The sequence below is a fragment of the Aythya marila genome, assembly GCF_965140915.1.
Source record: "Aythya marila genome assembly, chromosome: 26".
NCBI classification, from domain to species: domain Eukaryota; kingdom Metazoa; phylum Chordata; class Aves; order Anseriformes; family Anatidae; genus Aythya; species Aythya marila.
Window position 1 is genome coordinate 3,621,611 of NC_139067.1, and position 288,358 is coordinate 3,909,968.

General features: G+C 43.0%; 1 protein-coding gene across 1 annotated transcript; it reads right to left on the minus strand.

The window, feature by feature from the left end:
- Positions 1 to 19,068: 19,068 nt before the first annotated feature.
- On the minus strand, positions 19,069 to 224,578 carry LRRTM4 (leucine rich repeat transmembrane neuronal 4; the record flags this gene model as incomplete). The annotated part of the gene is made up of 5 exons (XM_082779587.1): positions 19,069 to 19,530; positions 19,708 to 20,305; positions 92,514 to 92,585; positions 222,842 to 224,388; positions 224,512 to 224,578. 4 exons carry the CDS (start codon positions 224,576 to 224,578, stop codon positions 20,084 to 20,086), a joined length of 1,908 nt encoding a protein of 635 aa, XP_082635713.1. The 3' UTR covers positions 19,069 to 19,530; positions 19,708 to 20,083.
- Positions 224,579 to 288,358: the final 63,780 nt, after the last annotated feature.

A 288,358-nucleotide genomic window follows, 5' to 3' on the forward strand; every position in this document is an offset into this window, starting at 1 on the left:
ACACGCACAGGAGACACAGAAATACCCTCTCCAAATGCTGGAAAAGGCTCAGAGAACAGCACACGGCGAAACACCTACAGCTCCTAGCAAATATATCACAAGTGCGAAAGGAAAATCTGAAAGTGCTTTGCAGGGTGGCAATTTATAGCCAGGCTGAGGCCACAGCTCCACGTTACACCCCGAGTTTAACACGCTGGCAACACCCCAGGCGCTCGCTCCCCTTCCCCACCTGAGGAATGCCGTCTACCAAGTCCCACGCAGGCGGCAGGCAAGCAGCCACGCTGCGATGCAAGCGTCACCCAGCCTCTTGTGTAACACAGACGTGCCCTAAGCAAAGCAGGTGAGGCCCTGAGCAGACACTGCTGAGCTCCCTGCAACACACCCAAGGCAGTTTAGGATGCTCCTACCCCCAGGACCCCGGCATTTCCAAGGCAGCATTACCCACAAGCAAACACCCACTTCTGCACCGAGGTATCCAAGTTCCTGTGCTCTCATTAGGCCCACTCTCTATTTGCCATCAGTTCTGCAAACCTACAGCATCTCCTCCCTGCACCCACACACATCTGGTCACAATCCTTCTCCTCCCTAAACAAACTTTGCTTTCCTCTCTGCAGTTCCTAGGGATTGGGCTTATTTATTTTTCTATCAGCCCTGAGCTTCAGCTGCCTGTATCCCATTAAGCGTGGCTGTTCCCCAGCTGGATGTGCCCTCTCAGGTGCACCAAATGCTACAGAAGAGATAAGCAGCATTCGACCCCTCTGTTTTGCACCGAGGGATGCACACAAGCCTCAGGCAGCAAACATCAACTCAAACATGAGTCAGTGCTCCGGCTCCAGCAGCAGCTCTCGTGTGCGCAGCCCTTATGGGGTCAGAGCTTTCCCCACACACCCAGAAAGGAAGTTTGGCAGCTACGTACCTAAGCCTGTTTTCCACTTAACCCCTCACCTTGACACAAGAGCCTCCCTGCCTCGGAGATTCAGCCCAGAAGTGCAAACCCCCAGATTTCACAGCTCAAACTTCCACTTCCAGCAGGAGCAAGTTGCCAACGCAGGGCCCGGATCACGTCAAGCACCGCTGGCTGCAAGCAGCCCCTAAAAGCAGCCCCAGGGGCTCAGGCAACTCCTTTCCAAGCAGAGATGGTCAGTCGTGCTCAGGAGGCACCCAAGTCTGTTCAAGCTCACCCCACTGTGTTAATTGACAGCTTTAAACGAGCCTGCTCATTACGCCATCGGGAAACAACCCGGCAGCACTCCGCATAGCTCAACCCCTGCAGAGAAAACCCAGGGCCCTGCTAACTCAATTAACCCGACAGGTGTTTCTGGGCTAGGTGAGGCTTTGCTCACTGCAAAGCATGCAGGAAGGTGAAGGCGAGGAGTCTTCTGGGGGAGAACGTAGCCAGATTAAACAGCAGTAAGGGCACGCAAGTCAGATAGAGCACGCATCTGCATGAGCAAGCAGGCTGGGGAAGGAGCCAGAGAAAGGGCTTTGGCAAACTCCTCTGCTGCTCAGGAGGGCAAGGGGGGAGAGGAAAACTTGTGTTATAGGAGACTGTAGGAGTCAGTAACTTTGCAGAAGTCAGCAAGGATTGTTTCTTGCACTTGTACAAGTAAGAACCCTTAGACATTTCCCTTGGTTTCAGTAGGTTTGCTGCATTCCTACACAAACCTGTCCTGGAGGGCCACAGGCCTAGGTCCCATCACAGCTACAGCTCACCCAAGTAAAACTAAAACTGCAGCAGGTTGTACATCACAGAAGGGGGTAGGACAACAAGTAAGGAGCTACATCAACAGCCTCTAAGTCCCAGAGCTATGGGGAGAGATTAATATTTTAATAGTTTTTCTCTTCCCCCCCCCCCCCCCCAGCAAATGATAGCAGCAGTTTAGAACGTATTGCACCACAGTAAGTCCCCAACTTCTGTGGGGAGCCTTGTTTCAAAACCACAGCAGTCTGCCATGTACAACTGGCAAGACTCTGAGAGCTAACAGGCACACACAGCCATTTGGAACATTACCTACAATCACAGGGCTCGTCCTTACAGAAACTGGCAAAGCAAAAAATAAATAAATGTGATAGGACACTGAAAAAGTAAATGGGTTTTGGGTAGATCTGAAGTTCACAAAAAACATAATTAAGCCCCAGCTTTCAGAAGTTCAGCTGTTCTGAAGCTGGTTGCAGAGAGCTCTGCTCTGTGGGATGGATTATTTCATCTCATTCACCTGCTGCAGGTTTGTGCCTTGGCCCTGGTCACCACCAAAGATCCCAGCAGATGCAGTGCTTTGCAAATGTGGGCCCGTCGTGCTTAGCCAACAAACACCCTGAGCTGCTTAAACAGCACAAGCCAGCAGGAACCCTTCCTCCTTCAAGTTCCAGCACCAAGCACATCACTCCACAAACTTTAAAAAGAAGAAACAGGGCTCGGATGAAGCCAAGGCAGGACACACTCAACAGCCTCGTGCCCGTTCCAGATTTCCAAACCATCGGCAGTGCAGCAAGCTCAGTGCTCATCATGGGGCACCCTTCTGCTCTCCACACCCATCTTCATCAATCTCTAGGACATCCAAAGCTTCCAGGATTCTTCTCGTATCCGACTGAAACCGGTCACCAGGCTCCACACAGGCACGAGCATGCGGATGTCTCATTTCCTTAGGAAAGCAAGAAGCCACGGCTTTTTTTTATGCTTCCTCTCAGTGCATGGCTTCAGGCAAGCCATTCTTCTTCTGTTTCTCCATCTGTGAGTGTGAGAGAGCATCTACCTTCCCCACAGTCACAGATGCTTAATTAATTCAAAGGGTGAGATTCAGCCCTTTGCAGACAGCCAGCGCAGGACCCACTTGCTCCCCACTCCCAGGATTTCGGAGAAGCGCGAGCAGCACTCACATAGCAGCACACGGAGAGGTCACCACAGCGAAATCCTCGTCTTCTCCTCACGTCAACTGAAGCAGATGCACCCATTACCGAGCCGCTAGAGGAGCATTCCCATCGCTCGGGGGCTAGGGCTGAAGCACCGCCACCGTTTCTAATGTTTAACAGAGCTGGTGCTTCATTTCCCCGGGCTGACCGCTTGTGCTTGCTTGCGATCGCCTGCTGGCATCTGTCACACCTCCTCAAAACCAAAGCTCCAAGATTTCTAGGTGTGTGTAATACCAAATACAATCCATCCCATGTCAGTGCCCCAGAACTCTCTTTTCTTACAGCACTGATGCCAAAAGCACTAGCTCGAGCTCTGTGTTAAGCCAGGTGTATGCTTTGTGGATAATAATCCAAGTTTGTTTTATAAGAACACAATATTCACAGGCAAATGCTTCTCTACACATCAACCACTATTTGCTATACTCTACAGGACTATTCAAACATTTTCCTCCAGAGAGCAGATGCCATATGGGTATGTAGGCTCAATTAGCACATGCTGACAGATAGCAAGACACAAAAAAAATTCAAAGTCTTGGCAAGATCCAAAAGTTACTGCATCGATTATGTCATATCGCATCTTGTGGTGCCTTAACTTTTGAGGTTTCTGTGCTGCGAGAGGGAAAAAATAATCCAAAAAGCAACAAGAGATTAAAAGGCAAAGATGGAAGGGGCTCCTCACGGCGGCACCAGGCTGGGAGCGATCAACGTGGCGCAGACCATCCGGCCAGCTTCCCTTGCCAAGGGTGGGCAAAGGCCTTTCGTGGAGCAGACGTTTTATTACTCACAGATCCCTGATTGCCCAAACTGATCTTAAAGCACTTTGGCATGTCCCAGGGGTCATTAGAGATGACTTCCTCCCTGCATTAATAACGGAACGGCTCTTAACCAAAATTAAACTGGAGAGGCTTAATAGCATTTTAAAATTGACAAATCTTAGGTAGTTAATTTCTTATTCCCCTCTTGCCCATACAATTAGCAATGGGAGAAAACCTCAAGGTTTTCTCTCTTAAGTGCTCAAGAATCCTCAAAATTTCTACAGGAGGTGGAAATGTGTAGCCACCCCCCTCTGATTAAAGCCTTAACACCTCTTTTGGTGCCTGTGCAGGGACTGCACGAGAACGGACAAAATACACCTAAGCAAAACCAGAAATAATGCCTGGTTTTCCAATTAAAAAAAAAAACAATGGGACTGTGAGATGGATGTTCATCCTCTGCTGTTATCACAGATGGACGACTTGCTGAATTCTTTCAGGCTGGGTACGCAGGTGCAGGTCTGCCTACCTGCCACCACATCACGCAACTTCAGCGCACATCTTGCAGCGAGCACCAGCTGGACACGGCACATGACCCTTCACCTCCTGGTAAACGACCATCTGTACCTGCAGACACTGCTAGAGACTTGAATAAAGAAAACAAAACAGAAGAGCAGTACTTTCCAAGCCCACCTATGTGGCTGAGAAGCCAGTTTTGATTTTCAAATTAGAGCAGTTGTTTCAATGTCTGTAGCTCTCAGGTAAAGCTCTGAGTTCTGCTAAGACTGTCAAGAAAAGATTTTTGATGAGAGATTCATACTTTTCAGTCAGTTGCGGTAATACCATCACAACATTCACAGCTGAGTTTGCTGACAGAGCCTTAAACCCTGCTTCTCTGCCCGTGAATTTACAGGGTGGCAGGGGGCAGCCACCAGCTGAACACGGAGCAGGTGATGGATGCCCTCTGCAAGCCAGAGCTTTCCATTTCTGTTTGACTCATCCAGCAGGAGCAAGTCACGGGAAGCAAAAATACAGGGTGAGAACAGGCTCGGTGTGCAAAACCCAAATCTGAGGAGGGCAAAAAAAAATCCTGCCTGGTCATCCCATGCTGCTCTTGCAGCAGGTGAACAACATGACATAATAAATATGCATTTGGAGTTGCTAATCACCTCGTAATGAGAGCAAGGTAGGAGTCTGGGGGTGGGGAAAGGCACAAACAGCCCTGCCTTACAGGCAACACTGCTTGAGCAGCCATCACATTCATCTCTGCTCCAGGCAGATGTAGCACCCTTAATTCACCCTGGGTGTACACAACCTCAGTGCTGAGTTTACGCAGAGAACCATCCTCTGAGGGACACCAGTCCCCAAGGGCTCAGCAGAGGCCATTTTACAGGGTGCTGGACCCTTCTCAGTTTCATTTCCCTGGCTATATCTGGACTACAGGTCCAGAGAGAAGCACTTCAAAGCTCCAACAAAGTTCAGCGTCCCTGGGCAAAAGGTTTTCAAACTACAAAGCCTCAACTGCTTGTTGACCCAATACTTAAGGGAAATAGGTGGAGCCTCACTGATCAAACAGCACCAGGGAGCAATTCACTGCTCTGCTCTTAAAATCATGCTGCGAACCTCTCTCGTACACCTTTATGCACATCAACTCAAGGGAAAGGATTTGAAGATCAGGGAACAGTCTCACATCTGAGGATGGGGACAAATGACCTTTTCCAGCTTTGAAGAAATAGCAAAGGGGAAACATCCTTGGCTGTTTTGAAGGGGGGAAAAAAAAACACCACGCTCACAAAAAGAGATAGATTTCTTAGATTAGACAAGCAGAAAAGCATGTTGCAGAGCAGATTTCCAGAGTGTTTTCAGAAACCTGCTGCAAAGCCTGTGGCAAGAACTTCAGCCTTCAGTTACATGCCGGCTGGCAGCCTGCAAGCAAACTTCTGCCGCAGTCCTGTTGCTCTCAGAGACGCTGCTTTCGCCAGCACGTCCCACCACCTGATGCTCAGCTCACTCGCATCCCTCCTCCACCGCTGGCCCTGCTGCTTCACTCGCTCGGACAGAGAAAGGGACTTAAAAAGGGGCACGAAAAGGAGCAGTTGTTTATCCCCGAGCGGCGCCTCCACCTTGATTCGCTGCCAGCTCCTTTCCCCCTTCCCACCTCGCCGTGTGTGCCGCACAGATGTTTGATGCCGATGCCTGCTTACTTTCTCCAGAGCCTTCCTGCAGCAGCTGGTCCCCTGAGACAGCCTCGCTTCCCCTGGCTCTCCCTTCTGTTACAGGCAGAAGGATGGCTCGCTGCTCTCCTGCAGGAGCCCTCCAGCTCCCATATTAACCACAAAACCCTTAAAAAAGAACAGATCTTCTCTTCTTTTCTGCCTCTTTTCACCCAAGCCTCAGCTTCTCCCCAACAATATCGTTGGGGAGATAATGTCCACCCATGCGGCAGGCCTGGGACAATGCTTTCAGCAGATTTCGGTGGCTTCACACCAAATAAAATTGAATCCAGGCTGAAATTAGCACCAGTTTACTTCCGTGAAACAAAAGCTTGGGGGCACTTGGCAAGGAATAAAAGGAGAAACAACACAGTGGTGAATTACCTCTTGTCTTGCTATACTACATAGACACCTTGCTGTGTGAGGCCCAGTCAGAAAGGCCTTCAAGCCATGGTATGCCAGCAATAACATATGTTGATGGGATAATTTTTCTCCCTTCCCCAAGAGAATAGCAACTAAGATGCAGAGAAGGAATGTTGATTTAAGTAGCTCTGCAAAAACACCCTTCTGTTCTTCTGAATTAATGGCTTCTGGATAAATGGAACTTCTCCACCAGGTTAAGTTAAATTTAAGCCATGTTCCAAAAATACAAAGTTTCTTCAATTTCATTAACATTGAAAAGCAGTCTATCAGAGATGCATTTTCATGACATACAGTTCTCAGGCACTATATTTTATATGGATGTAATTATTCCATCTATTCATCACGGAACTACAAAAATCCAACCTTCAAAAAGTATCATAATGCGAGATTCACTGAATCCAGCTGATATTAAATATCAACAGGGCTCCATTATCAGTTTTTGTATCTGAACACAGTAATATCAGCCATTACTCTCTTATATTAAAGTTGTATCTTTGCAAGAGAATTACTTCCCTTGGCAACAATGGTAAATGTTAACTACCTTGAATATTTCAGTCACATATACATTATGTATAAGATTGTGATCTGCTAAACAATAATGGAGAAAAAGAGAAAGCGACAAAAAGATTTGCTTTGTGAAAGATTTCTTTCTGTTCTCGGAGAAAAAGCACATGCTATACAAGAGAGAAATATTTGGAATAACGTGTCAAGTCTTTTTTCCACTGGGACACAGAAATCCGATTTAGTATTTCTGAAAGAACAGAGTTGTGCATAGCAAAACAAAGCATTAAAATAAAATAGTTAATGTTATTTGTATGACAGTAATGCCTAAAGACTCCAAGCAACATCGTGGTGAATTATGTAAGGCACTGTGCATGCAAACCAGAAGAGGTCCTTGTCTTTCTGGTGGATTTGAATTGTAAACTCTTCACAGCACAGAGCAGAAACAGTTGGCGTACACAGATCAAAGCAGAGCAAGAAGAGAACCCAGGTTTTCCCAGCTCTTGTTTAAAGCCCTATCCCAAAGGTTACACTGCCTCAATCCAGTTGCTTTCAAGCAACATGCTGATGTACCATTCCCACACCTAGGATCACACTAGTTCATCGGATTCAGCTTTGCAGAACCCAACAATCTGAAGCCTGCAACTCTGTTGCAGACACCTGTGACAAGACCTCACTTTGAAGATGGATGCAAATTATAAATCTCATCGCTTTCCCAGAAAGCAATGTAAACCCGCGTTAGGATCAGGTTTAAATTACTGTTTACATTGATAACTAAATTGAAAATTACACTGCTTGCATGCATTACACAGGCTAATTCCACATCCCGACTTGCAAATATTTACAAAGCTCTAACTCAGTCATTAAACTAGATACTTACAGATCATTTGGAAACCACCAGTTTATGTCAACTTCATTTTTCAGGGAGTGAAATGAGGCATTAATGGGTAGCAAAGCAGCTGAAACTCCCCATCATTTCTTGTTCAGATGCACAAGGCAGGAAGGTGGTTATCGATAGCAAGGCTCAACAGCCTCAACTGTGGTGCCAGCGATGGCAGGTTATGCTGTTTTCTGCTCTCCTTCCCATTCCTGACCATTTTTCCAACCAATTGATCCATTCATAGCCGAGTGTACCACCTGGCCAACCTAACAGGTACACTGAGGCAACAAAATGAGAAGCAAGGGGGCTACTATAATCAATCCTGCCACCCTATGCCCAAACACGTGAGCCCTTAGCTGTCTTTATTAGCTTTTATACTTCAGCTGGTCTAATTCAAGCAAGATACTGCTTCTGAAATTGGAAGGTCTGTCCTAATCATCTCGATGCAAGAGAGAAGCAATTTGAAGCACCAACAATGCTGCAGAAGAGCCCACAGAGATGTTTCTTTCAGGTATGCCGTATCTTTTCCCTCCTGGAGAAGGATTAGATGTCCTCGCTCACCACAAGTAGTGCTTGACTTTTTACATACTCCATCTAATTTCACCAAGAGCACTCATACTATTCAGCAACAGTATCTGCACTGCAATCTAAAACTCGATAGCTATCATGTAAAACTTTTAAGAATATAGATATACTTCAATGTATATTATAGATAGTCACAGACATTAACACTTGCTCGTCTATAAACTGATTTTATAAAAGCTATATACATCTATTATGGATTATTGAGATGTTACAGGGGCTCTTAAAGCCCAAAAGATCAGGGGGTCTTTCAGAAGATTGTAGAATTGAACAGATTGAGTAACAATCACCATTAGCTATTCCTTCTGCCATAACCTCTTTTTTTTTTTTTTTAGATAAAAAGCACCTATAATCATTGTAATTTGGTGCCAAAAATAAATTGTCCTACTCATGTCACCAAAGGCTGTGCCACCCCGCAGCCTAAACTTTTACTAGTTGTCTTTAATTGAATTGCTGTAGGCTTGTACAAAGGTGAGTTTTTAAACCCATTTGAACACTTTCCTTAATTTTTGGCCACCTTTTGATAGAAGGGCATGAAGTTAGAGACTGGCAAGCCACACACACTACACTGCCTGCACACACTAGTACCCCCATGGTGTCTACATGAGTTCTGTTTCTACTTGTACAAGAAAGGAGCATTTTTGTTCTGAAACAACAATAATAATGCAAGTAGGAGACAGACTGCATGAGGACATCCACCCAAACAGTAATTCCTAATCGTCTGGGGAAACATATGGCCCTTGACACAGGCATTTATAGGAAACCAGCATCCCTAGTTCGAGTAAGGACAACACGAGCGAACAGTTGAGATTTCTGTTGCATGAAGAGGGCAATGCATTTCATTACCCATCACTTCATTGACATTTTTCCAAGAAATGCTTAAAGGTCTCTGTAAACTCATTTCTGAGGATAAAAACATGAATTTAGGCTCCTCCAAGAATGGTCAGCATAAAATGTACCACAATGTAAAAGCCAATATTGAAAAATCATTTCAAAAGAGAACCCAAGCCATTTGATGGGCACAATAGAAATAGCACAGAAAAGAACTGTTGACATTTCCTTAGGATTCATGCAGAGCTAAACTTGCAATAGCTATTGATTTTTTGTTTTCTTCACAAGTACATATACATTATTTAATACCACTGAATAGTTTGTAAACCAACTTTCTTGTGCTTTTGAAATATTGATGCCTTTCAGAAGATTGAAACCTCTACTGTAAATCTCAATTCCATGTAAAAATCTAAAATAGTGCACCTTAATCTAAACAAAAGCAAAAACCAAGTGTTTTTTCATAATTGTCAGGATACCCTTTATGTTTTTTTAAAAGCCAGTATTCAATTGTACTCCACTTCTCCCTACAAATTTATTTTTCTTTTCCTTGTTCAGAAAGGACTTGTTCTGAAACTTCCTTTCTTGCAAGTTCAAAAGTTTTCACAGTAGGCCAGCAGCCTTTTTAATTTAGCAACATCCCTCCTACTACGGCCAAAAAATCAATTGCTTCAAAGTACAGACCAAGAAAACTCCATATAAACAAGTATCAAATAATCTTCACAGATAAGTAGTCAGCTTACCCTGCAAAGACTAAAAGCCTTTCTTCTGTTCACGCATCCTAACAGAACTACAGATAATTTTGTTGGGAAGAATTCAATGACATTTTTGTTGTTTACACTAAAACAACCACTAATACTTCAATATACATATTCATAGCCACCGTGCCAGTCTTCCTTCCCCTCCCAGCTGAACACCAAATCATTATTCAGTTGAGATTCACAAGGGACACAACAAATAAAGATCAGAGAGCCAGGGTGAGGATCTCACAAGCTCTCCAGGGGGTTCACTGTGCAATCAGGCTCAGGAGCCCCCGAACAGCAGGCTCAGTGCTCGAATGTAAGCATTCAAATGTAAAGACAATCTCTGCACGCTGATACTACAGATCAGCATTTCTCAAGTCTTTTCTTTATGTGGTTTGAGAACGGGACACAGTGGTAAGTCTTGCTTAGTTTCTACCAGATATTCAGCAGCTCTTCTCTTTGTCAAGTCCTTTTTCTCTATGCAGCATCCACTCCTGCTATTTAAACACTGATAACCCAGGATCAGAGAGGTAGGCAGCAAAAAATATTATATTAGCATGCACTGGGTTTTGTCACACCTGCAGAAACAGTAGGACTGGGTACAATCCTGTTAGTCCTAGAAGCATAAGTCACCTTGATTTCCAGCTTCCACATTCTTCAGAAAACTGTCTCAGTGCTGAAAACACACTAAAATTCTGTGTGCTCTGCTAACACAAACAAGAGAGAAAAGCTTTTGATGTTTTCCACATGTGCTTCCCACAGGGATTTAACTCAGGTAGGCAGCTACCTATGGGCAAGCTGAGGCACAGAGCGCTGAAAAGCAGAACTCAGAGGAAAATGGTTACGTACCTTTACTTAGAGGGATCTTAGGAACTTGAGGGATTCGGTCTTCAGCAGAAGAAAAATGGCCAACAAGATTTAGTTTACCACAGTTTACCAAATAGCACCCATCAGGGTTGCTTTCTACCTCTTCATGTTACTCCAGCCTGCCCAGACAGCAGTAAATTGGGGTATTTGGGGCACTGGAAAGACAGGATCAAAGTTCAAGGTCCCACTTGCCCACCTCCAACAAGGTGAAGCACCAAAGATGGTCCTGGACTGAAGTCTCGCATCCTCCCTTTGACTTTACTCCCCTAACATAGGCAGAGGCCCTGCCATGAGGGAGCTGAGGAGACATTTCTTCTAGGGCACCAGCAGGCCGCTGCTGTTAGGCCTTACCCAACTTTCCTCTCCATAAGACATAAAATAAGCACAGGCCAGGCATGGCACACATCAACTTAGGTTTTCATATGCTTATTAAGGTGTCTAGGGTGATACAGATTGAAGGTTATGTATAGGGAGCCTGAACACAGGTCTCTAAACTGCACAACTGAAACCTTACCAGAAGTTGACACAAACTATAATCCGTGCAGCTTTAACAAACATCCCTTTCTTATCATACATCATCAGTTAATTTAACTCTGGACTTCCATACATCACAGCACAGCCTTCCACTAGTACCTCTACATCTCTGTTGTCCTGTCTTAACCATCTGTTATTTGCATTATTTATCAAATTGACACCATGCACAGTGCTCCACCAAAAACATACGGAAAGACAGCCAGGAAAAACTTGCCCAGATGAACTTAGCATCTAAAAACTATAAGGCACGACACGAGAGGAAAGCCAAGTGTGCCACAGAACATCTTTCAAAAGGCACTGGACAAGACAGAAATTCACTGCCTCTCAATCGATACTCCTAACTGCATTACATGGATAATCTAAGACCTGAAGAGAGGTCAGCGATGCTCACAACGAAGGGATGGCTCCCAGTGGCGATTCCTGCAGCTTTACCAGTTACTACGTCCAGGTTTTGTTCTTGTTTCCTTGCCTGCAATACCTGACCTTTCTCAGGTTTACTGTCTGGGGCTATCAGTCAACATTTTCTTTTGATGGTTACTGCCAGCAGGAGTCTAGTAATGCACACCGATCTCACACATGCCTTGCCTGTTGCCATCCCCACTTCACCCGGATGCCTAAAGGTTGTTTTTAGCAGTAAGGCAGCTAAGGAAGTCCGAGCATAATAAGCTGTAATGCATTTAGATAGCCCCATTTGGCTTAAAGGCACTTTTACCTCTCTATAGAGCTGCTCTCCAGAAGTCTATTTCCAAAGGGAAAGTCAGAGCAAAACAAAGCCACACAAAGCCCATCCGAAATTTCCACAGATCGCAATTAGGATGCTTCTGCTCAGAGCTATTTTGTTGTGCTGCAATTCCTCACCAAAAATGTTATTGACCGTGAATAAAACATATAAATTAACTGCTACCAAGAGATACTAAAATATCTATTTATGTAGCTACATACTTCAGTATCTTCTCATTGATAGCAGTTAATCAATACGTTTTATTTTATCTATTCTATCTTCACTACAACATTAACACTTACCTAAATGTTTCGCCCAACTCAGAGAGGTAATTCATCCGAAAAGCTAATTCTACACTTATTTAAGAACAACTTCATAGAGCTTAAGGCTGACTTATCTGTGTAAACAAGCACATAGATAGATAGGGATGCACACTTTAAAAACACTCTATTAGTATACGTTATTTTAATTTCTGCAACTCTAAAACCAACTACGTTTTTAAACTCTGTGCATGTAGGCAAAATGACTGCATGCTGATCTACTGGACCGGGCTGAGTTTCAAGCACTACTTCAAAACTTATTTGCATGGATAAATACAAACTGCTACCTGTTTGCATCACAACAGGTATAATTCCAGTTCTTTAAAGAAAAATAATTCCTTATTTTGGCATATTTTAAGCATTATGTGCTCCAGGTACTTACTTGTAAGTGTGTGGAAGTAGACTCATTGCAGGGATCTGCTCTTTCAAAGCCCCACAAGGCAACTGCACCAGACTACAGAAGCCCAAACCTCTGCACAGAGCCAAGAGCTTGTGACCACCTCCATGTGAAGCAATTCAACCATCAGAGCTAAGCTGCCCCTCTTCCCCAGTTATGCCTTGTCTGCCAGCTGCTGTAAATGTGTTTTTTAATTAATGTGAAAACTCTTTGCTAGGCAACAGACAAGCTGCAGGCTTTGTTTCTTTTAAATTCACTAATAATCCATTATTTTTACAGAATTGTTCCTTTCTTAGGTGCTCTAGAAAGTACAGGACAGGCTTAAATACAGGCGATGGTTTTCAGAAGTCTTAACACCTCTTTTATTTTAATCTTTATGGTGGAGTTTTTTATTTTATTTTTATTTTTTAATCTAAGTGTTTTCAAGTCTTCTGAGTCATTTAATGCTTTACTGGGAGAGCAGAGGGGGAGACAAAGAAGTCATCGTGGCTGCTAGGACCTTGTAGCAAAATAAGAATCTCAGTTCCTATTACGATTCCTATTATTTCTTTTCTGGGTGAAGGAAAACAGAAAACTGTAGATCTCTAAGGTCTCAAACTCCAGCCAAAAAAAAAGTCTCATTGCAACAAAGTCTGTAGGAAGCCAGTCCTTATGGAAACAGAGACTTACAACAAAAGGATGGCAAGATGAGAAAGGTGTCCTGCATGTGGAAGTGGAGAATGTGAGAGATTCAACCAGCCCAGAAAAAAGATTACAGGGAGGCAGGACTGGTCACTGCTGTAAGCAGACCACTACTTAAGCTAATTGTTGATGAAGGTGCTCACCCTGAGTTTCCTGCCTAGCATCTCCAGCTGATTCCACTTGCTGTTGGTTTTCAAACCTCTGACAACAGATTTGCAACAGTGATGCACAGAACAGGGACAGATTTGTTTGTTCTTGAAGTACGCCAACACTGAGCAGGTCTAGAAGATAATCTGAGCCATGCTTTGAGCCCCTTGTTAGTTGGGCTACTGAGACAGTGAACTGCGTATTATTCCCAAAGCACTTGCAGATAAACTGTAAAGTAATTAATATCAGAATTATTGATGCACAGCAAATATTTTGCGAAGAATTTATCTGAAACTCTGTCACCACTTTACACTTTGCTGCATTGATTTATAAATCATTGAACAAACAGTGGCATGTCCAATAAATATTTTATGAATGTTTGCCAACAATTTATCTTACATAATATGATATAAATACACTGCAAATACGGAGCATGCTATTTATAAATTACAACCTGCATATCATTAGCTACGGTTTAGAGAACCCGTTCATTCTTTTGCCTAATAAAAGGAACTTAAAAATGAATTTAGTCCCACAGCTGGGGTGCTGCAATGTGAAACACAAATCTCTCATGTGTAGGCTCCTTTACGTAAGTTTAAGAGGAAAAAAGCTCCCTGACATTGCTCAAAGTGTTTCGGGGATGGCACTGTTTTCTTTTTAACACAATAGTAGCTACTGAAATTCCTATTTCCAATGTTTCTTATAGCCCATACTCTGTTCATGTGCTCTTTTGTACATCTGCACCCATCTGCTTTTCCTGGAGTGATCCCCAGAGAAAAAGTTCTTTGGGCAAGGACTTTTTCTTCTGTTTTTTAGAGTAGCCAGGATTACAGACCCTGCATCCAGCACTGGGGTCACATGCGGGGTAAACACAACTATTAACTCAAACAGGTCACTGAAACCCCAGGAAATTCTCAAGTAAGGTGCCAGGCAGCCAGAAAAGGAAAGCTGTGAGCAACCAGATGTAACTTGGAAGTTACCTGTGTTCACCAGGAGGCTGACCCAGATGACCTCCAGAGGACCTTTCCATCCCATATTTTCCTACTGTTCTGTGATTTAATTTGCCCAGTCCTCTTGCTTTCAATAAATAAAATGTCCATATGCAGTCAAGTCCTATTTTTCCCTGAAAATTCAGCCTGAATAAACAAGCAAGTCACAAGATGGTGACATAAAATCTATTTTGTTCTAAACTATTGGGGTATGCTTTTTTTTTTTTTCTTCCCCAGCAAAACTCTACCGCTGCTGCTTATGATAGCTGCCTTCTGTTTCAACTCTAAATCCCAAGAGGACTTTGGAAGAAAATGCTTTCTTTTTCCTGCTTCATCAGCCTATCAAGATACTCTAGTTCCTGCTGTTCTGAGAACACACTTTTAGCAAATAAGAGTGCTTCAGATCACTGGGGAGTCCGAAGTGCTGATTGAAAGTCACGAGCAACCATAGTTTTTACGTTATCACATTGATTTTGCTTGCCTTTTAAATACGCAAAATATCACTGGGGGGTATTGCTGGCAGGGAAGGGGGGGAGACATGAAGGGATTTTGAGGCTTTATTATTTATTTCTGTTTCAGTTGCACCAGAAGTTGTCACTGAGAACATGGCTGCACTAGTGCAAAATGCTGGGCATGAGAGGCAGGCTCTGTACCAAAAAGCCTGCGATTGAAATGAGACACACTAACATCTAGGAAGAGGGGGGGAAAAAAAAGGAAATTGGTATTCTCAAGGTCATGTGGCAAAGCAGTAGCAGAGTCAGCATCGCCTGACCCCACATGGTTAAGGCAGTAAAGGCAGCAGCCCCCCTGGAGCTCCTGCAGCCGCTGATGCAATGAGCTGTCTTAAAAGCCATTGCTTCACCAAGGGCAAGGCCAATTGTTCTCTCCATAGTGTCCACAGGAATGCAACAGGAATAAGATCTACTACCTGGCCAGCTGGCAGCTGATCATCTGCATCTTGCCTCTGTGAGAGGCAGTAACTCCTCACTTACTCAAGGCTGCCTTGCAGATGCACAATGGTTCAGCTACTACTGAGTTTGGAATGACTCTCTTCCTTTTCTGCCCAATTTTGGATACTTCCTAGGAAAAAAAAAAAGCAGAAATTAGAGAAGCAAGAACGCATTTAACAGCTTATTTGTACCTACTTCAGAAAGCTCTTGTCTTACCTGTAGATCAACCATGCAACAAAAATAAGAAATAAACATGTACGTAGCTTGCTGGATTTTTAAAGTTGCCTAAATAATTGGCTAGGGCGATGTATCTTCAAGTCACTGAAGCTCATCGTGTCTTTGAAGCGAGCAGATCATGTTCACACCCATCTCTGCAGTTCATTGAAGACCTCCAAAGCGCTGAGTTAGCACTGGGGGCTGCTTGGGGCTGATGTTGTGGGAGAGAAACTTGGGATCTGCCTCCCTCAAATGTAGTTTTATTTTTGCCTCACTAGAATGTGTCTTAGCACAGTAATGACAAAGGTGTAATGTATCCCCTGACTCCAGTAATGACTGACATAATTCTCTTCTGTAGACTAATTGACTCTAACCTGCCTACATATTATTAAAATGCCAGCCACCAGGGCATCAAAGCAAACAATGGGCATTAAGCACCAGTGAAATAACTGCACTAGAAGCAAATGAGGGAACATTTGCTTCTGCAACTCCACCAGTGACCCCAGACCTTGGTGGCAGAAGCGCTGTGTTCGTGGCTTTCCTTGTTTTGCATTTGTCCTCTCTGTATTTCTATTTTAACTTTTCTACCTGTACGGAATTAGGGTGGCTGGAGGTTTAAAGAAATGGTTGGGTTATTCTTATTCGTTAATTACACTTGCTACAGTAATCAAATCTCATCTTTCCAGTGATGAGCAGAACCCTATGGTGATCAGGAAGAACATTTGCAGCTCTCGTAGGGCACTGGGGAACACCTGGAAACCTGCAGTTTCTGGGGAGCAAGATTAAAACCTCTCCTCTAACAAGCCCAAACTCCACAAAGTCTTCATTGCTATTACTGCTATGTGGAAGGCATTCCAATGCTTGTGTGTGGGCAATAATATCAGACAGGTCATTTCTTTTTCTAAATTAAAGGCAAGATTCCAGCTTGACCGACCTATGGCCTTATCAACCCCCTTCTCCTCTGTACAGGTTTAAAAAAGTGCATTTAAAGGAACCCAATTGCTGGAACCTCCTAAAAATTATTTCCCTTCACTCTAATACTTTAGAAACTCAAACCATCATGATGCTTAAAAATATCCATAAAAGCAGTAGATTTTCCACGTGCAAGTTCCTTCAGGGACTTTTTCCAATGGGGAGTCACAACAAAATTGTGTGTATCAATCTTCAGAACATTTCCAATTCATTATGGGAAACAGCAGCTTATTCAAAAAGATTTCTAAATCTCAGGGCAAATATTGGCGGCCTTGGAAATTGTTCCAAACAGCAGATTGCCTTTATAGGCTCTTCTTCCTTGGTTGCAGCTCCTACCCACAGCATTACCAGCACGGTGTAATTTCAGTGCCCTGCTGACATTTGCAAGGCAATTATTAGCAGGAGAGACAGGTAGCAGTCATTTTTTTCCCAAAGCCTTCCAGAACCTGTTATTTGGTCGCATCAGTTGTTGTCTTTTGCAAAGCACAAAGTTCAACAGCTTTGGTCTGAAGGTCAGGCTGATTTTTTTTCTAGCTTGCCTGGATATTGCACAGCCGTGAGCTCTCGCAGCAAGCCTGCAGCTTTCTTTGGGAGCTCTGCGACTCTCAGTACTCAGACACAGAGCAACGACCATAAAGATGCCATCATAAGCAAACATTCGGTAACGAGATCTCTTCAGTAAGACTATCTGGTGCTTGCTAGGAGAGGAATCATTAGGGATACTGCAAAAGATTATTATTTCTTGGGCCTTACCTGGGTGTCTGGTGAGCTGCTCCATCCTCCCTTTCAGAGCGCAGCCACTTCTCTCCAGCAGCTGGATGAAGAGGATTGGAAAGGCCTTCCCTAAGAAGAGTGCAGGCATATTTTTAAGCTGAAGGTGTAATATAATCATGATTCCAGGAACTGACACTTGAAAAACAAAAAACAATATGAAACTCGTAACAAAAGGCTAGAGCTGAACATGTTACAATTCTGGCTTTTTTCAAACCTAGGTTTTATCAAATTTCTTTGGTTGTAATTGCAGCCGTGGTAGACTCAATTTCTGTTACATCTTGAGTCCCAGTTAGGTTTGTATAGAGCCCTTTTAGTTTGATCACTACAACCACCTAATTAACACTAGTTCAGGTGGCTCGGTACATGCTGCCATGACATTGTGCTTCGATCCAAAGCAACCCACCGCATGAATATTCAGCTCTTCGTGACCTTTAGCACTTAGGTAAAGCATAGCTTTATGCCTCCAACACATTCCTAGAACACGACCTCCTTAATCGTCAAGAATACCAAAGAAAGTTGTAGGTCTCTTGCCCAAATTGGCATCAGTTTTTAAACAGCAGAAAACATTTACAGGCAGAAAAGCAGTAATTCAGCCAGGAGCCTGTGCTCGCAGTGATGAACCTTGTAACAAAACCACGACGGTTCTCATCTCCTAGGAGCATGGGAATGCCACTAGGCTTTTGACGCTCACTGAAATGTATTCTACTGCTGATCCAGAGCCCACAGGAATCAATGGGAGAGAGAGCAGGCGCTTCCATTTTCAGCTTAATAGGCTGTGGGTCAATGTTTTAAACTCAATTTGAAGAAGCCTAGTGTTTCAAGCGTCTTTTGCCCTGTCTGTAGCAGTGCTAAAGCTGACAGATATCACAATGGCTAATGCAGCTGGTTGTAAACTCATCACCCAGCCTTTCACTCCATTTTCTTTTCATTTCCTGTCTAACACTTAATTCTAAATACATTACCTTTGATGCAGCCAGTTGACTTTGCACGTCCATGTTTCCCTGCAAGCTGCCTAGCATACAGAATGCATACATCCATACATATTCTTCCTTTCCTTTTGGAGAAAAATACGTAAGTTTTTCAGGTGAGAAATGTAGAAGACAATATCAAGTTGTGAACGTGATACAAGGAGCAGCACTTCCAGAAATTCATGCATCAAACCCTTACCTTGTAGCCAAGCATACACACCCAATACAAGGACCTAAAACAATCAAGGAATTCTAACACCCATCGTTGTATTATTCACCCTCCACTTAAAAGCATTATCTTCTAATTTAGCTTTATCACAGGGTTTATATCTGAAAAACCTGCCTTAGAAGAAAAAATGTTTAGTAAAACCAGAAGGCTTGTCCCTCTCCCTTTTCCCCTCCCGCAGGATCATACACATGTTTTTATAAAATCACCTCGAAACCTTTTCTTAGACAGGCCCAAGACACTGAGCTTCTTTGGAGTCAACTTTTCCAAACTTCAAACAATTCCTTTAGCTGTAAGAAGAGGTGAAACAGGACCGAGTCTTGTTCCCTTCGGCCACTGAGTCACCGTGTCACACAACCAGAGAAATCATTCAAACAGTAGCTTGGCTGTGGTGTCCCAACCACAAAATAATATGTTTATTTTTTTTTCCACCACTTTTTGTTGTTGTTGTTGATGTCATTTTATTGATAAAAACTACACAAAAACTAACTGATCATAATAATTAATTAAAAAAACAAAAAACAATGTTACACATTCTCCTGTGTTTTAGAAATTGTGTCAGCCAGTGAGTTTCACCAAAACACTCTTGCTTTTAAAGATTTTCCTTCTGATCCACTTCAAGCACATCACTTCCATTTTGGTTCCCAAATGTCCATTAATTTTTGCTTACGGCACCGCTGGACTGTAAATATGAGAGTCGATACACCATTTGCATGTTTTTCCCTTTTTTTAGAGCCCGAAAAGTAATTATAGTGTCAACAATGAAGCACAATGAAGATAGTAAAAATCAAAAGCACCCTCCATAGTGTACAGCCTGTCTCTTAAATGTACATGCACCCAAGTTTCTTTGTTTCTGCTGCATCAATTGCCAATGTCCTTTTGGTTCAACATAAGCTTTAATGCCCATGTCTGGTTTGAAATATTAGCGCTCGACCACTAAAAAAAAAAAAAAAAAAAAAAAGAAAAGAAAAAAAGAAAATATATATCTTTCATTTGTTTAAAAAGAACAAAAATATTAAACAAATCTTTGAAGAGTAATAAACACTTAATAAGGAATCATGGCTGACCCATCCCTCCCAGCCCCTTTCCCACCCCAACCCCTTTATTTTTTACCTGTGGTTCTCCTTCCCTGGAACCGTGCAATGTAGAAAAATCAAATATACAAACAAAACTCTTAATCCATCCCTTTATGTAGCTAGAGTGAAATCTATTTTTTTTTTTAATAAGAACTCAACAATCTCTCTTTAATATTTACATTGAGGAATTTGTTTGAAAGTTTAAAGCAAAGAAAATCCTGAAGTTCTCAGTGTGTACTGCACGACAGCATTTCCACAGTCTGCGGAGTTCGCTTTATCCCCTTCCCTTTGTCTGTGTTGGAACATTTGTAACTGGAATGGTAGATTTTAGCTTCTTGCCCTGGTCTCTTCTGAGATGAAAGGTCCCTCAAAAGAACTCCCCACTCCGCCCCCTGAAGAAGTCGCCTCCGTCATTAGTTTGGTATTCTCTCAATGTAAATGGCTGGAGCAGCCGAACGCGCGATCGTGGCTATGAAGCTGTGGTCTCGACTGAGTTCCAGGTTGGTCGTCTCAGCCTGCTCCCGGGACATGGTGTCGTACCCCTTATTTACATGGAGAGGCTTGTGGGCTTGGCAGTATCCGATCACCGGTTGGTCGTAACTGTAATAGGGTAAAGTCTTCATGTGGTGAGGAACCTGCACGAGAGAAGAGACCGAGAAAGAGAAATGTGTCAGCAATGCGTTCAGCCATGCATTTCTTCAGCTCTTATCACAGCACAGCCTCAAACACCCTCGCAGGAAGACAAACCTTTGATGCTTCTAGGTTGTATGGAGCACCTGCAGTTCTCTCTTCAACAGGACTACTTAAATTTGGCTTAGTTGGTGGGTCCCCGCTTGTACAAAGATGTTACATCTGTTGAAAGCCTATGCAACGCACCATCTGGCTAGGAAGGGTAAACTGGAAGCTGCTGGTAAGACAAACCTTTAAAAAACTGGCCCTTCTTCCAGTGCCTTGAAAGGGGCTGAGCATTTCTGCAACAGCCAGCCCGGTGTGAGTGCGTCAAAGGACTTGAAATGCTGACTGCCAGCACATGTAGCTAAAGGATGTCAGGAAAAGGTTCTTCATGAGGAGAGTGGGGCACTGGGACAGCAGTGGGTCCCATCCATCTCGGGGTATTCTATCATTCCAGCTTTCAGCATGGCTGGACCACACGTTTTTTCCTCCTGCAACAAATCTGCTTGCCCAAGGTCATGATTTCGTGGGTCCCTTATCTTGCCAACCTCGCCAAGAGCCTCAAAGAGCCTTTACGGATGCTTGCTGGAGCTAAGCAGATCCAAACCTTGTAAAAATGTACTGGAAAAGTCTACAAGAACTATCCTGATTTATTTATTTTTAATGTAAATATAAAAATTCCAAATTTCTCCCCCTTTCCTATTTTTCATAAATGTCCTATGTTTGCAAATGTTAATCCTACAAGTAAGTATGATTTATGGCACATCAGACACAAATCTTTGCAGATAATTTTATCATCTGCAAGAGATGAGCTGATCGAGTAGAAGGAAATGTGTTCTTAGGAAAAAAAATCACACACTGCAGGAGATACAGGCAAGAGTTTATTCTAACACAGCTAGAAAACCTGAGCTCATTATAGCAGGAGGTTGCCTACATATAATTCAATCTTGTAACAAATGCCTCTTTATTTTCCACGCTGAACTTTAAGTGGAGACTACAGCACTAATTTATCACAAATTTTCATTGCAAGGTGCACATCATTCTAACGGGTACAAAAAAAGCAAAAGGCATTAAGAACAATTATGAGTTCTGCAGGGCAAGAGCTCCTCTTGCATTTGGATCTGATAAGCAGCAAGAATCCTCCCCCCATTTCTCTGCAGAACGCTGGAGAGCTTCCAAAACTCTTCCACTAGCTGGAGCTTGGCTGAAAACGTCATTTTCCGTGACAGTTGAATGGCAAGCATGCAGAAGACAAGCTGCTCGGCAGAATTTGATGGGACAACTGTATTCACTTGTGGATCAAATTCAGCCCTAGTGCAAGAAACTCTTACCTCCCTTCGGATACAGTAATATCTGTGCCAATTTGTATCAGGGCTGGAATTTGTCCTCAGCCTTTAAGGCAGCTCTTTATGGTTCTATAAAAGCCAAAGACTGTTTGTGTTCTGGAGAGTTGAGAGATTGAGGTCTTGGCTTTACAGCAATAATACACAGTACATTAACCACCTGAGTCCTGCGTGCAGCGCTGCTTGCTTGTTTTCTCCCCTTCTCCACACAGGAGGCAGAGGGATCAGGATCTCAACAGCATCCCTGAACAGTGGATTAAGTCGTTTCCTTTCCAGCTGGGTTGGTTCAAGAGAACCTCTCAGTTGTTTTCACTTAAAAAGTCAGCTTTGTGTATGTCTGAGGTCACATTAATAGAGGTTGGTGTGCCTCATATATGTAGGAAAGCTGGATAGTCTTATTATTAGTGTAAAAAAAATAATAATTAGGTGTATCAGGCTATTCTCGAGCTTAAAGAGTTGCAGGTTTATCTGGAGAAAGTGTTTCAAGATGAAGGAAGCCCAGCTATGGATGTGCACCTCCCTGTTCTCAGGCATGGCCCTTCTACTGCCCTTTTTCTCCTTCTTTTGGGTCCTAGATCTCATCAAGGGAATTTAAGAGAATCATGTCAAAATCCTACCAGAAGCATTATCCTTGAGCTATCTTCAGTGAAGACTACATGAAGAAAGTTTTTGGGATGCCTCTCAAATCGACGTGGCAAGCCCAGAAACCCTCCTGCTCCAAGGGAAAGCCCCAGAGGGCTGAGGCCCCAGAACCCAGCCTGCTTTCCTTCCCTGACAGTGCTTCCACAAAGACACGATTGTCATGATCAGTTCTCATTTACAATGAAACAGCAGAGCATGAATACTGAGCTCACAAAAGCTTTTTCAGGACACGGCTGCAACTACACAAACTATTGCAGAGGTGGGCAGATGCACCGCTGCTCATTCGGATGTAAGTAAAAAGGATGCAGAAACACCAAGGACATCGTTTGCAAGGCCGTTCTGCTTTTCATTCAATATATAATTATATATTTCAAAAGCATCTAAGTTGCTGAAAATTAATTTTATTTTTTCTCCAGGATCTAAAGTAACTTTTATTTTGCTTCATTATTGCTACAGAACTAGTGCCTGAAATGCTAAGAGATACGACCTTCGACAAGTCATTCTATGAGCTGGAAAATGAGAAGATGATGTCCTGCCCCTGCTCGCCCTCAGACATCGGAGGTCTTTGAGGCAAGGGTGTTTGTGCAGGGACTGAAGCAAGCCTGATCTAACCTAAGCTGGGGCCTTTTCGCTGCCACGGCCTCCGAGAGAGAAAATAAAAAGCAGATGACCAGAATGAAGAACACCAAACAGGTTACCAAATACCTCCCCCAAAGTAAACGCAGACCCTGGGATTCTGCCATCACTATCTTACGGCCTCTCCCCTGGAAGACACAGTTTTCATTGGGGAGAAAAGGGAAGGAAGGGTGAGAATTTACCTGCCAGCAAACCAAAGGCAGAGGCAGGAACAGACCTGGGATGCTCTGGCACGGTGTCGTTTGCTGTCTCCTCCATGCCACTCACCACAGCCATTTGTGCTACAAAACTCTTTAAATTTGTTTTTTTTTTTTTTTTTTTTTTGGTGATCTTTAGGTTCCCTTCCAACCCAAACCATTCAATGATTACCAAGGGGATGCACTCCAAAGCCACGACGTACACGTGCTGGACACAGCGGTGCCGTACGAGGGCTAAAAGCAAGCAGGATGCCATCCTCTGCTCGAACGCCTTGCCATAAGGGAGCGCACGGCCTCTCCAGCGCTGCACACAGTTGATTAAGTCGATGAATGAATGAATCTCTTCTCCAAAGAAAGCACTGACTCTATTAAACAACAAGCTTTATAAGCACTTCAAGTGTTCAGCAAGGGTTTTCGGCTAATGGGCTGGATTAGTTAGCTTGCATTAACTTCTGAAGCCTGCACCTCTGCAGATCTTCACTGGAAATGTAATAAACATTGCATCTCAGGAGCCACGCACTTGAAACAAATGCTCTATTACAAGTAAAATTTGCATAAACCCCCAGCTACAGGAGCAAGATAAAAGATTTAGTGGTGGAAATTCAGGAATGTAAATCTTCCCTTTCGAAGCTGAATTGACATTGGAGAGGTTAACGGCTCAAGAGCGTTGCTGCCAAATAACAACTCCCTTCAAAACAAGCCGGACTAACTCCAGTTTACCTGAGATTCAGTGAAATCCCACATCTGCATTCAAGATACTTCTCGACATTCCCTGTCCAATTTTCCCTTGACATTCAACAATGATGTTTCGTTAAACACCAAGTCATTTCAACATGTAAATGCATGTATCCGCGTTTCAGTTCAGGCATTTTTTATTTTTAAACGCCACACTGATTTTTATCAGCAGCTTTAGTTACTTGCATCAGAAACACTGGGATGTAACTAACTTACTCTTCAAAATTCTGATGTTTAATACACAAGAAAGTTCACTTTAAAAATATTAGTGATAAGAGTTCGGTTTCAAGTTCTGCTTCACATGGATGCAGCCATTAGTACCTAGATTTTTAAAGAAAACAGCAATAAAAATCCTTATTCTGGAACTTTAAAAAGTACATGAGCAAAGATGAAACCATAGCTAAATATCCACTGAACTTGAGGAGCTTTAATGAATATTGGCTTGGGTCCTAAATGAATACCAAGTGACCTTGCTTCTGCAATATTTTTCTCTTCCTACCACCTTTGATAGCATGCTGAATGCCCTCGTACACCCTTAATTGCTTGCACTGCCTCGCACCAGGAGACTTGAGCCAACCTGAAATTCATCCCTGCTATGAACTTGAAGCTACGACACCTTACATCAAGTAACACCAAGAGAGTTTAACACAACACCAAGTTCTTCTTGCTGACTGCAACTCCTGCTTAAGTATTTTCTTTGCTCACAGCACCAGACTTACTGCAGGGAAGACTAGTTGGGGATCAGACAGAGATTAACGCTCTGTCTCGCACAGAATCACTTGCAGTTCTGCAAGATCTGATCACTAGCAGTCCCAGGTTGAAATAATTTCCTGGTAAACTGTTAAATCAAATTTGGGAAACACGGCTTTTCAGAACAGATCTATTTCATGTTGGAAATATTACGAGTCTTTCCTTTCAGCTTGGTTTTGAAGAAAGATCTCCAACCATTCGTTATCCTGCAGAGAAGGAAAAAGGAAGGAAAATCTTTCTTGAGAAACAAGAATGGCCATGGATGTCTGAATGCTCGTGCTCCCAGTGAGAAAGAACACTCCATTTTAAAAACTAAGCACAAGCTGTTTTTGTCCTAATGGAAAATGGAACAGGACAACCACCACTGCCTTGCATTGGACACATTTCTAAAAAAACAAACAAACAAACAAAAAAAAACCAAAAAACAAAAAACGAAGCATGAGTATTTTCTGGCAGTTAAACATTATCCGGTTTCAGATTTGCTGGTATTCTATAATCCAGGTAAACTGAATTATGTATAAATATTTGCCCAGTTAGTGATTACATGATTAAATTACACACAAATTCCAAAGTTGTCCATATGTAGTGGAAACTCGGCGTTACAAAATGTGGAAGCTATGCTTTCTCATTAGTGCTAATATTTAGTAACAGAACACCATGACTTCATTGCGGAATTAACACCATAGATGTTGATAAATCAAATTCAGAGTTCATTTAAAACCCTATCATAATTTAGAGTAAAAATAAGCAAGACATACTATCACAGCTTTACAATTAGCGAAGCATACTGCTTCACCTTCGAGATAGATTGATTAGGTACATTAGGCAGATATAGCTGGTATAAACAATTTCAGGGGATTTCATGCTGCTGAAAAATGACAGCTAACAACCCTGGAACATCCCTTTGGAGTCAGTTCAGAAAAACATTCCTCTTCAGGAAAACACACAGTCAGATACTTCCTGATAAACCCATTAAAATGGACAAAATACAGACTTTAAAGGGAGTTCTGAAATACCGATGGCTGTTTTATTCGGTTTCCAATTGGAATAAACACAAGAGTGGCTGGCTGTTGTTTTTGTAAATAAACCTTTTGTTCTGAAATTTGTGTTGCCTAAGGTAAATCTCATTTTGGCAAAAAAAATAAAAATCAAAATCGCATTTATTAAAAAAAAAAAAAACAGACCCCGATAGTCTGAGCACTCCGTTACGGGGTGGTGTGAGGTTTTTAGGAGAACTGCTTTTACTGAAGAAGGCTGTGCAACATCCAAGTGTTTCAGGAGAACTGTCAACTTGATTTTTATGTGAAGGTCTTCAATATCTGTAATTAGCCCAGGTTTTCTAAGAGTTACAGATCCCACTGGGAACCGCCTGAGGTTGGCATGCCTACATTAGGCACGAAGCATTAAGCAGGATTCCTTCAGTAGCCTGAATTGTAGGTGCAATTCCCTCAATCAATTCCCTGCAATTTCATGTTCAATTTCCTCCCCACTCCAGACAGAAGCCACTTGGGTGCCTCCTCCATCTATTTCCTCCCAAATCAGATTAACGGTCTGTGCAGCTCCCTCTGGGAGCCAGGCACAAGAAGGAAGCCTCAGGGTGTAGCCAGGGAGCCCAAGCCCTGGTGCTGAGCCCACTGCTGCCCTGAAATTGTTCCTGGCACAAGGGGATCCCCCACCAGGTCTGCATCTCCTGGTTTGCACCAAGAAGTTGAGAATGTGCAGCCACAGACGGGTGGTGTTGGGATGTGTAATGCCAGCTCCTGGTCTCCTGCATACACACACACGAATGTATGGTCTTAAGTGCTGGATGAAGAAGGTTTTTTTGTCCTAGACAGTGTTTCCTTAGCTTATTCCTACCATGATAGTCCTACAAACAGCTCTCCATGAGCATCCTGCAGCCCTTTAGCTCTCTGCACGATGCCTTGCTGCTGACAGAGGCACACGTCCACCAGCAAGCACATGGGGCAGAGGGAAGAGGATCAGTGATCCCCTGGGATCTCAGCGAGATCTCTGGAGCTGTGGCTAAGGCAGAGCCCTGCTACTCACTAAAAGGCAGCTGCTGGATATGTCGTGGCCCAAACCTGACCGTGCCTTCAGCAGACTGCAGTTTCCAAACGCCCATCAAAGCAAGCAGCGAGCATCCAGGATAGGGACTGCTCGGACCAGACCTGGGGATGAAATCAAGGTCTTCAGAGCCAAGCCTGAGCTCACATCAAGCGTTCAGGGGTTGGAACAGGGCAGGGGCATCTTCATCTAGCTATGGGTTAGGAACCTTTTCTGTATTTGAACTTAACCTGCAGAGAAAATCAGTGGAAGGTTGTGGATGGCAGGTCTCGGGTCGTGTCCTAGTAAAAATAAAATTGCTATCAGTGGGAATTTGGAGCCTAAATATTACAAATGACTGACAGGGGGGACATTACTCTCACTCAATTCTTGTATTTCTCGCTGGGAAACTGAGATCCCAAAATTGACATAAACTATCAGGAGAGAGATCCTACTAGGACAAATGTAGAGGAAGAGCAGGCAGGAGGCACAGGGCAGAAGAGAGTGCAGCCCGCAGGTACTTCTCATGGCCTCTTACATTTCCATTTATAGTTTATAACAAAGTAAACTCATCATTTACAGGCATAATAAATAACCACAGGAATTAAACAACAGTGTATTAAAAATGATTATAAGCATATTAACCTAATAAATTATATGTCATGGTAGTAAGAAAATTATGGATCTATGGGACCATATAATACCATAAAATTGATTCCATTAAAAAAAAAAAAAAGTTGATTAAAACACATCTATTAATTTTTCATATGGCATTAAAAATTTCATCAACTTTTAAAATGTCTGTAAGCTACACAGGGTTTACCATAAAGGCAGAATTTCATGATTTATTCCGTCCTTGCACAGTGTATTTCATGTCTTAAACCCCTACATAATATCACGCTGTCAGTTTTGTTGCTATCATGAACTAGATTTTAAGTTTCCCTTTCCTTCCCTACAGATAGCTCCCTAATCCTTCCAGCCCATCACCCAAGTGCCTTTCCCTTTAAAACCAAACCTCTCCACGGATTGCTTAACTAAGTGTGTTTCTCCAAAGATCAGGAGGAAAATCATGCACACCGCACTGCTCCCTCTACGGGCCGATTTCATCTTTCAATCAGTAAATGAAAAGGTTTCCCTGAAGAGAACTCCCAGAAAGGAGAAAGCCTTCTAAGCCTTGTTATTGTTCCTTGGGCAAAATATTTCTTCTAAATAGCTTTATCTGTATTTCATGGAGTATCTGCTCGTGACAAAAAGGCTCGCTGATGAAAAGCCTGAAGTGAGATTCCCAGTAACCTTCGATTTTCCGCCTTGGAGGGCCAATAAAATAAACAAACTATCCAGATATTCTAATTGGAAAGCCATTAATATTGCTTTCAGTGCTATTAGGATAATCTCCTACAGGATTCAACGGGATGGGGAGGTTGGGGTTACAAAAAAGCTTTCACATTACTTAAGGACAGAAGCTCAGCTTTGCAGCAGCCCCGCAGTGCCTTGCAGCAGTTCCCTACCTCGAGTCCCTCGGGGACATTTGGGTGCCGAAGCACACAGACATCCAGAGCTTGAGTTTCTTTTAAGGCACCTCAGTTTTCATTTAGATACTTTAAAAAGCCAGGTTCTCCAGAGGAATTCCTGCTCCCTAAGTATCGCATTAAGAGCTGCTAAGCGTAGATCATTTGTACTTAACCTCTGAGGACAAGGCAAAGGTCCATCGAGCCAAGTCTCCAAGGGATCAAGAAGAAAGAGCAGAGCACAGGTCAGCAGTGTGGTAATAATGTCCACAGAGCATTCTCCTGACCTCCAGCACTCCCAGCTTCACTTAGCTTTCTAAATTGCTGGCGTTTCAGGCCTGAAATACCACGGGGCTGGATCTTCCCACATATTTAAGAACCTGAGGCACCCTCCCAGGCCCAGGGATGGCTCCGCACCCTTCAGCAGATGGCTGGATTTGCAGCTGCATGCTTAAGGATCACAGCATCGTGATCGCAGCTCCTCGCACCACCTGCAAAAGGCATTAAGACAATCGGGTAATGCAGAGCAGTAAGGAGAGGACGTTCCTAACTGGGAGCTTTTCCAGTCCCAGTACTTGCTGTTCCCTCCTATTTGCACATGAGAATGAATTCGAGCCTTTGGTTCTCCTATGCCCCTGATTTTGCCCCAGTTATGCCAGATCCCACCATCCCATCCCAGACAGGAGGACTGACTCCACAGCGGCTGCCCTCGAAAGGCAAGGCTGACCTACGTGAGCTTTGAATCACCAAAATAAAACCTGAACCAGCTTCTGATACCTCGCTGGGGTCACAGGATATCCTGCAGCAACAAGGTGGATGGAGGGAGAAAAAAAAAGCCCAAGAGACATCACCTTGGTCCCAGCTCCTTCTGGCTGAGTCCTACGTGGAGCAGAGGAGAGGAGCCAGGAGAACGAAGCAGATGGAGATGGATGCTCTGAGTAGGAAAGGCTGCAAATTGTCCTGTCGTTTCCCTTTTCCAGCACGGCGTGCTGCTCTCAGCCAGCGAGGCCAAACACCGTGCCTGTTTACCTGATCCTGGGGAAGCTCCTCCCTGGCTTTCAGCACAGCAGGTGCCACAGCCACCTACGTCCATGCTAGAAATGCCAGGAAAAGGCAGCTGGGAGGTGAAGCAGAGCCTCTGCGAAAGGTCCAGCAGCCAGTTTGGGAAGCAGAGCACTCTGCTTCTGTCGAAAAAAGAATGACAGCAATAGAGGAAAAGGTAGAGTTGTTTTTCCATGCAGCAATCAGGAAGATGGCAACCTGCTCCACCCGTTACCCACAATAAATAAGTGCAGTATTTAACGTGAACATCTGATAACGTGGCTGCCACAGTGACAAATGAAGGCACTGGAGAATGATTGAAACAAGCCTCTGTCGCATATTAAAATACTGCCTTCTCATTAGATCTGCACAGAACTTACAGTGTGCAAAAGAGCTATCCAGAAATTGATGGCTTTTCCAAGAGTTTCAAATACTATTTAAAGAGTTTTAAATACTATTTAAAGTCGTACGTGAAAGCTGAACATGAAGACACCATAAACGTACTCCTGAAAGCACATTACTCAAATTGCACAGGATTTCCTTAAGGCATAAGCAGTTATAAACAATGCAACATGAGGGCTTGTGATTAAAAACTACTGGTGCTAGAAGAAAGGGGATACCGGGTCCCTTATCAGACTGATAAAAAGTAGGAAGCTTTTCCTCCCCCGTTATCTAGTTATGCTATACCCAAAAGGTTTTGGTTGGAGTCAGATGACAGTCTCAAGCCGTTTCTGGTTGAAAACAAATGCTTAATTAAAGCCATATCTACAACTGGCACTAATTCTGTTTAATGAGGTAATGTTAAATACAGAGGCAGCATCCACACCCTGCATCCCCAGCAAGCTGTAGGGTGGCAGAGCCCTTCTCCCCCATCAGCGTTTAAAACTCAATGCTCAACATTACGGCATTGTCCTAAGGTGAGCAGATCATTGGTTTCATTTATCAATCACCCTGAGATGGTTTGAAGGAGCAGGAAATGGGCACCGAGAGAAAAACAAATGGCAGAAAAAGGAAAAAAAGCTACAGGAGCTCATGTGCCTGTTGTTTCACCTGGTCTGGGCATCAAATGGTCTATGACAAACCATCAACGTCCAGAGCTGTAGACCAGAAAGGTCTTAAGAAACCAAAAGCAGAGGAGCGAGCAAAGCATCGTGACTGTGTCTGAGAGCAAATTCAAGGCGTTATTATTTCTCCTGAGAAGCCAGTGCGATACCCATTTCCTTCGGGATAAATTTGCTCCGGTGCGATAGATGAAACCGCTGGCACCACAGACCTTCTTGGACACGGGAGGGAGCTCCTATTAGGCTGAATGTCTCAGCAGGATTCTCTTCATGAGAAATTACAACGTTTTAATTGCCTCCACTGTCTCCTAGCAGAGGAATCAGTGTGCACAGTGGAACAAACACACTGGCAAGAACATTAATCCAGCAGCAGAAGGGACAGCTTCTCCTCCTGATGCATGTCACTTCCATTAGTGCTGATGGGAGCAGCGTGCCCACGCTGAGAGGCGACTGCAACCCCCCAGTTTCCAAAAGGTGCTGCTGGATGACTCATTTTGGGGTGAGCATTTATGTAACCTCATCTCCACTGAAAGGCTGAGGAACAGCCTCAGGATCTTGCAGCACCGTAAGGGAAGAAGAGTAGGGCAGAGCTGGAGGGAAATGTCTATTTTGGGTTCAGAGAGAGAAATTAATTTAGAGGTGAGGGTGAACCGTTGGCAGGATGCCGCTGAGCTGCGGGTGACACACTGCTTAGGACAGGGGCTGGAGGACTGGGGGCGGCAGCTCTGTGCTGGCAGAGCCAAGAAGCTGGAGTTGAACTTTCTGTGTTTGTGCCCTGACCCTGGGAGACAGCCCGGCTTTGCAGGGATGGGGAGAAAACACTCGGCTCTTTCCCCAGGTCCTCTGCCAAGCCTGTGGAGCACACGGGCTGTGATGGGAGAGTGAGGTCAAGTCCTTAGCAGGGTGCTGAAGGATGATGCTCTTCAGCCCCGCAGCTCCAAGAAAAACCCCTCTGCCTGAACCTCGGAGTCTGCCCTAGCTATAAATATACGACCAGGGGCTCCACCTGCAGAGTTCACCCCACGTACCAAACAGGATACCACAGAGGAATATTATGGCTGAAATTAAATTAAATATCAGAAAAAGCTTGAGAACACTTGGATATGAACTGCTACAGAAACTCACTGCATTACAAAGGCCTCTCTTGATCCTGGATAGGGCAAACACATTCTGCCCCTGCTGATCTATGAGCATGCGACTTGCAAAGGAGGGCTGCAACAGCAGCTCCGTTAGCTGCTCTCTGAAAAGACCCCTGAAATAGCAAACAGGAGAACCAGAAAAGGCAGGGTAAGGACTCGCACAGTAGACAGCATTAGAAAATTAATAACAAACTTGGGTTCATGCTTCAGTCATGTTCTATAGAATCTTTGTATATCAGAGATCAAGCAAGCAGAAAATTAATGCAAGACTGTCCAGCATTGCAGGCAAGGGCATTTCACAATGATAGCATTATTTTTTAATACTCTACAGGAAACAAATGACTTTTTCATTCCTCTGGGCAAGTTTTGTAATATGCAGGAAAATCATCAGTAAAGACATATTCAGAATCCCTGAGAAAACTGGAAGAAAGATGGGTTAGGAAATATTCTTGGCGTAGCAATCTTTGCTGCCACAAAACCAAGCGGATCAATTCAATTACTCCATGAGAGCAAAACCAACGGAAATAGTTATTGTGCAGCAGCGGCTTAGTGACACTTTTAAAGCAGAAAGGGAGGGCTGGATGACATTCAAAACAAAATGCATGCTAAATCCCAAAAACAGGCATTGTATAACAGAAGAGGGGAGTGCAGCAACTACAAACACGCTGAAATATTAAGAAATTGAGGTGTGGTGGTTGCCCTGATGAGAACTGGCACGGAAACCACATGGTCGAGATGGCTTAGCAGCAGATGAAGGGTTTTACGGTCCCTGCAGAGATGGCAGGCAGCAAGTTGTCTTAATTTTGTCCCATTTCTGAATACCAGCAGAGCTGCTCCAGATGCAAGTTGAGGCTGGAACAGCCTCGGGACTGCTCCGTGTCAAGATCACCGCTGTCCCCTTTCCACCAGCTGCCAGCTGGCAAGAGCTAAAGCTGTCATTACTGGCGAACAGATCGTGAGGTGGAAATCTGACCGGAAGCCTGAGCCTAGCTCTGAAAAACAAGAAACGTTCGGAGTCATTCAGACAAGCAGAAATAAAGCGCCTTGCCTGTGCAGCTGAGCACTGATGAGCGTAGCCAGGAGGGGGCTGCAGAGCTCGCCGGCTGGCAGCTGTGCTGCTCGAGCTGGCGTTTGGGGAAAAACCAAACAAAGCAGGCTCGGACCTATTCTGACGCAACCAACATTAATAAGCAAAAATAGTTGTTGCCTACTTAGACCCTTTCTGTGCTTGAGCTCAGCAGTAGTGATGGAGTGTAAATGAAAAGAGGCAGGTTCAAAGAACCCCGCTGGAAAATAAAATCTGCCCTGCGAGCTACATTTTGGAAACCGAAGGAGCTGCTGTTAGAAATATCTGCAGCTCACGTCAACAGGACACAGCATGCTCGAACAATCTCTCAAGCAGCCAAGCATGAGCCTAACAGTTTCCAGCGACTCCGGTGTTTTTTGAACTTGTTCTGTTTGGGAAAGGTAACTCCGGTGTGTCAGAAGGGATCAGCACAGAGGGAAGCAATTCAGCTCTGGCAGCGTGGAGCATTTCAGCAGCGTGTTGCTGGAGTGCTGGAACACGGGGCTGTGACCGCCGACAGCCTCCTGCCCGGGATCTTTTCTCGTTGCAGCCACCTAGAACAAATAGCCAACATACCTGGAAGATCAAGGCAATATCATGAGCTGATCCCTAACCACCCAAGAGAGAAACAGACTGCAAGAAGCAGGGTAAGGAGATGAATAAGCCTCTCATAATCCAAAAGCTGTTGTTTATTTGCAGTGCCTGGAGGCCTCGACCAAAACTGAAACTGCGCGGCAGCAACCAGTGCTCATGTGCTGAGTGAGAGCCCTTGCCCCGAAGAGCTTGTACTCCAGACAGGCGTGACAGATGAAGGGTGGGAGAGAGAAAACAGCAAACAAGCAAAAGATCTCAAAACTGATGCACAGATTGAGGGACAGATTTTTCCACGAGCTAAATAGATGAATACAGATCTTTTATCCCTAAATGACTCCCCGTATCATGTGGCCACTGTGCCTGTGTATATATTTGTAAGCGGTACAGCCCTGTACGAGCACAAGAGCTGGTGCTGAGTACTCACAGGGTCCACAACATCCACGTTTCAGAGGATTTTCAGCAAACTAGCTCCAGTCTGGTCCCATAAACACCTAGAGCAGATCTGGCTTAGCAAAGGGGACATTAACTGAAGCACAGTAAGTGAGGACGACCTCAAGATCCACATCAAGAGTGGGATCTGAATTAAAATACCAACATTAAACGCATCCTTTGCAAGCCAGGGATGGGATTCAGCTCTCTAGAGTCCCAAGACAGTGCAACATTACTCAAACCTCCCAGTTTAAAGGTGTTTTTGACTTTGACAACTGTAGGTTCAGGTGATGCTACAAACCTCCACACGAGGGGTTTGCCTACACCTACTTTAAGAGCCCTGTTTACTTTCTCATAATTAATCCAAGATAAACAAAGCCATCACAGAACTGAGCAGACAGATGCTGAAGCAGGTCAGTTTGGTCTTCCTTCCAAAGACAGAACACAGCACTCTCATCTCACCCCACAACAACACAGGAAAAGCACCAAAGAGCAGCTCTTTGGCAAAGCTCCTCTGAAGCAGAGTTGGAGACCCAGAAGTGGCTCTGTGCTGACAGCAACCTGCACAAACCTGAGTCTCTGCACATCTCTGACCACGCACTGCAGCTGCCATCGCCCTGCAGGTTGCACAGACCCCTCTGCTCCTTTCCAGCCTCTCCTCTCCAAATAAGAGAACAAAGGTGCCAGCGGGACTCCAGGCCACAGTCTGTGCGCTGCTGTGGCAAAGGGGCAGAAAGAGGAAGGCTGAAAGAAGCGATCCCACGGTAACTGCAGCATGAGACAGACAAAAGATCGTGGAAAAGACATTGGATTTCTATTGCACTGAGGCTTCTCTCCAGGGAGCACAGAGCACGCTCCTGAGAACACCGCATCGAGGGTCTTCACCGCCAGCAGTGAGCAGTGAGAGAACCTGGAGTAAACAGAAAGGGTCAGATCAAACACCTCCCGCCCACACAGAGGGGCCCTGGGAAGCAAAACAAATCAACTTATCTCCAAAACTGCTTTCCTTCTCACCAGGGACTGGACAGGCTTCCTGAAACACAGAGCATGCTGTTCAGAGATGACACAGCTTAAAGGCAATGCTCTTTTTTTTTTGTCTGTCCCCAAACAAGGATGGAGCAAATGAGGGACAGCTTTAGGTATACGAAGATGAATAGGGAATGGAAGGCAGAAGATTTATCTTGTTGATAAATCAGTTCTGTAAGAAGAGCAGAAAGCACTGGCCATTTCTCTGTATCTTTTAACATCATACATAAGGATGTTTTTCAATCGGTTACAATGGGCTCGTGAGATTACTGGGGATTTCAGGTGCTAAATGAATGGCGTACATTTGGCACCTGGAAATAATTCACACTTGCACAATACAAAAACCATTGCATCTGTATCTTCCGCAACGCCAAACGCGGATAATCATACGAGCAGACATGACTCACAGCAAGCGTACTCCAGTCCGTAAGTTTTCACACATCAATTCTTTGCAAAATTTTAGAAAGAAAAGAAACCTGTTTTCAGCCTGCCACATTTGTAAGTCAGATCATGGCAGCAACAGGAATAAACAACAGTTGTTTGCCCTTGTGCTGCACCTTTCATCCAAGGGCTCTGCAGTCATTATTCAGATAAGTCTTGTGTTGCTGCTTTGAGACAAGCAGATATCATTATCCTCGCTTTATAGATAAATAAACAGAGGTCAAAGAAATCCCCCAAGGCAATCTAGAGAGTTAAATACCTACATCAAAGGGTTTAGCAAAGACTGATATCACTATTCCTACCAAAAAGGCAAGGAAACAGAGAAAGACAAGTTGAAGCTGTGAGCCCAGCATCAGATAACTGGGCCTGGGTCTTCAGTCTCTAAGAAAACCTCACCTGAGAGCTGTCTGCCCATATCAGCTTCACCTAGAAACAAACAATCGTATAATGCACCTGAACACACCCCTGGGTTTGCTCACTGTGACCTTCAAACAAAGCGAGCGCTTGCTACAGAAATTAAATATTTACATGGAGTTTCCAGTCATCGTCTCCCTGCTGGCGCGGTTTGCCCAGTGCCTCGCTTCTGGGTGCGTGTCCCTCCAGGCCTTGTTCTGGACTCAAGGATCCTTGTGGGTCCCTTCTGACGTGGGATATTCTATGATTCTGCTCCGCTGCACCTTCCCCAGGGCCTTGACTGTGAAGGGATGGGTCAGGATGGGTCGGGACGGATCACGACAGTGCGAGTCGTGAGCTCCAGCCCCAGCTGGGCCCTCAGCCATTTTTGCCTGACCAGGCCTGACTGGAACCGTCCCTGCTGCTCACCCAGAATTTCTTCTAGAGGTGTCAGACCATTCCTGAATAATTCTTTTGGATATTCAGTACTTGTTCATTTGCCTAATTTCATCATTTTTCAGCTGGACTTTTGCTAGGGGTAATGCTCATTTAGTACTTAGGTGCACAGCTCTGCGGTGCGATACGGCCCTACTACTGTCCGCTGTAAAGACCATGCTGACAAAAGGCTTTTGGAGGAAGCATTAAAAGGGGCTTTAGAAGCCTCGGAATCTTAAACATTAAACCCAATGATTCAGATCAAGGGCTATCAAATCAATTAGAGATGGTCTGCAATTCAGGTCAGTGAAACTCATACTCTGCTTCTGTGGCAATATGCACAGTCTTTTACTGCGGTCAAATTCAGCTGGTTTTACCCTTTATGAAATCAATAGGACTCTCCCAGAGGACACAGCCCATGCCGTGGCGACTGCCCTTCTTCACCACAGCTCTGCCCAGGGCGTACAGCAGCTGCTCCAGCTCACTTTTGGTCCCACTACTTACCACAAGGGCCTCAAACAATGGCTAAAATGGAGTCCTCTGGGCGCCACCTCAGTTTAAATAATAAACAGAGGTGGTGAGACACTGGAACAGGTTGCCTTAAGAAGTTGTAGATGCCCCATCCCTGAAGGTGTTCAAGGCCAAGGTGGATGGGGCATTGGCCAACCTGACCTAGTGGGCGACATCCCTGCCCATGGCAGGGGGTTGGAGTTAGATGATCTTTAGGGTCCCTTCCAACCTGAGCCATTCTATGATGACAAGGCCCTTCTGTCCTCCCTGGGGGTTCTCTCACTCATATAAACAAAAACATGGGAAGGTTATTCAAGTGTCCATTAATTTCCTAGTAATTACGGTGCTCCTCCTCTTTACTCCAAACAATGCACATGAGCTTGTACCAAAACAGAAGCCATCAGAGCAGCTTCAGAGTTGAGCACCTACAGCCAGCCCCTTGCTACCTTGACATGGTGCTGAGAATGGGCCTCGGAGCCCTCGTTCCCTCGTTAGGAACAAGCCACCGAGTCGAGGCAAACGACGGTAGCACAGTTGCCAGCTGGACAATGGTTGACATGGTTACCCTTTTCCTTTTTGTGCTACAGGTATGTAGTAAGTTCAGCTTCAAAACCTCACTACAATGCGTAACACAATGCCATGCAGTCTCTTCCTATTACCATGGAAGAAAAGAATGTGCCATTGACAGACTTCGGTGCCCTTTTAAAGGAGAACAGCTCTGACATCAAAGCTCACAGCACTCCTCTGCAATAGTTATTCACTGTGTCTTTGTGGTCAGGAACTAAAACATTTTTATGAAGTTCTAAGGGAAAAAATTATCTCCTGAAAATGAGTCTCTTGTAGTAAGTGCTGCAAATAATGAACAGCTGCACTGTTTCCTTTGGAAGGTGAAACGAAGGAAATGCAGCCTTAATGTGCATTTAGGCAGGAACGGTCAGTCTCCAAGACATTTATTGGGCATAATGGAAACATTCAGTTGTCAAAGGGAACATTCAAAAAAATTGACAGAGTTAGGCAGGATGCATTATTTAAACACATATTTATCTATCAGAAGGAAAACAGCTGCAGATTAGGGGGGAGTGTGATCAACCATGGCTCAATTGTAGCTTCCACCATATGGTTTTTGTCTGACGGATTAGGGGACTACCTTAAATCCATTTTTCCCCCTGTTTGCAAGTGGGGCCTGTGTACTGCAATACAAAAGGAAAATAAAAAAGCGCATCTATCTTCACAAGATGTCCTTTCTTTGAGGGCTCTGCTGCTACTCCATGACAAAAATGACAGCTCCCTCAGCACACCCGATGCGGTGTGAATTTGTACGCTAACGCCGCGATGGCAGTTCTCGCACTCACCCTCTGCTGCAAGACTTGCATCCAGTCCCCTTACCCATCCTGTGATCCTTCAAGCTTCTTTCACCCATTCCTTCAGTCCAAAGCTGGTGGGTATTTCACTGCAAGGAGCCTGGTCTCCAGGTCAGTTCTACAGCCTTCTGTAGCAGCACACTCAACCTGCCCTGCTCCACATACATCAATGCTCCAACAGTTTTTCTACGTGCATCCCAAAATAGCCCGGGAAAAAAAAGCAATCACCCAAACCATGCTGCAGCCTAGATCCATTTCTTGAAACAAAATTACCAGGGAATCATTAAGGTTGGAAAAGACCTCCAAGACCATCTGGTCCAACTGTCCCCCTGCCACCAATATTGCTCACTAAGCCATGTCCCTAAGTACCACATCCAACTTTTCCTTAAACACCCCATGTTCGGTCCATTTTGGGCTGTACACCAAGGGTGGGAAGGGACAGTTAGCAACTAACTACTGCTTATTCATGTATGCTGGTTGAATTGCATTACTTGTTGGAGTCATGGTCATGTTCGCATGAAACGCTGCTTGGCCCAAGCTCAGAAAATCCCCTGAATAATCCCCTGTGCATCGCATGGAAGCTGCCACGCTGGAGCTCTGATCCTAGCCCAAGACCCGGAGGGGCTCATGTAATACAGAACAATTAATTCTGGCCCTGTTGAAGACAAATAGGACCTTAGCAGTTGATGTGCCTGGCTGCAGGATGCCCTCTCAGGCAAGAAAGGAATGTGAATTACTTTTCCTTTCCACCCAAGTCAGACCTTTCCAATAGTGATAAATGCAATTATCAAAGCACAGTATCTTTTCTGTCCTGACAAGGTGCACTTTACCTAGCCCAGATGTGAGGCGAGGTCCTCGCTCTGCAACACCGTGACCTTCCTGCTTTCCTGATCATAAACCCTCGGTAAGGACAGGACGCTGCAGAAGCTCCTTTGCCCGCCAGCTCATACATGTCCTCCAAAGCACATATAAATTGCAAATCCATTTTGTGTAAAAGCAATGGCCACAAAGCACATGCAGTGGAAGCCTTGTCGCACTCAACACTCACTGGGGGAACAAACTTGTGTAAATCTCCCTGACTTTCCCATTGTGCCTGTGCTTGCCCTAGCTCCGATACGCCACTGTACTTGGCACAGTTGGGGAACCACTGTTGGGATGTCCAGCAAACTAACAATTTGAGCTTCTACTGGATTATTGTGACCAAATAAAGAGCCAGCTCAATCTAAGCAATGTGCAAAGTCCATAGCAAGATTGTAAGTCGACTTTCTTAAATGAGGCTCTGCAGCTGATCGACCTTGTGTAAGAACTTAGGTCTGACCCTATATCAACTTTTCATTTTTTTCCAGCAGCTCCAGGCAGCTCGGGGCTCCGGCTAGCCATTTCCAGCCAGGTCAGCACCCATTTCCAGCAAAGAGAGAGAGCACTCTCTCTTTGAGGCACTCCAAAAGGGTTTACTTATTCCAACCTACACAGCAGCAGAGAATTCTTGGTGTAGCATAATGAATGGCATTTATTTTCTCCTAAACACTTACCAAGATGAAGGAAACAAGGACTTTTTGCACTTTTCCTTCCCCTTTTAAAAAATCCATTGCTTTACATTTGTCCCTACCTTTGGCTTTACAATATTTTTCTGAGTAAAGGTGAATTTCTTTTTTATTTCCCCCACCCCAGTTCCCTATTTTCAAACCATAGAAAAAGCTTGGAAAGCTTACACCTACTGCAAAATTTTGATAGCAAGATTATATACTTTTTTTCTTTTTAATTTGAAGGCTCAGTGTGAAGGAGTAACAAACTCCAGAAAGTTTTCTTCTTTGTTGGTTTGATTATCTGTGGTTTTATTTATTTCTTTTAAAAACTACGTTAACTCTATAATTGAATTTTATATCACAGTACTTCCAGGATGTGTCAACTTCAAGATCAGAGAGCAAAAATATTTTATGCATTTGCAGTTACGGGTCCCTTGTATAAATCCTACCAATTTTAACTTTTTCATACTTAATATTTCAAGGAGAAAGCACTTGAAAACTGCTTTACAGGCCTGCAACAGACTTTGCTGCTGGCAGATTATAATGGAAAAAGCGCTATCAAGAAACAACATTATTTCAGGCTCTGTTTCCAGAGGTTGGTTGTTCTTTCTTATACTGAACTTTTTAAGCGCCGCAAATAAAGGATGAAGAATCAGGATATTTAGCTATCTAAAGATGGAAATAGATTTCTCTAGTGACTTTCAAAACTGTTTTCCGAGATGAAAATTGTTGAAAATCAGGCAAGTTGGGTCCTAACCTTCTGAAACATTTCAGTAAATCCCATAAAACACCTTCCTAGTATCTTTAAGCTACCTGAGAGCCTCTGGAAATCTGGCTCCAATGTTTCACGTGCTTACAGAAGGGAGGAAGCTTAGATTAGTTTTTAAAAACTTCTTATGAGATTCAGCCCCGCTGCTCTTCAAATCCGTAGAGTGGCACAGTCTGCTGCAGGAGGAAAAGCTGGACCCTTTCTGGGTAGAAAGATGGCTCCTGTTGTTTCTGACAAAACCAAATGAGAAACCAAACACAACAAGAAGCAGACTTCTTCACAAAAGGGGGACTCTGACAACCAGTGGCTGTAAGAGACCTAAATCCTGTAGGGTCAGGCTTGCTTTTGTGGCTATAAACTCGATGACTGCAACCGCGCCAAACCGTGCTCTAACACCGGCCTGAAGTTAACTGCAGCTCTCTGACATTTCCCCAGAGATGTTTGCGTAACAGGAATTTCCTTGAACACGAAGCGTCTTTAATGATTCTATCAAATCCAAGTTAACAGCTTGGGGATGTACAGCCATTTGCTCTAGCATCAGAAATGTCTGTTTTAGAGCTTCAGCACAAACATTTTCTCTCTTTTTTTTTTTTAAATTCTCAACAAGGTTGTTCTATTTAGCTTGGATCTGATCACAACTCATCGGTACTTAATTGCATTAGAAACAGCAACAGCAGCCTAAAATCCTTTCACCTCTACTGAATCTATGAAGCTGGAAACAAATAACTAAGCCTGCTTCCACATAAAAATGCAAAATCCATGCATATTGCTCTCGCAACACACAGGTAGAGTTAAGGATATGAGGCTTATCCTCTGTTTAGTTATGCTAATTCCCTTGATGCCAGTAGATTTACTCCCTATTTATTTGGGTATAACTAATGAGAGGTCCATGCTATTTATTTTCATGTGTGCAGGCAAAACTGTGAACAATACTACATTTCCAACACAAAAATGTGATGTCTAAAAATCCAGTATTAAAGGTAAGAAAAAATGTAAGCAGCAAAGAAAGAAATAAAAGGGGTCCAGCAAGTTCCCCACTTCTCTACAATCTCTTTTTACTAACTACAACCAGCCTCATTTCATTTCTTTGTTCTTTGCCATGGTAACATGATATTGGTTTCACAGAGCTGATTTTCAACGCTGTTTATTAAATGCACAAGCCCATTGAAAGGTTGCTCATCCTAAAAACAGTTTTCTATGTCAGAATGCCATATACTTCTCCTTATAATTTGTGTGTTAACATAGGAAGTTCTCTGAGTAATGAAGGGATCGGTGTATACTAGCAGCATTATCACTATACCCAAGTTTTTGTACACAGAATCCCGCTGTTGAATACCCAACGTATAATTTTGAACCTTAAACTATTTTTAACTGCTGCGTATCACTGAATCGAACAGCAAACTGATGTTTGAGGGGGGGTTGGGGCACAGTTGCAAGTAACCAAGCTATTATCTTCAAAAGCAAGTTTGACCCTAATGAGTTTAGCTCATTTCCACCAACTCCTTGCCTCCTACAAGAATCTGCTCCCCATTAACTTGTGTTCTTTTGATGTTATCAAATCACACGCTGAACCCACAGCACTCAGCTGTCCTTAATTATCTTCAGCCTCTACGTCCCCATGACCATCTTGGAGCCCCTTCCCATGTCTGTTCCCCCAAATTAACATTGTCTTTTGGCCCACCGTTGTCTCCTTGCAGGCCCTGAGTCCAGAATTTGGGAGCAAGACTTCTACTTCTCCTCTAACCTGGCAACAGCAGCTCACAGCTGAACAACGCTCAGAGAAAAGACAGTCCTCGATGTCCTGCGAAACAACGGGGAGGGAGGGAATCACACAGATTGCAGCTACTCAGACTCAGTTTGATGGAGATACAACCTACAGCACCTTAGTGAGGTGAGAAAAGCTCACTCCACACAAAGCTTTGGCTGGAGATCACAGAATCACAGAATCACAGAATTTTCTAGGTTGGAAGAGACCTCAAGGTCATCGAGTCCAACCTCCAACCTAACGCTAACAGCCCTCCACTAAACCATATCCCTAAGCTCTACATCTAAACGTCTTTTGAAGACTTCCAAGGATGGTGACTCCACCACTTCCCTGGGCAGCCTGTTCCAATGCCTCACAACCCTTTCAGTGAAGAAGTTCTTCCTAACATCTAGCCTAAAACTCCCCTGGCTCAACTTAAACCCATTCCCCCTCGTCCTGTCACCAGGCACGTGGGAGAACAGGCCAACCCCCACCTCGCTACAGCCTCCCTTGAGGTACCTAAAAAGAGCGATAAGGTCGCCCCTGAGCCTCCTCTTCTCCAGGCTGAACAAGCCCAGCTCCCTCAGCCGCTCCTCGTAGGACTTGTTCTCCAGGCCCCTCACCAGCTTCGTCGCCCTTCTCTGCACCCGCTCAAGCACCTCCATGTCCTTCTTGTAGCGAGGGGCCCAAAACTGAACACAGTACTCGAGGTGCGGCCTCACCAGAGCTGAGTACAGGGGGACGATCACCTCCCTAGCCCTGCTGGTCACGCTGTTCCTAATACAAGCCAGGATGCCGTTGGCCTTCTTGGCCACCTGAGCACACTGCTGGCTCATATTCAGCCGACTGTCCACCATCACTCCCAGGTCCTTCTCTGCCTGGCAGCTCTCCAACCATTCCTCTCCCAGCCTGTAGCTCTGCTTGGGGTTATTGCGCCCCAGGTGCAGGACCCGGCACTTGGCCTTGTTAAACTTCATGCAGTTGACCTCAGCCCATCGGTCCAGCCTATCCAGATCCTCCTGCAGAGCTTTCCTACCCTCAAGCAGATCGACACACGCACCTAACTTGGTGTCATCTGCGAACTTACTGAGGGTGCACTCGATGCCCTCGTCCAGATCATCGATGAAGATATTAAAGAGGACCGGCCCCAGCACCGAGCCCTGGGGGACGCCACTAGTGACTGGCCTCCAACTGGACTTGGCTCCATTCACCACGACTCTTTGGGCCCGGCTATCCAGCCAGTTTCTAACCCAACGAAGCGTGTGCCAGTCCAAGGCAAGAGCAGCCAGTTTCTTGAGGAGAATGCTGTGGGAGACGGTGTCAAAAGCCTTGCTGAAGTCAAGGTAGACCACATCCACAGCCTTTCCCTCATCCACCCAGCGCGTCACTCTGTCATAGAAGGAGATCAGGTTCGTCAGGCATGACCTGCCTTTCATAAAGCCATGCTGACTGGGCCTGATCGCCTGCTTCCCCTTCAAGTGCTGCATGATGACTCTCAGGAGGATCTGCTCCATGAGCTTTCCTGGCACTGAGGTCAAACTGACAGGCCTGTAGTTTCCTGGGTCAGCCCTCCGGCCCTTCTTGTAGATGGGCGTCACGTTTGCTAGCCGCCAGTCGATTGGGACCTCCCCCGATAGCCAGGACTGTTGATAAATGATGGACAGTGGCTTGGCCAGCTCCTCTGCCAGTTCCCTCAGTACCCTTGGGGGAGGCAAAACCCTACTGATCTGGTAGTGCACGCCTGCAAGTATCTCCAGTTTTAGTTCATTTTAATGTATAGATGGGAAATTTTAGTTATTATTTCCCAGAAAACACAATCACCTGTTACGGCCTACGGAAAAATTACAGATGCCATCAGTAACTCACGGTGCCTTCATTGTGAATATGACAAGTACAGAGACCCTCAGGATCTCTCAAGGAAATTACATGAAAATTAAAAGGCATTTTGAATCAGATTTTCTGCTCAAAGCCATTGGCTTTGGTATTCCTGCCTAAATCTGCAACTCTCTTAGACTTGGTCTTCGCCCGGTCCCAGCCTGGCACAACGAGCTGCCCTCAGCATCAGGGACGAGAAAGGTCCCTGGGGCTGTCTTACAGAGGTCAGGGCCACCCCACAGAGACTGAGGGCAGGGGGAAGAGACCACAACCTTCCCCCATCACCTAGGAGTTGTTCCCTTGGGTATATTCACAACTAGGACAGTAAGCTCCCGTCTCCACTTAAGGGCTGCCCCGTTTGTACAGCATCCTACGTGCAGGTGCTCCTCTATAAGCAAAATCTCTGCCTGAGATTATCCCATTTGTGATTGTGTTCTTGAAAGCAGAGTGATGGGAAGACTCTTCTTTCCACCCCGCTAGGAATACTCTGTAGTGCATAAACAGCCGGATAAAGACGAAAGCTGTTATCTTCAACTCTTCTGCATCTTTGATTCTTTCAGTAGCTGAGTCAAAGTACGACATTTCTACTAAAAGGAGTCATCAAATTTTTGATGCCTGTTTAACAACTGTCGGATCAGTGATGTTACAAAGGCAACAAATGTAAAAAATGCTGCTCCTCCCCAGACCAACTCCCGAGGAAAGCATTTCTCCATTCAGGTTTACGCTGATACGAGCGAATAACACGCTCGCAGAGACACGGCGAAGACGTGCCCGAGAAGAACAAAACCCGAGTACAATTAGAGAAAGCAGCATGAGCCCTGAACTTATGGGGAGCACTGCCAAGTGAAACAGCAGCCGCCGAAGAGCAGCGCGGCGCAGAGCGCAAGGAGAAGCGTCGGACAATCTGTTATGGAGCTCATTTCATTCTGTTCGCAGGAAGGCACGAGGCTCCTGCCCTGCGAGGCGCGGGTGGCTCCGGGGAGAGATAAATCCCTTCTGCTCCAAGGCTCCACAGGAGCCGAGGAAGTCAAACAGGGACCGTGGGGACACGTTTTCCCTTGCTGTTGCAGGCTGCTGCCACTCTCTGCTGCACCGGCCCCGCAGTCGGCTCTGCAGGCTGCTGTCGGGGATGCTGCAGCATGTGGAAGGAGAGGGCTGCTCCCAGCGGACCTCAGCTCCATCTGTGTCACTCCATCCGTGCTCGCTGCTGCGTCTGGCTGAACGGCACTTAAAGGAATGAAGGCACAGCTCTCGCTATTAAGTGAACCCTCTTACCTTCATCTGCTCCCTAGTACTCCAAGGGCCCTCACAAACTAGAAGACGCATAAAATTAAAGACCAGTAAAAGCATAAAATTAAAGACCAGGAAAAATAAAGACCAACATCCTCTGCAGGAACTGAGAACGTTTTTTAAAGGGGCTGAAACATTTATAAAAGTTGAGACGTTTATGAAAGACATTTATAAATTTTCAGAAAACAGTTTTTTTTTTCAGCCAATCTTCCGCTTACCATACAGCCAGTAACTGAAGACCCCAATTCACTTGCCACTGCCAAAAAAATTAACCCATGAATTTTTTATTTGCTGGTAAGAAGCAGCTCTCCAGCAACTTCAGTACGTCCTTGGCAGACTTGCGTAGACTGGGAAAGGAAAATGTTTCAAGAATAAAATAACCTTGAAAGTTTAAAAAGGGATACTGGTCTTAGTTTCTTCCTTAAAATACACCAGTCTGAAATACGGATTTCCTTAAATAAATATGTTTTAAGGCTGCTATTTAAATGTCTCTGCTTCCCTGCTGGGCTTTGAGGAAGCGGTTTCCAACAGCACCGCTAGCTAGGATTCCTGCCTGGGACTCAGGAGACCTGGCTCGGGTCCCAGCTTGCCGGGTTCATTCATCGCTTCTGCTCCAAGATTCCCAGAACAGCCAAGTTTTTGCAAAGTGCTTTGGGATACACTAATAAGAAGAGCTAGAATTGTGATTCTACACCCTTAGTCATCATCCCACGTACTCATTATTTACCTCCATGTTTTTTTTCTACAGGATGGAGAGAGGAAAGCTTTACAGTTTGCTCACAGCATCCTTTTGAGGTTTCTGTGCAGGCACCAAGTGGAGAAGCCTGACCTGCAAAAAGAGCTCGGAGGAGGCAAATGAGCTCATTCATGGAAAGCCCATGTACCATTTGTTGCAAAACCTGGCAAGGTTGGGTGACGAGCCAAGCTGTCCATACACTACCCAGTCACATGCATTCATGAAATGCAACTTTCTGTTTTAAAGTGCACTGTTTAAAGCAACCGAGACCTGAATTTCAGGTCTATCCAAGTGACAGCAACCCCAGCAGTACGGTGGTGGCTGGCAACAGGCTCCAGCTCGGGGCAAGTAACTGCTGAATGCTTGCAAAGCTTTTGGAAGAGGAGCGGTCTAGGCACGGAGCCGTACGCATCAACTCGAACAACTCTGCTGTTCATTAGGAGTCCCTGCTAGCAGCAAAGGCTTCCTGGAGACTGCTATTCATGCAACAGGCGTATCCTTCTATACAACAATGGCTTTTCAATGAACAATCTACCAACAACAACCACTTCGAGTATAATTAAGTAATTAATTATATTTTCTAATCTATTAAGCCTTGATTGCTTATCAAAGCATTCAGCTGGATCATTTTCCTCTTGTCATTTCCAATTAATTTTGCCTTTATTTTTTTTAAACAAAGGAAAAAGTCTCTCAAACTTCATGGGGAATCGGGGCTTCAGTGGAGCAGAAAGAGCAGTTGATATTTTTCTTGAAACCACAGTTTACCAACAGATGATGTAAACATGACTCCACAGAAGTAGAGCACCTGATTGCTCCGGAGTAGGAAGTGCTTATCGTTCGCATTAGTGAAAAACTCATAAAGCCAGTAATGCTTTTATGGCTCTAATAATCCCCGAAGCTATGCAGTCGCATTCACCGCGGTGCAGGATTAAACACAGCAGCACGGGGTAATCAAGAATTAAACTCATCTGGCTTCACATCTGCAAATCGATACAGACTGATATCTACTGTTCAAAATTGCCAGCTAACCCAGCCAAGAACACGAGGACGTTCGTAGATGGCTGAAGCTTGCACAGCTCCAAAGTCCACAGAATTACCCTCGTTCAACAGAACTGGAAATCCAACCCACATTTCAGTCTTAGTTGTTAAAAATGAGTATGCACCCTACAGTTTTATCACAAAATAACCTGATTTTTGCCTCCAATTTGTCCTGGGACTTTAGGTGAGCAGGTATCCAACATGGGGAAAGAAAATCTTGGCTGTTGCAGGTCCCCTGTTACATTTTTGGAGGAAAAACCAACTTTTTTACCCTATGTTAGGTGTCCTAGTGCATTAATAAATTCCCTTATTAAAGAGGGAATTTATTTGGTCTAACAATGCATCCTGATCTGCTACGTTTGACCTCACAGAGGAAAAAAAAGTCAATAACCAGAGACAAAACGCATCAGTGTTATTCATGGCACAGGTAATTAAACCAACTCAAATTGTGCCCTTTGAAATTTCATGATTAAAAAAAAAAAAAAAAAAAAAAAAAAGCAACCCTAAAACATGTCAAGGGCAGGATCTAACCTCTGGGAAGCACTCGGAAGCTTACCAAGGCAGGCGGGTCTCCTGGGAAGGGTTTGAAGCACAGCTTCAGATTCTCTTACATCTCCTTTGTCTGCATTAGCAGCAAATTACAAGCCTCTTTGCATGTAGTCATCTATTAAACTATTAAAAGGCAAATGAGCCAGGTTTTCTCCTTCTTACTCCTTGTCCAGCTGGGCCAGGAATGTTTTTGCATTGTATACAATGCATGCATGAAGATAATTGATTGCTTAATCCCTCGAGGGCATATAATCCAGCTGGAATGAATTGCAGAGCCACAAATGAGTGCTGTGGTATTAAGAAAAAGTGGTATAAAGAAATATATACAGTGGTATACAGAAATATATACAATGTGCTATATGTCCATATATCGTATATAGTCCATACGATATGGAAATTTCAATATAAATACAATTCATAAATACCTGGCTGTGATTACAGCGAAAGAAAGATCGATCCCTATATGAAATGAGATGCAAAACACTGGGACGAGAGGAAAAGTTCTCTCATGGGACAGCAGGGGATAACCTACTAATAACAGTCGTTGGGATGCAAAGCTCCACTACAGACTCTGCTACAAAAGCAGATGTGCTTTGGCTGTTCCTTTTCCCTTGGGATGCCAGGATTTCTAGGGTGCACCTAGGAGTTGGGATGATGCCACTTTTCCTCCCTGCCGTGGAGCTCTTACAATTGCTTCTTTTTCACTCTGCGGGGTTGTGTGGTCTTGGCACAGCTCTGGGATCTTTTCCTCGGGCACTGCAGCCCTGCATCCTTCCTCGCAAGCATCCAAGTCTCTGCAAATCTAACACAATGCGTTGGAGCACATAAAATTTCCTTATCAGGCAAGGTGGTTTTAGTTATTCTGAAGCTGGGAGAGCAGGACTGGAAAATTACCCAGCTGGGTACTGATACATCACACATAAAGTACAGTCAAATGGAACAAACCACACAAAATTAACTGCATTCGCTTCTGAGGATAATGATTGGAAAAGATGCTTCATAAAATAAAATATAATGCTAATTATGCTTTTATGGAACATGATTATTTAGCCTTCCTCGCTACAGGGAGGCGCCCATCAAAGCTAATATTCACCGAGGTCCCGAGCTAAATTCCAGAACAGGGCTTTTCAAACTTTTTCAACTTGGCTGCCATCGACCCTGAGGCACCATCACCCAGCACAACATCTCCGCTGACTCGGTGAACTTTGCTGCTCTCATGATCCCACAGCTCAGCCGTTTTGGGAGCTGCACGTTTTCTGAGTACAGAGACTGACGACTGCTACTGCAGCGCTCTGAACCTCGAGCACCCAGTAAAAAAAAAAAAAAATCTCAGAAAACATCAAGGAGAGAGAATTTCAACATTTTGCCAGGATCATTTTCTATTGGAAAAGCACCATTTTTGCAAAATCGAAGGTGTTCACAGGAGTGTATCAGTTTTGATTAATTTCTTCATTGATAAAATTCAGAGATCTTGTTTCTATTATATTGTTTCACAGTAGGTTTGAAGAAAAATATACTTCTATTTGCTTTGCCAATAACACAATAAAAAATTCAAAGAAATCTTCTAAAAAACTTTAGCTACCTGAAAAAGATTCAGCAGTCCCAAAAAAGTTTCTCATGTCTTAAAACTGTGACTTTTTCATTGTGCCTGAATGTTATCCTCAGCTTAAACTTTTCCCTGAGTACATCTGCTGTTCCTCGTTAGCTCATGGAAAAGGTTGTGGCATATTTTAGGCTGACAAGAACCCAGAACGCTTTTAGCTTGCATTAAGAGTAGCTGTGAAAGGACTGGAAATGCAAATCGAAAAGGGTCTCGGGAAAGGAACTGCTGTCCCCAAGGCATCAGCTGTGTCCGAGAGGCAGGAACCCATATGTTTCCAGCCCCAAGACCAAAAGTCTGTCTTTCTTCAAGGAGCTGAGTTTTACCTCAGCTGTGTGAGAAAATGCCAGGATCAACAGAAGCTAAAATTGTGTCCGGAGGCATTTGGAGTGGGTTCAGGGTTCACCGGTGTTCCCCTGAGCAATGCTTTCTGCACCTGTTTCAAATCAAAATCTGTCTTGTCTTCTCCAGCAGCCTCTTATTTGTATTCTTCATCATTTTGGGCACCTGCCACACCAATAACGTTTCCTTTCCAAATGCAATAAAAAGGATGCCGCTCAAGCTGAAAAACTTACCTGCTGCTTGGCTTTTATTGGAGCCACAGCCCACGTGTAGACATGGCTGGGCTTGCTGCAAATACAATTTGAGCCTTTCCTTCCGAGATATTTATCTGTGTTTTACCAAGATGATTCACATCGACCCCAAGCTGGTTATTTAAAGGAAGTATTTCTGTAGCTGGGTATCAATGGAAGGATTTGACGTTGTTCTCATTAAGGTGCGACAACGAAGGCTTGTCAGGTGAGGAGATTTGCTCAGAGATTTGGCATTTGGCTCTCCGTACTTGCCCATACTCAGAAATATTTGGCCCCCCATGCTTGCCAAGGCTCAGAAATGCTGGTACTGGGTGGTGAAGAGGGGAAGAAGGGTGGGATGGGATGGGATGACAACATATGTGGTAGAAATTGCCTGTATACTGAAGGAATTGCCTTCCCTTCGCTGTCCTTTGTCTTTGTTTCTATTTCAGAAATCAAAGTGGACAATCAGCACCGAACACTGGTTGAAATGAGACTCGGTATCTATTGTCTCCACATCACACGCACAGATAGCTGACTGCAAGGCAAAGCACCAACAGCTCTAGGCAAAGCTCCCAATGAGACCCATTTTCTGCTCTAACTACCCCATTGCGCTTAATTAATTAACCCATTTATTTTTATGTATTAAACTATATTTTTTATATGTTAATTAATACGGTATTCACACTGCTGTAAGATCTCACACCCTTCAGTTAAGACTTCAGCCCCAGCGTGGCAGGCAGCAATATGGTTAGGACTGTACTTGAGGAGCCCCGAAATAGGATGCTGCCAGACGGGTGAAAGAAGTGATGAAACGGAGTCAGCAAGGTGACAGATTTGGAACTGGGTTTCAGAGAAAGTCAGTGTTGTGTCTCACAGGGACACTCGAAGCAAAGTTGTGGGAGTGCGAGGAGCATGAGCACGTTGGTCTCCGAGCCACAGCCAAGTTGTGAACAGGACTGCAACGGGCTGGAGGGATGAAGCACGTGGAGGAACTAACTCCAGGCCACGGCTTCTCCAAGAGCTCTACCCACCTGGCAGGGAGAAAGGAAAGGAAGGAGAGCCCCCCACTTTGCACAAAATGATTTTCTCATTTCAAGTCTCTGATGAGTCTAGCAGGTGCCGCTGCATCCAGAGCGATGAAGTGGGATGAAGGCACTCATCAGGACATGGTTTAGTGGGTGACACTGGCAGTAGGGTGGGCGATGGTTGGACCAGATGATCTTGAAGGCCTTTTCCAACCTTCATGACTCTCTGATTCTATGATCAGGTCAGCGTGCCTGCAAAAAGAGCGCCACAGCAAACCCAGAGCTGCGCTAGCGAGCAGAAGGGCTCCTCCTTCCCCCTCTCTGTGAACCCCGTTATCCATCAGGACATCTACTAACTGCCCAGCCCCTCCTCGTCTTCCCCCAGGAATGGATTTCCTCTCGGAAGCCTCACATCTTGCACGTGGGAACAATCTTTCCCATTAAGGGACAGTGATATTTGGGCTACTAATTACTGAGAATGGCCCTATGCAACGCTCATGCTAACAGGAGGCATAGAGAGCATTTAATTCTTTCACATTTCTTCTTCCAGGACACACAGCAGACAGGTAACAATCACACCAGAAAACTTCTTTGAGAAAAATAATCGAATCTATGTCAGGGACTCAACTTGGTGAGGAAATTCATTTCTCTGTCAATACCAGAGGAAAAAGGGTTTCTCATCCTTCTCCTTGGGTATTGAAAGTCATTCATTTAAAAATAGATATATAGATGTATTGCCATTTTTGACTGCTGAAACAATGCACTAGCACGACAGTTAACTGCCTCTGGATAGTAAATAAATTTCCTGCCTTACTGAGTGAGGTGAATACAAAGAGATGAAGCACTAAATCCTGCCCATGGCATGCCATCTCTATCTTAGGTTGTCATGCCAGCAAAAATTATATTGAACTCAGTCCAAGTAAATTCTATCCCAGAAACATTCTGATTAAATACATTGGGGAAGATTTGTCTCCCAGTTACATCGGTGTGAATCTGCAAACAGGTCTGTACCCAGAGTTTCAGACGCTGACAGCCCTGCTCTAGACAAGAGGATTTCATCTGAGGCCCTGCGCAGCTTTCAACAGATGCTTCAGTGCTGGAGAAGGAGAATCTGTCCGAGCAGCTTATGCTGTGCCATTTGAACTCTCCTAGGTCACAGTGAAAGCAGTTTTAAAAGTGCCGTTTCAGAGAGTTGCAATCCCACGTGCATTAAACAAACCATAATCCCCTCGATAGCTGGTAGATCCCTCTGCAGATCCATCCCACTGCTCCCTTCCGTCCTCAACGACCCTGATGTATCGCAGCCCTGCTTGCTGCCAGGCATGAGACTCACAGCTACTTTGAACCACAAGTATGAAAGAAACCCTGAAAACAGCAATAAATTAAGTGATCAGTTGGGGCATTTTAGGTAGCTGCAACCCTGACATGCCATTGTGCATCCGTACCTGCGTGCACCCAGGTACAACCAAGCAATTTCCTTTCCTCCTCACCTTAGCCCACGGTCCTTACTGGTGTTCCTGCACAGCATTACGAAGTGCAACCTGATATATACACACCTATTTTCTTTTTTATTGCACAGAAAGAGAGAGCACCATTTTGGAGTGACTGGACCTGCTCCTGGAAGAACAGTGTAAGCCTTTAGCACTCGGTATTTGGATTTGTGTCACGAAATGCCAGAGTTTTTCAATCACATCAGCTAAGAGCTAGAGATAAGATAAGGCCAGAAAGGGAATTACATGGGATATACCCTGGTATAATTTGGCTTTATGGCTGGGGAGGAAAAAAAAAAGAAAAAAATCAGAGGCAGCCACAGAAAGCCCTAGTGATCGTTAAGATTTCATCTTAAAAACAACTTATTTACTGGGAGCCAAAATTGGGATAACGTTTCAAGAAGTGTCTCTGTGGCTTAAAAACTCCAACCTGGTTGTCACACCTGACTTAAGCACTCCAGCATCAGTTTAAATTCTGAGTGCCTAGGTGCATGAAAGCCCCTGAGATTGTTCGGGCTGGGGGGGGGAGGTTTTTAAAAAATATTATTATTTGGTTGATTTTCAAGGGAGAGGCTACTAACTGCCTACAGCACGTTTGAAGAGGGACCTTTGTATTCCTGAACACTTGGAAAACTTACATTCGAATTTCTCAGGCACATTAAGAGATACTAGTCCACGTAAACCTGGCTTTTCTAAAAGCTCAAGAGCTTTTTTCACAAAAGCTCTGACTTCTCTAAAATAGGCACCTAAGAATACTCCAGGAGAACAATGAAGGACATTGGAACAACCGCCTGAATTACACCTCGGGTTAACTACTGTTCTGGAGGTGTTTCCATAGTACCTGGCACAATGAGCCCTGATGCTAATTGGGGTCTCGGGTCGAGTGCTGAGGACTGAGTGGCCGTGACCCACTTGGACCCGTGGCAAACCGGGGGCAGCTGCCTCAGCCCTCCTTTCCCCAAGTCCCCTCCTCTAACCATGGCTGTGACGGCTGCCCCTGGCTGAGTGACGTTCCAGGGGTTGGAAGCAAAGAGCAAGTTATCCCCAGCCACAGAAAACACCACTCACGGTATCAGCTGCTACAGGCCCGCGGTGCTCCAGGGGAAGGCTTTTTTCTCCCTCCTGGCCTTCCCCGCTTCTGCTGCTTGCAGCAGGGCAGCAGATTGCCGGACCGCAATCGGATGGAAAGCAGCAGCAGCACCTGTTACAAGTTAATTAGTTCGTCTTGGCTCCCAGCAGCTGTTCATTTTGGTGTAGGCTTTATTTTTTTATTTTTTTATTTTTTTTTTTTTTTTAATGTATGTTCAGCGGAGCAGGAGACAGGGGGAGCCCTGAGCATTTGGTGTTACGTGATGTCAGGCTGGAGTGTGCGAGGTCAGCTCTGAACCATATTCTCTGCTCCACGAAGCAGTCCCAGGCAGGACGGTGTCTGAGCAGTAAAAAGAGAAACGCCAAGGCTGGGCTTGTCACTGTGGCGAAGACAAAATGATTTAATGTGTACTGAATCTGCTTGCAGTTCCCAGTTTTCTTTGGGTGTTTTGAAGAGCATGTCTCCCTCTCTTCAACTCCCATCCAACCTCACTTTCATAACCCAGATTTTTTTTTTTTCTGGAGATATTTCATCCCTCACCCTATCTGCAAAGTGTCCAAGAGGGAAAAGGAGGGAGTTTGTGCACATGTGGTATAAATGCCTTTTGCCTTGTAGCTATGATGGGACCAGGAAACTGCAAATAATGCACGAGTACAGTGGATGGTTCACATGTCCCTCCCTGCCCTTATCAAATGGAGCCAGACCCTTCCTGCGCAAATAGCATCAAGCACTGGATCAGATGAATTTTGGCCAAGGTTATTACCAAGCTCTGAGGCTGTACAGCTTGGCACTACAGTGAGCTGGGTCCTCCTCTTAGTAAGTACCTGTTGTCTCCAGTAAGGCATCAGAGGTGGTGGTTTGTGTTTGTACAGTGACTTGCAAAATGAACTGTGCCAGAGTCCTAGGGACTTCTTCCCGCACAGTCATAATTACAGCTGATCAAGAGCAAACTCCCAATATAACATCGTGCCTCCGGTCCCTTTAAAAAATAAATAAATAAAATGTACAGACATCTTCCGAGGAAGCACACGCTCAGAAAACCAACTGAATTAAATCAACCTGATGATTTCAGCTGCCTTGGCAATCTGATTATACTGATAGACTGATACAGTTATGTGTTGTCCCCGAGATGAGTTGAATGATGAAACTGGTAATGAGTACATGACCATCTACAATTAAAAAAAAGAGCTTAGTAGAAATAGCAAACCAATCAGCAGATGGCAAACAGATGGATACAAGATTCAGAGATGTGTACATACAAAACTTAATTGAAATGAAAATTATTATTCATTGCAATAAATTCAGCTTGGGTGGATGAAAGGCAACATCCTTAAGTAAGTAATGGGAAAAACGGTTTTAAATAATTAAAGCTCTACTTATGAATGTCTCCTGAAGTATTCATGAGAATCTCTTCATAGGGATAATAAAGAATATATTGCTTCCAAACGACAAGCAAAGGTATTCACTGAGCTATAACCCCTGCAGATGGGAGCAGCACCACCCAGTTGCAGGAGGCTGGAGGAATCCCAGCACCTGGGGTGGGATGTCAGGTTGAAAGCATTTACGTGGATTATAACATCCTTTTCAAGGATAACAAACAGTTCCGAGCAGTAGTAATAAAATTCATTCTCACATTATGTAATTTTCCCAGACAATACATTAGGCCACAATTTAACAAAAAAAAGTGCACTGCAGCAAGAAGGGAGATGAAATGCCTTAAGCTCCTCTGCAAACTCCCCACCAATTACAACACCTGACCTTGTGACTCAGCTCCCGAACAGGCACAACATCTGGAGGAAAGGAAATGAGCAGGTTCCCTCCCACGCTCAAACGAGCATTTGAAATAAAGGCTCTTCTCCCATCATTACAAAGAACCCTTGAGATACTATTTTTCAGAAACGTATGCCTCAGTCAAATAGAATATATTTGCCTTCAGACACCCCCCCACTTTTCTCGTGCCTCGTTACAAAGCTTATTCCTTACATCTCCTTCTCCTGAATTTGAAATAAAATAATCATTCATTTCTCCTGCCTGTGGCTTAGGTACTTTTAAGTGATGCTTTGCCTCTTCTCCAGAGTTGGTCTGTAGGAACACTTAATAAACGGGCAAACGTCCATATGCTTGGAGATAAAATCTAAAGAGTTGGCAGAATCGTGCAGCTTGTGAGAAAAATGGGGAAAAAAAAAAAGACAAAATGAAACAACAACAAAAGAAAACCACAAAAATGTATTTTAAAGAAAGGGCATGGATTCCATATTACAGACAGAGAGGGATCCTATATCTTTGGAAAAAACACACTATAACTACTCACTGAGGCCTAGAATCAAGATTTTTCAACTCCCCCTGTTCATTTGCTTTGCCATGCTTTAAAGAAGTCACATAATACATATTTCTAACCATCAATCTAGCCACTCTTTGCGAGTGTTTAATGCTCTGTAAACAATTCTTTTCTGCACTGTAACAGAGAGCTGATTCAGGTACTTGAGGTGCTGAGCCACATTTTCCTTTCCCAAAGACTGCCAAGCCAAAGGACTCAAACTTGCTCCCAGGAACTCGCCAGCACGGAATGACACCTTGCAATGGCACACAAACTGCTTCCTGACACAATGCTGAGCACAATCTCCTAAACTCACTTTGATCCCAGCAGAAGCAGTGGGATGCTGGCAACTCAAACAGCATCCTTCAGCAGTGTTCAGGATTGTAGGGTCCACAGGGTCTGACCTGGAGGATCCTGAATACCTGCAGACCCCTGGGAAGGCAGTGCAGCCTCCTGCTGCTCCAGTTGTATAGCTACAGAACTAAGCAGCGAACATCAGAGAGAGCAGGAAAAACTTCAAAATCCTGTCACTCATATATATTATAACACAGCGAGAAGACAGGAGGATTTACTGTCCATTCTCCTCCTCCTTCTAGGGCATCAACAACCAGCGTGCTCTGCAGGGAGAGAGAGATGTGAGCTGTTTAGTTCCTTGCTGCAGCCCTGGTGCAATCCCTTAATAAAGTCAGTGCACCGTGGCTGACCATGGGCTGATGATGGGCTGTAACGGCCGGGGTTACAATGGATAGCAGAGGTCTGCCACATTTGTAAGATTTCCTATTCCTGGCTAAGGTGCTGCTGCTCTGCCGGCCTTCCACCCACGCACGATGAGCTAAGATTTGCTGTTAGCTCAGTCCTGGAGCTGTCTGGAAGCTGGTTTTCTTTTTGCAGAGGAGGGGGACAGGCACCACATGCAGCCATGCCCCAGCACAAAGCCCTCCTCTCCGGCAGAAAATACCACAGCTCTCGCTCGAGCAGCTGAAAGCACACAATGAGGTTTTCTTTTCCAATTGAAACTGCAAGCAGAGGAGAGGGAGGCAGAATATTATTATTACCTGGGTTGAAATATGCCCACATGCAGCCCCCCCACTTCTCTTTAAAGGAAGAAAGGAATAAACCAGGTGCTCGCTTCTGAGCAAGGGATAATAGAGCAAAACTAAATTAGAAAGAATTTGAATACAATGTTCATCTCCTGCCTCTTTAGAAAGATACAACAGGTCTCAAACAGCACCCAGGCAGATATTTTCCCTACTGCAGGTGGCTGTTGCTGTTGTTTCGACAGAGGAATGGCATTCCAGTCTGCTGCCTAGACGCTGTCTAATTTTAATGAATTGATACCAGAAATTCCCTTGCCTGCAAGTGCAGTTCAGCCCTCAGAGAAAGAAGCCCACGCTCAGGCTGCTATTTGGGGCAAGTCACTCCTCCAGCTTCTCCTGGAAGCCACGGAGCTGCCTGAGGAGGATGCTCGGGGTCAGAACACCCAAAGACCCCGACAGAGGCTGTGCCAGCCCCGACTTCCCACATTTTCAGCCGGGTTTGGCACCAGGCCCTTTGCCCCAGGGGCTCCCGGGTACTGCAGACACTTCCCTAAGAGCACATTTTTCTTTCTGCACCCACCTGCTTTTCCTGGCTCCAAGTTCTGACGGTGAGGCAAGCCAAGCCTTCCCTGCTCGTGGAGACCCCAGACACGGGACGTGGGCCTGACCTGCCACCTTTAGGTTTTAACAGCCCGATGACTTCCAGAAAGAGGCAAATTCATTTGCAGAAGCATAAAGAGATGGTGTTTACGTGTTCGACTCCATCGTGCTGTGCAGGGGGTGCTCCTCGGGTCGCTGAACGTCACCGCCTGCGGCCTAGCGGTGCCGGGCACTCGGCCCAGCAGGCCTGCCGGCTGCCTCCCTTCCTCTCCTTCTTCCCCTTCCTATAATTAAAAAAATGGACAACCTCCACGCAGGCTTCTGAGCGTGCCTGCCATCTCCAAACCCAATTTCACAGGATGACAGCCTAATTAATCTTCTTCTTTTGTTTCAATAGCATACGGTCTCCGCTCAACTGTGGAATATGGTGGAATCTTGCTGGGAACACATCTGTCAGAACTGCAGTTTGAATAAAGGAATACAGCAGGCTTTTGTGTGATTATATCCGTATTTATATAGATGTGTGCCTATCGAGCGCTCCATACACGTGTAAAACGGAACAACTTATACAGTAATGTCCTGAATTTTGAGAAACACTCGTGATCCCAGACACTTCAGCATCAAAATGCAACAGGAAAGCCGTCCTTCTGCCCAGGGAGATAGCATTACTCCCACACACAGCACGCAGGTAAAGGAAGATTACACAGCTTGCCCAAGGTCACACAGAAAACCTGTGACAGAGCTGGGAACTAAGCCAACGTCTCAGACCACAGACTTAGCTCCTAAGTCACGCTTCCCCCTTGTTTGCGAGGGTCTGCCTCTACTCTCGTAGCAGGACTGTAATTACAACTACTGTCCCATCATTAGCACCTCTTACGGCTGTGAAACTGCAAGCCCTCGTTCTGAAAAACTCCTGCTGACAGCAAAATGTCAAACTGAGTTGCATGGTCACAACAAAATCCCACAGGCCTGACTCAAGCTGAAAACAATCTTTTACTCACTCTTTACTCACGCGTTAGGAGCCTCTTAAGGCAGCGGATACCCAGGACCCATGGTAGCTGTCTACCCTCTAACCAACTTTTTACAGTCTGTGATAAAAAACTGACCAAAATATCTGTAGTTGGACACTTCTGGGAGTAACAGCATCCCTACCTGTGCCAAACCTTGGTCTGCTTCCAATGCTTTTGTTGTGTCTTACGGTATTTGTGGATGTTCTTAACGCTTCAGTTTCTGGTGTCATGAAATTACGAGATCACCACAACCGCCCACCTGAATCTTCCACCTAAAATGTGCCCACGAAGCAAACCGTCAAGAGCTCCGAAAGCTCAAAAGAAATCAGTGTATTGCGGAATTCTGATTGGGGTCAGAGGCTGTTGTTTGAATGTCCGGGGCTGTCAGTGCTGCACTTAAATTACTTCACCACAAACTAATGAAAGGTCGCAGGACTTCAATCAAGGTACCCGGCCATATATAAACCTTGTCTCTCCATGGAAGCACTCAGCGCTGCATAGACTTACATCTGCTAAAGTCAGGCTCAATTTACAGTTTCAATATCAATCAATAAAATTTGGTGTCTGGGTTTTAAATACAAGAGCTAAATTTGTCTCTGCCTCAAAGGAGTGCAGCTACATTACCTTCAGTGCACTTCCTTACAATTACAAACAACTTGACCTGCACATGGGAATTTTCTAAAGGCAAAAGCTTTGCTTCTCACTACAATCCTTTTTGTTTTCAGATTGACTGCCTACATTTCTAATTGCTAATGAAATTATTTTCATTAATGAGCAGTGGTACCAGCCATTTTCATTGGGAGCCACAGTGATAATTAGGAAGACAAATAAGGGCCCCAAGGGGGTGGGGGCAGAAAGAACTTCCAGGTGCTTTAGGGTAGTTCTAATTTGCATCTGATAAGACAAATATTTCAGTTTCTGGGCAACAGGTACCTTAGGAATAAGTGTGGGCTGTTTTTGTCACAACATGTCACGGGAAGTAGTCTGATCCGATATTTGCAGTCATGCAATTAAGCCTGGCATGTAATAATTAGGAAGGCAGGTGTACTCAATGCTTACTACAATGTTTCTGCTCGCTGTTGTCTTACATTAGTCCATCCTCGGTTAAGTGATCCTGGAGACAGAAGGTAGCTTCTGACAAATGCCCAAAGGAGACAAAATAGAGGTTGGAGAAAAATTATTTATGGTGGGTGTGATCGTGAGCAATGCGAAGTGACTAGAAGGAACTGGAAGTGAGTGTATAGGGAAAGTTTCCCTGTCAAAGAGTGTGAGACTGGAAGACATGCTCCCGGTGGAGAAGAGGATAGCTCTGAGGGAGATCGTGGAGCAGCTTTCTGAAATATAATAGAGAATTATCCAAGGTATTTTTCAAACGCCTAATTAGGCACCCAGTTTGCATAAATGATCAAAAAAACAAGAACAAACAAACAAAAAAACCCCACAACCCTGAACGTTTAATGCTGTGTCTGTCCCTTGGCAAAATCTCTTCTTAGATCCCTCTGAAACATGAATTATTCTCATTCTCTGTCAATGGGCTTTATCTGCTTGTACAGAAAGAGCACATCTACGCCATGCAGAACTTCCTGAGCTGGTACGGCCCAAAACTGCCCAGTCCATCTGGCACAGAACAACAAATATTACCAGCTCATTTCTGACAGTGGCAATACCAACATACTACACTACTGCTTTCTGGTACATCCTGCCTTGCACACGCTTAGCTTGACACTGCTAAGCCATTAGCATACGGCTCAGCCCATGCCCCAAGCCCAGCAACATGAACTGATCACAACAAAAAACCCTTCCAGACTGCCTACACTGTGCAATTGAATTTCTCTCTCTATTACAGTCAGTATAAAAAGTCCAAACCAAGAAAGAGCACACACTACTGTGAAATGCAGCCTATACTTATAAAAACTTTATGTGGTGCTTCCCCTGCCCCACCACCAGAGCAGCTGAATCTCCAAAACTGGACTGATTTGTGAATTTTAACACTCCTTTGACATAGGGAAGTAGCTGAAAAGCAGAGCAAGGTCTATAGAAGAGCTATTATGATGCACTGGATGTAGCTTATCCTAATACTTTTCCAAAATGTCACTGTCTTACAAGTTATTTTTGCAGAGAGCTAAGTATTTTTTAAAAAATCTTACACCTTTATATTTTAAATCTTTTTGCCTCAGAATGGAAAATCCTGAATACTAGGAGCACATCTACCTGTGAAGTCTCTTGTAAGGATTATCAGGCATTTCAAAAACAAGAGTCAAGGAACAGCTGGTAATAACCACAACGAGCATCACACAGTACTGCCATCCTGGAGAAAATCCATCCCTCTGTTAAATGAGTTCCACTCTCAGCAAAAGCTGGTACTAATGAGAACTGCAGTTCACATGTCAGCGCGCACTGAAACAATTAGGAGTTTTGTACTACTTCATAAATACCAATATTGATGAAGTAGTAGAAGCTAAAATACCATTTGGCATTTTTATGGTTCCCAAGAACTTCCTGTGCTATATTAAGTGGGCTAACGAGTTAAGAAGGAATATAAACTCCCGAGCTTCAAGCCAACAGCGAAGGGCTTAGAGTCAAGAAGAAAATGTCACCTCCAGAGCACGTCATTATGTGACCGTCTACAACGGGGATTTTTTAACCTCTTCTTCTAAACTATCTACCACTAACAAACTACATACACAATTTAACTAATTCTAAATGGATGCTTTTATTCCTCCCATTAAAACAGGAGATTTTACAAAGCTACCCCAGACATTTAGATGCTAAGTTCTCATAAAAATTAATGGGAACCAAGCTTCCTAATTCCCTAAGCATCTTTAAAAAGTCTCAGACCACATACAAACAAGTTCTATTCATTCTGAAGGCTCCTAACTCACTTTACAAGCATAACCGGCTCCATACTGAACACATTTCACTGAAATGCACCTACCTCTGTGATGAAACATGGCACAGGAGCAGTACATAAAAATTTTAAGACTGGAAGTGAAGAATACCCAGGGGGATGCGGGTGAAACTTAATGGCCTGTGATATACTGAGGTTCAGAGCAGGTGATCTAATGGGCCCTTCTGGCCTTAGATGCTCTGAAATGAAAGCCATGCAGCCAACGAGAAGTTCAGGAAGACTCAGATGGGCTCAGGAACCTGCCGGCTGCACGGGGCAGTGCGGTGCAGGGCAGGAGTGCACCACTGTCCTTAGCATCCTCTGAGCAAACCTGGCTCAGGATCCAGCTGGAAATGCCAGAGCATCAGGATTAACTACACGGCTTCCCAGAAGTGGTCGAGTGATGCATGAAGGCTCCGCAGAGGCCAGGAGCTCGGCTCTTGGGACTTCATCGGATGCCAACACCTGCCTGGGAGACTGAGTGGCACCGGCACAGGGCAGGCGGCTGCCCCACGAACAAACATCTGTACAGCCACCACCTGCAAATCTTATCTGGTGAAACTGAAAAGCACGTGTAAGAACATGACGAGTTTCAAGAAAGCAAATAATGCCTCATCTGAACAGTCAGGAATCAGCTGTCCTCTTTATACCTCTCCCCATTCTGCATCACTTTCACAAAAGAGCACGGTGCACGTCATGAACGGGTCTCTTCTTTTCTGCTGATACCGACACAAAGCAAATAAAGTACTGCCCAGCAAAGTCTGAGCATGTACAATTAGACAGGAATACATTGTTTGGCACATACTTAAAAGGATTATCGTTTCATGACACCCAAAATTACAATAATTATATCCACAATTTTTCATACTTACTTATTTTCAGACTATTATGGGTCCTCTTTGGAGAAGTGAAATTGGTGCTTGCTGCCTTGACAGCAAAGGACAAATGCCTTGACAGGACATAATGCTTCTCTAAGAATAATTAAATCAAAGTACGGTGTAAATCCCAATGGTGCCTCTCCATTGGTAGTATTTCTATCAGGAATCTTCAAAACCTTAAATCCAATATTTAAAATTTATGTGTTTCACCTATGATTTCAAGGTGAGAGGCAGCTGTAGCCTTTTCCTCCAGTGCAATAAAATAAATAGCAGAACAAAACTCTCACCTATACGGTGTACATAATTTCCATCTGCACAAACACAGAGAAATGGATTCTGATATATAAAAACCCCATAGCCCTGGTGGGTAAACACAAATGCAACATAAATGTAATTGTTTAGACTGCAATATGAACGTTAGATATATACAGAGAAACCCTGACAAGGTCAGCAACAGCTATTAGGAGACATCACAAATAGGTAGGAGAACAGAGCTCTCATTATCTTTGCTTAAAAATAGGTAACAGAAAGTTTCAGTAAATTACCCTGAAATATTCAGCAGGTTTCTGTCGGAGAACTGGCTGAGCACTGTAACTAAACGCTCTCCTTTCAGACTCGAGCCAAATACAATTCAGATTAAAAAGGAGAGAAAATAGAGAAACTTATCTTCCCAGCTACATCAACAAGTAGGACAAGGGCATTCCGACCTGCAGCAAAAAGGAGGAAAAATAAAAAGCTATTTTGATGGAGAATCTCACAAGGTTCCTTCAACTGTTCTGCGAGCCACCACAGCGATGGTGAACAGATAACAGCAGGACTGTGGATGTCACAGTACTTCACCAGAGACTTTATCTCCAACTTGGAAGGCATTTGGGACCTGAGTTTTTGGTTTAGTCCAGAGTAACGATGGCTATCGCAGCAGTATGAATCCTTTCAACAGCCTACATTCAGGCCTGGGGGTTGTTTTGTCATCAGACATCTGGATGAGTTCTGAACCTCTTTGGGTTCAGCCGTTAATAGCACTCTGAGAAGAAATCTCGTATTAGGATAAGTGCTGGATCTAAGGAACACGAAGGATTGTTTTTGTGTTCTCGCAGCCGCTGCTAACAAAGGCATTACTCTATTAACCTCTCCCACTTGGATTTCCCTTAATCTGTACATGCAACTTGAAACCCTTTAAAATGTTTCCTCTGTCCCTCCTGTGGTTTTAAAAGCTCAAGTTGTGCTATGATCTTTGCTTAAGAGAAGTTACTGAAGCGACGGATTCTAAATGTTATAATCCAAGCGGTCATGGCTGGATGAAAATCCAGTTTATTCAGTAATGCTGCCACCCCGGCATGCAATCGTATTCATTTATGAAACCACTGCTGCCTGATGGGTTGAATAATGAAACTGCAGTAACATCAACTTTGAAGATGAAGAACACTGGGGCACAAGTTTTACGAGTTTTAATAAAATATCTGTTACATCGTTTAGGAGAAAAACAGCTCCTTTAAGGCCGTCTAGACTGACATGCTGAACTTGATTTTCACCTTCAAAGATCAACTCTGGTAGCGTGCCAAGACAGTAATTGCTTTTAGACCTTGTCCACGTTGGGATTTTGTCCCAGTTTTCCCAAACGATGGCCAGCTCCCAAAGCAAAGCCCCCATGGATGAATGATGCCCCCACTTCAAGCAAGGAAGGCAGCGCTGCTGGTTTACGATGCCTGGCTCTAGATGTGGGCCAGGGAAGCGGTGATTTGCAGCACTGGAGATGCTTCTCTGGGGACCATTTGAAGTCTGTTGTAGATTACCTGGCTGGCTTTCCAGGCTTACCCAGGTCCAGCTATCTCAACTGGTCAGTGTAAGCTGCAGGAGCTGGGATTGAGACTCAGAGAACAAATCCTTTGTATGTGCCCATGTGCAGGAACATGGCCTGTAAACTGCAAACCTACAGACATGGGGAGTGAGAATCTGCATGCTGGAACAGACCAGAGAGCCTCGGAGAACTTCATTCCTCGCTGGGAGCTGGATGCCTCATTCCAGGAAGCTTTTCTGCTAACCCAAGGCATTATAAAAGCAAGGCCTAAGCTAAAACAGCGATCTATCACATCAGTTAGGCAGTATGCGAAAGGCAAAGATTTGATTAGAAAGGCAGGATACCGTTCTGATTTCATCTAAGCGACACATGACACAAGCTCGCTGCCGTTCTCCAGCTACCCAGGGATCGCAGCCAAGCTCCACGACTCTCCTTTCAGCCTCGCTGAAGTAAATGGAGAAAACGCAGGAGCAGAAATCATGCAAATAGCACAAGGGAAGAAATAACAAAAAGAAATCGCTCTTCTCCACAAGTTTCTACGCCAGCTTTGCTGAGGCTCTGTCCTTGTTCGTGGCGTTACCTTGCGGTGTGAGCTCTGCCAGCGCTCTCCAGCCAAGCGGAGGCAGCGCTGTCGGGACCAAAGCGCCGTGCTCGAAGCACCCAGGGAAGGATCGGATGGTAGCAATTGGAGTAAATTAAATCCTAGTGCGCTCACCGCTACGAAACGCCGAACGAGCTGCAAGTAATGAATGAGGTATCATATTTGTAGCTATTTAGCAGACACACTAAGACAATAACAGTGATGAAAGCTGCAGAGGCAGGACTGTACATCAGCCTTATTTTGCAGAAGTCCATAAATACATAATTTGACTTGGTAAAGCACTCTGGGATGGCTTGGGGTTTGGAAAGTGATATTGAAAAGAGAACCCACACGCACACACGCTGCTTATTATACTGTAGCACAAGCAATTTTATACTTTCCTCAACGTATTTACACTGTGCAGCAATAAGAAGGCTGAAAATGAATAGTTGATGCCCCCTACCATTTAGGTTTTTTGAATAGAGAACACTGCAATCATCTAAGCAAAAAGATCTGCGTTCAGATGGAGCGTGTTCCCAGATATTCTGAGAACCGTGGGCTCACTTCTGCAACCATTTTCAAGAGGTCTCACGGAGGCAGACGAGCAGCCTGCTAAGCAATGTAATATATAAAATGTAGAAATGTCAGATTTAAAATAAACTTCCCCAAGTCTTTCCACAGGGGATGCAGAACAAGGGAGCTGAAAATAAAAACTGATGCGCCATGGCATGAAAATCAGGCAAGATTTAAAAAGTCCACTTAAAAAATTGCTAAAATACACTAAGATGCACATCATGGGGGAGGGCAGAGAGTATCTTAAAGAAAATCTCAACGTCATTAGGAGGTGCTGAACAAAACTGCTAAAAGGACATACAGCTTTTGAGCATCACTTTGATTACTGACCTGTTGAATGCTATGTCTGCCTTATGTATGGACTTGCCTTTACTGAAAACTTCTAATGACCACAGGCTGATCTTTTATAATCTACTAATGATTAATCTTCAAAGAGCATGAGTCAAAAACCCGTGTAAGATAAGGAGACTCCAACACAACAGTGACTCTTCAGCTGCCTGTTATTCTTATTGCTAAAACTCATTTCTCACTCCTCACATCCCAAATACTGTATTAAAAAAAAAAAAAAAAAAAAAAAAAGGCTTGAAAGGGCTTGATCCTGAGTTCACTGAAGAAATATCAAGGGATTATTTTTCTCTTCTCAGTGGTCCCACAAGGGTTGAAGGGAAAACTGATAGCACTGTCATGCCCGGAGATGGCAGAGGCATTCTGCTGCTCACATCTCTCTTTCCAAGGACGGTGCTAACCCCGTGACAGGGTTATCAGTTGATCAGGTTGCTCAGTTGCTGCTACACTTGACTCAAATCTGAGGACTCGCGTGGAAGGAGCGGTCTGAGGGGAGGCAGCCCTGGTGACCACAGCAGATTTTAAGCACCACGTAGTTACCTCCTGCCCCCAGCAGCCCCTCAGTGCTGGATCTCTGCAGCAGCCTGTATCGTACAATCTTCCTACATCCCAGATCTACGATTTCTGTCTCTCAGCCACATGTAGTGCTCTTCCACATCCTCACCGCCCTCCAAGAGCCCGGCACCATCCTGTTAACACTGGTGTACAGTGAGCATTATTCTCCCCGAGACTCCAGCCCATGTGTCTTTGCTGCCTTTATAATTACAATTTCATTCCAAGCTTTAGCCTAATTAATTCGTTATACATCATTAATTTTCCCTGTAAACTTTTTTTTTTTCCCCCAACACCTCCCTTCCCCAGATATTTTAAAGTCCAGCAATTAACTTCTCTCATCTCCCTTATCACGCTGCCATCTCTATGTGCTCAGTTTGGTTATTTAGATTTTAAAATTACATTTGTTACTTACTGACAGCCAGTGTCACCGTGTGAAAATAGACTCCCATTAATTAACATTTTTACATTAAGAAAAAGAGCATTGAGCATGTAGAGGGAAACCAGAGCACAAGGGCTAAAAATACTGTCTGTCTAGCTCTGTCTAACTGTCTATTATGGTATAACAATATATTGCTCTTAGTAGACAGTTAATTGAAAATGTGAGCTTGGAATGGATTAAATTATCAGCCGTTCTGTGTTTTCATGGATATCAAACCCAAAGTGGCCTGTGCTACCCGCCTGGATCACCATAAATTCATGGGGACCATACCTCACTGCAGAGCGCATGGGTGGAGTCTGGGGGGAGGAAGGGGCTGAGAAAATTGCTGGTTGCTCGGAAAACACCTCACAGCAGCAATGCCAACAACAAATTGAATTACATTTTGAAAAAAAGAATATTTCAGGGCTGCTAATAAGCTCTGTCAGGGAACTGTCAGGGTGCTGGGCTTTGTTTTTGGCATATTTTGACTACCTGAATGCTCTATGCTGTACAAGAGGTGAAATGAAGACGAAGTGGTACCTCTGGCCTCTGGACCTGTGGTATCGAGTCTGGGCCCTTTCCCTGTGATTCTCCCAGCTGAAAAACCCCAACATGCCTTTATCAGCTCGTCTCGGTTTCATTTCAAAGCAGCCGATTGTTCTTTGAAGGACAAGCGACAGTGGAAAAGCGACCTAAATTTTACACGGCACCATACTGAATTTGTGACGCTTCAGTAAACAAAGATACCAGCAAATTCAGAAATGTACATGAATAAATATAGGGATAGAAGAAGTCTGGTGAGAGAGGCAGCAATGCCCTGTTTCATACGAGGGCCTGGCTGCACGACTGAAGGTTAGGAGAGGCTCCGGCTCTGTGTTGGGCAAGTCACAACAGCAGCTCAGCTTTGGCACGCGTTCTGCCTCGTGCCAGGATTTCTATTCTGCATTAAAAAAAAATAAATAAATCACAGTAACAGGGTTTGTTAAAATAGCTGTAGTACAATCTCTGCATCTGCATTCTACAAATTCGTGGTGTTAGTACTTAATGCACAGATCAAAGCTACCAAAACCTGCACTGACTTAACAGACGCGTGCAGCTCCTTTGGAAGAACCTCTGAGTCAGCCAGTAATCCATGGATTAAGAGTCCCCAATGCAACGTTTTGGTACAACAGCCTTCGTCTAAAAGCACGTCTACATGTCACTTAGAAAACAAGGTCCAAAGTTATTTCAGAGAGAAATTAATTAACAGAAGCTACATTAAAATAAAACTGAGATGCTGTGTTCGACTCTGGTTTACAAGGACATAAAATGATAAATTAACTAAGTTTGAAAAGGAAATTGCAGATGGTAATTACACGATTTGTATTAAATAAATAATGAATTAACATTAATTCATTCCAGAGATCTGATTTCCATTCTCAGCTTGCACAGTTCCTATGCAAGAAAGGCCTTCCTCTTTCCATCTCAGCTCTGTTAACAGAAAGCAATATTTGTTCTTTTACTGATTTTCTTACCATGACTATTGTAAACTGTAAAAGCCCAAAATGTCTTTTTTTTTTCCCCCAATTATTGTTTAGAAAGCACCTGGACACGATCTCAATAGAACGGATGCTACAATGAGTAGATGCTGGCCCTGCAAGATCCAGGCTGAAGCGCAGCGCACCCCATTGTAATGAAAGGGACAGAGACAACATTTTCCAAATTACCGCTCTTCTCTTTGCTAGAAAATTAAGTCCAGCCTAATGTATGTTTATTAGTGCTAGGCACTTGCTCAGGGCACTGCAGAAATTCACTGGGGAAATGTTATGCCATGGTACCACGCTTGGTTTCAGCGGAGTGGATGCAGATCCACATGAGCAAAGTAACACCAGGGAGGAAAAAGGAGAGAGGGGAGATCAGGACAAGAGAGAAACCCGGGGTATCAAATGCCTGGTGCGACTGGGACCAGGTGACAGTGATTTATAATGCAGAATTAAAGTGTCAGAGTGGAACTGTCACTCTCAGCATTTTGCGAGCTAAACCATGTTAGCTGCAGACAGAGCTCTGACAACAGAACAGGGCGCTGCAGAAAGGTAATGGGATCTGACACTTTTTGTTCCTCTCCAAATTAGTGCAATTCAGAAATGAAATTTTCCGTGACACTGCTGCTGTAATTTGGAAGAAAATTTTGTCGGGTATGTGCGCGGTACAGTTGGGTTTCAGGTTTTCTGTACCAAGTCAGTACAGGGAGCAGGTTTAGGATGAGGCACGTGAAAGGCGGTCAGCAACACACGAGCAGTTGGCAATTCTAGCAGAAAAAAAAAAAAAAATAAATCAAAAACAATTTGATATCCCTTCTTTGCTTTCATAGCCACTAAGCAGAACCAAAGTTTCTGAGCTTGCCATCGTTTTGGGGGGGCATTAGAGGAAGCCCTAATGCTGCCACTGCTAACCTCTGTCCTGGCAGAAGGGCACTGATGCGGTGCTGCTGAAATCCCACGATGGAGAACAGAGGCACAGCCCCTTGTGCTTCCTTGGCTTCTCTCGAAAGCAATGTGAAAGGAGAAGCAGACTCTTGGAGTCCCCTTCTTCAGAGAACTGAGGAAAACAGCAAGGAACCTGTGACCCCAGAACCTGCAGGGCCCTGTGTCACAGCCCACCGTACCGTGCCGTGCCTCCTGTGCTCGCCCCGATCACTCTCCTGGAAAATTGCACAGTGCTGCCTTGCATCCAGAGCTTCCCTCGACGTGAGTTTTTAGATGGAAAGCACTAATTACCTTTAGAAAAAAATTAACGGTCAATGGTTTCAACAGCTCCTAATGAATTTCAGTCTGTAAGTTCAGTTGCATTAGAAAATAACAACGGGCCTGAAGTTATTCTCATAGACCCAGAGGAGGCTGAGAGAGAAATCAAAAAGCTACAGAATATATGCATTCCCTTCTGTATTTAAAATGTAATGCCAGCTTCTCGTGACATTTAGAGTATTTTAATAAAGACTACAAAAGAATATTTGTGTGTACTATGGCCCTGAAATTTGGGGAACTTCAGTCTAGGCAGACTGGGGTTATTCCAGTTCAAATGTTCAATAAAACAGATGAAAAAAGCTTAAATGCAATTGTGGTGGTGAAGAATCCTTCGAAACCCAGAGTAACCACTGTAAAGTTAATTCTCTCATTGAAAAGCTTTGATTTTGAATGCCTTTTTTTTTTCCTTTTGTAGGATTTTCAACATATAGATATGCGCTCATGTATAACCAAGGGATAGGTTTACAGATTGAAAACAAAAAACCACACTGTGAGTTCTTGCGGGAAGGCTATTTTGCTAAGGAAGAATGTAAATTTGGCAGAGAAAAGCAAAACCAAGACGATGCTGATAGCTGTCTGAACAAACATTGATGGAAACTGATTTTACCACTGGAAGCAGACACTAGCAGCGAGGTTAAAAACAGAAAAAACAATTTTCCATTAAAAACAGTTTCATGAGACAGTTTTCAACTGTCTGAAAGACAGCTCCGCACACACACACCTTCATAAATCAAGCACGTTCAGACAAACATGTACAAAATTAAATCCAGACCCATTTTACACGCACAGCAGCGTATATTGATAAATATACACCAGTTTTGCAAATACTTTGTTTCCTGTAACAACTTGAGAAAAATATCACACAGCAACTCTGTGAAGCAAGGAAGGGTATGGGCAGGAACTTTCCAAACCAGAAACTCATCCTACCTACAGAGCTGGCCACAACATCGAGCTGCAGGAAAATGCAACCTTTCTTTACCCAAAGCAACTATTGTGGGCAAGCACGGACCTTACACCATGAATTCGTCTTCATCTTCACTCACCGCATCACATCAGCTGGCTAAATGACTCTGAGACTAAGGAATGCCAAAAGGAGCAAAGTCTCTTGAGCTTCTCATCTCCTTCTGGGCATCGGAAGCAGCAAGTTCCTCCCGGATGGGAAGGCACCGAGGGTTTCACCCTCCTGTTGTCCCCTCTTCCCCACATGTCCCTTTCTTTTCCCCAACCGTACACAATTCTGGGAAAGGGAAGAAAAAGCTGTTCCCATTTTACAGCTTTACATTATTCAGCATGTCTGTTTCATGTCGAGGCTTACACTCCTGTGAGTAAGACGAGCAGTCCTGATTTTGTTCCCCCACACTGCTTTCAAGTTTGGATGCCTTTGATTTAAAAGAGAAGAAAGCAACGAAGGTAAATCCATCATCGAGAAGGATAGCATGAAGTAAGATATAATACATATGCCATACATGATTTAGAGGATTCTGGCCTAAGAACTAAATAGCAAGGCTCTGCATGCAGATTCATCGATAACGCGGTAATTTATGGGACAATATTTAAGAAAAAAAATTATGAAGGACGAATACGCAAAAATAAATTTCCTCCAACACAGCCTAAATTCAAAAAAGCAATCTAGCTACTGCCAATGAATACCAAAACTCCGGAGGGATTAAATAAATAGGAGCATAAATTACACAACACAGCTCATCAATGCATGCACTTTGGCCGAGCTTTGCAGAGCAAAGTGCCCATCGCACCGTGAGGTGTGCATGGTGCTGTCGTGGCAGCAGCCCTGGCACATGCAAAGCAGTCGCCAGAAGAGCTCCCAGCTCCCCAGGTCCACTTTTTGAGCTCAGACCCGAGGAGGCTGCTCTCCCCTTTGCAGCACTGCAAGTCCTGAGGAAGGACTCGTGGTTACGCTGCAGGGAGCAGCGGGGTAGGGCAGGCTCTGTCGGATGCATTTATTTTAATGTACAAAGAAGGATTTCCTTCCCCCGCCCACTTCTTTTGAAAGATTAAGGCTAATCTGAACAGTGCCCCAGTGGAAATCAAGGATTTATTTTCCATACTGACTTTTTCCACTCAAAACGCTGGCTTGGACTCACGACGCATTTATCCCCACGTTTGGCACCACCGACTGCTTCTATTAAAAGCCTTCCCCATTTCTAATGTTAACATAAGTTTCTTTACGTGTACACACGCACACATTTCTTTTTTCCGGTTTTAAAGGAATAAGTTAATGCTTGCAATTTCAAATGCATTTAAATGGCATTTAAATGGCATCTCAGGGCGACAAATGGCTCCATCGCTCCTTCTCCCATCCGAGACGCGAGAGACTGAGGCTGATTTCGGAGCCTGTCCAAAACTTTGATGTAAGGGCTCACGTAGGCCCTCCTGTTCACACTTATTTCTGTTATTTCTTGTCAAAGAAGCAAGGCTTACATAATGATAATCCTTCGAACATCCGAGCCCGCAACTTTCTTTTCTTCTGTACCTTACTTTCAACGGCTTTAAAACCCGTATCAGCGAGTCCTAAATTCAAGCTAATGAAGGATGTGCACAATCAGGAGGTGTTGGGATAAATTTAGTCTAGCTGAGACTGACAACTGTCAGGCGCCTTTGAAAATCACAGGCTTAAAAATAAAGTCTGCATTATTAACAATTCTGGGTGCGAGGAACTGGAGCGTTATAAACAAAGACTTCTCTTTCTATAAATTGATCTGGTGCTGCTGCTTCACTAACACGAACGGGATTCAAATGCCTTTTATGCAAAACTGGCATCAATTTGTAAATCCTTGATTCATTGATTTTGTGGATTCTCACTTCTTTACTTCAGTCCCAAACACCTCAACTGATTGAATCATTCATTCCCTAAAACCCTCAGCAACTCTCCTTACTGTCTCACAGGGTTTTCTTCAACGTGGATTCACCACCTTAAACTTAATGCAATGCAGAATACTCTGGGGAAAAAATAATCTAATACGTTAATATCAGCAGAAGCGGGCATTAGAGGAGACTCAATCTGACACCTTTCTCCTGAAGGGTGTTATAAATAAATTCAAGAGTTAGCATGTGAAAAAGTGATGGAGGGGCATGACGAGTAACTGCAGTTGGTGGCACCGCAGGGCGACCGGACATCTCATTAGGAGTGAGGAGTCAGACAATATCCATCACCTGCATGGGAATCAAGGCTTAAGCTAGAGAATGAAAAGAAAAAAAAATCAAGTATAATCTTTGTTTCTTCGGAGGTGGGTGGGGGATTTGGATATCCAACAACACCAGAAAGCGTTTAAATCAATTTTCATCTTCTCTTCAGTTTGCCAAAGCTACAAACAAGTCAAGACCTCCTCAACTTCAAGGTGACATTGGAGCTATCACTTTGCAGCTGTCCATATCTTCGGCTTTTTTACGTTAATTGAATTCACTCTGACAGCAAGTGGACTGGAATGATACCAGTGCAGCCCTCTATCAGGTTGCAGGAACATCTGAATAGTACCTGAGGTGCATTTTGGTTCGTTTTGCTTATTTATCTGGCACAGATTTCTCTCCACACTGCCCCCCGTGCAATGTTACTGCTCAAGATGCCCAAAGGCAACACAGGCTGCACATCTGCCTTAGCTACCTAAAAGCCTTTCCTCACATTTCTTATTTTGTATATACCAAGCAAACTGTTCTAAAACATCAGGACATCTGTGTGAATTTATTCTTTAACTTCTGCTGCATGACCAAAGCACTGGACATGGGGGAACCTTGTGATAGGTTCACAAATTGCCTGAAATAATCTAAGAAGTTGGATCTGTAGTGAAATTTCTGCACATTTCTGCCGCAGAAATAATTATAACACACAAGGTATCTCTCTGCCAAGAACGTAGAAAACATTGGCTGTGGATTAAACCAAGAGTCCGTGGCTAAGACATCCAGGATAAAGCTTTCGGTTCAATCCGTTTAAATGGCTGTTTAACCCCTTCCTTCTGCAGTGACATTTCACAGTGACAGCAGAGATAAGGTGGCTTGAAAATCCCAATCCGTGCAGGTTTTACACCAAACAAGCAGTTTCTAATCTCCTCTTTCCTGTCGCAGTCTGCACCCGCCCGTCCCTCCTCCTGTCCCGTTGCCTACAGAGCTCAAGAGCTGCTGAGCACAAGGACTGCCTTCAAATGGGCACATGCAGCCCAACATACTCACCTTGTAATTAAATTACTAATTTATCTTAAATTAGAACTAAATCAGCAACAACTCAGCAGCCACATCTGGCCGTGCTTTACACAACTTTACTGTTGTAACTCTGTTGATCTCATTTCTCCTGTCTCAGCAGTGGTGTAGTAACAAAGTTTAAAACCAGGACTACTCAGGCTAGTGGGAAAAGGGAAAACTACATCCATACTAAAAAGATGTGAAGGACAAACTTAATTTCAGATGTAACTGTAAGAAAGTATCTCATCTTTCTCCAGTTTTGAAAAAAAAAAAAAAAAAAGAAAAGAAAAAAGTCTCTTGCAGCTCTGGCCAAGTCCTAGTTTACGATCTTCCAATCTTTCTATTATGATTTCTTAATCATGCAACATGCACAAGCAAAAGCCACTTTGCACCCAGGACCACTTTGGAATTTATCTGCGTGACCTTGAGCGATGATTAACCAGACCTGCTCTTAATGAGGGCTGATTTAACTCCGGTCACCTTCCAAGACCGTGCAGTCTACGAAGTTTTCCAGGGAAGTGTTTTACAAGAAGTGTTTCCCCCTGCTCAGCACATACCATGGTGTGTGTGCCATCTGTCTGTCCTGGCACCAGGCAGACCTGGAGAAGAGAAGGCTTGGGGAAGATGCTACCGATGGCTTCGCTTACCTGAGGGGAGTGGGGAGGAGGAGGAGGGAGAGAAGAGGTCTGGAGCCAGACTCTGGTATGCAGCGAAAGGACAAGAGTTCATGGCCGTGAACTGAAATAGAGAATATTTCATGAGATCCCAAGAAAAAACCCTTCTCACAGTGAGGGGGGCCAAGCACTGGGGAAGGCTGCCCCGAGAGCCTCTGGAGAGGGTGCTGGGCCCTCAGCTGGTGGAAGAGAAGCCCCTGCTTTGCTTTTACCTTTCCCTGCCCAAATTCGGAGCCACGGCATAGTTGCAGCTTTGCTTTATGCTCTCGCTCTTGCTCAGCATCCCAGAAAGATGCGTGTAAGTCTCGCAGGCAGTTCCTATACACTTCGCAAAGCAATCTTCCTAATCATGATCTGAAGCAAAATCCAATTACAGGCCCACTCTTCTGTCCATTAGATTACTATTAGCAAAGATGAAAGCTATTGCTCGTAGCGCTGCCCTCCCTCTCTGCTATCCTAAAACCTCCCACTCAGGCAGCTCGAGAAATAATAGCAGCACACCCTGCTCTGGAATATCTTCCTTTCCCGTTAGCAGCAATGAAGGAACCAGCTGCTTTCGCAACCGACGGTGTGAGTGAATCATGCTCATTACAAGGCAGATTCGAGAGGAGCTCGATACCCCCTAACTGTCTCTTTTAGGCACCCACCAGGGTAGGAAAGCTTTTCATAACCGCTCTGAACTCCACAGCTCCCACAGAAGGCTGCTGGGGTTCAATGCTGAGCGCGGAGGCTTTTGATTTCCAAAAAAAATCCTGCCAATGACTACAGCTTGTGCGATGGCCAAGCATTAACGAGAGACACAGGACCACCCTTTTCTTCTTTTTCTGCAAATTGCAGTCCTTGACTGCTGTAAAGAAAGGCTGAAATGGACTCACTGGGCCAAGACCAAAGGGATTGCTGAAAAAGAAGCAAAAGAGCACAGCGCCGCCCTACACGAAGCTGGAAACCCCTGGCTCCCCAAGACAGGGGGACAGCAGAGGGAAAGCAGATGCTCAGGAGGCATCTGTACACAAACCAGGCCCTGGAAGATTTGGGAAAAATCTTACAGGCTTGTTGCAGGAACCACTCATGTCTTTGTGCTCTTCCTCCTAAGCACAGCTTAACGTTGCTCTCTTTCAGCTACACCCCAAAACACAGGGTTGGACATCATCTTGCTGAAGCAATGCAGACAAGAGGACAGGGCAGCTAATTAAAAGTGGCTTTGTAACTGATTTCTGGTGGTTCTCTCACCCACTTGGTCGGTCTGGACCATCCCCTCTTCATCCAGCCTGCCTGCGCAGAGCAGGGACCGCATTTCTCCTTCAGTGCCCGCACATCACCAAGCACAGCGGGGCCCTAATGCAGGCCGTGTGAGCACTCCTCCCCTACACATGACCATGTGCCTAACTGCACACGCTGCTAGGGTGAAAAGATCAGATAAACACGTTTTGCAGAACCCTAGCAGGGAACCTGCTGCTCCAAGGGCTCAGAGCTCTGTTTGAGCAACTCCAGCAGAGAACGGGATCCTTTGGATACAGATTCCCTTTGAAGTCTTCTGAATACTGCTACCTGTGCAGAACATTTCTTTCTGATTTCTATCCCAGGACTAAATGGAGCAGCCTAAGTTGTTTCATGTAATTTTTCATCTCTTTAACTATACCCACATGCCTCAGATGTATCCACAGAAAACCCTTTAGGTCACTAAGGTCTTTCTTCACCCTTACAAAGTGAACATACACATTAGGAAAGCCTAACATGCCTTATGTCCAAAGCAGATAAAGATCCAACTTCCTGAGACCCCATTAAACTTGTGGAGATGATCCTGGCTTCGGGACCTCAAATGATTTTCCGTGACAAAGACTGTTTAGGCTGATGCTCATCCTCAACAGGCATGTTAAGATCATCCCATGAGAAAGAAATGAAGGAAAAGAGGTGCAAGTCCAAGACGAATCATGAACAGTTACTGGATTTGCAAGTTGCTCACAGATACGCCACGTGAATCCAGGCTCACTTGGTTTTAAGTGTTTACTACCACGAGCACAATGAGATGTGACATTGCTTCGCACTGCTTTTTGCACCTCCCAAAGCGAAGTGCTGGATCCTCCCTGCTTGTAACCTCAGTAGTCCTCAGCAGAGTTGTGCTAAATTGCACTTGTTTAGGAAATGCCTGGTTCTTTATTTTTTTCCACTTGCCTATAGCACTTCTAATATACGTATTGCTCCAGTTTTACATACCCAAGGACATCTGTACAGTGGTCAGATTGGAGAAACCACTCTTGTGTGGGCTCGGGGAAAAGACAGTGCTTCCAAATCGCTTCTTTTATAGGGCACCGGTGCTTTGCGTCACCTCAGTTGGTTATCTTCCTGGTTGTGTTTTTATGCAAGTGTCCATATGCTTTGACAGAACATGGATTGATGAATTATTTTTCAGCAAAAGTTTAATGAATGTGTTTGTATCTATATGTAGTACACACATGGAAACTTCGTAACACAGAAGAAATTGCAAAGGGTTCTCAACATGCTGTAGGAGCTGATCAAGATTTTAAAGCCCTGTCTTAGAGTAACTCAGCTGAGCAGCTCATTCCATTCAATGGGGGTGGCAGAGAATTTTTCAATGAAAAATAAAGCTAATTAGTTAAAACAAAGTCTTTTTTATATGAAGGAACGCTGAGAATTTATCATCTCAAAAGATGGTATGCAAAGCTCAGACTACTTTTAATTAATTTCAAGGGTAAGACTCACTTCATTTATAATATACACACACACATGTATTTGTCATCAAGTGTCTAAAATCAGCCTTTACAAATAGTCACTGATATGATTTTGGAAAATCCAGTGAGGATTTTCATAGTGATGGACCATGGCCTTTGGCTGCCCGAACCTTTCCACTGTTGGCTAAATGATTCCCCCACCCCATCCCCATCCAGTAAAAAATAACCGTAGGGTTAGACTTCACAAGGATCTTCTCCAGAAGTCAGGAAACGAGAGGTTTTTTTTTTTTTTCCTTTTTTTTTTCAGTCCAAATGCATTCAAAACAGTAGGTTGCTCTTTTATGCTAACTATGTCTGGGAGAGAATGGAAATACTTGCTGAGAGAGAAGCATAAATAGCTTTGATATCAAAGGCATTGAAAAGCTTTATTTACATTCACTCTGTGTGAATACCAGCTTCCATATGGACAAACCCATGGATTACAGCTCTGTGGGGGGAAGGTGAATAGGTTATCTAGAGCTTCTTGTACAAATTGTAGTCTTCCCGCAAATAACACCGTCCTCAGCTGCTTCTGTTTTAATAGGTCCATCTGAACCACTTTATCATTCAAATCGGTTGTGACCTGAAGTTGTGGGGCTAAGAATAAAACTGGGAAAGAAAAAAAAAGCATAGGGGATTGTGTTCTCTTGGAGATCATTATAACAAGTGTGCTTTCTCTCCAGTGGGGATTAATGGAGAGGACTATTAGAAACAAGTAGTAGGAAAACACTTCATAGTCCTCTCTTACAACCTTTCCTAATGCTGCTGTAGTACTAAAGAGCGAGACCGACGGTAATATTGAAGACTGATTGACTATGAGTAATCATCAGTGGCTTGTGCCACTCTTCAGGTTTAAGAATATTTGGGTTTAAGGATAGCTGCACCAGCAGAGATGCGGCACTGGATCGCGTGCCGGGTAAAACGGTTTTTCTGCTAGAGTTGTAACAGCATTAAATTCACTGGGAAAATTCGCTAATCTGCGTATGGTCTGACACTCCAAATCTCTGTCCTGGAGCAACTCTTAAAGCAGATCTTTTAGCAAACTGCTAATTGGTTACTGGGGGGAGGCAAATTAATGCACAGCAAACGAGTTGGCCCGCTCCCTGCAGAAGATGGAGCCCGGCTCATGTCAGGGATATACAGAGAGAAGACAAGGAAAGGACAGTCACAAGTTGCAAGGAGGGAAATTCTGATTATAGGTTTTAAAAACAATAAATATATCTTTACCATGAGAGTTGTTGAAGACTGGAAGATGGCCCAGAAAGGTTGCTGAACCTTCACCCTTGCACGTCTTCAGACCCAGACTGGTCGAGGCTCTGTACAACCCAAGGCAGCTTTGGAACTGTGTGATGAGCAGGGAGCTTGGGCTAAGTGATTATCCACAGGGGTTGCTTCCAAGAGAAATTTTGCTTTGATTCTATGTCTCTGAGTGCTTCCATCCTGTTAAATCCTACTGTTGCCATGAAAAAATGCCGGAGAAATGCCATATCCCATGGCAACATAAACAAGTTAACACGGTACCAAGATAGAAAAAGTAAGAGGATTCCTAACAACGGATGCCTGCAGACTGTTAGTGCCTTTGGAAAAATGAGAAGCTGCCAATATAAATGGGGAATATCTCAACAGCCTCAAGAAATGCACTGATATGGCAAAAACAAACATGAAAGCCTCTTTACTTTCCTTTAGATTCACATATAATTCTTATAATTCGCTGATCTCGCAGATATTACAGCTAGCTAATGATAACCCTTCATTCTATTCTTCCATCAAAATCCTTAAAGTATTATTTACAGACAGAAAGTGCTTTGCTTTGATTGCTGCCTATTTGAACCACTGGATATCAGGCAAAAATCAAAAACAATTATTTCAGTGCCTGTACAGCTTCCCACATCTGATGCCTTTGAAAGACTGAAGCAGCAAACTGCGCAGAATTTACGCTTTTACTTTGTGCAGCAAAACAATTAGCGCTCAGCTCGTTAAGGATAGATGCCACTAAGTATCATTTCAAAGACTGCCTTGCTTGCTATGGATCATCTATGCAACAAAATGCACGTATTGGCAGCACGGTACTAATTAACCTCAGGCCAAGAGAAAAAAAAACAACAACTTTTGAGTGGAACTGGGCAGAGCTGGCCACGCAGACCTGTGTGCTGGCTGAGCACAGCATCGTGCTTACAGCCTGCAAAAGATTTGGACCTGGAGCATGAAGGTTACTGCATGAACATGAACGGGGAGAGGACTTGGATTTGTTTCCCTCTGCTCCCAACCTGGGAGCTCAACTTGCATCATCCCAGGGCACGTTCAAGACAGCAAATCTGAGATATTCCCCGAAAATCTATTAAGGCTGGAGTGGCTGCACCCTTCACATTAAGCCTTTCACAAAGAAAAGATCCTGAGTTTCATTAAACCCCTAACATTTAGCTCATCCTGCAGCTACGAGCAATCCTTTGCAACTCTAAGACAAACAGCAAATACACAAAGTTTTGTGCTGTGTTTTTTTTTTTTTTTTTTTTTCTTTTAACTCACCATTTTTCAATCAATCCAATAACAATTATTACAGGCCCGAGATTGGCACCACTGGTAAAAGGATGTTTTTCTGTGCTCTCCAAAATACTTCAGCAGCAATTGTCTGTTAACCCGGGGACTTCTCTAACGAGCCAGCCCAGCGCTTGTGCCAAACAGCTGATTTCCATGCAGCTGCATGATTTCACACGAAAATATTCACAGCTTGATGATGGAGAAGATAATAAACATATGGCATGAAATGGCGTGGAGTTGGGAGAAAAGAGGGCATAAATAAAAATTCAAAAAAATGCCAGCTGGGGAAAGATGAGACTAAGTAGGTGTGAATGAGGATGAAAGAGACGAGGCTAACATTGTCAATTTTCTGAAGGGAAATCCCTCTACAATGAAGAAAATTAATGAAAGAGCTACAAACTCCAGGTGGAGGCAACATTTTCAAAGAACACTAGTGTAAGTTAACAGCTGAAGCCTCATTTTCAGAGACTTCCGATTGCCAGTCCAGAAGATAAAGCTCAATGAAAGCACATGTGATGTTCCCAAGTCACCTACAACAAGGAGTTTTCAGCTATCCTGTTCCCTTCTGCTGGATAAATACGTTTGGAAGCTGAGCTTCCAGAATTAGGAAAGAATTAATAGTTAAGAATTACTATTAGTTAGAATTAATATTAAGAATTAATATTAAGAACTAAAAGTTAATTAAAAGTTATTAAGAATTAAAAGTTAAGTTAGAATTAATATTAAGAATTAAAAGTTAAGAATTAACTGAAATAAGCCTGTAATATAACACAGACCACATGAAGAGTGAAGCTTGTAATATAACACAGACCACATGAATATATTCTGCCAATATATGAGCAGAATATATTTAAGAGAGAAAGAGAGACTGAGCTACACATATAAAATCTAGTCATCCATACGTACGATTCTTTTAGTTGTTTTAATAGCTGACATTCACGGGAGAAAAGAGCAAAACCCAGGCAGTGAGGCCTCATCAGTGAGAGTAACACGTTCTGCCTCTCGTTCCCCATGAATCCTGCTGCAAGTGCACCGAGCTTTGAATTGCTAAAGGGCAAGCAAGGACAGAACCGAAGGGGCGGACAGATTAACGGGGAAATGGATAATGGAGGGAATTACAAAGTCAGCCCGGCACTGGGGCTCTCAGGCAAGCCAGTCCCTTGCGACCCAGGTGGGCAATTTGGACTACAACTTTCACAGCAAAGCCTAGCTGGAAAAAAAAAAAAAAACTTAACAGCATTCCAAAAAATTTGGCTCAAAGAAGGAGCTGACAATTACCCTGGGTTTTTTTTGAATGTCAGGACAGAGTAAGCAAAATATTACATCTCTCCTGACACCACGGGAGATATCCAGTTCCATTCATAACCACACCATCTGGGCCGCCTGCCTTCTGTTGTACCAACTTCCCACTTCTGTAAACAGTTACTCTTGCTGGAGGCAGTTCTGTTTCCTAGAAATGCCAGCGTAACGTGGTCCTTGGCACAAGGAGGCACCGATCTAAATGATGAATGTACACCCTGGAGTCTTTATTCCTGTGCACTGCACACGCGAAGAACACAGCTTGCATTCTCCGAGTGTTTACTGCATCTCTGCATAGGCCATCCCGGCAAATTAGAAACCGTGCTAATTTTCATTTGTATCAGCGAGACGGCGTAAGCAAGGCGGCATAAAGCAAAACGGAGCAGGCATCCGCACCAGCCTCCCCCCGAACAGCTTTAAGATATGTTCCAATTAAACCGCTGCTGCAGCTCTCGAAATATTTGTTCAAGTTGGATTTCTGCTCAAGATCGCGCTTCTCAGAGCCGGTTGTCCCAAATCAGCTACAGCAGTGCAGGAATTCAGGATTATTTCTCCGCTACCCTACTGCATGCCCTTGAGGCAGCATTTTAGCCCAGATTTGCATCCATAATAGGGAATTTTCTCCTTTTCTTCGTAAACCACAGAGCTGGAATCCCACCTGCTCTGGGCACAGTCAGAAACGGGAGATGGGGACCCTGGCATTAGGCTACGCCGGGAAGCGAGCTGTGGTTAATGTGGGGTTTGGGGGATTAAGACCTGGTAATACTCTAAACCACTCCTGCTGAGTAGCTCCCAGACTAACCACACGCTAAGTAACCAGCAAATCTTCTCACCATCCGCCCCTCAATCCTGGTTTAAAACAACCGAATGAGAGATTACAGCACAACTGGGGGATTTTGTGTTGCATGCTCATCATCCCCAGACAGGACAGGGAGAGGGACGATATGGGAAATAGCACTCTCCAGGCATCACAGAGCCTGTTTTACAAACTTAACTGTTTAATTAGTTAAAAAATAATAATTAATTAATGGCTATATCATCACTCACTTCTGTTTTAATTTGAAACTTTCCCAGGTTTGAAAACAAACACTGTTTTCTGATTATATGTCCCCTGGGGTAGCACCACCCCGTATTCTGGGCACTTTGGGAAAACCAGCACTCTGCTCCATGCCTTTCTAGTAGAAAAGCGTGATGAATCACAAATGCTCAGGACAAATAAACACTCCCAGATGTCATCTTGCTTCCTCTACGCGGCGTAAACCACCACCGCAACACTGAAGGCATTCTTTTAGGTTCGGGAAATCCCCGTTCCCTGCCTCCCCCCAGTCTCAGCAGTGCTGTTCTCATTCTCGGCAGACGCCAGACGTCTACCCGAGCCCGGCCGCCTCCCCTGCTCTGCTCCTTTCGCAGTAAGCCTCTCCGTAAATCACTGGAGCCACCTGCTTGAGCTTAATGTACAGTTTCTACTGATGCTGAAGAGGCAAGACCCCAACGTGGCTTTTTAATCACTAGCTGGAGTTTTCACGGTAATACTGATGGAATTCAGAAAATTTCTCTGATTTAAGTGCTCCTGGTTTGTCTTTGCTAATTTGGAAGCACTATATGGAAAAGCAGTTATGAATTTATGAGCAGCTATGTGTCTCACTGCTACTGATTCCCAGAAGGGGTGGAAGGTGCCTCTTCTTCGCCGTTTCAGATGGGTTTGAAAGTTTTGCCCTCAACTAAACCAAGTAAGCCAAATCCCAAGACACAACACCACTGAGGCCAGTGGAGTCATGTCAATACAGATCAGCTGCTGCTCTCAGTTCCCCTCACCTGTATGATTGATTTTTACACGATTAAAATGGGCTTTGCATTGCTCAGAGAGGTGACATTCATGAAGTACAATGGTCTCCACAGCATGGCCAGTGTGACAGCTGGTGATCCTATGCATTCAGATGCTTTTGGGATGACGCAGAGCAGCAGGTAAAGGCAGACAAAGGCACATTACAAAAACACATCTCACTATGAACATCTTCGTGCCAGGTCCATCACACAGGACAGCTCTACTGACTTCCTCACAACTCTCTGCACCTACCCCCAAGTAACACTGGTATAACTAACATTTATTTTCTGCAGGTAGAGCAACGCCTGTCACGCACTACGCATTTTAATATCAAATGCATTAAGCATTGCTGAAAACCCACATCACTATATTTTACATTATCTGCTGCTTTCTTAAGTACATTTTTCTTTCCTTTAATTCATTAAACTCAGAAGCAAACAGAGAAGCTCCCTATGTATTTCAAAGGGTTTAGGAAGCAGATCCCAAATGAAAGCCTTAATTCAGCCGTTAAATCACACGATTGATTTAATATACATGAACATTCCCCTCACCTTGCTTGCTCTAGCTGGATCAGGTCAGATCAGATTATTCAAGATGATAAGGTGGAAGTGTCACTTGAAGGCAAAGAGAGATAAAGGATTAGCTGAACATTCTGACTGGGAAGTGGATCATATTTTACCCTCTGTCAGCTCAAATGTCTGACAATTCACAGCAGCACCCTGCGCTTCATCTGCGCCGCTCGGCTGATGCGGATGGAGGGAGAAGCTCGTGCTGGAGAACCCTCTTCTGCTGGAGAGGCCAACAGGTAAGGAACACAAAACGATCTTCCAAGATTTCTCAGGTGCAAAGTACTCATGAAATGCTGCATTCGTCTCTGCCCCGAGTTTACTTTCTGGTCCTTTTCTTTATGACCAGGAGCAGAGGTGAGGCGTCTGTCCGCACCCCTGCGCCGTGCCAGCACTAAGGCAGAGACATGATGGAAATAAATGGGGCTGCTTTCAGCTCCTCTCCCCTGATTCCAAGCCTCTTAGTCTGCTATTGATTTGTGCTACGTACAGCACAGCACCAGAAATCCCAGCCTGAGTTTCACAATTAAACTTAGGAATTCAGCACTGCCATGGGCCAGTCGGTATTACAATAATACTTTCATTAGCGCTAACAAAACAAGGAGGGAGAGAACAAAAGTTCCAGCACTGACTTATTTTGAAGCTCCTTTAAAGGACAAAATTAGGGCAGAGAGGGTGATTCTGAGCAAAGACTCCCTGAGAGCACTTTTTAAAGAGGAACTGAGATTTGTCAGGCACCGATTTAAAAGCAGGCCTGCAGACAGACGTGCAAAAGTGTTATGGAAAGTGCTTTGGGACCGTGGCTGGTGCACATGTACAAAGTGAACTTTGTACAAATGCTTCCTTCCTTGTGTCAAATGCAACAGTCTGTATAGGAATGCTATTTTCCCCTATTTATCATGGAACAACACACCGTGCTGCTGGAAAACCATGCTCTGCCTTGCGTACTGCAGCCTTGCAAGTGGCTTATGGACCCAGCACTTTCTTTTTCTTCGGTGAAGTAATAAAAATATAATAAAATAAAATAAAAATATAATTAAAATATAATTAAAATTTAAAGTATGAAGGTCAAGCATTGTCTTCTCTTACAGAAGCGATGGCAGCGGAAAGGACCTAGCACAGTTAACAGCATTACTCCTTTCCTTTAAGCACAACAGCAGTGAGGAATTGAGCTACCTGGAACGATTTGGGCCTCTTTCCCTGCACCTCCGTGTTTCACTGCCAGCAGCAGCCCATCCCCTGTTCGTTTTAATAACGCTGGGATTCCATCCTTACGCGTCCATTTGCGTGACTAATGCTCAGCCGAATGCCTAAATCCTCGACTGAAACCATCAGCGTTCTGCTCATTTCTATTCTTCAAGCCTCACTTCCCTTCACTAGAGACCCACAACCGCGTCCCATCGCTTGCTATCAGGGACAACAAAGTTACACGAGGCTTTTCAAGCTGGTCTGGCTCATTTGCTACTCTGGAAATGAGCGATTTTCTTCTGCCTCTAATTTTCTAACCACAACGCTCGTATGCAAACGTCCGTGGCCCTTCTCTCCCGGAGCGAGAGAAATATGGTCAACTGCAATTATTAATTCTGTATTGTTGTTATGACTTTAAACTGTTCTTTAAAGCCACTGTGGTCCCTTTCAAGCAGTGGAGAAAAAGAGCACTTTAATCACTAAAAGTGCATTAAAAATTCAACACTTGAAGCCTGCCTAATAGATTGATATTTCCCATGAGCTGTCAGGGTAAGATTAGCTATTAAAAATTCACTTGTCCAGAGGCATGTTAAATCTACCTGAAATTGGGCTCTGCTTGTTTTCGTGCTTGTTTGTATGTTTAAAGAGATGCTTAAATTTCGATCTCTTTGCAATTTAAATAAATCAGAGAAATGTGTGTCTTTTTACAATGTTTTAAGATCAACTTTTAGTTCAAACGCCGGCAGACACTTGATCCTGCTTGCCCTTTCCCAAATGCCACGGCTGCCTTGATGTCTGTAGCAAACCCTAGATAAGGAGCACCGTGCAATCATTCTTGCTCTGAATTTGACGCCTTGTGTCTTCAAGTCCCCAAACTCTGCTTTGTCACCACAAACTTTTCCATTAGCTGGGATGAGGGCTAAATTACCGGAGAGACACCTCCAGCTGCAGAGAACCAGGCAGGTCAGTTAAAGGTGATGCTGAGCCTCTGGAAGCGCACAGCCTTCACCAGACAGAGCCGAGGGAAGGCACACGATGGCAGGAGTCTGGCCATGGGATAAAACTTACCAGAAGCCACCTTCCTCGGTTCTTCAGCCCTTCCAAAGGAATCCCATCACCAGCCAGGATGCTAACGTGCAATATGAACACAGAATTAAAGGATTCCCCATCCTCAGCAGGCTTGCACACTAAGTGCAAGAGACCTCAGACAGGACGGAAAAGCAAAGACTGAAGTAGCATCGATCAGCAGCGCAAGCTCATCACGACGTCTCGGCAGATCAGTCGTTGTCAACCTTTCTTTTTGGTCTAGTTCTCCCATAAAAAGAGGAAGAACCTGCCTGCCTCGAAGCCTGGCAGTGTTGGACACCTTGTAGCTTTCTGATCGTAAACAAGTAACACACACAATTTAATTTAGAGGAAAATCTGAACTGTGTTTGCCAGTCTAAGTGAATTCTCCTATGACGAAGATTCTATAGATAGCTTTCTATTGCATTTCATGGTATTTCTTCCACTGTGATGTTACAAGCAGAAACCACACTGGGAACAATTTAGGACTGAATAGAAAATGATAGTGTCTAGACAGCAACTATGCCTGAAGTATTTTCGAGGAATATGAAAACAAGAATTCCCATCAGTTCTGGGCCGCTAATAGCTCGAAGCTAATAATGACAATGTTAATTTTGATTTAAACAGATTCAAGGCAGGTATTTTCAAAACAAACTCAATGACCTGGAATAGGAATTCTAATTTTCAAAGCTGGACAATTATTAATCATTTATATTATTCAATTAGCACCGACATTCCTAATGACTAACATTCTTTATGCTTCCATCTGGTACTCAGACGCATCACTTAATTTTATTCTTAAGAAATAAACGGAGCTGCAAAAGGTTTTTTGATGCACATCCAAAGGAAGGAGAGTGCTATTTGTCACTGGTTTCCCTTTTTCGTTCTAGAAAAAACATTCCCTTAGGAAAAAAAAAAAAAAAAAGGATTTAATGTCTTCTATTCCCTCTCAAAACTTTGTCAGTTTCATTAAAAATAAGTTTGTTCGCTGATTATTTTACTGGTCTTTCTTTTGTGCTAGATGGCCAGTCAGGCTCAGATGTTCAGACAGAGGTCTTCATGCAAGTATTTACACAGCAAACTACCCAGACTAAAACTCATTGCTTCAGCTAGTCAAAAACATTCCTATAAAACCTTTCTCCTTGTATCAAAACAGGCTGCTCTGACTCATTAAAAACACCTTACAGAAACACGTCGTGTCAAAATACTTGCAGGAGAATTTCAAAGCATTTGGTTCTACTCAGGTCAAATAAAGTCAAATTTGCAGCATTTCATAATTACCTCCGTTTCATGAAAAGAAAAAAAAAAAGCTCTGATTTTTTAAACAACTATGGATTTTGAAGTTTAAGGATTTCCGTGTACCTTACAGAAATACATATCTGAATCCATTCCTGTATGCCCACAACAAGAGATTCATTATTAAACGCACGATTCAGAGCTCAGCTAAATATGGCAGCTCTGCTCCCACAACTGCTCCTTGCTTCTTGGCTTTATCCTGAGTGAGCAAGAAAAATGAGAAGAGGAAACCCACTTTTTTCACCAGTAGAGAGGCTCCGAACCAAATCAGCCCCTCCTGAACATGGCAGAACCCTTCCCATTAGCGAAGCAGCTTGCAGCCTCGGCCAAACGCTACGATTTCAAGGGAACAACAGAAGCAGTCTTTAGGGTCTCTAACCCAAGTGGCTCCTTCAGCTGGTACTCTGCCCATAATAACACCATTTTATTCTATTGGCGGAGTCTCTGCACGACTGCCCCGATAATGAAGTCCATAAAGGATGCCGTCTGCCTTCTGCAGAGAGATGGGAGCAGCCACTGCCTGGCAGGGAAGGAAATCAATGACTCCAGTGCGAGCACCCTGTTGGCTACAGTGTGGAGTTATCAATTTTCTTCCCAGCTAGACAGCAGCTGCTTCAGTCATTCCACTTTTTTTTTTTTTTCTTAAGAACAAAAAAGGAAGCAGAACACCAAAAAACAAAACACCAAAAACCCAGACTCACACACAAAAAAAAATAAAAAAAAATCAAACCCATCCTCTGGCCAGCAGTTGGCCATGGCATCGTAAATCAGCTTGGAAACGTTTATAGGAAGGAATCCCGTATTCATGACAAGCTGAAGGTCCGGGTCCTTCCAGTAAGATTTCGGTTTTTACCCAGCAGAATATGCAAGCCTTCAGCCTTATACACCAGGGCACGTGCTCAGTGCCATACACAGACCTGACTCAGAAAGCAGATCACCTCGGCTGCCCTAGAGCTGAACCTAGAGCTGCAGAAGGCTCTCCCAGCAGGGCAGGGTCTGGCTCACTGTCTTCCACTAAATATATTCAGCTCAGCATTGGTAAAATGAGTCATGTCTTCAGAGCCCGATTTTCCTATTAAGGGAAAATAATAAAAAAGGATATCCGTAACTAGGCAATGAGCAACCAGCTCAGCTCCCCTGAACGCGCTGCTTGTGCTGCTCCCTGCTCTGCTGGCTTCCAGCACCGGGCCAGCCTTCACCTGGATGAAATAACTGCTGAAGGGAGCGGTGCTCTGCTGGTGGTGGTTGCTCCAGTGCTCACTGCGCACACATCCTGACTGTCTTAAGGAAGGGCAAAGAGAGACAGAGACAGATCAAGATTTCAGCTGCATAAATTGTTCCAAGAATTCTGGAAGAGTTAAATCGGCACTTTTCAGAACATGCACAGCTTTAGACTATGAGAATGGTCTTTAATCTGTTCTCCTTTAAAAAAAAAAAAAAAAAATAGGTAGAATAAAACTATTTGAAGTGCCACTGCAATGAGAAAAACGATGAAATAAACACAAAGTCATCCATTAAAAGCTCACAGACCTACCCGGTTTTCCCGTAGTGACTTTGGAAAGTCCTTTGCAGAGCAACGAATTCATGAATGCTAATGACAAATTAAGTTTTAAACTTCTTGTACATAATGGTAATCACCTGTGCATGTGAATTTATCATATGGTAGATGCATCCTACGTGGTAACTCCTTGGAGAGGGGAGTGTCATCATGCTTGAGACAGATGGGGACAGCAGCATGGACAAGACCGATGCCCTACAGCACATACACACCTTGGTCACCTCCTGGGTGGTGGCTTCCTTCCCTGCCCACGTGCCCAACTCTTTCCTGGCACATTCACAGCATCTCAACACCTTCACAGGTTCTGTATTAAATTGTTGGTGCTTTTCGATTTTAGCTAGACTTTTACATTAATAAAACCGCTTTCCCCTTGGATGGCACACAACGGACGAGTACAATCGTCATGAATCCATAAAATATTCCAGGACACTCAATAAACTTGATACAGTGCATGCAAGCCCATAATTAGTACGGCAAAAGGAGCAGGTATTTCATATTTAACCAACTGCTAGTGTCAGCTCTGCGTACATGCATCACTGAAAGACTAAGTGAAGAAGGAAAAATAAGGAACCACTACATACATTTATTTCCAACAAACAGAACACCAGGCATTCACGTAGACAACACTAGCTTAACGTAGTAATTTAAAGCTCGGGCTCCTATGGTAGCATTACTGAACAAAGTTATTTTATACGACAGAATGCGATTTCACACCATTTATTTTATTATTCTGCCAATTGCCTACATCAGTTCTGAACGGGGCCAAGTGGAAACCTGAACACAAGCACTAAAATAATGAGCCTGTGCAAATTCTCATCCTCATCACCTCCTTCCACCATTCCTGGACCGCTACCAACTTAACTCGCTGCTTTTCCTTGCACTCAGGTCAAGACCTGCTGACCCCGAGCCCCTGTCTGCTTGGCTCCTTTGGGGCAGGAGGATGCTCGCCCCGGCAGCCTCCAGGTGAAGCACACCCCCCGCATGCCACAACAGGTTTTGACTTTCAAATGGAAGCCTCCAGGATCGAGACAAATCCATCATTCTAATGCTCAAAACTGAGCTGTTGAAACCAAAGGAAATGAATCCGTACAGTGGATCACCAGCCATGTGTAGAACGTCGCTCCCGGAATTAATAGGTACTCTGTCATGCCTTCGGACGGCTTTCAGCCCGTTCCTACTCAGCTAAAAAGGACAGCAGGAAATTTCTGCCCTCTTTCCCCCTGCTCTCTCTCCCTGCCTGCCCCCTTTTAAAATCCACAGTGGTGAAAACTGAGTGATTCATGATCTAATTCTAGCAAAATAAATACTGCTAAGCACAAACCCAAAGGTTAATTAACGAAACAGCTGAATAATGAGGAGCCATTTGCAGATGTGGGACTGTCCTGGACTGCCTGGAAATCCTGTCTTGGATCAGGGCTCCAAAGCACCATGCCTTCTGCAGCAGCAAACAACAAAAATAAAGTGTGATCTTACTGCTCTGACTTCCCCAGACTTCAGTGCCTTTTCTGGGTTTGGGCTGGCCGTGAAATCGAGGAGTGCTGCTTTTTTTTCAGTCATACAGCAATAATAAAATCCAGGTAAAACTCCACAGCCGCTAATTAATAATGAACTTAGGGTTCCTTTTACCCTAAGTTTCATGGTGCTTTCTGAGCCTTGGGATGCATCCCAGTGATCCATGCAGTGAACAGCTCCCTTCAGATTGCTAAACCCTGCTACAGAACAGGGCAACGAAACCCATGAACCATCAGCTTGTGTGGAACAACAGGTCCCAAAACTTAGGTCTGCCCTGAAATAACTCACAAAATTTAGAGTGTCCCCATTTCTCTCCACTTTAACCCCAGGCTCAAGTCCTAGAGGAACCACCAAGTTATCTCCCGTACTTTTTCAGCATCTCACATTTTCCCCTCTAACACAGCCAAGGGGCTGTGCAGCCTTCCCCATATTTTCTCAGCTCAGAGCAATGAATAACAGCACGTTCCCTGTCAGGTCTGCAGCTCTTGACATATAGCGGCACAAAGCTACAGCCAGGGATTTTTTCTGGCAGTGTTCTCGGTCATTCAGCCTGTCTTTCCAGTGAGGAAGATTTTCCAGTTTTCTGAAATAAGCAGGTCTGGTTTGGCCTCTACTTCAGACAGAGAAGGGGGAAAATATCCCCAAATCTTCATTCCAGCAGTCTTTGAAACTGTGTAGGCCAGAGAGTGAACGTTTGAAGCTGGAGTGACCATGAATAAAGTGGACAAAACAGGGGGTGAGGGAAGAAAAAAGGAGGATGGCAACACATACTGCTAAACGTACTTACAGAAAAAAGCCTAAAAGGGCTGCTTCCCCAAATATTGCTTTGTGGTGACACAGTTGGATATCTCAAAAAAGTAGTATTTTTAGTTGCTGCATCGCTCTCATACATGAACTGAGGGATGGCTTTCAATGTGAAGTGCACACCCAGAATGATTTCAGGTGATTCCATCTACCCCATCTGTCTGTACAGAAAAAGACCTCAAATTGCTTTAAAAGTCTCCATTAGACAGTATTAGAAGAAAATGACTAAAGTTCTTAATAATCACGTTAATTCTAGCCCACTTCTTGTTTTCTGAAAACAGAACAGACTCCCAAGATCTCCCTTCAAAACGTTACAGCTGACGGGTATTCACCAGCCTTGATGGTTTCAATAATTATCGTTACTGAATGAATATATTGACCTGTAGCTCCCAGTGATGACCAATTTCCTTGTTTAGCTGTTACAACTGATAAATTACCCTTAGCTGTGTATATATATGAACAGACTCAGCAGCAAGTATTGAGGAAGAAGGATTCTGGTTTTAAAACCGTGTCAGGGAAGCCACGGGAGCGTGATGTGCTGGATAACCCCAGCACACAAAGCACTTCTCTTGCTCTGAGACTCACACTTTGCACCTGAAGGAAAGCCATCAGCAGTTGTCTTTTAAAGAAGCCCTTCGGGCTGAAGACGTTTCAATGCTAGGTTACACCGGCTATCTGTTCACCGAAGCAGTTTTACAGGAAGCCCAGCAGACACTTTCTGTTCCAGGTCACCTAAAGCATGCCATTCTGCTTGTTTCTCCAAATAAAACCAGAAAAAGTACGAAGCTCAGTTGTATATTCTAGGGAAATCACTCTTGGCACTGGAAAATAAGCGAGCCGCCAAAAGATTTTCCAATGTGCTCACTGCTATAACAAAAGCACTCCCCTGAACTGGAACTGAAATGGTGCAAGACACTGCTTCATTTGAAATGAAGGGGAGAACTCACCAACACGCCTGCTCAAGGAGCAGCACAGTTGATCCCCACTGGTAACTTACACAGATTTCACTCCTAACGTATGCAGACAATTATTTACAGCTCTACTGTCCTAGGAACTCAGATGACAGCAGTAGCCATAACGTCAGTAGCTCTAAACTGGAAGTGAACTGATTTTCAGACACGTTGGGGACAGACACCTTTAAAACTAAAGAAAGAAACAAAAAGAACAAGCTGTTGGAAGGGCAACAGATGCAAATTCAAGATCTCTTGATTTTATGCCAGGCTTTTGCCAGTGACTTAATGAACAATCACAGACAAGCTACTTCATGTTGTTTCTCAATACATTAATTAGGAATAGCAATACGCATCTCACACACAGTTCTGCAGCTGAAAGGTGCTATGTGCAAAGAGTTTTATTTATTTAAAAAACAAAAAAGGAGATAAAAACAATTTGCCAGAATTCTCCAAATCAAAACAAACAGCAGCTTCCCAAGAAAGCCAAGCACAACATCAAGCAGCTCTCTGTACACCGAGAGGCACTGTGCAGATCAGGATTCATTTGTCACGAAGAGCTACACACGTAGGGCTACGTTCTCCTAAATGAGAAGGAAAAACACTCGGAAATTTTAGCAGCACAAGTCTTTCCACACCTAACCACCACATTTGAAAGAATATATTCTGTATGTAAAATGTTCTCCAAGTGCCCACAGGCAGAACTCTTGCTGAAGGCAAGCAAAAAACCCCAACCAACATCAAAACAATGGTTTCAAAATCCCACCGTACTAGAACAAAGCATGCAGCAGTTGCTCCTTGTCCACAAATGCTCAAGTTTTCATCTTAAATATCAATTAGCACGTCTTAGGGGTCATTGTCACACAGATGATCTTCACTGTGGTGGCACTACCTATCTGGATGTTTATGCAGACCTTGAAGTCTGAGGGTTTAATATCCAAGTCTAAAGGTTGGGAGAAGGAAGGGTTCTCCCTGGGTTTTACAGGGAAGACGACAAGTGCAGAAGGATGGCTTAACTTGTCACAGTGGACCTGCAACAGATCTCAAGCTTTAGCATTTGATGTGCTTTGAAGACAAAGCAAAAAGAGCTTTCATCCACCAGCAGAGTTTTGTACATTCAGTTGCAGACACCCTCTGTTGTTGATGAAATAAGGAATGCAACAGCGACAATTTAATTGTCTTGGCATCAAAAAAATCCTGCTAAACCTCCATCTACAATCACATCCTTAATTAAAAAAACATTGCCTATTTTTTAGCTATCAGAACTTTAAGTACATATAGCCTCAAAACTATGTTCTGAAAGTGTTTTTTGTTTTAATTATAGCCCATCTCATTTTTCTCATCAGCTCCAAAAGAATCAGGCAGGGTGATGCCACATTTTACTTAGTGGAAAATCTTAGAGACACCAACCGATGCTGTAAGCTGCAGGCTCTCCTAAAACAGAGCTGCAGAGGAACTCTGTCCCATAGCCACAGAAATAAACCCAAACATCCTGCACTTCCATTAGCAGCTTGCTGAATGTTGAGACGACCACTCACCTGTGATGGATGAAGAAAAGCAGGAGCAGGGAGCTCAAAGCCCTCGGGTAAAGTCTCACCAGTGCTTGGTTCCTCGTCTCCAAACACTCAACCAGACTCTGCCCTGGATTAAGTGATTTTAACTTTACAGAAAAAAAAAAAAAAAAAAAAAAAAAAAAAGCAGGAATTCCCCCTAGTTATTCTGTTAAATCAAGTTGTTGTTGCTTTGAGTTCCTTCTTTTAGCTGGTTCCACGAACAGCTGCACTAACTGCCAGATCACAGGTGGCTTTAGTATCAGAGGCCTGGCTATCACTAAAACACACACAGTATCACAGGTGTGTAAAATTATATGGAAACATAAAAGATAAAATGAATATGTTATTAAAGTGTCTTGAAGACATAATGAAAAGAAATCACTGTTTAATCATGGGAAGTCATCGTTTTTCTAATTTTAAGAACTCTTTAACACACCACCATTATACCTGCAATCGGGAATTTGTGGCAGAGAGCCCCGTTAACCTCTGGAATTCATTGCTGCGGTGACTGTCGTGGTTAGGTACTTTCTAGACATTTGACTAAAAGAAGAACTGTTAGGGAAATAAACTGACCTAATTTGCTATTATTCGCAGAAATTACCTTATTCAGTGGGAATTAATCAAAACACAGCCAGGCCCATGTACGTAGCCTTGCTTTCTGCTACAATTACCGTCCCTAAACTTGAAAATAAAAAGTGCTAAAGAAGGAAAACCAAGCAGTGAAGGAGCTTTTTCACTGTGTATGCATAACTGGAACTGGTAAAAGGTCACTGAATCTGATCCACTCTGTTGCAAGGAAATAGAAAACCTGAAATTGAGGGAAAAAAAAAATCCACTCCTCTAACCCTGGAGTTCTTTTAACAGAGAAAAAAAAAATGTGGCCCTTGGAGCAACAAAACTAATTAGAAGCAAATATTTGTGAAATGCACAGAGACCAGTTAATGATGTTGTAATGGCTCAATATAAAATGTGGCATCTCCCACACACCGTCTTGGAGGTGGCAGGATGCTGGTGAGTACCTGCTGTCCTGATGCTTCAGTACCAAAGCTTTTCAGTATGCAGCGCCTGCAGTTCTCATTGGTTTTCAGTCTGTTGTGGTGGTTGCATTCTTTAACAGAGAGAAAGCAAAAATCTTTCTTCAGCCCTATTTCTTAGCCTTAAATCTTTTAGTGAGCAAGAATGAGCTGCTCTCTTGATTAAACATGGGACTCTGTTTTACTCCATCATTTCCAGCATTAGCACCAAGAAGAAACACATAAAAGCCTCACTGTAAATGAGCAAAGTTAATGAAAAAGAGCCATGTGAGGCTTGTAAACCATCTCAGTGTTTCAGATCTCACTAGAACCTATAGCTCTAGCATGGCATCTTGCTTAGAGAAAAAGTACTGTGTTGTAAAAGGGTCTGTAAATTATCTAGGGTTAATACAGGTAATTGGGAACGGTCAGGATGAAGAAAGCTGGAACGATCTCCAAGGCAGAAGAGAGAAAAGGCATTGAGAGGAGGAATTTGTGCCTGGATTTAAATTTTTCAGGGCTCAGTTCTCACCGCAGCCTGGCCTGATGCAAAGCTTACTGACACCAGCCGACAGGGCTGGTCTGATTTTAGGAGGTTTTAGATCAGGCTCCCAAATCAAACACCTGTGTGCACTGGAGAGACGCGTGCTTTCTCATAACTGAATATTCATTAAAGGAAAACAGCCAACAGACACAAAAAGAAGAATACAATGAAACAGTACATGACTCAACAATAAATCATCATCGATTTCACTAAGCCCTTCTGAACCTGTTTAAATGATGGAGAGCAAGCCCAAAAAGAAGCCACGCACAGTCTGCAACATTGCATGCAAACTGCTGCAAAAGGCCCAGCAAACCAAGTGCACTTACCTGGCTGTGCTAATTACTCTGTTAGATTATTCAAAGATGATTTATAAATTGCATGGAAAAAAAAAGCCCATGTCTTTCTGTACTTCCTTTTCTTTATTTTAATTCAGTCTCACAATTACCAGGGCTTAATATGCAATGTCCTGATGAAAATTAATTATTAAAGTCCAGATATTTGTTATGAATTCAATCTGACCTCGGGTTTTATTTTTTGTTCGGTTGCTGTTGTTTTCTTTTGAATCGGGAACATTGAGGAGACACTTGTTTATGGCATAAACAGACTGGCTCGTTCTTAACAAGACAAATATTATACCAAGTTAATTTGAAGGTAGTATACATAATGCAGCATATCAATTTTGTATGCCATATGGGATTGTGCCTGCATAATAACAACTTAAAAACAACACTGCGTTGCCAGTGACAATTACTATACTGTAAACCATTTCGGTGGGGCACACACATTAATTTAATTCATTGCAGCAGGCAGGTAGGCATGCACACAGAAAAACCACTGCGAAATGACAAATGCTTTACAATTTACAACATAAATAGCTCCTTCAAGACTACAACCCCCTGTCATGTCAGAAGCACCTTCTGGCACTGCTCCAATTCATTAAGTCAGCCCCACTACGACAAAAAAATGTACCTGCAAACATACATTACAATCATTGCTAGCTCCATTTTCCTCTCCGCTTCATATGGATGCAATACCAGGGAATGCATTTTGGAGTTTTCATCTGTAACTCCTGAGGAGTGCTATAAAATATATACCTAGAAGCAATTCTCTCCTTTTCTCTTACAGACAAGAAGTTTCTTGTAAACAAGCCCTCAACATCCATGACTCAAGAACTGCTTCACATGATGCTGTGGGCAGCATGCTTAATTGGGGATCTCAAAAAAAGCTGGATTCATTTTAGGCTGACTGATACAGGCTTTAATCCCATCAACCCATCTTGTCAAGTCTCCCAGTGATGCTAGGACAAATTATGGAGAATTCCGCTCATTTCAGTGGAGCTAAATCCTGTACTGGAGAACTTGTACATATATTTATCAGTAATACCATTTATTCATCAAGGATCCTGGAAGGCTGCCCAACCATTCCACTTGAAGAGCACTGAGACTGCCTGCTTAATTTATATAGGAGCTTCTGAGGTGCATACGTACAGAACATGAACATAGCGGGACTATACTTACTTTTTTTGCACTAATTTAACCCAACTAGCATGCATGAGAGAAGCAGGGAAAAGGTTCAAATGGGCTCACAAGCACAGAAGGGGTTGAAGGCGCTTAGCATTTCTATTCAGGTTCCTAGCAGGGCCCATGAGTCCTCACTTATCTCGTTACGTCTCTTACCGTCATTTAAAACCTGCAAGAATATCTCTGGCTGTTCTACGACCACAGGGTGTACTTTCCGAAGTACAAAAATTCTCACAACTTATCACAACAGTTTTTTTCCTCTCATTGAGAAAAATTAAGGTGCCAGTTTCCAAGCCCAAAATAGCTGCGTGCCTGATCGCCTTTTATTCAAGGATCCTTAAGTCAAGGCCTAAGACGGGCAGAGTTCTGTGTTCCCCAGCTGCTCAGCAGTCAGGCTTTCACGCTCACTCTAACATGAAGGAAATCAACTCACTTTGTGACCAACGCCACTTCTGAGTGCTGAAAAGCAATCCTTTTACTTCAGACACTACGGCCTTGCTTAGTATTTGAAAGTGACAGGAAAATTCCCCCCTGCCTCCCAGAAACAACAAAACAAAAAAACAGTACATCAGAGAAAAACAAGCACATCAGAGGGTCTTAAGCCAAAACACCTAAAAAAAAAAGAAGAAAGTAAGATTGCCCAGTGTTAAAAATCAGTTGTAAATGCAAAGAAACTTTCTACAAGCTCTGTACAAGCTATTGTCTTTTCAGTCCTTTCTATTGACTATTTTAATCTGTTTTATCTGCACTGGCGTCATTTGTTGCTAACCAGAGTAATCTCCTTGCACATAAAAAAATGAAAAGGCTTCATGAGATTATGTAAAATCAACCAAGAATAGAAATTAATATAAATACTAAGGAATATATGGGCTGTTAGTGTGCGAGTCAAGATTTAATCTTTGGGAAGCAAACATTCAGATGTCTTTAGAAGACATTCATCCGTTTGTATAAGAAATTACCACGTCTTGAACTGATTTATTCTGACAGACTTGGACAGGTTTGCAGGAGCAGCTGGTGTGGCAGCACCGGCTTTACAGGGAACGTGGTCAGTAGTGTCACACTCAGGACGATCACTTCGGCACTCTGGGGCATTCCAGATGATTAAAAAAGGTAAATTTTAATGTTTCTGGGAAATTAGACATATTTCTGCACATCTATAACAATGTTTTCCCACTTATCCAGAAGAAGAAGAGCTTAAATAAAAAGGATGCCACAACTGACAGCCCCTTTCACTACCCTCCAAAGCTACAGAAATGGAGCAGTCAGTAATTGTGTCTGACAAATGGTTTCAGGGAAGTGAATGATTAACATTAACCCTATGTAACGTGAGCAGGGCACAGAAATGCCTTCCTACTACACATTATAACAAAAATTGCAATTAAACTGTTCACAGGAACTTGTTTTTTCTTAAATTTTGTGTTTCAGAGTACACCAACTTCTCCATAAGCTTCCCTAATAATATTCCTTAGCATGCAGAGGTCACACCACTGTCCTCAAGGTGTGGCTTTTTTTTCTGTGACAAAACATCTCAAACCCTGGCCATTACCTAGCAAGGTATAAAACAGAAGAGGAGCAAAGCAATGCAGTAGATTAAGCAAAATACAGTTAAGTGCTGCTTTGAACAGAACGTGCATAAGCACTTTCCTGAGCGATGGCCTTAGCTCCAAATCTCGTTAAATCACAGACAAAACTGCTGAAAGGACTTACCTGGCTTTAGCTCCTGAAAGTCATTGTAAAAAAAAAAAAACATTTTAGGCACTTATGAGCTCCACATCTTGTCAATTTGATCACTGAGTCTTACCTGCAAGCCAGCAGAAGCGCTCTGCAGCAACAGCTCCTGCCCTCCCCCAAAGGCCACCTCAGCGTGGCGGCTCTCCTCGGCCACCAGAGCTCAGGAGCAAACAATGTTCAGGCACAGCACTGCCATTTCCAGCCCCATCAACAGGCCAGGCAGGAGGCCCAGCAGGTACAATACCTCCCCAGAGAAGACGTGAGGGCAGCCTGACGGCCGGGGCTTGCCTCTGCGAGAGGCCTGTGAGGCCTGAGGAGCGCCAGGCCACCAGCGCCCTGCTGGGCCTGAACCTTCAGGGTGCAGTGTGGTGGAAACGTGGCCACATCAGGCCCAGATCTAAATATGAAATTCGCAATATTGAACATCAAAAATGATGTTGAAATGCCAATGCTAACCCAGTAACGAAAACTGGGGGGCCTCAAACACAGAGGAAACCGATGCCCAAGTTTGAAAGATTTCAAGTCACCATGATTACAAAAGCTGCCACAGTGCCCTCCTTGAACGTCAAAAGCCCAAGACACACTCCCTTTTTAATTCACTTTGCTAGTTACAAACAATAGAGATGCTTCAGAACAGTGAATTACGCTCTCTCACACACACTGAGCACTGCAGTAAGAATGAACAATGAGATGTGACTATGATGGAGAGCCAGCCTTTACATCTAAATTTTAACCGAGAAGTCTTTCTGCTTACCTTCCCTCACTTATACCATTGCGAACTGCGAGTACTACAATGCTATCTGCAAAGTAATTAATCTTCTTACTTATTTCAATCCCTCGTCTGCCAAACTATTATGAAAAATTCTCATGCATCCTGTTTCTGTAGTAAGATACTGCTCCTGAATTATCTGCACATTGAACATTAATGATGAGATGCCTTGTACCTCTGTAGGATAAGATGTCTCCAGGTTTAAAGATCCTAATGATTTCCTTGGTGAAATAAATCAGTATGCCTGATAAAAGCACTCCTCCATCCCTGACAGACTGCATCTGTATTATCATGCCCAGCACAGATGACTTATCTGTGTTCTCAGAAAAGTGGGGTTATAGCCTTCTGCTTTGTACTACTGTAACCACGTAACAAAGCGTTAAAAACTGCCAACAGCAGCAAGGCTGCCCCCTTCCCACATGTAACCCTACCTACTGAGGTAAACACACTCACTTAGTATAAAGAGAGTAAATATTTTTACGGCGTGGGTTAGACAAAAGGTGCGCAACAGACACATTTGGCTTCCCTGCTGGCAGGCAGCAGCAGGTGGGCGCACAGAGCTGACCCAGCACCGCGGCTGGGGAAGCTGATACCCTGCAGCATCACAGCTCCACGCTGAGACTGGAGCAGGGGACACGGCGAGGAAAACCTGGCTTGGAAAGAAGCATCCCAGGAGAGCTCCCACATCACCAAAAGCAGTGCTGGATGTGAAGGATCCCACAGCGCCAGGAGCTGACCTATACCATAGCACAGCAATAAGCATGCATTACTCGTCTTACCCATCGGCAAGAAGATATTCTTGGAGGCAGGCTGGATCCTTGGGAGCCATTATCTACCTCATGGAGCATTGCTCTCTTTGGCTGACTTGGTACCTCCTCTTCATTCTTTCTCGGTTTTGATCCACAGCCAGGGATCAAGCCTTGCAAAAGAGAAACTCAGCTATTGTAGTTTCCAATTACTCTCCCCTCCCCTTTTCAAATGATCCCAGCTAATTACCCTGAGTGGACAAAACAAACGCTGCTTGCCAGATGAAACAACATGGTAATCAGCAGCACTGTGCCAAACAGATAGTCCTCAATTAAAAACAAAAGAAAAAAAAGAAGCAACAAAACCACAAAAAACAAATACCACGCTATTGAGTTCAATGTCTTTTTTGCCACGTCTGGAATTGATTCATGGTCCTTCAATGATTTCACCAGGAAGCTGAAATAGACATATCTGAAATTTGGATGCGTCTATATTATACAGAGTAACTCATTTAAATCAGAGGGGCTTTCAAGTCTTTTTTATTAAGAAAGCAAAGATAATGACTCAAAGAAAATGCTAATTTTATTTGGTGGTTCTCTCCCCATTCAACTTCACTGATCAGAGAGACAAATTAAGAAAGATAGTGTGCTTACCCAGAAGTAATTTGTTAGACATCTTCAAAAATCGATGCTTGACACAACTGAGTATCTTTTTGCAATAGAATTTTATTTGTCATGTTGGGCTAGGAGCATCAGTTAATAATTCACTCCACAGTTCCATAAACCTCCATTGCTATCTTTCACACAACCTTGCAGTTTCACAGGCTGTTGTTAGGAGTAGCTTAAAATAGTCTGTTATCAGTGCTGACCCTCACTGTTATAACTCAAACAGATGCACTATCTGTGATCATTCTGACAAGGAAACAAAATAAACAACCCAGTAACTTTGAAAAGGACATATACACACTGAATACATACACATATAATGGCTAGCCACTCAAAAGCTCCTACCGTAAGCAATGGAAAGGTCAAAGCAGCAACTCAGAACTGCTCTCCCAAACCCCACCATTACGAACTGGCGATGGGGCAGAGCTGCTAAGCTTTGACTCAGACTGGGATTTTCCATTTTCTCAACTTATTGGATGTTTGCATGTATGCCTGTGCCTTGAACAGTAAATTAAGAGTCCAGAACAGCCAAACTGCAGAGGTCAAGGTACCTGGACTTATTGTGGTTTGAGTTCACATATTCAATGCAGCCAGGATGTGGGCTTAGGATCTACAATGGAACCCACAGAAATCTCAAAAACACAGATTAAAATTATTAAGTAGGCAAACCAGCTTGGAAATGGCATTTCCTTTGAGTCAAACACGCTGTTCATCATTCTGAAAGTGTCACCTTTAGTGGCAAAAACCATCACACCTGATTTAGTTCATCATCCTGATTTTCAAACTCATGAAATAGTGTGTCAGCATGAATTCATTGTACTCTAAAGGCTACAAGTCTTTGGTCCAACAAGTAACATTTTTTGTTCAGTGACTGCAAATCACACACACAGAGGCAGAATTCCTTCTCTCACATGGCTGAGCTGCCACCAGAGAGGTGCAGCATGCCCTAGCCCTTCACAGAGGTGCTAAATCTGGTCACTTTTCCCCTGCTGTTGATGCTCCACATGTGGGGTTAAGACTGCAGCATGTAAGCACCAAGACCAATAAAGAAGTCCCCACATACCTGTTCTACTACAATTATCTATTCCCTTAAGTCTTCACACGACAGTTGGCCACAGCAGCAGCACTGTTGACCCCAGAGCTGAAGGAAATTCCGAAGTTTCTGGCTGAAATCTCACTTCTCCTGGTTATTACACGCGTTCTGTTCAGTTTATTCCCGTGGTAGTGATGGAACCTGTGATTGCTACAACTTTTTCTGACAGCACAGTAAACTCTCCATAGACTCCCATTATCTCTCTTCCACTTAGCACATCTCGGTAATGTAATGTTGTCTCCACAGGCTTGCGCATTCAAATGGGCAAACAATTGCAGAAACAATTCCACACTCGACGCTAGGAAATGGGGAATTATTGCTACTGGAAATCAGAACAGAAATAACTGTGGGGTAATGCACAGCAGTCATTTTTAAATGCAGAATGTAGGATGCTGTTAATGCAATTTAACTTTTAACACAATAGGAGTTCCCGAAATACCCAACTTTGATGGATTCTGTACGAGCAAATGAATACACCTGTAGATTTGACTGCACGACGCCAGCAAGGAGACTATTTTGGTGCTCTGTTGTTTACAGTCGAAAGAAACAAAACCTGGCAGAGTGAAGAAACACTGAGAAAACAGACAAGCCAACCCAAATTCATTTTCTCACTATTGTAAACTCTTCCTTTAAAACGCAGGATACGCAGACAGATGGGCGTTAGGAGCAAAATCCATATGCTTTCTTTAAAAAAGTCTCGCAGCAAACTCGCTGAACTGTGTTTGTGGAATTAATCAGAGCAGTGGCAAACATTTTGGATTTGTAATGTGCATAACCAGTGTTGCTATAGCTAAGGCTGAATTGTTCCATTACAAACTCTGATGTTATGAGCTTAATATTCCTAGCTGTGAGAAAAACAGTTTGGGCTAAATGCGGAGGGAACGGTTCTGAAAAAATACCTACCTAAATTCAGACTTTCTGGCAGTAACACAAAATATACTTACTACTGAGCTAAAAATCAATAGGTAAAGTAACAGGGGAAAATACCTTCCTGATCTCTGCAATAAGTAAGCACATTCGTTCCCATTAGTTTATAAGGATATCATTAAAAAGCCTACACTGTGAACAATCTGCAGACAGCGCAAGCAAGACTGGACAGAGAATTAATTATAATTGTCAGGAACACTACCAAAAAAAAAAAAAAAAAAAAGTTATATTTCTAGTTTTAAAGCTTTACGTATTTGTAACTAACCAAATATTCTCCAAGAAGGGAAGGTTAATAGCATAATTCTGAGAACTACCAGCAGACAGTTGTTACTGTGGTTCAGACAGAAATTCTCAAAGAATAGGTTGGGAACTTTTTTCCCATGATAATTGAGATGTTGTTACTCAAGGGCATCCAAAAAATCTTTCTGCAGTTTCAGTGTAAGCTCCCAGGGATAAGTTAATGGTGGGTGAACCATAGGTGTCGGATCCTACACTTAGCAATATAAATGTCTGCATGTTCTTCACTACTTAAGCCCCAGGACAGACATGGCTCCCAATTTTTTGTTTTTAAAGGGGGAAGGAAAGCAACTCCGGCAGTTTATTTTTACATACATCTTTATCTGTTGCAATCTACCTGGGTCTGGAATAACAGTATCACAGCAGTTCCTTGTTACTGTTGACTCATTTTCTCTTCCATTGCCCAAAGCAGGTTACAGCCAGAGATGCTTCTGAAGTGGAAATAACACATGATTTCCTTGGTTAGGAAATTATCACAAAATTAGCCCTGGGAAAGGATGGAGCAACACACTACCAATCTGCCAACAGGCTCTATTTAATCTTCATACATTATAAAAGATGTTTGCTGCAACAAATATTTTATTATCTTAGCAATCAACAATTCTTTATATTGATCACCGCGGTGATTCATAAATGAGCTCTATCGCAGGAGAACAGTGGCTGCAGTTTGATGGTGCTGCCTATGGAGAGAGGCTTCAGCGAGACTCTGATCTTCCACTGCAAGCACAGCACTGCTTATAAACCTTGTATGACAAATAAAACACTTTGTAAAGAATATACAGAAGAGCTTTGTGCTAAACTACTTCTCATTACATAAAAGCTTTTAATGTATTACCAGTCTTAAACAAATCTGCTGGGGGGATATTGTCTCTGCATAACAGTAATGGATTTAGATTACACCATCATCAGGAATATGTTTTTGTGGCTGAACACGGGCCGGAGGCTTAATGCTTGAAAACAGGGCTGGCCTCCCTGATTTATGAGGCCTGAATGTAATTAAGCATCTTCCCAATTCCTGTGAAACTCACAACTTAAAACACACCCAATACACCCCTTGCATAACCCCTTCTCTAAACGCACGGGTATTACAGTGAACATCTAAGTGGAGAGGAGAACCAGCAAATATGTAATTGCTCCTACGACACATTTGAGTGCTTAGACCCAAGAGGACTCATCGTTTTGCTGGTTGTTAACTAGCTGCTAATAAGAGAATTAGCCTGATATTGCAGTGGCACGCCAAGGATCTGCTAGGCTAGAGAGGCTCCCCCCAGGACATGCTTGGTGTAACAGGCAGGGGCTTCAGATGTTAGCAAAGAGCCTGATACGGGACAGTACCATCATCGGGGGGGAAATAAAGTTCAAAGTCTGCTCCGTCTTCAGTGCACAAGCAAGTGAGAAACGCTGACCCTGCCTCCTCGTTCAAGCAGGATCAGAGCCCTCTTTGGTGCCACATGGGTGTAAGTCTGAGGCTGTCCCTGCAAAGTGGATTTTTAAAAAATGAGAAATAATAAGGCAAGACATTTGCCTTTACAGTCTATACATTAAACAAATAGTGAAGAACAGGTGTGGCATGCTAGTTAAATTGGTTTGTTGGTTTAAGTTTAATTAATGCCATTATTCCCAGCTGCACAGTATATCAGATTTGCAACTAAGCAAATACTCTCACCTGATTAACCAAAGAGTTATTTTAAGTGAAGTTTTAAACAAACTATAGTTGACAACAACATTGTCAGATGGTTCTCAGCCTTTACCCCAGTTCTGAGTAGACATTAACGCCAGTATCCCAGTCCATAAGTGGGCCACATTTCCCCTAAAAGAATATTTATTTGTCGGGTGTTGCAATTTAGATTCCTGGTTTAAAACTGAATGCCCTGTAAAGTCCACAGGCTATAATTTCGCTCCCTTTATCGTGGGAAGGGTTTGTATCCATCCCTCAGCCATCATCAGGTTTAGCCTGAAAACCAGAGTTCAGCAGACTGCGTTGTAGCACGTAATATATTTTTTACTGCTGTTGTATTATTTTATTTTAAAAAGGAACAAGGTCAAGCCTAGCAGAAACCATTTTAATCTTCATCCCTTTTATGCTGGAGTAGTTTGATCACCTTAAGGGAATTGAAAATCAAGGTCTGCAAGCCATATGGGACAACCCCAACATTAATCTAGTTTGCCTTCTATGCCCTCCCCATCTCCCACCCCCCCGGCTACCCGCTGAACACCCTCGATTTGTTGTGTTCAGAACCAGCTCTGGGCTGCGGTCAGACAGCAGGCAGGACGTGGCTGCTTCCCTCTCTTACCGTGCCCGGGATTATCCCGAATGCTGAGATTAGAGCAGTGCAGGCAGCTGGGAACCCCCCGCTCCCAACCCTGCGTGGGAGGGTGGAAGCTGCACACAAAGGGCTCGTGCACGTAAGCGAGCTGCTGGAGGGGGTCATAACGGGGCCGTTTCACGTCCTGCCTCCAGCCTTGGCTCCTTTGGAAGAGATGAGAAAGAACTCACCCAATCCTCAGGTGCTACAAGGCAGGATCAGCTGGAAAAAAAAAAGATCTCTGGGCTCCCCATTTAGGGCTAACCAAGGGAAATATTGCAGTTAGAGAGGAGACTCAACTGGATTATCTAAAGGTTCCTTCTGGCTTTCAAAAATGCGTACAGAAATCTGTCAGAGACAGCTGATTATCTGGCTCAGTATCCTAAGCCTGAACACCAGGCTACTGGAGAAGGAATTTCAGAACACCAGCTTATGAAAGAAAAAACCCGAAGTAGAACAGTATGTGAAAGGTTCCTAATTATTTTTCACCACTGACACACAAATTCTGGCCTCAGGCAGGCCATACATTCCCACTCACTCTCTATCCCAAAGCACACCGCACGGCAGCGAAATCAAGTCCCACGCATTTCTTTTTTTATATAAAAAAAGAGCAGAATCCATCACGTGCCCAGGATGGCCCAGAGTCTTTCACTTCCACGACTGGCGGGATCAGTTCCACTGAATATTCTCTAAATAAAAACCCTTTCTGCATATCCATCTAGCATTTCAGGTTCCTGGGAAGGCTGAGTTTTAGTGTAGCCTCCTGTTGTTTCTATGCTATGAAGAATGAGTGAGTGTATTTGTGAGAATCCTCCTAGTGCTCGTTTGTCAGGGAATCCAGGAAACAAAGACACAGGCCTTCCAAAATGAAAATACAAAGCACAAGCAGGTTTGGAGAATTTCCTTATTAGCTTTGAAAAACTATGGCGTGTTAGAAAAAAATCAGCTTATTTCATTCTTTCAGCCCAGGAAAGGAACCGATTGACGCTCTGCCGTTTGTTCATTTACAACAAATATTAGCACGTGCTGCAATTTTCTGCCTGACACAATCATTTTAATTTGTACCAAGACAAACGTTTTGAGCGGCGAAGAATAATTAAATCATTTTCTATTCCAAAAGAAGCCTCATGGTCTCATCGTGTGTTTTCCCCGTTTTGTAAATCATTTAATGATTTTCTGCTAGTTTAAATATTACCTCCCCATACCAAACTGATTAGCCAACGGGAAATATTCACGACAGAGGCTGTCTCAGTAGGCAGCGAGTTCCTAAATCATCCAAAGATTTCCTGCTACTGGGCCTGCTGCCCTCTGAAGCAGGTTGGAGTAACACAAAAGCAGCGGGGTCAAGCTCTTGCCTGTGATATTTCCAGTCCGATTCAAAACCAATAATCTGCTACAAAGGGAGAAAGAAATTTCATTTGGAAGTCTGCATCTTCAAATTAACTCTTCAGTCACTGAGAAGAAAAATACCTCTCAGTTTGGTCAAGGTATTCTCAATCTCTTCAAAACAAAAGCTTTCCGTCAGCTGTAATACCATTTCATCAAGATACACAGAAAAGTCTACGTGTAGACATAAATCAGCATTTTAAATATAATTCAAATCTGATATACAAGGGTCATAAACCAGTTAAGAGTTGTCACTCTCTCTTTTAAGAATGGTTTGGGTGAGCAATGAGTAGCTATTTTCTTATTAGAGAATATGGTCTATAATTCACGTTAAGTGCAGTGCGCAGGAATAATTTTACCTACTCGATTTACAGATCAGGCCTCTTATTTGTCATTTTGCTCAAAAAGGGGGAAGCAACTGGCTCACCTCGAGTATCAGAGAGCTGACATAAAAGCATCTGATGCTTTGTGCACTGCATGAACCTGTACCAAGGTGGCTCCATTAAGTGGATAGAGATATCTACTGCCACTTACACCCCAAAATGCCTAGTAATAAAGCTGTCTCCAGCCTCCCTAGCATTCAGATAGAAGCTCTGACAGCAGGACTTTAAGAAATGTTGAGCCCTACACAGCTCCTATTGATTTAAAATGAAGCTGAACTATTCATCCCCATCAATATTATAAAAACCTACTTGCCTTTCTGCCACCTTTAAGAATATTACCCTGACGGAGTGACTTTCATCTCTCTCAGCTACTTGGCACTTGTGAAGCAGCTCTGGCTGTAGTGAAGGCGTTAGAGATGCCTGGGAGCAGCCCAGGTTGGTGCATCCAGCCACCACGGTGACCCCACCACCACATCAGTGTCCTCTGATTTTAGATACTCGTGTTCCTAATGCTTGGGCTCTGCTCCTGCCTCATCCCGTGCAGCCACATTCAGAGTCCTGAAGCTTCGTCGAGCTTCTGCACGGAGCGGTGCAGATCACCGGCGTGATCCACTCGAAGAGCAAGCTCTCAAAGCTTCACGCAGAGCCAACCTGGCATCCTAATGAAGTACTGCTCTGTTTTGCAAGTGTGAAAACCCAATAAACTAAATGAATTTCTCAAGGTCACGGGAGGAGTCGATAGCAATTTCAAGCAGAGCCCAGCTGACTGACACCTTAATGACAGATTGACCGTTCCTCTGCACTTTGACTTGCTCGCAGCAGGGGGAAAGGCAGACTGGGGCTTGAAAGTCAAACAGCTACATTTTAATTTTGCTGTGTGCTAGGAGAAACGGGGCCAGCGCTATGTGACGATGCTTAATCCAGTTTCTAAAGACTAAATTACTAGATGGAAGCACGGGGTGTGTGTGTGTGTTCTCCTTAAATCATACGTGCCTGCGTAGCTCTCGGTTCTGCTGGGCTGCATCGGTGGAGTGAGAGAGCTCTGAATTCTCTGCTGGTCACACGTCGGGTTGCCAGACAGCCACGGTGGTGGCAGCAGTAGAAAAGCAGACTAGAACAAGAAACGCAGTTGTCACGCTGAAAGAATGGGAGTGGAGAAAGTAGATTTATACCTTGAATTACAAGCTAAGTGAATTTCTGATAGGAACCACAGAGCAGGATCAGAGTTTCCTTTAAAACACTTCAAAGGTTTATTTTTCTGCCATAACGCACCTGGAATTCATTTGCTAACTGATAAAAAATTAGGATTTTAAAATCCAGAGTCTAATACACATACACTGAATTTTTAAAGCACTTTTTTTTTTGCTGGGGGGGGATATGACAAGTTAACAATTGTTGCAAATTATATGGAAGTCTTACTGAAAAGAAAGGAGAACTTGCTTGCATTTACATGCAGCAAAACGGTAACCTCTTCTGCCCACACACCTCCAAAAGCATCATTATTCTGCTGTTAAAATGACAAAAAAAATAACCCTCCGCCCCGAGAGATAATGCAATTTATTAGTATTTCAGCGCTGAATGCACTTGTCAAATATTTAATCATCCGATTCTTTACATTAAAACCTGTGCAGAGGGAGGGTGCCACTGGGGAATAGCAACAATCCACAGAAGTGGGAAGGCTTCTGGAGGATCCGTATGGAGAAGTGGTGGCAAGAGATCTATAGCAAAGATGGTACCGCTGGTATTGTGTGCTGAGGAAAATGCGAGAGGTGGCTGGGGAATAGGATATATGAGAACAGCAGGGCTCATCCATGCCTTGATTTGCTAAATGCACACTTGAGAAAACTGGTTAGGGAAGATTTGCACGCTGCGATCTAGGCACGCCTAGGAAAAGGGAGATTTAAAGGGGCACAAAACCAACCATCTGTTTGGCGATGCTGCCCCCTTCGAGTCTGCTTGTGGAGACTTCCAGGACAGTTGAGATTTTTGTTTGAAGAGGGGGACAAAGCAGAAACACGAACTGTGCAGACCCTGCTGCAAATGCCCCAGGCCTGGCACTGCAGCAAAGGGTAATGTGGTGGAGGCTGGGAGCCAAGTGACAGAGCAGGACACAAGAGTCTCAGTCACACCTACAGGTCTCCTGCAGTCCCCTGAGCTGATGTAATGGACCACAAGTGGGTATAACAGAATTTTGACACTGCTGACCCAACTTCTTTAACTTTTATGTCATCTGCCTTCTCTTTCCTTCCTAATTCTTTCATTCCTTTTTTCTTACTGCTTCGTCCCAGCCCACCAGTCTGACCATTCCTAGCTTCCTACCTTCACAAGTACACAGAAGATGAGAGTGAGCAGTTATTTCTCACTCAAGAATATAAAATCCTGACCTTTGTATCAAACTTGATGCATGAACTGTGAAGAATTTCAAGTCCACCCCGTACGAGGAAGTTAGCTGCTTTACATCCACAGAGGTCTATGCCTACAGATTTCATATTTATCTTATAAACAATCCGCCTGCTGTTCTGCCTCACCATGCAATGGGCCACGTGGAGCAATCAACGTTTTAGAGTGAAGTCTTTCTTCAGCTAGAGGCAAGTCAAATGTGTTTGCATCCGTCATTTCACGCGAGTCGAGCTCGGCACATACATCACACACCTTCACTGCCAATTTAGCAGCTGCATTTCGGTGATGTCTCAGCCCCCATCTGCACGTCAGGATCCATGGATGTTATACGGGCAGATCTGAAAGCTGACTCCTTGACCCAGAACAGCTCTATTCAAGATACAAAGCATGAGTCTGGAGGAAAAAAGCAAACACAAACCACACACAAAAACCCAACAGACCAGAGAATATAGAGAAAAACATACCGGCCAGCATCAGAGCAGCCCCCAGAAGGTGGAATTTCCCTCCCAGGGAAATTCTGCTGTTTCGGATTTAATCTTCCTCTAACCGAGGAACAAGAAAACACCTGCTTTCTTTCTGCAAAAAAAGGTCTGAACTGGTTTCAACCCTTGCAGTCAGAAGGTTTTCAATGTTTCTAAAAACTAGTAATACGAAAATAACACCATGCCTTTCTAGTTTTAAATACCTAACAACCTGCTATTCACAAATCATATGTAAATCTGAGCAATTTATATTGATTCATTTGCAGCCTGCATCAAGGCAAACTATGAAGAAAATTGTTTTTCTCCTGAAGGCCTTTACATTCCAGCAGGTACCCACGCTGTATGGCTAATTGCAAATCACATCTTTCCTCCCCACAAAACGGCAGTGTCAGAACCACGGTAAGGATTTATCTGGAATTCCCAGAAAAACGCACACATCATTTGCTTCACACTCCGTATTATGAATTCCTCTTCGGGACAAGAAATTAGTGCTCATCTCAGCTCATTCAGTGGTATTCCACAAAGCAACCTGATGAGAGCAGAGCCACGAGGGGTTTGGAAGACTTACTTGCACTCACCTAAGAAACTCAGCACACTGTGCCAAACCTGCACCTCCTCTCCTGGAGTCGAAATGCTATTCCATAGGAGAGAGGCAGCATTTTGACCAACCTTTTTGAAATGGAAAGCAGGGAGAACTCCTGGAAAGAGAAGCCTCAAATTATAGATTCCAGACAGAAATAGCTATTAGGAGCACAGTGTTCTTTTCAGTGCTGCTTTGACACCAAAAATGAGAACTCACACTGCTTGCTTTTAATCCCTCTTCTTGCTTTTTAGGTTAGCTAAGAGTTTTTGACCACTGCCTGCTCAGAGTCTTGTGGGACTGGAATTTAGCCAACAGTGTGAGAACTTCCCTGTGCTGGAATTCCTCATTGCTGTGGACAATTTGTTATTATCACTGAGACTTACTCCTCGTGGACTCCTTCTCCTATTGGAACTCCAGCAACCTTCAAACAGCGGGACTCTGGAATTCCTGGTATCACCACCAGCCCCAGCAGAAACAGCAGCCAAATTCCAGAGTAAAGAGGCCAGAAAGCCACAGTGCTCACAACCTTTTCTTTCTCATCATCACATGCATGTACGTTTCCTTTAATTAGAAATGTATGAGCCAAGTCAGCTCGACTGGGACGACTCATCCATTACTAAGAGAAGAAAGCACATGACCCCCGATCGTACTGTACCTTGCTGTGCACATACTGAGTCATTCTACCCACTCTGGAGACATTCTTAGCAACACACGATGGAAGCACCAAGGCTCAACTACTCTTTCAAAACAGTTTTCTTTCATCTGTTAGTTTGCTGATAGGTTCCAGGGTCCCTTGATGAAAACAGAGCTTCTTGCTACGCACTGACCATGGCATGCAATGTGTTTCTTTAAAAATTTGAGAGGTTAAACAGCCCTGGCCTTAGAACGAAAATAGAAAGGAATAAATAAAAGCAGGGTATGCAATCGACGTATGTAAAGTGCCCTAGGTAGTAAAACTGCAATATTAATATGAAATTAACCTGATTCATTTTGTTACGATGACTACAGTCATGAGTTATCAGTGCATGGGGGAGGGAGGAAAGGTAATGAAAACTGACAATAAAGGCAGAGATAATTCAGAGGTATTAACTAATGGAATTCAAGGAGAGAAATCCTACATTTCTCTTCCATATTTACTTTACAATAATCATGGTTTTGATCTATGTTACTGACATTTACCACACTGAAAAGGCCATTAAAATTCACCTGGCAAATTATGGGAAGCCATTCCAAGCATGACCCTCAAGTACCCTTTGTGCAGGAGTGCACAGGTATGAAATAAAAGAACACCACCGCCACTTGGCGATAATTAATTTCTATCTAATTTGCCTCATGCCAGCCCATCAAATCCTCCCTCAGAGCAAAACTTCTTCCAAACAGTTACGAAGAAAATGTCACAGAGATAATACATGGTTCGGCGATAACAGTGTTCCCAAACTCAAATATTGGAACACCAAGAGCCACTTCAAGAGACATGGAAACAGCAGCCCTCTGGAGAAAGGACGTAAATGACGTTAACCAGTTAGTAGCTGCATATTTGGGGTGCTGTGTGGTGATATCAGGACAGCGTGTGCTGAGCCAGGAGTTTAAGGTTTGCTGCACAAGAAGGCTTAATTTTAGAATTCAAACCACTGGTATGCTAAGTGCTCCTCGGATATGAGGTCTTCATTTGAGACCACAGATAAATCATAATAGCTGCTCCTTAACGGCACTCAATTGCATTTTTAATGTGCAGAAGAAGGCAGCAGTTACGTTCTAGTGACTTTTGGCTTTGTTTAGACTTACAAATTCTGCCTGGCAATTGTGAGCATCAATTCTCAGATTTCAAAAGTGGGCACCTTTAGCAGAAGGGAGATAAGTGACACAATTACACAGCGAGTCCATGATCAAAGCCCTGATTCTGTTTGACAATTCTAGTCGCTGGCCTGCTTTAGCTCCCTCAGCGATGCTCTCAGATCAGAAAAGCCTCGCCTTGACAAAGGCCCACGTGCACAGTGATGCCACATCTATAAACAGTTAGATGTGGCCCTAAGTGCTTGGCACAGGTGACAGAATGCTGACTTGTGTGGGTTTACAGCAGTTTAGCTATGACAAGAGCTGTTACAGATACCCATCCGTGCCAACAAACAGCACTGCACCTGCCTGAGGCCGCTTACCATAAATCTTCGGCATTCCTCCAATGCAAGAGCACGTCAGTGGCCAGCATCCAGACGGTACTAGCACGGCTCAACAGAAAAATCCTGTCTCTATACCGACCTTTCAGGATGCACACGCATGCTGTAAAATATCTGTAATTAAAAAGATCATTTACTTCACTGACCCACGACATCCTCCTGCCCTCTCCCATGAATCTCCCTTTACTGATGCAGGCCGCAGATGACATTGCGTATGTCCGCAGAGCACTTGCCATATCTACAGCTGATGTCACCGTGTCACATCTCGTGTCTGTAACTAAAACACTCACCCAGTTGTATTCAGAACTCATATGCTTCTTTCCTAAAAAACAAAGCTAGAATTACAGTGAGTGCTGCGGGAAGGCAGCACTGGAATCAGATTTCTGTAGAAACCAGTTCTCCTCCTTCTGGTATTTTCTGTAAAACTCAAAGTTTCTACCCCACACAAGTTCCTATTTTATTTTAACGTCCTCATCATTTTTTCATTGAACTTCTGCATTGCATATTTTGACATGCTTTTTTTTTTGTTTCTGAAAAACTGTTGTCATATGTTTAATGAATAATGAAACATAAAAATAACAATTAATTTTGCAGCGAGATTTTTCCCCACCTAAATTAAACAACCTAATTACTCTCTACCCTCATTAAATAAGTCACTTTTATTACACAGTTTTACAATATCCTTAATGTAACTTGGCTCCCAACTATTCTGAACCCAATTACAAAAAACAGTACCATCTTTATTGCTTCCATCCCCTATTATGCCATTTAAACTCCTGGCTCCTGAGAATAGTTTTATAATGAGATAGGCTGTAACAGTGGAAATCAAAATGGATATTCAACCAGTAAGTCTGGCTAAACAGTCCCTGACCTTTAACAGAGTAATGGGTAAACTGAGCCAGAGGGTGATCCACCAACCACATACTTTTGACCTTTTCTAAATAGATATATTTTGCACACAGAAGGTAAGTCGTTTCCTCAAAGCAAGCACAGAAGGGCAACGGCAGAACCAGAAACAAAACTTTCAGATTCCTCAGTCTCAATTTTCACATAATTTATCAGGCTCAAGTGAGCCGTGTGTTTGGCTCAGTCCAGGACACAACAGAAGCATGCAGCCGAAACAACCCCAGGGCCACATTTTCTGCTGATACACACCAGTACACCTTCCTTGCCTTTCCAGCTAACCCCAAAAGCAGGCCTGCACTTGAGAACCGTGGCTTACGGGGCTGGGCAGCTTGCCCGAGGAATGCTCCAAGGAACCGTCTCTGAAGACTTGCTATCACGGGAAAGTTTTTATCTTTACTGCTGGAAATAGAAGAGACATGAGCTACAACAAAAAGCCATCCCGTGTACGGAGATGGGGAGCCAAGGCCCAGCTCTGGGGTTTCTGTCCAGGCCTCCCTTTCTCCCACTCTATTCACCTCCAAACTTTGTCACCATTGCATCCAGAACATCGTGCGGTCTCCTTGGTCTCAGAAATTAAAGAAAATACAGGGCTTTTAACAACACAGCCTTTATGTGTGAGGAGCAGCTGAGGGAACTGGGGATGTTCAGTCTGGAGAAGAGGAGGCTCAGGGGAGACCTCATTGCTCTCTGCAACTGCCTGAAAGGGAGCTGTGGGTCGGCCTCTTCTCACAGGTAACTCTGACAGGATCAGAGGGAATGGCCTCAAGTTGTGCCAGGGGAGGTTCAGGTTGGAAATGAGGAGACATTTCTGCTCAGAAAGAGCAGTCAGGCATTGGGACGGGTTGCCCAGGGAGGTGGTGGCATCACTGTCCCTGGGGGTGTTCAAGGAAAGGCTGGGCCTGGTGCTTGGGGACATGGCTTAGACATTGGTGGTAGGATGACAGTGTGACCATCTATATTGGAGGGCTTATCCAACCTTGATGATTCTATGATTTTGCAACTCTACACACAGAGCAGATATAAGGAAGTACATTCAGAAGCTCTGGGAGCATTGACGGAGCAGTCTCCAAGGCTGCATTACACCCTCAACCCCTCTCATCTCCTGGAATTAGGGGGCTCGGTGCCCCACAACACCACAGCTCAACACGGCCACAACTCAACACTTGTCACGTGGGGGTGGCAGAAGGCAAACGCAAGCTGTCAAAGTCGTATATACGAGGGCCAAAATCTCCATCGAGCATTCTGAAAGCTTGTCAGGAAAATTAATTACCCTCTTGATTTAAGGAGTTCCTTTTTGTCCCAACAGTCAAAGGCAGCATTTAACTACTATAAGCTTATATTGGTCGACAAATGACATCCCATTCATAACGTAGCCAAAGGCAATATACAGCATATTCAAAACAGAGATTCCCCAGGCACCCACTTCTTTAGGCCTCCTGTGCACCGTTTGATTTTTGTAAAAATTTCCCTACCAGTAAAGGCTATGCATATGCAAAAAGATTTGTCAAGAAGTTCTGCAATGCATCATTTTATTTCCTTGGAGGATTTGTAACCTTAGTTTCTGTGAAGACACCTCAAAAATTAACAAAAATGCCCACATTTTATAGAAAGTGCTTAAATGGCCCCAGAACACATAGATATTGCCCTGGCTCAGAAGTTAGCCCTCTACCTTGGTGGCTAAACTCTAACCAGGAAGAATATTTGGGTTTACTTCCTCCAAGCTATTCACTTGTGTCCTTTAAGTACAGCATGAAAAGGAAGCCCAAAGAGTAACAACCTCTAATGCAAGACACTGAACAGGCAGAAACTGAATCTGCAAACATGCGATGAAACAGAGCCCCTGAAATTAAATGTCCTTTTTTAATGAGAGAAGTGGGTCACAGGCTGTTTTGGAATGGCTTTTTTTTTTTTTTTTTTTTTTTCCCTCCAGAGGAAAGACAGAGCCAAAGCAAACCTGGAGCCACGTGTACTCTGAGAGAGAAGATAAACACGAACCACTCACAGGCTCACACTCTTCAAGTACATGCAAGGCAGACTGAAAAGAAAGAGAACCCTATTCTTCAATAACCAATGGCACCAGGCAGCAATCACAAAAGAGGAGGAACTGAGAAATATGTATAGGAGAAGCTGTAAAAAAAAGCCCACAACATTATTTGGCAAACTTAGATCAAAAGCATATAATAACAACAGAAATTTTCAAAGCACTGCAAAAGCTTTGACCGTTTGAGAACAGAAATAAAGGAAAATTCACAAGGACCTCTCTTCTACCTTCCTCTGTAAGCGACACCACTCTTCAGCAGCACTGTCCATAACTGAATGAAGCCTCAGGTTTGCTGTATGGAGTAGGTAAAAATTATCACCTATGTTTTAAGTGAGCAGAAGAATTTCTCAATGTCAGCAGATGAGTCAGTGGTGAAGTGAGGCCATCACACAACTTACTGCAGCCCATAAATCATACCAGGCTGAAGAAATGCATCCAACTTCATACCCACTCAGTAAAGGGAGGACTGCCAATACCATCCAGGGAAAAGCAGCCCACTAACATTCCTTTCCTTTTCAGATCTTTAAAAGTCCTCATCTAACAAGCTGTTACACCACTGTTCTGCTTTATCTGCACGAGTCTGACTTCCACTGCAGGGCAGCACTCCTACAGCAGAGCCAACCCAGCATCAGACTCCCCACTGTAAAACCCCTTGAGCCCATTCATAGTGCAGAAGTCATCAAGTGAATTCATTTCGGTATCACACAAGGCACGTGGAATTAAGACCAACAACAGAAATCACCCATCGGTCTTCTGATTGCTTGTAATTTGTCAGCATTTCACAATGGTCAGATGCTGAGAAAACCATTCGAGGTTTCAGGAATTTATGTTTGATACCCCCCTGCATGATTAATGCTGGTTTACACTCCATTAAAAAATTAGGCCATGGGTGACACAGTCTTCAGTTGTGCAAAAGAGTAAGCAAAAGACCTGGCTACTTTTATTACTAAGGTTGGTTTCTAGTCACCTAATTAGCCGTCAAGATATCAAAGTGTGTACCACTACATATCTGGGCTTACCCCCTCAGCCAAGCAGAAGCAGGAATTTCAGCAACTGGAGCCAGCTTTACCAGACAACAACAGCTGAAAAATAAAATGAATTTGGGCTGCGGCTGGAGAGGGGAGGAGCAGAAAGAGGGTGACAGGGGAAATCGTATTTCTGGGGCACCAAACATGACTTGATTTAAAAATAATAACTCACAACACACACACAGAGAAAGTAAAAACCCAGAAGAAGCCCAATTTCAACAGCTTGGGGTTATCTCCAGCAAAACATCAGAGGCTGGGCTTCACAAGGATTCAGCACCCAGCACTAAGCTAGCGGTGCTAGATGACTGCTGGTCCCCAAAGCTCCTTTCTGGCCTCATCAAGGTGTGAATTGTTTGAAACTCTGAACCCAAGATTTTTTTTTTGCATCCTACATTTTCATTTTAGTCACGCTCACCATTTCCTCCCCAACCTCCCCTCTCCCTCCAGACCAACATGGACCAATACTACAACAAACGTACCGAGGGCAGGCAATTACCAACTTGCCAAAATGAAATTCACGGATACCTTATGTGCTGCAGGGACTCTGCAGCACAAAATAGAATGAATCATGTGTGTCCACTGAAATTAAACCAAATACAATACCATCTAAGTAGAGCCATTCATCACTCAGAGGGCCAAGGGGGCTGTCATATCGTATAACGCTCAGGGAGCCTTCTGAAGAGAACATTTGCTGTGTGACTCAGGATGAAGGTGGAGGTTGCAATGCAGGTGTTACAGCAGCAAGAGAGGGTGTGATGGTTGCCTGACCTAACCTACAGAAATTTGGGGGATTATTTACATCTCAATGTCAACCATTTTGCAGCATTCAGCAGATGACCACTTATACTGTAGGAGCAGTTAGAAGCTGACCATTTAGACCATTTAGGTACCTCTTGGTACTGCACCACCATCAAGGAATGTTCCTGAGAAAAATTTTTCATGCTAATGATTAGACTGGAGACAACCAAGACCAGGAATACTGACGAAGCAGCCATCGTCCGCACGAACTGTGAGCTCCAAGAGCTGCTCAAATGTCATTTTAGACTTTTTTTTTTTTCCAGACAGCATGTTGAAAGGACTTCTGAAAGAACAATCAGGGTTATTTTGCAAATTACCATGGAAAATTTGCAAACACATGGGGAGAAGGCATAAAACTGCTCGTAAATTTAACATAAAGAAACAAACACAATTATCTAAGATAGAGCCATTCAGATTGCTACAATACTGCTAAAATCCATAACATGATCTTGATCACTTTAAGTCCAGTGCAGTTGGATAATGAAGACCTCCTGCAATGCACTGAGCACACTCGTCACCTCATGATGGCAACAGGAATCGTTGCTAACAGCTGCCAATTTGCAGTGTTGGTACCAAGCATGTGTTACCTGCTTCTGATTTTGTCCATCCTAGTTGCTGTGTTGGAAACGTGCTGTCCCCAGCCAGACTTCCAGCTCTTCTGCACTCTGGTCAGTCCAAACACTAACATGAAACCATCTTTTCTGGGTGGGATAAAACCCAATTAGACAGGACAACCAAAAAAATTCTTCCTCAAAGATCTTCAGGAAGGTGACACCACCTTTCTATCTCTCTAAGGGGATGCTTTTACAGGATCTGTAACTGTTGTTACACGATGCTTATCACCTGACTGTCATAGGAGGGATCGCTTTGGCCCTCATCGATGTTGTACCCGAGCATCAGATATCAGCATCTGCTACTCCCTTAACGCCTTCACAACAGGAAAATGTTATTACCAGTTTATAGAGAGCGAAACAGGAGAAAATTAAATTATTTGTTGAAGCAAAACCTAACCTGAGCTGGGAATACGAACGGGAGCTGCTGTGTGTGCCAATTCTGTGCCCTAGCCCCTGGGTCAAACATCAGCTACAGTGAGACTACCTAAATCCTGGGGGTTTCAGTCCCCTTACAGCTTTGCCTGTTTGTCACGAGTCACCCCATTACTGGCATCTGTAAGGCTGGGGAGCCAGGACGGGGACAGCACAACAAACCTGAGCACCCTCAGCAGGATGTTCTGCTCAGCTCAATTCTCTTTTCAACTTCTCTTAAAGGAAAGGAAACCAAATAGCATTGCTGATTTTATAACTCGTGCAAATGGCCTGAGTAATTGGCGGGGTTTGCACTTTATAGAACCATTTTGTATTGCATATGGATGCTTTTTTTTTTCAAAAGAAGTGAGAAAAGGAGTTGGTACATGAATAAGATTTCGGAGGATGAGAAACCTTCCTCGCCCATTCACCCCAGTGAGATGAATGCTGCTGGTTATGGGAAGCAGCCATGATATGATCAGGCAGTTTCTTCTGTCTCATGGGAAAAAGGTAACTATGGAGATAGTCAGCAAAATCATCAGCATAACTGGTTTCATTAGTGCCTGATACAGAGCATGCAGACTGCAGGCGGATTCACTAACCTTTTTCCTTCTCTTAATTATTGAAAGGACATTGCTTTTATCTGGAACTGCTAAACTGAAGGTGGCAGGTTGGGTTTTATACTATGCACTTGAAAGAAAAATATTAAAATCCTCCCATTCCTGGCTCTTGAGAGCTTTCACTATTGAGGGAGGACGAGCACACTCATTTCAGGGAACAGTTATCTGTCAGCATGTACAATTTCATTAAAATTGAAAACATTTCATAGTAACATGTCTATACTGACAGAGCTACTTTATAAGTCAGAATGTTTTGTTTGAGCTTTTTCATTCCATTCCGAGACTATTTGGACATTTGGCTTTGCTGAGATGAAATTATGTGGTTTTAGCATTTATAGTCCATTCATTTCAGTATTTATGAGACTATCAGTCTGATTAGTTGTTGGGGTTTTTTTTCTGAATATTTGCTCCACAGAAGTATTTTTTACCTGTTCTGTTTAAAGGGATGAATTTATTTCACAAGTGAAGCAAACAAAACACCTAATTCTAACCAGTCCTTGTATAACAAATGCTCGCAGCCCGCAGGGAATGCCAACTAATGGACCACGTGTTTGTAGCTCTTGGGGATGGAGCAGAGGATTCAGTTCAGTCTGTGGCATGCTAGGTACAGAACAAAACAGAATTAGCAGAGTCTTGCACAAACAGGACAAAGCAGAGCCAACGCCTTTGTCTCTTTCCATCCTGGCAGTAGAGAGCACTTTGACTTCCCCTCCTAAAATGCCAGTTCCTGCAAATGAAGCGGTATGGGGAGTATTTTAGCCAGCTGTGAGTATGTGGGAGCAGCTGAGTTGCAATGGCATTTCGAGTTTCCAGGTGTATATACTGCTTCCTGCTGACTGCTTTACCTGAAATCAGAAAATGACACAGCTGCTTGTAGGTGCCTTTTGCCATGAAACATGTGGGGATCTAAAAATGAGACCAAGTACACCTCTCAGCACAGGCCCAATGGACACTGCTTGTACAGTGGGTGTTACGCTCCTAAATACGACTCATATCCCTTAGAACTTGCTCACTTGTGTTTTTTTTTTTTCATTCTGGTCTGTAATAACAAAAAGGGAATCCAACAGGAAACGTCCTTAACATTAACATCCCTTCATGATTTCACTGCGGAGTCTGAGCAGGATGATCCAGAGCATGCAATAAGACAATGAGAAGCAGTACTGGATTTATTAGAAAGAGAATTACTACTGGAACACTGCACAACTAGTTGCCAGATTACTAAATGGCAGTCCCTTCATCCCCCAGCATGAGCATGGTCAGAAGTTTTTTTTTGATGTGATTTTCAACACTGAGCAGCCCCAACAGCCAAGTACTTCTGCTGGTCAGCAAGGAAAGCAAGGCTAGAAAGCCTGAAAGAAACAAGATGACACACTAAAGGATAAACTTTAAAGATGCTGCCAAGAATGCTACGTCAGTCTGTGCCCCTTACCTTTGATTGCCCTACAGTCCTCAGCTGAGGCCATGTTTTGTATCTTAGACTGGAAGACACAAGAACAGCAGGACGAGGAAACCTTGCATGGTTTGTGGTCCTCCTTCCCACCCCACCCTCACCATGGACATCAACAACCAGCTTGGTACAGTCAGCTAAATCAACAAACCCTCGAAGAGAAGAGCATTCGTGGGGCTAAACTCACCCAACGTGGGAAACAAGCAAAGAAAAAGCAGCTCCACCAGGGCAGCTAGGCACTGCGGTCACACAGAGACCTCACTTTCTGTGAGCCTGTTCCCAGCATCAGGCACTTTGAAAATGCCAGACGTACCTCAGACATGTGCCACCATTAATCCTCAACGTCAAAACAGCAGGCACTAATGAATATGAAAGGACACAACTTCTTCCACTAAAGGAGCCTTAAAACCCGAGAAACATTCTCTTGCAGAAAGACAGCAGCAATCTCCGGATGATTAAGAACTGTGGATATTTAGCCCACACATGAGGAATTAATTATAAACATCTAGCCATGCACACCGAGCATCCTTCAATCTGCGAAGTGCTTACCAAATTTTTAACAATCTTTTTTTTTTTTTCATTACACCATTTTCCCCTCTTCCCCCTGCCCCTCTCCGAGATATTATTGTTGCAGGATGTCATCAGTGCTGTTTCAGATCTGTCAGATATAATCTTCTAATCTGCCAACTTTTCACAAGGAAGGGATGAGCTCATGTACTGACTGACAAGATGTGCTGAAAAGTCTGGGCTTTCTCGAAGCCTGTTAAAAGTTTAAGTTCCCCCATTGTGTGAATACTGTCAAACTTGGCCCTGCAATTTTCATAATGACAGCTGCTGTCAGTTTAAAAGGGTAAATTATTCAGTTCAACTGGGAATGCTGACAGTAACTGTAAAAAGGGCCTTAGCAATGAAGAAAAAGGTTCCAGGTATCTAAGCAAAGATGTAGTAAATTCACTAAGACACCTCAGGAATGCTCAACTTGAGCTATTTTCCAGCCTCCCTCCAAGAGCCTGAGAAGCTATTCACTTTGGCACGAAAAGAACAGCATAAAATTAAACCACATGACCAAATAAAGCTTAGGAAGTCTATAGCCAAGTCTACAAAGATATTCAGGCGCCTGTAATTACGTACCTGTAGCCTATTTACAAGGACGCCACGCAATTTAAATTGTCCAACTGCTATGTATGGGAGATCTGAGGCAATATGAAGTGTTTTAAAAGTCATCTGAAAACCACCATTAGGTACCTGTCTGCATTTTTGGAATCTCACTTCCACTATTTGCTGTTATGAAGGAGACTTACCACAGATACTGTGAAGTTTCTTATCCTCTGTCCCATGGCAGAGCTAAAGGTCCGCCTCTGCAAAACGCATCTGCAGATCAATCCACTTTAGAGATGGACAGAGAGAAATAAATTGCAATTTCATCACTCTACTGAATGGAAACGAGGAAAACAAACAGAGCAACACGACTTGTCAGCATTGCAACGTGCGTCATTTATGCTTTGCAAACGCCTACTATTCCCATTCAAGATTTTCCATCTGCTCCTTCCACACACTGTGCAGGTATAAAGGATGACAAGGAGGAGCACAGAGTGGAGGACTTGCTCTTCAGCATCTGATGTTGTATCTCCAGCTTCCTTCTGGAACAGGTGAACACGATGAGGGTTTCAGTGACTGCTTTCTGCTCTGCTTGGAGACACAGCAATACTCCAAGCCTGAGGCTTGCAAGTCCATTTCAAATGGGAAATGTTTCCTGTACAAGATGCACAGCATGTTCCACATGCTACTAATATATTTGTGATTCCAAGCAGGGAAAAAAATGTATTCAGAAATCCAGGGGGATTTAGCTCTTTGAAAAACTGGGGCTTATTTAAACCGAAATGCACTACATCACCCCAGAAAGAGACAAAATATCACAACTATCTACTACCTAAATCCATTATAACTTGCACCATCTATTCTCAATTACACTAGACACTGTGGTAGTAGTACGAGCTATGAGAAATATTAAATTAACTATGAAGTGATACAATCTCCCTCAGTAATCGCAGTCATCAACTTTCTGCTCTCTGAAGGAACTGGTATTGCTGGCTGTAATTGCTCGAGAGTTCTGAGCATCCCCGCTCACCTGTGTTCCTGCTAATTCCATGCTCTGTTATCCACGTCTCAGCAGCCACATTACTTATTTGGAAACGGGATTTCAGCGTTTATAAGAAAGTAAATTCTATGCTCCGCACATACTTGCAGGAGGTACTCGTTACTCATTTCCTAAGGGGGCACGAGAGGCTAATCAATGCTTCAGTTCTTGGGGCTAAGGGGAGGCTGAATATTTGCAGCCTTATGTAGGTTCATCTTCATCTCTCCCTCATACAGCCATATTTTAAATTTTGATTGCTGCAACTGTAGATAGGCTCAGAGAGTTATGTGGATTCAATTCCAAAAGAAATGCATCACCCAATCTATGAAAGCAAAATGGTTAATGAATACCCTAAAGTTGTCTGTAGCCTTTCTCTATTGCCTAGGTCAAATGAGCACTCACTCTGTCGAGAGATTTGTTACAAGCTCTTAGCCATTCCCTTAAGATATCTGCAGCACATTCTCCTTCTGAAACTGCAACTCTCATAAATCTTCTCAAAACGATTCTGAGTTCAGAAAACTTTGCGAGCTGGCTTGAATTTAAGTTTTGTTTCTCCCTATAGCTAGTCGTGAGCAGGCCCATAATTTACGGAGGCTTACGTGGCTCCCAGACTCACTTTAAGACTGAGGCTTATCAGTAAAGTTGGGCCTCATCTACAACATCATTTTAGCAAGTAAATCAAGCCTCCTCTTCACCTCTTCATAATGTGCCTTCTTAATTGTCACTTGACTGATGGATTTGAACTTACCACAAACTTCTGTGTACAAACACATGCAAGCTACGAGAGGCAGCAAGAATAACCCAGCAGTCCCTGGACACCAAAGCAGAAAATGAAGTTACTGCATTAACCATCTGTCTTAAGGCAACTCCGAGGTTGCATCCCTGTTGCAAACAGGACCTGAGCTACCGTAACGGTGCTGTGAGGAAACAAATCAGTCTGTACAAGTTAAGCAGGACCCAAAGGGATTTAAGAAACACTCTCAACCCTGAAATCAGTGACAGCACACCCTCACTGCCACCGCTGTGTGAGCTCTATCAGGGCAGGTCCCCCAGGGATGCCACCCGGCTTTGGTGGAAGCCAGCAGTGGGTTTTGTACCTGCCGTGTCCCTCTCCCTGATGGCTCACATCCAGTGCAGCTCTCCTAAGGGGAAGGAAAACGAAAACAAAAAACAAAGCTAATTCTGAATGCATCTTCTAAGGAATGGATTCAAAATGTTGCAAATGGGAAACCCTTTCCCCAAACGTGAGAGGAGCTTCTAACAGATCCCAGGCTAGCAGCTTAAGTGAAGAAACTCCTATTTATTATGCAATAGTGCCCTAAAGACAGACCTTAGGGATCCATATGACCCAAAAGTTCTGAGAATTTTTGCCTCCTGAAGTGCCTTCCCACTCTTCACTTCTAACTGACAGCAGAACAGCCTTCTGCTGTAGTTTTCTTCCCTTCTAGCTCTGGGGTGCGGAAGAAGATAAATAAAGAAAAGAGGGGAAGAGAAAGAGACAGTCAGGAACAGCCAAAACAAACAAAACCCCTCCAAATGATGCTTGGTTCTTACTCTTGCCTTTGGTTCAGGGGCTTTGGATTTTATTCAGATGATTAGTCAGTTTCCACTGTCAAAAAGATTATGAGATTGATCTTTGACTAGGATTAGAATAAGGCTTTTAGTCTTTCTAAGCATGGTGCACATTTTTAGTAGAAAGCTTCCCCTTCTGGACCCCGATTTTGCATTATTAAGAACAATCTTGTTCCTTTTCTTCTTCCACAATCCTTAGTCACTCCTCTTACAAACGATCAGGTGACAGTGCTATTACAGCAGATGCTTGTGTAGTGATGTTAAGAAAATATTTAGGATGAGCACAGTTCCATGTATGCAGTTTAGTTGCTGGAAATAAGGAGGAGGAGCTGATCCTAAGGAACAGCTAGCTCCCCATGCAACAGCAGTGCCCTACAAATCACAACCTAGGAAGTTCTGTGTTGTAAGAGTACAAAAAGGGGGTATCAGCTTGCATTTTGTCCATAATGATGCTGTTAACTAGGGATGGCAGCAGCGGCAGATTCGTCTAGAGCGCAGACAGAACTGGAGACTGTGAGCAGTCTGCCCTGTAAATACAGCGAGGCTTACGGATGGTCCAAGAACCCATTATTGCTACCGGTCTTCTAATGGTATCAGTATGAGAACGAGTCATTCTGGGTGGGGGAAACCAAATGAAAAACCCCTCTGTGCAAACACCGCTACTGCAGATTATTTCAAAACTCCTGGAAGCTGAAAACCTCCCTGCAGAAAAAAATAAAGGGAAATGAACCCCCTCTGCCTTATCTAGCTTTATTTCATAGCGGGGTTCAAGTAGTCCCTGCCCTTATCCAGTACTCCTAATCTACTATTTTCTGAACAAGAACAGATCTGATATCCACAGAGCATCACCTCCCTTCTGGTGCTCCACCAGCAGGCAACACAGACCTGCTGCACACCTTAAATGAAGAAAAACACTGCAGTAGGCACACAGGACCACTGATACGCATCATACCCGCTCCTTCACAATTGAATTTCCCCCAAACAGAGATTTGGTTCCCCTGTTGTATCTTTGTGTCCTTATATCTAAGCATGATCAGCTTGCCCTCCATCCTGCTTTCTCCAATTTTGCAATATTCTCTCTGCAATGAGGTCACCAAGACCATCGGGTTTCAAATAGAGCCTCCTGGAGCAGTTCTGCAAACCAGGCTAGAGTACATTAGCTATTCTAACACAGCTTTGATGCTTCTTCTCTTAATTTTATTTCGGTATCGTTTCCTTTATTGCTTTTAAGCACTGTAACTGTACTTAGCATTTCATTCTCCAGCACTGCAGCATTTCATAGCAGCAACTTCATTTAAATGCAATTTTGAAACTGTTTTCGGCATAATTTTAGTTATATTTCTATTCAGTTGGAAGTACAAAACAAACAGTCTTATTTTCATGGGACACCCAGCACCCGATACAAAGAAATGCCAAACGCCAAAAGCACCGAAGTACAGCTGGCTCAGAACCTTAAGAAACGTCCCCAACTCTACCATTTGATCACAGACCAAAATGTAGTGATCTACACTTAAAATCTGACAGACTGTAAGAGTGGACTCAGGCAAATCATTTGTGTTTTTTCCCCTCTATCTCCTAGCTGTCCGAGTTCATTTTATTAGCACCCAAGTTGATTTCAGCACTTATCTGAAAATCATTGATGCTGTAAAGCTATTTACCACGGAATGCTTATAGGACCATTTACTTCCAGCTGAGAAAAAAAAAATCACAGATGATGCTATAGGTACATCACTTCAGAGTTCATACTTCTTGTCCTGCAAACAACAAAAAAATCCATGCAGCTTTATTCTCAGCTAACTAGTTGATCCAAACCCATTTCCCTTACTACAACAACAGCCTCTACTACTTGTGTGCTCGCCTCTTAAAAATGGTTAAAACAGACCATGAAGAACTTAATTTTCTTGTTCGAAAACCATCACCTGAGGAAAAGATTGCATTTAGGGTAAGGTTTCCAAAAACATTCTGTTTTGACTTTCATCTGCTCTAATTCAAGTCACTGAGAATGCTAATTGTTGACTCCAGTCAGAGGAGAGCTAGATCAACAAAGTGGGATTTTGGAAATCCCATATTCAATATATTCACAATCATGCCTTGCCATCTTATGGAGGTGTTGAGAACATTTAATTAAAGCTGATACAACACTGAGGTCCCAGTTGTGAAAGGTAATAGATTGAGGCAAAAAATTCGTTAATTAAAGGCCTTCTATTCAGGTAGCTTTCAAAAGCTAGAGGACAAGAAACAAAAAAGTTGCAAAAATCATTTTGAAACATTTTATCGCTTAACTAATATAAAATTCTTTACTGGCACTTGTTTTTTCCATTTTCTGTTTTTTTCTAAAATACATTTGACTATTAGATTCTCACATCTACCCAGGTAAACACTTTGTAAAGGCTCTATGAACAGTCAAAGCAGGAACAAACAAATTAACAGCGGTAAAATTTTGTATGCAGTGGTGAAAGGAGAGAGACGTTTCCGATACCATTATTTTTAACAGCAATTAGTGTGGTCTGAGTTTGATGACAGTGGCCAGGTCCCCTGCAGCGTGCTGTGAGTACCTGTGTTTCCCTTGAAACATGAAGACTCTTAGATGGATATTGAAAAAGGCTGCATTGCAGGCATTGATGCCAAAAGGAAAGTTTCAAAGTTTTACTCGTTCCACAGGGGCAGAGCTACGGGGAGTAGCAATGCTTGACAAGACCTAGAAAGACATTTCTAAGACATGGAAGACATTTCCTTGACAAGGAAAGGTTCAAAGTCATCAATTGATTCCAAATGGTTCTTTCTGAGGTATCAAAATTTAAACGCTTCAGTATTTCCAAAGAGGAACCTTTCCCAAACAGAAACCTGTAGACGTTTGTGGAATTTGCAAGACAAGATGACAAAGCTGCACGGCGAAGCACTTGCTGTAGGCAGTTTGGAGGCAAGTCCCCAGCTCTCAGAAACCCTCACTAGCAGAAAGGGAGAAAATGGGAGCAAAACCATACAAATAAACAAAAAACAAAACAAAAGAAAACAAATCACACCAGGAAAAAATCTCCGTTTCATTAACTAAATTAAAGGAAACAGTGACACATATTATCTAACACTGGAACCAGAACTGTTTCTGCTCTGGGGCACTGCAAGGACATATACAAAACTGTTGTTAGAATTTGTAGTAAATATCTACCCTTTTGTATTTCACTTAAAGAAATTGAATAGAAATGGCTCGTCTAGCAGAGTTTACCAGCAAGAAAAAATAAATAAATCACATTTCATACCCTGTGTCGTGGCATTACAAAACACGTAATTTGGAGCGTTGAATAAATTCATACAGGTGCACAAGGTTTTGCAAACTGTCTGCTGAAGCACTCTTATGGTCTGAGCATCCCAGCAGTAAGTGCTCTAGAAAGTAAAAAATAAAATATTTAGGAAGAAACTACATCAGACCAACAGACCTTAGATCAAGTGCTGAAGTTGCAGAAAGCCTGCGGCTATGGTGGTAGCTGCTCCTAGCGGAGCAGGAGGGGATACAGGGCTCAACTCTTTTCTGTTCATACGCCCAGGCACACGCTCCTGCTCCACTCAATGTACTCCTTTTTGATGGCAGCAGGCTCCTGTGGTGCTCTACAGCTCTGGTCTTGTCGCCTTCCTGTATCTAAATCCTTCGTACACTGACTTTCAGAAGGAAATGCACAATGCTTTGGAGAGGCTGAGCTTTTGTACAAGATAATTCTCAGCCTACAGAGGACTGAGAACTCCCAGCACAAATGCCATGCCGCACACTTCACTTTTTACACACAAATTAATTGAAGCCTGGTGTATACAGAAGAACAATCCAGTTTTTGTTTGTTTGTTTGTTTCAATAAAGTGCAGCGTTCCCGCAAATTGTTTCCACTTATCCTTTAGACAGCTGAAAAGCACACATGCAAAATGCATTTAGGATGTGTGTGCACACACTGGAAGCCTTGTAAGCATCCTCCTTTCCGCGGTGAGAACAAAGCAAGTCTGATTTAAGCTGCAACTTTGATAGAAAGGAAAAAAAATTAAAAAGCAATGTTATTACAGTTAGCAGGATGAAACCCTCCACAAGGATGTGACAGCTGAGAGAAATAACACACATTAGCTCCGAGTAGAAATTAAAATTAAAGGAGGAAAACAATAGAAGGCAGCACTGATGTAAGAAAAACTACGTGGATATGTAAGCTACTGCGTATGTCCAAAAGCTCATACCCAGGCCTAGCTCTGGGCTCACAGAGGTGATATAATGAGGAGATTAAAACATATTCCAAGTAATTTAAGACTCTTTACCACAGCGTAAAGGTCTGTGGTATGTTATACATCATTATCAAGGTCAGGGGCCTAAAGAAAAGCAGATATACACACAGTACACGACTTGTGAAGAAAGCAACTGGTGCGCCAGTCACTAAGGCCTGGCACGGCTGCGGGGTCACAGAAAGGGATGCAGGAGCCATAGCCTCGGCTTGTCCTGCCACACGCGGTGTGAAGTGATGCCAAGACATGCCAAGTGGCACTGGAAGGGCAGTCAAAGGATTCGAGAAAGGGAAGGAAAGGGAAGAACCAAATGCTCTCCTCTAGCCCTCTGCTCTTTCTGCCTCCCCTCCACACTCTGCTGATCACGGACATATTACAAGAGACAGCATTCCCAAACTGAGAAACCTGGAAACGAGGCAAAATGAAGAAGATACAATTTCCCAACTAACATTGGATGTTTCACAAAGGTTTCTGGCCAAAGAACCAATATTAAGTGATTTTTTTCCCTCACGAAAAGGTTGACTAGAGCATGCTGAAGTGACACGTCCAAGTGGGACTGAATTGTTGTTCAATAAGATGTGACACGGAGAACACCAAGGGTTGCTGTTGTACTCAGTTACTGTGATTAACAATGTTGTCCACAAAGACTGAAACTTAATTAACATTTTTAAATTGTGCTTTGACATTTTTAGCTCTTCCTATAAAAGCACTTGTGCAGCTGTGTCGTTAAAACAGAGGCGCTTCACAGCTTTAACTGTTTAAACTCCTCACCCGCCGGAGGCGGATTGGGGTTTTGGGTTTCTGACAACACAGAAATATTGGAGTCCAGATGGACATTTATGAACATGAGCAATGTTCGCCAGCATTTAAAGAGCTTGCTACAAGCTACTCAGGTAATTCAGTGACCGGTATCGGTCTCCTCTTTCTCAGACAGGACTTGGATCACACACAAAATGTGAACAATAAGTACTGTTCAGATAGTATCTCTCAGCACCAGAGTACTCTAAGTTTGACATCAGCGCACTGATAACACGTACCTTTTGGTAAAAAAAACAGCAAGAAAAAGGAATTTAAACTTCTCCTAGAATTCATGTGTCGTCCAAATTCCATTTCAAAGGAAAGCTTCCCAAGTAAAGCAGGAGTACCAAGGAAAAGGAAAGACTGGGAATGGGAAAAGGAGAACTTTCTTCCTACTGACTCAGGAGCTCCCTCACAGCACCCAAACCACGCAGTCTTTGACCTAAGTTTAGGCATCTGCAGCAGAGCTTTGCTACCACTTCTCTCTTTTCTACAAATGGACAAATGCAATGGAAAAGAGGTAAAGTTCATTTTCAGAAGAGGGAATTATGATTCTGTTGGAATCATAATTCCAACAGAATTATCTTTGTTGGAAAAGATAAAACTGTTTTGTATCATACATGGAAATGCATGGGGGGAAGGGAAAGAAAAAGCTGGAGAAAGATTTTTCCAAATTTTGCTGGAAATTTACAGTCCCTTAAAGCCTCTCACATGGAACAGAAATTGTGTCTCGTCTCCTTTACAGTGGGAACTCAGTGCAATTTAGTAAAATTCACTCTTCTGGGCAGAGGAATTTTAAATAGTTGCAGTTCTATGTACTGCAATAGGTACACACTGCAATGTGTACACACACCAACTAAGACAAGCTACAGTAAACAACTGTCATTTGTTTTACTGAATATTTAACAGCTTCATTTGGAAAGCAGAGCGATTCTACTTTTTGTATGTGCACTAGGTGTCAAGACACAATCACATATAAATCTGTTCAAATCAAACCTAAACCAGAGCCTCTTATATAAATACACAATGCAATTAGAAGGAAATGGTCATCTCAATATTGCCACGCTAATGAGAACTGCCTCTATGAAATTACTATATTCATTTAATTAAAAAGCCCATTATGGATCCCATTCAAAATGCTGTTCATTGAACTCTTTCATATAAATCTAATTTGCTTCTGTATAATGTTAGGAGTATTATGTTTATTTGAAAAACAGGTTCTGAAGAACAAAGTCTTAGGAAAATGCAGTCAGTCCCTCACAAACAGGGTTTAAGAGAGCTAGCTATGAGCATGAACACTAAAGAATATTTTCTATAACACTCAGGACACAGAGTAATATAGACGTAGTAGTCTGCAACCAGCTCCTTTTCCACTTCTGCTCCATTCCTACTGCAGGGACAGCTCAAGTGCATGTCCAGCAGTTGCTGAATTACTACAAACTTCAGTCAGGCCTCATTATCAGACAGTTTTAGGAAGAGCTGTGCCGTCCTGTCGCAGAATAATGAACCTCAGAGAGAGCACATGCAAACCACTGTCTTATGCCATCCCTGGTCCTCAGCTCATAGGAGCAAAGCCACATTTGTCATAACAAGTTACAAACATACAAAACAGAATTGATGAAAAATGCATCAGGACAGAAGAATTAAGGATGGACACCACAGGAATTGCCATTTTTTCAATGAACAAACAGTCAGGAGTTAAAGCTGAAAGAAGCCATCCCTCTAGGAAAATGTGTAAGGAAAGCACCATGCTTTTTGTTTGTTTGTTTGCAGTTTTACAGTAAGGTAAAAAGCTACTACCAGCCAGACCTACGTCTTTTGCTCTGAAAATGCACTGCAGGGGTGTGCAGTTATTTTGTTTCTTCTCTCTCTTACTTCAAAGGCATAGGTAATGGGGAATAAGACCTTCACTATGCAGAGCAATCATTCTAAGGGATCAGTAAGTTCCAGAAAGGTAACCCCAGCACAGTGCTAACTGCAAGATAGGTGCCCCTGCTAAAAGAAGGGACAGCTTCAGCTCAGCACCATACCTGAGCTGACCTGGCTTTAAGAAATGCACTGCAACACCCAGACTTACATGCTCCCCCAGGAACTACAGCCTGAGATTTTGCACTGTGCTGCTTTGCATAATCCAGGCACATTCCTGTGTACTCTATAATCAATCTCTCTATTTCCTTCACCCACCAGGCCCCTACTACCACCAGCTGAGCAGGAATGGCAAAGCTTGAGTGGGGAAAGAAAAATTGCTATCTGACATGCATGTCTGACCGATCCACATAGCTTTTCAAGGCTTTGGGATCAAGCATTGCCCATGAAGTGTGTGTCTAAACCTGCTGGCACTCTTGTTTTGGACAGTGTCTCCAAGTTCTACAGGAACACAGAAAAGTTATGACCTACACGTTAAAGACGTCCTCAGTTCCAGGGCTGACCTTCAGTTTCAAACATTAAACTTCGGCCCAGACATCACAACACTTGAATTATTTATGTGATTGCTAATGGTAAGACACAGCATTTAAAACAAACGCCTTGTGCCCCAGACTTTGGCACATACATTTAGTCCTAATGAAAGCATGTAATGCCAGTGACCTTCATTCCAGATTTCGGCCATGCTCAAAATTTAGCACTCCAGAGACTGAGAATCACGGGCTGCCTGCATTTATATCCCATGCAATCCTCTTGAAATTAATAGAGCTTTGTAGCATACATAGCAGGCAATTTGGCCCATGATAAGCAGAAGGCACACTTTCAGTTTTTACTGCGGATTACAGCACATTTTGTTAAGCTGTCAGACATGTCCAGTAAAAGCAGGCAAAAAAGAAAGACGAGCCAGCACTGTTTCCCTTTAGTACTTTATATTTTGCAGCATTATTAATTTGCACAGCCCCTCAGAAAATAGGATTTTAGGAGGGCCTTATTAGTCATAATATCTATTTCTTGTCAATGTAATTGTGTTCTACCAGACGCTGCCAAGTGTCCTGTGTGGTCTTCTCTAACCTACGAGGCTGTATTGTTGGCTGTCACCACACCAGCTCAGGACCTTATGGTATATCACATACGGATCTATGAGGTTAATGTGGGGTCTCAGGGATCTTTCTGTTTGGTCATCGATACCAGAAATTGCTACTTTTTTGAAAGTAAAGAGGAGAGAATCCAGAACAGTGATATGAAGGGTCACTTCAAATGGAAACCTTTGAACCACGAACCACTGACCACCATCAACAAATGCTGCCATGCTCTACATACCTCCAGGTTCTTCTGGAAGCTCATTTTCTGAACTCTCAATGAAGAATATTTTGTTCTCCGTAATATATTAAATATGAAAGCTTGGGAACAACAGCGTAATTGTTTTCTTAAAAGAAATGGATAACTTCATTTTGAACTCATGCAGCTTTTGCATTACCAACATTATATGCTGAACATCTTTGGTACATGTCCACAGTGCTAATTTAATCTAGACAAGAGCAAGGGGGAAAATATCAGACTGCAATTCAGTAAATAGCATCAGGTCATAGTTTTCCTCGAGTCTCTAGCACACAAGTGATCACTACATGCAAATCATCTCCCCTCTTACTGACAGAGAGCTGGAAGTGGGCGGAATACTGTATTTGACCTGCCTAACCAGCTTGTAAGGAAGGGAAAGCTGAGACATAAATGCAGCTTTTCTCTCTGCTTTACTGTACTGCAAGAATGAAAACTTCCAGCCTGAGGAAGAGAACGAGGATAAGAACAGATCTACTGCATCAAGCCAAAAGCCAATTCAGTCAATATCCTGTCTCTGTTAGAACTACATGCTATCAAGGAGTAAGAACATGGCAAGCATACGCTGTCTTCTTGTGGCGATGTGACTTCCCGAACCAGAGCTGTTATTTTTGTGCTCAGACAGGATCCAGCCCCACCTCAGAGACGTGCTACATAGGAACCCTTGCAATTCTACAATAACAATCGTGTAGCACCCACAGGCATCTTTCTCTGTAAGTTAACAGAGTAGGCAAAGGAAAAAGAGAAAAAAAGACCAATTTTTAAGAAGCTGTTAAAGATTATATTCTTACCTATAGCAAGCCCTAGCAGATGGATCTCAAAAGACTTCCTCTAACTGCGACAACATTAAACTGGGCAACAAGTTAAACTATGAAAGATTTTTTTTTCCTATCGCTCTTTAGGTTATCATCAAGACTGAACAATTCCTGTAGCCCCAAGAGCTCAGCTTAGGTAGTCTTTACCTGTTATCCTGTAGTGAATGCTTAGGGAAGATGAAGCATTAAGTTTTGCCTGATCTCCTAACGACTTTCACGGGAACCTGAGTGCTGTGACAGTCTTTCTGCACTTGGTAATCTTTCTTTGTGGACCCATTTTCAATAGGATAAAAAACAAATTGTTTAAAATTGTATTAAATCTTCTAAGGGAGCTATTCAGAGGTAAAGAAGTGTTGAATTCACAGTTGCACTTATTAGCTATCATAATTTAATTCCAAGATCAGCTTTCACTCAAGTAGTTGCCAGTACCAACACTAAATGGCCTCTACTTCCCACTCAGTACAGCTCTGATTGAATGTTTCTCAAAAAAAAGGTAAAACCTAAGAATTATTTAACAAAGCTAGATGGTAAACAGCTTTGGGCAATTCCTATTTGCCTGGAAACTGCAACCTGGCTGCAGGCAGTGTGGTAATGCAAGCAGAAACAAAAGCTAATACTGACCATGATTTCTTCTTGCTTTCTTTAACTTATAACAACCCAGCAGTCAAACATGGTCAGGACACAGCCATCTCTGTGTCTGTCTGTACACTAACACCATTGGTGATCGCATACAAATATTTCACATGAGCTCAAAGCTTCAAACGTGATGCTGAATGACTTGTTCTGACTTACAGATTGTTTGCAAGGAAGTTCAAGCCTGGAATTTAAAAAGTCAATCAGGAGCTTCGACATGACGCTAATAAGTCAAAATTAAGGTGTGTCAATACGTTTTGACAGGAAAGTTATTACCACATTACATAAAACACAGGATTTCATATGACTATTATTTGGCATATCATTAAAATACATTGACATTTCGATTTAAACCATCTTGGATATTGCTGTGAATACCCTTTAAACTACTACTTGTCTTAATAGGCAGTATACAGTGAAAGAAACGGCAATGAGCTGCTAAAGAACCATGTATCTGTCAGCTGCAATACCTTCCACCCAAAGATCACAGCTCCCAGCAAACCAGGGGAAGAATTTGCTCCTGTACAGCAGAAAGCTCTCTCCTCTGGAGACAGGAGGTGGCAGCAAAGAGGCACAGGGCAGGTAAGAGCCATCCCATCAGGGTCCCAGCCTGTGGTGAGGGGCATCAGCTCGCCCACTGTGAACAACTTCTGTCCTCTGTCAACTGCTCCCATAGGGGTGGCCTTCCATAAGCTCACCTGTGAGCATTTAAGCATTTTTCCAGTGCATTTCTCACTTGGTTGATATCTGTTTCTCCTCCGTCGTGTGAGCATGGGAAGGAGGAACAGGGCAGAGAGCGGGATTGGAAGGCATAGGGAGGAACTTTGTAGCATCTCCACTTTTTGGACACCATACTTTGTTGCATGCCTAGATCCAACAAGGGGTGGTGGTGGTGGATTTGAGGGCCCTGAGGCTTGAGGGGAAGATGGAGATCAGAAAAATCTTCTATTAAGAGGCCTGTGCAAGGAAAACAATCACAGTGGGCTGACGGTTGCGGAAAGAGTGAGGAGAAGCACCTAGGGAACCTTCCAGGCAGCCGCCATTTTGTAGCCCCCAGCCACCATTTTGTAGCCCCCAGCCGCCACCAGTGGCAGGAGCTGCTGTGAGGCAGGGCCAGGTGCTGGCTTCATGCCATGAGGGACAAGACTCACGACAGACTTCCAGAAAGCCATGATTTCCCACCTCAGACCACCAACATGCCCATGACGATGAGTTAGAGGGATGCGGCTCACTTAAGTAAATAAGAGAAATTCTCCTGCTCTCGGTTGTGAGGTCCCCTTGCATCTGTTACTCTGCAAAAATAAAAATTGCTTAGACGTGACATCTGCTCCTGGATTATGTTAAAGCTCCATCTCTGGAAGGAAAACTCTGACCTGAAGCAGCCAAGGCCCACGCAGCACTGCCAGAGGACGGTCATTGTCAAACTTGATGTCTGCAGCTGGTAAATGCTGGTTATTCCTGCTCAGAACAGCTCAACAGCAACAGCAATTACACTATAGGACCCGTCACCTTAATCAGCCTAAGAACAGGACAATTTATTTTCAGTGGAACATTAATTTCAGACAAGCTAGTGAAACCTTTTAGCAGCATAATGTAAAAAAGGAGGGGAAAATTGTGGCTGTCCCACTAAACTCAGGGAATTAAGGATAAGAGGTACAATAAGAGCTTTTGTGGAAAGTACTGGAGATGAAATTCATCCCCCCAGTAACAGAATGATTAGTAAGATACAGGATGCACAGTCAGGGAAAAAAAAAAGAAAAAAGAAAAAAGAAAAAAAAGATGTGTCAGGGCTTGTCTTCTACTGGAAATTAAATCCATGTCTTATAAATAACTATGTTCTTTTGTTACGGTTCAGTTTCTGTACACATAAATACACAAGTATTTACACATACAGCTCTCAATTTGTCGTGAAGCTTGGTGATTTAAAGTGACAAAGAGATGTATATGCTCATGTGCATGACAGGAGCACGGTCAGATAGCTAGACTGGAGAGCAGACTGCATGTATTTTAAGCCTTTTTCTTTTGTAAATGTGCCCTGGAATACACAGACCATTACACAGAATATTCTTCTGGACAAGTTTTTCAGAGAATTTAAGGAATTTTGTTGGCCAAGTCCCACTAAACATAAATAGGAGATTAAGATTTTCCAGAATCCTAAAAAATAATCCTTATCATACATGACTGTTAAGTGTCCTGCATCATGGACAGTTAGTTAATCCCTATTACCACATGCAGTAGACAAAGCACTCTTTGGAAGAGGTTCCCCGCTACGGAAGAAATAACTTCTATAAAGTAACATTATGTTTACAGAATCCAATACAATTTTAGAAGTTTTTTTCATTATTGTTACTACTTCTGTCATGATGCACAATTTAAAATTACTGTCATGACGGTTCACTTGCTGTTATCAATGGTGCCTTTGTGTCTGCAACATCTCAAACATACCGAGTGAATATGTATTTTCTGTACTCACCTAAAGCAATCCAAAGTCCTCAGAAGAAATTAACAGTACATATATTACTGCTTGTGTCACTAGGTCATGCAAAATCTATTTCTAATTAGTTGCCTCACTTTACATCTTCTACCTGTACTCAATTACTAGTACTACAAGAAGGAGAACTACAGCTATAGATCATCTGCTGGCAGACGGTGAAATTGGCATCAGGAAAAGCACGTGCAAGATTTGCCCTTGTTGGGCCCAGGTTCACTGGTGCTGAGTGACCTTGCCTGTGCCGACTTGAAAGAGCGGACAGTCTGCTCAACCGACACGAACTAAGCCATGCTTCGCTCCTTCTGAAATAAAGCAGAACAGAGAATCGTGCTGTAGGGAAGGAATATTTATCCTGTGGGTGAGATGGGATGCAGCCAGCACATGCTGTGCTCTCTGAATATCTGGAGGTGCTAGTTTGTCTTCAGGGGACAGGCAGACAAATTTAGAGCAACCCCTAAGCAGCCCTTGAAGCACAAAGCAACCATGGAGGTTATTTCAGGCATTTCCTAAGAGCAGAGCCACGCTCTGTCTTCTCCTTAAGTACAAAAGGCTAAAGAACAATATAATTATGATTACGAATCAGCAATACTTAGTTCTTGAAAGCATGACAGACTAAAGCAAGTAGCTCCTTTCTGTGTAACTTCTGCTTAATGCAGCTTTGTAGTTAACATTGAGATACTAGAATTTATATTAAAGGTTGCTGCTTTACCCTTCATCTCTATAGCCATTACACATTATCCAGCAGATAATATAAACAGCCAGCTTTCACTTAACACGCAAAGGAGAAGAAATGACAAGGTCTGGCATTATATTAATGCATTGGAAAGCACAATATTATTTTGTTCAAATATGTTTTTGGAAAATAGTTATTGAAGTCTGACGATATAGCTCAAAAAAACATCGTTCTCTGGACAAAAGCAATAGCTGCTCAAAAGCCTTATATGAACATCTGTCACATTGTCCTCCCTGCCTGAAATGTTCTATTATTTAAATCCAGCAATATTTCATGTTTACACAAGGAAGAAAAATTCTGTGTTCTCCAACATTATCAGGGGAAATTCAGGGGTGAGAGATAATGGTGGTAAAAATCTCATGTCAAGGACTTGGAAATGCAGGCATGTAAGAAGTGGACAGCTAGAAAGAGCTGGAGTTTACATCAACATGAGCTGGCCACAGAGAAATTTAAAGATGATCTGAGGCTTCTGAGACATGATTGCAAGCTTCCTGTGCAACTCTGAACATATAATTCTGTCTATCAGTCTCAGTTCCTCTCTGTAAATAGCAAATAGGAGTGATATAAGGAGTAGTGTCCCAGTTTCAGTTAGGACAGAGTTAATTTTCCTCTCAGTAGCTGCTAGGGTGCTATGTTTTGGATTAGGATGAGAAGAGTGCTGATAACATGCTGATGTTTTCATTGTCGCAGAGCAGTGCTTACACCAAGCCAAGGACATTTCAACATAATTTTGGTCATTAGGAGGTTAAACACACTTGTGATGCTGTTGTGAAGGCTCTGTTTCTTTATATAAATGAAGTGACATTGGATTCTAACATTACATTCACATCAAATTTAAATATGAGCTGCAATACATACATTAATAGTTACACTTGCTAATACCGGTTCTTAATTTGTTATCTGTGTGCTTGATTAAGATTACTTTTATTCCCCACAGATTCCTGGAGCTTAACGCCAGAAAGAACTATTTCATCCACGTGGCCTGATGACGTATCTCTTGTAACCAGAAACTGATTCTGAGCATGTACAATCAGAACCCAGCAAAGAGTTAAAACAAAAATCCCCAACTCCTGGGAAAAAATACATTCCACTTTTTACCAAGCTCTCCCAGAAATAAAGCAAAAGGCAACACTGAAAATGTACTGAGTCTAAACCTCCATAAATCAAACTGTTGTTAACGAGATACATACACGTATACAGCCAGTTAATAAATCCATCCCTGACCATATAAAAGGTGTTGTTCAAAACCAACATTTTACAATGCTCCAGAATATAAATGTATCTCCCTAACAACACCATACCCCCAAACCATGATCCTGACAGTAAGTAGCTCATTATCAGCCTTTTCCTTACGCGTCGTTAACTTTTTTAAGAAGGGGGGAAAAGAAATGGAGAAAACACTTAAGACACCTCAGTGGGGTCTGATGTATATTAAAGCAAACAATGGTTCCTACTGTTCAGTGTCTCTGGCTTGTCCTTCATACTCCAACCTCTCAGCATTATTCCTATCATGGGGAAGGATTCGAGACTCATAAAACAAGACAAGCAATAAACTATGATTTGACTTAGCTGAATTACTTTTTTTTTTTTTTAAAAAAAAAAAAAAAAAGAAACATCTCTCTAAGAGAATTTTGTGTTCAAAGGACTAAGAGTATTAAAAATGAGCTGTGAGAATAGGAAGGAGATTTGCATTTGCCAAAGTGAGAACAATGCACCCTGATTTTTATGTACAGAGGTGAGCTCCTCCAGGCTGCCTCTAAAATCCTGTCTCGCTTCTTAGATAACTCCAGAACAAAACGCTTTCCAAAGAAAGACTTTTCAAAGATGTCAAACGTTTTCAGTCCACTTCCATTAACTATACAGTTTTCTAGACACTTACTTCCATAGGATTAAAGCTATTCCATCAGCAGTTTCTGGATATTTCATCCTGAATGGACAGAAGAGGTTGGCATGACCGGGTGTTCTTCCCAGTGGAAATGTCAGAATGGCTGTGGCTCAGCATCTGCCCCCAACAGCTACAGGCCCCCCCAGACACTGGAGCTGCTCTTCCCTCCTGACAGGCACGGGATTCAGTCTCTGGGGGCTGCCACTGGTGAGTTCCTAGTGCTTCTTATATTATTGCCCAGCCCAAACGAGTGAAAATGTTCACATATACTTCAGAGAAGTACCAGAAAATGTGTGTATTTATATAAACAACTGAAATCATGTCCTGTGTCTTCTAAAACTGCATCACCCTGGAGCTGAAAGCATGTTAGAGCCTCTGCTGAATCAAGCTTCCCTAACAGCGATTGCCACTGATCTATCTGGGATTTCTAAAATTCAGGCTAGCACAAAAGTTCAGAGCTGCTGAGCAAAAAGCAAGGGATCTGAGCTTTGTGTATCCTGGCTATACCCTGGCAAAATAGTTTAATCACTTGAAACCTTAGGGATTAAACTGTTTCCTCTCTTCTCAGAATCTACCTTGGTGAAATGTATCTTCTGAGTGGACAGTACAAGACACATTAATGGACAACTAGTGAGATGCTATTCTTGCGCTACATGTACCAAAGCTCAAATGTGATCTGAATGACTCCCTAGTGTTTGAATTTATATGCAACTTGGGGACACTGGATATTGTGTGTTGCTACACAGAGCTAAAACATTGCAATCTCTGTTGATAAATCTTTGAGAAAAATGCATTTTCCTGAGCTGCAGCTATGGCAACAAGCAACCCAATATTGAGCTGGGTTGCATAGTGTAATATACAAAGGATCTTTTTGTTAACTTCTGAAATAATTTATTGGAAAATCTGGGGCAATTAGACTGCTGTCCATGTATTTTTTCAATATAGACGGCCTTCATATTCCAGAATGTTATCTAGTAAAAATTGAAGAATTTTTCTTTGTTTCTATGAGCTGCTTTGTGTCACCAAAAAAGAAGAAAAAAAAAAAAGACCCAAATCAAACACCCCAAACTTCAAAATTCTGATTTTTTATGAAAATCTGTGACTACACAATTGGCTATAGAGGTTCCAGGTGTATTGCCACTACACCGCTTTGATGATAGAACACCTTTGGCATATGGATGCAGCAGTTTCTGAATTATAGCAAGGATGGGTATAAAGACCTAGGCCTTAAGCCCATGTGTTTAATAAATATAGCTCTGCGATAAGGCTATTTTTGTTCCAAGGTATTTGAAATATTCAACTTTTGGCACTAATGTTTCAATTAACAGTGCCCTTGGTATCACCTGCTTACAAATTCTCAGGATGTTGTCATCTGAAGTTATCACTTCACAGGGGAAAACAGTCATTCTCGTGCTACTTTGAAAAGACAAAATAAAACAACCTCCACAAATTATTAATTTGCCCAAGTGAGTGATGTTCGATGTTCACAGGCAAGGCATGGTTATGTCTGATACCTTTTTTTCTTGGCTATTTGACCTCCGGTTCTCTGGAACACACAAAGCACTGCAGGTACAGCTCTCTGAGTCACAGTTTCACCTCTGCACTGCTACATAAGTGTATGTCTGCAAGGCAAAGAGGGGTGGCTACGCACTGAAGATAACAGCACATGTTAGAAATTTCAGGTATGAGCAGGGTTTGAAAGGACCTTTTCCATTCTACCTGAGCAGAAGGACTCGCTCTTAACGCTAGGTGTAAGAGCGGATGACTGGAAAAGTCACAAAGGGAAATGCACGATGTACACCACAACCGTGAAGGAAGGGCAGAGTCCTTCTGGAATAAACATGGCTTTAAAAGCAGCTGGGACCCTGCAGCCCTGAATTCTTCTCCTAGCTCTGCCCTGAGTTTTTAGTTAACAAATCAATACATGCTTCTGTATCTCAATTTCCCCTTTTGTAAAATGAGCATAACAATACCGGTTTCCTTTGTAAAATACCTCGAGATCTATCAGAAAAGGTTAGGTATTATTGACAATATCCAGTTGGAACATGAAATCCCTAAGTGTGGCTCCTGCAGTCCCAGGCAGTCATAAAGTAATTGAGAAACCATCCGCATACAAATTACTAAATAATGGACTCCAAACGCTTGTATTTTCTTTTATTTACTCCTAACACTGCTGCAAAAAGTGCAACCTTTCCTAACTGCTTCTGATGTCAAGTACTTGCATTTGCCTTTACCCTGTGTTTACCCAGAATGTTATTTTCACAGCTGCCGAGAACATCATTATCAAAGAAACAGCCAGTCTAAATTATTAAGAAAAGGGAACAATTGATGTTTCTATAATACACAGTATTCCCCATCTGAGCCTTGAAATCAATTATGGAAAACATTAGGCCCCTCTGTCTTCCCTTGGATCAAATTCAAGATCCAGTATTTTATCATCATTTGTTCCAACATTATAATTGTCCATTGACTTTGATTAAGCTCTTTTTAGCCTAAGCTCTTGAGCATGAAGACTCTTTCTTGCCTCTGAATGCATAAAGCAGCTTGCTTTGTAGCATTTCCACCCTCCCCCTTACTCTTTATTTCGTCGTGCAGCTGAATTTGTTATTCTCAAGCTATCTTCTGCAAACTTCTCTCCCATAAACCACTTTTTACTTGTTATTCTCAGTCTTTATAAACAGAGGTAGGTGCTATTCTTCCTCACGTTTCCTTTCCTAGCTACAAAGTCTTCAGAGTTGGAAGCACATCAAAACAAGGAGATGCTCATCTGCTTGCCACCTGCTTTTTAAATTTCAGGCAGGACTCCACATTACTTAACCAAATTACAGCACTTACTGAAATTCACTGCAGAGTTACCACTTCTCTGGAATTCTGGGGTGTCCAAGTTTGGTGCAAATTCAATATATTAAAAGCAAAGCACCCCAGGTGCCAACTGATCACTAACAGGCCAAGTGCTCGTTCTATGTAGTTGTTAAGATGAAAGTTGTTTCAGCTGACAACCAGGTTCTGAGACTCAAGATATCACCTGTGAAATTGTTGGTCTATCTGGTTTCGGTGAAGTGCTAGACAAAATTGACATTTTTGTGCCATAGGGGCATTCTGCTTTAAAGGCTCTCATGTTACAAAACTAAAAATGCCGTAACATTCCTAAATGTTACTGCATGTCCCAGATCTCACTGTTTCCATGACAAGATGAAGAGAAGAAATCATCAGGGATCAGGCAAGAGCAAGTCCTCTGCTTAAGTGTCAATAGCTGCTAGAGAAGGTTAGCAAGCACTGAGCGTGAGAAGCTAACACTGTTCTCTGACATCCTAATGTACTCAGTGGGGCCTTTCCCGACTGTCGTCTTTGATGTCTGTCTCCAGGAGAAGTGAATCACCCCCGTCCAGCTCCAGCGACCACCTAACCTTCATTTCCATTCAGATCTGCTTTCTCAGATTTCTCTCCCCTCCGTCTGAGGTTCTGTCACCTCGCTCCTCCAACTGAAAACCTGCAGACCAGAGCAATCAGAGGCAAAAGTAACACTCGTTTTTAATAAAGACAACAATGTGGATGAATTTCTGAACCTTGACAGGCCCCTGGGTGTTTTCCTGTTATAACATAGCCACTTGCCCTGCAAAACCTTTCTTTTAGCATGAATACAAAGAAAGAAAAAGGTGCCTGTTTCCCACAAATGTGTGACTTATCTCCCTCATCTGCCAAGACATTTAAGCATGCACCTTACTCGAAGCAAACCCTTCTGGGACTATCTGCACATGCTGAGGAACTTCACGTCCACCGCCCTTATCACAGTGCAATTCCCCACTCCAAACAAATTAAGCCCAGAAAGCTTCAATTTGCAGGGCTGAATTTCACCACGAAGTGAGAAGGGAAAAAAGACAGAAGGAAGGAGAAGGTTAAGAGGTTTTGTCAGGTCTGCAGGCCTCACGGGAGCGCTTTGGATTAGAGCCCAAATCCGGACTCTCAAGGTGCTGACTTTAAAGCTGCTGGAGTTTGGAGTGAATATTGTTTAGCTGCTTTAAAAGCAGCTGTTGTGCTGGCTGCTGCTGCTAAAAGAATCCAGCCACGTGGAGCACGGACAGTTAAAAATCCTTATCACTCAAGCAGAAAGTCTGTTATCCATTCAGACATTCAGCCTATCCCACCCCCCACTTTTTTTTTCCCCTTTCTCCCTTCTTAATACTACTACGCATCAGATGATTGTATTGACTCATCCTCCCACAAAAATGAATGTTCTGGGATGTTGAGAGCATATTTGAAATCAATGTTTTCCTTGACTCACTGCTGTAAATACCCAGTTCTTCGGGCTCTCTAAACTGAAAAGCAAAGCTCTCATTAGAGACAAATTGGCTCCAGAATAATACAGATCCTTAAGCCCTTGTGAGGTTCTGCAGAACTTCCTTCTACAACGCCAAGCAAAGCAATGGGCAGGAAAGGTTACTCGTAGGTTTTTCATCAGTAATTTACATGCCAGCTTTCTGAGAAAGCAGAGAGGACGTGAAGTGGCACCAACAGAAGCAGCATATGTAAGTTTGTACCAGGAGAAAGGTGTAACTGAAATCTACATCTCGAGTTTCCCCTCTCTTGCTTTATTCCTGTAAGGAGATACACACACAACTCCAGCTGCACGGCTTTCACAGTTTGACTCACATGTTCAAGCCAATTAAATAGGTGGTTTCACTCAGTCCTCACCACCCAGAGTGCAGATTCCTCTGAGATGCATGAAGCTGCACATCCCTTCCCTTACTTGTTGCTTTCTACGCTGTGCTTGCAGGCTTGGCAAATAAAGCTGGGATCACTGGGATCCTAGAATATGTCGGAAATGCATTGAACAAATCTGGAATTACATGGCAGCGATGTCCAGCTCGGTACTGCAATTTTCAGAGGATTTTGAAAAATTGGAAAAGTACAACAAGAAAGGCAAATATGATTGGTAGGCCTGCGAAAATGGCCTTCAGCAAAGGACCTTAAGACCTCAATCTATTTATCCCATTAAAAAGGAAGAGAGACTAGCTTATCATGTATACATACCTTTTGAAAAAGCAAATAGGAAGTACCAAGGAGATTCATAAAATCTAGTACAGAAAGATATCAAAAGAAACAGTAGCTGGACATGAAATGCCAGACTCATACAAACCAGAAGTCAGGATTTATTCAGTTATTTATACAGTGAAGGTGGGTAACCACCGGAACAAACTGCCAAGGGAAATGGAGGCATCTCTGTCTTTTGAAGTGTTCAAATCAAGACTGAATGACTGCCTCGGCAGCATGCATTAATCGGACATAAGTTACTGGGCTCAGTAACCCCAGGTGAAATTGGCAGCCTGTGTGTTCAGGAAGCTGGACGAGATGTTCTAATGGTCCCTTTTGGCCTTAAAATGTATTAATTGAGTGCACTGCATTAATCATTTTAACAATATGTTGTGCTTTCCGGCCTTTGCGCATTTTAATGAATGATTCCAAATTTAGTTTAGCTCCCCCCGCTTCTGAAAACATGTTTCAATTTGAAAAAAGCTCAATTATGATACGATTGATAAAATAGAGGGGTCCCTCACTAAAGATTTCTCTACCATACAGTAAGAACTGCTAGCTAGTATGGCAATAGTTTCACTCAGAAATTCTCAGAGTATCTTGGCTTTGCACGACTTTTGGTGGCAGAAGTTTTAAAACTTGTAAAAGTCCAAGGAAATTTTGTATGACCAGGATACAAACAATTCTTGAATAGACATGTATATATAATATGCGTATGTTCAGAACAAACCTGTCTTTCCCCACAAAGACAAAACCCACGTTCTCTACAAATGATCCTGCCTGAACAGTACCTTGGATTGTACTTCTGGATCCCAACCAAAAAGATGACTTTTAAGATAACAAAGCTTCCTGCCCTCCTTTTCTTGTGCCTACATGTTCACACTGAAAAAACAGTAATTTCCTTAAAAATTAAAAATATAGTTTTAGTTCCTCTAAGGAGCCAAATTCCTCTTTAAAAGATGCTTTGCTGCTCTGATCGGAATAAGTACATTCACTTCAAAAACTGCTAATATGGAAGCAACACTGGAAATATATCCCATATCAAGACATCTCTTTCCTTTTGTTTTATATGAGAATCTCATTTTTTAAAAAAAAAAGTTTCACTGGGAGTTGCAGACTCCTAGGGACAGTATTCTCTCTTCTTATCTGTACAGGTTGTAGCATATAATGTGTAGACTTTTAAAGCTCAGACTCAGCAGAATTGAGTTCATGAGAAGAGACAAGATCTTAGAGAAAGTAAAAGGTAGATGAAGAGTATCTTCCACATCTTAAAGGGCACGGGGGCATCTACCTGCTCCTATTTTCCTACATGGCAAAATACTGCCTATTTACAAGTATCAAGATTCAAAAGTCAGGTTCAGGAGGAGAAATGTGAACGCGTAAACACAGGTCTAAACAGAGAGTCATGATAGTAAATGAGAATGTAAGCCTTTATAATAAAATAATAATAATAATAATAATAATAATTTGAGATTATGTGACTAAGCAGAAAGGTACACTCCAAAAACTTACTGTCTTTAAAATGCTGTCATTTTCATGCCTACCTTATGATCCTTTCTTCTGCCACCATCCAGTTGTCCTCCACTTGGACATGTTCCCTATCACACAGCCCAGTACAGGGGGTCTGTCACCGACACAGTAAATCCCCCAAAACACAGATCCTACAAGGTACCATTGCTGTTTACCTCGATGAGAGTTGGGAGGCACGTGAAAAGAATTCAGATCTCTTTGGGGAGGGGTGTGTGCTTCTAATGAGCTGTGTCTAATTTACAACATAGCATGTACTGATGCTGCAGCTTTCCAGAAAGTACCACTGCAGTTACACTGGAGAATTGAACAATTTTATCCAGCTAGCTCACGATCTCTGTATGTCTCTATATCCCTCTACTGAAGAGAGATGTTGGAAAGGAAAAAAAATCCTTTCTTGACCTTTTTCTTCTGGGTACCGTACGTGTTACAAAACCAAATCGAACACATGCTCCGAAGGTGGCAGGTAGGAACCAAGGCTGGAAGAATTAGATTGTTAATAGCTGCAAAAAATAGCTACACTTCTAACCACTGCAAACCAGCACTGTTGACAGAGTGATGGAAGGCTGACAATACCTTGCCAAGCAGGGTGAGGCTATCATAACCGAGCAGATGATTAGTTTTAAAACTTTTAATGGATCTCTGTCCACTGCAGTCTGATGGAGTGAACAGTGCTGATACCCGAGGGATATGTGAAACTATTTTATATCTCATTTGCAGCAACGAACACCCAGGAGGTACTTTCTTTTGACAGAATACATAAGACCTACCTGAATGCATTGCATTAGCTTTCTGTGCTGCTCCATACAGCAGATGCTAATATTTTTTTTTATCCTGGGCTGGCCTCATTAAGCAGCCTAACATAACAGGGAAAAGTAAACCTAATAGAAAATCTTAGTTCTGTTTTGTGTACAAAATGCATTGGCTATGTAGGGGGGAAGCATTAGCAAACAGCAGCAAATAATAACCTGGATTTAAGATAAGGGGCAAAGACAGAGCTAAAAATGAGCTTACGCAGAAATGCACTGGGAATGGAGAAAAGTACAGACAGGCTTCGTACTGACAGCACAGAGCAGCCCACTTTGTCCCACTACAGGAGGAGGTTGATGTCTCTTAGACACACAGGGAGCATGGTTTGGAGCTAAGTCAGCTGAAAGAACAGTAACTTATTACCAGTTGCTCACTGGATAGTGGCTCTTCTTCAGCTGCCCAACAACTGTATTCCTACAGGGCTCTCCAGCTAAGGAAGCAGAGCACAGAACATGAGATCCCACAACAGATGAACCAGAGAGGCTTCAAAGTGTGGGCTGAGCTGAGCCAAGCAACAAGTAATTGATTTACTTGGACATAGCTGGAACACCGTACTTGTTGCTTGTTCTCAAATCAGATGTACAGGTGGTTCTTACTGCTTTTGGACTCTCAAATGTTCTCACAGTCACTAAGTGACCTCTAAAACAGCTGAAAAAGTGGCCCAAGTCCCTAAATCAGTCACTTCTCTGCTGAAGCTCACAGTAACTGCATCCTCGCTCTGTTCCTGCCACAGGTTGAGTATTAACACCGCACGGGGCGTGCAGACCATGGCTAACAATAAGCTAAAACTTATCTTCGGCTCAAGGTCTACAAACAATTCAACAATTAGCCATGTAGGCAGTGAACCGTGAATTCTGCTGTTTAGCCAAGCTCTGCTGGTTCTGTTGTTACCTCCTCGAGTGTTTCATCTGCTTGCAGCAATCTCTCCGGTGAGCAGACGGTTGGGTCCCTAGGGAAGGGGCTATCTGCTTGCTACAAAGCAAGGGCAATGCAAGGTACAAGGGGGCCCGGATTCTTGACGGAGGCCAGAGCACAAATTTTACATTTGCATTAACCCAAAATGAACCTCCTTTGTGTAGCTAACGAGCTTCTCAAAGGAATCCCGCAGATTTTGTAACGTGTTCCCACAAACAAAGATCCTCCACTGGTACCGTGTCTTCAGAGTATTGCACATAAATATTTTAGCAAACAAGATTAAAATTCCAGAATGCACTTTCTCAGCCCAGAGGTATCATCTTCACCTAGATAACAAAAATTACAGAAACATTCAGAAACGTAAAAGTTTCATTAGTTTGCGAAGTGAGTGTCAAGTCACAATTATTCCAAGGAAAATGTAATATTGCAAAAATTACCAGAGCCATCCTTTTTATTAACATTACTTGATAAAACGTGAGCAGGATCATGTTAAAACTATTACATTAATATTCCTCAGAGAGTTATACTATAATTTTAGCTTCTCTTTCTCACTCTCACTCATTTTGCCCTGTGAGTCAACATAGGAGGATGGTTGGCAATCAGCTCCTGCAATTATCTTTCTCCCTAGATTTGAATTGTTAACCGTAGCTTCCACTAATAGAACTGCAAATGAATAGTATCCTTTTCACTTGTATTTACTGGATGAACATTATGCTCAATGACTCTTGTGCTCGAGGCAGGATGCTAAACAGAGGGCAAAAAGGACAAGTTTTATTTCTATTAGCTTGCTTAATGGCTGCAGTGAAAATAAAGACAGGAGCAAAGACCAAAGGGCCAGACTCGCACATCCAAGGTGACTGGATGGCTCAGGAAGAATGCAAATGGATGTCAGGGATATTTCCTCCTTTGGGGAATTCTTGCACAAACACAGGATAACATTCCCTTGTTCTAGCCTTGTATCCTGGCTAACTTCTGGTGAGTCTCTGGCTCCTCCAGGCCAGATTCAACAGAGAACTTCTCAATGTCCTTGATAATAAAAGCAAGCATGAAGACTAACCTGAGAAATTTTAAGACTGCACTTCACAACACTCAAGTAATGCTGTGAACACGTTTTACAAAGAATGAAAGAAGTCCACAGAAACAACTTGATAATAATTGGCTTTTCCTGCCTGCCAAGTACACAGCTGCTCTCCTAGACTGCAAGCCACAAGCCCATCGATTCGTCTGTTCTTGGAACTGCTTACATGGATCAAGAAATTCCAGTCTGAAATGAACACTCTGGGGTTTGTGCCCATATTTTGTTTCGTATGACAACAGTAATTACATGATCATATGGTTGGGGCATATTTCTATGCAGTGAAACGTACAGGTAAATTCTTGGTAGCAATGCTCTTTGCTGGCTTTTGGAATTCACGCACAACCCAAGACAAACATTGCAGAGAAGCAATTTTAGGCTCACAAAAAGGTGAAACTGGCTTTCAAACTAGAGGTAGCTACAATAAAAAGAACAAGGGAAAGGCGACCATCAGGTTACTTGGCTGTTCAATGTATTTGATGATGGCACATTGCTTTCAGAACTTACGTAATCGCCTAGCTCTGGAAAATGCTCCCCTGAGGAAGGACGTGAGCCATTGGGTTTTTAGACCCAGGAATTTCAGGTGTTACAGATCTCAGCATTTTTCAAAATGAAGAGCGTTATTCGAAAAACGTACTTACACAGCTGTGTCTTGCTCCATGGCTACGGTGCTCTAAGGTCAAGCAATTGCACCATGTTGTAGCTGCACACCCAGAATACGAAAGCCTACTGGTTCGGGCTAACTTCCCTGCTTTTCAAAAATGCATTCCTTCTAATGTCTGGAGCTTTTTATATTGCTCGTACATCATTATTCCTCTTCCTAAAAAAAAACCTGTTCCTTCCTGTGTTTCCTAAATTTAAGCAAATCAAATCTGAAAGCAAAATGCTTTTCATTTTCATCAAAACTTTCAGCAGAGGAAAATAATTTCCTTTCTCCCACCTCCTTTCATTTTCGGGTAGGCTCTAATCAACATCCCACATGCTAAACTCCTTTGAAAATCCAAAGTGGAATCATGCGATTCAAAATACTCAAGTCCCATTCACTTTCAACAGTCTTTATCCAGAAGATACTTTTCTCTATGGAAAGGCTGCCACATAATGACTAAACATTATGTCCCCTTTCTGCTGCTCGAGTCTTTAATACTCAGGTCTTTCTATCCTTCTGCCTGCTCCCTTTCAAGACTCTGCAAAATTGCATCTATTTTATGCTATTCTCCTCTTACTCTTTCAGTTTCTTCCACCAGAACATACATGGACTTCTGTATTCATAAAAAGGAACCAGTATTTCCCAGACCCACTCATTACTCCTTAAAATGTAATTAGTTCTTCTAGCACTGAGTGTTGGTTGCGAAGGCAATGTCTCTTTGATCTCTACAGCACAGATAGAAGCCACAGGAGCCAAAAACTAACCTACTGAATCAGTGCCAAAATTGTCACTGGCTTCAGCTGAAAGAGAAACAAGACACATCAGTTCCCACTGGGGACTGCTGCCATGACTTGAACTGATCTGTACTGCAGCCTAAAAAAGTATCACATAAAATCAAGAGGTACATCATTATCATTCACTTGTAATACATTAAACCCCTTCAAGGATGCAGAGCAGAAATGGTGGTATCCTTCAGTACTTAACTAGTCACAGTAACCACGTTTGTCAAAGCACATACAAGAAAGCTAGCTGCTAAAATTTAATCTAGAAAGATTATATGCATTGGAACACATCATTCCTATCTATAAAGCATTACATGCAGCAGAATTTGCTGTTCATTCAACCAAAAAGCAATTATATAAGCAGAGCAATGGGGATGCATCTTCACATCTTCATAGAACCAACAGGACAGAGGATAGATCAAACCATGAGAAATGGAGGTCAGGACTTGTATTTCAAGGTCACTGACTTTAAAGCTGGTTTTGTTATGGTGATTTTTGTTTTGTTTTAAACAGAAAGTTGGCAGAATCTACAACACTCACCGCTACCCAGAATCCATAAAACAGATGTATACGTGACACTTAGGTTAGAGAAAATGTTAAATGAAATTAGAAAGAAGAAAAAAGAAGACATCTGCACTATCTAGAAAGTCTTAAAGATCTTTCCCTGCACTTATGTACTTACAGTCTTCAGTATTCCTTACATAGAAGATGAGATGGTAATCAGAGGGATGTTTCACTGTCAGGAAGCAACAAATTGAGTTCAAGTTCTACAACCATAAAAGCATGGCAAAGCAGAACGGGATCACTGCTAGAAATGTATGGACATCACGTAAGTTAAACTACTGAAATAACAAAATCTTCCATGCCAGATTACATACTATGTCTAAAAAAAGTTATTTCTTCTACGTAGAAGCAGTGGCTTGGGTTTACTGATCAAAATCTAAGGATACCAACAAAATTATACTGCTTAGAAATTTAACTTAGTGTAAACCTCTTTTTCATATTCTGCTCCGCAGTAAAGACTTCAGTATACAAAACTATAGGCACAGTTTTAAAAGAAGTCAGTTCCTGTTTACATATCTGAACAAAGTGATGAAATGTAATCACAGTGTTTGTTTTTTCTACATGTGCTTGAATGCTGAGTAGTTTTGAAATTCTGATTGCTTATTTACAAGGCAAATTTTCAAAGCACTTGACTGCTTTCTGAAAATCTGACCATTGTCACCATCTCTGCTTTAGCAGCTCACAGGAAAGCTCAGCTCTTTTGAGCTCCCTGTGTGCATTCACTATCCAGAAATTTAGGCACAAGTGCTTTTGGATCTCTCTACCAACATGTCTGCATAGGAGTTCCAGGGCTTCTTCTCAAAATAAGGTGGACTCACACAAATAATGATGTCTGTTATACAAGTAATATTCTCTTTTCTATAGCTGTATACACTTACTATACTTTTGTCTGTTTAGAATGTGCTTCAACAAATCTTCATAATTGAGGAACACATAGAAACTCTATTACTGAAAGCTCCATCTACTGGTTATGAGAGAGTACTTAACTCAGCAACATCAATGTCCATCTTGCCAGCAGTTCATAAATGATGTCAGAACATGATTTAATTCCTGTTCCTTTACTTCACATTTCCTTCAATGTGTCCCCAGGCTCCCTGTAAGCTACTCTCAGTGGTAAAACGTTTTGTATGTAGTTTGTAAATCATCGAGGGAAAACTTGAGTTGTAAATTACATATACACACATGCCTCATGACAACATACAGAAAAACAGGTAAAAAAAAAAAAAAAAAAAAAAAAAGTAAATGTTTAGGACTGTAAGATTATTCTGTATAGCTGTCTCCACCAGGTTTCAAACACGCACACTATATAAACTCCTGTTTAAATTCCAAACTACAGAGACAAGGGTACAGAGAGCTTTACACCACAAATGACACAAGAATACATCAGATGTAAAACTAATGTCTTATCAAAGTTTTGAATAACAGCTCACAATTTTGAGGCAGAACACACACGTTCACTTTGAAATACTCATCTCATTATTCTTACTGCCTTTTCATCGTAGTAATTCTTGTCTTGCTTTGTTTATTTTTCCATATGTTACTTAGGCACTAAATATATTCAATGCCAAGGCATTCACGGGGTGAAAACCTTGAAGAAAAGAGAGACAAAGGTACAACTCTAGCAGGGAAAAGTATCTTGTGTGAGGTGACTACTTAAATACGTGTGTTTTTTTCCAGAACTAGTTTGATTCAATAAATTGCTACCTACCAGGCACAGCACTTGTCTGATGACTTTGCTCATAATAATTTTATTATTTTAGACTTTTAGACTTTGCTCATAATAATTGATTTCCAGGAGTGACCTCACATGGGGATTCAATGAGAAAATGGAATCAGAGCACTCCAACAAGACTCTAGGTTTCCCTGTGCTGCTTTAGGAGCCATTTTGACACTCACCGAAAACTTCTAGAGCCAAAGGGTTCAGTGTAGGCCTGGGTATTAGATGACCTTGGACTTGAGCAGCATATGGCAGCCATCACCTCCTGGTGAAGCCGGCTGTCACCACAGGCCTCAGTCCCGGCCTGCTCTGCCTGGTCCCTGCCTCCTCGGAGGACATTTTGGAAGTCCCCTCAGCCATCACTTGGACTGGCAGAACGCACCGAGCGGTTTGTTCGTGCTTCTTCAGCACCTCTCTGCACCGCTGACATGCATGTTAGTAGCAGTAATTAAACTGTCACCCTTTCTGCCTTCTATTTACACTTTAAAAATGCAGCTACTGAGACACAGATGTGCCAGGTGATGTATTCAAGGTCACACAGGGAGCCATTGACCAAGTCCAAAACTAAAAAACCTGCCAGATCAATCCACACGCTCTTTTTAAGTCAACACACTTGTTTTTACAACACATTGTGCCGGCTTTCAAAGCCCCATTAACAGAACTCAACCATTTTTCTGCTTCCCAGCCAGTCTCACAGGTTGTCATCTAGCCCCAGAATGATCAACACTCTGCTAAGGCTTCCATGGAAAGTCAGCAGTCACAGGAATATAATACCAGAAGCCAATGAGGCATCTTGAAAAACATCTGCATTTTAAGGAATAATTAATAAAGAATGGCATTATTCATTTGCAGCGTTGGGAAATCAAGGCATAGGACTGCTGAAGCGAACTGCAGGATCCATCATTACACAGATGCCACATAAATCAGAGATTACTTCTTACTCATTTTTGTAATACAAGGAGAAAAAACAATATTCATTGAAACAAATGCAGCAAACTGTAGAAAATATCATTTTCATTTATTATTTATAAATAATACTAATATCTAAAGAGCAAAACCCCATACATCATGAGAGCTACTGTACAAGTAGTAAGGGAGAATTTTCCCCAGACAGTTTGTAATCTAAACAGAATCAGATGAACATGTTTCTGAAGGGATTTTTCTAGGCAGATGCAACAGATCAGCAGTAGTGCTGAGTTCAACCTCATTTTCTTGTACTATCCACTAGATTTCCTTAGTGCTTGTATTTACTTTTTTTTTAAAGTCCTGAATGGATACATATTTATTTGACCAGCATAAAATGCCACAGGCTTCCAAAGTCTTTTTAGAGTCACTGGATATTCCTGCCATAAAAATAACATATAATCAAATTAAAACTGAACTTTGGAAGGTTGTACCTATAATTTCACAGGATGCAATAAGGACCAGCATTTATTCTGAAAATAAAATAAATATTGAAAGCAGGAAAATTAGTGTAATCTCAGTGCTTAGTAGAAGAGAAGTTAAAACACTAGTTTTTAAACCTGTATTTCATCTGAAAAAAAAAGCACACGTAGCTGCAGTGAAACCAATGACAGCTACTATGTGTGAGGGAAATAAAGCACAACAACTAAACATTTGCTAAATTAGCATTTCCAAATTAGTCCATAAATGATTTTTTTTTTAATCTGAAACTGTCAGTCTACAGCAATAGGCAATGAATATGGGGTATCATAAAAAGGAGAGGGAAAGAGAGAGAGAAAAAGAAAGAAGGTTTATTACAAATACTGAATACGTGTGAATTATCTTTTACAACGCTGTAGACATCATCAATTTGAATGAACTAAAGAGGCAGTTTGTAAGAGGTTGATAATGGCTGCAATGCTCAAGTTGTAATCTCATTAATTATTTTCCTGCATTCTTTTCACCCTTCTAAAACTTCTCAAACATCTCTCCTCTCAAACTCCCACTCTTTCTCTGTATTTCTCTCTCTTTTCCAGACTGCTAAAATCATGTGTGCTTTCTCTTGGGCAACATAAATAGTCTTACAGGACCTGTAGGAGATAATCTGTGGTTTGGTAGAGAAATGAAACGGCTTGACATGAAGGCCACAGTTCAATGATACAGCAAATCTAGCTGTAGGGCTTCTAGAAGCAGATGAAAACCACCATGGCCATATGATGCAAAGCACTGATTCGGTAGAAATGCAGTCTTGTGAGCATAATTAGATTACAAAAAACTGAGGTTTTAACCATGCAAGTCTAACAGGCTTTATGCTAGATCAGATACTATTTGTCTTTCCTATCCATGCCACTCCAGCTTTAGGCCAGATCAGGGACTGCCCATTCCTTCCACACCCAGCAAACAATCTGCATCAACTGGCAAGGCTGGAATAAACTCAGGCTTTATCTCTAACTTGAAAGAATTGTGATCTTATACCCGCATCTGAACAAGATTAAATTGGTACAACCAGTACTGCCAATGAAGTATAAATGACTGCAGAACTACACACTGGCTTTGTGGACCTAAAAGGTTGAAGAATCTTTCTGATTTACTCAACTTATCCATGCACTGCCCTTGAGTAGATAAAAGGAACATTCAAAGCATTGTTATTGTAGCACAACAGTGATTTTGAGTTTGATAAAGCCACACATCTGGACTGTCCGAACATCTGCTATTCTACAACTAGTCCAGACTTTCTTGACTCTCTATAGCTGTTTCTATTAAATTTCCTGGAGTGACTTCTCACCCATGTTCACAGCATCATGGAATAGTCGAGGTTGGCAAGGCCCTCTGTGTCTTCACAAACACGAAACACTTATTTGCTCAAACTCGGAGCAGGATTCGTGGTTTTAGGTAGCATAAGAGAGTATTGCTGCTTGATCCAGTTCATATGTTACAGTGAAATGATAACCTGAAGATGTAACTTTACAGCATGAAGTGAGTAACCGTATAGTTAGGTCAGTCACACTGCTATTTTCTCACTCCTGGCCCAGAAGTCAAAACGCATCCACAATTTTCAAGCTCAGCTCAAACCCCACAACCCATAAAAGCCTATTATGTAGAGATTGTTTACGTCCACCACAGATGTTGTAGATCTCTATTATTCATTAAAAAAGGCAGAAAAAGAACCATACTGAATTTTTAAAAATTAAAGAGCCTCTGACAAAACAATTCAGAAATGGATTCTCAGGAGATGCAGGAAGGTGGAATCCTACCTCCTTCCACTGATACGTTTTTTTTTGTTTATGCCAGAACTTGAAAGCCTGCTTGCTATGTGGATTTCAAAGCTTCAAAAAACACCCATGGCTGAGAAACCATTGAAACAGGAAAGGAAAAGAAAATCTTTCAGACACTAAAATCACCTGCTCATCTATACAGTTAGGAGTGTTCCACCAGCACCTGGCAATGTGCTGGGATAGCCATTCAGGGGTACCTTACCTCTCTCCTGCATAATGAATATATCATACCTACCAAGAAAACAAAGAAAAGGTTTCCTTTTCAATGTCAAAATTTAGCAATCTAATTTTTATTATATATATTTTTTTAATTTATTTTAGTAAGTAGGGGCAAACATTGAAGACCTTATATATATAAGGAGTTTTGCCAGAATTGTAACTTTTCTGTGTTTTCACAGAGAAAGGTGCAGGCAGATGGCTGAAGCACTGGCTTGTAACTCAGAAAACAAATAGCATTCATGACATTTCTACATTTCAGTCAGTTTGTCTGCCTCCAAGTCCTTTGCAAAGGGACTCTGTAACACTAATGCCATTCACAGATGGGGAAATGGAGGCTGAGCAGACTCAATCAAAGTAGCGATGGGCTGAAAACACGCTGTGCAAGTCCTGGTGTAGGCCTCAGGTATGTTCAAGTCCTAGGCCAGCCAGATACATATATTTGGTGCAAATCAAATTATTTTCTCTGTAAAATGTGTTATTATTTTCTTATCATTTATGAGGTGATCCAACACAATTTTGAATGTTATAGAGATATCTGCATTTCATACCAATTCTATTTGGCTATTTTCCACAACTCTATCACCTGTGCAAGAAATACATCTATCTAGCAGGGAAAAATCAGTCAGAAAATAATGAAAATGACTTTTCAGCCTCCCTGAGTTACAATATTCTAGTCAGAAGCTAATAGAAGTTGCCCGAGGAAGCCATCCGCCACAATTTATGGAAGTCTTACAAAATGCAAAAACCTTGCTACGCTTTTAGCACTGTCTACAGACACTTCACGCATTACAGCCATCTCTGCGACAATCATCACTTCTTCTGGGGACAGAAATCAGAAACGTGGCTTCAGAAATTTGTTTGCTTTTATGCATTATGCTGAAGGCCCTAGGTCTGGTTCGACTTAATAAGCATTGTTCATTAAGTGATTGCTTATGTGAGTGTCCTTCATCCTCACTCAAAATGCAGATTTACCTTTGGTACCAAAATTAATATTTATATTATTTTTATGAAAGTTTCATCTGTTGAGCTGACTGTTTCTCTCATAGCTCTGTATTTCGGTCACTCACATCTCCTTCTCGTTTAAGCATTAAACTCAAATCCCTACCAAATTGTATTTTTCTGTCTACATTGTTTCTTCAGGTTCATCTTGAAGTGCTCCATGCTGCTTTTCTGCTCTTCTAAAAGCTACTGCTCCTTTCCAGAATGAGATGCAATTCAGTCAGACATCAGCAAAAAGAAAACCACAGAATTCCTTCAGTACATGCCCAAAGTTTACCATCAATTAAACATCGCTTTAGAGAGGAAAATTTCCTTCAGGTGATACCTACAAGCCCAAGCCTTCCAACAGAAATTTATCTATTTGGTAAGACTTCACAAAACATTTTGTGCGGCAAGCACTTCGAACTCCCTAGAAGAAAGGTCATATAAGTATTATTACATTCCTATCACCTACAAGAAGCTGATTACGTGACATTAATACCTTGCAAAGAATCTTCATACCCCTCAATAAAATTAAAACTAAAAAAATAGCTTTCTTCAAAGCATCTTACTTCACACTAATAAAGCCTCTCTACTATGACTTAAAAATAAAATACCATTCTGGTTAGCGCTTTTTGAATTTCAGTCCTCCCATCATTCTTCTAGTTCTAATTTGTGAAGTGGGAACAAAACAAAAACAAAACCGAGTCACCTTGAGAACATATTTGAAATATATGAGAGTGCAAATTAAAATGACTGATGAGAGGCTGAGGTGCTGTGAATGTGTCATATTTTTAGTGACGTCCATCGAATCAATCAGCAATCAAGCAAGATTAAATCATTGCCGGGTAAAGCATCTTTGTTCTACTTACATTTCAAGGGATCGGACCTGGTGTCCTTTTGATACTGTACCTAATCTTCTCTTGAGATTTGTACCTGCTTGAGGCTATTTGTTTAGGTGTGGTGGTTTTACCATGCAAGGCAGCTAAACACCACAACGACTCTCTCACTCCCCCTCCTTAGATGAGGAGGGGACAAAGTAAATAAAGAACGATTCATGGGTTGAGATAAGGATAATTTAATTAAAGGGGAAAAAATAATAATTATTATTAAGGAAAGATTATTGTTAACTAAACGATTTAACTAAAGGGGAAAAAAGGGAGGGGGGAAGGGGAAAGGGAGGGGGAAAAGAAAAAATAAAAATAAAAAATACAAATACAAATAAAGGCTATGTGGAAGTGCAGATGAAAGAAATTACTCTCTATTTCCCACAAATGAGCAATGCTTGACCATGTCCTTGAAGCAGGGCCTCAATGCATGTAGCCATCATTCAGGAGGAGGACCGACGTTTTCACGAGAGCCCACCCCTCCCCTCTTCTTCCTTTTTCCACCTTTTATTGCTGAGTGTGACATCATATGGTATGGAATATCCCTTTGGTCAGTTTAGGTCAGCTGCCCTGACCTAAACACTGGTGGTGTTTCTTTTCTCATTTTTTTGCCCACTCACTAGAAGGGTTAGAGAGAGCCCCGATGCTGTGCCAGCACTGCTCAGCAGCAGACACAACCCTTGTGTGATACTGCAGAGCACAGCACTGTACGGGCTGCTGCAGGGAAAGCTAACATCCCAGCCAGACCCAGTACAACCTCCACCCCTTATTCCATACCATTTGTGTCACTCTCAGATCCCCCATACTTTGCCAGATATATCTATGCCAGATAGATTCCAATACTTGACTGCAGTGAAGAGTAAATTTAAGATTTCCCTCAATGACCTAACACAGAGGAGAGAGATTACTGTGGCAATTACTGTATGATCTCTGTCACCCCTACAGCATTTCGTAAAACCACTGGAAATGCAATTAGTTTTCTGCATGACCCACCTTATTTACAAAGTGCACTGTTGTGTTAAATTATTTGGCAAAGGACAGTGATTTTCCAAAGCAATGGCAGTTCCAGGTGTTTGCATCTAACGTCGATGTAACAAGATATGGTAGGTGCTGAGCACAGGTCATGACTTGGATGAGTGAGGTCAGGCCAACTTGTGCTCTCCTTGCATACAGCCCAACCGTCCCAAGCTGCTGCTCCTTTCAAGGCTGGCATTACAACCTGAGTTCATAATCGTATTACTTTATGTTGACATTACTGATGTTGTTGCACTTAATAAACTTGTGATCTTATTAAAGTGATGTATTGGTTTAATAAGACCGATAGGTATGGTTCAGGCTCCACGGTAGAGAGCAGGTGGTGCTGTGAATCACTGTTGGGTGTTCATTAATGACTGGGGGGACAGATTGTGAGACCCCACTGCTCCTTTCAGCTCTATGCTCCTGGGTTCACCAGCACATACCACCTGCTTGTTGGGAAGCTTCTATTAACAACAGTATCCTGTCTGCAGCAATATTAGTAAAAGAGAGAGAAAAGGAAAGTGGTTTACACAAGGCCACATATATGTGTCAGAGTTTTCTATTGCTGTAATAAAAATTACCCTAAAGCTAGATAAGCACTAGCTTTTTTTTATAATACCTTACATTTCTGAGGCAGTGTGTCCAGTCCACAGGTCACCAGACAGAGATTTTAAAGATCTCCTCCCTTTAGCATCTTCATGATTTGGAAAATCCAACTCTCCTCTTTGTTTCTCCTCCCATTTGTAGTTTGTTTTCACCACTAGGATTCGTAAACTTCTTGGTACCTGCCATACTACTTACTACATGCTTGTAGAGTCCATAACAATACACACCTTTGGAATTACAGTCATACAAATAACAGCTACTGTTGGTGTTTCAGCTGATAACAGCATCTAAGTTAAGCCTGCATTTCAGCTGCTATGTCAGCGTTCTCATTTCAGTTCACAAATGTTTGCTGTATCCAACTGATTCAAAAATAAAACATTTCAAAGCAACAGAAGAACAACACATAGCCTATTAATTAAACATTCAAAAGTCACTCATTTGCTAGGAAAACAGATTCCTAGTGAATGCTTCAGCTGCTCTGCTCTCAGGTTGCTGATCGAGTGGCTTTCCATCAGAATTGCCAGTGCCATCCTACGACTCTGTGTTGGTGTCGTTTTTTCTCTTCCAAGGCAACCCGTATTTCTCAGACATACAAAAGGAAATCAAGAGGAACTTGGGTCTCCACAGAAACAACTTTATGCTAGAGGCAGAGAAAACATTTTTCCTTACATGTGCACGAGCATGGACACAACCCAATTCACACGGCAATCTTCAAGCTGCCCCGTGTGGGACAACATTAGCTGGACTGATACAATCACAAACTGTGAACCAGAAAATAGCTTTTAATTTTGCAACTCAAAACGGCTCTTCGCTAGTGGAGCTTTCTCATTTCACCAATCTACACAATGCAAATATCTTAATAGAAACCTATTTCATGGCTATGGAGGTTGCTATTCTGTTGCAACATCAGTGAACACGGTATTGCTTATAGCCAACCAGTAACTCATAGTTTCTTTCATTAAAATACTTTCAAGATGAAAAAGTATTTTCATTATTAGGTATCAAGGTATCTTTTAAAGTAACAACAAAACCGGAAGCTGTACTTTGAGGGAGTCAAATTAACAAAGGAATACTTAAATTATAAAGCGGTTATGTAAGTGATGAACACTGCAGGATGCATATAAAAATGGTTTTCTGAAAATATTCTGTGGTACTTCCCTTTTCCATGGGAGTTGGCTGATTTATAACACTGTATTATGTCAACAGACAAAAATCTAGAGGGTATTGGGTTTCGGTTTTAATAATATCTAGTGAAGTAAAGGGCAAGTTTTGCTGGAAAGCTTCCCCTGCCCTGACAGCTCCAAAACCGAATGAATGAAGGCAATTTGCAATACCCAGAAAGTCCCAGTGAAGTTACAGTCCTGTCCAGCAGGCTACTACCCACGTAGGAAAGATCAGTCCACAGCAATGGGTTTCTTTTAGGGGGAACTTACGCTAAGCTCTGTTGCATCACCCCAACTGGAGCAACTTGGGGGCTTAGCTCACTGCTCACCCTGGCACCTTATACATCAACGAGTCCATCAGGAGCTGAATGATGCTTCTTTTTCCAAGTCTTCCATCCTCTGTTTGGGTAAAAATCTGTTAAGTTTGTCATCCTTCACTGTGCCCAATGTCACCAGAATTACCTTCTGCACTACCTGCCTCAGAACATGGGGATGCTGAGAGGTTCCCCCCTCTGTAACATCTCCTCTCCATCCCTCGTGGGCCCTGCTAGGAAATCCTCCATGATCTGTTTCCAAATATATCTGAGGTAGCCATTGCTTTATCCTTAGTTTGTTTCTCTGTAGATGTGTTTGTTCATACTCATCCTGGCTGGGCATGGTAACCTGACAGAAAAGGTCGAGTCAGGTAGGTATTTGTGCAAAGGTACACAAAGTATGTCAACTGTGAGCTTCTGGGGCCAGGGTCATCTCTTTGACCTCTGCTTGTACTGCTTCTACCACAGCGGGCTCCTGATCCGATGCTACCTTTGAGTGCTAGCACAGTAAGAAAAAAGGAACAATAATCCAGCGCCTTTCCAAACAACAAGCTGGGAGTTGCTGTACGACCGCAGTGGTTTTGATCAGCAACAGCATATTTCTTCCATGTTTTCAATCTCCAATGGACCTTCCTAATTTACTTATACAGCCTCCATTACCATGGTAACTGAATATGTCAGCCTTCGATGTACTTATCCTCACGGCACCCTTGCATGGAAGCTCGGTAATTCTGTGGGTAGATACTCGGATTACTGGCTCATGCTCCAATTCCTGTCCCCGTGTATTCACTACTGTAATCCTCCCTGCTAACTACATTAAAACCAGCACAAATATGGCTCCTATAAACAGATTTCCCCCATTTGCTCCGAAGTCAGTATCTGAGGTGCATACCCAGGGATCCCACCAAGCTCATCCTATCAAGACCAAAGTCCACGTGGGAGAATCCTCTCTTCAAAATGCCATCCGACACTACCTAGAGGATGAATGCACACATGACTACCTGCATTCCAACCACATTTTAATTTGTTGTGCAGAAATACCTAGAGAAAAATGAAATTAGCTTTCATTTTCTCTCCTCGGCCAATGTACCTATCTGCCCCGTGTCATGAAGTATCCTGAGACATTCCAGCAGTGAGGCAGAACAGCGTGCATTAATGTCAAGCCAGCGATTCCAGCCTAACTCTGAGCTGCGACAAGAATAGTAAATGACTAATGAACCCTTCTCCAAAACACTCTCTCATTAGCAGTGTGTCCTCATTAAAAGGGGCAAATTTACCATAAACAATTGCATCCCTTGTGCCCAGACCTCAGCAGCAGCTGACAACAACATACAACATTTACCCCCTGCCATCCAGTAGGCAGGAACACCAAATTTAACTGAACGCACTATGCGGCTGGCTCTCCTCCCCAGCACAGCCAAAGCCCTAGGGAAGGAGAACCAAATACAACAGGCTTTAATGTATTTCTGTTTAACCTTCGTTTGGTATACACAGCGTATCATCCCATACCTCTCTCATTGACAGACACGAACTCCTCCACATGATGAGATCGGGGTGCTGCGGTACTTTTGGAAATCCCATCAGGCAAATGAGTCTTCTAGCATTTTGGATACCTTTGAGCAATGAGGCTTCCTAATAAATTTTTGAAGATAAGTCTTAGGCCCTTAAGTCTACACTGAGTGCCTGAAATCACCAGAAAGACCTTTTCCTCTCTGTATGAACTCGTAGCATGGCCTATGCATGGACTGACATGCAAGTCAATGCAACTACACTGAATTGAGACTAACAGAATAACAACTCTGCTCTGAGAGGCAGTTGCCTTTTGGGAGCAATTGATTTATTGTATACGACTATAACAAGGCTTTCAATTATACTCAGTCTTTAAAGAAAAATTAGGCTTAAGAGTCAAGCTTAGGCAAATTACTAGAAGATGGACACGTATCCAACCTAGTTCCCCAACCCCTTCAAATGAAGAAAATACTCTCGATCCACATGACGGCCTTTTTACAATCCACAGTAATATAAAGGGGCTTTTCTATAAACAAGATTTGGGTCCAGAGATTTTCATCCCAGTTCTACACATATTTGCAAATAACTCATTTGCTGGACAATGAGCATATAATGAGAACATTACAAACCAGATGATTGGAGGGAACCTTCATCTGCTGAAAAGCCACAGAAGTTTCAAAGGCTAATCTGCAGCATAATGTTTTAAATCAAACTAATAACAGTCAGTCAGCTCTGCTCAGACAATCGGTATAGAAGACAATCTTATAATTATCAACAGTGGAATTAACGTGCAGCATTTATTTGTGTGGTTGCGCTAAGAAACCAATTGTTGGCCCGCTGGAGATGGGACCTGACGACCTTATTCTGCTCCATCTGTAAGTTCTCATCTCGCAATAAACAGCTCTGTAGGCACCATTTCCTGAAGACACAGAGGTTTTTTTAGCTATAGCCCCAGTGACACTTGGTTATGCTCTATTCCCAAATGCTCTAAAAGCATCACAATCCTTTTGTTCATTTAATCCCTTAAAAATCCACGCAGAGATGCTTTTGGGGTACCCAGTGGCTTGCATTTGGGTCAGGTATTAGGCTTCCTTTTATGATTAAAAGGGGATATGAGGCAGCTGGGGTCATGGCCATAAACCAGGACATGCTCCCAGGTACAGACCACATGCTTCCAACACCTCCCCACTGCACCCCAGCAGAGTTTCCAGTAATAGGGCCGATGGGGAGTCCTGGCATCGGTTCTAGGACAGCTGGGTGAACATGCTCCTGCACGGTGCTCTTCTCAGGGGGCCATCTCTGCTCCCCGTAAGCTTTGAAACTGGCAGCGTGGCACAGACTGACTCCAGCAGAAATGAAAACGTGAAGCTGGAGCTGAAAAATGCATTTCTCATACCAAAAAGCACACACTATTAAAAACCTGTCACATACTGACGAAGTCTTAATGCTCTCGGGAGACTTGTGATAAAAGGTGTTGCTAACTACACATGCATACATACACACATATACGTCCTTTCATATGCATGCCTATGGGCAGAGAGTTAGGATATAGGAATATTTGGCAAAAAGTGTGCAGACCTCGAAGTTAATTTTGCATATTGTCTCCCAGACAACTGATGCAAGTTTAGGAGGCATTTCCCACAGTTTTTTTTCTTTTTCTTTCTTTTTTAAAAAATTCCCAGATTAAAAAAAAAAAAAAAAAAAAAGTCAATTTGTATAAATCTTAAAATCGTTTAATTAAAAACCATAAATCACAGAGCCATTTCAGTCTAGCTGCCTGTACATCTCCCTCTCTGAATGCAGGTTTTTCTTCTAACATTTCTACTGACCTGGAAGACAGATAAGATGCAAATGATATTCAAACCTTTTAATTGCTTCCACTAAGCATCCCTTTACTGCTCTTACAGAGCAAACGGTGTCACCTCCTTTGCAAATGTAATGCTGTGCTTCTGGCCAGATCTCTGCTCACCTCCTTCCAAACCACATGTTCGGAGAGAGTTATGCTAAATGGATGTGTCCTTTTAGGCCTGTGACAGATTACTTCTGCTTGATCTGACCGAAGTATTTCTTTTTTTTTAACCCTTGCTTTCTCTTCTCAATGCCCCCTCAGATGTGGCAGTTCATTCTGGAGCTCTTAAGAGCCTCTGTTTTTAAGGAACCCAAATAGAGAATCCCCCTTTGTTTAACCCTTTATCACCCCCATGGCCTCACCAGGACCTGATTCTCTGCACCTCCAGCAGAGAACAGCAGTAATGCTGATTTACAAGCTCATGCCTAAGCATATGCAAAAGGACACTCCTGCCTCGTTACTTGAACTTGGGCACTCGTTTTCTCCAGCATGCTCAGAGCATCCTTAGAGCAAACACACAAACAAAAACCCCACCGTGGAATATGCAGCTAGATCTCACAACATTTGAAAATTTGGTGCTAGTGAAAGGAGTTGACTAAAAAAATCAAACCCAATCATCTTTGCTTTCCACTAGAAAAATTTAGCAGGATGGGTTTTTTTCTCCTCTGCCTTACAAAGCCTATTTTTCTAAGGATTAGGAACATAAATAGGTGGGTAGAAGAAGTAAAAAAAAGTACACATCAGAAAAATCTAAAAGTCTTCCCTATAATTTTTCTTGCAGAAAGAAAAAAAAAACAAAAACATTTCCTGACTGGCTGCAATTACAAATCCGCACAAACAAGGACTCTCGTTGTGTACAGGATATAATTCCAGGAGTTCTCATTCTCTGGCTGGAGAATCAAAGTGTCCAACTAGTAACAACAGCAGATTAATGAGAAACTTTAACATTCAAAGCAGCCTGAAATAATACAGCAGCTGTTGAGGTGGATTAGCACCACTATAACAGCTGCCAACAGGTAAGGAAAACTAAGAGAGATACTTAGTATAATGTCAGTTTCTTTACAATAATCCACCTAGAAATTAAAAAATAAAATAAAATAAGAAAAAGAAATTAACATGAGAAAAGACTGCAGGAATCATTTGTGCCACCTGATCTGATGTTAATTCTTGGACAAGAAAGTTATATGGCATTTTGAGTTGTTCTCAGACATAATGGTGCACAAAAATAACTCAGTTTATTCTTTTTCTTCCCTCATTTCTTTTACTTTAAACGCACATCATCAGATACAACAGCTCAAAGCTGGTTCGTTTCCAGCTTCACCTTTAGGTACATTATCTGGTTTCTTTTTCTGACGTTTCCATAAGTAAAAAAAAAAAAAAAAAAGTGACTCAGAAAAAGTAAAAATGGCTCTATACCACCCTACTGTACAAAATAATTACAGCATTCCCTGCTGAGTGCTGGGCTCAGCTGAAAGCCTCACAGCCTGGATATTTCATCCCATTCGTTTCCAGCAGCTTTCCAACAACAGGTGCTGCTGTGTCCAGTTTCAGCACCCCGAGCTCCTCCGTGCCCACGCTGCCATGCTTTCCATGGCCTGGAAGGATGCTGCTAATTTGTTTCATCAGAGAGGGCTATGAGCATTAAAAGCTTAACGATGCAGCTCATTTAAATACTGAAGTCAATGAGGCTACTCACATGAGTAAATGCTCACCAGCACCAGTAAAATGCCTCTAATTTGGTGTCCAGTAGTTATCGCTTTTGTTTTTCATGAGCAAACAGAAAGCAACAGACAAAGGCCAATGTTTTTTACTGGGGCTTCCATTCTCCAGCTTTCATTATTTCCTCACAAAACAGGGCATGGTGCAAGCCAGGACTGAGTGGCCAGGAGCATCCCACGTCCTCGTAAAAGCTGATGGACCTCAACCATGCTGGCAGATCCCGGAACTGCACAAATTGCACATTTCCCAGCCCTGCGTTGCCCGTTCTGGCTGCTGGGTACAACCAACGTGGCCGTATGGGCCAAGCAGTCTTCAATCACCTACCCCAAATCTCACCGCATACCATTTTTTAAGCGGAGAGATTCCAAGGCTTCCATCCTCTTTTTCTCCCTCATTTTGTTATTTATCACTCGACATCACAGCACCACGTTTCCTTGGCAGGAGAGCAAGCTTGGGCCTGCTCCCGTAGGTATGAGACACCCAGGCTGCAGTACAGCCTGAATAAGCTCAGGCAGAGGCTCCAGCACAACGTAGGCCTTGTTTTGGGGCTAAAAACAGAGTGGTTGGAACTTTAACCTCTTTAAGGGAGTCCAGATTTTTTGGACCTTCTCCCACTTGTCATAATCGTATTCATTCTGCATATGCCTGAGTGATGAATTTGCAGAGAGAGGAATAAAACAGGTTTTTATGCAAGTTTTATGCATATCTAAATTTTCTCCCCCAAAAAGCCTTCATTCTTCTTCTCCTGAAAGCTCTGCCAAACTTAGGTGCTATTTCTGGTTAGCAATTAGCAAAAGAATCAGTCCCAAAAATACTGCCGTTACCAAGCAGCAGGGTTTAGGAAAGAGGGGGAAAAAAAAAGAAAGAAAGAAAAGAAAGAAAAAAAAAAAAAAGAACACATGCTATAGCCCACTGGCATATGATATTCTTTTAGAGTATGAACAGGATTTCACATCACATGCTGGGCTTTGATTTGAGAATCCACTCCTAATTGTGTGCTCTTTTTTCCTCTGCGCCACAATTATATCTTATCCTGTCCTCAGATCTGTCTGATTTCCCGATCCCTGGCACATCTAGCTAATTGACCACCTGCATCTGCCGTCATCTGACATGTGGGGCGATGAAATGTCTCTCTTCTCAAAGTTCAGCTGCCGCTACGCCTGTGTTCTGCCTGCTGCAGAGTAACCCCCACGCTGCCCTTGACGAGCTGGGTGGGAAGCCTTTCAGCCCCCAAGCCACGAGGACAGCACACGCTTCTGGACAGAGTTGGCGTTAGCAGGTCTCAAGCACTCTGTAGCGAAAATCATTTTTATCATCCCCACGAAACGGGTATCTGCAGGAATATAATTACTTGTTCAAGGTCGGTGGGCCAGTTGCAGGGACAGATGAAGCCTTGAGATCCCGTCGTATGTTCATCGGGGCTTCCTGACGATGCAACGTCAAAAAAGATGAGGCACGGTGCAAATCCACAAGTCACTACTGATTGCACTTACCGCTGATTCCAGGAGACATTGCATCTGTCATCTTGTCAATAAACCTATTCCCTACTTCCTTGGAGAACCAGGCTTTGCCTCTGGGAGCTAGGTGGAAAAACAAGGTACTATGAGCAAGATGCGCTATGCCAGAGATAACAGAAACTCAGGAGCACTTTCTGTCAGTGACAACTTTGTGTAGCTCGTCTCTGTTAGCTTATACCAGCAGTAGATTGCTCTCCAGCCTGATCCTGGCAAACAACAATGGAAATGGAGCCCAGGAACTGTCTAGTTCATGCCTCGGTTGTGCCAGGGAGAGAAAGAGCACAGGCAGATGGCCCTACCTCCTTCTTCGCATCACTCATTAGCACAGGGAACAGGTATTCATTCACAGGTATTCATACACATAGGGTTCGATGGCCTTACAACCTGGGCTGCATTCTCCCTCAAGTTATTTAATTACAAGCCAGAGCATGCCATCTTGCTTGGGTGCAGTTCTACTTTTCAGCCCGCAGATTTCTAGAGGAAAAACCAAACAAAAAGCCTTTCTAAAGATCCTACAAAATTGTGCTGCATTTATGACCGATTCAGATGCATTTCCTTACTGGAATAATAAGCACACAGGAAATGTTCAGGACATGGGAGGAAAGAAAAGTCCATCCATGAGTGAAATCGAAAGACAACAATCTGAGAAACGCTTAATGAGGTTTAGCCCGGCTGTCTCGCCCTGTGGACTGGAAGAGAGATGCGTGATTTGCTGCATGCCTTTCCTGTTGACAAGTAAAGCATGTAGTGAAACACAGGGCTCCTGCCTCCATTTAGCAGTGGGCATAAAGAGGTTGTCCGAACACTTGGTGATTAATGGGTCTTTCCTCGCCATTTCTGATAGCAGGTAGCAGGGCTCATCTTTGGAGAACTGCGTGAGGAGCGTGGTCGTGCTCTACCAACCAGCAGTCGTGTCATTCGCCAAGTCCTGTTTGTGAGGTGCAGCAAATTGGGCCTGACTTGTTATGCTACTGAACATGAACAAACTGGTTTTACTCGAAGTCTCAGGTTTTTATCACCGTGTCACATCTTGCTTCAGATACACGTCACAGAGCCTTACACCAGTGTCCGCAGAAGCGCAGCGAGATCACAGCAGCAGTTTGGCAAATGCCCTTTTAACCACTCCTGGAAACCTTGCCATGAGCCTCTTTGCTCCTTTCGGAACCCAAGAACTTCTGAAATTAATCCTCACCTTCTATGCCAAAGACCTACTTTTAATATTGCAAAATGGGAGGATGTTTAACAGGACGTTAAATGCAGCCACTCCCAGCCCCTCCAGAATATCTCCCCGTTTGGCCATCTCCTGTTTTCACTGCTGTTAACTGATTGCCTGTCACAGTACCTGTAGAAATAGTTATGTATTTGAAAAAGGAAGATAAACAGAGAAATGAAGGATATAAATTGACTTCTCTTGAGTAAACACGTCGGTGACAGACACCCTGCAGGATCAGAGCAACTCCGTAAGCAAACCACTGCTGACATCTTAATACATACAAACACTCCTAGCACCTCAAGGGGAAAAACCGTGGGCAAGAGCAAGTGAAGGACATGAATCGTGTCTCAAACCATTGGTCTCTCAGTAAACCAGGCTGCCAAAGGAAAGGCACTCACTATTAGAAGATGCATTCTCATCATTTCAGGGTGCCCAGTTTGTCAGTGTTCGCAAAGCTCTTAGCGAGCAGCCTTTCAGAATAACCTACAGGTAGGAAGTATTACAGCCAACACACTTGTCAAGGATGTGCTCTTGAAAAGTGCAGCAATTAGTAGGTAGATGGATGGCTAAGTAACTTTTTCTGCACGAATTAATTACTTGAGAGTGGATGCACACAGGGACGTAAATACTCAATTTAAATGCACACGGACAGTAAATATGACACGGAGGAGAGGGGGAGACGGGAGCAGGTTCATCAGAACCACTAACTGCTGACTGAATAGCCAAGGAAAACAATAAAGTGCCTTCTTTTCAAGCTGTCTTGTGGGCAGTTGGAGATGCTGGTTACTTCTTAGACTGAAAAGCAAAAAGATGATTCCCTACTGACCTGAGATTTTGATCAGCAGATCTCTTTAGGAGACAAGATCAAATCTCGGAATGCTCTCATCTCAGAAGGATCTGAGTGCCCAGCAAATCTTTCACTGCAGATGTTCTCGCTGCCTTTTCCTTTACGGCTGTACTTTCCCTGTTGTCATCACCCACCACAAATGCATGCTGCTTATCAGGGACCATCAAATCAGTCAAGAATGAAAGACAGAAAAACGCGATAATGACAGCTAGCCAAGCAAGGTGTTAAATGATCGGTGATTATGCTCTGAGACAAAGAAATGATGGCTAGTGGGATGTTACTGAATAGCAAAAACAGTAATAGGGGAGAAACTCATGTGATGTAATATGAAAAAAGATGGTTTAATATGTAAAAAAATCCTGCATTGAAATGGGGAGAGGAAGGCACATGGGAAGAGGCAAGGCAGAATCTCCTCAGATCAGGCCATGAGTTTAGCTGGACAACTTCTGAAAGTGAGCCTGTGATCTGAGCAGGGAACTAGTTGCACCTGCCCGTGCAAACAGAGACAAACTACAAGAACTCAGGTGATGTCAAAGGTGATGGCAAAGCAATAATCCCCACTTGGTGAGTACCTGGATGCCTTTCAAGATCTGAGAATCCTGCTGGTGCTACACGGTGCACTTGACTACCTCAGAGTATAACGTTTGTGTTGCAGCCACAGCTAGAAAAACACCGGACAAAAGATTTGTTACAGTTTTATATGTAAGTGCAGAAGTGAGATGATACAGCTAAGAAAAATGCTCCCGGGACACACAGTGTCTCCTCTAAAGTTGTTCTTTCAGACATGTTCCGAGGTTAAGTACTTTGTTTTGCTGCTACCAGGTTGGGAGCACAGAGCGTTTTGCAGCATACAAATCAATTCAGAAAAAATTAGACTGTCCTTTCATACTCGCACAGTGCTCAAGAGACTGCAGTCAGAGCAGTTGGAAACTGAACACGACTGTAAAATAAATTAAGAGCTGTAACAATTAATAATATTTCAGGTGCTGAAAACCATATGCTGATAATCTTGTCCTTTTAAAAGTTCTTAGTTTCACAGGTCAAAATGTAACCATAATTTGCATTACTAATAACTGCTTTAGCATCACATCTAACAATTTATTTCAACTTTAAGGGACTCGAGATTGTTCCCAAAGAACAGCATAAGCAAACAATGCTCATGGGTCTCCCAGACCCCAAAGATGCCAGCATGCAAAGGTCTGCCCAGAGCTCCCTGCAGAGTCCACCTGCTCCTGCTGGAGCCCTCAGGAGCTCCGTGCCAGTCTGACACTTGTGGTTCTGTCTTTCCAGAGAGCTGAACCACTTCAGATACTCCTCACGTCTCCAGCAGTTCATCTAGAGGAATTATTCTAAAACTTGAAAGCGCAGTATAAATGAGAGCTACAAAAGCATTTTTCAACACCATTAACTAGAATTAGCCCAGCCAAGCCATTGCACGTTGACTGCATATATTTTTCATAGAGGAAAAGTGGAGGGTGGGTAGAAGCAATGCTTGGGATATGCCATGCAATATAATTTTAGTTGTTTTGATGTGGAAGGAAAAAAATAGAATTAATTAAAAGGAGGGTATTTTAGGCTGTGTTGCTGTGCATGAATCCAAGTGCAGCAAGTTCCTCTAAAAATAAGTCTATGCAGAAGAAATTAAAAGAACAAAAAAGAAAGGTTGGAGGTGTGATGAAATGACTAATGGTTCTATAATAAGTGAGCAGCTTACTGCTTAGCTCCATCGTATATGTGGCTGTTATTTTTGTTAGGGGATTTTATGCAACCAGCATTGCAGTCGATAAGCCAGTGCTGACTATTCAGTTGTTTTAGGTATTTTAATTACTACATTTCTTATTACTAGAATTATGATGAGTACAAATTATTACTGCATTACCATATATACATCAAAGAATCTTGACCCACAGTCCCTGAGAACGAATGAATACGCTTAACAGAACGCGAGTCTGGATACAACTCCATGCCCATGCCGAGCTGGTTTTTAGCTCTCAAGGCACATGCATCAAAAGTGTGCTACTCCAGCATCTTTGATCTCCAGAAAACAGTTCAGTGATTCCTAAAGATCTGAATTGCCACTAAAGGTGCGTGTGTCTCTGATGACTACAGAGCATATTTACAGAAGTGATATTAATGGGCCTCGGTTAAGTGCCTAGCATTGCCTGGAGTGAGTACTTGCCCAAAGAAACCCAAGGGAGGACTGACTTCAAGCTCTTGGATCATGAATTCAAGGTCTTGGATCAGATCCTTAAAAGGGATACTGCATACAAACGATAGAGGAACACAAGAACGCCGCAGCAGTGCAGGTATAAATGACAAAAGATAGGCATTACTAATGAGGGAGCGAACAAGAGCAGTGCCCAAGATTTCCAGGCAGTAGCTCTGTTTAGTTACACCTTCTCACCGCCTTTTCAAGACGTTCACAACAAATTTTCCATTTGCGTTTCAAAACACGGTCACCCTGCAGTAGCCTTTTGGATTAACTTAAATCATGTTCTTTCAGACAGAGCTACATTGCTACTGATGCAAAACAGCCATCGCCGTGCCGCTGATGTACAAAGATGCACAGAGATTAATTCAGCCACTGCAAGAGCAGAGAAAACCCAAGGGTTGATTTCTGTTGCATTCATCCTTTATCTTCCCACACTTCTGCCAAGGGTAGAATTGGTTTTAACATCCAAAATCCACATATCAAAAACTAAGTACTTTAAAATGTAATTAATTGGCTATTCAGCAAGCTGGTAAGATCAGTGTTTGAACATCTAACTTGCAACAGTAATAATCTAGTTTTCAGAGGTTCTGGTTTTGTCAACTTTGAAGTTATCTAGGACAGCTTCTTGGCAACCTGAAGAATCTCATTTTCAAATTTTCAATATACATCAGTGGCCACCGGGCCATTTTTAAACACATACGATGTTTAGACTTTGAAAAGAGCTCCAAAAAAGTACCCCTATTTTTTTCAAAAAATAAACCCAGTCGTTTCCTTGAGTGCTGTAAGCAGAAACAAACTCTTTAAATATTCCAGTTGCTGCTCTCTTACAACTAGAAACACAATCAAATTTTGGCCATAACCTTTCTGTGCCTTGGACTGTTCTTCACAGAATGAGAATAAAATCTAATTCTCCTCTGCAAAGTACTCTGAGATTAACAACCACTAATAATTATTCCGATCAAGTGCTTTGAAATCTGCAGCTAAAACAGTTGCAAGCAGCACAATTTGTTTTCTTATTAGATGAACATCGCACGAGGAAGGATGTTTTTGTTTTTATGTAGACTTTTCTATCTCACCCTAGGCTCAAGCCCTCCGCAGAAAGAGATGGGATATAGCACTGGGATGGAAAACAACATTGTCACTGCATTGCTTGGTACGTAGCAAGGTGCTCAATTATGCTGGAAGCCCGCTGTTATGTCACGCACAGACGTAATGATGAATATGTAACCCAGCCATATCAAGCTTTTAAAACTCCTTTCTCTCCCAATCACCTCTGTGACTTTTCAGATGAGGCCAGGCGTCTGTTTCCTTCAGAGCAGGACACGCTCCCTGCCAACACATCCTCATTACTGTCACAGCGCAATGCAGCCTGTTCCTATATTCAAGCTCTTCAAGGAAAACTTTACATTTTTGCAGTAATTGCCTTCAGATTCCCAGTTTATTAGAAAGAAAGAAAACTTGTCTTTCTCTTTGTGGCCTGGTTCAAAGTGATACACCCTCCATTATTGCATTTTCCTAACACTTCTTAAATCAGGCGTAGCATCAGCAAGAACACTCACATGCCGAAGTGCTTCCCTTCTATAAGGTCCTTCCACTTCTCCTCTAGTATTTGAGCTTCTTCCTGCAGATATTAAACTATTTTAACAATAGCCAACACGGGTAGCTCTGTCTCCCTGTAATACCAGTAACACAAATGCTCCGATTTATGCTCTCATTCGAATCTATTGCCTTGCCGTGCCAATATATTTTGAATTTAAGCTCTGTGAGGCCGTAGTTCTTCTGTATGTGCAAAATGCCTACTGCAGTGCATCTACCTGACACACAATTATAAATAAATCGAAGAATATCAAAGAATTGTCTCCAGCATCTTGAGAGGAAAAGGGCCAGATCTGTGAGAGGGCCCCACAGGGCCTTCTGTGACCTGGCCTTGTTTCCCCAGAGGAATCGATGCTCCACATGGTGGAACTGGCCCTCACAACAGGTTTGCCTTCGTATTGATGAACTTCATACAGAAGCATTTTAGAATAGAGAGAAGAGTCCTTAGTACTTTGCTAGGATCAAGTGTTCGTAGCCAATTAGCCTCAGTGAAAATTGATACTAATGTAGAGGACACTGTGCATTCTGGGGCACAGTTTTGGCAGCTCCTCGGCTTCAGTGGAATTGCAATGCCAGGGTTTTCACTAGTTCACAGCAAAACTGATAAAAAACCACCACAAAAACCTTCAGAGGTTGCCATATGCCACTCACCTGCAGAAATTAAACAATAGATTCAGCTGACACCGATGTGTACAGGTCTGACTGAAGGGTGGTATGCTACACAGAGCACTCCAAATCAGACATCATCGATGTCTGCAGAGCAATGGAAGGGAAATAAGGAACTGAGGGAAGCCAAAGTACTCATTAGTGGGCTGCAGAAGCAGAAACACAAGGGGAGGGACAACAAAATGGGAAGGTGGGAATTAAAAGAGCTCTGGGAATTCAAAGAGCTGCTCCTCCGGGGGTCAACTTTTGTGAACTGGCAAGATTGAAGAGAAAACTATTGTCTCCCAAGCATCTGTGGGGAAGTCAGGTTGGGAAAGACACAGGAGAAGGACTGGTTTCCCCATTCCTACCCGCTAAGCAGCCACACCAGCACCAGTACTCTCAAGAATTAAGGCCAATAGCAGATAAAAGCTCCGCTCTCAAGGCTGAAAGCTACTTGCTCTGTTGGCTGCTACTCTTCCCAAGACCATCAGCAGAGCCTCCCGGCCAAGAATTAAAAGCCAACAGTATCATGCCTGAAAGATTCAAGCACCACAAAGTAAGTCAGTGCTTAGGCATTAATTTTGACTGTAAATTTTCTGCCAGTCTAAGGCTCCTGTCCACTCAGATCAAATAAAAGGTTAATAGCAAAACCAGCTGGAATACTGCCCTCTGGTCAAAATGGCTTAGTCCGTCCTGAGTTTTGATTAAAATTTTACTGAAAATCTCCTGTTATGTTTCAAAAATGGTAATAAATAGGAAGGGTAAGAGGAATACAATCTGCCTTGTACAGTACTTGCCTCCTGGCTCCATCCAGCACTGGGTGGTGCGGTGGAAGAAGCACTGACAACTTCAATGAAGAACAACGAGACCACCTCCTCATCATTTCCACCACTCCTCAGCTTCAGACCGAGGCTTTTTGCCTGGTTTAGCAGCGTACAGGATAGGAGGAGGCAGTGAGCAGAGCTGCAGCTCCCTGAAATGTCTGACACGTTACCTGTCTGCCCGCAGAGGTGTGAAGCACTGTGCCGGTACCTTGAAGGACAGAGCACACTTCCTGCTAATTTGGGACTCCCTCGTTATTTTAGGACAAGCCTGTTATAGGGAGAAGCATTGCTCAGACCAGATTAGTTTGCAATGGACTTGAAACCTAGGAAGTAAGGACTAGAGGTTAAAAGTGGCAAACTGGAGTTATGTGTATTTCCAAACCATGGTGAGCATGTAGAAATAGGAGTCCATACGATTATAAAACTAGAACTCTTGGTAAAAAAAAAAAAAAAAAACAGAACTTAGAGGAAAACAAAAACAAAGGAGAGAAAAAAAAAAAAAAAAAGAAAGAAAAAAAAAAAAAGGAAAGAAAAAGAACTTATAAACCAAACTCTAAGCAAAGGTTCTCTTAGCAAAGCTTGGAAACTGTGCATGATTTCATGGCACAGAAAAGATTTGGGGCCACAAATTGTCCAACCCCCTGTCTCACCCCCCAAAAAATAAGGTTTTGTGGACGCTCCAAACAAAAGTAAGTGACGTGCACCAGGCCAGAGTTCAGTGGACAAAGGACCAAGACTCAACACTTGAAGGCCAAATGCCTCGGCATCATTTAGTGCTCAGAACACAATCCTTGGAGACTGCATTCTGGGGCTATTTCTGGTTTCAAGATGGACTAATCTAACAATCAAAGCAGACTGATTAGTAGTCAAAATTTCTGGGGAAAGCAAATTATTTTAGATGCCACAATATGTGGAACAGTTTAGTCAGCTGAATTATTTTTTGTACTGCAAAAAGAGACAAAAATTTCTAGCAAAGGGGGCTTTTGGGGACTGATCCTGACAAAGTGCCTGTAAGCTGCTGTTCTGCTCTCTTCCAGACCTGCACTTACGGGTCCAGACACTGCCATTACGTGCAGGAAAGGAAAAGGATGGTTTGGGGCTTGAGGAAATGCAGCGGGCCGGCCACAGATCCATCAGGATGATCCTCTTCTTTCCATGCCTCACTTCTCAACCTGTAAAATGAGGATAAGAATGGCCTTTTCTGTCTTGCCCCTATTAGTTTGAAGCTCTGTATAGGTGGGTCTTTTACCCCCAAATCCTACCCACTCGTTTCCAGTTGGATGCTATTCTCCTACAGGTACAGCCACCTTACTTCTCAGCCTTGTTCTGCAGCCCAAAGCAAGCCCACGTCCTCTCCTCGCCAACACTTTTATCTACTGTGCTATCCAAGTTGAGCCTTTTCTTTATGACAGAATTGTCATAAACAACTAAAACTGCAAAAATGTACTAATTTTATTCCACACACAATGCCGCACAATTATCATCAAAAGCTCTTTGATTTACTGGCAGGGAAGAGGAAGATTGTGCTCAGCCCCAGCCAAACTGGGTTTTGGGTCTTTTTTTCCTTCGGTATCTGGCTTGCCCACCTACCCTATGGCACAATCTGTTCTAGGCAGTTGAATACCACTGCTGCTTCACGGGAGATGGGAAGGATTGCAGGCCTTTCTTTTTTGGGAGCAAACTCAGCGCTGTGCAAGGATGGAGAGAAGGCTGGTTCGGTTTGGATTGTAGCTCCCAGATAGGGAGAAAGCAGCCAGAGGTGTTTACGGGGAGGCTGAGAACTAAAACCTGTGTCCCAGTTAGATGATTGTTTGAGTAGCTCGTTCTGGCGACCTTGCTGTTTGAAGCTCATGCGTTTGCATGACGACTCTTTTACTCTTTTTGTCTTCATCTGGGAGCTATTCAGGGTTAAATTCACAGTGGCTGCGTCTCAGTGTTTCCTCCTGTTTATACCAGGAGAAAAAACCTGCTCACCCAGCTTATGGAGGAGCAGGAAGCTTAAGAGTTAACCAAGCAAAGCCAATGCTGCTTTGTCCAAACACACTCAGAGAAACTCTGCTCTGAGGCTGACACGAGGTCAGGAAGAGCTGCAGTCCCTGCTAGGAGGACATCAGCCCAACAATGGGTATACCTGTGGTCTGGCCAGGTGCTAGTTTGCTCCTGGGACTGGTTAAGCTTTGCTAACCTTCAGTTTACTTCCTTACCACTGCGCCGGTAATCAGTGCATCATCACCAACACAAGGATCTCAAAACGTTTTGGGCTCAGCTCCCATTTCATCTCCCCACTGTCAGTGAGAGAACAAAGATCTGGTGGTAAATGGAAGAGAAAACTCAGGCTGAGGTTGCACTTCTCCAAAGCACAGCTGATAAACAGAATTTAGCACCGAACACGTTGCCTATCATGAATTAGGTTGGAACTGGAGCAAGTTAAAATTTACTGGCTATTATTCTTTTATCAAACACCTATAAAAAAATGTAAGTGACCTCCCAGATTCCAGCCCTTACCGTTTATTCTCCATCCTTGAACACTGGATTTGGCATTCCTTCCAATAACCATGGCTTCTTCAAACAATAATTTCAATTCTGAATATTCTCATTAATCACACACACGCCTCTTGAAAACACATTATTTTTACACCTTATTTCTTTCTTGATTTGAAAGCCATCTCACAGTCATGAGTTCCAAAGAATGACTTTATGTTACATAACATGAAAAAAATACACTGAAAAGCTTTTGTTTTAAATGCTTCTTGTCAGCTTCTCAAAATGTTCCATTATTCTTTGGGCTTTTAAGTGAAATTCAAGCACTACACAGTGCTTTAACTGCCCTCCTTGATGAGCAGAGACTTACCCTTAATTCAGAGCATCACAAATGATATGTCATATCTCGAGCTGATGTGCATTTTCATCAGTAAGATCTGGAATCATGCTAAACCTTTAGACAGTCTCTCTGCATTTTATACCCTTTGTAGGCTATTTTAGAAATGATTTCTCCTAACTAACATATGGTATTTGTTAAATATGCAGGGTCTTTTCATGTGCAGTAAGCCTAAGTGACAGATGAAGGTATAGCCAAACTTCATATTTTATTTAGCATTGAATAGGAACGAATGTGTGCTGAACTGTAAATGATCAAATTAGGTAATTTCAAACACACCTCTGAACTCAAGTCACACAGAATAGCTTCCAGTTTTTCAGCAGCAATGGCTGATCTTCACCTACAGACATTTTCTGTTCCTCGCCTCCTGATTTTTGTGTACAATATGCAACCCAGCACTTCCACGCTGATGATAAGAGATCATTTGCAGCCTTCCCTGAAGTGACTAATGGATTCAAGCCATTCAGCACAGATAGAACTGAAAATAAACTGGATCAATGGACTAGAAATAATGGAGTTCTATAATCAGATTATTTGACCCCAGGCATAACGGAGAGCCTACCTCTCTCTTAAACCAGCCTGAGCATTGGTCACAATGCATCCAAGAAGCTGAGCAAAAGTACCCAGATAGTTGAAGTAATTTAATTAATGAAAATAATGGCTTTGATGAAGGAGTTTTAAGAAGCCAAAAAGATTTACATGCTCCCATTCCACGCTCATTCAAGGCAAATTACATCCGTCGCTCCTTTAGCTGCCTCTGAGAAATTAGCGCTGTTGCAAGCAATTCCTTCACAGCTCCCTTTCCCCGTGCCCCACCAAAACCAGCGGGCATCCTTCACACTTCAAGGTCTTCTGTGATACACAGAGCTCACTTAACCACTGTCGAATGCAAGAAGAACTGTTTTAAATGCAAGTCCTCGAGTATACACTGCAACAGCTTTGATTTCTCCCAGCAGAAAGTGGTGTTGTATGCGTAACCTATGTACACATGCACTTTCAGAAGCAAGCTCACATAACAATACCATTACTGTCATTTTGCACGTAAGTGCTAACTGCAAGTAATTGGTCTAGTGCCTTCTGCCCTATTCCCATTAACCTCGCTGGGTATTTTGCCTGAGAAAGACCTCTACTTAGTGATCTCTGTACCCAAGCGTCTGTCACTAGAAACACTCTCAATAGCCTTTAAGAGGTAAACTTTAAAATGAAGTTGGTTTTGGTTCCCTCTCTCTCCCTTCAAACACTGACATGTTTATATAGGGTTTCTTTTATATATATATATTATTTTACATTATACACACACATATATATTATTTTTTTATGTGTGTGTATATATATATTTTGTTTTACCAAAGGCTACATCACTCCAGCTGGAGTTTGGAGCTAAAAAGATGAAAATATCTCATGAAGGGCTCTTAAGATATTTCTGTTTGCACTCAAAAGCAAGGAAGAGCTTGAAGCCTTCTACAGGAAAACTGTAGGAAGTTTTCCTGCAGGAAAACTTATTCTGAGGTTTTTCAGCCCGGCTGTGGTTGATTGGAACAGCTGCTAAATTCCAAACTTCAGGGTTTCATCTCCTAACACCTCGCATGAACTTGATGGAACAGGACCAGCAAAAGCTGTCTTCAAAGTCACACGTTTGCAACCCTGCATCTGGACCCTGTATTTCCTACCTAGCCATGCAGCAAGAGGATACAGCACTTGAAAAGGAAAACAAAAGCAAAGAAAGACAGTGAAAATACAGTTACTAATTTTTCAAAAGGCTGGGCAGCAGAGCAGAGCAGACACAAAGAACTCACCCAGACGTCCTGGACACTTGTCCCACCTCTGCGCTGCCCCCATCACCGTGCTGGCACTGGGGACTGTGCAGCTGCATGGTGCACTGCAGCAGGGAACTGCTCCAGCTCAACCATTTTCGACTTATTTTGCAGAAATAAGTACCATTGTCATCAAATGGGAAATCACAGACTCATCTAGACTATCTGCAAATGGATGAAAACATTGTTTCTAAAAATTATGTTGCTTTTAAATAAAAGCAACTTATTTGCCCTTAAAAAAATGTAGAAGCTGACATTGAAAAATACTAATGCAAACGGTACCCACGAAACAATCTTTTTCACTGTATCACTCAGATAAATCAGTTATCAGATTGCATCAGATCCAAGCTCGGGCCAAGCAGCAATATTCCAATTTGGATCAGAATGTCTTGCTGCAGTTCCATAAATGCAAATTACACGATATCTACCTCAAAGCTTTTTAAAATGGCTCTAGCAGCTGTATTTTCATAGACATATTAAATTATATTTTAAATAGGAGGGAAGATGAGATTTTCTTTTATTTCTTTTTTCTGCAGTTGAGCCCGCAACCAGCCTAGCTCAACCTGCACAGCACTGCTGTAACTGTACTTTTTGAGGTTTCTTGCTTTTTTTTTTCCCCTAGAATACCGGCCACCGTGACCCCAGCGTTCACCCTGCTGTGATTCTGGCAGCACATACAGCTTATGCTGGACCTTGCAATTCATTAACCTGATCCACCACGGAAGGTAATGAAGAGACCCTGGTAAAAATGATGTGTTTGTCTACAGAAGTCAACAGATGAGGCCTTAATGCAGTGCCAACTAGGATATATGTAGGATATACCAGCTTGGGATCAGCTGACACTGTGTAAGTTGTGCTGTTCGACTGACATCAACCCTATCTTTTATTCTCTCTTTTCTTTTCCCATATAAGAAGTAAATTGTATTAATTTGGTTTTAATTAGCTAGAGGTTGATAAATCTAAGCTTTCAACTCTAACATCTGTGGCACCAGAGTGTTTGTAACAGAGCTTTTTAAATTCATTATGAGAATAATATAAATCAAGTTTACACCTGCTATGTACTGAAACTCATCTCATTTCTGCTTAGCCAATTTAATTCAAAAGTCACGGTAGCAATATTGCTTTCAAAGAAAACTGCAGACTTCTTTTTTTTTTTTTTTTGCTCAGCTTGGAAACTGCATGTTCAAAGCGGGGAAACGCTTGGCAGCAAATGTATACTATGGAAGAAACCAGTTAAGAATAGATCAGCTTGCAAATCTACCATCAGAGCCTCCTTTAGCAAATTCAGAGCCAGGATAGACCTTGGTTTTGTGTGATAGACCTTGTCTTGGTCATCCTAGGAATACAAATGGAGACACCTCCGAATGCTCAAACCATGAAAACCAACAGTGGCATCCTCAGACTCAGGACCGCACGCTTCTGAGTCCTGCAGATTTAAAATCTTTGGGATTAGACGTTTCATACGCTTAAACCCATGAAATCTGAATGAGGGGATCGGGGATTAATGATATTTATCTTCACTCTTTTCCTAGCCTGGCAGAGCCTGCACGCCACGCTCACGCACGCAGCTCGGACTGGCTGCACCACTTCCACTCCGTGCTCAGCCTCCGGATTAGGACCATTGCAGGTCTGCTTCCGAGCTTTCCATCCATTTCATTTAGCAGTGCTGGAACGTAAAACATTCATCTAAAACACGCTGTTCTTTAGAGATTACATCAGCGTTTGTAAAAGACGCGAGTCAAATACTCCCTGTAGTAAATTAATGGATCACTTATGTAACGCTTAAGTACTGTGCTTTTATTAAGCGACGTCTCTAATCTGGGATGGATGTGCTGAGTTAAGCACACTTGTTGACAGTATGCAACGAAATTCCCTACAACACAATTCTCTTATGAAATCTAAGAGCCATTGTTACTAGTAAAATTGTAGTGAATGACTGGATTTGCACAGTAAATAAAATTTGGAAAAGGAACATGATATAAACGACTTCTACTTTGGGTAAAAACAATTCAAGTAGTAAGGTGGGTTAAGAGCCTAACTCCCACTGATTCTTGGTGGTGAAAACCTCTGAAAACAGCTGGGCTTTTTGGAAGTGCAACCCACTTCCACTGAAAACTACTTCCTTGCCACACAACCTCAGTTTGTCTTAGCTGAGCCCACTTACTTTCAGGTTTGCTCTCCTGGCACACAATACTTGGACGTGGCTGGTGTACTTGTGCCTAAGTCACCACCAGCTGAAAAACTCCACAAAGGCACAGCGTGTCCCATCACCGTGTCCCATCACCGTGTCCCATCACCGTGTCCTTCTTTGCTTGAGCTGGGTGTTTTGGACAGAGCCTGGACCAGGCACGGGTTGGGCACGATGGCACCGTCGGCCTCGATCCACCCAGATGTGGCTGGCTGCAGCAGGACGCTGCCCTGACCCGAAGGTTTGAGAAGCTGAGATTATAGATATTAAAATCTCCGCTATTAAAAAAGGCGGTACGCATTGTTCTTCGGAAGAAAGACTCTTTTCAACCATGATTAATTTGTAAAGCAGCTGTGTTCTGCCCATGCATTGTTTCTGACCTAATTATGGTAATGTGCATGGAATAGATTTGATTCAAGCGTCGCAAACCATGGCACTGTTAATCATGTACAGTAGTGTGAATATCCAGATGAACACGTTCTGGCTCTAGGCCACCTGGTAGAAAAGAAGTATCTGTGCCCTGACCACAGACCACCGCTCACTTGTGGATCTTTAATCAAAACCTTCCAGCTCACCTTGGATATCCCATAGATATTGGTGGCTTTCTGCTCTTTTTATTCACGTGGGATGATCAGATCTCAACACTCCCCAAAAGCAGTGGTAGCAAAGAGTGAAACAAATCACCAAATTCCAACAAAATTGGACACGTGTCACCCTCGCAAGTCTGGCAAGTGCTAAATTTACCTGTTAATTCCGCGTTAAGTGATGCTGCTATTCCCCAAAGGTTGTTTAGATGCATTGGGATGTTTTTTTTTTTCCCCTGAATATCATTAGAAACCATCATTAGAACAAGGTACTGAGATAATGGCCCATTTTTTAAATAGTGCCTTTAATGGCCCCAAACATTAACTCACAAACAAATCACACAATGAGTGGATACTGTGATGAACACACCGTTAGTAGGGAAAAGATTAAAGCAGGTGAAGATAGAAAATTGAGTCCAAATTTCTCGATTCTAAGTAGAATTAACTTGTGAATTATTTTTTCCTTTATGGGATTTGTTTTTACATAATTATTCTCTACTCCAATATCGAAATAGCAATTGCAAAAATTTATGAAGAAAAAATCTTTAAACAGTAAATGCTAGGCTGGTTTTTTAAATCAAAACATTTGCATAAAATAATAAACATCCTTTCAAGTGAAAAAAAAATATTTTTAACTGCAGATTAAAACCTGGATTTGTGTGGAATTTGTGTTTGTTTTGATTGCCTGGTTAATGGTGTAGATGTTAACTACAGGATTTTGTATCAAAGTTTTGCTTACGACAGTTCTTTCCTAACAAAAACCAAGTTGCTTGATTAGTTTTTGTTTTTTTTTTTGATTAGTTATATTAGTTTTGATTATTATTATGTTTTAATTAGTTTTTCTCAACCCTCTTTTTCAGATTCACAAAAAATTTCAGATCTGGGGGATGTGCCCACAATTCAGGTATAGCAACACTGCCTTCTTTTGAGCTCTTGGATGCAATCCAGGAAAAAGAGATGCCAAGAGATTAAAAGCATGGGGTTCTGCTCATTTCTTCGCTGTCTTACAGTAACTTTGCCTGTGAGCAGGAAAGTCGTGAAGGCTGCAAAAAGTAAATGGGGGCTATGAGAAGACGTTCAAGTTGAATCTGCTTGTTCAGCCACCTGCACACCCACCACATCGTGCCTATGCTTTCACAAGAGGGTTAATGGCTGCCATTAATCACCTGCCTAGTTAAAGCACATAGGTAAATGATGCTGCTGTAATTCAAGTTCAATCATGGGCTCATTAAATAAATTGGTGACGTGAGAGCCAAAATCCTAGAAGCCGCTGTCAGGATGGCAAAGGCTAACGAGAAGCAAAGCTGCATGAAAGGGATCTCCTCAGGGACTGACCACAAACACGGGTATCGATGCCAAGAAGCTAAGTGAGCATCATCAGCGTGCAAGAATGTGGCCTGGTGGGAAGCAAGGACAACACTGCTGGATGAGCAAATGGAGCCTTGAAAGCAGCGAGCATCAAAACTGTCTCCTGTTTTCTAGAGAACAGCATTACAACATTACAACAGCAAACTGTACAGCACTTCATCGATTTCTCTTTCACCTGAAATCCTGAACTTTTCAGACCAGGAGATCCTGTGGTCCTGTACCCAGCTTGGTCAGCAGCCCACTGGGTCACCTCCACTGTTACCTCCTGCGCCGTGCCAGCCCCTTTAGCACTGCTTTAGAGCAAGTCTGCAACCAGATTTAGAAAGTGATCCAGTTTAAAAAGTGTCCCTCCTTCAAAAAAAGGAATAATAAGCACAGAGGACCATAAAACATTAAGAAAGAGGTTGCCTCCCTCATTTTGCAGCCTATCTGAGAGTGGTGTGTTGCAGAAAGATGATGTGGTTTAAGCCAGCACTGCTAGTTTTGTTTCTTCCAACCAAAAACTTCAGCGGATGCTTGGGTTAAAACGCATTAAAACCCAAATCAAGCCTATACCTATGGGATATATTAGCACAAGGCCTCAATCGCTTTATAGCAAACTGCTGAAAAACATCCTTGAAAGCCTTGCCCATATTGCTGATCAGCGATAAGGTCTCCATTAATAAATGATGCACAAGTCCAACCATCCTTCAAAACAGCTTGTTCTTTCCTACTTGCACATGCACACAACCCCTTAAAACCCAAACCACCCTTTCTTCCAACGTTAAGGCATTTCACACCATTTCACCTCGTTGCTGATGTCGCCTGCCACCTTACAATCCCCAAAAAGAGCACTGAGCACGGAAAGCCACCAGGCTCCCTGAATTACAGCAGCGAACTCCCCCATTTCGGTGGGTCCCCTCCTTCCCTACCCCTCCAACACACCCTCAGCAACACCTCAATGAGCCAGCATTATGCAAAAGAGCTGTCACTGCAAAGCGTTTTATTATGCTTTGCCTGATTATGCTAATTCTAACTCTGGGAAGCCACTTGGCTTTCTCTCTTCCCTTCCCTCCTCCCCTCGCTTCTCTGTGCTGCTAGCAAAGGGTTTTTTATTGAAACGGGGAACATGAACGCCGTTATGAAACAGAACAAATTAAACAGAACAGTCGCGATTACTTGTCTTTCACAAGGCATTGCATGTGTTGCAGGAGCAGGGCTACAGGAAATGGCAGCCTGAACTGATGCGTTATCTGCTTCATTTTTCAACTGTTAACATGATACATGAAGGAATGACTGCCAGAGAAAAGGGCCAGGTTTTCAAGAAAGTCCAAAAGCCTAAGGCCACGCGCCTCTGTGCCCATCGCTGGCGTGCAGGGATTGCTGAGCCGTGTCCAAAGCACGGGGAGAGTAAACTGCATTTGGGACTCTGAGTCTAAATAGAAGTAACGTTTGTGAGTGCAAGACACTGAGAAGTTTCCAGTTCTGGATGCCCAGTGGTAGAAATGCACAAAGTAATTCACGTGGGTTTTTTTGAGTCATTATAATACTGATAGACCTGATTTCAGGCCTGAATCCCAAAGACACTTCGAGGTAGAGATGCTCATCCCAGCAATGTGAAACTGGATCTGTACTCCAAGGCAAACCTGTACTCCGAGATCCCTGTCCTCCGAGGCAAACCAGCCGAGAGAAGTCCGGAGCAGACAAAAGCTCAGCACCATTCTGCTACGGGCAACACTGCTCCTGAAACAAAGTTTGCCTTCTGTAATAAGAGAAAGAACTGCAGAAGGGACTGAAAGCATCAAGAACTTGGTGCTTTGGATCCTTGTGAAAGCAGGGGGTCTGCTGAAGGTGCTCCAGCCTTGCTCCATCGATGGAAAGAGCCCGGCAACTGACCCTCAAGAAGATTCCTCCTCGGTTCCACATACACCAGCTGGCTTAATCCCGAGCCCAGGTACAACGTGCACCAAGCAGGCACCTAAGAAATGTCACCTGAAATTCAATTTGTAGTCCTGGCTGCTCATAAGCACTTCAGAGGAAGGAAATCAAACTCCCTGCAGAAGCTGCCACACATCAAGGACGGGGGAAGGGATTTTCTTCCTGCTCTCTGCAGGCAACCAACAAACCCCCTGAAGGATGGGATTAGTGCGACGCAAGCATGGTGCAAACAGGCAGAAGCCTAGTTCCCTGACAAAGTATCTTGTAATACCAATGCATTAGGTATTTAAGCGCTTCTATCGGAAGCTTAATTATTTCTCTCCAGGAATTCTTCTGCTCTGGAAAAAAAAAAAAATCTTTTATACAATTGCTGATCTTAACAAACCTCAGGATCCTCGTGCCTACCGTCCTCCTCCAGCCCCTTCCACAACTCCGCTCCTCGCAGAGCTCCTACGCCGTCTGATTTCTAGGCCAAAGAGACAGGAGAATGTGATGGAAGTTTGATCCTGAAGTACCAACACCAGACTGGGGATGCGGGAGAAACAAAAAATCCTCCCTAACTCTTGGTAGGAGCCTCTCCGAGTCGCGTGCCTGCCCCACGAGTGGCTGTAGCAGCGATGAACGCGTCCTGCAGGTACCAGCACGGCACTCCCAGGAAACTCAACTTTCTCATTTAGTTGTAGAGAACATTTACCTCGTGTTGCCCTCTTGCAGGCTTTCAAGTCATGGCTGCAAAATTAATGATAAACAGACAGCACCTAAGTAAATGTTCGGCTCCCCGAGAGCCTCCACAATTAGCAAGGCTGATGTCATACCGGAGCAAACCTTCATTAATGCTGCATTTTGGGGTCACTGCCCGATACGTCTGTCAAGCTGGGTGCCCGGCACTCCTGTAATTGGGAAGCTAACAAATTTATCACCTTTCTTTTAAAAGGCACCGTTGTTTAATGCACGCATACAGATCATAAATGCGGTACCTGTTACAAAAATAACATCAGCCTTCATATTGAAACGCGGTGACAAAAAAAGAGGGATGACTGGAAAGTGTTTTCTCTCATGAATGGTGCGTGAATTCATTGTTCAGCAGATCTGTTTCCATGCTCGCACTGCAACGGCCCGACTACTTGCAAAAACTACCTGGTTTGAGCCCAGGATTTCTGCCAGATTCTGAACAGCTCAAAGACAGCGACACAGAGAATGAATGGCAGGAGCTCATACCACGAGAGCTGACATGGTGAGGGGTAAGAGTTAGCATCTGGAGAACTCCGGGTTATTCTTTTCCTTGGGACTGTGTATCAGGAGCCTCTACACCCCATTACCCACTTCCTTTCCAGGGTTAGAAATAAAGCCAAGCCCTTGCACTGACCACAATAGGACTGATGTTTAACAGTCGCTTGCTGCTTCAGAAGCCAGAAATTCTTTCCACTCTAAGCCCTCAAATTCTCCCTAGATGAGTGTTTTATGGCCAATGGTGACATTATTTTGCCACCTGCCTAGTTTCCCCACTTAGTTTGGAAAATATGAGCTTCTGACCTGAGGGAAGAGGGGACGTCCTCCTCCTCCCGAATATCCAGCAGCTAATTCCCAACTCCACGGAGCATACACCTCTAGGGAAGCTGACAATACAAGGATCTCAGCAAGCCTTTAGTAGGCTTCAGCATCTTTAGGACTTCTGAATTGCTCCCTTACCACATCACTCTCAGCTCTGTTTGCTTGTACTTTACTGCTGACCCACCAGGTGTCTCGATGCTGTCTCGGAATGGAAACCTCTGAACCTGCACATTTCATGTTGGATGTTCATTGAAATTCCAGGTTTGCTTTGCTAGCCTGGTTTTGGACTGCTCTAGAAGAAGAATAAGCCTCTGCAATCCAGAACTCCAGCAGTGGGAAAAACATTTTGTCTGTGGCTTTGGCTTAACTGTTTCCTCTTGCTTAACTGCATCTCCCATCCCGTGCTTTATCTCAATCATGAAGGACCACTTAAAATCCAAATCTATACCATACAGTCAAGTCTTCCTTCTACTTAGAACCACGTTGATAATTTCTATGATCCTCCAGTGCACCAGCACCATGGGATACCGATGTTACCAGGGAACAACTCTGAACTTCAGACCTTTCTCCTCCCATGAGCCAGGAGACAGCGATGTGTTGGGACAGAAATCTGCTTTTCTGCTAATCAGCTGCATTTCTCTAGGTATGAAGAGGAAAAGGTATTTCTGAAAGCTCATTTAATACACTTAATATTGCAAAAGTACCTAAAGACCCTATGGAAAAATATTTTTTTTGTAATCCCAGCACCAGTAAATATCGTTACAGCGACCACTCTTGTAATAGCGATGCCTCCTTCAGAGCATTTACTGCCACAAAAGAACCTACTGCACTGTATTGAACCTAAAGCAAATTCACGAGCAATATCCCAAATTTCCAGTGTTTTACGATAAAGTTTGATATTCCTCATTAACGGTGATAAATCCCCTCTAACATTTTCTTCCCATTTCCAAAGCCTGCCTGAGTCAGAACATATGGAAATCCCATCCTGCCTAACTGGAGGATGGTACTTAACACGGTTTTTCAAAAACCTGGCGGAGGGTTGCCATTTTTCCTGTCACTACTATAACTGAAGGGAAAGTAGGAAAAAAATAAATAAATACAACAGCGGTGATGATTACAGTGCTTCCAATGCCATCCCGAGGCACGAAACGCTACATCTGCATCTTCGGGATTGCTTCTCGCAACATCCATCAGATTTACAGAGAGTCCCTTTCCATTGCTACTGCTTAAAGAGGAAAGGAATTGTAAATGTTCTTTGCGGGAATTTACAATTCATATTCTTTTAACAGCTGTCCTCCCATCCCTGGAAAAGTAACTGAATCCAGAGAGTCGGAATTTATGCATGCAAGCTTTCCAACACTTTCTGCCTTTTCTTTCATTTGTTTGAATTTCGTTCTACTTGCCTGCTCGTACAGACCGTGCACTGTAATTTTACAGTCTCCCTCACCTAGGTGTCTTACCATATTTACAGCACCCCCTTCTGGATTAGCATGCCATGATCTCCGTATTTTAAAGACGGAGCACTGAGGCACAACGTGTCCTTGCAAGGTTCTCAGAGGCGCAAAGGATCCCGAGATGACTATTATCATCTTCATTGTTATTATTATTATTGTTATTATTATTTTATTTTAAACCACAACAGTCCTTTTGGCATCCAACGTGGGGCACGAAGGGCTGAGATAACAACAGATTTGACCAGAGTGTGTTAAACTACAATTGGTGTACGTATTAGACCTGCTTAATAGTTGCTAGTCACAATGCTGATTGCTTTAATCTCAAGTCTGCTGCGCCTGTTTTCCAAATTGAGTTTTATAGCACGTTCCTTTCTGTATGTGCCCCCTGTCGTGCTGTTTATCCTTTCTGGGCCCCGGTTTAAGATCGTTATGGCACTGTGCTGTGTAACAGTGGCTTATGAGACAAAGAAATTTCTGGTCATGACTCCAACCTGGTATTTGTACTCAGCACTGTCATCAATTTTATACTTTGGAAACCATATCTTGGAAGCTATTAACTACACCTATTGCCGTTTTTTGTCAGGGAGCCAATCTGTGGAGGGGCAAGGGGAAGATACTTTTTCCTACTTGTTCACTCTCCCTTTCTCCTTCACCACCCTCCCATCCTCCGAGCTTGTTCCAATAGTTCTCCAAGATACTGAATATCCTTGGGATACTCAGACCAGCATGTTCTTGTTGTTATGTCTCCTGAATGCACTTCAGGTTTTGTTTAAGGTTAAACGACTACTTCAGAATCTCATCCAGAGATCTGTCCTGAGGCAGGGTAGTTGTGAGTGGCAGGGAGTTTGGGAGGATATGGGCAGGTTTCTAGAGCAGTGGGCACCTCCAGTGTTTTGGAAATTCAGCCCTGAACAACTGCAAAATTCTAAAAAACTGGTAGAATGCTTGAAAAAAAGGGTGTCATGACTCTGGCAGTTCCAAAGTGACACAAATCACTGCAGCATGATGGGGTCTGGCCCATGCCTATCGAGATGCAATTGATGCTACTATCAACCTAGACCCTGCGGCCACTCCAACCCCTACGACAGACCCTGCAAGCTACTCCAGCAGCTGCTCCAGTTCCAGCCAACGTGGGGCTCGACCCCATGAACCCTAAGATTAAGGGTCTCATACTCGACCAACTGAGCTAGTCAGGCTACCAAAGGAGTGTTGTGATTTAACCCAGCCAGCAGCTAAACACCACACTGCATTCACTCACCCTCCTCCCTCCCTCTCTGGGATGGGGGAGAGAAACGAGAAAGTGAAGCCTGTGGGTTGAGATAAAGACAGTTTCTTAAGACAGGAAAATAATAATAACAACAATAATAACAACAATAATGATGATAATAGTACTACTACATGTAATGTGTACAAAACAAGTGAGTACAATGCAATTGCTCACCACCCGCTGACCGATGCCCAGCCTAACCCCGAGCAGTCGGCCCCCCCAACCCGGCTAGCCACCCCTATCTGTTGTTCAGCATGACCCCATATGGGATGGAATACCCCTTGGGCCAGTTGGGGTCAGCTGTCCTGGCTGTGTCCCCTCCCAGCTCCTGCTGCACCCCCAGCCTGCCCGCTGGCAGCACAGAGCGAGAAGCTGAAAGGTCCTTGGCTTGGTGTAAGCACGGCTCTGCAACAATGAAAACATCAGCGTGTTCTCAGCACTCTTCTCATCCTAATCCTAAACACAGCACCCTAACAGCTACTAGGAGGAAAATTAACACAGGGACACAGGGGTTTGGTTTGGTTGTGGTGTGTTTTTTTTTGTTTTTTTGAAACCTGGCTGCTGTAACCCAAGTCTAACTTAAAGCCAAACTATCAGCAACACTAACCCAGGTCCCAAAACGGCACATCCAGAACTCCAGGACTGAAAAGAAATGTGGCTTATTTTTTAATTAGCAACTGAAAGAGTTAAAATATCTGTGATACTCTACATAAATCCTACCAACTCACCCACAAAATACCCAAGGATTTTGGCCTCTGCACTCCACTGCAAGATAACACATTGGCTGTAGTCTCTTCTGCCATGGAATATCAGCTGAGATAATATCTTATTTATTTTATTCATGTTATTCATTGCCCCTAGACCCCAAGCTCTGTTTTAGAGCTGTGAAAACAAGATGTTAATCATTACCTTTTTGACAGAACACAAATTTCACACTTTTTTTTTTTTTGTCCTGTATAAAGAATTTCACATCAAGCGAGGGAAAGCAGAGCGCATCCTCTCCTAGGAAGGGGCTTTGACTACAAGGTGGCCAACAGAGCTGCTGGAGTCGATTCCTGTGCCACAAAGAGCTGGAAGAGGGATGACAAATTATAAAGGAAGAAAAGACAAAAGAAGGGAAGAGGCAGGAATTAGACCTTTATTGCTACTTTTTTTCCTGCAGCCCCACATCCTTGTTGAATCGAAATAAATCACTTCAAGTTCTGAACCGTGTTCTGTTTTTGATGAGGATTAACGAGAAATGTGAGTCGAGAGCTAGTCCTAGTTACAATGAAAAGGAAATGGGTACATAAATAATGGATCGACTGGCAAGGAGGAACACTTGTATCTCACTGACTCCCCAGCTACAATTGCTGCCCAGGAGCAGAGAAATTACACTCGTTTAAGGACCAATTACCAGCTCCCCTAATCTTTGCTGAAGCAACTTTTAGAAGTCTTGCCTGGGCTCTCTCTGTCTGCTCAAATCCCCCAATTTCTGCTGTTGGTAAGCAGGATAGGTGCACAGGTTGTTTTTGTGTTCTGTGATTCAATCTGAGGTAGAACCTTGAAATGCTAATGTAATACAAGCAATAATTTCACATACACATACACCAATAAATGCTAACCAGCCCAGGTTTCGGTACAATAAATCTAATTTTTTGTTGTTGTCATACGTATTATTCTACTGAAGATAGATGTTTTTGTGTTGTTTCGTAGTCTGATTTTGCACATGTTCATCCTTTTAGTGATATTTTCCTGATAAAGGAGTGACAGAACAAAAGAGAATATGAATGAAGTTAATAGAATACGAGGTTTAAGAGATACATCTAGGCGCAGAAATGATAGCCTAACTAATGCCTACAGTCAGCCATAAAGGATTATATCCATAACGCATTCTAGTTGGTAAGCACGTTAACTTGCTCCTCGCCCTCCTGAAATGTAACTTATCATTTGAGCAGCGTAGGAGTTTTCTCATTCATACCCCTGGGACACTACATGCAAATGGTGATGTGCATCAGCCGGGCTGAGCTGCTACACCACCCAAGTGCCAGTTTAAGCGCAGCTACTAGGGAAATGAAGGAAACTGTGCATTTCTTCATCAAAGGAGGCAAATATGGTTAAAAACGTCCAAGTGATATTGGCTCCAGTTTCAAAATGAGCTAGCGCTGTCTCTGAGGCAGGGGCAGGCAGGTAATCGATTCCTTTCCACATAAATCCCTTTTGCAGAATTCCTGCTGGACTCTTCGTGTTCCTCTACTCACTTCGAATGGGATAGAGGTTCCACTAAAACCAACAATAAAATTTCCTGGGCCCATTATTTCACTTTGGCTTTTACATACCCAGGAAACACAGGCAGATAACACTCCCAAAGGAAAGGAAACTTCTCTTTGATACCCTGACATGGCTTATTAAAGAAATGGGTGCACCGAGAAGCAGAAATTCAGCAATGCCATAATAAGAGAGGGCAGGGTAGGCTAAGTATCGAGGTGCTCAGCAGCACAACCTCGTTGTCAGCATCACCTGCGCACAGATCCAGCTTTCCTCTAACGAGGTTAGTATTATTGCACTCATCAATCTAGACAAATCAGCTGCCTGATGTCAGCAAACAACACAGAAATAGCCAAGTGCCTCCTGGAGCGATCCGCCTGCTCAGGAAGGGTCAGCTGGAGCATCCACAAGGCGAGTGTCTGTCCCAACCCACCCAATCCTTGTCCTGGAGGTATTTACAAGAGGTGGGGACGCGGCACTAAGGGACATGGCATAGTGGTGGGCCTCAGTAGGTCAGGTTGATGACTTGAAGGTCTTTTCCAACCTAATTCCATGATTTTACCCAGAATTAAGACCACCAAGAACAGTTTTGCGGCAAAAGGATTTAGCCTTGCTCCTGCCCCTCTATCTCCACAAGCAAAATAAATAGATCTTACAGTGTATCCCAATACTTAATAAACTCTGCCTGCCTAAGATCAAGACAGAATGGATTCTAACAATAATTGTCTCTCCGAAAAAAATATGCCTTTGCCAGCAGCTTCCTCCTATTTACATCAAGAGGGTTCAAGCTTGAGTTCCTCTATTGATTGCAGCTGTGGGAGAGAGGTGATGTCTCAGGCAAATTTCAAGCCTGTCAAGCCTTCAGAGGTCAAAATCAACACCTTACGTTTAACTGCAAATAAGGCAAGCATTTCTGATCACAGAACCCCAACGCTGTACAGCACCAGGCACGTCAGGGGCAGGACTGTCACCAGGTGAGCCACGACTGAATAATTCTGCATAGAGAAAAGAGAGGAGCAAGGAGGAGCACACAGCACCAGGCAGAGCAGCAAAAACTTCCAGGTCATGTTCTCAGATGAATAGGACATCTCCAGGAAGGTAAATCCAGCCTTGTCAAACTACCCCACCTATGAAAATTATTATTATTTTGTAGTAATGGAAAGGAGTATTTATTTTGAACATACCTCAGTGTTCTTTAGAGACACTTACAGAAAGGAATGGCTTAACATAAAATAAAATATTCAGGTTCTGAAATTAAAGTCCAGCTCACCAGATCGAATAGTGTTAATCCACCACAGCTTTACATAGGATGCACCCCCTGCTTTGCCTCCCGCTTCTCCCTATCACGGTATTCAGCTTATATCAGTAAAACTTCAAACTGTACCACCCTTAAGCACCAGTTAAAATTAAAATCTATTGTAATTATGGCTGATTGAAGAATAGATTTTTTGCTGTGTAGAGCTCTTTGGTTGTGGTTGTCGCATTTGGTATTGATCCAGACCAAAGAAAGAAAATATTTGACAGAACGAGAAGTTCTGTAAAAATCTACTAAAATGTCAGAAATTCTTCAGTTCAAGTCGGTAGAGGTAGATAGGGTCGGCAGCTCTGGAAACCCTGCATCTGCACTTTTTCTGATGGCACAGAGGGACTTCATCACAACCACGACCATGCTCACCCCACCAACGGCGAGAAGTCCCAGGAGACTCCAACAAATTACCCCCTTGACAGGCAGCAGGTCTCGAGAACTTTGTTCTGAGAAATTAGTGACTGAAACATTTTCATTTATACCCCCAAACTTTCATATCCCTCAGAGGGATAAAAGGGATTTTTTTTGGATGTGCTTCAGCTGAACTTTCTACACCTTTGTACTCGCACATTGTAAAGCGGATTCTCTATTTTATAATTAGCAAATGGGTCAGTAATAAAAAAATACAGCTTTTCTTTGTCTTTAGCTACCCTGTGTCCCCCTACAGTATGTTTTATGTCGCTAGCCACTCGTATTAGGAAGAGACCAAAGCAGAGACACACACAGAAATGTGAGGGTTCCTGAGCACTGTGCTTACTCTAAATGCATCCCAATTATGCAAAGACCTGGGCTAAATAACTCCGTGCTCATACACTGGGAGGCTTCAGTGCTTAGTAACACTCCAAATTTCTCCTTTCTGTGAGGCAGGGTGGGTTTGTGCCCCCACACTGTGCCGCAACGCACGCTGCTCGTCCAAGGGAGGATTTTCTCACACCGTCTTGGACTCACGTTCGCTTTCCTACATGTCCCTTCCTGTTTTATCCTCTTGCATTTCATTGCCCAAACCTCTTTCAGAGGGGACGGGAAGAAAACAGCTTTAACCCTGCTGTTTTAAAGGAGAATATACAGGAACTGACCTGTCATCTGGAACTGAGACCCCAATGCAACCATCCACGTAGACACCCAACAGCAAGGCTACCGAGTCCTACGGTTAGTAAGTACGTGGGAGTCTTGCTTCACTCTTAATTCTTGGCTGCCTTATTTGCTACCAAACTGCTGACAAACCAAATTAAAAAGTGCTAAAAAGTTGTGATGATTATAATAAAAGGACTGATACTCCAAAGGCACATAAACTTTTGGGAAGATCTTGTCATAGTATCCTGAAAATGTGCGTTCGCCTCCAATTAAGACAACCTGACAAATACTTCTTAAGCCCAAAGGTGTCATCTAATTTCCATATATATGAGCCTAATAAAAAAAAAAAAAAAATGAAAATACAACTCTGATGCCTGTGTTTACTTTCCCATTTTCGGCAAAGCTAATAAACTTTCTTTATGCAGAAAAGCTGGTGAGCTTTGCTACACCTGGTCATCACAGAAAAAAAAGGTCATGCAGCCCAGTGCCCATGGATTTCTTGGCCAAGAAAGTGAGAAAATAAGATGAGACCCAGTACAAGCTTCTCCCTAGCTAGAATTATTTTTCCATGTAAAAATAAAATATTACATTAGAAGAAAAACACTGACTCAATTTTAGACTATTACCAAATTAGGCTATGAAAGTCAATTAAATCTTGCAGTCTTGGAGCTTGAGTTCCAAGTTCTTGGCGCCCTGCATACAGAACAGGGTGGGGGTTTTGTTTGTTTTTTTAAGTGCTCAACATGAAATTTGTTAACATTTGTAAAGCTGTCCCAAACAAATCCCCAATCATGATCTGCAATAAGATAACTAAACAAAATAAACAAGCAAAAAAATCAGGTTATTTTCACAACTCAGTGTTGAAACCTTCCACAGATGATAACTTGCTACCAAAAAAAAACGATCTATGCTTTTATCTGTTATGACATTGACTCTATTAGCTTGAAATGGTTTAAGACATCTCTGCCGAGTTCCATCCCCTAATTAATATGACCTTTCCGTGCTGCTGTTCACTTGCATTTCCACTTGGCCAGCACAGACCACTTTTATGAACTTTTGATCAACTAAAATCTTTAGGGTAGTTAAAGAAATCAAAACACATCAAATGAAAGTTTAAACGCCAGAAGAGGCGAGTCGATTAAATATGCCCTTCAAAGTACAGCAGAATGGTTGTGCTCTGCCTTGTTTTGCCTTACATAGTTGGATTTTCTTGTACATTTCTTCAGCATACTTAATGAAAGCTATCTGTTGACTCATGCGAGGGAAGGTGACTCTATTCTCTCAGCGATGCTGAATTTTGTGCCAGGTGTTAAAGCAGCTTGACCCAATATATGGAACGGAACAATAACATCAATAGCACGGTGCTCTCAGGAAAAATACAATCTTTCTTTGTGCCAAAGCATTCTGCTACAAAAAGATGATGTACCTGCTAAAAGGAACATAAAATTACAGATCTTCCTCCTTTCCGCTGCCTATCCCCCGTCTTCTACTGTATTGTTTTGTTTTTTTTTTTTTTCTTTATTACAGGGGTGCCTTGAAAAGGGGATGACCCACCCCTTTGGCAACAAGCTGCAACTTAAAAAGATTGCTGCTGATGAATTTGGTGCTGTACCCCAGAAAAGCTGCTTCTTTGGGCAAATAACCCCCGTTTCCTCGGCTCTCACCTTCCGATTGAAATCAATCAGAACTTGGATACCGAGGCACTTCTCCAGATTCCCCCCTTGTTTTTCCTTTCAGTTGGTCAGAACCACGCCAACAAAAGAAAGAAGCCCAGTGGGCAAGGATTACTCAAGCCTCATTTTAAGCAATCCCAGTGATTTAAATCATGGAACGCCCCTGGTGTCCCTTACAGAGCAAGAGTTTCTCTGTTTGCAAGTAACCAACAAGCTAATAATCAAAACAAGGCAGGGAAAAGAAACAAGGACAAAGTCAGTTGGCATTTTGTTGTTGATTGGCTTATTTCTTTTCAGCCATGAGACTCAAATAATTAAAAGAGAACTAGACTCAAAGGACCTTTCGTAAATCTGGAAATTGCAGGCATCCCAAATTTTCATCTTGTTTTAACTTAATATTTGTGTAGGACAGGGTAGGAAAGAATGCACAAACCTCTGCCCATTGTTTTTCCATGAAATTCATTGTATCGTCAGAAAATTTTCATCAAAAGCACAAGTTTTTAACTGGCCCTTATTGGTATTTGTAGCACATGCATATAAGAGTAAATTTCCATATGCAGAGAAGGAAATAAACACGATCACTTTCAACTCATGACCAGGGGAACTGAAAATCATTCACCTCATTAAAATTGCCAGAATAAGCCCTTTGTAACATTACCATGTTCATTTTGGCACTACTTCTCTGAGTGGAAAAAACAAAGTGTGCCTATGCATATATGTGAACATCAGAACACTTTTGGTTGTTGTTCCTAATTAGAAGGCGCTGGGATTTGAGAGCTACAGGACCCAGCAAGGGGTTCAAAACGAAGACAAAGCAGTTTTAGATTCAGACAAGTCTGGAGCGTCTGTGCAAAAGCCCAAGCCCCAGATCAGATGTTCTCAAATATCCCATTCCCTGGGCAATTTGGCAACAGGCTATAAATTGTGCTTAATCCTAAAAATATTCATCAGTTAGTCTTTGGTTGTCAAGGAGACCGGCCTGGAGGATTCTCTCTCTCAGACACATCACGGCAAACCCAGAGGGACCCACGGCCCGGGGAGCTGCCAGCCAGGTCCCTTGGCATCTGCAGCAGCGACGCGGTGACTTTTGTTACTGCACCACCTCTTGCTCCCTAAAGGTATCAGCTCCATATCAACACGTGGTTGCTGTAGCCATAAGGTACAGTTTGGCCACTGACCACCACGTTTTCCACCCAAAACCTCAGAGAACTTGCTGGTAGCCAGAAGATGCCCTGGTTTCTACTTACGAGACTCCAGGAGTCGATCCTTTAAGGCAGCGACCAGAACACTCCTGGCCCACAGCCACTTCACAGAGCAGTGGATTTCTTGACAAGTCTCATGCTTCCTATAGCTATTTTGAGGATTAATTAATGTCTCCTCCTTTGAAATTCTTTGAAGATCCGACCGCTAGCTACACCTGCATGGAGCGAACATGAGCTCTGCAATCAGATCAGACACATTCGTTTCCGAGGGATGTGTGCCCTTGCTTTTATTTTCCCAATAAAATCTTTTTTTATACTTTTTTTAATGGAGCACCATTAAAATCAGTCAGTGTCAAACTACAAGGAACAATCCCGGAAACTCTGTTCCAGGCAGATATTTATAAATTCATTGCATTTGACGAGAAAGTGGCGTTTTCCAATGCTCACTGCTAGGAATGCAGCAAACACCTAGTTGCTGTGGTTACCCTAACGATGCTGAGCCCACCACAGTTTTCTCTGGAGCTTTCACAGAGTAATATACTGCACTTGGACCAGATTTGGATTTTCACTTCCTTTTCTTTCAAGAGGAGACGAAATGTCAAGAACGAGAAGCGCGAGGCTTCCTCGCAGCTTTATTACCCTTTGCGTTCTGTTCCATCTGCACTCAACGCACAAATTAAAGGAGTAAATTTGTGTGGATGGCTTTGAACAGCCACCAAAATCAGAGCAACTGTTAAAAAAAAAAAAAAAAAAAAAAAAAAGTGTGTATATGGTAGCGATGACAGGCAGTCCTACGAGCAATGCATAGACATATGCAGGAGGAAATTTCCAAAAAAGGTACATCCGTGCTTGGCACAAAAAACTATTGTGGTATTTAGGAGCCAGGACCTTTCAGCTCCACCTTACAAATGCAGATGCTTCGGCTCTACAGCAAGACAATGAAAAACACCTTACCAAACAACGTCATCTTCTCCCTCATGATCCAGGACTGGCATAAAGGTGAAGAATGCAATCTTATATCTCTTTTTAAAGCATTAAGTATAACACTTGTATGCTTGTTAACTTTGTAGAAACTCAGTCCTCTTAAAAGCCGAGGGAATTTATCTATGGACATCTTATGACCATGACTTTCAAAGATCACTTTCTGTGAAAAGAAGTACTTTTTATTTTGTTAGTTTCCTACCTTTCAGTTTCTTCTAATTTTTAAGTAATGAAACATAGGAGAAGCTCCAACTAACTGTTCTCCAAATTGGTCATTATCGAGAAGACTTTAACCGTGCCTCATCTTAGTCATCTCTTTTTCAAGACTGAATACTTCCAGTCTCACTCATGCCTTGCTCAGTGCTGGGAAAGCAACAATTATATAGCAAATACGAATACAGAGATACCTGCAGAAGTACTGGCAGACTACCTTTCGCTCCTGGTGTGTATCCACACGCTCATCCCTGCACACAGCTAGCGGTGAGGCTTCACGAGGAAACACTCCAAAAACAGGTACACAGAACCGCTCTGGGCCGCCCAGGCTTGTTGCCACGTCGCTCTTTGCAAACAGCTTGTGAAAGCAGAGGCACGATATCTCAGCACCTAACAGCACCATAGGGCCTGGAGAAGGCAGGAGCCCTGTGTGAGCAGTTCTGCTCCAAGACAGATGGGCTTTCGGCGCGAGTGCTGCCACCACCTAACACCCTGTGTCAGGCCAGTAAGCACTGACCTATTTCAGAGAGGCAAAACTGCGATTTTGGGGGACTTCAGCAGATGCCGTGACATTGAGATATGCTGTTATGATCTCATTAGGACAAAACGCATTGTCTAAGGGAATGGATTTCAAGAAACCTGCAATTAATTCCAACGCAATCCCATAGGATGGATTTACTCAACACACTCCACGGTCACAGGCTGTTTACTCCTTCCCTCTTTATCCATCTCCCTTCTCACCGTTTTGTTCCATCTCTTCAGAGCAATTCACATCCAGGCCAAGGAACCCAACCGCACAGCACCTAGCACTGCAAGTCTTGCACTCCCCTGGGCCTGGAGGTGCTGCTTACATTGCAAGGTGAGCAGCAGTAACAAAACAGCATCAAAGGATGAAAAGAATCAATTATATAGAATACCAAAGATGCCATTTACCATCCTTACGGCAAATATGAGATTGAATACATCCACAACACCTGGAAGTATTTTGCAAACAAATTCACAACAGTAAGGGAAAAAAAGCAAACTTTGCTGGATAATTTATTCACAACGAATAATTCTTCCAGTTCTAATAGTAATACATAATTACATACCATGATGGAGTATTATGTATTAGTTGGGGGTATTAATTAGTTAATGTTTGTACAGCTTGTTGAAGATGTAATGTGCTTAAGCATTATTATTAACCAACTGGAGCATTCAGTTTTAAATTATTTTTACCATAACTCAGAGCAATATCACCTACACTCTTTCAAAGAGCTGTGATCAGCTGAACATGGTATCTGCTGATCCTCTGTCAGGAAGCAAAATTCACAGCACAAATTAGGTACTAGGAGGAAGTATTAACAGCTCCCTCGTTGCCGAGCAGATTAAAAGTGAGATGATTTATTGCCATTTTAAAGGACCCTTCCTTGAAATGGAGGCGTTGCTTTATCTGGCACACACCAGATCACGCCAGCTCAAGCTCACCAGGTGAAATTAGACAAAAACTTAATATGACAGAATACCAGAAGCTTCCATGGGCTTCAGAGTGATATTGTAGATGCTCGGTACCTCTGATAACCAGTCCACTAAAGTAAGCCATGTAGGTGCTTGATATTGTTATTAGCTAGATTAGAAATGTCAAAGCCAACACACAAGATGAATCTGTCCTTGCTCAAGACTGATCAATTTACTGCTCAATTACTATAAAAAGGATGAAAAAAAAAAAAGACAATTTGATATCAAAAGCTTTAACATCTGCTTGTGGGACTCAGAAAGACCGAACTCTGAGGAAGCACAGCATTATCATTACGAAAGGTTTTTAATTTAATAAAACCTCCACTATACACAAGACAAATGCAACTTCTCCATAAACATCCCAGGTTAATATGCTCCAAGCAACCACGCCAGACAGCGCGCTGCTTTTATTCTTCCTCCAGCTACAGAGACGAGATGTAAAGCTAGCGGAAATTTTCCCTGTCAGAGTGGCCTGCTGTCACTCGGAAGGCAGCATATTGGTATTTATAGCTGTCAAACCCAGACCTAAGGCCACTAATGCAAAGAAACACGCTTGCATTTTTATGCTAAAGGAAAGGAGGGCTGTTTTTCACGAGGAGCTTCATCAAGAATCATCTAGCTTTCTTTCAAAACTTTCAACATTTGCATTTTTTAATAGTTCTGGGCCCTAGGTAAATGATCCATGAAAGAGAATATAGCGCACATCCATTTTATGCAGGATCCACAGAAAACGCCTGTCAGTTTGCATCTGCAAAGGCCGAGCACCTCAGCTTTTGCTTCTGGAACCTGTCCAGGAGCATCCCACACCGAAAACCTCTGGGACCAAGCAGTCAGGATCCCAGAGGTGCCTTTGCCACGTGTGAGTAACTATTCATGGCTCGAGGAAATGGATAATGAAGACAATTGTTACATTTAGCTCGTTTCCCGAAACTACCTAGCGCCGTTTCATAAAGGGTTTTGGCCTCCGTTGATGAAGTCAGAGAGGAGATTCATTACACAACTTGCAATCACATTCAGTTCCTGACAGTCTATTTGTGTACATACATTACTCCTGACAGATGCTAAAATGAATGTCTCCTAAATCAAGTGCAGTGTGAAAATGAAAATCAAATATTTTATGTTTAGATGAGTCACTGCTATTAATGTCCTGTATCTGGATTCTTCAGGGAGTCTGACTCCACAATCTCATCCCAGTGTATTTTCTTAATTGTGTGTGAAGCTAACATAACTGGGTGGCAAATGATGCTATTTTACATCCCCCCTTTCTGAGGCCAAGTTTAGCTACCAACATGCAAGCACATGCAAGTTTGGTCCAAGTGACAGCTAATGGATGCATTAGCGCTCTTAGTGTGGAGCTGCTCCGCTTAAACTATGCAAAGAATGAGTAATGGCTAGGGAGCTCTTGCTTCGAGAAAGAGATGAGCTGGCACATTTTCAAGGCCAAATTAAGAATTTTGAAAATTGGGCTCGCATTTGTTTGCAGCAAACGCATTCCTTTTTCCCCAAGATTTTTCATCAATTTGTTACAGCCACTGATGCGGTTTCTATTAATTCAACAGCACCACGGCTATTAAACGCTTATGCCGGCGGCGTAGCACCTTAGCTGAGCTTAAATTTACTGATGAGCAGAAAACAGCACTTTAATGATCCAACTTACATTGCATTCTTATCGGGACATAATCAACAGAAAACCCGTGCATGCCCAACTCACCGGGCTCTCCCATACAGACCTTATGCTGCACGGTGGTTTTGGGCCTCTCAGCACCAGAAGGACATCAAGGCCCTAGAGTGTGTCCAGAGGAGGGCTATGAAGCTGGTAAAGGGCCTAGGACACAAGTCCTGTTATGGCTGCATCTGAGGGCACTGGGGGTGTTTAGCGTGGAGAAGAGAAGGGTCAAGGGAGACCTCACTGCTCTCTGCAACTGCCTGAAAGGAAGCTGTGGGGAGCTGGGGGGTCGGCCTCTTCTCACAGGTAACTCTGATAGGACAAGAGGGAATGGCCCCAATTTGCACCATGGGAGGTTTAGGTTGGAAATAAGGAGACATTTCTGCTCAGAAAGAGCAGTCAGGCACTGGGACGGGTTGCCCAGGGAGGTGGTGGAGTCACCGTCCCTGGGGGTGTTCAAGGAAAGGCTGGGCCAGGTGCCTGGGGACGTGGTTTAGTGGGTGACGTTGGTGGTAGGGGGTGGTTGGACCAGACGATCTTGGAGGGCTTTTCCAACCTTAATGATTCTAGGATTCAAAAGATATCTAATTCCAGCCCAGCTGCCAACCTTAAGGATTCTGTGATTCTGTGCTTTGCTCGATTTGGGGCAGGAGCCCCAAAACAAAGCACCGCGCTGTGCTCCGGGATCAGGGCTATTAACTGTGACTTTTGGCAGGCCTACAAGAGCAACTCATTTGAGAACTGGGATGCTGTAGTCCGAGGTTGCCCTGTACCACTTTCTTGCATTATTTTATTTGTCAAACCAGTTAAAATTAAGGCCAGATCATGCCAATAGTTGCTAAAAGACACATATGCAGATGCTGTAACAGCAGCATACATCAGCACCCACATTCTCTTGGTGACAGAACCAGCACAAGTGGCTTAAAGACTTCTCGGCAGCCAGGCCTAACTCCAACACATCAGGTAGAGCCCACGTGCATGATTGTCTCTGAGTATATCGCCTTTCTTTTGTCAAGGCATTTCTCATTAAAGCTTTAGTAGCACAGTCTTCCACATAGAAATAACTGATTTTTTAATTTTTTTTTTAAATCCTTGGTTAAAAGTTGATGCCCTCTAGCCAAGAATCAAGTACAGCATGTCACTTCTGATAGTATCTATTAGTAGTATGAATACTTTTGTGGTTTCCTAGTAGCACTTGTTCACACTTGGCTAAATCAATAAGCAATTTCCCCATATGTATGTAATATACAGTAGCTGTGACAGGAACCAGATGGCTTATTCTATCTGCAATTGAGTTTAGTATTTTACAAAAATAATAATAATAAGCAGAATGAATTTTATATGGAGGCAAAACATAGCCTTCACTTGATTCTCCGTGTACTACCTACCGCGGCAAAACTAAAAACAAAGGCAACATCAGTGTAACAAGGCAGGGGTGAGCCAAAGACTCAGGATGCAATGAGTAGAAATATATTCACCTATTTAGTTGTACACAAAATGAAACAAAACCAACAGAAAACTACACAAATTATATCCAAGCAGACTGCTGGACCAAGTGTCTAGTGCTCAGCCAGCACCCCAAGGAGAAGGAACAACTTACCACGCAAACCCTAGGTCAAGCCCTGGCAACTCCAAGCAAGGCTCAAGACATGCTGAAAACCAGATCCAACATCCTTCTAGGTATGCACTGCAACTCCTGAAACACTCGAGGGAGTCTATTATTTAAAATCAACGTAAACAAAAGCTTTATTTTTGGATTGCCTTTAAATTGTTTTATTAAGCATTAAGGAAAATGACAAATGGTCACTGCTTAGAAGAAGAAAGGTCAAAGCCCATCATACAGTATAAAAAAATGGAAGAACCAGCTCAAGCACTTAAAAGTCATTGAGGGACAGAAAAAAAAAAAAAAAAAAAAAAAAAGAGGAGAATATTGATAAAGAAACCTTTTAAAGGGTCTCCTTTTCTCCTTCATTTTCCTTTAAACAACCCTGCCAGGCCCCATGTTCAAGAGCTTGTAACTCAGTTTGCTCAGCTTGCCTCGTGCCTTTTTCGAATGCTGTTCAGGCAGACCCAGCATATGAGAGCTAAATGATTCCTACTACTTAGCTATGTTACTAAATAGCATCTCATGAAACCGCAGTGAGCACTGGAGAGGTAAATGCTCGCAAATGACATTTTCCTACATTTATGTGCTGCCTGCTCTTCCAAATGGCAACAAAAGCTACAGACGAATGTGAAAAGGGCAGATTTATTCTTATTTTTATAACGGCAACCTCAAGAGCCCCCGGTGGAGACCCAGGCTCGCAGATCCAGGACCAGGAGTTTACACACAGCCCCCACAGCCCCGTCCCAAGGACATTTAGCATCCAAGCTGACAAGAGGTGATGGGGGATGCTGAACTGCAAGGAAACAACTTGTTGAGGGCAGTTAGCTGCTAACACAGATGTCAGAGTGGGAGCCATGCACGTGGCTCCTGTGGCCGTGCTCTTCTTACCTTTCCTCTTCACACACAAATGGAAAACTTCTTGCTATCGGAGATAATCCAAACCACTCAATTTTTAGGTGTGAAGGAAGGGGTGAGACCTCAGTGAGAATACAGACAGACTTGGGAACATGATTTTCTCACAACTTTCTTGGTGGCATAAGGGGTATGCAAGAGTAAACAGCTATCATCTGTGTGTATATATCGAAATCAGCATCAACAGCTTGGGACAGGCTGTATTATTTTGTTTACTCATTTGCATATAGTTTAGGAGAGATGGAAACAAACTGCAGAGACGGTTGGGATGTGCATTACTGGAGCAGATGGGCTCTTTGTGCGGGGGAATTCAGCGATCCAGATCGCCAGCTCTAGAGCCAGGAGTCCTCTCTCCAGCCACCAGACAGGTACAACAGCTGTGCCATCCCCTCTGCAGCGCGCTTCAAAGCCGAGGTGGAGGAAACAACGAGTCCCTGATCCCTGCTATGTCTGTCAAAGCTGCTGAAGTGTTTCTTCTGCACTGCGCTATTCCTGCAAATGTTATTTCTTTTTGTTGCTGTGTTCCTGCGGACCAGGAACCCAGGGTTCTGGGTGCAATGCAAATGCAAAACATTTCCATTCATCTCAAGAATCAGCAAGTACTTTCTACACAGACGAGGCACAGTACTGAGACCGAATCTTTTCATCTGTAGTTGATGTAGCTGGATTTAAACTGACAAATCCGAGCTGAGTTCTGACGCTGACTGCCCAGTGGCAGAGTTTCCTGTCTTTCAGGATTACTTTCACAGAGAGACATTCAGCACCTGTCCCTCCCTGCTCCATTCCCATGTTCACCTAGTCCAGAGCGCTGCAGTGCCATGCACCAAAGGGCGCTGGAGTGGTAGGGAGATGCTCCAGCTGGGCTAAAGAAGCTGTTGATAAACAATTTTGTCCAGCTGTACCCAAACCTGTGCACTCATCTGTATAGACACCTGTAATTGCATCCGCAAGGCAGTCTTTGGTAAGCAGTGGCTTTCCCTGACACGCTCCTCAGTTATGAGAGGCCCCGAGTGTTTCCCGGCAAACTCTGAGTTCTCTCAACCCTACAGTTTTCACGAGGATGCGGGGATGACTCAGCCTATTGCAGGAGGTCATTCCCAATTAAAACTGGAAACGATCCTCTCTACCCGACACCGTTCCTGTTCAGCTATTTTCCTGGTCCCCGATGACCTTTCCACGAGTTGATCGCACAACACTCAGCACCACACAAACAGCGTGGCAAGAATGAGTCAGCCCAGGCTAGTGTTCCCTGCTAGCATCATAAAGAGTTTTTTAAGGTCTTTCTGTCATTTTGAAATGCAGGAGTGGCGCACCCCAGTTTTCATTTCCATAATTACCTCTTGCGTCCCATTTCTGCTATTGCACATGTATGTAAAGTTACATTTTTATAATAAGCCTGGTCTAAATGAAGGGGAAGAGTGGCTCTCTTCTGAACAGCTCATTCCTCAGATCTTGGGAGGATGCAGATAATCCCCTAATTGGCATGTTTCTCTTGCCACCGTGGTGTGCTCATTAAGAGGATTCTCCCGCACACCCCGCTGCACGGGGGCACCTGAAGGAACGGCTGGGCAGGCGGCGCAAGGAGAGCCCTGGCTTTACACCAAAGGCAATGGTCAGCAAAGCCCTAGGAATGTTCATGTGTGTTAATTAAAGGCAATCGGGGGTGGTCTGAAGCCCTCAGTCCTTCCCGTGGTTAGCAGAATAGCCAAAGGCGGCTGGACAGACACAGTGGCATTTCACACCTACCCTGGATGCCTACCGGACTCTGTGCTCGTAACACTCCCAGGCATCATCTCAACTGGCTCCTAAGTGGACCCCTGGTGGCAAAGGTGGACACCGTACTGTTCAGGTAATGAGCACAAACGGCGTGCTAAACTGAGCAGAGGTAAATCTGAATTTCTCAAATGCTTCTGAAGGAAGACAGCAGCACTTCTCAGCCTCCTGGAAGAGAATATATTCAAAAGAATTCTCCACAAAACACAGACGCCCACTGAAGGATGCTATTTTCTGGTAAATCTGGGGTGATGTGGGTTCCAAAATGGAAATCAGACGAGAGATAATAAGCATCTGGGTGGCTGGAAAAGAAAGCTTAGCTTAAACCCAATAGGTTCTGATCCTGTCAATTACGCACATGGTTAAAGCCATTAGACATATTTTGGCTTCCCTAGGATTCTGTGCATGTGTAAGGAGATTAGGAAAACCAATTTATAGGCCAAAGGTCTGGTTAATAGCACAAGAGAGGAAACAGTTGTAGAAAGAAAGAGAAACCTTACAGCCCAGTCTCCAAGCTAAGCTATGAAGGCTGCAGGCAGGGACCAGCCTTTGGCTAGAGTTGAGACAAACACTGCAGGAGGACAGGGGGATAAAGCCCCCACGCTGCTGTGCCAAAGCAACGCGCTGCATTTGGCGTAGAAGCTGGAGCTGTAAGCGAAAGCAGGGAGAGAGCAAACAGCAGTGAGAATGAACAGTTCTTGCCATTGTACCCCGGGGATGCGGGAAGGCATCCGAGCCCAGGGCACGCTGCTCCGGAGCTCAGCTGCAAGGTCACGCCAACACCGCGCTGCTTTTGTTGTTCCAGAGCTGCCCCGTGTCATCCCAGCTTGCAGCACGCCAAACGAGCACAGCTTTGCCTGCACTTGCCTCTGCAGCCCTGCACTTAATAAAACCGAGGGACAACTTGATTACAATTTATCAGTATTTTTACAGGCTGTTTAGACAGGCAATTCACTGTAGCAGGCAGTCTAAAAGTATATACAGCATCAGGAATAGGGGGGTCAGACTCGGCAGGGCCTCTGCAACGCTCCCCTGCAATAAATATAAATTACTGCCATGAAAAGCAGAAAGGGGAAGAAAATCATCATCAAACTTTTTTTTATGAATAAAGTGAATTTTTTGCTAGAAAATTTAATGTAGCCTTGTAAAGCATGAGGAGAGTGAAATATCACTTCAAGCTGCCTTTAAAAAAAGATAAAAATGGACAGCAATACGGCAGCATCAGTCTCTTCTAAGGATCCTTACTGTAAAGAAAACTGGCAAGTTCAAGGACCTTCCTTGAAGGAATCAGCTGAGGCTCACAGGTAGGCAAAAAGACATGCCAAATGAGAAGGGGGGAAGGGGGGAAAGAAATGCTTCAGATGATAAAACATCAAATGGATGAAGAAGTGGAATAAAAAAAATCAGAACTGACTCATTGGAAAGGAGACAGGTGGCAAGCAGAGCTTCTAACAGCTCTCTGTTTGATATTCAGGCTGTTGTCTGATTCAAAGATGATGATGAAATAGTCCCAAGCAAATGCTCTCAAAAGGAAACAAAGCAAACCTTGCATCCACATAATTAGCAATCAACACAGGGAGAGAAGAAAAATATTTAAGTGCCTACCTGAAAGGGAATGAATATTGCCGTGTTGTGAAACAAAGCCACAGCCTGATGCACAGGGAAAAGTAGCCATAAACACCGGCTTTCAATGAGATCACAAGGTATAAATATTGATTCAGTAAACACAAACAGAGAGAAAAGCTGATTTTTTCTTTCCTCCTCCTGAAAGGTCTGTAAAGACTCTGGAGTTCAGTGAACACACCGTGAACGTTATCTGTAAGTACCATACCCGTAGGTAACCCCCACACAACAACAGGTCCTTCGCTTTTTTATAGACACGGCTACTCACAAGTGGGGCATTTTTGGCAATAGCTACTTCACGTGAATAAGTTCTGTCACCGCGGTTTCTCCTCTTTTTGCAGAGGAAGGATGGTCTTGCAGGTGCCCTGGGTTTGTGGTTTCAAATTTTCGCTCCTCCAGGCTTTCCTGGCTGCGCAGACGTGAAGTCCCTCTCGCCGCTGCGGCGGGTATTCAGAGCACGAATCCTCCAGTGAGAAATCTAAGCAGTAAGCGTTCCTGAAAATCTGACCCTAAATTCGTCTGCTACTAATTAAATGAAACACTTAAACACAAACTCAACCAATCATTAAGGAAACGCTTGAAAATAAATGTTCAATCTCTCCCATGCGAAGGGGTAATGTAGCGAGACTCGCGACTACAATAAATTAAACCCGCACAACCCCTGTGTGTAAAAAGTCCTGGATGATGCAGGATATCCAAAATGAGACCTCTAAAAGGGTGCTGCCTTTTTAAAACACCTTTTTCCCCCCAGAAACTGGCTGACTGATGGGTCTCTGCTTCAAATCTCAGCATCAAACATGAACATCACTTATGGTTTGTTCACCAGTTTTCTAGTTTTAGTATTTGCTTTACGGCTCCAGCTCCTTTGCAGTGTGTTTCAGATCTGGCATGCATTTGTAAATAGTTTATCGAGAGTTAATAAATTATTAATACGCGCTTTAAGGAATTATCCGAAATCATACGCGACCTCTTATTTATGTGCTTGTCCTGTTTTAAAATTCATCAATGATTAACCAGCACTTTTTAAACCTCTTACCAAATGTATCTTTAACACCCACTGTGACAAATTAATTACTATATTCGGTTTGAAATCTGGCTACACCATACCAGAGGTGAACAATAAAAACAACGCTAAAGGAAAAAAAAAAAACTAAAGGGAAAAGGTATTTTCAGTTGAAACATGTTTCTCTTTGTATTTATTACTCCTCTTGCATGTAAGGGTTTTGGTTGCAAGTCTCAAATGTTTGCAATTACATAGGGAGAACTTTGTAATTTTGGCCTGAGCTGCTACGAAACCCCCTTCAGGTGACAGTGGGGCCTTTGTTTGAGGAACGCAACGGGACTTTCCCCCAGTGATATATTGCATGTAAACAGCAGAATTAGCACCCGGGATGACTCTCAGCAGAGTTGTAGACCTGACACAGCTTATCAGACAGCAGCACACGGTTAAAACAAAAGCTTAGGCACTTAATTGGACAGAAGTAAAAATAACCCCACTCCTACAGAAGTTGAGGAAGGAAGAAGAAGAGAACCCTTAGATGATGTCCTTGGTACGTCAGGATCAAATTCTCCTTTGTTGCCACCAACCTTTCAGGAATCTGGGAAGCTTTTTAGCACCGCACGTAGGGTTTTGAGCCTTTGTTGGCAACAACACCTTGATGTAACTGAAGAGGAATTCAGCAGCGTGATTTAAAGTATGTCAGTGAAAGAACATGTCCGTGTGCTAATTTAACTTCACATCCTTGATAAGCACACACCAAAACATAAATATTACTGTTCTGATGCTGCTACGAGACATGGTTTGGAGGCTGGAGAGGCAGGCAGGAAGCGTGCTGGTTTCAGTGCTGAAGTGCAGCAAACTCAAAATATCCCAATTGACCATCAGACATCCGTCCTTTTAAAAGGTGGCAAAAGACTGCACCCAAGTTGTGAATTACTGTCGCAACAAGGTGTTAAGAAGTGTCTGTACTTGTACCACCATAGTCAAGATCCATCAAGCTTCTACAGAATGATGCTACTGACAATTTCGCCAGTGGGGCAAGGCAAACAAATGAAAGAAATCTGCACCTGAACAGAGACAAAAGTTAGATTTTGCCACACGTTTACTGACTGGTTCACAAGCCTGCTGAAATCTCTCAAGGTTGGTGCAAGGCCTCTCTGGCCCTCTCCCCTCTGCCTGCTAACAATCCCGGTGTTTTCAGCCCATTTTGGTACAGCCGTTCTCGTTTCTAAGCCTCTGGCCCCGAGACCCTGTGGCCTATCCCACGGTCAGTACGGTCGTCTTGGCCAAGCACAGATTTTATCTCCTCACCTTCTTTGCTTACGATGCTTTCTCTACGATTCATGCTGCATCCCAACCCTGCCAGAGTCCCCAGGCAACATTATTTCTTGAATTACGAGGTAATAGAGCCGGGCCTGTGACCCAACGGCATTCTTTTCACTGCTTCCTCCAGACTTGTAAAAAATTTCAGTGAACATCACTTCGGTTTTTGCCTATTTCATCCGTCTGGGAAGGCAGCTTTGCTGTTCCCATCACCAGAATATCAGATTGCCGGATCAACAGCTGAAGGCCAGAGCAGTATTTGTGAAGTCACTGGGATCTCTTCTTGATTAAGAAGGGGCTTTATGTGTGCAAAATAATAAACCTCAGCACTAGATTTGTCACCCTGATGAACTGTTTGCCTTAAAGAACTGCCTTTATTGCATTCCCCATCTCGAATTCAGAATAACCACATATTTAAGGAGCTTTCGGTTCTGCTGCTTTTTGTTAAGACACACACAAGGAACCCCCCTGTATTTTACCACGTAAAATATCTCCCCCTGCTAACACCCTCTTTAACCACAGCATTAAGATTTATCAGCAATGCTTTCAAAGCCCGGGTCTGTGCCTTTACTAATCAGGCACCAGAAGCCCTGCAGTGCTTGAGAAAGGTGCTTTACCACAGCAAGCTGAGCCATTTGCCTAACCCTGCTTTTCCCATCCATCTCTCTTTTTCTTCCCTTTCCCTTCCCACTGGTGGCCTGCTGTCCGAGCTGCTGCCAGCAGAGAAGGACGGCTGCTGTTGTGCAGGGACTGCGGGGGGCAAAGCTCGTGCACGGACACAGCAGCTGATGCCCTCCCTGCTCAGGAGGGGTGGGAGAAGGAAACAGCTCATGTTCATCGACTAAAAGAAGAGCTTTCTTCAAAAAGCAAGTTGAAAGGGAGCAGGGAGGATCTGAAGAGGAGGAGAAATCAGAGCTGAATGTCAGTACCAGGAAACTGGGATACCTAGAATAGGAAGCTTGGTTGCAGTGAAAGTAATTCCATTAAATGAAATGGCCCAATTCTGAATTAGAAATGAAGATGTTGTTATTATTTTATGCATACACACGCCTACATGTATGTATATGTATGACTGAGGGAAGAGCCTGTTTCCTTCCACCTAGGTTCAGCTGCATGCCACAAGCGTTGACTCGCATTTACCATGAGAGGCTGGACCAGATGATCTCTGAGGTCCCTTCCAACCTGGACTTTTCCATGAATTCTGTGATTTAAGACAGTGGACATGAAATAGTTAAACGATTCACAAGCTTTATTTATTTTTTTAAACAGGCAGGATTAAAACACTTCTGCAAATCCCCCTGATGAAGGAAGGGAGTTACTGCTTGCTACGGATGAAGAGAAATCATTTCCATTTGTTCACCTGATGCATTTTCAAAGGGAATAAGATTTTCCCCTTTCAAGTGTTGATAATTCTGCCCAGTGATGCTGCTGTATCTCAAACTGAAAGACTGTAAGTCCTTTCAGGTAAGGATTTATTTTAAAGCAATGTCCTGGGTCTGTAAGGCACCTCACAAAGTAGGACCTTGACCACAAAGAGAATTTTAAATACTGCTCTAGTGAAAAGAGGTGGGAAGAAGCCGGCATACCTAACTCCTACCTTTGGCTGCCCTGACGGAAATTGTCACTGATAGTTTTGAAGTGAGAAAATAAGTATTTCCTATTCAGAAATGAAAGCATCCATAGGAAACATCCATTCATGATAAAACTTTAGAGGTAAGTATTAAAAAACAAAGTGGAAGCTCTCAAGTTAGGGATATGGCCAGCTAGGTTTTTTTTTTTCCTGAAAACAAATTTTTGCAGGGTAAAGTTTTATTTATTTATTTTTAAGATATTTATTGGAAAGAAAACGCTCTTTCAAACTGTGTTTTTGATGTCCTGCAATAACTTCCCCCCAGCTCCACTGTCAAGGGCACAACCTGCAATTAAACTCAAAATGAAAATTCAAGAAAATCAAGCTTGGAATACAATTCTCAACTTCTGCAAAGGTCTGCAAGCACCTAGGAAGTGAGCATAAGCTTTATTCCTCCCATCCTACAAATGGAGAAATGGAAACATGGGAGACCTGAGTTTGTATGCCCCAAATTAATCAGCGACAAAGGCTGAATGAAATGCACCTCTACAGAAGTGGAGGGAATGGTTAACAAAGAGACAAAGTAACAGGAAACTGTATGAAGATTGTAGCATTTCTAAATAGTAATAATAATAAAGCTTAAAAAAAAACACACACACAAGGAAGCTGTGCTAAGCCTGACTTTCTAAATCAAGCCAGAAAGTTACCCCCAAGAAGTACCTCCCAATACTTCAGATATAATTCAGGCAATGCTGAAAGCGAGGTAGGAGGTGGGAAGACGTGTGCTTGAAGGAGAGCACAGTGTGATGAACTGAGACAAGGAGAAAGATCTGGGCACAGGGACAGCTCCCAAGTACAACAGGATGGCTTTACCCATGGCTGGATTCTGTATTCGGTTATTCTCAGCTGCAGAAATACCCGAGAGCTGAGCTAGCTCCAGTAAGCCTTCTGCAAATTCTTCCAACATCACTGTGAATCTACCTTCAGCAGTTTATCATGCCAAATTAATAGTGGAGAGTGAAAACTCCTGCCATTAAACTCCTGATAAAAAAATTCTTGGACTCCTGGACTCATTAATGATTTTTAATTAATTACCTGTAAGCGGAACATTTGTTACTTTTGCAGAACAGGACAGACTTGGAATCATTGACAAATGCCTTCATTTTTGCCACAGCTCAATTACCAAAATCCTTTAGCTACAGAAGCTTTTGATGCCAGTCATTCTAGAATGAGATCTATCCGGCATGAGCCTGTCTCATGGGGACGAAGCTACCTGCACAGATCAGCAGCGATCATATCCCCATTGAAGCATGGCTTATCAAAACCACAACAGCAATATTCCACGGATTCAAGGCTAGCACCACACAACCTTTGGGGAAAAATAAATAAATAAATAAATAAAGCAAACAAGTTTAAAAGGCCCAACTTCAGAGTATGACAACAGATCCACAGTCATTACACCGGGTAATAAAGGAACCAACGTCCAGAAGTCAGCCTTAAACCAGAGCAACGTGATGGTGAGCTCCATGACTTCCAAGTGAATGCAAACTTACGACTCTGCTCTCATGATGCACCTTAAAATGTATCTCACAGCATGATAAACTACAATTTTAATGCCATTACCTCGAGGTTTGTATCATTGTTTCCTGGAAATAAATAGGGACATCGTCATGGAGTTTCTGCTAGCAGGTCCCTGCAGGTTGAGGCACAGGGGAGCTGTGAGTCCCTTTGCAAAGCACCCCCAGAGAGCTCCAGCAGAGCACGACAGGATCACGAGTTAGAGATAGAGATGAGCAGCTGGAGATCTCATGAAAACTGTAGTGAAGGCAAGAGGAGACGGAATTGCCATGTGTTTTTTTTGTACATTTTTGTTTGTAGCCTCTCTTCAATAGGCTGGATGTTGTATTCGAACATCCTGAGTGACATTTTAAATATCAGATACTTCTTCCTCTCAGATGAGCTTAATCTCTTTGAGGAGGAAAGGAATCATTTTAACAGCTGAGCAGCTATTTTTCACTGCGAAGGTTATTAACATTTGGAACGAAGTCTTAGAGAAGAGGAGCCTTCTCTCTAACTAAGTCTCCAAGCGACTTTTGTGGAGGCACTTTTTAGTCGAAACAAGCTCCTGGTTTTACAGCCACTTCAGTTTCCCGATGGTTCTTTGGCCCTTGATATACAACAAGGCAAATCATGTGGCTAACAGCCTCTTTGACCCTAATTTTTTTGATGTGCATCGGCATATAACACCTCCCCTTCCACCTTCATCAGATATGGGAAATAGCAAATCAGCTAGCTATACTTTTTATTTGAAACCTACACGGAAAACTCACTGAAGCAGTGTTAATTGTAGTCCTTTGTCTGCTAGAGACCTAAACAAAGAAGTCCAGACCTTGTTTCTAAAAGCTAATCTAATAAATGTTTGGGAGGTAATCATAAACAGAAAAAGGTTAATCAATTCCTCAAATTGCCGAGGCTTCATGCACACTGGGACTCTTAATATATTCCACAAATAAAGGTAGGCAAAGAGAGTACCCATAGATTTTGTTTTCAAATAAAAACTTCAAATAATTCCAAATTGCCCGTAGGTCATTTCCTTTTCTGATTTGTGCGATTCGTGTTCCAAATGCAAAACCCCACAAACTGCCTTCATTTCCCTCTTCCACCTCGCCTGTGACATTGATGTGGCTTTTTAAGCCAGAAGCCTAACGTATGATTTAGACAGGGAAAAGAAAATGATAATGCTGGGAAAAGAAATGGATCAGAAATTTACATTAAAATCATGCAATTTCACTGCGCTGCAGAAAACTACCGGGACAAGGGAGCACCTGAGTAGCTGTGAGTAAGTCTCTGTTGCATCTGAATATAGTATAGACATTTTAAAAGAACTAAATAGGCATGTGCTAATACCACACCAACACAAAGCAGACCACTTCAGACAGCCTTTTATAGCAGGAACAAAACAGACTCAGTAGGAGTCCCTTAAGGCTCCCGACAATACCTTTCTTCTTTCCAGCTGAAGTAGCAGCTCAAGCCCCAGCCCTGCTCCGTGAGCCACCGAGCAGGGAGAGAGCAAGAGGCGATCCTCCCCTGCCGACCTCGGTGGAAGCAGACAGGAGGGCAAAGCCTATGAGACAAGCAGGCGAAATTTTCAAAGATTTAAGGATTGGTTTCAGCGCTTAAATTCTAATGAAAGTCAACGTGACCTTGCTTTCATGTTTTTTTTGACAGTTTGCAACGCTCACACGATAAATTACCGGCGGAGCTGAGAATGGTCCCTGATTCCTGCGGCCCCCGGTCATGCTGGTGGATCTCACCTCGCCTGCCAAGCTTGTGAGGGCATCCTCCAGCCTTGGAAGGCAAAGCTGAGCTCTCCCCTTTGTATTCTCACATCTTATTTCACTCTGAATCATGCCAGTCAGCACAACACGTGTCTGTACTCCACAGTTCAAGTAATGAAGTGGTAAGGTTTCGTTGTGTAATTGGAAGAGCAGGAAGGATCCAGAGGAGCAGACAAAGATTTAGCCCGAGGTTCTTCCATGAATTAGAGCTATAAACAGAGTACATTTCAGCGTGCAGAGCTATATTAAACGGGAGCAATGCATAATTGCATAATTGGACTGTGCAGAATGCAGACCTGAGGATGTTCCCACTCCCATCGCTTCTCCCTCGTTCGCACACACCTGGGAGAGCTGAGCTCAGACCAGGGGAGAGCAAAGGCTGAGGAAACAGCTCTGCACGAATTCGTGCTCCACGACACGACTTGTGGCTCTCCTTCCTTTTTAGGAACGAGGATGAGAAGGACTGCAAGCTGAATTTGTTTGCAAACAATCTGTAATATTATTAAGTTGGTCTGTCTGTTGGCAGTTACAGCACGGCAATTACGGCCCTCCTCAAGGGAAGGGCTACCACAGGGGAGCAATAGAGGAAACTATGCTGAGAACACAGAGACCTCTATTTCCCCAAAATCTTTGATGAAACATAATACATGGAAATGAGATTGTGATTAAAACGTCTTAGGACTTGCTCTTTATGTACGTACGTTTGTCCATGTGTGTCTGCATACAGGCACCGAACATCTGTCCCGACCTCCAGTCCTCCTTAATAATGTTCTGTTAAATTAAATGGATAATGATGACCCAGAAAAATCATTTCTCTCATCTCCACGTAATGTGAAAAGTACATGGTAATTAACTAGCCTTTAAGAATGACACTGTCGATTATTTCAGGACAATCAAATAATAGCAAAGAAATGGAGTCTGAATGGGAAGGCCAGTGTCAGATGTACAGTTTGAACAATAGTGGGTTTTGCCTGTCATTCATACCAAATTACCGCAGGAGGGGGGAAAGAAAAACTATTTATAACCTGTCAGTCTCAAGAAACCACAATTATGATGATTTAATTAACACATGGAGAGGCTTCAGGCAATCACATCGTTCTAAATTTAAGAAGTAGCACATTTCAGGCCCAAGATGATTTAGAACATTAACAAATGCTAGTTGAACCAGGGCAAGAATTTGATGGCCTTGTTGGTTCCCTTTAAAGCATCCATCATGACACAAAGATAATCCAAATGGATGTGTTAGCGGAAGATGAGAGCAGTGAAGAATCATCTGGGGTTTCAGAGGCCATCACACAGAAGGAGAGCTGATTTTTTATACGAGGACTGAGTTTGAAAATGAGCAAAGCCACACAACTCAAGTCCATTCATCAAAGACACCGTACGCATTAGAGAAGTTTGAAAAAAAAGTGGAATTAGGATGCACGAGGGTGCAAGGCACTAAGAGTGAGGCTGACCTTCCCACGGAGACCTTGACGCTTGCTCTCAGTGACAAGTGGATCCTTCCCTGGCCTGACGACCAGGGGAGAGTTTTATCTGGAGCGGAACGGCCTCTTTCCTACACAAGACTGAGAGCTGGAGTCATCTACTGGACAGGATATTTTCTGAGGTTTCTTAAAGCCAGGATCTCAGTCCTCACTGGTCAACTCATCTCCTGAAAGTAAACTGCTCCTCAGGTCTCCGTTTCCACTTTCTGTGCCGTACTGACCTGGATCACCCGCTGTGTCCTGTTCTTCCCAGCATGGATTGACTCCTTCACTGTTTTCATACGGTGACTGAACTTGAGGATCGCCAGCTGCTACTCAAACGCCAACAGTCATACTAATAATACCAGCACCACACTGAGATTACCATCTTTCACTTTGTTACCGCTTCCTTCTTACCTGAATTAAACTACAAGGAACATATAGGAAAAGCCTACTTCTTCCATACATGAAAAGCAATACGCCAGCGTGTTTGTTTATGAAGGAAACTAGAGTTTACATGGAACAAAAATAATGAAGCTTCTGCCTTAAAACAGGTTCTTTCATTGTCTGTCAAAAACTGGAGATCATGATTGCTTTTTGCACAATGTGTTTTTATACCTGTATGCAATAGGAAGCACTGCGCACACCCCCAGTGCTGAATGTATCAAAAGATCTTTGCACACTACATAATTTCCAAGCGCTGCCTGTTGCAATGAAGGACATGCCACGTTCCCACAATAGATTTAATGCATGCTGACTTCTCAAAACCATGTAATTTTTCTCCTGATATAGCACTTTTGCAATGCAGTTGAAATGTTCAGACACAAAATACCGAACGTTGTTAAATCACAAAAGAACTTAGAAATTTCAGTATCGGAATCAAAACTCATGCATTACGGTCAGTCTTCCCTACTCAGGTGTCTACACAAACCAAATACATACAACACACAAGAGCAACACCCCACCTCTGATCGTGTTACTCTTCCCCTTGGGTTAAGAACAGGAACATTATTTTTGCGTCTGTTTTTCTGTATTTCAAAGGAAATCAAATAATACCATGAGAAGGAAAGAAGAGAAGAAGAATGGAACTTGAACAGCAAAAAGCTGTTTCATAAGATCTGTCTGGTGCAGAAACTAAACATTAGAAAAATGTTACTTATCTGATGAGTTTTGAGATCTCCAGATTAAAAATACCATGCAAAGCGTCTTTTTTTTTTTTTCCTTAAGTATAGGAAACAAAAAAGATAAGTCCAAGCATCCTCACAATGCCATAGGACGTCACCCACTGACACAGACTGCCTTGGAGCACAGAGCTTCTAAGGAAAGACTTTCTGGCTTGCCAGCATCTATGAATTTCTTATGCTGTAGCCAACAATATTTAGCTTTATCTCAGGAACCCCTTAAAATAATAAACTAAAATACTTGAACTCAGAAACGATGAACCTTGTGGGTCCCTTCCAACTCAGATATTCTCTGATTTTGCTGCAGCTACAACATGCCATGGAGGGTAAGAGCTTACAGATGGTCACTGTCATGTGGCCTTCCACCTCTCCTACCTTCCCCAGTCTTGCAGGCAGAAGGATTTCCATCCGAGCACCCATGGCAGCTCTCTGGCTGCTACACCTACTAGCAAGAGCTTTCTATTTCCTTTGCACTTTTACATGACTTAAAAGAGCAGAGATGAAACCAATTCATCAGGCCAAGAAGGCAACGTCCCCATAATTAACCCCCTCCTGCCCCATCCTTTCCACAGCATCCTCGGGCTTCTAACAGAGCTGGAGTCTGCAGCCCAGTTCAGAGGCAACAACCCCGAGGAAATCCCTGCTGCTGATCCACTCATCACCTTTTTTTTTTTTTTTGTAGGCAGAGAAATCTACAAGCAATCTAAGCTTATTTGGCCATACGTGTCCAGAAGCATCCCTGCCAAAAAGCGGAGTAAAGAGGCGTGTGCGGAGCGTGGAGCAGCTCCGTGTGGTCCCCAGCAGGATCTGTGAGGTGACAGGCTTAATACCAAGAATCAGGTCAACCCTATTGTTCTGGAGGAGAGTTGGAGGAACCTTTCCAGCAGCGGGGTACTTACTAATAAGGTTGTTTGCCTCCTTTAACATGAGATTTTTGTGTGCGCGCGCGTTTAAAAGAAGAAACAAATGAATAGGTTTGACAGGTTTCTCCCAATTTCTGTTACCGTTCTCCCTCCTGATCCGAAGCACATAATGGGCTAAAATTGATTTTTTTTCCCCTCCTTGAAATACTGGCAGCACATCACAGAGCTGGAGCAGAAGCAGGGGTGAGAGAAGAGGAGGAGAGAGATGGAGAGGGCAAACTGCATCTGTCACAATCCCAGCAACACAGGAATCCTTCACGGGGCCTGAGCAATGGTTATAAAAGGAATACAAATATTTTCTGCTCTCCTACAAAGCTTCCACAGCGCAGCATCCTCTCCGTTCCACCAGTCCTCGCTGTACGTAATGCAAATGGCAAAGTTTCCACCATATGGATAAAGAAAGGGGAGTAGAAGAGGTGGGGAGAGGCAGGAGGATGCTGTCCTCCTGGGTACCGTCCCAGGACTGCTGTAACGAGCCTTCAGTGCAATTTTGGAGCTCAGTCATTAGCTGCCAGCCTCTGGCTGAGCCGTAGTGGAGCAAATGCCACGGCTGAAACCTGCTCTGGAAGCCCCACACCTGTGAAAGGCAGGGAGATGGGGGTTCAGCTTCTTCTCCTACTGATTTCTTGCATTGCATCAGAGCACATCACTTCCAGCAGCTCAGCAGCACGCGTCTTGCGAGACCCAACGCCAGCTCAGCTCAGCTCCCAGCCCAGGCACCTGAACGAGGATTGTGTAAGACTTCCCGAAGCGCTCAGCATCCTCCTGCAGCTCCCTTTTCAAATTTACAGCCAGCGTCTCAATTGCTGCTGATGCGCAGCTGGCTGAGCTCTCCCGGAAATACGGCCAGTCATTTCGGTAATATCTTTGGGAAATCTCACGCTCTGCAAGTGCTGAGCCCTGGAAAATTTGCCCCCGTGCATTTATGACTACATTACCAGTGCTTCTGTAGCACAGCCTTCTCTATCCTGACACGAGGCTTGCAATGCTAAGTAGAATAGCAGGATACAGAAGGCTCTGAATGTTAACGAAGTCTTTGAGGGTAACAAACACAAATTTCTATCTTTGGTCCTAATCCTGGAGACGTTTTGAAAATTTACTTCCTCCTCCAACCTCTTACTGGTCCTGCGCCTAAAAGATTTCACCTCTGAGCCACTCCAGCTGTATTTCTTTCAGATATATTGCACCGAGGAGAAGCCCTAGCAGCTTAGCCTCCGCTTGCTCTCCAAACACAAACAGAGCTTAGGACAAAGTTCCTTCAGACTGATTCCCCCTTCGGTTTACATCTGCAGCAGGACTTTAAGGCCCATTTAAAATCACAGAGAGGTGCAAAAGAGGAGGAGGAGGAGCCGTAGCACCAAAGGAAAAGCTGAATGAACAACAGCAATCCGACAGCCCTCCGAAAGAGTCACTGGAAACATGACTGAGCCTCTTTGGCCCTAAAATGAGGGCAGAAGGCTGTTCCCACCTCCTGAAGTCTCCTTGCAATGCACTGCCTGGGCAATCGCCTTCCTTCTCCGTTACCCCAAACCGTCCAAAACTCAAGCCTCTGCCATGGAGAGGCTTTGCTAAACACGCTTTATAAAAACATAAGGCTAAAGGAATGTTGTCACCGTTCTTAAAAAAAAAAAAAAAAAAAGAAAGAAATCTGCCAAACCACAGAGGGATTTCTCTCCCAGTGTCCCATAAGCTCCTGCTCGGCCCCTGGGCATCCCTTCCAGAGCTGAGTCACAGAACCACGAAAGCCTCTGCAGAGCTGGAACCTTGCACCAAAGAGCATCTGGGCAACGGAGACGATTTGCTTTCTTTCCTTTTTGCATCTTGTTCAAAACAAGCCAGTATGGCATTTAATGCATGTATAATAAACACCAATGGCGTGTCAACATTTCCTTTTCAATTAGGCTCAAAAGGAGGAGGTCAACAGCAGCCCGAAATGTTTGCATACGTTATACTCCTTTCCCCATCTATTTCTTCCCACTGGCAAGAGGGAAGCATGCAGAATTCAAAGCAAACATAATTTTGTGCGACTGATTTAGCGGGGATGAATACAAGTGACAACTGCCCTGGTTTTCACTCCCATGAAAAACACGGGAGCATCACAGCAGCCACAGGCTTGTACATGACCAGGTGGGTTTGTTTGTCAAATGCTGGGGTACGGCTGGACCTCGAGAAGTGGAAGTGTAAAGAGGAACATCGCGAGGGCTGTGGCAGCTGTCTCTTAAAGGGTTTCGCATCCACTGTGCTCAGTTAACAAGCAAAAGATGCTCACTTGGTTGGTTGGGTGGTTGTTGCTTTGTCGCTGCCAGCCTGAGGAACTGGAGATGAATAACCCAGCAGAGGGAAGGGAACGTTTCTGTAGCAATGTTCCTGCTCCCCACGTAACCTCCGCGTGCTATAAGCAGATGTTTTGCACGGGCTATGTATGGAATACATAATGTTACAGCTTGCTTTATACAACTGCTTTCTGTGCTCCCAGAAGTTTAGCAAATGTACAAATAAATATGAGAGAGAGGGGGAGCAAGATGCACTTGCACAAAGCAAAGTAACAAAATGAGATAGCAGCAGTCTGCTAACTGGATGCTGAGAGCCAAAATCGTAAGCATCCAGTTATTTTAGAAAGCTTTGCCAATAGACTAAATAGAATACCACGGGCCAGGTGTCAGTGATTATAATCCCACTGATGCCAAGAGAGTTGCTCCCATTTACAGCAAGCATGACTTTGGCTCTCCCTGCGCAGCGCAAGAAATAATTCATAAAGCACGGGCTCAGGAGGCAGCCTCGCAAAGCGCACCTGCGTGGAAGGCCCCAAGGCAGGGCAGCCCTGGCACACCTGGGAGGCTTTGGTGCAGCCCAGAAGCTGTGCTGAACTTACCACCACGAGCACCTGCTCACACGTGTAGCTGTTTTTTTTAAAAAAGCTGATGTATAAATGCCTCAGCATCTTGTTTCAGCGCCAGTTCTGCCATGGAAAGCAGGCGGGTTGTGCATGAGATAAGCTGGACGTGCCCAAAAGCAAAATCAGCAGTGTGAAAGTAATGAGCATGCCCACACAACCCTAGGCCACACTTACAAGCTATTCATTATCACCAACTTCCAACAAAAGAGCATCCTCAGGCATCTTTCCCAGGTTAAAACGGAATTAACCTGTTATTTCTTTCCCCAGAGACACGGGTTTTGGATGCCTAAGGTGCTTACAGGTGCGTGGGGAGGTAAGCATATGAAAGCAGACAACCGCTTGGAAAATATTAATAAAAGAGTAAAAGCAATAAAAATTTAAGCACTGAATTCTGCAAAAGGCTCTGCTTTCGTGTTGTAAGCAGGTACTCGTTTCCCTCTAAGCAGTCCTTTTTCTGGGGGAAACCTCAGGCTGAGCCCAATGAATGAGCAAGTCGGACCCACGATGGGGTGGGCCCGTGCTAGGACTCACTTGTCCCAAGAAATAGCTTTTCCCCAAGTATCTGCATCTGGCTAAATTAACTATTGATAACGAGATGTTCCATTTTCCCTTTTTTATTCCCCCCTCCCAACAATAAAGCCTTTCCACTGCTGAAGATACTACTGGGATTTTTTTCTCACCATTTCTAAGTTCTGAGCCGCGCATCTCTGTCCTTTCACAAGTGGAACCTTGTAGCTATGGAGACGAAGGATGTTAAATCCAAGCCGAAGATAGTATTTGGGGGGGGGGATCGTGGTTGCTACATGCCTCTTCAGTGATCTGCTGCTTTCTGCCTCCTGAAGTCTTCCTACTAATAGCCAACAAGTAATAAATCACCAGGCAAACACAGAGGGTACACGCTCCCACTCACAGCCTGGGCCAGCACGACTGCATTCAGTACAGGCTCCTGAATTTCCACCACAAGTAAGAATCCCAATGAAAATGGGATAAAACACGCTGAGTCCTGCAAACTTGTGCACCAGCTGAACTTAACCTGAACAGAGCAGCTGGGTAGAAGTGCTGTGGCACTGCGCTAGCACCTGGAAACCAGGTGAGCTGGGGTCCCCTTGTGTTTAAAGCTGTGTGTAACACTCGACAGCAGCAGGAAGAAATGTACGCCATACCGACCTGTTACTGGACCTGCTGGGACTCTTTGCCCTTTAATTTATCAGCCATAATGCAAATTAGCTGAATTTCAGTCTCCCAAACAGCATCCCTTGGCTTTTGTGCACTGAAATCATGATCCAAATCCTGTTACAGGTTGGGGTTTTGCTACAGGGGCTTTCAGTTAAGGCCCGGGGATTCAGCTGTCCTCCAAACCATCTTGTAAATCACACCGAGCAGTACTGAAGCTAATGAAACTTCCGTGGCGTTAAATAATGCGAGCAAGAAGAAAAGACAGCCTTTCGGGTAAAATTAATGCTCCTGCTGACCGCCAGAGAGAATTCCAAGTAACTTTGTTTGCATCCGTTACTTCCTACTTGTGTTGTTAACAGGAAAAATAAACCAAAAACCAAAATCCCACACCTTCAATGACACAATACTAGCCAAGGTGACAGGGGTATGACAGGTGCTTTTCCCTTTGTGAAGACAAAACCACTCCAGAGACAGCAGCCCCACACACTTCTGCTTATTTCCTTCCCCTTAGCTCCGTGGTCCAAAATCAGCTAGGGACATCAGGTGCCCAACACAAGGTGCCTTGCAGAAGCCCTATTTTCTCCAAGTGCAAAACATCCACTTTTCAAAACTCAGGATCCTGAAACTGCAGCTGCTGAACGCTGCTCGGCATTCGCATCGTTCATTCTACCTGGCTGTCAAGCTGCTTAAAATCTACCGTCTACCACAGTCCATGCAATTTGTAAAAATGAACACGAATAAAAGTCAGCAAGCACGTTGAGAAGGTATTCAGGTAGGATGCCCACAACCAGGGTGGACAAACCCACCGTGGTCCCCTAAAACCACATCACGTGCAGGGTTGGGTAACGAGAACTGAGATGGGACCGCGCAAACCCTCCTCATCGGGTGTTTTTAAGCAACTGTATTCACAAGTGAAAACATTTCCTCCATACACGTTAATAGTGCCAGTGACAATACAGCAATGAAAAAATAACAGTATATTCTTCCAAAACAACAGACAAAAGAAGCACCAGGAACTCTTCCTATTTGGATTTCCCATGCACTTGCTAAGTCAAAATAATATTGCGTGCCTAGGACATGAAATTATTGACTCCAGTAGAGTTGGGTCTCAAGGTAAGCCTTCAGTTTCAACAAAAATACATAAAACAAGTAAGAAATCTCTCTCAACCCAGAAATTTGTAGCTGTATCATTCAACTTTGGGCCTTTGCAAGGCTCATGTTCAGAAAAAGCTAATGAGGAAGCACGGATGTTTGTGCTTATCCAGCAAAACAAGCACACGCTCAACGCCAAGGCTGTGCTGCAGTCCTGTTGCCCCCAGGTTTATTCCTGAACCACGCAGAAAATGCAGAAAAGCTTAGGCATTAGTGCTAAACACATCAGAAAACCCTCAAAATTTGACTTGGGGTCTGGAGTAGAGAGGTTTCCGTGCTTATTTTTCAAACAGAAAAGGTTAACTCCTCTGTTTCTAGTAATTCACCAATACGGGACTCTTGTGGTCACTGATAATAAAATGGGAGCAATTGAGAAGAGCAACACTCCTGATACCTTAATCATAGCTGTTTGCTTCAACTTCATCTAATTCTTTCAGTCTGAATTGTTCAAAAATCATCGCCGCCACTTCCCTGATTGTTATAATTTAATGAGATAACCTCTCATAACGAGCAAACCCAATAGCAAAAACAACTCATTCATCTTTCTAGCATTTAGAGACACCTCAAGAGCTTCAAACATTTACCTCTCCTTCCCAGCAGCTGAAATGGTTTTAGGAGGATCATGGTTCATACCTCGCATTCCCTGGAGCCAGAGATGGTATACGTGCAGGGCCCAGATCCATTAACGGATACATCCATGGTCTCAGAGTTTGTTGGCTTGTAGTCCACGTAATACTCCTGTAAAGGGGAGTTCATTTGCCTTTCAGACTCTCTGGCCTTTTTCCTGCGCCTCTTCATGAGAGAGTGCTGCTGGAGCTGTTTCATGCTGGCTGGGTAGCGCTTCCACGACACGTAGATAACCAACAAAATCATGGCCACGGAAAGAAAGAGGGCCACGCTCCCCGCGATTATTTTGTGAAAGGAAACGTGCTCGTACTCTGGCTCCACTGCAGGCGTCGGGAGGTCTGCAGAAGGGCTCGGCATCACGGATGTTGGCTGATTGCTTTCAAGTTTGGAAACGGTGGGTTTAGGGATAAAGACAGGTCTCTGAGGGGTTTTGGGTGCCTGATAGGATCTCTCGGTAACCACCACCTGGATTTCAGCACAGATATTATATGTTTCCACGGCATCGCTCACTTTTTCGCCCTGGATATGTTTAGGGCCTGCACATATCATAGTGCTCTCTTTATTTCCCTTGAAATTCTTAAGCCAAGTGAACAGGGGGCAAATGCTTCGAGTACATTCCCACATATTTCCGGACAGAGTGATGGAGATGAGCGAGATCCACGTGTTGATGGTCTCCTGAGAGATGTTGGTGAGTTTGTTGGAATCCAGGTTCAGCTTTTGGAGGTTGGGGAGGCACTGGAACGTCCCGGGCTCTATCCCTGTAATGTCATTTCCTGATAAATCCAAGTTGTGCAAGGAACTCCAAGTCCACGTTAACCCTTGGCTGATAGACCGGATCCTATTCCACTGCAAGTAAATCGAGCGAAGGTTGAAGAGGCGTGGGAAGTGGGCAAAATTGATCTTAGAAAACTGGTTGTGCTCCAAATGGAGCTCCGTCAACTTCAAAAGGCCAGCGAAAGCATTACGGGATAAGCTCCGCAGGCGGTTGTAGCCCAAATCCAGAAAATCGAGGTTTCGGCAATCTTGGAAAACTCGGATGGGCACGGTCTTCAGCGAGTTAGACCGCAAATGCAAGATCAAGAGTTTACGGAGGCCCTTGAACTGCTCGGACTGCAACACCTGCAGCTTGTTGTACGAGAGGTCCAGGTTGCGGAGGTTGGGGACCGGGTGAAACGTTTTGTTGTGCAGATGGGTAATTTTGTTGGAGCTCAGAATTAATTCCTTCAGCCTGCGGATCCCCTGAAATGCATCCTCATCCACGGAGCTGATGTAATTATGGTCAAGATAAAGCCATATGAGCTGATTCAGGCCCGCAAACTGATTTGATTTCAGCTTCTGAATGCTGTTGTACCGTAACGATAAGCCTTGAGACCCTCCAGAAATATTCTGAGGGATGTCTCTGAATGCGTGAGATTCGCAGTACACAATCTTGCCATCGCATCTGCAGTTCTTGGGGCAAGCTCGCTGAGCCCCCGCAAGCATAACAAACAGCACCATAGGAAGTAGCACTAACACCACACTCATGCCTCTCAGCTGCTTAATTAAATGGAAACCTACAATATTAAAAAGAAAACAAATGTGCATTGTAAAGCTATTAAAATAAATCACCAGCAGATTACTAACGTCAATGGGGTTTCTAATAAAGCTTTAGCGAAGCGGTGGATTTGGAGGACAACCTGTTTGCATCCAGTCTTGCACTTTTTGTTGTATAAATGCCTGTCCTTTGAGTTTCTGGCTTGCCATCTCTCCTACCTGCACCATCACCAGTCCTGCTCGTGTTATTCAATTACTTTTGTGTGATTTATGATCCCTTAGAAGGACCAAGAGCCTGTTTTCTATTCGCTTTTCTCCTGTACATCATCTCTCAATGTTGCTGCTATATCCTTATCACTAGATGCTGAGGTTTTAACAATAAACATATTTGTCAAGTCACTGTGCTGAATGCTCCATAGTGCTAGAAAGGAAATGAGCCAAAGCTTCTGCTATTTACGTGGTGCTAAATATGTTCCTCAATAAAAGCAATTGCAAGTTCAATTCCTCCAAAAATTTCTGCAAGGAGTCAGAAATCTACTTATAATAAAGTTCAATCCATCTTTAAAACAGGTATTTATTGGAAAATTAAAAAGTAAAGGCTCTACTTTTTGCACTAAGTCATTTTTTTAAGACTAGGTTTAAGTTGCTCATTATTTTCACATACCTAAAATATAGAGAGATGTACAGAAAAAGTTCAAGCATAGAGGGAAGTATGCTATATAATGCTAGCATGGGACCTGAATACCAAGCTAACGTTAGACGACATTTCTTTAAAATGAGTCTTAGCCTTAACACATATTGATTTGAAGTTATCTACATGTAGCTGCAAATACCTACACATTCACTGCTCTGGGTATACATTTATTGCATATCCTCTCTGCAAATATACATGCAAATACTTGCATATAAACACTGCCTTAAGAGCAGCAAAACACAGAAAGTTTAAAGGGGTATATTTGGATTTCAGCTCTTCCACAGCTCTATTGATTTTAAGATTTTTGCATGTCAAAATTCTCACAGAGCACCAACGCTGTTGCATGACCACGGTGATATTTTCTACATTCCTTGAATAATTACGAAAGGGGTTGCAGGGGGCTGTCAGAAAATCCAACACACACGCACGCTTTCCTTAGCCTGCAGTGATTTGAGGGCTGATGCCTCTGTCCAGAGTTGCAATCTTGCTGGGAATTAAGATGCATTTTCCCAACAGGAAATATTTTAAGGGCTGGGATCTCCTTGATAAATAATTACTTTATTATTTGTTGCAAAACCATCCTGCTTTTTTGCTGCAGTTATTTAATCCGATTTTAAACCAATGGGCAATCTACGAAATAATTCCTAATCTAAAATGTCCCTGACTATGTGTCTCTGCCATTCACTTTAATGGTTAGATTTTTTATTTAAATCCTCATTTTTTTGCTACTGCCTATGTGCCAGCAGCAGCAGCCAGCTAGAAATATGTTCTTGCTGTTACAGACTTGGGGGCTGGGGGGAAGGAGGGAGGGAAATAAACCTGTCACACTTGAAAAAATAAGACTGGCAAATGACTGCTGGAAATCCAGCAGCAATATTAGGGGTATCTTTTCAAAGACCAAACGAACCTTTTCAGAACCACCTATACAACAAAATCCCCCCCTCCCTTTCTGCTTCCCACATACCGCAAAGTGTTAACAGCCCTTTCTGACAGCCTGAATAATGCCGCTACAGGCTCATCGAATATGAATATAAAGCCAGGAGGAATTTGGTGTGAGCCTGCCTCATGCATGTATGCACTTCTCTGTGTGTCTGCAGGTGTGTGGGTGGGTTGCACAGACAGCCAACGTGCTCCCCACAGCCCTGAACTCCGTGCATGCGTTTACAGATTAATCACATATAAAACCACTGCAGGAGGAAAGGTGTGTTGGGAGGGTGGGGGGGGGATACATGATCTAAAAATACAATAGCAAGTACAGTGAGTCACCTGGCAAAGGAATGCACTGCTGCTGTTTAGGCTGTTTTCCTCTCTTGAAGAGCTAATAATCCAACTGAAAAATATACCATACAGCTGCAGCTGTGCTAGCAAACAAACAAGAAAAGTTCACTTACCCATCCTTTTGTCATCAACAAATGCCCTCCTTTTCCTCTCTCCAGCTGTTTTCTTCTCTCTCTTCCCTTTTTTGCCTTCCCTTTGCCTCTCTCTTTTTCAAACCGGTCTCTTTTGCCTTAAACCAGCAGCATCTTCATGTCACAGCACGGTTGCCACTCACATCACCGCCATCCAGCGTGCATGCCAGTAACCCACACAAAGTTCCCTAGAGAGGACAAGCAAGAATTTGGGGGATGAGGAAGGGAAAGGAGAGGGAAGGGGCTGGGGGTGGGGAAGACAGGACGAAGGATGGGGGGGAGTCTGGGAGGGGGGGTAGGGAGGGACTCTAAGCTCTGAGAGCCATTGTGTAAGTCATCAGAGGAGCAGCAGCATTAAGTGGCAATCTGCAAGTCAAAGCTAAGGCTCACCGCGAAGGTAAAGCAACTTCTGGGGGAGAAAGCACAAAATCTTTGCCGGTACCTAGCATCTCTCATTCTGCTGCCTTTTGCCATCGCCAGCCACAGCGATCCATCCTCCGGCTCCCCAGCTCCCGGAGCAGGCAGGCCTCCCGGGCTGGGGGAGAGCCCAGGTTTAAAAGCTCCGCAGGCAAGGTTTCTCCATTTAGCTGGTCAGGTTTAAAGTGTTTTGTAGCTGTGCTGAGAGGCAGCTCTTGTCTAATTCAGAAGGCTTTCCAGAGAGTGATGATGCTTTGGAGCTTGTTGGTGCTAATGTTCTAGTTTGTGATACACTGAGTGCCCTCCACTGGAGAAAACAGATCACACATTAAAGGCATGAACAAGTGCTCCTGTCATTGCTATGCAGACTTTCTCCCTTCAGAAAAGAAAATTAAAGACACAGCATTGCCTTGCCCACTGCCATCCCCCCCCGGACCCCTTTGCCTTCCCCCAGATTATGAAATGTTTAGCTGGGGGATTTTCTCGCGACGGGTGTAAAACACTAAATAAAACACCTGGTCCCTGGGTAGCTGGCAACCTGATCTTTTCCTAATCCACCTGACCTGAATATTTGTCTTCGGCAAATTCTGAACTGTTTTTGTTTTCCTGCATTCAGGGGGTGAGGACAGGAACAGGGATGTCTGCAGATTAAAAGTGAAAGTCATGTTAAAGGAGGGGAGGGTCAGGAAATGCCCAAACTGACCCTTCACAGCAAAGAAACTTAATGGCACGCACCACATCTGACTGTGAGCATACCGAAAGCAGCTTGCTTTTCCTTTTTCAATCCAAGTGCTTTTTTTTTTTTTTTTTTTTTTTTCTTGGTCAGAAAAACAACCAAGTTTGTGAGCACTGCAGAGCTGAGGAGGCAGAACTGTGACACCTTTTTTTCTTATAAATCCCCCTTCTCGCCAGCCCCCCCCAGCTCCCAGGCAGGGACTCCTGACGCCCGTCTGGGTTTCGGCAGGCTTCAGCCCCAGCCCTTGCGGTGAGATCCGGGCTGTGCCACTTCCACGGCGTTTCACCTTCTGCTGTGCGTCTGGCAGGCTCACGGGGCTTGAATTCATTCTCTCTCGCTTCGACAGGAAGATGTCAGAGGGATTTGGAGCCAGAGCAGCACCACGGAGCCTCTCATTACCCCGTTAACCAGCAGCAGCAGTGAATATTCGCCCCGACAGAGGCCCCGCAAATGCACACGTGCTGTTTGGGGTTTCCAAGGCAGCTCGAGCATCCCAAGGCAGCTCTGTGCTGTGCCCTAACACTTGTAACCTGGGCTCCTAAAGCTTATTTCCTCATGCAGCCTGCTCCCTCTGTCCTGGAGTTTTGATGCCAAAATGGTGGATTTATTTATTTTTTTTTAATGAAGTCTGTTACGAACTGACAGTGCATTATTCATTTTTTAAAAATTGCCCCCAGCATCATGCCCACTTTTTTAGAGCCTGTATCGCTTGAGGTTTCTGTGCCCTTCTACTGGTTATTCCACGTTAACACAACAAAACTGAAATCCCATAAAACTCAAGGGCAGACGAGGAGCTCCTCTGTTCAGTTCCATGTGACCCTATTGCCATTATCCCAACTCACCACTGCCCAGCCCCAGCACCTTGCCCCCTGGGGGAGCAAACAGGCTGGGACACAGAATGGGCAAAGTAGTCAAACTCCATTTAAAAAATAAAAAAATAATTAAAAAAAAAATAGAAGCCAACTCTTTTTCCCCTCTGTCTGTATCCCAACTGTAACATATCAAAACTTCTGAATGAAAAATGTTTTTTGTTTGTCCTACTATGAGAATTTGTTGCTATCTACAGATCAGAGCCAGATTTGAATAAGAAAAATCTATTAATCCCTGCTTTTACTCTGAAATGGCCAGCTCTGCTCACACCTTCCTCGAACAAGGTTCGGAACTTCATTATCATAAATGATCTGAAAGGACTTTCTCCAGATCTGTATTAACTGCATCTGCATTACGGTCAGTACCACTTCAGCTAACATTCATATTTATTCATGATACAATTTCCTAATAAAGGTAAAAGCTGAAGTGTGCAGCTATTATACCTCGCGTTGATAATTCTCCGGGAAGAGTCCATTTGAAACTCTGCCAGATCTCAGACCGACCTGAGGAGTGATGTCTAAAGCAACTGAGCAGATTTCCAGGGGATGTCTTTTCCTGGATTCCTGGACCCTTTGATCTCGCATGAAGCTGAAGCAGCGTTGTCATAATCTGTCCTGCTGCCATGCACTTATCGAGGCTCAAAAAAAATCATATTTCTACAAAAAAAATTAAATAATTTTAGTTTCGCAGAAGTCTTCTGATACTGTAACTGAAAATATGAATTCTAAAACAGGAAGCTTTGATACAGTAGGTAATAAAAAAAAAAAACACGTGAGCTTTCACTCAACAACATAAGGGGGGTTGGTTGGTTGGTTGTGGGATTTTGGTTGGTTGGTTGGTTGGTTTGGTTTGGTTTTTAAATCTTCTGACAAAAAAAAAAAAAAAAAAAAACATTTGACAAAGAAGAAAAAAGATGGGAAACTTGGAATCAATCTAAATAGATGGTTCTGGGGAAAAAAAAAAGCAAACCTCATCAAGGAAAGGAGAATGAAAATGCCCATTTGTGGTTTTGTTCTGTTTCTTTGGAGCAGTGAGTGGAACAGGACACAATCTCAGAGAAACCTGAAATGTTCTAAGTGCTTGGCTGATCCTCGTCCAGCTGGCAAAGCCTCCTGCCACCTGACCAGGAGTTACCTAGAGAAATTATCCATACTAATAAGTTCGTGTGCCATGGGATCTATAGTTTCTCTTCCATGATAATGAACCTGTATTTGTCTAGTTAAGTTGGTGATCAATACTAACAGTTGTAATTTTATATACATATTTGTTAAGTGTGCTTGGAATTTTGGCCTTGAGCCTTCCAGCTTACCAACTTGTTTCCATGTACAAAGGCTTAAAAATTCATAGCAACAATAGATTGTATTTACATAAAGGAGCCTACGAGGTCTTTTGGCCTCTCCACGGCATCGCCAGATCCACGTCTGCAAAGCTCCCGACTCACTCAGGCAGCAAATAGTACTTTTTACTTCCCCTTGATCTACTAAGCCATTAGGGTGCATTCAAGTTGCATTTTCAAGGCTTTACAAATTCATTTAGACTTCTTGGACAGATTTAGAGATTTCAGGCAAAGAAAGAACAATTACAGTCATCCAGCCTGGCCTCCTATAAAATAGAGGACAAGAATCCTCCTAAAATACTTCTACCCCAAACCCATAATGTCTGCGACGATGTCTGTTCCATAAAGATGAGTGGCCTTTCTCTGAAAATCACTAAATACGGCAAGAACTGCCCAATTCCAATGCAGGTTGTTGCTGTGTATAACAATCCTCACTGGTGAAGCGTTTAAGAGCCAGAGCTTTTTGGAGAAATCTCTGTTCAGCCTGGTCTATATTCAGGGTCTTCCCCTTACCTCTGTCTGGTGTTTACTCCGAGGGCAGGCACAGAAGCACGGCTCGCCAACTGCACTCTTACATCAGCCACAGCAGGAAAGTCTTGCAGATGCCTTTGCTCCCAACACGTCCTTTTTTTATCAGGTGCTCATGTACCCTGACGCACGTGACGTGCAGCCAAAGACACAACCCCAATACCTCCAACCAAATAATTTTTGCTCTCTGGGCCACCCACACCAGCTGATGTGAAGCACAGACTCAGTCTCAGCTGTGGGGGTTCCAGCTTTGTCTCTGCATCTCACCCAGGAGAGCAGAGCGTGCTCCAAGCCAAGACAGCCCCTAACACCAGCCCCTCTGTTGGATGCTCTTAAGTTTATTTTCCAAGCAGACATTCTCACAGGCACACCAACTTCAGCAGGATGCATTTCCTCTTCATTTAATTAAGGTTTTATTTGTCTTTCCTCAGACATCTAATAACTACTTTTATTTATAAATTTATCTGATTAATGACAAATGTCTAATCTCAGCTTTAATTACTTTTGAAGCAGTCAAGAGCCTTAGGAAACCCAATCCAGCCATAAAGAGGCAGCCAGCAATACCAAACTTTCATACTCTACAATTAACTACAACATAACTCCTCAAACGGAAGCCCTGCTTTGCTATCCAAATGCCAATCCCTTAGTTTACACCTCTAATAAATAGTTTATAGGGTCACAAATCGGAACGGGATTTATGGGCAGGATGATAAAGCCAGAAGATACTGAAGATGTTTCCTGCTGCCAGCACTTGGGAGACCAAAAGGCGGTTGAAGCTACAGCAGTCTGACCACCATCCACGTAAGCTGGGCTGTAGCATGCTGAACAAAGCAGAAAGGAAAATGCTGACAGTGCTAAGAGAGGTAGAAGCCTGTTCTTGGAAGAGAGCAGGAAACTAGAACATGAAACCTTCCCAACGGTCTGATTCCAGAGAAGAAAAGGAACCGAAGTAGATGTACAGTCTCACCTCCTTCCTTCTGAGAGGAATTATCACAATGACTTAATATGCTGTAATATCTTGGCTGGAGGACACATCCTGCCCAGCGTGACCCCAGCACACAGGATCAGCACATCCTGGTGGTACGCAGCGTGGGGTTCTGCCCCTTTGGTTGCCCTCTGGTTAAATGTCATTTCACGTTGCAAAAGCTTTTTTTTTTTTTTTTTTTTTTTTTTTCACCTTGCTGTTATTTGCCAAATCACAATACATCAAGGAATTGATTGAGCAGCGAGGAGATAATCAGCGAGGAGCATCTGAGGCACGACAGCAACTCGCACGGCACCTTTGCAACTGTCTGCAAAGGGAACAGCTCGCCTAGGAAAGAATTAACATGCACACACACACCAAACACAGAGCAACTAAATGCGACACAAAACCATGCTGATGAGCTCCTCAACATTAAACTACTTCTGCTTCTCCCTTTGTTGGACGTGGTTGCAATAAACTGGGTCCCCCCAGCCCTGTGCTGGTCATTAACGTGTATTTAATGCTCCAAGCCAGAGCAGTGGGGTTTTTGCCCTTGGAAAAGAGTCAGATTAAGGCAAAATCTGCAGTAGGGGTAGGCTAACCTGTTAATGGTGATGCATCCTAAAGCTGTAATGGGGTTTTATGGCATTACATAGGGCACAATAGTGAATTTGCTCACAGAACACTTTTTCTGCCATCAAGGTGGCTGCGATCAAAAGGTCTCCCAGAGCTTTGCATTTTAGGACTTATTCTAGGTCAAGAGCACTCAACAGAATGATTTTATAATTGGCATCTTCTATTTTATTAAAGAGAGTTTTTTTTTCCAGTGCTCATTATCCCTTCCTGTCCTTTTGGAATATTTACATTTGAAATTTCTGCTCCAAAAAACAAGACAATGGCTTTGTCTTTTATCAGTATTTCTACGCATTTTTGTCTTCCTTCAACAGTCATTTAAAATATTGCCCTTGTACAAGGGAAGATTTACAGTCAAAGTTTTGAAGGCATAATCAAAGAAGAAAAAAGAATCTCTCTTCGATCTGTGCTGGAGAGCAGCCTAGAAAACCTAGAAGATCTACTTAGGTGAACCCTTATATGAATATTTTGTAGAAGTTTTATTTAACAAACAAACACAAATTTAATCTGCCTCTGAAATTGTGTGTATTGCTAGGGACTTCGGAATATACAGCCTTTAATATCTGCCTTCTCTCACTGATAGACAAGGCTATAATCACGTACTAAGAGATGCATTTTTTTTCTTCAGTAAGCTATTAGAAAATAAATTAAATAAAATACCCTACCCCTCAACTGTATCAATTTGATTAGGAGTCTATGAAGCCTTCTTTGAAAACTCCTACAGCTTCTAAAAATACTACAGTGGCTGAAAGAATTAATCACTAAATACAGCCAAGAAACAAAGCCTCTGCTTTTGAGCAGCACTCGTCAGAGCAGTCTGGGATCTTCATATGGTTTTGAAGCCCAGGCCACCTGGGAGAGCTTCGTGCTTCCCTCCTGTGCTACCAGCACAAGCTGGGCAGTTTTCCCTGTTCCAGTGCAACAAATACGTACGTGGAATTGAAAAGACAGTTTCCTGGTGATAAATGTTCACCAGAGGGATACCTGACCTCTTTTCGTCAACTGAGAAAAATGGCTAAGGCATTACCAATGGGAAAAACAATAAATAAATAAAAACAACCACCTAACAAAGACCACAAGTAATTCAGCAAGAGAAATCCTAGTTTTGGAAAAAAAAAAAAAAAAAAGAGTAATTCTTATGTTGCTTGGAAAATACCCACAACCCCAGATGCCCAAAACTTTCAGACGGTTCTCTTTCATTTTAGTCCTTCGCTGAAAAGCGATTATGCTTTTTAAACTAGCCAGGTTTTGGTCTATGGGACATAATAAACGATCAACAGAAAATAGACAGCATTTTAAGATTATAAAAAAGGAAGATTTTCTTTAAAAATATTTCCCATTAACATCCTGCGACGGACAGCAAGGGTCTCACTGTTCTTGTTGCTGTACCACTGTAATTTTGGTATAAGGATCCAGGAATAATCTCACACGTGAAAATCAACTTTTAATCATATTTCTCTATTTCTCCATAATACACTGCACCACGCTGGTAAGCACATTTAAGATTTTCCTGCAGTTTCTCATAACTGCAGCCAATTGAGTAAAATTAAACTCTACTTAGGATTAGCCAGATAAAATGCTCGGGAGCTGCAGAAAACAGCAGCGTTGGTGCAAGGGAGGAACACGCAGCTGCTGAGCTCTTGTCTACTAAAGACGATAGCAAAGCACCGGTCCACCACTGCTGAATGCTTTGAGCACTTTTGGTGGACCACTCTTGTCAAGCAGCTGGGTTTTGGCAGCAATTGGAGTGGGCATTTAAGTCAGGTTTCATTCCAGCTTTTTCAAAGTGTTTCATTAAAACAGATAGGATTTAAATAAATGAATTCATCCCAAAGGACATCTGGACATCTGTTAGTACCAAAGTAAATTTCTGTTTAGCTAAATCCTCAGGCTTTATCTATCAGATGGATAATCTTCGACATTTATATTCCCTCGCCATTCCCAGCCCCCCATCGTTTGGCACCTGCCAATCTTGGATGTAGGTTCTGGAAAGAGCCCTGCCCATTGCAGGACTATTTATCTGGACCTTGAAAGAGAATAAAGGCCCAAATCCTAGAAGGTAACCTTCTAAACCCCAAAAAGTCAGCAATTTTTAAATGCAAGCAGATCCCTCAGAGCTGACTTGTACCACGCCTGGCCCAGCTACTGCAGAAGCCACCAAACTGCCTCAGACTAGTGTATTTATCAGAGAAGCAGTAAATATTCAGTCTGAAAGGTATCAAAAATATAAAATTGTTAGTGGAACATTTCTCTCCCCGACTTAGATGGCACTTACTAAATTCAAGATGATGCTGGAGCATGTAATAATATGTCATTTACCCACATCTCATTCCTCTTTTCCACGCTGACTGTGTTTAAGGTCATCATTTCTACTGAAAATGATCCTTGAGTTAGTTAATTGAATAAAAGTAATTCAGATCTGGCAATTGTTAATAAATTTGAAGTCCTGTGATTTGGTTAATCTTTGGGACCATCAAGAGGCTAAGAAGTCACTTGTCTTTATCTCTAATGTTATTAAAGATGGAAACATCTACACTTTGCAGTATGAGGTTGCTGCATTAATGTGCAGTCATTTATGTTTCAAAGTGCAAAATGAGAGTGTTGGCATTCAGGAACGGCAGACGTGACGATTTTTAAATCAAGACAAGATTTACTAAACATGTCCATAACATTGTAACCGAGCCCATTTCAGGCCACAGAGGGGACATTTCACATTCCTCTGGAAGACTTACCCAAGCACGTTAATCAATGGCCATTCATGCAACCGCCTTTCAGAGGGATTTTTTTTGCTTCTTTGTTCCAATGGGGTAGAAGAGGAGGGTTGGAGCTGATGACAAGAAATCTGCAAAGACAAGGGCCCAATGGATAAACACAGTCAACCTCAGAACAAGGTTAATAAAAATAGGGGGAGCAAGGAGGAGAGCGCAAGTGCAAAGCCTTTAAGTCAGCCATGCACTCCAAATGAGATTTCTTTGCAATTAAATGATCAGTCTCAGAGTCTACTCCCCTGCAGTCTTAATCTATGGGTTTTCTTTCTGATGACCTAATATTTGTTTGTTTGTTTAATCTAATTGAATGAAATCATTTATCATCTGTGGTATAAACATCTCACCAAAACTCTTTACTGCAATCCAAATAAACTTCCCTCCTTTGTCTAATTTTACCATGTACTTTATTTCTAAGCTCAGTCTAAAAATGAGTATCCTTTACAGCAACACTATTTGGGAAGTTTATAAAGAGTTAATATGATGTTACTACATATGTTAATACTCTTAATTGGCAGTTGCAGTCCTACCTATGATTTATAATGATGTTTTAACCATCTCTAACACCTACAAACCATGCATGCAATTGCTATTAAGCATTTGTTAGCCCTGCATAAATTACATACAACTACAGTCTTAATATGAAATATGATCAGTTTCCCTCTAAAGGTGCAATTTTCATTCTACATTCTTCTTCTATACACGGCACATGGAAAGTGCTTAAGTGCAGCAAAGTGCTGTTTTGTAGCAGGAGAAACAACACTATGAATCTGAAGAAGTGCAAATTCCAAGAAACAGCTCAATGACAAGCACAGAGCGGGGAGTGGGAAAGACAGAAATAGGGAAAGGTTTCTTGATAACATCTCTGCAGTTTTCCTAAGGCTAAGAAGAGACCGTAAGAAAATACCACGTCATTACTTTTTGTCATCCTCTTCTATTTTAAGAGCCCCAAATTATCCAGGCAAAATAAATACATAAATAAATAAAATTCTCCAGCCAGCAGCACCACAACTGGCTAGCTGCAATAAAGACTTCCACGTTGTCGTACCGGCATCCTTTACTTCAGGAAATGAGCGCTGGGAAGATCATTCCACCTCCAATGCATAAATCAAACTGTTGGCAGAGCTCGTGAAGAGGTCAATGAAACTGCTTACAGCAGAGCCAGGTGTGATGGTGCTTCAGCAAGACGTGCGTTTGTCCAGGAGACGCTGAAGGAGGATGACCAACTGATTTCCATACTAAGCATCAGACTGCCACTAGCCAAGCCTGGCTGGAATCGGAGCAGCCTGGACCCAAACCAATGACCTCCTTTAAACGACTATGTCGATGCAATCCCCAAGTGCTATTGAGGCAGAGAGATATTTAATTAAAATATCAAGAATAAGAGACTCTTCCAGCTAGACAATTATTCAACACAGGACTGACTGTGCACTTCATTAAGAGATTGTTACCAGGATGAGACACGTCCATGTTATTGGAAATTGCACCTTTAGCAAATTTCTTCCCAGCTCTGGGATTTGGTGAGAAGTGGTTGCTGGAACTGCCCACTGAAGGGAACCTCGCTCCACGTTTGGAGTCCAACGAAGCTCCTGAATGGAGGATTTTGTCATGGGTGCATTGTTTGCTTCCAAATATACAAAGTATTTTGCATACTAAGATGTTTACATTTCCCAGCACAGAGCAGAAAAGGAAAATGCTGTTGATGCTCTCAGCATGGAACACCAGTGCACAAAGCCTGCTCCAATAACATCTTGCACAGACACCTGGAATCTTGTACTTTTCCTAAAATGCCACATTTTACTCTCTTTGGTCCCAACTACACCACCACCCCATCAGACACGCTTTCAAACTACTTAGCATTATCCCCGATGGAAGTTATTGACACCTTCAATTAGCCTGTCTGGATTTCATGTAAATATCTTCAAGTCATTTCTTTTCAGATGAGCCTGGAAATTCTACAGGCTACAAATGTGTACAAATGCTCTAAGCTAATCTGGCGCATTTTGAAAGAGACAGATGTGTTCACACTCGATGCAGACTAGGTGACGTACGCACACAGATAAACAGGAGTCTATGTATGGAAACGGGCACGTGTATTTTATGAACTAGACTGCACATCAAATTTTGCTCAACATACTTTGCACGATGCCACTGAAATGAGGATGACTGCAGACATCTGTATGAAGTTAATTGGCAAGTCTTTCAAAACATGACTTTACAAGCAAAAACAGTAATTATAGGGGCCTGATTTAGTGATTTCTAAGGTACCTATATTGAGTTTTAACATGAGTCTTAAATGAGTGCCATTTAAGAACATGATGGAAATTCAACCCTACTTGCCTAAAATATTTTAGGAGAGTTTCCTGGAAAGCAGAGCATTGGGGTGGGTACAGTGGCAGGTGCAGGAGGACAGACATTGAGGGGGTTTGCATGCATGCATTTCAGTTCTCCAAAGGAATCAACCTGTCTCTTTACTACATTTTAACTCATGGTGGGCATTTTTGTAGGGCTAAGTCTTCAGTACAGAGATACGTGACCCAGCCAATAGTAACAATTCAAATCACAGGATAAAACACTATGAACTCAAGGGAGGTTTTTAGGCAAATGAGAACGTGTTTCACCATATCAGCTTGGACAGGACTGCCTTACTTCTGTTAGTTTTCAAGTCCAGAGGAATGATTTGGTGGTAAGGCCAACTTTGAATTGGAATAGCCAGGCTGCTTTCAATTCCCTTCTTTTAATCTGGCCTCATCCACAATGGCTGATACAGAGACAGGAATCAGAAATCAAATGCTGCTAATAAAGCTAGCATGAATCTTTGTTTCAAGGGCTACTGAACTCAGACCTTGGCTTTTCCTTCCCCCCTCTCTCCCCACTGCTAGTAAACTATGAATAAATTAGCAATTGGAGTGTAATGGCTGGAGCAACTTCATTAATATACTGTCATCCTGCGCAGAAGTACAACTTCTGACATTGAGACTCTAATGTCCTGTGAATTATTGATGGAAATATATACATTCAAGTTCCCATCTTCAGCTCTTCATATGTGAAGCATTTGATCGTCAACATTTGGCTGGTACATTAAAACCAGCATGCAATAAAACCCTTTCTGGATTCCTCAATGTTCTTCCACACTTGTCTCAGTTTACCATGAACTTATTTTAGCATAGCACATGCAACCAGCAACACTGTTCCCCTAGCTGTATGCACGGAGCCACATACACAGGTAAGAAAAAAGAGAACTTAACCAAGCAAAGGTGCAGAGGGAAGATGACTGTCTCCCCATTTAACAGATCAAGAACTGAGACTTCAAAGGACTGACATGCCCAAAGCCTCACAAAATGTCTCTTTGATACATAAAATGACTTTGAACAGAACCTGCACCTTTTCATATTCCACCCATGGCTTACCCATGACCACCTTTCTTGTCAGCCAGGCAAGCGCCCAAGTATAAAAACCCTCCAGGATGCAGTCACGTCCCCTAATCGTGGACCACATTAAATACTGTGGATTTAAGAGCCATGTTAACCATGAGCCACTGAAAAAAGAAAAAAAAAAAAAGAGGCACACAGTGAAAAGAGAAGAGGCAACAAACACAAGTCAAGACGCAGGAAATATCTTCATGGGATGATTGCTCACAGAGTTTGTGGAATCTCCACCATCAGAAATATTCAAAATGGGACTGGATGCGGGCTAAAGGAACCTGACCTAGTTGAACTGCTTCAAACAGAAGCGTTTGGAATATGGATGGCCAGAGGTCCCTTCCCACATCAATTACTCTATGAAAGGAAAATAAGCACCTGGAAATTTAAGGGTGAATTAGATACATACCTTAATGCTTTCATATAACTCTATCAGGCACCACTCTGTGTTTTCAGTGAGGAAACAAATCTGTAAATCATGACTGAATTTCTCCATGTGACGCCCTCATATGAAAGGATAGGTTTTCAGATGTGGAGTACCTCAAACTGGAACCTGAAATGCAAAAAGAAAGCTCTCAGCACTCAATAAGCTTAATTCGTCCAGAAATCTGAATGACGGGAGAGGCAAATAAACAGCAGATGAACTCTTCAGAAACAATACACAGCTAATTCTCAGTTAAATGAAAGATTCCAACTGATTTTAATTGAATATTTTATTGGATTTCTATTTGAGTGTATTCAGAATAAGAAGTCTCCCCAAATTGGATTTTTTCTTTGATCAGCCTTGATTCCATCTGACATACACAACCTGGAATACCCAATCCATTAATCCTCGCTACAGTTTCCAGTTCTTGAGGAGCTCACAAAGGCTTTCTCTCGCTTGCTGCCCTTTTTTATACTCTTCAAACCCTGTTCATAGGGAGTTTCCAATCTACAGAGAAGATTCATGACTTATATGACCAAACTCCATTGACATTAGCATCTTTTTTTTTTTTTTTTTTTCCCACAATACGACTAATAGTAGGAAAAGACTGGCCTCCATCTAACTGTATATTGAAATTCTAGACAGGCCACAGGAGTACACACACATCACTGACAGTGTGTGGGACTGCCCTTAAAAGACAAGAGATATGGGCAGGTGACGAGGGAAGATTTGCAGAAGACCTGGCTCCTACAAGCCCACTCTAACCCCCTGCTCAGGTCCTGCTGTGGGTGCAGGGACCCGAATGGAGGCATCTATCAGCCTTCTCCCACAGCTGCACTTCTAAATGCTAGCCGTAGTACCAAATCTGTTTCTTCTAAGCATCTGGAATCTGAGTAAAGGTAATTTCCTTTCTTAGCCCTCAATTAAGGCATGAAAGACTGAGAATGGCAGCCTGTAGCTGTTCCCCTTCTGAAAACTTTAGTAGAAGGCACTGGGATCCTGCAGCTGCTGCTGGTCATTTTCCCTGCATCATTAACTTCTCTTCCCCTCTCATGCGGTGGAGTGGGATCACAGCTGAAGGGTTCAGTCAGATCAGAACTTTCTGATCTTGCTCTCTCTGTCCCTATTGATGTCACCATGGCAGGTACACCTGCTGATCAAAGCTAACAAGCGCGTGCCTCCAACATCACCAATTTGCTCCCATTCACAGCGCTCGGAGGTGTCCTACTGGAGGCTTTCCTGGCTAGGATGAACGATGTTACTCATTTTACTCACAGACTACAGCACAGCCTTGAGGTTTCAACCCAATGCAAAGCCTCCCTGAGGATACCCAAGCTCCACAGTACCTTCTCTGTACTTTGCTACTTATCTGATTGAAGTACAGTGTTATTTACTGTTTCCATTGCGATGGCATTTAGAAGTCACTGTGATGGGCATGGGTACAAATTGCTGTCCAGACAGATGAAAAGACAGCATCGTCCAAGGAGCTAATGCTGCAAACAAAACGCTGAGGGGGATGGGAACAGACAACTGTGTTCTGACCACATAAAAGCAGGAAACAGAACTGATTGGCACAATGGCAAGAGAAAAATATCATCTATTTGTGCTTTTTGTGGGAAGGATAAAAAATGAAAGGAGTTTCAGGACAAACAAGGAATCATTCTTAAAAAAAATACAAATCTCAACTCAGGGATTCACTTGGAAAAACATCATTCAGCAGGTTGTGGAAATGTATCTTTCATGTTCTGCCTTATTTAACAGTACTAACTACTGCAACTTATTGCCACAGGATCTCATTAACCGATGAATCAAGATTTTTTTTTTTTTTAAAACACAACTTTACAGTGATTACCCATGCCTTCAAATTAATAAGGAGAAAAGCAATATTCAAGTATTTCAAAAGAGGGCTAAATCTTCTTATGTACATCAACCTTTTATTAATGGGTGCTGGAGGGAATATTTCCTGGTGGAGAAATCATCCTTTACCTACTGCAGCACCGAGTACACCTTGTCCTGAAGGAGGAGTTGGGAAGAAGAATATGGGAACAACTGGATCATTTGTGTCAGGCACAGGGGACATAGTGTTTGACACCCTTCCAGGGCATTATGTTACAGAGGCAATACGTTCTGGCATCAGTAATCTTCCTCTGAGACTGCTCCACACAAAGCTAGAGCACATAGCTTGTACGTGGGTGGCCCCAGCACCCTGCTCTGGGTGTCCCGGCTTCAGCAGGGGCTCGGACCAGGCGGCCCCAGAGCTGCCTCCCAGCCCTAACCATGCAAGTTGTATAAGACAAAGCTTCTCGCAAATTGCCTTCTGAAAAACTTGCTTTACTCAAAGCCTTAAGTCACTGTGAATGGGGAGGTGAAAAAAAGGCCTGGAAGCTCTGGGGGCGGGCATGAAGTGGGGTAGACATACCAAGTGCACCAACAGGAAAACTTTACCTTGTTGCTCCTCACTACCACAGTTCTTACCAGCGAGGTTAAAGCCTTGTCCACAGCACATTCTCCAGCCGCTGAGCATCCTTAAACATGACGGACACCAACGGCACTCAGCACATCTCACGACCAAGCCTTTCTTCCCCGGAGCAGTTACCAAAGGAGCTTCTTGCACAAGCACCGATTACCCTTGAAATAAACAAGCAAACACATTACCAAAGAGACTTAATGTCGCAGTTTTAGAGCTTAGAGACGATTTACAATCCTGCAGTAGCACACGGATGTTTTCAGAACAAAACTGAAATTAAACCTTAAGGTTGATTTACGGAACCAGGAAGCTGAATTTCTGAATGCTGCTGTCACGCATGAGACAACTCAGGCCACGTTCAGGCTTGAGTTATACAGGAGTAAATCTGAGCAGCAGACAATCCTCCCCACCCCATGTCTGCAAAAAAAGCTGTGGAAAACCTCTCTCTGTTTAGTAATAACTCCACCTCTATCACCACAGGCCTTCCAGCATCTCTCCCTCTCATTGCTAAGGGCAGTGGCACAAAGATGGGATCTTCTGAGCTTAGCTGCTCATTCCCACCTGGAATTCTGTGGGTTTGCCATCGAAGCCACGGCGGCATCAAGCGCTGCATCACACATGGGATTATTCTTCTGGGGAGCCCTGTGGCTCTCATCTGTTTTATTTACGACGTTTCTGGTAAAGCCTTCTTAGAGATCCGGAACTGTAAGAAACAAATAAAAGGGTATGTGCTCTAAGCTGTTATCTGGAGCTCGCAGCAAGGCTACCTACTGATTTGACCCTACCATTTTTTTCCTGAGTTAGGCAATTTGGGCTTTGTACAGCTGCTTGGACACGCGACCCATTTCAACCATCAGCAGCTGCTGGCAGGCTTTCAGTAGGTGACACGTTTTTAATACATCTGCTATTCTGTTAGCAGAAACCCAAACCACTTACAAAGCTAACAAGTACAGACAAACAGGGATGAAGCTACTTGAAAAGTAAAACATTAGCCAAAAAAAAAAAAAAAAAAGGAGTCTTAAAGCACCAGCAATGCACACCTCCTTTATCTACATGGTTGTCAAAGGAAGTGCTGTTATTCAAAGTGGCGGGTAATTGTCTGAATGTTTTCATCCTCCAGGACTTAAGACTGCACTGAACCACAAAGCCTTGCTTGTAGAGAAATGTATTGTAGTTGAAAAATACCGTCCCTTTAGTATTCTGCTGCGTGTACTCGTTTTGAGTAAAAGCAAGCAATCACGCAGTCTAGGAGACTGTCACTGATGAACCCTGAAATAGCCATTTAGCAGAAACCACAAGCAAAAGCAAAAATAAAGGTCATTTATTTAATTCTGAAATTTACCTCACTCCTTGCATTGTACTAAATACGCTATTAAGGATGGAAATTAATTGAAGTGGATGCACATCCAGCCAACCAGGGGAAAAAAAAAAAAAAAAAACACCTTTTATTTGCTTCTAACCTTTCTTATTTTCATGACAATGTCTGCATTTTCTCTCTTTAAAACACAAACAAGTCAATGTAAGCATGGCTGGAAGGCTAAGATGATTATGGGATAATTCGTGTTTGCAAGACCAAACAAAATCAATTGCAATTGTTTAGGAACCAAGCACATTAAATGGTGGTGAAAAGATATTTGCTGGACTCTGACAACATGGCTTTTTTAAATCCCAACAATGAGAAGGGATAGACTGACAAAAACCCTTAGGAACTGGTTCAGAAATGTGCACGCTATCCTATCTGCAGCGGTAATGCAGGGAGTCATCTGTATCTGCTGCAGCTGAAATACAAGTGACAATATTTAAACAAAAAAGTCCCAATCCCTCCCCAAAAAATTGTATGAGAGATTGCCTGACTCAGGACGTCTATTTAGTTCTCTGGTATACCAGATTAAACACAGAATTACTCAATTAACTTCGGATTAATTATGCCTCTCGGGTAAACATGCTACCTGTCATCTGGGCTAGCACAAGGCGTTGAGTCACGGGGTATCAGATCGAACCCCTCTCACCCTGACCAGAGGACCTCTTGTCGCTGATCAAACCCTTTATCTGCTTTTTTAACCAACTTCCTCCACTGACGGGGTGCTCATGAACTGGGGTCACACATGTCCTAGGAGAAAAACTCCCCTCGGGTACTTCGTTATTTATTTTATGTTCCCAGGGGTTTCTGCTGCATGTACAGAAAACACTGACTCTGCCCTCAAGTTTGTAAAGCAAACAGATACAAACTTGCTGCTGCACTTTTTTTTTTTTTTTTTTTTTTAAATAAGAGCTGCTGGTTCTTAATGGGCTCTCAAGTAATGTGTCTTGGTTTAATTATTTATGACGATGCTTGATGGTCTCATTACTAGGTCATACATGACCTCTGGGTAGTGTCTTCATCCTTCCAGATTAATAAGTTATTGTGACACAAATAACTTTGGCAATTACTTCTTCTTTAGTGCCAGAGAGATATGTATTTTTTGCTCAGGAAAAAGGTCGATTTTAACAAACACAAATGTCCTTTAAAAACAGACAGTACCTTCACACTCGAGAGGCCAATTATTCATTCTTTATTCATTTTTTTTTTTTTAATCCCAGCTCCTGCTTTCTATGACTTGGGCGAGTTGTGAGGGTTATCTTGAGCAAGATCCTTTAGATAATCTGCACAAAAAGCCTAAGGAATCCTTTAACTCTTTGTCAAACTGTTGTAAACTCTGTGCAGTGTCAGGAAGCACCCCTTTTTAAGGTGCTGACTTTTAGTCAAACTTAAGAATTAGTATCTTCCAGTATTTATCTTCAGAACTCCTTCATAGTATTGAATTACCCACTCTTTCAGGACAGCTAGATTACAGAATATCTGCAGTGACAAACTGGAAATGACAAACTACTGCAGGAAAAGAAAAAACTACCACTCAAAACACAAATTAAGAAAAATGAGTGTGTGGATCCAACTCTGCTTTAATGCAGATCAAACTCTGCATTATTTCAGTGCAGAAACACTGAACAATATTACATACGTATGTAAGTATTTAGTTCCTCCAGTAGTTATCTAAATAATGCAAGGTGGGTTTCTACTGAAGCTGAACAGAGACAGTAGAGTGGAGGATTCCAAAATTAGCTTCTGAAACAAACCATTTTTTATTTTTTTTTTTTTCCCTGGTGGTAAGACCATGTTTTGAATTGAGATTTTTCACTTGACAATTTTCAGCTGACACAACCACTGCCCCTCGGCAAAGGAAAGGATACTCCTGGCCGTGTCCTCTGAAGAGCAGAGACATCTCCCTGGGGTGCTGCATTATTTAGGCACAGGGCATATTCATCAGAGGGCTGACAAAGAGGGATATTCTCTGTGAATTATTTTCAGAGATTACTTTCAGCATCTGATCATCCCCTTTTGTGTCTTTGATTTTCCTTCTCAGAAGCAAACTGCAATTGGCAGGTTTCATGTTCAACAGTGATGAGTTCCTTCATCCTCTGAGCCTGACTTTGCAGGGCTGTCTCATCTGTCCCCTGCAGGACTGAATTTCAGGGTGATCCTTTTCAGGCAGGGCAAGCTCTTGATGCATCAAGCAACAATGCTCAAGATCATTCTAAGAAAAGCATTCACGGAAAGGAAGCGGAGCTGCATTCCCAGGCAGCCAGCAAAACTTCTCATCTACTCAAAGGACAGAGGTCAAGGGAAAAAAAAAAAATCTTTAAAAACACGTCTTCAGTCTGACTTTTCCCATCTCTGGCCAAGAGCTCTAAGGCAGGAAGGAGGTGGTTATTTAGCTGGAGTGCTTGAGGCTTCACCTACCCCAGGCACCTCTGAAAATCTCACTCATCGCTTTCCTTTGGTGCTAGTTCCCATTTCTGTGGTTGTTTGTCAATCTATAGAGGCCCATCATTTGGAGTTAAATTCTCACCTAGCATGAGATTACACTCAGCAAAAAATGCCTTCAGGGGGGAAAAAAGCACAAATCCACTAGAAGAAAGACGTTCCATAACCGAGTCAACATTCAATTGTGATTATGAATGCGCTAAAATGCTGACCACCCACACTGGTCTGCGAAAAAAACAACAATAACGATGAAAAAACATCAAACCACCACCACCACTACACAAACCAGCTTGGGAAAACCCACCAAAAGCATTCAGCAGATTGGGGTGAGCCTAGAAATGTGGTTTCTATTTCTGTCCGCATTTTGCCAAGTTCCCTCCCCTACCTGTTCTCACCTTTCGTCCTACTGGAGCAAGGCTTTTCTCAACCAGTTATGCTGATTTATGCTGTGCCAGCAGCTAAGCACATGGAGCACAAATCACATCCAGAGAATCCCCAGGAGATGTTCCCTATTGAAAAGGAACTGGCACGAGACACCCATGATGCGTGCTGACTTCTGTTGAGGCTGGTTTATCAATAACAACCTTTGAATTTTAGGCAAAGCACACGCAGAAGTATGCTGAGAAGTGTTTAACACGGCTCTTCTCACCGGTGCTTACTCGGTAATGGCATGTTCCTTGGGGAGCTGAGCACAAAACCCCACAGGAATCCCCGCAAGCTCTTCCATGGTGAGCAGCATCTAGCAAGTTAATAAGGTTTTCTCACATTTATAAAAATAGGTGTTTACCAATTGTGAAATACTTCTGAAAAGGCTGCCTTGGTCTATTATTTAAGATTACAGATGCTGCAAAACCAACAACACGTCAGGAAATATATTTTGTTAATGTGTTTATTTACCTGAGAGACTGGAAGTGCCCCCTCAAGACCATGTCAGGTCTTAAAAGTTTTTATTAAAATCAAACATAAAACCTTGTCGTTATACTCATCATCTAGTCAAGCACTTAAATGGCTCCTGGGGGGGGGCTGCTCTAGCCTGTCCTACACTTCATACCATAAATTCAGCAGAAATGGTCCAGAGACTTGCTTTTTTCTCCACTTTTAATTAACAGGGGGTGGGTGAGTGGGTGAGTGTTGCACTCGGTTTACACAGCTGCCCAAAACACATGCCAACATAGCAGCTAAAATTAACCAGTTGTCAAAACTAGTTATTGTCTTGAAGAAGAATAAAAACAAGAGTGAGATTCTAGAAGAAAAAAGGAAAAAGAGCATGAAACAACAAAGCTCTTCTCCTCCCCTTTCCAAACTAATTTAAAAAGCTGATCTCAAGCACAAGACCCTGGTGTTGGAGTCCCTCCTCTCCCTGATTTTCACAAGGCAGATGTGATGACAGGGGTGGGTGGCACAGCACCAGTCATTTCCAGGGTTTCCTTGCTCCCATCCCATTGAGCAGTTAAAAAAAAAATCAGCACACGTCTTGGATGAGGACTCAGGAGCAAAAGTAAGTTCAACTGGGGAATAACTGTTAGATGAAAACCCCTGGTTTGGAGGTCTGGGGAACTGGAACACCCTCTGTAACGTTCTCCATATTATCTCCAAATCACAAGTGTTTTTGCAAAATGTGCTTCAGCTCTTTAATTTTCCAACAGTAATGATGAAAAATTCCTTTCAGACTTTCAACTTGACGATCGCAGATCAATCCCTCAAAACTCCAAGGCTATGACTTGCATCCCTTCAGATATGTTTCCATTAAAATGTAGTTTCCTGGAGGATTAACAACACGTACAGCTCATCTAACAGCTACATCACCTCATACATACCAGAGAGAGAGATGTGAAGAAAATGGATACCTGGGTTCCAACTCCATCAAAGATTAGTAGGACTTGCCAAACCGAGTCCCTGCTCACTTCTGTCTTAGCTATATCAAAAAGGGATATATGCATTTGAAATGTGCTTCTCATTTGAAAAGATACTGTAAAAACGTACCTGGGTTCGTCTTGTTACTGCCACTGACATAAAACTTGTCAAAAGGGCCATCCTGCACAGGCAGCTTGGGGCCTTCTCTCAGGAGCACGTCACAACAACCAGATGACGCCGTGATTTACTTGACACGCAGTCTGCCTCCCTGTAGATTTTCAACTCGTAATAACGGCCCGCTTGCGTTCAGAAAAATCCGATGTTTGTCGAAAGGTTCTGCATATTGCTTCCATTTAGACCTCGATTCAGCAAAGCGTTTCAAATACGCTTACCTTTAACATACGGCTAAACCCCACTGAAGCCCTTCATACACACTGAAGTGCTTTACTGAAGAGGACTTTTGAGTACATTTGCAAAGCAGAGATACAAGGTGGGCCCTAAATGGGTCTAACTTTCTCCAACACCGCAGAATTATTCAGTCTGCTGTTGTAAGCACAGCCAATTCCATACTGCACCACGACGTAGAGGAAGTCTGGCTTCCAAAACAAAACCAAACCCACACCAACCCAACTATTTTCTCAAGCTCTGGGGGAAGCCTCTGCTCGTTGGTAAAATACAAGAGACAACACACAGCCGAGGGATATTTTCTTCCCATCCTGCCCAACTGCTGGTGTAAGTTTTCTCAGGGCACAGCTGACACCCCCCCAAGAAAAACAGAGCAGGGAGACACTCGAGCCACATCAGCCACAAACTAATCCCTGCCAGAACTCAAAGCAACAGAGTCGTGTCAGCACAACACTGTGTCTAGATTAATTAGCTTTGCTGAGAGGCTGAGCTAATTAGCCCGCGCACTGCCCTACTACCCACTATATTGCTTTTAGACAAATCAGCCTGCTCTAACCTGCTTTCCACGACGCGGATACAACCTAGAAGACATATCCCCTAGCAGAGTTTGAAGCTAACATGGTAAGAAAATTGTACGAGGGGCTTCGCAGAGTGACCTTTTCCATGCTTACAGGACAATGATTACTACATCCCAATCAGCAGGGACAAACAGGAACAAAATGTCCTTGCAATAACGAATGCAGCGGATAATAACAGCATTGATTCCAGCAGGAAATATTAATTCAGGACATTCAGATTTCAGCCATTTTTAGCACACCCTCCTCTCTCACCCTCACCTCTGCTATCTCCCCGACTGTTCGTGCTGCTTAGCCCGGGTGTTCTTTGCAAGTCTCAGCGCTGCTTTGCAGGACAGATGAAAGGTTCATTTACATGCCTGTAGCAGCTGTAGTGGAATTAATATTGGTCTCATTATCTTAGCTTAGGATGTACAAGCCACCGGTTTTGCAATGCATACTGATGCAATAAAGAGGGGAAGAAGGAAAAGAAGGCTGGCTATTTTCACTACAAATGATTTTGTAAGATAAAGCAAAGAGTCGAGGAAATCCTAGAAAGGAGAGAGTTAATATGGAGTAAAACCCCAAATGCTAACAGCACCTAATGCAATTAATTCAAAAAAAAAAACAAAAAAAAAAAGTTACTTGTGAAAGTATGCAGTCTGTGCCGTGGTGTTTTTAATTAAAGGTAGAAGAAAAGTGAAATCATTTCATCCCTCATAAAGGTAGGGCCTGGTTTTGAAATACCCTTTTCCATCCATCTACAACACGGGCATTACCAACGCCAAGACTTAAAAATTCAGGAGACTATTAAAGAAGAGATTTTTCAAGAAGAGATTTATCAGTTGCCACTGTTTAATGAGTCTGTAGGGTTCGCTTAGGTCAGCTTCTTCCAACTTTTCTCCTAACATCACACAGGAAAAAATCACTGCCTTGGGAGGGGGAAGCGTCCACGAACATCAAGTAGTGTGGACATTAAGAAAACGAGCAAGTATCATGGCCCTGCTCCTTAAATAGCTGCCAGCACTCAACTACTGGAGGAGAGGGAAGGGAACGGGGTGTTTTAGTGGACTTCAGTAGCAACACCTTACCTCTGCAATCCTTTGCAAATCATCTGCAGCCAGCACTGCATGCAGCAACATTGCCTTCCAACACAGCCCCTACGACTGGGGAGAAAACAGCATTTTCCTGTGCTTTATGCAGACGAACATCTCAAGGAAAACATCACAAAGCAAAGCGCTTCAGCTAAAATGAACTGAGATTTTCCTCATTCCCTAATGCTACCTTTGGAGATCATAAACAAGGCCTGATTCACAGCACGTTCAAGTCAATCTCCTCATTGATTTCAGTGGATCTGGAGCAATCCCATCAGTATGCTGTGGAACACCTAACTAAATAGGATTTAAAGCTGACTGCACAATGAAGAAATGTACCAATTGTTTAATGATTGATGAGGGAAAATGTCAGATGAATTATCTGCCAAATGATACTGGGTATCTGTCCATCTGTTACAGAATTTTTCCAGGTAACAACAGAAAGAAATTAATTACATCGAGTTCATATATAGCAGTATTCTAAATTGGGAAGCTCAGCTCTTTTCATAAATGAGTCCAGCATCATTATCCAAGTACAAAAACTGAAGTGGTAGAGGAAAGGTTGTCACAAGCCCTAACTTTAGAGTCACCTGGTGCATATGTTGGCAGGCTGGTCAAAAGCACAGACAGAGAAAGTCACGATGGGCTCCCGAAGCAGTTCAAAAACCAGTTCTTCTGCAGAGGCTGTGAATTACAGAGAAAGTTCCCTATCTCCCATTGATGGTACTCAAAATGAAGTGAGGCGAGTGCTTTCTCAAGTCATCCAGCAGTACCCTGTAGCTGTGCACATCCCCAGAACTGATTCGTGTCTTTCTCAGGTCCTGATTTTTCATGCAACTCCAGTTGCCTCCGCTCCGAACACACCGGTGTGTTAGATCAAAGTGAGCCTGAATTTAATACCATTCCGATTTCACTAACACTGGAACCACATCACTTATTACTTTTTTCTTCAATATACTTTTTGCCTCCAAGTTAACTGTTCCCTCTCTACCCTGCTTTTAAAGAAAAAGCATGTCTTTTCCACTACATTCCCACTCTACTTTCTCTAGAAGTTCCACTTACCACGCACATCTTCCATCAAAAACCTTTGACTCCCTCATCCATTGGGATTCCTCACAATGAGAAAAGATGACGACAAATTAAGCAATGCAGCCTGAAGACAATGAAGTTCATGAGATTTGGAATGCCTCCCACCATGCTCCTGATGACACTCTGTCAAATCAGCAGAACATTTTTCTGAACAGTGACTGGGTTGAAGCTAAACCACCCTGAGCACAACCCTGCCCTGATTTACTCCTGACTTTAGTTATGGCATTTTACCTCAGCCATTTCATATGGCAGAGACAGCCTCATCTCTGTGTGACACTAGGATTTTGAGATGTTCGGGTCCGGGGGGATTTCTCCAGTTTGTCTCCAGCCAAATACTCTTGGTGTTTTTCATAGCCAACAACATTTCTCCAAATGAAACCAAAGTGGTAATTCGACCTATCATAACCTACTACAGTTGCTCCTCATTTTTAATTTATCCTTCTCCTTTGACTCCAGAAGACAATCCTTTACAGACAATGAATCATTCATGGGATATGGAAAGGAGAGGTGGAAAGCAACACAGTGAAGAATGATTAGGGAAAACCAGAACTGATTATGTCACGGGGCAGGTTCACTCCTGCTGGGTATGGGACGTCCAAATCACTCAGGAAAGATTTCAGACAGCAGATTTTCGGCTTATGGCAGAGGGCAAGGGCAGCTTAAGTTAAATTTGTAGGGTACCCATGCTAATAGGAAGTGCCAAGATGGATACCTTGAAAGACACAAATCATTCTGATCATCTCTCTTCCAATACTGCTATCGTCTCTTTGATGGACCTTCTCTCAGAGGCCTCTACCAAAGAACCACACCAGATACTCAACTGTGTCTGCATCAGGGCAAAGATAATCCCAAATCAAGCAAAGACAATCCTAAAGGAGGTAAACAGCTCAAAACCCTGGCTGCTGTGGAGTACCAGTCCTCTGTGAACTAACCCTAAATTATGTACATAAGGAAAGACCACAGATTTCAAAGGACAAGCCAGAGATTGTAATGCCAAGTAAATCCTAATGGATTTAGGATGGCATTTCTGTACCAGAATGCAGCTTCCATGGCAGTCTGTGACATATATGTTTTTCTACAGCAAATTCTGTGTCCGCGTGCCGAGTTTCTGTCAGTGGTTACCAGAGCTAGCAGTGAGCTTAAAATGCTGCTTAGCTGCTGCTTTAAGCCTGCTCACACGCCTAATGCTGGGAATGCCTTGGGCTTTGGGTAAGTCTCTTCCAAGCATCTTTCCAAAATATGATGCACCTAAGGAACATTGTGTAATACCTGTTTTGAGTAAGGGGATAATGATTACCAGAAGATACAAACCCATACGTTGAAGATGAACTCATTTCATAAAAATGGTGATTGGAGAATTTACAGGTGAAGGAGACTGAAAAGATTCCTCCTGACGTTGCTTGCCGTTGAATTAAACCAAGAGCAAGGATGAAGTCTGAAGTACTCAAAGTAAATACTGGAAGTCCCTAAGTTTTTTCCTTTGTTCGTAATAACGTAGTCCCTGTCTGCCAGCGTATCGTTCTAACACACACAAATAGTCACATACTAACAATGCTGCTAAAAAGGAAAAAAACACACCCGTAAGACCAAGGACATGTCAGTAACTGTCTGTAGGCACCATCTGCCACCAAGCTCTTTTCATAAATCCATCTGCTGTTAATGTTTTTCTTCCCCAGACCTGTCCGGTCAAGTCAGATGCACTGAGAATCCAAAGGCTGAAAAGGTCAAGGGACAGCTTTTGCTCTCTTTAGGTGAGGTGTTTCTCTCTTTCCTGTTTCAAAAGCAAAGATCACCACTGTTAAAATCTGGATCATATGCGGAAGCAACATGGGCCAAACAAGCTGCATAAAACGATAAAAGATTTGTGCTTTTTATTCACAGTTGAAATTCAGGATCTGCAGTGAGTACTGCTGGTGTTGTTGCACTGGGAAGGGTTTGGGTTGGGATTTTGTGTTGTTTTCCCTCTTCAGAGAAGAAAACGATGGGGAAAGATAACAGGTGAGGAGAGAGAGAAGAGCAAGGAAGGAGGTGAGGGAGAAAAAATATATACTGCCTGGTCCTGCCATGCCAAATCCAAGAGATGCAGCATCACTGACGAAATACGGCTTTTGTCAACTCAGTTCTCATCATCTGAGGAACTCGCGTAGCAATGCCAACAGAGAAAGTTTTGCTGGCATATGCTGCACGCTGCATGGAGAACCTGCCAACAGAGTTTTACAGGAATAATTACAAAAACATCTATGTCTTTGTTACCCTTCAGCTCCTGAATCTCAGAGCTCACACATTTTACCTCTACGGCTTTCCCTGTTACCTCCAGACACAACCGAGGAACACAGAAAGTGAACGATGACAAATTCAAGGGAGTTTAGTTTTCTCATCTGATTACTGAATCCCTATTCCTGTAAGATTTCACAGCAAGGCACGGGAAGTCTATAGCAGTAAAATAACCGCAACCACCTCCCAGTCTCCAGTAGCAATTCACCATCTTCACAGCCAGTTTTGGACGAGTAACTTGAGGTATGTGGAAGCTAGATGCCCTTCCAACACGCTTGTCCCCGCGGCGAGGCAGTGGCACACAGAAGAGCAGTACCCTCATACCAGAATGATGACCAGTGAATAATTAAGAGCCTTGTAAAAGGTGGTTCTAAAAAACTAAAGTTACGCAAGAGAGGATAATTTCCAATTAAGGTAGCACAGCTTGATTTCGGTTACAAGATTAACTTAGTTATGAACAATTATTTATTTTGAAATAAATTCTGGCCTTTCATTTAGCAATGTGTAGCCCTTAAAACCTAACAAGGTATGACGATTTATACGTTTTAAGTAGTGTTTTCCAGAAGTGATACAAATGTACACCTCAGTAGGCTGGATCTCAGCAGCTGCCAGCTCTGGGTGCAGTGCTATGTGTAAGAGCAGAGAAGTGCTGTAGTTATTGTGAGCTCTGCTACGTTTTCATAGCAGTGCATGTGGAATAGACTAGTACAGCCTTCTTGTTTATGAACTAATCCTGTTGCTAGTAATAGGATTAGTATCAAGAACAGACGCAGAGTAATTCATGGTGCATTTTTTCCAGATACAAAACTCTGCAGAACAGCTCCTCTAACAGTAACAGGAAAGATAAATTCATGCCTAGAGTTATCTGAAGGACAATGAAAACAGGCATCCTTCCTGTGTGCGCTTAGTCTTAAAGCATTTACACGAGGCAGAACACCAGGATGGGGACAAAGTGGATGCAGTCATTGTTACGCTACAATGGCAGGTGCCAGAAGACTAAAATGTGCCACAGAAAAATGCTTCTTTCTTAAAAGAAGTACTTTGTTAAGGTATTTTGGGATGCCTTTGATACTGACTATCTTCAGGCTGCTTAAAAAACACATCTTGAAACAGCATTTCTATTAAAGTATGTGCACCTATAATACCTGTATGTAACTCTCACTTGCAGTCTGCTCTCTGAAATTTCTTCTGTCCTCTGCTTTGAGAAACTGTTGACCAGTAGGCCTATGTCATGTATTTCGTGGTTTCACACAAAAGACAGAAATCACAGTTTTCAAAGACTTAAATTTTTACCTAGTATACACATGAAAACTTCTCAGATTTCACCTTAAAAGCTTAGATTTCTCATCTCCCTCCTTTTCTACATGATATCAAAAATCCATGAGCCCAATTGTCTATTCAACGGACTTTGAATTGCTTCACCTGCTAAAACAGATTGATAGACCTCCACTAGTGGAGAAAATCTAGTTCACAAATTTATTCCTAAGTGCAGAGGCATGCTGTAATTACCTTTACATGCAGCGAGAAAAGCCCAGCAGTGCCAGGCTTATGTTTTCTACAAGAACAATAAAATCCTACGAACCAAGACATAGGTATGGTGGTGTGAGGGGCTGACACGAAATTAGAAATAAACAAATAGAAATAATAATTCATCCCTTTTTCGTTTGCCTCCCAAGTTTTACCAACGCATCCTAAAACTTTTGTCTGAGGATCATGCAAACAACAAGTAGCATTTTTTTGGTTTTAACTGCAAAATAACTTTGTCATGGTATTACTGCTTCCACTGTGGCTCCAAGGAAACGCCACTGAACAGAGGTTTGGCTTAATAATGATTATAATTTTAAGAAAAATGATTACAAATTTAAGCAAAATGAAAGTTGATTTTAATATGTCATTTGGGTACTAACAAAACCAATAAAAGAAGGGAGCATAAAGCTGGAGAAGGTATTGCTTTTGGATGAGCCACATTCTAATATAAAACATCCCTTCAGTTTTGTTATAAACCAGGTACAGCATACAGGAAGAGGCAATCATTTTGATTCTTTAATTTAATCTCCGATTTCACACCACAATGCCTAAGGACGGTGAGCCAGCCAGGCACACTGTCAATAAATGGAAATTGAGGTCAAGTTATCTCTTAGGGAATTTGGGTTCAGATACAAACCCTGTAGATTGGAACCACAATCTCATGTTATTATGCACATTTTTGCTAAAGAAGTAATAAATAATACTTGGTATTTCCAGCATGCTCCTCATTGAGCAAGGTCTGTGATACATTAAGTGAATTTTAATTAATTAAGCCTTCTGTGGGCAGAGAATTACAAATATTTTATGACTTAAATCAGATTGACCATTGATAATTACATTAAAGAACCTTAGAGAGGACCTATCTGAAATTCAAGTCCGTTGGGGTAAAGACTGCACATATGGTAGTAAAGGACAAAGCTCTGAAGAACCAGAAATTTAAATGTAGCAGATAGAGAGAGGAGAAATAATACATTACCCTTACTTACAGATGAAGAACTGATATGCAGAGACAGAAGGCAAGATTGTAGGGGGAAAAAATTATGCAAGGAGCACAAATTTCTAACTTAGCGTTTCAAGTTTCTGACTTAGTGTTTAGGAATGTGATAAGTAAGACTCTCAAAAGTGCTGCGCAAACACGAAATGTAATAAATGCTAAGCACTTACCAATTCTGAAAAATCAGACCATGTATTTCAGGCTTTCTGTGCAAGCTTCTATTTTTCCATCCGCTCCAGCCAAGTGCCATGTCAGAAGCCAGGCAGTCTGCCTGTCATGAAGTTTTCCTGAGTGACAGATAATGACTTCTCGACATCACCTTCCATTATAGACTGGCTTCAAAGACGAATGCCTCGTAGTTTCGGGCCTTTCAGGAGTCTGAAACTATTCACAGGTAGCATCTGCGAATAAGGAATGACCCACTTCAAATTTACTTACCACACAAAATGAAGAATAGCACAATACTCAATAGAGTTGTCATTTATAAAAATATTGGTGAGACCTGGTCATTCAGCTCCTTTTTATTTTTATATTATGTATTCTTAGCATATACTCCTTTTTTTAAATTCTAAGCATTTTGTTTAAAAGGACTAGCTTTGTGAGAAGTTGGCCTCTCAAGCTTTGAGATTCTTTGATTCAAAGATATATTTTATTCTCTGGAGGGATGCCACATGTGTTCATTTTTCAGTTATTAATTTTTGCTAACAGTTCAATCTCTGCAAGATCAAAGATAGTTTTTCTATTTAGGTCAGTCATATTTTTCCCAAAATGAGCCAAATTAAAGTTTATGCATAGTGCTATTAAAATAAAAAGTCTTTCAAGACATTTGCATGCTCTGTACAAAAAAATGAGTGGAAAGAAGTGTATTATAGAATTGTACATTTGTTCCAGTAAGACCCATCCAAATAAGGAATAACCCCAAACCAAAAGGTTTGTACCATCCTGCTTATACAATCTAGTGTTGGTCTAGACTCGTCTGCTTATTGAGGAGGAAATACTAAGTGATGATCCTTCCCTGAGCCCCCCTTCACACCTCTACTCATCATGCTTTCCCGATCTTTTCCCCAAAAAGCCTCTAGAAGAATTCCACAGAACAATGAATCGTTTGCCTCCCCATCTCAGTAGGTACCACAACTCTAATTCTAATAGTAGCAATGCCAATAACAGTAGCATCCCAAAAGCATGAAAGATTTCTAAGAGTTCAACTGCAGTATTGCCCCCAGAGCTGTCCTAACTCCACATCAAATCCAGCAAAATGGTTATTTATTTATTTTCCAATTTTACACCCAGCCCTTGTCAATATGCAGTTGCCTCAACCTTTAACCATATTTTTTCTTTATTTTTTTTTCAGGAGCAGTAAATGCACTAATTATTCACATAAAAGTTATGCTGGGTAGTCCTTCTGATGTTGTAATGCTGTAATGCTGTCAATTTATTAGGTTGTAAACTTAAAGGGAGCTCAATATTACAGACTTTTTAAGGTAAAAAAAATGAGCATGTGCTATTCCAGTAATTTTACACTCTGCATACACACTACAGAATGAAAAAAAAAAAAAAAAAAAAGAAAAAAAAAGAAAAAAGAAAAGGTATTTAATCCTGTACTTCATAAGAGATGAGCACAGAAAACTGTCTCCTCTTTGGGGTGCAGTGCTACCTAAAATTTTCTAGGCACGCTTTCTATCTGGCAACGTAAACCTTAAAAAGAGCAGCAGAAGTGAGAGTTGGCATAGCACAGAAAGCAATTTAGTAGATTATCATAGCGCTAAATTGTACCTCCAGAAAAGCATATGTGGACGTTCCAAAAATAATCTGACAGTTTATCAAAAGTGGCAGGCACTGCCCTGGGTCATCAGCATAATGGCTAGGAAGATATAAACCATACATCACTGATAGAAGTGGATGGTCGAATTGGAAAGCAAAGGGGAAGGGAAGAGATGGGGGGGGAGGAAGAGAAAAAAGAGGGACAGTACTAATTAGCATGCCGAGCTGACGATGACCGGGCTGGTGTGGGCACAGAATACTAATGCAGGCAGTACACAAGGAGGATCAATACAAGTGTCGCTCCCCTTAAAGCCTTACTAAGGAGCAAGACTGCTGTCCACACGCCTATTCCCAAATATTTCCTTACAGCATATGCAAGATGATGGGGCTTTTTCTTCCCCTGTTATTTATTCTCCCCCTCTCCAACCATCTACTCTCTTCTGAATCTTTTTCTTTGCTGAGCAGAATCAGATTTATTTTTTTCCCTTGCTTTGCATCGCTTCAATTAAATGCAATTCTCCCTATTGTCACTGCAGGAGAAAAACGGTAACGTGAGTTAACAATGTTAGAAAAGGAAGGGGCTTTGATTGTTTGTTTGTTTTTAATAAACATCAACAGCCAAGTGATTATACTTAGTGAACAGCACTACAGCAATGCTCTTAGGAGTGGAAAAGAATCCAGACATAATGAAAATATTTAATCTCCAAACCCAGATGATAACATCACAGTCATTACTTACACTAAGCTCGAGATAAGGCAAAGTGCTCTAAATATCACAGGTTCATGTTCCAGCAGAGTTCAGAAGTTTTTTTTTTCCCCCTCTTTTTTGGTGGAAAAGGGTTCTGGGAAGTACCAGGAAAATCTGTGCCTGGCCTGTTATGAAAATCCAGAGCCAGCAACGGGCATTATGCAGGCTGTGTTTATTATCCATATGTATATATATAAAGCAGAAGCAGCAATTGACTCGCCCAAGGCTACAAACTGTAGAAAAGCCAGAAACTGCTGCCAGTTTTACTGCATCTTTTTCCATTGCCACATGGCCCCTCTCCTTACAAAGCCAACTGGAGTTATTAAAGAAAAGAGGAAGGGAGGAGTCCGGCCTTTAAAAACACTTGCAAGATGAATTATGTTATAGAGAAGGAACTCTTCACGGATGCTTGCTGAATTGGGTTGGTTTCCCATAAGGAGACACCGGTGCATTTCAGGCATCTTCCAGAATTTCAGCATGAGCCTATTTGTTTACATTTTTGAACAGCAAAGGGTAATTCCTTTCAGCAGCAAGAGATGCTAACATCGGTTCAGGCACTCTTTCCCACAGCTGGTGAGTCAGGGTGCATTGCAGAAGCTGAAACGTGGAGCAGCTGACTTGTTTGCTCAAACACTGGGCAACCTGTGGCACCAGCAGAACAGAACCCAGCAAACATGGCCAACACCAGAGCCAGGAGAAGCTCCCAGCTGGTACCAATGAGGCAGTGGAAAGAGATCAGAGATACTGCGTGACATTTTCCAAAGAACCTGACTCACTTTGAAGCTGGTGCCCCAACAGATTTTGGAGTGAGTGGGGCTCCTGAAAGTTGAACGTACACACTGAATTCCAGCACAGATGACTTTTAAACAGCTGACGATTGCTTCAACAACACACTCTGATGTTATGCAAAGCAAAACCTGCCATAGATGTTCTTAGTGTATCTTAGAAAGAACCATGGGGACAGACTAGTGGAAGGTGCACTCACACAAAACACACCTGTGTGTAGATTTAATCAGCAGTCTTCAATCTGCAGCTGAATCCCACTCACAGCTTCTTTTCCACCACCTTGCCTGCTGTGCAGTAGTACCCAGCTCAACCAGGACAATATTGTCTCCTCCAGTTGCAGGTGTGCAAAGAGCCTCGCTGGTTAGATCCTCTTCGTTTCATTCTCACTAAGAGTTAAAAGCCCTATGGGAGAAAAAAGAAATGGTGAAGTCGGGACTTCGCAGAAGCCAGAGCAGCTCCAGCTCCTGGCTCACCCGTGGGTTTCTGCGGCTTTAAGATGTTTGGCACCCAGACAGAGCTCAGCCTGCCGAGCCAAATCTCACACAAGCTCCTTTTATTTAGTTTGCTACTCACTGAGGGGGGAAGGAGAGCAACTGTGGCAGAAACAACGTGTGACATGAACACAAAACAAATGCCTGAATTTCAACTAAATTCCCCAAATTCACCGAACTTTACTGCAGAATATAGGATGAGGGAAAAGCAAAGGACAAGAAGGATTTGTGTCCTTTGCAGTTGGGATAAAAGGAACTAAGAGATCAGCTCCAGTATTCGCAGCAGCAATTTTTGTTGTGAATCCAGTCCAGAGTTCGCTTCCATAAATGCGTATCCAGAGTAAAGCTACTGACAGGGCAATTGTGAGTGTCAGACCAGAAAAAGACCCAAAAAAACAAACAGGCGAGTCTGCATTAGTGAACAGCACAAACACAAAAACAGGAAAAAATAATGTGAACCATTACCCACCAAAAAGGGCTAAAGATTACCTAATCCTGAAAGCGTCGCCAGCATTTACATGCCTGATACGTATGAAAATTCCAACCAGCTGATTACAAATTGCTTTGGTACATGCTAGCATTTTATTATTACTAAACATTTTGCAGTATCAGATTGTTCCAGGCTCTCAGCAGTTCAAAAACCAAAACTAGGCAGAGTTCACCAAGGCAATGTCTCACAATATTGTGTCACAACCGATGAGAAACTCTGTTTTCAGGTTTGGATGTGTAATGTGCCCCACATCTGCTCCCTTAGCAAGGAGAGGAAGCTTTGATTTGCACAGAGCCACTAACGTGAGTGAACATGAAAAGGAAATCTGAGGAGCTTGGGATTTGCAGAGCCAGATGTCCCGAGTTTGGGAAGCTGCCTTAATTGAGACACTTCAATAGATCATTTCCTCAGCAAGGATGATGACGCTAAAGGTTGCCTAACTTCAGAAGATGAATTTTCTGCAGCGTCCTGAACGAGTTGGGTGGTGCTCAGTCAGGGAAGAGCTATCGCCACTGCATTTATCGCATCCAACAAACACAAGATTCATCTCAGCTACTAAACGTGCTTGCTGGTATGTATTATTTCATGCGCTTAAAAAGGGCAGAGTTATTTCCAACAATTTTAATGATGGCTGCTCTTGTCCATCGCTAACGAGGACTAGGTAACATGTGTTATTGTCCTCCTGGCAGGAATGAGCTTGCTCTGCAGAAAAAGCCATCCACGGAGCAGTTAAGGGCACCCAGTGGCTCAGTGACTGAGTCAGGACCGAAGCTTACAGTAGTTTTCTAATTTCTGCATCATATCACACTGCTACAGATTTCTTAATAGCTTGAACACCTTCAATGGAACGAGCCTCTTCTCCTTGTAGCAGTTTTTATGTTCAGTTTGCGTTAGTCCCGAATCGCTTTCATCTCAGTATCCCTACAGCAAACAAAATCCTGGAGAACAGCTGATGTATGAAGTGTCGCTTCATCTTGGTGCCGTTCTTAATGTGCACGGTTATTTTTAAACAGCTCCTTTTTCACACTCCTGCCCATTAAGCCCCAGGGTAAACAAGTGCCTGGTGGGACCTGCTTGCAGTCTGGTAAAAATAAAACATTCTTCGACAGCTCCGCATTTCTTGCTGTTATATTTCTTCAAAAGGCACGTAACCGTTTTGGTGAGCACACTGTTAATGAAAGAAGTTTCAGTACTGGCTTCAGCCAGCGTTGTGCTTGATTCCTTTATGTCAGGCTCTCGGGAAGTCTCTCCCATTCTTTCTGTCCTGTGTATTGCTGGAAACCATTTGTAGTGCGGCCCTTCTCCAGCATGCAAAGTTCTGTCCTGGGTTTTTCCTTCCACCAGGAAAAAAAGAAGTATACGACGACCTTAAAAAATGAAAATATCTTAGAAGATATTAAATCTGCAGTTCTGTTTGCTTTACTTAGTGAAATTTAAAGGACTGCGGTCTCAAGGATTTCTCCTCAACCACAAGAAACCTATTTTAGAAAGCTAAATCTCATATGAAAACACAATGCCTGCAGTCAGTGGTTTAGGAACCCAAATACAGCCTTATGAATAGTTCAGACAGATTTCATAAGTGGCTGTTCAAAACCAATCGCTGTTATGATCAGTTAACTTGATTCTGCTGAAGTCAACGAGAATATTCCGTCTCATTTCATTACAAAGAATCTTGGTAAAAGAAGCGTGTCAGGGATTAGCTTCGAGAGCAAGTTCAAGACCACTTTTAAATCATTTAAACTGTACAGGAAGCACATCAATAAAACGTTAGATGCTGATGTGGTTTACTCTCCATGTACAGACCATTAATTCCTTTTTCCATTCACAAGATTTGAGCCCTAATTTCAAACCCTATGGGCCAGCTGCCCAAGAAAACACAGAAATTTTGATTACAGCTTCCCCAGTATTTCTCTCCTTGACCTTTCTCACTTTCGACCAGTTGCTACATCCTCTTAGAAGCTACCCTGACACGTTCAAACAAAGCCAGCACGGTGAGAGACAGCATCTCCAGTCATCCTCCTCCTACTCGTTCATTTAAAATGAAAACAAGGGACAGAAGTGAAATTTTCCTGAGGTTGGAGCTGCCTCATTTCAAGGGCCCATAGATCACCCTGACCTGACCACATACACGTTCAGAATAAGCTCGTGGTATCACATTAATCTTGTCTATAACGTTATATTTCAGCAGCTTTGCTGGAACTGGGAAGCTTTGGTATTTCCATTTCATATCAGCTTCAGGATTCATGCTGAGACAATTCAAGGTATGTATCCCTTCATAAATGCTGCTGTTTCAAAAATGAATGGTGAAAAGCTGTGCTTCTGGGAGCACGAGTTTGGCAGCTCACACAGGTTATTTAGGCTAAATAACCTTTGACAGATTTTCCTCTTCCTCCCCACCAATATTGTCTGATTGCTTTTTTTTTCTTTTTTTTTTCTTTTTTCTTTTTTTTTTTTTTTTTTTTTTAACTCTTGTAGAAGTTTGGCAGCCACAGTATCCCATGGCAGAGAAATCCACATTTAAATCACGCAAGGAGGAAAAACAGTTCTGCACTTTCCCCATTCAACTCCCCCTTGAGCACCTTTATGTTGTAAGTAGGACTGAACTCGTTTGCTATTCGATTTCTCCATGTTATTCATGATTTTACAGGTCTTTGTCATACCCTGTAAGTCATCTCTTTCTCAGTGTCCTCATCTGTTTAGCGCTACCTGTACAGAAACCATTTCATGACTTCACTGAACCCGTTGTTTTTTCTCAGACTGCAGTTTACTTACATGGCTGTGACCAAGTCACATCAGCCTCTCCATGCCTCAGTGCTTGTTGTAAAATGAAATTTTTACTTACCTTTCAAGAATATTACAAAAATTCTCACAAGGCAGTGATGCTAAAATGTCCCATCTATCAACCTAAAACAAATTGCCTTGCATACTGCCCAACCTCTGCAAAACAAACACACGAACCACGAAGGATCAGGCAAGCTGGCTGAAGTGAAGCAGGCTCCTGACCCGTTTGGGTTTGATAAGAGTATTTCATACTGCTAGTTTTTTCAGTCAAACACAGAAGAATTTACAACAGAGATGCGACACCGTTTTAATGGCACATCTAGCTTTTCCCTTATCTTTCTCAAGAACAGATTTTGAGAGGAAAAGCTATCAAGGTGCTCAAAACAGCTGGAGAAAGATATTGACATAACGTCAGAAAAGTGAAAAGTGCTTTTCTTTAATCTCTGAAAATAGCGATCATTACAAACTTGTCATCTTATTACAAAAGCAAATCAATGATGCTTGTTTTCTTGCTTTTACAGCATAATCTGTGCTGAGGAAGAATTATACTGATTACTTTGCCAATGCTTAGAAATCCTGAGACAGAGCTGGACAGGCTGCTCATTTGAACTCTCTCTGCCGTCCCTCCCTCCCTGTGTCTTCAGGACACGCGGATCTGTGAGTTAAATTCTTTGTCACCAGGCTCCATGGCTGGCAAGCACAGGATCAAAGAGCAACTTTGGAACAAAAGCACTCTTTTGGGATTTAATATGAAGCTAATTGGGATCTTTCTAGTGATTTCCATGAAAGGCTGCATACCTTCAGCCTACAGAAATTAGCTCAGTTATGCTCATGTCAATGATCTCTCTGAGTTGGGTAGAAAAATGCCTTAAGAACTAAATCTGAAAATCATTTTGTTGCTGCAGCAGTGTCCCTTCGTTCTAGATCTGTTTCAGTCAGTACAAGCCACAGGCAGCAACCCACAGAATTCACCACCAAAGCTGATATTTTTCAAAGAGCCTCTACGAATACATGTAAGTTGAATCAGAAGTTAGAGCTCTGCTCCTGCTTATCAGGATTCTCACTTCTTTTGTTAGAACTTCAGGGAGAAAGCATGCATAAAGATATCTACTGGCTGAATAAAAAGAATAAATAGCATATTATCATTGCAAGGAAGTGAAAACACTGATTTAAAAGATCAGGTCTTTGCTGAGGTAATATTCCAGCCCCTCACCTTCCCTTCAAACCTCTGAGATTCACAGGGACAACCACGCTTGTCAGTTTGACTCCAGGGACAGAGGATCGATTCTCAGAAGAAGCTGTGCAGTTTGGAATACAGGGTGAACTCATTTTCAATTTCTAATGAAAAATAAAAAATATTTAGAAAAAATAAACACTTTGGGTTCTATAGGTTAGATCCTACATGACAGACAGACAGCGAAGATGACAAAACTCTAGCTTCACGTTCAGATGTTGTGAAAAAACACCACTAACCTCCTGCAATGTCACCACAACATAATCATTCTTTAGGTACAGTGACATCCCTGGGGTTGATATAAATACACCAGTCAGAAAGTATCATAATTATTGCTGTATTTTAATGATTTTAATAAGCTAAGAAAATGAAAGATAGGTTAACTATTCATATGCAGCTGACAGATTTCATTAAAACCACACAGCATCTCCATGCTGAAAGGTCTCATTTGACATATTTTATCTCCAGGTCAAAACACAGCGCTTAGATCTTTTCCAAATGCAATCATATTGCATTTACAGGCTCTGTTCCTCTCTGTAACAAAGGAAGATTTTAAGAGGGTAGCACATAGGAAAATACTGTTTGACAAATTAGGTTTAAAAACAGTAATTATCACTAGCATTGCTTAGGTCATTTGTTTCTCCCTCTGCTGATAGCGTTATTAATTACTTGTGATGTGCATTCTCACCACTGTGCTGGGTACTGCACACTCTCAGAATATTCCAAAAGAAATCTTTTGACGATAGAACTATTACTTAATTATATTGATAGAGAGGAACAGTATAAAATGACTGCAACAAGATGGAATAAAAGATCCATGAAGAAAAACAAACAATTTTTAAAAATTTAAGGAAAAAAAAAAATTAATATTTGGCTTTAATAAAAGCTTAACCTCTTATGTAAGAATTTAGTTTTATTTTTTTAAAACTCTTTTGCATTGTGTACATCGAGGAGCTCCAGGCACAGACTGGGATGTGACACCTTTCTACGATAAGGGAAGCATAAGGGCTGTTAGAAATCCAGAAGATAAAGAAAATCAACCTCTCACTTTGTGTCTGCAGTAAAGTCAACCACTGAACCTGTAAATAAAACGCTGGTGATTTTATTTCATTGCTGGTAGCAAGAAAAATAAAAAGATTCTTATCCCAAAGGAAGAAGAAACAAACAAACAAACAACACTTTCTGCTAATCTATCACTCCTCTCAGAAGTTTAGAGAGAAAGGTAGATTTCAGTAATCTTTTTTTTCCCTGAAAAAAAAAAAAAAAAAAAAAACCTGTTTAAAGACCATTATTTGCTTCCCTCCTTCCTGTAATATTCCAGATTTTGCATAGCCAAAAGTTTCTGGCCTGAAAACAGCAATTCTTACAAGAAAAAGGAACACATGCAGACAACCTATAATAAGCAGCCAAGGGAAGGGACAACAATTTTATGTACTTTTAAAAAGTTTCCTTCAGACAACAGCTCTTTCTGAACAGATGTAGAAGCAAAGTTCTAAATATTTTAGATAAAACGTTTAAGCACGTCTTTATTTTAAGAACAAAAGATTCAGCTTTAAGAGCTGTACATCTAAGAAACATAACTTTTGTTTGCTAGGAAGAATGAAGTGTACCTTTAATAAATAATACAGTAAATAATTTCCCAGTGCCCTTTTAGTTTGGGAAGCTTTTTAAGCATTCTATTTCATCTCCACGAGCACTCAGCCCTGCTTACCTTGCCTAAATTCTTTGGACCTAGGGGATCCATTTAATGCCTCACCCTTTGGGAAAGATAAATTATTCACAAGGACTGGGTGTTTGATAAGGAGGAGTTCTAGAGATTTTTGTTCACTTGGTCTGGAAGAAAAAAAAAAGAGCCAGACTAGTTAACATGAAAGCAATTCCAGCCACTCAGTTGTGCACGGGCCAGCAGCTTCCACAGGTATAACGTGAAGGTTAAAGCCGAGATGCAACGCAGAATACTTACATTCAGTTGTAGACTCCCTGCGTGGCATCAAACTCATTGTGTAGACTTTCTGTGCTTTTAAATGAGAAAAGTAAAGCCTTCAGCATGTTTGACATATTTAAATTGAGAGCTCTTCAAGGATCCGAGCAGAGACGTGTAAGATCCTGGGCTCAGCCAGGCTCTCTCAGATACAGGCCTACTAAATCCAAGGACAAAATAGTGGTGAGGCCAGAAAATTTCATAGAAAAGCTTCAAGTAGTAAGTTAGCTTCATAAAGTCACTCCTCCATTTGTAGCACAGAATTTAATCTCTCTCATATTCTTCCTAAAGAATACTTAAAAGACCTGAAGAAAGAACTGCAATCTGGAGGCCTTTGTCGAGCGGCTCTGAGCAGCTGCCTAGCGCTGCTGTCTGGCCACACTCCCCAGCCATGCACCACCTTTAGACGGACAGAAATGTTAGTCAGAACGGCTGCAAAAGCGTTAGATAAGGGCTGCTGTGTGCAAATACAATTTGAAGGAACTGGGGTTGTTTGGTCTGGAGAAGAGGAGGCTCAGGGGAGACCTCATTGCTCTCTGCAACTGCCTGAAAGGAAGCTGTGGGGAGCTGGGGGTCGGCCTCTTCTCACGGGTAACTGTGACAGGACCAGAGGGAATGGCCTCAAGTTGTGCCAGGGGAGGTTTAGGTTGGAAATGAGGAGACATTTCTGCTCAGAAAGAGCAGTCAGGCACTGGGACGGGTTGCCCAGGGAGGTGGTGGAGTCACCGTCCCTGGGGGTGTTCAAGGAAAGGCTGGGCCTGGTGCTTGGGGACGTGGTTTAGTGGGTGATCGTGGTGGTAGGAAGATGTTTGGACCAGATGATCTTGGAGGTCTTTTCCAAATTTAATGATTCTACAACAAAGATCTCTTATTATTAAATAAAATGACTACAACCAGACTTGTTTCTACTGCTGCCCCAGTCACACACAAGGTCTGTCCGTGTGGAACTGGGGCCCAAGACGAGAGCAAGCGGTTATGTGCTGGCCTGAAGGCTGTGCTCATGATCTGAAGGAGCAGAGGTGCTGCAACGGGTGACCTCGCATCCACATCACCTGAACGGCAACCAAAGCCTAGGAACACATTCCATCCATGCTGGCAGATCACCTTACTTCTCTATCGCAGTATCTCCTTGTCTCCTTTAGCCATCCAAGGTAAGCAGTTTGCCAACAAGGCTGCTTGTTAATATTCACTGAGGCAACAGAAGGCAGCTTCTGCATGGAAGCCCGAGATGAATTTCATAAACAAACACACAAAATACTGTAGCTCATAAGAGCTGCTGTTAACAGCAAAAGGTTTTATTTAGGAGACACACTTTCTTAGCCCTACCAGTGATCCCTTTTCTTTACAAGGGCATTGACACCGACCAGGCAGACTTTTTCCTACAGGAAACTCAAGAGATACTCCAAGCTATTCACTAATATTAAGATAGTAGAAGAACACCAGAAGGGAAATTGGCAGCCAAATAAAGATAATGGTAAGAAATTAGTACCACGAAAGAGGATTAGCTCTACTGAGCTTAATAGGATCACATATCACCTAAGCCAGAAGATGGAAGCAAATGTGGGCAGCAAACACCACTCCCCCTTCCTCCCCTCCCACAGGCAGATGCTGCAGCTGGTGCAGCCATACCCCTGGCATCTCTTTAGAATAAATGTGGCCATTTGAGGTTTCTAGGAAATAATGACTTGCGCTAATTACTCTAATGAGGATTGTACTTTGCACTCCCTGGACTTTCCTCTTGCTCAGTTTTTCTTTTCTTTTTCATACGAAAACACAATGTTCGAGACTTAAGTCTAATGAGCTTGGTGGTGTCAGTCCAGTTTCTCTTGGAGCAACCTCCATAACCAGCAAACCCAAACACTAATTAGGCCCCTTGTTGCTAATGTCTGCAGTAAAGCCAAGGACAGAGGGGATATTAACCTACCTCCTTTACTGGTGTAATCTTAAAGCGATCCCTGCAGATTTAAACTGAATTACAATTGCAAAGGGTCAGGAGGGAAAAAAAATGCTTTCAGAGTCCTCACCTCAGCTTGAGGACAAATCAAATATTCCGAGGTTTGATGTATCCCTGACTTATACCAATGTAATTATAGCTTCAGAGAAGGTCATTATATTGATTTGAAACAGGTGAGAAGAGGAGCCCTCCCCACCACCCTCTGCGATTACTGAGGCAGTCCAGCACAGCGCCTGAACACGAATTTGAGGGGAAAGGAGGAAGAAGCCCACAAGCAATTTAGAAGTGAATTTTGGTGGTACAACCTTTTTTAAACTACAGAATAGAAAGTTTCTATTGTGTCCAAGAATTTTCCTCAGGTAGAATTTGTGCCAGGTGCCACAATGTTTCCTTTCCCAGGTGATACTGAGAATTAGCCTAACACGTCAAATACTCCAGGTGTCCTTTCAAGACTTCTGTGGTTGAAGAAGTGGTGGCAGCACTGACAGTATGCCTCCAACCCAGTTCATAGCCACAGAGGTAGCCACTTAACACTGGCAGGCATAAATTGTGGTGCTGAGGAGCAGATAACGCTGCCCATTCCGCTGCCTCCCTCTGCTATCAGCACAGCAGTCTTCAGCAGAGGGATGGGGCAGATAAGGTAAGGGATAAATCACCTTGGCAGAAATCCTTAGCTTGGAATCTGAGGCTGCTGAAGGCATTCTCACTCATACTTGGCTGCCTCCTCTTGCTGGCCCCGAGTCAGCAAAGCGTGCGATGGAAAGGAGAGAGCACAATGCTAGAATACCTGGTTAGCTGGAGAGATCTTTTTCTGGAGGGACAGGGAGACAATTTACAGAGCTCCAAGTATACACCATATGTAGAAAGTGAGGACAGCTCAAAGTTTTAAAGTCAGTCTCTTTTGAATTATTCCAAACTGGGTTTCCCAAAAATAAAAGAAAATGAAGAGCTTATGCCCAATGGGTCCCGCTGAAAGCCTCCTGCACACCTTAACTAAGTATTGCAAACAACACAAAATCGACAGGACGATGACAGGGAGTCTTGGCACACGCTGTGACGTCCACTCTTAGTGCTAGAAATCTCTAGGAGTTCCCTAAAACTAATCTTTTTATTTATTTTTGCTATGACTTTTACAGTAATAGCATTTACAAAAATAAAGGACAAAGGGGTTATACTGCTTGAAGGATTGTTTTCGAAAATGTTGGCTCTTCTGAGGTCACCAAGGAGCCTTTGGAGAATATGCAATAGGAGTGTTACAGCAGAAACGGGTGGGGTCTTGGAAGACAAACTGCTAGCAGAGACAGGAACATTTGCATTAATTAATAGCCAGTGTCCTGTTGGCTCTTTGTTTTTTCTTCTCTAAACAGCCATCAGAAATTGCCAGCTAGCCAGAACCAGATGGTAGTCCTCACTAGGCACCGCAGCCATATTCTGCATTCATTATTCATGCACAGCTCCTACCGAAGTCACCGAGAACACTGAGCACACAACAAACGTCTGCTACAAAACCCAAAAACTTCAGCAGGAATTCCACTGCGTTGCAGGGCCTGTTGTTCGCTTCTCCTATAGCTCCTTTGCCCCAGGAATACAGAGTGGGTATCAATTTAAGTCTAACAGAATTCAGGCCAAAGGGTAGAAAATAGCAATTGATGTCTTCTCTGATACAAAGCCCACTGAAGTCAATACGGATTTTGTAACAAAACCGAAGGCACAATATAGCCGTAAATACCAGGACAAAGAGAGCAGTAAGCATCTGATACAAAAGCAGCTGTAGATGTTAGGAGCTGCTTAGAATGAAGAAGAAGAAAATAGCCTGCTGGAGATGGGCTGCATTTTGAATCTTCCTTTGAAGAGGCAGATTAAGCTCAGGATGTTTCTGTCTGTGGTGCAGTGGGGGAAAGAAGGGGTTGGAAGGGGAACCTCCACATTGGTTTCTTCTCTTCTGGCTCTCTTCTGAAAGGAGATTGTGAACTGGTAGATTTAACTGGGTTTATATGGCTGGAGGAAGAATGGGGTGCAACGGGTACCGCAGGAGTGGGGAGGAAAGCAAAATCTTTGAATTGCCATCCATCATCAGAGCAGCCACAAGCTACAGCTGACAGCTGCAGGTTGGGATTTGTTTCCAGTCTGTGCTGGGAGCAACCGCTTGCTCCTGGGGATCAGCAAGGGGACACGGAGCCCTTTACCCTTTAGGACACCAGTTCAAATCCAGGTCATTCCTGGCTTTAAGCACTAATGGGAGCTGACTGGGAACAGATTTCCCCTGCTAATCTAAAAGGAAAGTGAGTTCTGCTTCAGGCGGCTGCAGTGTGGAGCCCCCGGTGCCCTCCCCTCCAGGCGCACTGCGAGCTCCCCCTTCTGTTCTGCTTCCACCACCGAGGGGATGCTGCAAGGACTGGGGGCTCTCCACAAGCACCAAACCACCCCAACAGCACTGTCCGTTCAGCAGAAGTCAGAGTTCCCCCTGGTACCAACAACTGTTTGTGCATCTCCAGGCAGGTATGGTCATAACACTTCTTTTTAATTTTTATTTTTTTTTTTAACTGACAGACTCAGCCCCAAAGCCGGCATCCTGCTGCGCCTTCACATTGCTCACAATCCCCTGTTTGGATAGAAGCTCAGCAAACAAAAGCCCTAGCTATTTGCAAGGGCATGAAGAATATGCATTTCACTCACTGAAAAGGAGCCCGAGATCTCAGAGCAGGCACTGAACCGCTGTTTAATATTTTTTTCCCCACTATTTCCACTGAGAAAAAAACTTCGAGCTGTGCTGCAATCTGCCTTAGAATGCTAAAACACAGGAAAATTAGAACATTTCACTTATGAAACTTTGCCATCAATTTCAGGGAATGGCTGGGCAAGTGTTTTAGGCCTACCACAATTGTTTAAGCACATTTAATTTTCACTGTGCACACCCTGTAGTTCCTCTGGTTTTCTTCCCCATGCCACTTTGAAGAGAATCAGAATTATAGAACCATAGGAGGGTTTGGGTTGGAAGGGACCTAAGTCACTGAAATCCAACTCCAAGCCCCAATTCTGATTATTCAATTATCATCTGGGTCAAGAAATACTTCAAAATATCAGTTTCCAGTGGAATGGATATCCTGAACTTCATCTATGCTCAATATGCCCCATTTAGAGGCAAGGCAAAGATAAAGGAAGGAGTAGGTCCACAAAGGAATAAATAAATAACAATAAAAAACCTTATGGCCTTGTATCTTACCCACATTCCCATGTATTTACTACCGCAGTTTAGGTCCTTCAGCCTTCTCCCAGCTGCAGGACATCCCAGAAACTGCTCCAGCCCCCAGGCAGTGGTGGTTCTTCCCTTTTGTAACAGCAACTTTTCCTGTTTTCACCCCTCAGCTAAGAGGTTTCTCTTAGTGCCCCACCTTCAGCTGTCCTTCTAGCTGTCCAGAGCAAAAAAGACCCCAACCACAAAGCTCACCACAGCCAGTTCTGCAGTCTTTAAACCTGTGCCCCTCTCGTAGGACTCCTGTGAAAGCTTCACAAGCCCATGCCAACTGTGTGAAGTGACAGAAGCCAACACGGTCCTTTGATTCCCGTACTTCCCTCGAGCTTGTTGCTGCAGACTGCCGAGCTGCCTGGCGTGTGTTCAGCTTTCTGGATGCAAAAAGTGCTTAGAAAGTAACGTACGAGCCTTACGTGGTTTGATGAACTGCAGATTTAATCTGAGGTGATCCCCAAATCAGACATATTTGAAGTAAAAATGAGATGCCGTGTTAGCCTTTTCAAGGATCAAACTATTGCAGCTCTGTAAATTAAGACATCCTAAAGCTGACATTTACACAGTCTCTTTTATCAGTAGTAATGCAAGTACAGACTACACCAGATGAGCAAAATTAAGTTGAATTTCAAGGCTGACACAATGAAAACTCATACGTGTATGCTTTTTTGGATTTTCCTTGCAAAAGGTTCTTTGCACTTGACATCAATGCTTACCGGGAATCCTCGTGTGCTGAGTGCTAGACAGAGATGCACCAAATAATATCTCCGTTTGGGATAGTTCCACATTTCATGCATGCAGCCCCCCAGTACAGACCAGATGTGCCAATCTCCTGGTGCGAAGGTGGTGAGTTAGGAATAATCCCTCCTGGGCCAGCCTGAGTTTGGTCACACTGACCCGAGATGGTTTTGCTCTCAGTCTGTTTAGGAGCTGAATCATTACTTCCAAAGCAACACACCAGGCTCGCGATATTGAAACGCAGGAAATCTTTTTCACAGCACCCAATTTCAGTAAATGAAATAATTTCCATAGGGAAAATTGAGAAAAATTGCAGAGTGCTCCATCTTACATGCTAACTGCAAGATGTGCGCTCTTCTTCCTGCAATCTGTAACAAGCACATCCTGGCTGAAACCCTTTTGGGGGAAAAAAATAACCCAACCTCACAACTATCTGAATTCAAGCATCAATTCTCTGCTTCTGCAGGGAGAAAACAGCGATGAGGTCAAATATAAAGAATCCATATACAAGGGAACACGTCAAAGTAATTCTCCTAGTCCAACCAGTAACATTTTACCAGGCTGTGATTTCTGTGCAGGTGCACCGAGAATTGGGCAGCCTGCACTGGAAGAGGAGGCTCTTCAGTGGCTTGCCTGACAAGCAACAAATAACAAGCTTTTTTTTTTATATGATTTCCTTCCCAAAACATGCTTTCTGCGAGTTGTTACCAGCAAGAATAATAAAATGGAAATTGCTTTGTTTTGACAAGTGTGGAGTAAAGCTTGCCATGCTTCAAAACATTCCCTAGCATTTTATAGAACATATAGGTTATCCAAAAAAACATAGAATCAAGGGAAGAGAAAACCCAAATATTCACGAAAAGGCGCGTGCTCTGTTCTGTACGCTGACTAAACGCCACTTATCAGCACCATTTGACACAGTAATTACACCGAAATATTTCTGTGTAAAGGCTGAAAGTAGAACATGTTTAGGACATTTTTGCATTTCAGTGTGATTCTCCAAATCCGGCTGCCTCGCTGTTCTCATGTTAATCAGGTGCACCAGGAAATAAAAAGACAAAAGCACAAAGGTTCTACTAAATGCTCCCCAGCAGCAAGAAAATATTACTGACAAGTTCCTTAGGACGCCCAGCATCTACTGCAATAAATTCACCCAACAGCTCGGTTTGCCAGTCAGCACTTTCTGGCTGTACGGCCTCTGTTAGTCCTTTTTCTTAACCCAACTGCATGCAACTTGCTCAGAAAAAGATGGAAAATTGAAAAAATCCAACCGCAGCAGGTGATAAGTGTGATAAATCTAATAGTGATGAAATAGCATGGGGTTTTTCTTAATGAGGAACACAAATTACCTATAGTGGGTAAGTTCTTCGAGTGCGGCTGTGGGGTCTCCACAATTCTTAAGTGGCCATCCTATTCATTTTAAAAATCCAATCAGCATGACTGGCAGCTGCAGGAGGTTGACTTAACAATGCTGCCTGGATGTGGTGGCTCTTTTTTTTTTTTTCCAAGGCATTTCTATACTGGAAAAAATCCTTGCAGAAATACAATTATACCAGCAAAATGTGTTTTCACTGGTGTACTTTATGCTGTTTCCCTGAGCTCCCTTGCTGATGTGTGTTCCATCTGCAGCGGACGGTTTCCAACACTATTTTTCCTCGTGTGTGTTAGACATTATTAGAAAGGAAACATTACTAAGCATCCACCAGGAAACAACACCTAGAGACTACTTTTTGGATGCTCTCACTAGAGCTGGCTTGAAATTGTATTTGCAGTTTAGTTGAAAAATATTTTTTAAGTTTAAAAACATCTCTTCAAAACATCTAACGTATTTTTGAAAATATAATCATAACATTACAGTTTTCATGGCATGCACGTGAGGCACGCGCAAGGACCGCAAGTGGGAAATTAGTACAAGGGACTGTTTGGAGCCAGAACAACAAAACATATTTTTCTGCTCCATGTTTTTATTTTAAGACATACCACCTGCACAATTGAAGGCTGTAATTATAGGGTGCTTGTAGACGCTTTATTGACTGTAGGTATTTCCATAACACCATCACAGCTGCTAGACAGCTCCTGGAGACAACCACAGTACACATTTTTCCCATTTTCAGACACTAAACTCTTGGGGGGGGGGGGGAAACAACAAGAGTTGGAGAGCTTTGGGCTAGCCTGTGGCTGGGTGAACAGGTGCGAAATTCAGATTTGAGTTCATCAGAATAATGCAACAATCTGCAATTTAGGTGCATGCTTTAATTGCAAGACTAGTGGATACTACACTACCTGTAGTACCAATTTCTTACCTCTGTGTAATATAGAAGAATGATCCCATCATCATATAAGAAGCATTTTGACCACAGCCACTCCTTTGATTCCCGCATTGATGAGAGGTAACACTGGATCCAAACAATCCTAAATGTGAAACCTCCCCTTGGCCCCCTTGGAAAGATGCATGGAGATATTCTTGACTACAGGACTACCCTAAAGAAATCTGTCCCCAGATTAAATCCCTGATGATGGCACACTTCACAAAGACAGAGTTGAGGACCGAGTTCCAAAATTCTTGGCCTGAGATCACACAGGAAGGTCATGGGGCACCTACAGAGTGGACCACCTCCCAGGCTTGCTGCCTGACCATTGAACCATCCTTTCTGATTGCAAAAACTTCCTAATGGTTTCTGAAATACCAGCTACCTACATTTTGTTTTTCTTTTTTGGAACCAATTCGTTAATTCCCTTGCTGTTTGCACTGTTTCATATGACAGAGAGAATACCTAATGATAGGCAAGTTTTGTTGAAGCCAGTAGCTAATTTAGATCTGGCTTTCCTTAACAAACCAAGAATCTTCATCTGTCCTTTTAAGTTATCCTCAAAAGACTATTTCAACACCACAGATGAAGACACAATCTTTTTAAGTAACTGTTTTATCCTCTTTGGGAGGCAATTAAAGAGTGCAAGAAATTACCACCTTCTGTTTCTATTCTTGTCATGGACGGATAATTGGTTTACTTTTAGAGAGGGAAAACTAGTCAGACGTCGCCACATTTCTAACTACTTAAAGATTATCAGTGCAAAAACATTCTGCCAAAGTGAAGGACAACATTTCTAATGAATTTACATACAAACTCACGCACCCTCCAACAACCACTATGGCAACTATGGGGCTCAGAAACACACTCCATTTCCTCAGCAGATGCCTTCATCCGTGCAGCTCCCACTGCCATAACTGCCTGTAATTCTTCTGTTTGAGACATCCACATAGCTGTAAGGCAAATAGAGGTAAGTCCTTGGAGGATCAGGACCCAAGCATGCTTTTCCTTTCCTTCCTATGTCTATGCTACGGTGTTATGTTGCTTTACCTGGGAAAGCCAGCTGAACGTTTCATCTGAAGGTTGAAGGCGAATACGAAATGAGGTAATGCAGATTGCACTGAATTTTAAATCTCAACTTGACAAAAGTTTCGTGGTTTGAATTTAGTCCAGTTGATTGGTTTCGAGTCTCCTGAGTTTCGGTAAATACACCCAGATTAGGAAGAGGTTAAGAAGAAAATGAGGAATTTCCAATTCAGGAACATGCCTGTCACCCTTCCCAGCCTGTGCAGGATGGAGGAAATGATGTTCTGTTTGCGTTCCCCAACAGTCCTGTTCGGCAGGCACTGTCAGCATCAATTAGAAGCATGATCTATGTGAGCTTTTTGTCAATGCTCTAACTAGTTTTAGAGCTTGCTCTTCAACTACAGTCTGAGAATCAACTTTGGGAAAGACAAATCTATACAATCACTAAAATTGATTACGGGTGGTTGAGAGAATTACAGAACATCTCTGAATTGGATGTATATGCAGAGCGCACACCTAAACTTGAAGGCTTTGAAATTCAATTACAGAAACTAAAATAAATGACCATAATGTTTTCCATTATCAGATACACAGAAATCATTTTCCCTTCCTTCCCCTGCTCCAATAAAACAAATTTCCATGACTTTTTTCCTAATCAACAAACTTAACCTTTTAGCCGAGTCCTTCAACAGTGTACAAATTTTTAAGCTAATTATTGTATCATAACTACAGAACAACACAGCAGAGGATTTGTGATTGCAAAGCACAGGATCGTCGTTTAAAAACCAAGTATCTGGTACTTACAACATATCTGGTCTAACTGGGTAAAAAGGGGAACACCGCCCACAGCCACGCTACGCAGCACCTAGATCCTGGAAAATGAAGGTGAAAACAATTTCCTTACATTCCTTCAGCCCTTGTACGAAACGTGTTGTGTGAGTTCTGTAAAACTCCCATTACGTCTGCTAGAATGCTCAAAAATAAACTGTTTTTACAAGTCACAGAAGCTAAGTTACAAAGCCTATGACACTGCTTCCCCCCAGAACCTGGCCCAGCACCGCAGGTTGCTGACAGGCAAAAGGATTTATCATCAAGTTGTGTCACTTCCCATAAACAAGCCTGGAAGCTAAAAACATGTCAGAAGTATGACCTTTGCATAAGTGCTTGGCATAAGCACTTCATCTAGGTACTCAAGCTGGTATTTGCCTAGCACACAGCATCAAGGCCAGGTTTACAACACATTTTTTGCACCTTCGATGAGCTAAATCACTGAAGGCCACAATCAGCAGTCAGTGTGCTGCTGCTCAAAGTCCTTAGGATATACATGGACGTGTCAGCAAAAGGAGTTCAGCTGATGTTGGAACTGTCCAGAAGCTCCAGGGTCTCAGCTTCACCCAATTCATTGGGCACTTGCCTTTCCAGGTGGCTTCTGATGGAAGGCATCTGAACTCCCACCTCTGATAGTCACAATCTGTGCGTGTCTCAGCTGATCAGGCTTTTTAGCACGGGATTTTATTTCACTGGCAAATTTGAGGGAATTAGAACATCCCATACAGCAAGATATAGTGCCGGAATTACCCTGTTTAAAACATTACAATCACATCTAAGCTGTCTCAGATACTCCTAAGCTTTCCTTTATAGGTATATAAAATCTACATTAGAAAAGCATTCTAAGCCTTTTTCTCTCCATCCCCCTCCTCCTCCTTCAACGCAGCGTGGTTGGGACTCCAGCTTTACATCTCCACCAACAAAGGCATTTTCAGTTGTCTGAGGAGAAAAGGAGAAGAGAAAACAAACACAGAGTTGCCAAGGTTACTGACAATCCTTGCTGAAGAGACGAATGAAATTGATAGGGAGGAGACGGGAATAAAACGATACTCAACTCTAACTTGATTTTTACAAACCTCCTATTTCAGATGTGACTGGTCCTAGACAGCTTTTTTCTTCTGGGAAATTTAAATCAATTTGTATTTATCGGAGTTATTCATATGCCACCTTGCAAACTTAAGACTCAAACAGCACACATGCAATTGCCTTAGCTTTTCAAAGTGTTGATCTGATAAAGCTCCTTACTCCACATTATATTGAAATGATATAAAAGTCCGTTTCTGCCGTCTCAAAAATCTTCAGCCAGAAATAGTAAAGCTAAAAATACGACTTTTTTTCCTCTGCCATGGGAAAGATGAATGAGAAAGATGCCTTTCCTGCTAACTGTACTGAAAGGAATTGGCTGTCGTGCCCAAACCTTATGTTGGTGATGTCTTAACTGTCTCGTAAGCCCTCTGTTGCAACCAAGTTGTTCCCCTTTTATTTTGCAAACAGGAAGATGAAATTGCCAGCGCTGTGCTTTTGATTTTCCAGCCCTGCTTTTCAGCCACGTGCTGTGGACAACTGGTGACAAAGTTCTGTTTGCTACTGATCAGCTTGGTTTTCTTAGTTACCTTTCACAGGGCTCTCAAACAGCCTTGAGATCCCATGCTGAAAATCACTACACCACGTGGCAAAAACCATGTTACAACAGGAAAGCACTCTAGCATCAGTGAGCTCAAGTGCTAGCAATTAGGTACTTGATTTCCAGTCACTGAGCTAATTTTCTTAGGCTATTATATTCCAGAGTCTGCTTTGGAGGCTTACCCTCACAACTAAACAAACCTTAAGTCAACCCATGGAGGTTTCAGATGCACAGACCTAAATTCTTGGGACCAGAAAGCAGCTGGGAGCTACCTCAATTGCATATAAGGTCTGTGCATTGAGCAGATGACAAACTGGCCCATAGCACTGGAGGTACCCTTGAAGTTTTGCAATTAGCCATACGTACGCTGGATGCTCTCTGTATCCATGGAGAAGACAAGGGCTGGCTGATGGAAACAAGTCAGCTCTGACAACAGCCAAACTCAGCTTGCCACATTCATCGAGGATTCACTGGTTTCTGAAACTGCCACAGTCCTGAAGCTCTCCACCAAGCCTCACTGAGCTCCTGAATCCCACAGATCATTTACCCGGGCAACGCACTGTGTGAGACAAGGACTGAGCCTGTGCTGTGCTCTGAGTACCAAGCAATGGGCTGTGGTTGACCTTCCACCCATCGCAGTCCTAAGAAGTTGGTTCTTTCTCAAGTTCGCATTTTGCTACAGGCTTCTAAAAAGCACATTAAAAATCTGCAGCTAGCTTGGTAAAGATCTAACGAGTGGTTTTTATTGTAGGCTGCTGACAAAGTGAAGACAAATCATCTCGGTTTTTGAAGTCTTGCTTCTAAATAAAGAAGGAGCCTCTCTGGGAAGCAGTATATTTGGGGATGGTAAAGAAAGCATTTTTGAGGACTTCTAATCTTCATTATTTACCTTGTAAATCATGACCCCGGGAAATTGATTAAATTGTACAGCAGCAAGAAGTTCATTCGAGGGAGTAATCAAAGGAAGGTAATACGAGCACTGCAGTTCTTGGAGCTTTTGAAGCAAGCAGGACTGGTCCATAAAAGTAAAGGATAGAGCTGTCCTGGGGAGAAAGGTCCTTCAGAGGAAAGGATAACGTAAGCTCCTCATAACTGCTTGGCTCAACGCAGTAGCGCTTCCAGAAAAGTAGATTTGCAATAAGATTACAAGAGTACATAACCCTGAAATAACATTTATCTTTACAATGTTATTGTGAGCAGTTGAAAAATGTTATCACTTCGCAGAAGGGGAACTGGGAATCACAGACATTATGTTCTGGATGCATTCTAACGTTCTCCCAATCTGAGTGCCAAAACTTGGTGTCCCAACCAAGAGGTCCCCAGATTCCCTGCAGAACACTCTGGTATCTTACTGGATATGAGCCATAAGTTTGGATCCATCAGTGGAGAAGACAAAGAGCTAAGTCATTTATTCAAGCCCAGGTTGGATGGGGCTTTGAGCAACCTTCTCTAGTGGAAGGTATCCTCGCCCATGGCAAGGGTGGAATTAGATGAGCTTTAATGCCCCTTCCAACCCAAACCATGCCATGATTCTCTGATTTCAGGAGATGCTGTTCTTAAACCAGCCCAGCTCAAGCCCACTACATCCAGATTGTTCCTCCTAGAGCCTTACCTTCCTAGCAGCACCCAGATTTGACCAGTATGTTTTCCCATTCCTGCACTATGTAAAGATCCATAATACAGGATACATAAAAGAAGCCTTGTGCTTGCTTTGCTGAGATGCAGAGGCACAATTCCACATTGTTTCTGTACACAACACAGCAAGGCTTCTACCTGTCAGATCCTTCCTAATATTTTAAATTTTAGCTAGAATTTAGCATCACCATGACAATAACTGTGTCAAAAACTGGGGATTTGTCTGATTTAGATCACCTTAAGAGTGTGTGACTCAGGATCTAAGTAACCATCCTGAATTATAAGTAAAGGTGGGTTCTGTTCAAGCACCAGAGGTACAATTAGCTGGGAAAATATATTTCAAAGCAACTTTCCAGAGAGCTTTGAGCAGTATGGATGGTATGGGCTCAATGTTTATAATCAAGTTGCTAGATATAGGAAGTCCCGTGCCAATAAAATTCTGATAATACAGAAAAAGATGGTAAGTTTTATTTAGCAGAAGGAAAACTGTAATGACAAGCTCAAACTAACAAGCTTTGCTTAGCCCTGGCAGGTCAGCTAACATAATGATGTTCAAGCTGTTAAGGAGACAAAAAGAAGGTGGCTTTCATCACTGCCCACCATGAAAAGAATGACAAAATAAGCTCGCTGAGGTTCACTCTGCCACCAACCCTCAAAATATGCATGGTTGTAAATCCACATCACCACAGGACTTCATCATTTCCCCTACCAGGCTCCTGACACATCTAGTCTTGTCTATTTTAAGCAAATTAATACACGGTGGAGTTGGAAGAGTTTTTTATTTTCCTTTTGACAAAGAAAAATCTGATTATTTAGTCAATTCCTTAATCACAAAATTATGAACTTATTGAATTAGAAAGCTCATTCCACAGCAAAACCATTTGTCAAGTCAGAAGAAAGAACCAGATGCTGAATAAATCTTAAAGAACCTGTATTTGTCACAAAAGACGTAAGGGTCAGTAACTACTTGCATAACATGCATTATATCACAGAATAACCTCGGTGGGAAGAGACCTCCAAGATCACCGAGTCCAACCTCTGACCTATCACTAACCAGTCCTCCACTAAACCATATCACTAAATTCAACATGTAAATGTCTTTTAAAGACCTCCAGGGATGGTGACTCCACCACTGCCCTGGGCAGCCCATTCCAATTCCTAACAACCCTCTCGGTAAAGAAGTTCTTCCTAATATCCAACCTAAACCTCCCCTGGTGCAACTTTAGCCCGTTCCCCCTCGTCCTGTCACCAGGCACGTGGGAGAAGAGACCATTCTCACAACAGCATTGTCTCCCGATGGTCAGGTGGCCTCTGTCACTGCCGCCATCAGGGTTGCCCCGAGACCTTTCTGATGTCACCCTGTGGCCTCACAAAAGGTCCCGGCTATAAATGCCCCGAGCGTGGCCCCTGCATCCAGTCCGGCTAGTGGGACTCGAGTGCTCGAGGTTCAACAGCTGGAGACAGAGAGAGGTGGAGGTGTACCAAGAGGCACACACGAAGCCATTTCTTATTGCACACAGGCCATCGAGATCCTTCGGTAATGTTCTCATATGTATAGACATCTATGTACCTCATCCGTCCTAAGCGGAGTCTTGCCAAGTATAACCTATCCTACGTATATTTGCCATTCTAATAGCAATGTTTGCAATCCATATGCAGCTGTTGACAGCTACAGTACTCTAGACAACTTGGTTGAACCTAGAAAGCTAATGTCTGTTTGCTGATTGAATATTTTCTTCCTGCTTCTATCTGCAGCAGTCCTGCTGGTGGCACTTGAGGCGTCGAGGTCCTGACAGCGACCTGCGAGGCGAGGGAGGTGCTGAAGACCACAGGCTGCTGCTAAGCACCTGGCAGCAGGGCAGCCTCCCCCAGGGGACAACAATCTTCCCATCGCGGCGACATCAGGCACCATGAGCCAGTGGCCACAGCAGGAGCAGCGAGATGAGGCTCCTGGGGACGAGACGTGCCCCATCTGCTTGGACCCGATGAACGACGAAGCTCGCGTCGAGCCCTGCAGGCACTCCTTTTGCCTGGAGTGCATCCAGCTCTGGGCGGCGGAAAGGCACACCTGCCCGCTGTGCCGCGGGCACATCGCGGACATCGTGCGCCTGCCCCGGCGACCACGCAGAAGGGTGCAGCGCAATGCACGGCTGGGGCTGCAGCAGCGGCGGAGGAGCCCCGCAAACTACCGCTCCCGCAGCGTCTCGCCCCGGCGTAGGGAGCGCAGCCCCATCCAAGCGAGACAACTCGTCCGCAGCCGCTCCTGGCACGCGGAGCAGAACAGGCAAAGGCTGCCACCATCCCTGCGCTTCGCCGACGCCGAGGATGTAGACTGGCTCCGTCGGGTCCAAGAGGAGGAGCCGGGCTCTGGCGACCACGCCGGCCGCCAGGCCGAGCCCCCCGCCTGAGCAGGCGGCCGGGCCTCACCTGGGGACGGGCTGGGGGTGGCAGCCATGATTACCCCAGGAATAAATTACCACTGTTCCACCCTATAAAGCCTCTGCCTGCACTTATTCCTGCATCTGTCAGCAGGGCTGGGGGGGCTGAACGCAGCCCTCTCCTGCTGCCTGCGCCACCAATTGCTTTGGGGACGGCTGCTCCTGATGGGGAGCAGCTGCAGGTGGCAGGTCCCCGAGTGAGACTTGGGGGTGAGAAGTCATTTGAGGGATGAGAAGTCATCATGGGAACAGCGGGGACAGTGTTGGGAGTGGGAGCAGGCACAAAGGTGACCTGGCCCGACTGGGAAAAAGGCCGACAGCAAAAGCCTCCTAAAAGCCTGACAGAAGAGGATTCTGTGCCAGCTGCAGAACCGGGCCTGGCAACACGGGGCATCCTTGGAAGGCGCTGCTGGCCTCCTGCAAGTGCAGCCTAAGGGGACCCAAGTCAAAGCCTTGATTTCATTTGACCTGCAGGTACTGGAACAGCAGGGTCCTCATGCAAGGCAGCACTGTCCCAGTGGCCACCAGAGAAAGTTTAGTGCTGGGGGATGGCTCTGAACGCAGAAAGTCCTAGAAAGATCAGATGGGCAATGATGAAATCCAATTGCATTTATCACTATGGATCTCAATGCTCTTTTATAACATTCCAGTATAAAAGCAGTACGTAAGAGAATCAAACGTTCATAAAAGACTAAAACCAACCTGATAGTCCCACTACCCTTTAATAAACGCAGACAGATGTCTGATTCTCAGTTATGCAGAAGGCATAAGAGTAGCATGCTTCATATATAGCCACAGGTACGTACCAATCACACCAGAAGTAACCACATAAGGTGTAATTCCACCAGCTAAACATGCTGGTTTTAACAGCAGCACGTTGTTGTGTTGATAAAAGTAAAACCTTTTCAGGATGATTTGCATATACTTAATCTTAATTACAATTGTATCCTGCTTTCAGATGGTCATTTTAGTATATAAACACTACAGAAATGATTTTAAATTCTTTCCCAAATTCAAAACTCCAAAATATTGGAATCTACAGTCTAATGTTTTCCTGCAAAGAACTACAGAAAAATTTTCTCATCTAAATAGAAGAATCAGAGTTTAGTAGTACGTTATTAATACACTGAAAGTCACACTTTGACACATCCATATGCTACATGCTCCACTGGATATCCAGCAGACAGATTAAGCACGTGTTTCAGCCGGAGTGCAAAAATGCACTTGACTGAAATAAAGGGAAGTCATTGCGTGTCTCTGTGTATGAACATGATAAATTGGATTTGACAAGTTTTAGTAAAAACCTTCTTATACTACTGTTCAAATAACCAAGACCCAGTTACATAATGAAAGAATTCTGGTGCTAAAGAATAAAAAATTCTTCAGTTTTGAGGTTGTCTTGGGAATGCCTCAAATAAAATCCTCTAATAAACATGAGCTGTTTCATGTCACATTGAAGGCATAAACCTATTCCTCTACTTTTGTCTAATTTTTACTTTTCTTCCACTTCAATGTCATTTTACTAAATGAAGCCCTTCTGTGTTGAAACTGTTACAAAAAGTGTTAGTCACACAACCATACCTCAGGTAAAATTGGCTCACGCACTTCAAACTCATATTGCATGTGACCTTTATCATCTTTCCAGTCTGATTTATTTTTGGACATTTCCAGATCATGTCAGGATTTGCAGGCATTAGAGGGTGAAGGATCAGAATAAATGTTGATTACAGAGAAGAAAAGATCCATACTTCTAAAGAGAGCAAATATCAATTTCATAAAGGAAACAAATTTGAAGGATCTGGAAGAGCTAAAGCAAAGCTGAAGTCCCTACTCCCCATTCCATGTATAATTTCTCTTACGGTAACTACAATGTGTTCTCAAGGTTTTTGACTGTTTGCTTTCTCAAGATTGCATATTTTAAAAAGCACTATTAGCCCCTTTGCTACTCAAGTGAGAGAAACACAACAAGGATCTGGTATTACTCAGTCTCGCCATTTTGAGGTATGGGATTTCTTAATCCCAAATAAGAAATGGTGATGACTACTTGAGGCCAGTCTCTTTTGAATAAGGGAAAGAAGTTTAATTTAGCGTCTAGTAGATGAAAAAGATTTGCCTCATGACTTTACCTATTTGAAATTCACTGTCTTCAACACATGAGTCAGCATTCAGCTTTCCAGATTACTCTGACTCAGCTGCCTGGAAGCAGGAACACTTGAAATTTTATGCCAGTATTATGCAGAATGTCACTACAAGAGACTATTGTCCAACAGTTGCAGACAGAAAGATTAAGCGTCGACATCACTTTATCTGTTTCTAGCAAACTTTCCTAGTCACATTCCTATTATACCTCTGCTAATGTGGTATTTGAATGGGAAAGCATAGCAAAAATCTGGAGCCGTCTGTTGAGCTTTAGGCAACTCTTTTCATTTCTCCGTGCTAATGTGTGCTCATTTCTGGAAAAGCTAATTTTTTTTTGCCTATTTAACTTGCATATTAATCTCCATTGAACTATACAAAATGAATTTCAATCTTCATGTAAAAAATGGGAGGATGGTTTTCGATTCACACCCTTCTTGATTTTCATCAACCAACCTTTTCCGCTTAAGTACTATTTAATCAAAAAAGATGTGAGATGGCTCCTAAGATTTATCTGGGCATCACTGAAATAGAAAATACTGCCAGAGCTCCCACACAGAGTTGCTCACGAGACTGACATTATAAATACAGATTCGGTCCTCTAGCAACTTTCTTCTGCCTCTGAGGAACAGGACCACCAAAGCCTTGCCCCTCGTTTCTGTGTAGTGAGCTGCTCATACAGCTGTCTCACCCAGTTTAGCTGTGTCCTCATCAGAAGGAGCACACGACAGCACCTCTTCCAAGGCAGGGAGCCCTGTACATTCCTCACCTACCTCTGTGACCCATGGGGAATATCCAGCCGTCAACAGGTGTTGCCTCATTAACACTTCAGAGGAGCAGAGCCCTAGTTTCAAGCAGCACAATCCCATCTCAGACCTCTTTACTTGTCCTATTTCATGATGTCGTTATAGGGAAGCTAAGTATCGCAGTGGAACCTGGATCATTCAGTAAGCACTGGGGAGTGAAGGCAGGCATCTTTCCCCACACTCCCTGTATCACTGATTGTGGACAAAAAGCAAGGCTTAAGAATTAGGGAATTTGTCTGTCTAGGAAGAAAACAGATGAGTAAGAAAAATCTACATGTACAATTCACTACAGGGAGGAATTCACTTGTGAAATAACATAGTAGTAAATAGTAATGATGAATGCAATACTGAAAATTACATTGCTTTTTTAAGTCCTAAGATCTGCTAAAAATACAAAGTGGTAACGGTCAAAGCCATACAGCTGTGGCTACTCTGCAGTGAAGCAATTATATAGCTACTCCTAAACAAAAAGGGAAATAAAAGTTATTTGCATAAAGTGCAAGTGTAATACACTTGTGTGTTATGGACTATGCTAAATTATATTCGGTATTAATACTCTGTAACCGCTTTCATCATACTGCCCGATGGGTACTCAACATAATGATCAATTCCAGTGTCAGTTATAACAAGGAAATACATATTGCTATAAAGAATTTGGATACCGCATACTCAAGGCCCTTTCCAAAGCCCAGCGGAGTTCTTGAGTGCATTGTTTCTCAAAGTCCATGGGGTTCAATCATCACAAATCATTAGGAATTCAAACTGGCAGTTTTAATGGTGCCCAGGGGACTTGGGCACTCAGCTTCCATTATGCTTCAATTTAACTTCATTACCTAAGATACCAGTGAACTTTTGAAAATACCAGCGTAAGTAAGATCCAGGGTGAGTTACAGTACAACAACAACAAAAAAAAATGAATAAAGTATCTTACGTAGCATTTCTTCTTCATATTTCAGAAGCAGCTTGTCAAACTGTATGGGAGAGCTGTGATTATCTATTAAAATCTACCAAGAAGTCCCCAAAGTATCCGGGAGTTTCCTCCTAGGAATCCTAAAAAGCATACGCTCTTCCAGTCTTCATTTCGTGCTATAACAACTTGGATCATTTGCTGTCCTCTCCCTGCCTCCAGAACACACTGATGAACGAGGAGAATGTGTCTCTATTCAGTAACTACAAGCCTACAGGAAAAGGTTTTTTGAAAGGTCCCTTTGTTAATATTTTACTTTAAGTTTACTACTGAGAGTTTCAATTTTAAAAGGGAAACCATATAAAATAGACTAAAAACATAAAGGTTAAAGTAACCAGAATGAAAAAAAAAAAAAACACTGCTGCCATAAATGCTGTATAACAAGTAAATGCTGTTCCATATGCCACAAGATTGCTCACATGTCAAGACATTTTGTGCAGAGGTTACAGATGGAATAGATCTATTGTTAAAGACAAACATGCCTTGGGACCCATTGATTTTCATATTAGGTCTGGCTGAAGATTCACAAGGACTATCAAGTACACACAGATGCACACACACACACAAATGCTCCTCCTGAGAGCAACACTGATTGCCAAAAGGATAATACAGAAACAGAAATCCTGCTTCCCTGAGAATTAGACACTGTAGAAGAGAAAAGCCAGCAAGGTATCTTAAACACATTGAGAGAGAAAATTCAAACATGTCCCATTTTTAGAAAAGTACAAATTAATTCTAATATTCAAGGCATGCAAATTATCATGAAAAAAATATTTTACCATCTGCATTTTTCAGTTCCTGGAGCTAATCTGCAAACCTGATCTCCCAATTTGAGATTTGTCCCTAGATTATGTCTTCTTGTGGAAATGTGTCACAAATCTGCATGTGTGCACAAGGAAAACCTGGAACAGAGTTTCTCCCTCCTCAGTCATAAACACCCCTTTTCATTCTCAAAAATAAAAATATCTTCTTAGAGAAAAGATCTGCTTTAGGCTCTTACTGCAAGTCCGAAAAACAAACAAACAAAAAAACAACCAAAACCCAACCCCATCCTATAGGAAGCTTATGGAAATAGTTCAACCAGGAGTGTGTAACACGAATCTCTTTTGAAAGCCCTGCTGCTTGCACCCAAATCTCCTACCAACAATAGTCAAGATGTTGTGAACCTCCACGGCCCTTAACCCACATCGAAAGAGGAACAAAAAATGCTCAGCTTCTTTACCCCCTTCCCAAGCTGGAGCTTGATCCTTGGCTTCTGCAGAGATTTCTGCAGTTCCCCTACCCTCAGCTGAGCTTCAAAAAGATCGTTCAAGTTCTCCAGGGGTGGTTCTCTCACAGCTTTAGCCCTTCTCTTTCAAGAAAAGGATAATAAAAGTGTTAGATGCATCCAAAACTCCGATTGTGATGGAGGACCAGCGCTTAATGCTGCACTAACCTGGCAGTAATGATTTTGGTTTAGCAGGTCCTAAATGATTAACTGTAGCTGAGATCAGGGCCTCTGCATTAAGCACTGCGTGTCTACAGATCAAAAGGAGCTCCAGCTCCCAGCTGTGCAGTCTGAACAAAGGAAATCTAAACCCAAAAATGAGGCTGGGGAAAGCAGCAAGGCACAAACCAACCTGCCCGAGGTCACCGTGCTTCTCACACGCCTCCCTCCCAGGGAAGGTACAAAACGTTGTGTAGTTATTGCAGAAACATCAGAATAAACATGGAAAGCCACGTCAGAGAACCTGATTCAGCAACTTTAATCTGAATGAAATACTGAAGATACGGGTGCAGCAAAGTAATAATTTACAAAGGTTTTATGTATCCTTTACCGAGCTGTAAAGACGTATTTTTGGTAAATTGCAATTTCACAGGACTGACCTTTCAGCAATTTTTTGCCCAGCTAACTCTCAAGTAACTTTTTGACAACTCCTGGAAGTGAGAATTGTTAAACCCAGTACGAGAGCAGCTCAGTCTGGATGCTTCCTTCCTCCAAAAGCAAGCGAAACCCAAGTAATCAGCAGAATATGAGAAGACAGCATACAACAAATACACTTTTTTTCTGCAACAGTCTATTTGAACTAATCACTGGATTAGGAACCCCCTGAGCCACAGGTGCCCATCATTGTGTTAAAAAAATAGAATACCTCTACACATTTGAGTCTGATGTGAACTGCCTGATGCTGCTTGACCAACCCTCAGCCTTGCCATCTCCAAGATTTTAGACATTTAAGAAGCAGACACACAAAACCCAACCACACAAACTGCAGGGTTCTTACACTGTTCATAATGTCGACAACTTTTACTATATTCTTTAGATCTGTGTCCCTTTGGCATGACTTTGGCCACCAGCATACAAAACCTGTTAATGCCACGTATTCTTCACTGTTGCACAGATCAAGTGCTAAACCCACCCATTTTACAACTGCAAAGATGTCACATTTCTAATCTTTGGTTCTCTTTTTTTTTTTTTTTCCCCCCTTCTAGATATTTCCTATCTTGATTCCTACCATACTCCTCTACAGAAGTTGATATATCTTAAACTACACGGCACTGCCAGAAATAGAAAAACTGCCTCTCACTTTATCATTAAAAAGCTCCTTGTTTCTCAGATTTATCTGCAGTATTAAAACTCTCTTTGTTTTAATTAGTACTGCTGGATGATTCATGACATTTCATGACAATAATAGCTGTTCTGGATTTTTTTTTTCCTGTTTAATACTTCCTCAGATAATTTGTGTCAATTTTGCGTTGCTTTTAAAGCCCTATATCCATCGAAAACATTAACCTCCAAAGAAAACTCACTTTGCCTAAAGACTGCCTGCCACTAGTGATTAAGTCAAGTCGACCGTTCATCATGACTCTCAATTTGAGGTTCAGCTTGCAGGCCCCTCAAACCCATCTGAAAAGGTTTTTGGACGTTTCGTTGAGTGAATCCCACAGCTGACTCACCGCGGTTTTGTAAACCAGAGGATGAAAATGAGCCCTTCTAACTTTATTATCTATAAACACAGAGCAATGGTCACCAAACACGCTTAAAATTATGTGCTTGGGACAGATTCATGCGTCAGGGACACAAATATTATTTTATGCCACAAATATTATTTTATGCTTCAGTCTTACAGGTCAAGGAGTCCTCAGCCCAGCTCCTCAATCTGCCAGTCTGGAATAAGCTGGAGGATCGGTGCTCCCTGCCTCACCTGAACTCACCTTGGGTTGCTGTAAGCCCTTCTACGTGTGCTTTTCAGTGTGTCCCATACTTCCCCCGAGGGTCACACAACAACCCTGCAAGCAAGCATGAGAACCAGGCTCTTTTTGCCTGGAGCCCAAGTTCAAAAATCAATACTCGACTCTTTGACAGTATCCCCATATAAAACAACGAAATTCAGCTCATGTTTTCTGAAGGGCTTGTCCAGGTACAGCTTTTTTGTGTGTGTCATTCATTCTACTTACGTACAAATTGCTGCATGGTTTCCAGAAGTCAGCCTGAGAGATCAGCCCATGCACACAGAATACTTTTCACATAAGTGCTGCCAGTGATCGTTCTGTTTGGAGTACAGATGAAAAGGTTAATTATTACCAGTGGATGACCACTGCTTGATTGAAGGAGAAGGAAAAAGTAGTATTTAAACATGTAATTGCCAGCCCATCTTTCCCACTAACAAACTTAAAGAAGTCTTTACTTCTGTAATCACTCTTCTACATGTAACCTCTCATTTTCTGAAACAAATTCATGCAGATTTGTACTGAAGAAAAAGCAGAGTAAA